The 265466-nt window shown below is 60.6% G+C and overlaps 20 protein-coding genes and 2 non-coding genes across 37 annotated transcripts in view; 16 read left to right on the top strand and 6 right to left on the bottom strand.

The window, feature by feature from the left end:
- Positions 1 to 2586, bottom strand: part of GPR182 (G protein-coupled receptor 182) — a 6540-nt gene extending 3954 nt beyond the window's left edge. Inside the window, exon 1 of the mRNA XM_067529686.1 lies at positions 2498 to 2586. The gene's annotated coding sequence lies outside the window, so the exon portion shown is untranslated. The remainder of the gene's footprint in view (positions 1 to 2497) is intronic.
- A 7637-nt stretch (positions 2587 to 10223) lies between these two features.
- On the top strand, positions 10224 to 20161 carry LOC137140946 (retinol dehydrogenase 16-like). Of its 3 annotated transcripts, XM_067529690.1 has the most exons (8): positions 10224 to 10369; positions 11515 to 11789; positions 11971 to 12123; positions 12623 to 12712; positions 13562 to 13877; positions 14460 to 14718; positions 16680 to 16843; positions 17943 to 20161. In XM_067529690.1, the coding sequence occupies exons 5-8, from the start codon at positions 13565 to 13567 to the stop codon at positions 18158 to 18160; spliced, it is 954 nt and encodes a 317-aa protein (XP_067385791.1). In that variant the 5' UTR covers positions 10224 to 10369; positions 11515 to 11789; positions 11971 to 12123; positions 12623 to 12712; positions 13562 to 13564; the 3' UTR covers positions 18161 to 20161. The 3 variants fall into 3 exon arrangements, with proteins under 3 accessions (XP_067385791.1, XP_067385790.1, XP_067385792.1); XM_067529689.1 differs by lacking the exon at positions 11515 to 11789; XM_067529691.1 differs by lacking the exons at positions 10224 to 10369; positions 11515 to 11789; positions 11971 to 12123 and having other exon boundaries at positions 12607 to 12712.
- Positions 20162 to 24224: 4063 nt separating this feature from the next.
- Positions 24225 to 28259, bottom strand: LOC137140947 (retinol dehydrogenase 7-like). Its single transcript, XM_067529692.1, has 5 exons — positions 28210 to 28259; positions 27003 to 27330; positions 25916 to 26174; positions 25282 to 25445; positions 24225 to 24622 (listed from the first exon to the last, which is right to left on the bottom strand). Exons 2-5 carry the CDS (start codon positions 27313 to 27315, stop codon positions 24405 to 24407), a joined length of 954 nt encoding a protein of 317 aa, XP_067385793.1. The 5' UTR covers positions 27316 to 27330; positions 28210 to 28259; the 3' UTR covers positions 24225 to 24404.
- Positions 28260 to 29862: 1603 nt separating this feature from the next.
- HSD17B6 (hydroxysteroid 17-beta dehydrogenase 6) lies at positions 29863 to 35693 on the bottom strand. The gene is made up of 5 exons (XM_067529688.1): positions 35503 to 35693; positions 33629 to 33950; positions 32187 to 32445; positions 31578 to 31741; positions 29863 to 30524 (listed from the first exon to the last, which is right to left on the bottom strand). Exons 2-5 carry the CDS (start codon positions 33939 to 33941, stop codon positions 30304 to 30306), a joined length of 957 nt encoding a protein of 318 aa, XP_067385789.1. The 5' UTR covers positions 33942 to 33950; positions 35503 to 35693; the 3' UTR covers positions 29863 to 30303.
- Positions 35694 to 38591: 2898 nt separating this feature from the next.
- Positions 38592 to 49870, top strand: PRIM1 (DNA primase subunit 1). The gene is made up of 13 exons (XM_067529685.1): positions 38592 to 38719; positions 39210 to 39367; positions 40717 to 40823; positions 41387 to 41460; positions 42194 to 42330; positions 43042 to 43100; positions 43578 to 43687; positions 44409 to 44500; positions 45092 to 45224; positions 46068 to 46137; positions 46678 to 46769; positions 47195 to 47293; positions 47971 to 49870. The coding sequence occupies exons 1-13, from the start codon at positions 38617 to 38619 to the stop codon at positions 47988 to 47990; spliced, it is 1254 nt and encodes a 417-aa protein (XP_067385786.1). The 5' UTR covers positions 38592 to 38616; the 3' UTR covers positions 47991 to 49870.
- Positions 49871 to 51542: 1672 nt separating this feature from the next.
- On the top strand, positions 51543 to 67160 carry NACA (nascent polypeptide associated complex subunit alpha). 2 transcript variants are annotated; one of them, XM_067529682.1, is made up of 8 exons: positions 51543 to 51591; positions 53270 to 53341; positions 63601 to 63686; positions 64138 to 64215; positions 64801 to 64947; positions 65391 to 65519; positions 66318 to 66440; positions 67033 to 67160. In XM_067529682.1, the coding sequence occupies exons 2-8, from the start codon at positions 53272 to 53274 to the stop codon at positions 67045 to 67047; spliced, it is 648 nt and encodes a 215-aa protein (XP_067385783.1). In that variant the 5' UTR covers positions 51543 to 51591; positions 53270 to 53271; the 3' UTR covers positions 67048 to 67160. The 2 variants fall into 2 exon arrangements, with proteins under 2 accessions (XP_067385783.1, XP_067385782.1); XM_067529681.1 differs by lacking the exons at positions 51543 to 51591; positions 53270 to 53341 and adding an exon at positions 60555 to 61323.
- Positions 55539 to 60437, top strand: LOC137141036 (uncharacterized; the record flags this gene model as incomplete). The annotated part of the gene is made up of 3 exons (XM_067529838.1): positions 55539 to 55857; positions 58017 to 58085; positions 59626 to 60437. A coding segment is annotated over exon 3 (669 nt), but the record flags the coding sequence as incomplete, so codon positions are not given.
- A 3113-nt stretch (positions 67161 to 70273) lies between the features above and the next one.
- On the top strand, positions 70274 to 83012 carry PTGES3 (prostaglandin E synthase 3). The gene is made up of 8 exons (XM_067529695.1): positions 70274 to 70716; positions 78254 to 78367; positions 78541 to 78610; positions 79352 to 79450; positions 79744 to 79833; positions 80697 to 80759; positions 81258 to 81282; positions 81827 to 83012. Coding segments are annotated over exons 1-8 (483 nt in total). The 5' UTR covers positions 70274 to 70714; the 3' UTR covers positions 81847 to 83012.
- Positions 83013 to 90376: 7364 nt separating this feature from the next.
- On the top strand, positions 90377 to 96168 carry ATP5F1B (ATP synthase F1 subunit beta). Its single transcript, XM_067529687.1, has 10 exons — positions 90377 to 90509; positions 91102 to 91284; positions 91784 to 91958; positions 92441 to 92562; positions 92934 to 93118; positions 93434 to 93592; positions 93946 to 94068; positions 94265 to 94477; positions 94991 to 95192; positions 95533 to 96168. The coding sequence occupies exons 1-10, from the start codon at positions 90377 to 90379 to the stop codon at positions 95628 to 95630; spliced, it is 1593 nt and encodes a 530-aa protein (XP_067385788.1). The 3' UTR covers positions 95631 to 96168.
- Positions 91333 to 91406, top strand: LOC137141104 (small nucleolar RNA SNORD59). The gene has a single exon (XR_010916537.1). It is a non-coding gene; the product is annotated as a small nucleolar RNA SNORD59 (small nucleolar RNA).
- On the top strand, positions 92758 to 92831 carry LOC137141103 (small nucleolar RNA SNORD59). Its single transcript, XR_010916536.1, has one exon. It is a non-coding gene; the product is annotated as a small nucleolar RNA SNORD59 (small nucleolar RNA).
- A 4946-nt stretch (positions 96169 to 101114) lies between the features above and the next one.
- BAZ2A (bromodomain adjacent to zinc finger domain 2A) lies at positions 101115 to 132415 on the top strand. 5 transcript variants are annotated; one of them, XM_067529657.1, is made up of 29 exons: positions 101115 to 101236; positions 113718 to 113855; positions 115203 to 115775; positions 116252 to 116437; positions 117376 to 117597; positions 117875 to 118054; positions 118183 to 118243; positions 118344 to 118452; positions 118892 to 118993; positions 119498 to 119708; positions 120128 to 120189; positions 120404 to 120469; positions 120571 to 120750; positions 121189 to 121443; positions 122199 to 122413; positions 123129 to 123203; positions 123572 to 123734; positions 124146 to 124205; positions 124300 to 124438; positions 124539 to 125104; positions 125474 to 125684; positions 126117 to 126272; positions 126373 to 126530; positions 126815 to 127098; positions 127467 to 127599; positions 127958 to 128104; positions 128483 to 128715; positions 128829 to 128972; positions 129337 to 132415. In XM_067529657.1, exons 2-29 carry the CDS (start codon positions 113720 to 113722, stop codon positions 129503 to 129505), a joined length of 5196 nt encoding a protein of 1731 aa, XP_067385758.1. In that variant the 5' UTR covers positions 101115 to 101236; positions 113718 to 113719; the 3' UTR covers positions 129506 to 132415. The 5 variants fall into 5 exon arrangements, with proteins under 5 accessions (XP_067385758.1, XP_067385757.1, XP_067385759.1 ...); XM_067529656.1 differs by having other exon boundaries at positions 115200 to 115775; XM_067529658.1 differs by lacking the exon at positions 124146 to 124205 and having other exon boundaries at positions 115200 to 115775.
- Positions 132416 to 136429: 4014 nt separating this feature from the next.
- Positions 136430 to 157674, bottom strand: RBMS2 (RNA binding motif single stranded interacting protein 2). 2 transcript variants are annotated; one of them, XM_067529663.1, is made up of 14 exons: positions 157591 to 157674; positions 146005 to 146171; positions 144462 to 144520; positions 143562 to 143653; positions 142839 to 142996; positions 142482 to 142561; positions 142117 to 142226; positions 141686 to 141732; positions 141346 to 141439; positions 141129 to 141179; positions 140376 to 140486; positions 140207 to 140287; positions 139732 to 139815; positions 136430 to 139528 (listed from the first exon to the last, which is right to left on the bottom strand). In XM_067529663.1, the coding sequence occupies exons 1-13, from the start codon at positions 157651 to 157653 to the stop codon at positions 139738 to 139740; spliced, it is 1191 nt and encodes a 396-aa protein (XP_067385764.1). In that variant the 5' UTR covers positions 157654 to 157674; the 3' UTR covers positions 136430 to 139528; positions 139732 to 139737. The 2 variants fall into 2 exon arrangements, with proteins under 2 accessions (XP_067385764.1, XP_067385762.1); XM_067529661.1 differs by having other exon boundaries at positions 146005 to 146174; positions 157591 to 157670.
- A 9019-nt stretch (positions 157675 to 166693) lies between these two features.
- On the bottom strand, positions 166694 to 168783 carry SPRYD4 (SPRY domain containing 4). Its single transcript, XM_067529489.1, has 2 exons — positions 168681 to 168783; positions 166694 to 167350 (listed from the first exon to the last, which is right to left on the bottom strand). Exons 1-2 carry the CDS (start codon positions 168769 to 168771, stop codon positions 166803 to 166805), a joined length of 639 nt encoding a protein of 212 aa, XP_067385590.1. The 5' UTR covers positions 168772 to 168783; the 3' UTR covers positions 166694 to 166802.
- A 5148-nt stretch (positions 168784 to 173931) lies between these two features.
- On the top strand, positions 173932 to 176981 carry LOC137140884 (aquaporin AQPAe.a-like). The gene is made up of 5 exons (XM_067529571.1): positions 173932 to 173946; positions 174989 to 175348; positions 175935 to 176099; positions 176432 to 176512; positions 176766 to 176981. Exons 1-5 carry the CDS (start codon positions 173932 to 173934, stop codon positions 176979 to 176981), a joined length of 837 nt encoding a protein of 278 aa, XP_067385672.1.
- Positions 176982 to 180352: 3371 nt separating this feature from the next.
- MIP (major intrinsic protein of lens fiber) lies at positions 180353 to 184809 on the top strand. The gene is made up of 4 exons (XM_067529959.1): positions 180353 to 180712; positions 182577 to 182741; positions 183344 to 183424; positions 184347 to 184809. Exons 1-4 carry the CDS (start codon positions 180353 to 180355, stop codon positions 184530 to 184532), a joined length of 792 nt encoding a protein of 263 aa, XP_067386060.1. The 3' UTR covers positions 184533 to 184809.
- A 6269-nt stretch (positions 184810 to 191078) lies between these two features.
- Positions 191079 to 206043, top strand: TIMELESS (timeless circadian regulator). Of its 2 annotated transcripts, XM_067529515.1 has the most exons (29): positions 191079 to 191195; positions 191747 to 191900; positions 192152 to 192266; positions 192786 to 192848; positions 193058 to 193159; positions 193561 to 193716; positions 193905 to 194038; positions 194309 to 194396; positions 194902 to 195078; positions 195679 to 195896; positions 196174 to 196277; positions 196680 to 196849; positions 197183 to 197311; positions 197662 to 197813; positions 198076 to 198173; positions 198462 to 198588; positions 198968 to 199169; positions 199544 to 199695; positions 200072 to 200157; positions 200939 to 201062; positions 201406 to 201488; positions 201727 to 201869; positions 202542 to 202755; positions 203053 to 203121; positions 203672 to 203790; positions 204042 to 204213; positions 204347 to 204404; positions 204678 to 204760; positions 205037 to 206043. In XM_067529515.1, exons 1-29 carry the CDS (start codon positions 191099 to 191101, stop codon positions 205129 to 205131), a joined length of 3684 nt encoding a protein of 1227 aa, XP_067385616.1. In that variant the 5' UTR covers positions 191079 to 191098; the 3' UTR covers positions 205132 to 206043. The 2 variants fall into 2 exon arrangements, with proteins under 2 accessions (XP_067385616.1, XP_067385614.1); XM_067529513.1 differs by lacking the exon at positions 205037 to 206043 and having other exon boundaries at positions 204678 to 204956.
- A 600-nt stretch (positions 206044 to 206643) lies between these two features.
- Positions 206644 to 209282, top strand: APOF (apolipoprotein F). Its single transcript, XM_067529516.1, has 2 exons — positions 206644 to 206721; positions 207647 to 209282. Exon 2 carries the CDS (start codon positions 207680 to 207682, stop codon positions 208733 to 208735), a length of 1056 nt encoding a protein of 351 aa, XP_067385617.1. The 5' UTR covers positions 206644 to 206721; positions 207647 to 207679; the 3' UTR covers positions 208736 to 209282.
- A 1470-nt stretch (positions 209283 to 210752) lies between these two features.
- Positions 210753 to 223236, top strand: STAT2 (signal transducer and activator of transcription 2). Of its 4 annotated transcripts, none has more exons than XM_067529558.1 (24): positions 210753 to 210888; positions 213469 to 213633; positions 213905 to 214070; positions 214170 to 214268; positions 214526 to 214618; positions 214837 to 214899; positions 215327 to 215443; positions 215764 to 215912; positions 216242 to 216400; positions 216693 to 216791; positions 217056 to 217115; positions 217402 to 217422; positions 217743 to 217836; positions 218137 to 218193; positions 218520 to 218603; positions 218729 to 218827; positions 219028 to 219163; positions 219670 to 219719; positions 219801 to 219889; positions 220197 to 220336; positions 220646 to 220834; positions 221012 to 221069; positions 221383 to 221660; positions 221849 to 223236. In XM_067529558.1, the coding sequence occupies exons 2-24, from the start codon at positions 213503 to 213505 to the stop codon at positions 221986 to 221988; spliced, it is 2571 nt and encodes an 856-aa protein (XP_067385659.1). In that variant the 5' UTR covers positions 210753 to 210888; positions 213469 to 213502; the 3' UTR covers positions 221989 to 223236. The 4 variants fall into 4 exon arrangements, with proteins under 4 accessions (XP_067385659.1, XP_067385658.1, XP_067385661.1 ...); XM_067529557.1 differs by having other exon boundaries at positions 215752 to 215912; XM_067529560.1 differs by having other exon boundaries at positions 214837 to 214915; positions 215361 to 215443; positions 215752 to 215912.
- A 381-nt stretch (positions 223237 to 223617) lies between these two features.
- Positions 223618 to 225806, bottom strand: IL23A (interleukin 23 subunit alpha). Its single transcript, XM_067529570.1, has 4 exons — positions 225633 to 225806; positions 224449 to 224541; positions 224016 to 224159; positions 223618 to 223833 (listed from the first exon to the last, which is right to left on the bottom strand). Exons 1-4 carry the CDS (start codon positions 225804 to 225806, stop codon positions 223684 to 223686), a joined length of 561 nt encoding a protein of 186 aa, XP_067385671.1. The 3' UTR covers positions 223618 to 223683.
- Positions 225807 to 231846: 6040 nt separating this feature from the next.
- On the top strand, positions 231847 to 250531 carry PAN2 (poly(A) specific ribonuclease subunit PAN2). 3 transcript variants are annotated; one of them, XM_067529623.1, is made up of 26 exons: positions 231847 to 231907; positions 233388 to 233619; positions 234926 to 235095; positions 235515 to 235635; positions 236161 to 236238; positions 236998 to 237265; positions 237579 to 237921; positions 238681 to 238777; positions 239007 to 239126; positions 239695 to 239814; positions 239905 to 240033; positions 240316 to 240515; positions 240943 to 241085; positions 241548 to 241651; positions 242119 to 242217; positions 242947 to 243023; positions 243785 to 243926; positions 244395 to 244532; positions 244816 to 244875; positions 245744 to 245834; positions 246950 to 247107; positions 247364 to 247507; positions 247731 to 247910; positions 248213 to 248306; positions 248724 to 248921; positions 249256 to 250531. In XM_067529623.1, the coding sequence occupies exons 2-26, from the start codon at positions 233407 to 233409 to the stop codon at positions 249288 to 249290; spliced, it is 3522 nt and encodes a 1173-aa protein (XP_067385724.1). In that variant the 5' UTR covers positions 231847 to 231907; positions 233388 to 233406; the 3' UTR covers positions 249291 to 250531. The 3 variants fall into 3 exon arrangements, with proteins under 3 accessions (XP_067385724.1, XP_067385723.1, XP_067385725.1); XM_067529622.1 differs by having other exon boundaries at positions 233388 to 233688; XM_067529624.1 differs by lacking the exon at positions 249256 to 250531 and having other exon boundaries at positions 233388 to 233688; positions 248213 to 248295; positions 248724 to 248854.
- Positions 250532 to 253536: 3005 nt separating this feature from the next.
- On the top strand, positions 253537 to 264516 carry CNPY2 (canopy FGF signaling regulator 2). 2 transcript variants are annotated; one of them, XM_067529596.1, is made up of 6 exons: positions 253537 to 253841; positions 254979 to 255106; positions 255489 to 255604; positions 256196 to 256393; positions 256852 to 256948; positions 262492 to 264516. In XM_067529596.1, the coding sequence occupies exons 2-6, from the start codon at positions 255007 to 255009 to the stop codon at positions 262533 to 262535; spliced, it is 555 nt and encodes a 184-aa protein (XP_067385697.1). In that variant the 5' UTR covers positions 253537 to 253841; positions 254979 to 255006; the 3' UTR covers positions 262536 to 264516. The 2 variants fall into 2 exon arrangements, with proteins under 2 accessions (XP_067385697.1, XP_067385696.1); XM_067529595.1 differs by having other exon boundaries at positions 253548 to 253841; positions 263106 to 264516.
- Positions 264517 to 265466: the final 950 nt, after the last annotated feature.

Here is a 265466-nt window from a genome sequence, read left to right as displayed (position 1 = left end):
TCCAGCTGAGCATAAACGTCTACACTGCTCGTTTTAGCGCCGCAGCCCAAGCCCTGGAAGCCCGAGTGAGTTGACCCAGCCTCTGAGACTTGGTCCCGCTTTTTACTGCAGGGTGAAAGGTACCCGATGGGACCTTGAGCAGGTCATTTGTGGGCAGATTTTCAAGTGTGCTCAGCAAATTCTCTTTTGTTTATCAAAAAAAAGATCCAGAAGTGGCTGGGTCAAAGTACCTTCTCGGGGAAAAAATACTGGGTGCCGACAGGCCTTTGAACCTAACAGAGAAAGGCAGAGCGAGCACCACTGGCTGGAAGTAAAGCCAGGCCAATTCCAATTAGAAATAAAACAGAATTTTTTTTAGCATGAGGCTAATTAACCTTTGAAACAAACTACCAAGGGAGATGATAGATTCTCCATCTCTTGATGTCTCTGAATCTGGATTGGATGCCCTTCCGGAGGCACTTTAAATAAACAGGAGTTGTTGGGCTCAGAACAGGGGCAACTGGGTGAAATTCCCCGGCCTGTGTTGCACAGGAGGTCGGAGGAGATGTTCTAATGGGCCCTCCTGGCCTTAAACTCTGTGAATCTAGGAGAGCAATTGTAACTGGGTAGATTCTCAAATGACCGCAACTCCCACTTTGGCACCAAAACCAATGGCCAGAGTTTTCAGACGCCTCCGGCGTGTTGGGTTCAGAGCACTTGACATCAGTCTGATAGCGGCTGCTGCTGGGTTCTGAGTCTCCCTTAAATGGAAGAAAAAATTAGACGATTGTTGATGCTAAACCTGTTCTTGGAAACTGGGTGACAGTTTTCTGACCTTGTGTTTCCCTCTGCCTCACATACTGTTGCTGCTGCTTCTCCACAGGTGGGGAGGAACCAGCATGAAGCTCGGAAATGGTGATTCTTGTTAAAAAGCCTTAATTTCACGCACAGTTCACGGTGCAAGAACAGGTTTAATCTCTGAGCCTCAGAGCTGCTGCGCTGAGCAAAACAGGACAGCTTGAAAACAGAGAGAGGGATGAAACTGACCTCCCCACCCTGCATCCAGACTCATTCATGCGGCTAATGTGCCAGCAATTGTCACTTTGCAAAACTGAGAAGGGGCTTTGCCAGTCTCGGCTTTGAAAGAGATATCAGCGAAGAGATGGAATCAACACAAGCCAACCACAGCCGGAAAACAGCTCCCTGCGCAGAGAAAGTTCCTAGCTTCAGCACCTTAGTTCGGTCTCAAGGAATCTAAAATCTGCAGCCAGTGACCGGGATGGGCAGAGGCACTTAGAATACGTCCGTGGAGGAATGCTGCATGAACACGATCCTCTGCAGCTCCCAGCTGACGAGGCGGATGAATTAGTTTCAGAGTCTAAACTGAAACCATGGGAGCATCCTAGTTCTGAATTCACACTGAGGTGTCGTCCCCAGTGACTGAGAACGATTCAGGAACTGGGGGGGCTGTGTAAATATTTGTCTGCTTTGAGAGCTACTGGTGAAAAGTGCTATATTAGAACTAGGGGTTCTTATTACTTCTTCTTCCAAGGAAAACATGACCTCCCCCCATGGAAACCCTGCAGCATGCTTCCACTAATATTAGCCCAGACCCGTAGCCAGGCTCAGCCCCTTCCCGATAATGTGGTTGCTTAAAGAACTGTGGGTCAGATCCTTAGCTGGTGGAAATGGGTGGAAATCCACTCACTTTAGCTGAGGCTGTGACCCAGTCTGTACGGAGCCTGACCCGATGTCCCTAAATCTGCTCGCTGATGGAGCTTTGAGCCACTGGCTACGGGGGTAGCACAAAACAGTAAGAATGTTAAATATGCTCAAGATCACTCCAGCACCACTGTCTTTCTTGGATCAAAGGAGCCATTTGTGCCATTCATGTCCCCCTTCCTGGTGCCAGCCTCTCTGGGCTCCCCAAATCTCATCCCAGAAAGCTTGCTACGCCGTTCCATTTCCCACTGGGATCACAATCAGGAACACGAACCAAGCGTGGTAATTACAAGTTGCAGAGAAAAACAATTGACCTTCACGTCCCACTCTAGAACGGCAGACTTATCTAAATCCCAGAGGGGCTGCATCCACGCACGTTGTGAACCAAGTCTCCGTGGGATGCCATTGGAAGACCACACAAGAGGAAAGGTTACGGAACATGCTACTCTAGCTAGGTATTTCTATTGCACTCCTCACCACGGTCTCTGGCAAGCTCAGGAATTCAGGCAGCGCGGGGAAGCCTCATGCAACCCAGAGGAATGCTCGGCCACTTGGTAGTCAGCTGCAAAAGCATCCATCGGTGCAGCAGAAGGAGGATGGGGCTTGGTTGCTTTTTTCGGAATGTTTGGAGAAAGGAAAAGAAAGCTATTTTGTAGCCCAGTTAACAGAGGTGGCTTGACATGCAACCACCCTTCGGGCGCCGGGTGCTTGTTAGTGAAATGCCTGGCGCTTTGGAATACGTTGGGGGGAGAAGAGAGACAAAGAGACAGGTGGAGAGAGACAGGTACATGCTCACCTGGAGTGGAAGGCTGAAGGTGATCCCGGCTGGGTGGGAAAGGAGCAGCTATTGCCCTGCTGCCTCCAGCTCTCTGGCTCAGGCGGATCTCTGCTGTAGGGACTGTCGTTCCAGGAGTGAACTCAGGGTGGGCTCACTGGTTTCTTCCATCCACACCCCCCAGAGCTCTCTACCATACAGGAAACGTACATCATTGCCTGACATCCTGAAAACACGGCCCAGCGCAAGGCGACATTCGGCATGATTCCCAGTCCCAGTCCTCAGCTAGACCGAAGATGGGTTTCATTTCACTGCAGAGCAGGGCGGGACGGGAAGATGTTGGGGACTGGTAGGGCATGAAAATGGGGCAGGCCAGCGGGCACCTGTGGCTGGCAGGAACAGCTGGGATCCTTGGGGTTGCAGCCTGGGATGAAGCTTTTCCAAATTAATCTCCTTTTCTGCACAGAGGCTCAGAAATCTGCAGCCTGCCCCACTCAGAACCCCAGCCTCCGCTTTTGCCCGACTGGGTTGCTGGGACGGAGCCCGCCCGATTCTTATTTAGATCACGGCAGTGCTCACGCTGGCATGGCCATGTCCAAGCGGAGAGAAAAGCTGGCCATGCCGGCTCTGGGCTAATCTCTCAGAGTGGATCAAGATGGGTTGAGGCCTAGATGTGATTGTAAGACCCCCACCTCCCAGAGTCATGGGATGACATCAGAACCTCACCTTTCCTGTTTAAAAATAGTTTCTGGCCCTCCTGTTTGCAATTAAAATCTCAGAGCTGTGACCTGAGTGGAACCAGTTGCAGTGATGTCTGCCTGGGACAGTACCGCGGAGGGGTAGCGTTTACCCCTCATATCTCACTGGGGCGTTATTTCTAAGAGCCGCTTCTCTGGGGCAGAGACTGGGCATGCGGAGGCTACAGCTGGGGTGGAAAGAATCCCGATCACTGTCACACCAAATGAGAGTGCGGATGGCGGGCGGGCTATAGCATAAGAGTCTATAGAGCTCCAGACTGCTTTATTCCAACCCTGGGTCAACCTCTGTCTGGGTATGTCTGTTCCTTCACCCCAGTAACAGCTAAGCCCCTCAATGCATTCGTTAATTTATCCCCCACCCCCATGAGGAGGAGAAGCGTTATCCCCACGTCACGTATGTGGGGCAGGCACTGCTATGAATTGGCATGAGGGAGAAGCACAGAGCAAGCTAAGAGCTGCCCATGCTCCTGCGTTAGCCAGTCAGCTGAAGAGCTGGGGCGTCCCAGGGACATTGCTCCTCTGGGGTGCAACACAGCCTATGCCAGGCGACTGGAGCATAAGTTACCCAGGTAAAACTTGGAGGGACTATCCGTGTGTGTGTGTAGAGCAAACTGGAGGCCCCCTTCTCAGGTGCTGCGTAATACGAATAATAATCATTAACATTTTTCTTTTCTTTAGCTCCGTCCATCTCAAGATCCCCAAGCACTTGGCAAGAAGGAATGAGGATAGCTCCATGTACCTGGCAGGGAGGTAGGTACCCATTATCCACATGATCAACTATTCCATCAGCCGCATCTTACTGCGGACAGATTCCTCCAACAAAACCCTCTCCTGACCGGGACACAATTCATGAGCAAGACATGATTACGCCGCAGTTTTGAAGGGGAAGGGAAGGGGGCTCTGGCACCACTCCAGCAGTGAGGGGGAGTTGTGGGGGGCTTTTCAGAGAGAACATTCTGCATCCAGTTGTGAGCCTGAAAACAATTCCTGGAAATCTCCTTCTCAAGAGTAGAGAAGACATTGTGATCCACAATCATTTAGGAAGGAAGGCCCAGATGGAACAAGGAAGCGTAATGGCCCCGATAAGTCAAGCCTCTAACAACAACAAACCTTAGAAAGCAGGTATCCCAGGCCCACCAGGGACTCTGCCCATGACTGCAAACAGGAATTCTTTGCCTTTGTTCTTTTACCCAACGCAATGGGATGTGCGTGTTTCTTTAGCCACCGATGGGTTACTGACTTAAGGGATAACAAGGGGAAGCTGTAGACATGACATATCTTGAGTTTAATAAGACACTTGCTGCAGTCCCACATGACATGAGCAAAACTAGGGAGACGTGGTTTAGATGAAAGTACTATCACACCTGGTTGAAAGGCTGTGCTTAAAGAGTTGTCATCAATGGGTTGCTGTCAAGCTGGGAGGCCAGTGCCGGCAATATTTGAATTAATGGCTTGGATAATGACGTGGAGAGCATGCTGATCCAATTTGCAGATGACACCAAGCTGGGAGGGGGTTGCTAGCACTTCGGTGGACAGGGTTAGAATTCAAAAGGACCTTGATAAATTGGAGAATTTGTCTGAAATCAACACGATGAAGTTCAGTAAAGAGGCGTGCAAAACGCTGCACTTCCGGAATGCATGGCTAGGCGGTTGTACTGCTGAAAAGTATCCGGGGGGTATAGTGGATCACAATTGATTATGAGCCAACAAGGTGATGCAGTTACAAAAAAGACTAATGTCATTCTGGAGTGTATTAACAGGAGGGACATATGTAAGACGTCATCGGTAACTGTCCCGCTCTACGCGGCACTGGTGAGGCCTTCGCTGGAGTATTGTATCCAGAGGAGAGCAAGAAAAACGATCAAACCTGACCTACGAGGAAGGTTAACAAAACAGGGCCTGTTTACTCTCAGGAGGGACCTGAGAACAGTCTTCAAATATGTTCCGGGATGTTTTAACGAGGCCAGGGATCGATTGTTCTCCGTGGCCACTGTAGGTAGAACAAGAAGCAATGGGCTTAATCTGCAGCAAGGGAGATCTAGGTTAGATCTTAGGAAAAACGTTCTAACTCTAAGGATGGTGAAGCTGTGGAATAGTCTTCCGAGGGAAGCTGTGAAATCCCCGGCATTGGAGCTTTTCAAGACCGGGTTGGACAAAGACCTGTCAGAGTCCTACATCAGCACAAGGGGCGGGACGGGATGACTTCTCGCGGTCCCATGCAGCCCTGCGTTTCTGTGATTCTGCACCTGGCTCGAGTCTAGCCTTGATCTGGTATTTTTACATGGAGAAGTGAGTCACTAGCAAAGGCTGATGTTGTAGTGGTTCTAGCCCTTGTCTTTCAATGCAAAGACCTCTGAATTAAACCTTAATTAGGGCTTATGGACCTACCTGTCAGGCAATGGAGTATTTTTCTATCCACTTAAGAGGTCAGGAAACTGAGGCAGAGAGAGATTAAATGAGTTGCACACAGCGAATCCATGGTAGAGCCAGGAAAGCTTTACTCTCAGCACCTCTTGCTCTAACCACTCAACCACATTCACCTCCCAGAGCCAGGAATAGAACATCATCCAAACCTGCCCTCTTTGGGCCCAGTCCTGCTAGGGGCTGAGCCCCACGGGTGCTCTGCACTCTGCAGATCCGGCCCTTTTGGTGATATTTCTTATAGATCTTCCTCTGAGGGGAAGGATTTTTTGGGGTCCAGAAGTGCACACAAGGCACGATGGGTCTGTGGAGCTCCCTGCTATAGGATCTCAGAAGCCAAGAGGGTGGCAGGATTCAGAGGCGGGCGGGATGCTTATGTGGAGAATGAGGTAATTCAGCGATAGATTAGAAACTAAACGTGAGTTGTGGCAGGGGTATAAACCTCTAGATCCGGGGCACAGAGGAGCCTTTGGCTGGCAGCCTTCAGGAGGGGGCTTTCCCTGGCAACCGGTTACCCCTTCACTGCAGGGTTTCTCACACTTTCCTCTGACGCACCTGGTGCTGGCCACTACGGGCGCGTCTGCAAAGAGACGTCTCCGAGCCTGGAGCGAGAGACAGGCTGGCAGGGCTTGGGGCTACTGGGCTAAAAAGAGCTGAGCAGACCTCGCAGCCCGGGCTGATGCCGAGAGCTGGGGGTGAGCGTCAGAGGCCAAGCTCCAGCCCAAGCCGTCACGTCTGCAGGGTTATTTTTAGCCTGGAAGCCCACACCCGCTGTCCCAGGCCAGCCCTGGCCATGCTGCGGGTCTTTTATTGCCGTGTAAACGTGCCCTAGGAGACCGAGGTCAGAGCCAGGCTGGCCGCGCCTGAGTTGCTCCCCCCAGCGGCTCGTACAGAATTCTGCATCTTCAGCCGTAAGAAACAAACAGGCCTTTCCTTCTGCCTGGCCTGACACACCTCTTGGGAGTGTGGATGTTACCGGGACGGGCACTGGACGAATGCAGGTCAAGCTCTGTATTAAGATCTCATTTATAAAGCGTGAATAACCCATTAATAGTTGTTTTAACAAGCAGCCAATTGTGATACAGTCCAGCGGGGGAATAGGTTGCGTACAACCACAGCTTATATCCAGCTCCAGCACCTTCCGCTATTGTGCTTCTGTTGCATGTTGCTACGTGCCCAGAAACTGCTTAGAACATCTGCTGAGCCTTTGCAAACGGGATCTTACTATAAAGTTGGCCTGAAAAACCTAAGCTTTAACCACCTGGTTTTTTTACCCAGTGCCTGTCCTGGGACTAAGGCAACCGGCGGGCCTGATCCCAGTCGTACAGCGAGGGGAGCGCTTCGCATTTAAAACTAGCTGCGTGACGGGGAGAGAAATGGGACGTGGGTGGTGATGGCGTGAGAAATGGCTTTTCTTGGGTGCCGGGCGAGTCCCTTCCCGATCCCATGATGGCAGCCGGGGCAGGCATGCTCCGTCCTGGAGGCACATGAGTGGGTCGCCAAACTGCTCTCAAGCTTCCCCTAATTAGGCGCTAATTAGGGTGGCCTTGTTTTCCCCCTGCCCGTCAGCGCTTTGGTCCTGAGTGAAATATAGCCCGGTGAGGGAGCGTTGTCTCTGGCCACCACCTTGCTCCGCACAGACCCCACCTGCCGTTGGCCTGGGGGGATTGCTGTTCACCAAGCCAAGTGGCTTTTGCAGGGCTGGGGAAGGGGAGGGGGACAGAGCCAGCTTACTGTAGGGTATTTAAAACAGTCTTAAAATGGCAAGCGGGTCATTTTCCATTTGCAGGGGCTCTGGGATCGGGGCCGAAGAGCAGCCAGCCGGCGGGTGATTGCATCTCTCTGCCTTAGCCAGCCGGCGGGTGATTGCGTCTCTCTGCCTTAGCCAGCCGGCGGGTGATTGCGTCTCTCTGTTTTGGTGGCCCTGGGGGGGTCGGCGTTCTCTCGTGTTACGCTGTGAGGTTCCGGCGGTCGAGGGTATTTATGGTTCGAATCGAACTTCTCTGCATGTGTGCGCGCGCCACGAACGGAACGCTTCCTTCCAGAGCCGGCGATCCCCGCCCGGCAGGCTCCCAGGGCTTGATCCGCAGCGGGTGTAGATGTGCCAATGTAGTCAGTGGAGCTACCCAGAGTGACTCAGAGAGGGGGGTGAAATGTCATGGAGACGAAAGCCGTTGGTGTCTTCTAAGCTGGGAAGGGAGTCCCCAGTGGTCAGCACCACATTTCAAGCTGGGTGAACAAACCAGCAGAAGAAGTGGGGAGAATAGTCACGGGCGAAACTAACAACGTGCTTCAGTGCAGGGGACGCGTTAGGAGGCTTCGCTGAATAAAGAGGGCTGGCAGCTCGGACGCCTGGGTTCTGTTGCCAGCCCTGCTGGGGAACTTGGGGCAGCTCATTCGCTTTCTCTTCTGTAAGGTGAAGATAGTGACGCTGTCCTCTTTCTCGGGGGGTTGGGTGTCTGAGCGAGCGAAGTACCGTGAGCTCCTCAGATGAAAGGCCGAGCTCAGAGCGGAAGGACGGTGCATGCTTTGAAGGTTAACCTAGGACGTGGCAGAGCGGGGCTCGGCTTCGCCACAGACTCCCTGCGTGACCTGGGGCAAGTCTCCTGGTTCCTGAGCTGCCTTGCCTCAGAGGGATGCGTGGGGAGAAAGAAATACGCCAGAGACTGCGAGGAGCACAGATACTACGGGACGGGGGGCTAAGCGAGTACCTAAGACAGACGGGAGCTTCCCGTTTTTATGGGGGAATCTGGTCCAAAGCTTTGTGAAAGCCCAAGTCAACGAGCGCCTCCGAGTCCCGTTTGTCATCAGGTTTATTAGTTTCCCCAGCAGGCTAGGGGGTCGGACATCCCCAGACGGGCTGTGTCCCGCCTCGGCCCAGCTGGGTTAGATTTGCCCGAAGGCTAATGCTGTCCTTTGCGATTCTCCGTCCCGCCCCCGAGGCCCGGCTTTATGGGGCACCACGCACTGCACGTTCCTGCCGAATGGGGCCATTCGACATGCCCTCGGGGGAGCCCGGGAGCGGGTCCGTGTCACGTTACTCCCTTCCAAACCATGCGCCTTCCCGCCTGGAGTCGCCCCCCTGAGACGCCCAGCGATCCTGCCCTGTCCATAGCCCCTCTCGCTAACCCTTGGCCTACAGAGCTCACCCACTCTGGCCCCGCATCCTGTCTCTCCATCATTCCCCCCGATGTCCTCCAGAGCTGACGTTTGGCCAGAGGCCCCAGGGGCTGTCATGTCTTGGTTTCCTCCGTGGTGCCTGGCGCTTCCTGGCCCTGTCAGCGACCCCCATGAATCCTGCCAGCCTTGCACTAATGATCTTCCTTCTATTGTCTTCCTCGGCATCTCTAGATTTCCACAGCTCAGCCGGGAAGCTGGACCTCCAGGCCAGGGACGGGCTGGACTGATGAACTCCTCCGCAGCAGCCCTGGAGCCTGGGGACACTGGGTGACTCCTGGAGGGGGGGGAAGCTGAAGGGTAGGCCCAGGTGAGGATCCAGGCTCAGGGCCTGTGCTGAGGGTCCATGCCCCACCCTCCAACCTTCCTCCTAGAGCAGGGAGGGCAGAGAAATGTGTGTTACCCGGGAGCTTCGTTCTAGCTCCTGGCAGGGCTCCCGGCCCACAGGAGACCGCAAGATCCGTCCCACCTGCTCAGCAGAATCTCCTCCTCCTCCCCCCTCCCCCCCATCTGAGTTTAAGCAGTGTCGGGCTAGGCGCTCGCAGCTCATGGGGGGGTCTCTGGGCCGGTTGCTCTCTGTGTGAATTCGCGAGTGAAAGCAAAGTGCAGCCAAAACCACCACGGTCTGGAGTCCAAACCCACTGGCTTTCTCGACCTTTTCCCCCGCCCAGCGAGTAGAAATCATCCCCTGGCTGGCTCAGATTCTGGCTCCGATTCATCGACCGGGCTCAAGTTTGCCTCAATTCTCCCTCTGCAGGATGCGGGCAGTAATTCTCTTGGGCTGGTTTAGACGGTTGGTTCCCCAGGGCAGGACTGTCTCTCAGGATGTATTTGTGCTTCTCCTCGCAGGTAGGGGCCTCAAACTCGGCCAAGGCCTCTAGGGGTTGCTATGACGCAAGGAATCATTGAACCTCTCGTGCCGGGTGTCACGCTAGCTGGACTGGGGGGAGGGAGGGAGCATTTATTATGTTGTTTAACGTCAATGTGTCAAATCATAGTAATTGCTGTGAGATATGCCGTGTCAGCTACTGTTCGAAAGGCTGTAATGTGCTAAGTCAAATGATGATGTTTGTGTTCATGTGTGATGGAAGTTATGGCTGTGTTTGATGTCTCTGTATTTCAAATTGTGCTGTGTCTGGGCGACACCCCAGGCAGGAGGGCTGCAGCACTAGCCTGCTTTAATGGCCCATTAAGGAAATTCACAGGTACAAGGGGCCCAGGGGGAGAAGCCAGGGATATACCTGATGAGTCACCAGGACTTACTCATGTGACCCTGGACTCCATCTTGTTCCTGTAAAATTCCACAAGCAGCATGGCAGAGACCAAAGGACATAAAAGGCAGCTGCACGACATCCATTTTGTCTTTAGTCTCCAGCCTACCTCTGGATCAACTCATCTACAACTGAACTGGACTGAAGCTGTGAGACAAAAGACTGAGACCCATCCCAGTACTGGATGTGCACCAGAGGGACTATACAAGCCTGCAAACTCCACAGTTCTACTAGAAACCTGATCTGTGTGGACTTTCAAATCAATTGTATGTATCTGATTGCTTTAATTCTTTAACGTTTCTCTTATAGTTTGTTTCTTTTTATAATAAACCTTTAGTTTAGTCACTAAAGGATTGGCTGGCAGCGTGGTATTTTGGGTAAGATCTAAACTCATATTGATCTGGTGCTGTGGCTGACCCTTTGGGGTCAGGAGAAACCTTTTTGGTAAAGAGCGTAGAGTTTAAATAACTGATCTCTTTACTGGACCTTGTGGCTGACTGGGAGCCAGAGACTGAAATGCAGTAAAGGGGGCTGGGTATATTTTTATTTTGGCTTCTTGATAACCAGTGTGGGGATTCAGAAGCGCAGTTTGTGGCTGGTTGGGACGTCTGACTTCAGTGTCACCCCCCAGTGCTGGGAGAATCTGCTCTCTTTTTGCAGCCTGCCCTGAGCGTGGCATTTTCAGGTGGCTGCCCTAGGCATAGACAGGTCACACCGGGGTTATACATGTTCGCCTGCTCCCTTAGCAGAATTAGAAGGCTGAGTGGATCCTCCTTTTCCCTGCAGGGGGGCGGGGTGTGCCATGGAGCACCAGGCGCTGCAATATCTGGGGGTGCTCACTCTGCAGCAAGGGGGCAGCGGCCAGCAGGAAGGGGGCACACAGCCGCCGCTGCGCCAGCCCTGCGGGTCGCAGGAGGAGAGGCAAGGCAGCCCGGTGGTCGTTGGGTCTTGTTGGCTTCGGGCTGGATTGCAGGGCACTTGTTTACACACACTCCTGTCCTGGTTTAACGGGACTGTGAAATACATTTGGGGGTCGTGGTGAATAATCAGCTGAGCGTGAGCTCCCAGTGCAGGGCCGAGGCCAAAGGGGGCTAATGTGAGCCTTGGATGCATGAATAGGGGAATCGCGAGAAAGTGAAGAAGTTGCTTCGCCTCTGGAGCTGGCAGTTGTGTGCCTGTCGCTGGAATCGCCTTCGGTTCGGGGATCCACATTTCAAGAAGGATATTGATAAATTGGAGGGGTTCAGAGAAGAGCCAAGAGAATGATCAAAGAAAACCTGTCTTACAGGGATAGACCCAAGAGTTTCACCCTGTTGAGTTGAAGAAAGAGACGGCTCAGGGGCAACTTGATCACAGTCTAAACACCTATTCGGGGAACAAATATTTACTAATGGGCTCTTCGGTCTTGCAGAGGAAGGTCTAGCGCAACCTAATGGCTGAACGGTGAAGCTAGACATGTTCAGACCGGCAATAAGGCGCGGATTTTTAACGGCGAGAGTCGTGAGCCGGTTTACCAAGGGCTGTGGTGGATTCCCCACTGCTGACCGTTTTTAAATCAAGACCGGACGTTTTTCTAAAAGAACTGCCCCAGGCATTCTTTTGGGCAGGTTCTATCGGCTGCGTCAATCAAGAGGCCAGATGAGATGACCGCAATGATCCCTCCCAGACTTGGACTCTGAATTCAGAGTAAGCACCTTTTAAAAAAAGTGTTCAGTGAAGGCTCTTTAGTTTAGTTTCAACGAAATTAATTGTCCTTTTTTTTTTTTTTAAACTTTATCCTGTATGTGTTTTAACAATATCTGTGCCTGCTGTACATGGTATTAAATAAAAATGCACAGCCTCATTATTATTTATTTTTATTTAATAGTATCCAGAACTCTATTGTGCTAGGTGCTGCATAAACACAGAACAAAAGGAGTGTCCCTGCCGAAAGAGCTACGATCTGAGCATAAGACAAGAAACAATAGATGGAGACAGCCAGGAGAGAATACAGTATTTAGAGAGAATATACCCTTTGCCGGTAAGATTGCCTTTATGAATAGTTTTAAAAGGGTTAATCAATTAGGAGCAGATGCTTTCATAAATGGTTAATCGGGTTAATCAACAAGTGGCTCGTACCCCTCTCTAGCCACGTGCCCGGCGCTCCCAGCTGCGACATGCCTGTCACGTGTTAATCCTTGACGGATGGGCCCCTGAGAAAGAGCGTGATCCGAAAGATCAATAACCCATCCCCATGCCAGACCGCGCCCGGCAAAGACCGAGCCACCAGGGAAATCTCCCTTCCGGCTGGATTCAGACACCTGCAGGGAGGAAGGGTCCAGCCCCTGGCTGGGGCTTTTTCCCTGTTCAGCAATGTTGCATCCCCCTGCCTCCAGAATGGCCCATCGAGCCCTCCTGGCCCCGCTCCATCACCTGTGTCGCCAACCTCTGTGGTTGGCTGTTTGGATGGGAGGGATCTGTCACTCGGCGCCAATCGCAGGCTGCTCGCCTTTCGCTAATGCTTTCTCTTTCCCCTGCAGCAACTCGAGATCTGGACTGGTTCAGAAAGACAAAGGCGCCGGCGCCTGTGCCTTTGCTGGGCCCAGCTCCTGCCAGGACACGCTTCCCGGGTAAGGAGACTGCAGGATGTGGCAGCTGTTCCAGCCAAAGGGGCAGGTTTTGCCCAGGGTGGAGGGCGCTGGGGGAGTAGGTGAGGAGGGAGAAAGAGCAGCTGCCAGGACAGATCTTGGTGCCGAAGGTGCGAAGTAGGCAACCTCAGGGCCCTGCCGTTCGCGGGAGCGAAGAATCCAAAGGGGAGGTTGCTCGGAATGAATCTGTATGCAGGACGGGGTTAGCTGGGCTGTCTGGAATTTGCCCCCGGTGCACCCACTACCCAGAGAGCAAATATCTCGCTCTGTCCGAGTATGGCCTTGGGGGCATTGGTAAATGATTTGCTCAGCTTTGTTTCTGGAGGGGGTTGGTCCTATCTCATCTAATAGCCCCCACGTAGGGTATCGGCTACAGAGGGGAAAAACCAAGCGTGCACCGGACTCCCCTCGGTGGGAGCTGAGCCTTCAGAGGGCTAAAAGGTGGGGAGAGAGGGGCTGTCAGGAAGGGATTGGTGCATGGTGCTAAACAGATTGAAAAGTCCACTCCAGTCCAAGGTGCGGGAGGGTTAGAGCCCCACTGCTGATAACCCGGGCTGGACCAGAGGCAAAGGACAGGCAGCAGTGGATCTCTGGCCTCATTAGACATGAAACACCCTCTGCAGTCACCCTGCCCCAGTCTATGCCTACAAAGGGAGGCGGATTTATCCCCCTTGTATAGATGGGGAAACTGAGGCCCGGAGAGAGCAAGTGACTTAACCAAGGTCATGCAGGGAGTCAGTGGCAGAGGCAGGAATCATACCCACATCTCCTGAGTCAGAGCCGGTGCCCCTGTAAAGCTTCCCTTCCCTCTCACCCCGGAAACCACCGAAGAGGATGTGGCTGTACCTGGCCGCCCTGCTCGGGCTGTACTTCCTGCGCCGATGGTACCGGGAGCGGCAGATCGTGGAGAACCTCCCGGAGAAATACGTCCTGATCACAGGCTGTGACTCCGGCTTCGGGAACCTGCTGGCCCGGCAGCTGGACGCGCGGGGCCTGCGGGTGCTGGCGGCGTGTCTCACCCCGCTGGGGGCGGAGCAGCTGAGGAAGGCGACGTCGGAGCGGCTGCAGACGGTGATCCTGGACGTCACCCGCACCGACAGCATCGCCGCGGCCACCGCCTGGGTGAAGGCGCAAGTGGGGGACAGAGGTGCGGGGCCCAGTTCTGGCAGGGCCCATCTCTCGCCTGTCCCGGGTCGCGCAGCTTTCCCGTGGGGCTCACACTGTGCTGGGCCTTCGCCGCCCCCCGGGTGTTACCCTGCATTAAACTGGCATGGGAACGCAGTCAGTTGTCTAGCAGGCGTGTCCGACTGGGACTGCCCGGAGACACAGACTTGCCAAGACATCACCCAAGGGAAGTGAAGGCAGATCTTCCAAGACCTAGGCTGGTGCCTTCCTTCCCCTTGGGCATAGCCTGCTGGGATCTGCACGCCGAGGTTTCCAGGGAGCTGAGTCAATAGACAATCCGACTCTGTTCCGATTTGCTCCCTCACAGCCCGGAGCATGGGCTGGGCGAGAGGGCTTTCCTGGTGTCCTTCGTCCCTCCCCTAACAGCTGGGTGGGTGGGTGGGGCGGGGCGGTGCAGCTCCCGGGAGAAAGGCTATCCCCGTGCTCCCAGCAATCTGGAGATTTGGGACTGGAATGTGAGTTGTGGGAGAGGAGCAGGGATTTCCGGGAGTGTACGAAAGGGACAGGAGAAGGAATCACACGCTGCAATTCCCCCTGTCCCCAGGGCTCTGGGGCCTGGTGAACAATGCGGGCATCGCCATCCCCGCAGCCCCCAACGAGTGGCTGACCAAGGACGACTTCGTCAAGGTGCTGGACGTGAACCTGATCGGCCTGATCGAGGTGACCCTCGGCGTCCTGCCCCTGGTGAAGCGAGCCAGGGGCCGGGTGGTCAGCGTGAGCAGCGTGATGGGCCGGGTGTCATTCTTCGGAGGGGGCTACTGCCTGTCTAAGTACGGCGTGGAGGCGTTCTCCGACAGCCTCCGGTGAGCAATCAGCGACGACAGCGCTCTTTTCCTTGCTGTGTCAGCAGCCACGCGTCCTTGTTCTGCCTGTGGAGAACCCTGGCTTTAGACGGGTGGGGCTGGCCCTGTAAAACGCCCCCCGCCCGTGCTCTCCCCTGCTGACACGTGCCAAATGGTGACTATGCACGGGGGATGTGCGGGTCACAACATGCAAATCACGTGGGCTTTGGGGCGGCACAGATGTATTTCTGCACGTTAACCCAGCGTGGGGCTTTATGTCCCTCTAGTGGCTAGACCTACAGGCCTCCTGCTTGGGGACGGCTGTGGGGAATTGACTCTGTCTATCCCGTGGGTTGATCCAGGTGGGAAACAGGAGGACAGGGGAAGCTGGTGCAGAGTTTGTGCCCGTAGACCCAAGGGCGTTACTCTGCCTTGCCAGCTGGCGGTTGGTGGGAAGGCCCGGAGGTGGCCCTCGCCCGGTCGTGAGACTTCATTCCTTCAGGAGCTTTTGTTTTGCGAGTCCAAAGGGCAGGGGTGTCGGGTGACGCTCAGGGCTTGTCCGCACACGCGTTCCTGCGCTGTAAGCTGGGGAGTGACTCTGCAGCGCACCAGCTGGCCGCCCAGTGATGTCGCCGCGCCGGGGCTTTCCCTGCGCTCCAGTGTGTCTGCACAGGACGTTACTGGCCAGCCAGCTGGGGCACTGCCGGTCCACACCCTGCCACGCCCCACAGCGACGTGCTGTGCACAGGCTCTGAACTGAGACTTGCTTTTTCCTTGCGTCGGCGCAGAGGCTCCTGCGGACACAGCCCCAGGCAGCTGGGCCTGGTCTCTGTGGCAGGGTTGCGTGGGGTTAACGTCAGCCAGGTTTTAAACCCAGCGAGTTAAATTGCTGCAGATCCCAGTGCAGACACTGTGATTCCAGCCGATGTAAACGGAACCCGCTCTCAGCTGCCCTTGGACTGAAACCAGAGCACCCAGGTGGGGGCTGGGGCTTGATCAACTAGGCTGGTTTAAATTCCCACCCTGGGTTGTACTGGTGCGACCCTCCCTTTTGCACCTGGCCCTGCACACGTGTTGTGGGTGCAATTTACAAACCAGCATCTGAAAGCCCCACCACAAATATGAAACGGAAGCTGTTGGCTGCCCTGTGCGGGGGCAGGGACCCACCCACACAGAGCTACCAGCAGGATCGGGGCCACAGCATGGGAGAAGAATTCTCCTTCCTTAACAGAAGCGGCACCTTCCTTCCCCACCCAGGCTCATCTCGGGACGGAGGCCACGTCTGCCCTAGGAAAGGTGCCGGCACAGCTGTACTGGCAAATCCCACCTGTGTAAATTCAGGTGACAGCCGCAAAAGACCTTATACCAGCCGGCGAAATAAGCTACGCTGGCAAAAGCCCATTTATGCTGATATCGCTGCGTCTGCACCAGGCTTTCCGCCAGGCTGGCAATCAGAATCACCCCTCAGCCACCAGAATCACCCCCTCTCTGACCACTGGCAAAAGGCTCTGGTTTCAGGGTAGTCCGGGTCCCAGGCAGGCCTGCTAGCTGTGAGGCAGCACGTGCAATGCTCCTTCGGCCTGTCTGTGCTCATTCAGAAGAGGTCTGTGTCCGTTCACAAGCTCTTCTCTCCCGCCGACAGCAGTTGGCCCAATAAAAGAGCTGACCTCAGCCTCCTGGTTTCCCTCATGTCCTGGGACCCACACGGCTGCACCAGCACCGCGCATTATGAGCTGCCTAAGCCAGTTAAAACGTCCAGGGACAGACCTTCCGAGAGAGGAAATCAGAAAAGCGCTCGGTGGAGCCAGGGCTTTGCCAATTGACGCCGCCCAGGTGGCAAAAACCACCAACCACGGCTACAGCGGCACAAGATCTGCGTGTAGGCCTGGCCTAATTTCAGAGCTCGCCTGTTCGGTGACCATCCAAGACCCCAGGACAGTGCTGTTTCCACCCAGGGTTAATCCGGGTCCCTCCCCTTTCAGGCGCGAGATGCTGCCTTTCGGGGTGAAGGTGTGCATGGTCGAGCCGGGCTACTTCCTCACGGCCGTTACCAACCCCCAGCTCATCACCGAGAACTTCACTCACCTGTGGGAGCGGCTGCCGGAGGAAACCAAAGCGAGTTACGGGGAGAGTTACCTCCAAAGCTGTGAGTACATCGCCCCTGTTCCCTTCTCCGCCAGCTACAGCGCGCCCTCCTTTCGTCCCGGGCGCTGCGCTGCAGCAGAGCCGCCATCCTGTTGGAGTACACGGGACAGCTGCGGGGCAGATTCTCTGCTGCTCTGCATGGTGACTTAGCAGGATTGCAAACCCACTTTGCACGGCAATAGGGGTTCAGACCCATAGTTCCCGTGTCCAGGCAGCCCCTTAGGCCTTGTCTAGATAGGAAATCAGGGGCTTTTCTTTTCAATCCAGTTAGCTTAGCCGAGCTGGATTGAACTGGACTGAAAACCCCATTCTTAAATGTGGACACAATTTAACGCACTGCTCGGAGAGGTTTGGACGTGCTCGCCTGTGCCCCGAGATCAGTGTGTACAGTGCGTCTTTCACACCCTCGGCCTGTATGGGAACAGAGCTCCCACGCTGATCTCCTGGGAGAGTAAGAACACCCGCGCTGCGCCAGGCCAGTTCCCCGCCAGTGAGTCTGGGGCAGCTGCTTTTCCTCGGTTTGAGGATTTTAGTTTTCTCCCTTCAACCTCCATTCTCTTCCGTGCCACAGAGCCCAGCAGCAGGAGCCGCATTCAAACCAAACAGCGGCTGGCTGATCATCACCCTTCACCTTCGCTGTCTACTTCACTTCTGCTGATGTATAGCACAGCCTCCGTCAGTGGGCTCCGGTCAGCACTTGGGGGGTGAACGTCTCTCTCCGGGACGTATTTGGCTGCCATCACCGTAGTATCATCAGAGCACCTTGAACCTCACAGCATCCAGGCGAGGCAGGGCTGTTCACTCCTAATGGGAAACTGAGGCACAGCGAGACAAAGTGGCTGGCCCAGGGTCACACAGGCTGCAGGGGGAGAGGGGGACAGAGTAGGGCTTGCACCCAAATCCCCAGCATCCCAGGCGAGCACCCTGACCATTGGTCCATCCCGCCTCCGCTCTTTGGCAGCCCGCACTGAGCAGGTCAGACTAGGTGATCACCATCTCATCTTCACATTTAATCTCTCGCCCGACTGGTTCAGTCCAGATGCAGTTTGCCCTGAGGCTAAGCCCAGCGTGGCCTGACTTTTTGTCTTTTGCCTGCGCAGTTATCAAAGCCACTTATGAGATGCAGAAATCCTGCAGCCCCAATCTGTCCTTGGTCACCGACTGCATGGAGCACGCGCTGACGGCCCGCCACCCCCGCACCCGCTACTCCGCCGGCTGGGACGCCAAGCTGGTCTTCATCCCGCTGAGTTACCTGCCCACGGCCTTCGCAGACCTCGTGCTGACCTGGTCCTACCCGCTGCCAGCCCAAAAAGTGTAGGAGGAAGATGCATCATGGCAGTCTCAGCGGTGGCCGTAAGCAGAAGCGCGTCATTGCTACGCGGGGTCTGAATTCCAGGCGCAGGTGAGATCCGTGGCGCCCAGCCTCCTGTGGACTGTGCAAAGCAGTTCTCAATTGCAAATGTTTAATCAAAGCAGAGCTCCTTGGAGATACATACTTGTCCTGCAGAATCAGTTTGCTTCTTGCATCAACCCAACCTCTTATCGGTGTCCTGGGATGGAATGTGGTTTCCTAACCATCTCCCAGCACAACGCCTCCCCTGCCCTTTAACCAGCTCACAGGACGTTGACCCAGGTCTTGGCATCCTTCTGACGTATCATTCCATCCTCGTGTCCTTGTTATTCAGGCCCATTTCCTATCTGCCTGTCCCCAGACTGCCATGATCTGTGTCCAGTCTCTCATGCCCCTGCAGGGTAACCCATTGGGTCCCCCAACTGGAGGAGCTGCAGCAGTTGAAACTCCACCAGATGAGACCCTCTGGTGAAACAAACCCCCTGCGTCCTGCGCCTTTTCCCAGGTCCGGGTCTAGATCACGAGTCCCAAAGACAGGACGTTCCGCTGATCTGGCCACCGGACGGATCCCCCGCAAGGCCGCGCCGTCAAAGCCGGGAGCAAACGGCTAGCCGGGCTAAGAGATCTGGCTGGCGTCGTCAAGGATGTTCCAAAACCCTCAGTGCCCCTGTGAGAGACATCATTGCTCACTGGTGCGTCCCTGTGCCCCTGGCAGGAGGCCCAGTTGTCTCTCTCCTAACACCTCACGCCCAGCTAAGCAAGCAGCCGGTCTGACTTCAACAGCTCCAGACCTCGCAGCCAGCTGGTGTCTGTCTCTGGAAGGCAAAGCCGAGGCGTTCGTGGCAGGAGGGCTGCATGACTGCTTTGTCCTAGGCAGTTACTGCTGCTGCTTGTTCTCTGTGTTACAATAGCAACAGGCCAAGATCAGGGCCCCTGTGTGCTGGGCGCTGCCCAGACACCGAGCCACGCCCTGCCCCAGAGAGCTTAAGGCAGACAAAACATGGGAGAAAGGAAGAGCTAGTGTCCCCATTTTACAGATGGGAAACCGAGGCAGCAGCTGTCAGCGGCCTTTCTTGGAAATCCCTGGGCTCTTTGCTTGTTACAGCTTCTTGTACACGCGCTTTGCACGCCACAAACCTGGGCGTTTAATTAAAATCCCAGGAAAGCCCGAGACTCCCTGCTGTTTCGGGAAGCTGCAGGGCGGCGTTGATGGGGAACCGAGCTAAAGGGCTACTGGAGAGAACGCACGGGGAGGATCGGATCGGATCGGATCGGATCGGCGGCTCAGGGCAGATGACTGCACTGCGCTGGCTGACCTGGTTTGTTTCCCAGCCCAGTGTGGTTTGTAATTGCAAGTGTCCCAAAAATACATTTCAGGGCAAACAAGTGACTTTAGCGCTGTGGCAAATTGCTGGCTCCACTATGGGGGGGGTCCCACGCTTTTCTCTTGGGTGGTGGCTCAGGGCACCGCCTGTTGCCCCTATTCCTGGTAGTCAGCCCCTCCGTAGCGCCCGGGGAGGGGGCAGGGACCTTCCACGTGGCTCTTCTCTGGTCAGTTGCCACACTCCTCCCACACTACCGCCAGCTCTCCTCCCTCCCTCTCTCTAGCTGGCTGGAGCAGGGGTTTTTATCAGGACTCTCCCTGGACCTTAATTGGCCACAGGTGCTCCTAATTAACCCATCCTAACCCCAGCTCAGTCTACAGGGAACAAGGCTTTGATCATTCTGGGGCTTGTATCTCTCCTTCCATGACCCTCCTGCTGCCCTCTGGACCTGCTGTCTGGCAGTGCCCATTGCCCAGGGTGACATTCACACAGCGGTGTCCCGTACTCCACGAGAGCTCTGCAGATTAGGACCACCGATGAATCATAGAATCATAGAATATTAGAGTTGGAAGGGACCTCAGGAGGTCATCTAGTCCAACCCCTGCTCAAAGCTTCAAGAGACAGGAGGAAGAAAGTCAATAAACACAAAGGCGCAGCTCCGCCGCTGCTGAACTCTCTCTATTATTGCTGTTTGCTGTGTCTCTTGCAGCCGCGTGGGTCTCAGGATATGGGAGATCTGGGGTGGGTGAAGTAATCTCTGGTATCGGGCCAACTTTGGTTGGCGAACAAGCCTGTGAGTGCCACAGAGCACGTCTCCAGGCCATTGTCCTTGATAAGCCGTTCGGTATCTATGGTACAACTCTGTCTCACGACAGCCCTGTTGGCACCGGTTGGCAGATGGGGAAACTGAGGCACCAAGCCTGGACTAATGATTGTCATTATTCAGTCAACCAGTAGCACCGGAAGACCACACCCGGCTTGAGGGTGGTTGTGCTGGGCACGGTCTGGACACGGAACAAATGACCGCCCCATCATGCTTACAAGGTCAAAGCCAGGCCGTGTGCAGTCACGAGCAGCGGCCACAAGATAGGGGACATGCATACCTAGCACCTAGGAAAGGGTTAATCGGTCACACAGCCGCTCAGCTGCCTGGGACAGGTTAGCTGGGAGGTGTTGTTCTGCTTGTACCTTGACACCCCTCGTGCAGCTAATCAGCCATTGGAGGGCAACCAGCCAAGGAGGGAGTGGTTTTTGCCCATGTCCTTCACTGCTCTTTTCTATTTCCACGTACAAGCCCCGCCCCCAGACTTTGTGTTTCAGCCTGCGTTTCTTCCTTGCAAATATAGAGAACATCAGCTCTGCGCTCCCCTCGCTTTGCTGGGGAGCTAGGAGGGTTCACGACGCCCCGGCAGTTGAAACCTGAACTGTAGTTTTCCAAGTGCAGGGCGGAGGACGTTGCACTTTTGTGGCGATTACTTTTCTCTGGATTGTTTGTTGGGTGTTTGAGTTCCTCTCAGAATCCTAGAAGCATAGGGCTGAACGGGACCTCCAGAGGTCAGCTCCCCCACACACACCCCACACGGAGGCAGGACCAAATAAACATACACCACCCTTGACAGGGATTTGTCTAATTAAAAACCTCAGAGGACGGGGATTCCACAACCCGCCTAGGTAACCTGTTCCCATGCGTCCCTCTCCTTATAGTAGGAAAGCTTTTCCTAATCTCCAACCTAAATTTCCCTTGTTGCAGATGAAGCCCTATAAGTTTTGTCCTACCTTCAGTGCTCGTGGAGAACAATCGATCTCCATCCTGTTTATAATGTGTGTCGCTGCAAACTAAAAACAGCTGTAAAAAGTCTCAATGAACCTTCCCTCCCATCTCAGCTGCCCCGTAGCAAAATCCAGTCCCCAGTGTTCCCATACTTCACCAAATCCCCTCTGCTGCTGAGCAGCTGAGACTCTATGATCCAAAGGTGTAGCGAGGCCATTCCTGGCGTACCGTGTCTGGTTCTGAGGTCCACACTTCGGAACGGATGCTGAAAAATTGGAGAGGGCTCAGAAAACAGCCAGATGATTGATTCGAGGTCTGGAGATCCTGCTGCATCAGTGAGAGACTTACGAAGCTCAATCCCTTTAGTTTTTCTCCAAGACAAAGTGGCGTGATCACAGTCTACAAGTGCCTACATAGGGAAGAGATTCTGACAGCGGCTGGGCTCTTTAATCTAGCAGAAAAAGACATCCAGAGATCCAATGGTTGGGAGCTGACACTAGACAGATTCAGAATAGAAACGAGGCATACATTTTGACCAGAGAGGGGAATTAACCATCAAAACGGCTGACCTGGAGACGCGGTGAAATCTTTAAATCAAGACTGGATGTCTGCCTAAAATTCCTGCCCCAATTTAAACACAGATTGCTGGTGTGAGGCGTGAGGTTGTTTTCAGCTAACAAGTTGTCGGTCGATACTCATTTAAATGGCTAACGAGCATACCTGAGCCTCCAGGACAATGGCGAGTGTAAGCATCTGGTGGCTCAGGAAGCCAGATGTCCTCTTAGTGATTCTCACTCCAGTGAGAACAGCACATCTGCTTTTAGAATTTGTCTCATCTGCCACCTGTCTGTAAGGACCCCCCCCCCCCCCCGCCTTCTTCCTCCACCCTGCCCCCGCCCCGAGTGTAGCCCGAGCATCCCTGATGTAAGCAGAGTGATTAAAGTGTCTCTGCATGTATGGAACGACCATTATCATGTTGTTGTTCTCTCCGGATGGGGCAGTGTCTGTATTTGTAAGTGACTAGATAAAGCATTTAAAACGTCCGATGTAAGCGATAAGAACGTGTATATAATTCACCCCTGGAACGCCAGGAAGTTGAAGCTGGTTTATCAGACTTCCCGGTATCGTGAATAACCCTGCTCTGTGCTGCCTGCTCTGTGCTGCCTGGTTCTTGGAGAAAGGATCCTTCGGGCTTTACGCTGGGTCGGTGCGTGAATCACGAGGCTGGAACTCTCCGCCCCGTGCTACGCAGGCCAGACTCGCTGCTCACAACAGCCCCTTGGGGCTTGTGAATCTATGGAACGAGAGAAGACGTCCAGGCAGGGAGAGACGGCGAAGTCAGACAGCCGTGCCAGTCGAGGTGAAGGAGAACACCCAGCTCTCTTCGTCCGTAGATCTCAAAGCAAAGCGCTTCACCAAGGAGGCCAGTGTCGCTCAGCCAAGGGGGACACTGCGGCCAGAGACGGGACGGCATGTGCCCGACGTCCCTCCGCTGGGCAGTGGCAGGGTGAGCTCCCCCGAATCCCCGTCCGGTGCTCTATGCCTGCGAGCGCCCGCTCTAGGGCGCCACGGCCTGTTGGGTGCAGTGCTGAGCCTTTCCCAGATGGAGGCGCTGCAGTTCCCTTGCCATAGCTAAGCCGGGACTCCAGGAAACACCAGGGCCAGCTTGCCATGGGCGCCCTGCCCTTTACGTGCTAAGAACGTTTGTGCAATATGCATTGCCACTGCGAATAAATAAAAAGGGCCCGAGGGGGCCTCTGCTAACCCCAGATTCTAGCCAAACCAGTGATTTCAGCAGAGTTCAACCCAGTCAGATGGATTGTTTCATTTATTATGGTAACACCTAGAAGTCCTAACCAAGATCAGGGCCCCATTGTGCCGGGGGATGCACGGAGGCAGAGCAAGAGACAGTCTCTGCCCCAAAGAGCTGGCAGTTTAAGCCCAGGGAAATGTACCGTCTGCATTCTACAGGTGGGGAAACTGAGGCACGCAGCTGAGTGACAACGTGAGCCTGTGGCGAAATCGCGAATGGTACCTGTTCTAAATAATTAAACAGGCGGTCCCGGGGGCGGATTGGGGAGACGGAACCCTTTATCGCCTGCTTGTTCCACCTCGACGCCGCGCGTGAGCAAGGAGGGGGTTACTTTACAATTCTTTTATCCATACCAGTCTGTAAGTGCATACATTCCCGCAGCTCCCCATAGACCCTTAGCTGGTTACACTGACAGCCATAAAACGAGTATTAACAAGGACATGATGAAGACAATGCTGCCCGCCCCGGTGTGCTGTGTACAGGATTACCGTACAGCGGGCAGGCCCAGCACCTCGAAACTCACTAACATTCTTTCAAATATACTGAATGCGAGGGAGGGAGGGAGGGAGGATAACGCTGTGTCCCCTCCAAAGACCCTGAGCAGAAGGGAGAATAGTTATTTGTGAGTCTCATTCCTTGCGCAAATGGCCAGGAAGGGACGAGAGAGAATAACAGCCTCCAGCTAAAATTCACACCAAGTAACAGAAACCAGGTTTTGCCTGGGCCGGGACCCCGTTCCCTGTAGCCTAGGCCTGATCACGCGTCCAGCTTTTAACTCTTCACTCTCCTACAGTGCCCGGCTTCCCCGAATCCCTGCGCGGTGACGCAGGCGCCGATTCATGCACCCGGGCCTGCTGCACAGCGCTCCCCGTCGGCGAAGCGCCTGGCGTAGTGACTGGGCTACGTCCCAGCGAAGCAGACAATGAGCAGGACCCGGTGGAGGCTGGTCTGTGACGAAAGCAGCCCCCACAGCTAACATCTCGCCCTACCTGGGCTCTTTCCACTCACCCGCAGCCCCCTCCCCTCGAGCCCAGCTAGATACGTTGGAAGGACGATGCCTGATCAGTCCCAACCCGCTGATGGTAGAACAAGCCACGTGCTGTGTCCCCCTCCCGCCCCCCCCCCGGATGCTTGTGAGTTACGTGGTGGGATACGTCGAAGGCTGGCCCCCGGCACGTGCCATGACCTCGCTGCAGCCTGTGAATTAAGTCCCTGTAACTGTCCCGTGTGCGGAGCTCGGCTGTGGGAGTTTCAGCCCCACCAGCTGCCCCCGGCAGCCGTTTTCGCCGCCACCGCCGCCTTCTAGATGGCGTGGGCTGGTTTGGGCCAGTCGCGGGTCGCCACGAAGTCCTGCCACGCGGTGGGCAGGTAGGAGATGGGGAGGTAATACAGCTTGGCGTCCCAGCCCCCGGAGTAGCGGGTGCGGGGGTGGCGGGCCGTCAGCGCGTGCTCCATGCAGTCGGTGACCAGGGAGAGGTTGGGGCTGGCCGTGGAGCAGAGCTGTAGGACTTGCTCTTGATCTGTGCGTGGGAATATGAACCAGTCAGAAGACGGGGGGGCGGGAAACTGATAAACAGGCAGCCCGGGAGACTGGCGGGGGGAGAAACCCAGCGTGGGAGGGACTGCGGAGGTTGAAATCAGGCCTTCCTGCGCCGAACCCTGACCGGAGCTGAGGGGAAACCGGCCGTGGCTTCTGGAGCAGTGCGGAGTCCAGCCGCTGGACGGGAGCCGGGAGCGTCTACATGCCCCCCCGGCAAAGCCTGAATCGATCCCTGGACTTATAAGCTATGTCGCGGGACCGCAACGCAACCAGATCCACTGCAGAACTTTCCAAACCCGCCTTGCACGTGGGATCCAGCAACGAACGAGGGAAGAGACTGACACTGGCCCTGGGAAATTGGACGCCAGCCCTTCCTCCGCTGTCGGCCGGGCTGGGAAAATTGTGGGGCCCAATGGGGCTGCAGGGCGATGAGCCCCATTTCGCTCTGCCCCTCCTCCCCACTTTGGAAAAGAGCCCCATGGGGGCTGGGATACACAGGTCCAGGCCCCACGCAGCCATTGCCATGGCCGCATGCCCGGGGCTGAATTTATTCCCTGCGCTGCTCATCTGGCTACAATCCTCCCCCCGCTCCAGGACCTTCCAGCCGCCAGCACCGTCCCGCTCACCCCTCGGACTCACAGCGGTCGAAGTAACGCTGGCCGTACGTCTCTTTGATCTCGGCGGGGACCCGGCTCCACATCTCCTGCATCATGTCCTTTATGACCTGCGGCTTTATGATCTGCGTCCCGAAGGCGCCGGGCTCTATGAGGCAGACCTTGATCCCGAAGGGAAGAACTTCACGCCTGGGGAACGGAACAGACGTGACTAAAGACCTCCCCATTCACAGACATCCCCCCCCCCCCCCCCGCAGAGGCAGAGACGCCCCTCCCAACCCCGCAGAGCACCCCGCTTTCCCCAGGCCGGCAGGTTCGTAAGACACTCGCCGGCTTGTGAGATTAGCTCCCACTAAGCCTGGATTATGCCCCCCCCCCCCCCCCGCCCATGGAGCAAAGGGGCAGGTTCGGGCAGACTCGACACCCCGTCGATAAGGCTGGAGGATGAGCCAGGGAAGGTGATTGGGGGGGGCAGACAATGGGGGGGGAGTGTCTGGTGGGGGGGAGGGGTCCGAGACACATAGTGGGTGTGGGTGGTGGAGACCAATAGGGGCTACTCTCGGTAGAGTTTTGCCGGTCTTCCCAGGGCACCACGGTTCTTGGGCCAAACCCATCCCAGGTGGGGCCTGCCCCGAGGACGTGGTTTAAATCCCTCTCACCTGAGGCTGTCGGAGAACGCCTCCACCCCGTACTTGGCCAGGCAGTAGCCCCCTCCGAACAGGGCCACCCGGCCCATCACGCTGGCCACGTTGACCACCCGGCCCCTGGCTCGCTTCACCAGGGGCAGGAGGCCGAGGGTCACCTCGATCAGCCCGATCAGGTTCACGTCCAGCACCTGGACGAAGTCATCCTTGGTCAGCCACTCATTGGGGCCCATGGTGCCGGAGATCCCCGCGTTGTTCACCAAGCCCCAGAGCCCTGGGCAGAGGGACAGGGAGTGTTTTGGGGGCCGCTCGTCACCCGGCCCGGCTGGGAGAGCACGGGGGGCCCCCTCACCCCGTTTGCTTCTCCGCGACTCTCGCGTGGCTGGAAATTTCCCATCGAAACCGTTTTTCGACAGAACATTTTAACTGGACGCCGGCCGGGCTGATTGCTGCGGATGCCTCCGAGGCGGTCGAAAGTGAGGCGCCCAGGAGGAAGGCATCGCACAGCGATCTTTAGCCGTGTCCATCTCCCCGTCTGCCCCGCCCTGCCAGGCGGGCGCCTTCTCCTGGGGTCTCCTCCCGCTATGGAGCCCGAGGGCCAGGCCAGCATTGCCTGCTCTCAGTCCCAGCAAGAGCAACCCAGCCGCCTGCCTTACTAGGATATTGCTGGGGCAGCTTCCCTGAGTCGCGGGACACCCCAGGGCAGGGGGGGCAGATAGAGAAGTGCAGCGAAGCTGGGACAAAGGAGGCAGAACACGAGGTCTGAAAGCCTGCCCGGCCCATCTCCCAGACCCTGGGCAGCCCAGACATGCCCATCTCCCTACAGAATGCGGGGAGGCATGGGAGATTCCCCCACCCAGCTCTGGCGGGGCAAAACCCGCCCCCGGAGGGGTACGATTTGCCAGCACAACCATCATCTTTTGAAACATGGGGATTGTGCCAGGGTCTGACACCCCCCCGCCGCCCTGGACCCCTCCGCAGCGTAGGGCTAAGGCACTGCTGGACATTAACGCAGGTTCAAGGCTCGTGAGACTCAGGCTGACGGGGCAGGACACGGACCCAGCCCCGTGCAATATGCAGAGGCGCCGCGTCCAAGCCGCACCTCTGTCCCCCACTTGCGCCTTCACCCAGGCGGTGGCCGCGGCGATGCTGTCGGTGCGGGTGACGTCCAGGATCACCGTCTGCAGCCGCTCCGACGTCGCCTTCCTCAGCTCCTCCGCCCCCGGCTGGGTGAGACACGCCGCCAGCACCCGCAGGCCCCGCGCATCCAGCTGCCGGGCCAGCTGGTTCCCGAAGCCGGAGTCACAGCCGGTGATCAGGACGTATTTCTCCGGGAGGTTCTCCACGGTCTGCCGCTCCCGGTACCATCGGCGCAGGAAGTACAGCCCCAGCAGGGCGGCCAGGTACAGCCACATCTTCCTCGGTGGGCTCTGGCGGCAGACAAACCCAGCCACGCTTCACTGAGTGACGTAAACAGCCCCGCAGGGTCCCAGCTGTCACCGGGACCCTGGCGCGGTACAACGGTGAACGGCCTGTTGGGCTCCCCCGCGCAGAGACTCTCCCTTTGCTGAATCCCCAAGGCAAAGACACCATTAGACATCGGAGCTATTTATTACAGAGCCGAGGAGGAAAAGAAGGAAAGCCTTTGAAATGCAAAGTGTGCAGCCTGGCTTTCATTTGAACCCTCTCCCTTCAGCTACAGAGACACCCGGGCGGACGGTCTTTTGAGATGGCATTAAACATGCTCGTCTACCTGTCCTTTATGTGTGTGTGTGTGTGTGTGGGGCAGGGGGGGGGAGGAGGAGAAGTTAGTTGAAAGGGGCTGGAGCAGCTGCTGTTAACACTGAGGCCCATTTCCTGGGAGGCCAGAAAAGACAGACGCCCGCAAGTGGGGAGACAGGAACAGCAAAGAGACGGGGCAGCTGCCGACTCTGGTGCCAGCCTCGCCCTTGTAGCCGCGCGGCTGGAGAAATGCAGGCCCGGCCGCGGGTCTGATCGCTTGCTCGGGAACCCGGCAGGCGGGTACTAGCGTCGGGCCGGGGAGAGCCCGGCTTTTCATTACCCCACTAAGTCGGGGCTCACCGCGGCAGTGGGAAATGTGGCAGCTGCAGCCCAGGTGGGTTAGGCAGAAGGGACGGAAAGAGACAGGCAAGAGCTGGCACTAAGGAGGGCAAGGAGAAAAAGCATCCAGGGGAAGGGTGCCGGAGGGAAATCACGCCCGGGTGCTGCTCAGGATTCAGCGGTGGAGGCGGCCACGTCGGCTCTTGTTTAAAGCTCTGGCTGGGTTGACCAGGAGGGGCAAAGTTTACCTGCAAACCAGGGTCCCGCTTGGATCCCAGCTCCCGTCTGCTCTGCCTGATGGCTTGCTGGGGAACTGCTGACTTCAGGAATCAGGCCGAACCTGCTGATTGGTGAAGGACAAACACCTCCCCTTGGAGCACCAGGCGGGCAGAGGGCCTGGGCAGCCGGCCTGCTAGGTGGAAAGTCCAGGGGGACAAGGCGTGCCTGGGATTCAAGTGGCTGGTTCCAGCCTGGGGCGGGAGCAGCATGGCTGTGATTTCTTTGCTGCATCTTGCGAGTCAGAACTCCTCAGCCGGCCCCCAGAGGTGGGGCTGGGTGGGACGAAAGGGAGCAGCTGGAAATCGATGGTATCTCTCGGGCGGGTGCCCTTCTTATTTCTGCGTGACTGAGCCCTGGCAGTCACCCTGTGGGGCAGATCCCAGCAGGAACCGGCCACAAAAGCCCCCAGAGCGAACCTCCGGGTGGAGGTTGCTTCCTCCAGGTCTCTGAAGGGAGGCGAGGTGACCCACCGCTTCCAAACGGGGAGGATGGAAACGAAACGGGCGGTGATGTCGGCACAGGAGCAGATCCGGGCCGGGGCAGACTCCCCACTGCTGCAGCATGGCGTGGCTCTAATGGGCCTATGCCCTTTACACTGGCGGAAGATCTGCCCCTAGGAATCCCCCGGGGTCAGAGGCGAGTGCGCAGCCTGCTGCGGAGCCATTTCTTCCCCCCGCCTCCCCCCGCAGTGAGAGATCGGCTCATGCCCTTTAGCCCAGCCACAGCTCCCCACCCCTTGGCTTGCGGCTGCCACTGCCGGCTCTTGGCCGGCACCGTGGGGCTGAAACGCCATCGCTCTGCGTGAGTTTCGGGATCAGCAGTGGCCCCTGCTCTGGGTCCGCTGTGGTTCTGCTCCCGCTGCAACAAACAAACTCCCCTCTCCGGCCCAGGGCGGGACAGCCGTGACCTCGCTGAATGAAATCATCCCGCACTCCAGCGCAAGTCAGCTTTCCGCCAGCTCCGGTGGCAGTTCACGGACGAAGGCCCAGCTCCCCGCCTTCTCCAAGGCGCGCCAGGGCCGGGGGCAGAGCACAACGGCCCAGCCGTCAGCGGGGCAGAGAGCGCTCGCCCTCCGTCCTGTCATGGAGCGAGGTGGGCATGAAGGGAGAAATCGCTGGCTGCAGAATGAAACCAGCTTTTGCCTTCCTTGCAGCCCCGGGGAGGGCGTGTCCCCCCCAACCCCTGCTCAGCCACCTCCCTTTGGAGAGACGCAGGCTGCATTTCATCCTGGGGAGTCACTCCAGATTTCCCCCAGTATAAACAGCAGGCGGGACAGGCCTCCTCCCCATCCCAGTCCTCTGCAATTTGGACCTGGGCTCATAAAGTTTCACTGTGTAAAATGGGAGGCAATGCGGCCTATTGGCTAGAGGGCTGGCCTGAGGTTTGGGAGAGCTGCAGTCTCTTCCCGGCTCGGCCACTGGCCGGCTGGATGGCCTTGGGCAAGCCTCTTCCCACTGGTCTGTGTCTCATTTTACAGGTGGGGAAACTGGGGATCATGCCACAGCACTCCTTTTCACAGTGCTTTGAGATCCACGGGTGAGACGGGCTCGGTATTATTCAAGTGCAACAAATGCGCCAAGCCAAGCAAAGAACCAAAGAGCAAAGGGAGCGAGTGAAGGGGAAATATTTCTTTATTTGGTGTCTTACGGCGGCGCCCAGGGTTTTCTGGCATGGACCAGCCCCCCCCCAGCGCTAGGCGCTGTACGACCACAAAACAAAGAGACAGCCCCTGCCCCACGGAGCTTCCAATCTAAGCCGTCAGGCGGCGAGAGCCTGCAAATCCCACTCACGACCCTGACAAGCGACCTGGCCCGAAGCATTTAAACTGAAGAAACCCGACCCGTTGAAGGAGCTGCAGGGAGCTCTGCTCATCTGCACTTTGCAGGGGCGGGGACGGGCTGGCGTAGAGTCCGGGGCAGACGCCCCCCCGGGTGCTCCCCCCCCCAGTGCAGACAGGCAAAGCTGCTATTGGTCCCGGGCCCTTCTGGATTTCCCAACGTCTTCCTCCCTCCCCCCCCATGCGAATGCTTCCGTTGTCTTCTTGGTTCTCCCCCCTGCCGCACTTACACGGCCTGGGCTGGTCGGGGCCAACCCCGGGTCAGCACCCAGTCTGCCCAGGCCGTGGGCAGGTAGGAGAGGGGGATGTAGAAGAACTGGGCGTCCCAGCCCCCGGAGTAGCGGGTGTGGGGGTGGCGGGCCGTCAGCGCGTGCTCCAGGCAGTCGGTGACCAGGTAGAGGTTGCGGCTGCATCTTGTGAGGAGCGTCTCTCGGAAGCGCCTGTGCACTGCAAGCAGAGAAAGGGGAGAGATCGGCCCTCCAGGCCTTTCCACCGGGGAGGCGTCCCGGTCCCGGTTCGGAGGGCAGAGCCTGCCCCCTCCCCCGCCCCCAGGGGCACTTCTCCTAGTAGAAAGTAAGAGCCGGAGGCAGGAGGCCAAGCTAAAGGCACGGTCGAGCGTGTTATAAAGCAAAATCAGCAGGCGGCAGGGCGAGGCCAGCGCTGGCGTAACGCACGCAGGTGCCACAGACGCACTGGTCCATGGGAACGGGTGGTATCGTACCACATCAAAGGCTGGTGCCCTGCCTCGTCAGGGGCTGGCACCGACACACGGCAGGGGGGGCAACACGCAACTTGTTGGCATCCGTGCGTAAAGGAGGGGCTCCGAAGAAGCATCTTTCTCTGAGCGCGAGAGGACCGGACTGTCCCGCCGGTGCCTGGGCCAGGACCATTGTCAGGGGCACACGACGTTAAGTGTGCTGGGAACACGGCTACGGCCTTTTCTGCAGGGGTTGTTTGGCAATAAACTTGGCCGGGTGCCTTCCTTGCTAAGCAGGTCTGCGGGCGTGTTGTGGCGTGGTGCCCCAGTTACCTGCGCAGAGCCGGGACAGCTTGCACCACGGGGAACCCACGCACGCAGCCAGCACCTGACAACACTTCTCCGGCCCCCATGGCAGAACCGTACCCCTCCCTCTTAGTCTTAATCGGCCCCAAACTCGGAACCTCCTGCTGGAAACGCCCCCCCGACCTGCAGAAAGCCTCCATCAGCTATTAACAGCACAGGGGCTACCAGACCAACCGCGCCACAGGCAGGTGTCCCGCAGAGGACGGTTCTCTCCTGCGTACACACACCTGTCAGTCCAGGACCGATGCTGAGCCCCCTTTTGGCGCAATTCGGCTGCATTCCAAGGCCAACGCCCCAGCGCAGCAGCTCCAGGGGCCCCAGAAGCGGGAGACGAGGGCCCAGAGTGTTCATGGCCTGGCTGGATCCTCCCTTGTTCCCACCCTCGGGAGCCTGCCCAGAAATTCCCCGTCTCCCCATGAGGACAGGCGAGCGCTCACAGTGGTCGAAGTAGTGCTGCCCGTAGCTCGCCTTGATTTCCGGGGGGGCGCGGCGCCAGAGCTGCTCCACGCACTCCAGGTTGCGCTGAACGTCCGTCATGGGCGTGCGGAAATAGCCGGGCTCCACCATGGCGACCTGCACGCCGAAGGGCCGCAGCTCACGCCTGGAAGGAAACCAGCCTGTCTTGGCTGCCTCGTGTGCCGTGGCTTTCGGGAGCCTGGCTCGAGCCCCCCCTCGGACCTGCCTCTGGTTTCAGGAGCCCCCAACACCCACTGTGGGTGCTTGACCCCTTTTGAGCTGGCCCCCTCTAAATCAAAGCACCTGGAGAGCCGTGGCCACCCGTGAAAACTGGGTCAGGACGTCCCCCAAAGAAGTAGGGATTTGGGGTGCTGAGGGGAGACCCTCAAAGGACCCTTCTTCCCAGAGGGCGGGTGCTGAGGACTGTCTGCGAATCAGGTTCTTTTAAGGGGGGTTCAAGGCAGGCCCTCGGCGGCTTCAGTCCCCAAATTGCTTCGGAACCTCCCGGCCTCAGCCCCCCGCACTTGGGAATTTCTGCTCCGCGCCAGCAGCTGATCTGGGGCGGGGGGGCGTGCGGCTCTCGTGGGTACCTGAGGCTGTCGGAGAACGCCTCCACGCCGTACTTAGACGGGCAGTAGCCGCCTCCGTAGAAGGCCAGCCGCCCCAGGATGCTGCTCACGCTGACCAGCCGGCCCCTGGCTCGCTTCACCAGGGGCAGGAGGCTGAGGGTCACCTCGATCAGCCCGATCAGGTTCACGTCCAGCACCTTGACGAAGTCGTCCTTGGTCAGCCACTCGTTGGGGCCGGTGGGTAACACGGCCCCCGCGTTGTTCACCAAGCCCCAAAGCCCTGGGAAAGGGGGACAGTGAATGAGCATGTGGGGGAAGGCCGGGGGGGGGGGGCTCACCTTCGAGCTGAAATCTCTTAACAGCACCAGTATTCATCCACAGCCAGCAATTAACTCAAGCCTCTCCTGCCACCCCCCTCTCCCCGTGTGCCTGGGGCAACTGCTAAAAAGCCATTTCTCTGGGCGAGGGCCGGGCGCGTCTGCCTGTCCTGGGGTTATTCTGCAGGACGCTCCAGTGCCCATGTCACCGTGCCCTGAATGCAGCTGCCAACGGCGCGTCGGTGATGCTGGCTGGACTAGGGGGACCCTTTATAACGGGATTGCATAGCAACGTTTCCAGATGACAGTCGTTCGCATGAGCCGGGCCGTGCCCGGTACCAGCGAAAGGGTGTGATTTGCTACGGAGGCTGGCACTGGTTTTGTGCCTGTGTCATGTCTGTACTGGAAGTTCGGGCTTCGTTTGGTGTAGCTGCCTTTCAACCTGTGCTGGGTTTCTGGGCGAGGCCCAGACAGACCAGTTGGCAGCGCAGCCGCGGTCAGCTGTTTAATGGCCCATAAAGGACATGCACAGGTACAATGGGCCCAGGGAGCTAAGCCAGGGCTACACCCTGTGAGTCACCAGGACTTACTCAGGTGACCCTGGACTCCAGCTGATTTCTGTAAATGTCCACAGCCAGCATGTCAAAGAGACACCTGGGCTCCTCTCTCTGCTCCGCTGTACTGGCTGGCCTTGGGCAGGTCACTGCCTCACTCCGTGCCTCAGTTTCCTCTTCTGTGGAAGGGGATCGCTAACACTGACCCGCAGCTCTCGTTAGCGAATGTAAAGCGACACGTGATTGTCGTGCCATGGTACCTCTCTGCTCCCCCAACTGAGAATGCAACCCCGGAGCCCTGCCAGCCACTCTCTCCCCCCCCCCCTTCACGCGTGAACCACTAAACATCGCTCCCCTGCCAGAGCTGGGAATGGAACCCAGGCGTCCTGGCTCCCAGCCCCCCTCACTCTAAGCCACTAGCCCCCATCGCCCTCCCAGGCACGGCAATAAAACCCAGGAGTCCTGGCTCCCAGCCCTTCACTCCTTTTCTGCCTGTTGCACTATCAAATCCTCAGCCTGTGTGAGCTCAGAGCCGGCCCTGGGAAAGGCAGGGAGAAAATAAAGGGGCAGGTGGTGGATTCAGGGGCTGCACCTCTGTCCCCCACTTGCGCCTTCACCCAGGCGGTGGCCGCGGCGATGCTGTCGGTGCGGGTGACGTCCAGGATCACCGTCTGCAGCCGCTCCGACGTCGCCTTCCTCAGCTCCTCCGCCCCCGGCTGGGTGAGACACGCCGCCAGCACCCGCAGGCCCCGTGCGTCCAGCTGCCGGGCCAGCTGGTTCCCGAAGCCGGAGTCGCAGCCGGTGATCAGGACGTATTTATCTCGGAGGTTCTCCACGGTCTGCCGCTCCCGGTACCATCGGCGCAGGAAGTACAGCCCCAGCAGGACGGCCAGGTACAGCCACATCTTCACAAGCTGCAAACAAACCAACTAACCGATCCAGATGGGGCAAGACTTGCACTGAAATGCAGCTGGCTCTGGGGTGGGTCAGAGCAGCTGCTTAACAGCGCAGCGCAACAAGTGAGTATCTAGAAGCCTGTAGCAGGCAAAGGGCTCACGGGCACCATAGCCCAATGCATCTAATACGAGCGTGACTGTTGAAGAGATGGTGCCTTGTTTTTGGAATTAAACCCTGATGAACATAAATATTTCTGGAACCAGAACAAGACCCGGTTGGGGGGTGATTTTTAAGGGCCCAGCTGGCATAGATCACTCTAGCTCTGTTCAAATGAATGACGCTACCGTCCTGGCAGGTGTCTTTTTGGGTTCCGGGATGCCCACCTGCCCATGGCTAAAAGCCCCTTCCCCAGCCTAAGGAGAGGAACTACTCCCTCCCCGCCGGGAGAGGCACCGCAGCTGTCCGGTCCACCTCCGCAGCCGTTCAGACACCCTGCCCTTTAAATCCTGCCTGTTCTCCGGCGGAGCAGGATGGGTGGCGGAAAGGTGCACACCCAGACAGAGCAGCGGACCCGCACTCCACCGGATGGCCTGCAGCACGGGCAGGAGGGCGCTCGCCCGCCACCAGGCCCCAACCATCAGGCCAGAGCTCTTGACCCAGTTGACCCGGGCAGAGGAAGTCGCCGAGTAGACAGCATGGCAGGCCTCCACCCGCACCAGGTTGCCTGGGTCCTGGACCACGACCTGGCAGGTGTCACTAGGTAGCGCCGCTGTCGTGGTCTGCCTTTGGATGGCCTGGGGCACTGGTGTTAGGTTTTGTGCTGGGTTTTTTGGGAGGTGCTGTCGCAGACATGGGCAGGCTTTGCTCGCTGCGTTAACTGTTCTCACTAGGGTCAAGGCCTCAGGGCAGATCGGCTCTCAGGGAAGCAGGTCCTGGTGTGTGTACCGAGCAGCACACCCGCATGCCGTTGGTGACCACCTCTGCTCCAGGGCTGATGGTGTCTAGAGCGTAAACTATACAAGTTGCACTGAGAAGATATTGAGGTTCGGCGTCGCTGGTTTCCCCTCTGACGGGAGGTTGACCTGAAGCGCCCCAAGATTTGCTGTCACACAGCCCAGAGCTGATACGATTCTGGTTTCTACAAGTGGAGACGCTGGCCCTGACTCTCAGGAATTTTAAAACCTGAAGCCCAAAGTTTAGCTGCAGGTAAAATAAATCCATTTTGGTCCAATTATTGGTCCATTTTGGTCCAATTATCCAGCCTAAAAACTGCCTGGCAAATGGACCAGCGTCAAACGGTACCAGATATGAACTGGGGCTGGTTTACAGCCATCGTGCATGGAGGTAAACGCCGACACGAGATGCCAGCCAGGGGAGAACCCACCCGTTTGATTCACCCCATGTACTGGCTGTGCCAGCCTGCAGAAAACGGGTCATGTTACGTTTGAAATCTGTCTGAGCCAGCAGCCATGATACAGCCCCTGCTTCGGCCCTTCCCTGGATCAATGCACCAGTGAGGACACCAGCTGCATTGCTCTTGCTCAGCCTAGCAGCAGGGGAAACGGTTACCTGCAAAGATCTCCGCTCGCCTTGGATTCCGGCTCTCGCTGGTCCGCCTGCTCTCTGGGGAACTGTTGTCTTCAGACTGGATGGGCACAGCGAATCTGCCCATGGGGAAGCTCATACCATGCCCCAAGGAGCAGGGCAGAGGTCCCGGTCAGGAGACAGAGAGCAGGACGGGACGTGAATGCATAAACAGAAGAAAGTCCGAGGGGGGCAAAGTTCTGCCTGGGATTAAACAAAAGGGTTGTGTCTGTTTGTTCTGGCCCCAAAATGTATCCAGAAATCTCAGCTGGTGAAATCCCAGCTGTGCTGGGTTCCTTGGTGCTCAGACAGCACAAGGACAAGGGCGCTATCAACACCTCATCCGCAGACAGGGAGTACGGATGGTCACAGGCAGGTAGACTAGCCAGAGAGGGTGTGGATAGAGAGAGAAGCATCCAAGAGCAGCTTGAGGCGCGGCTCAGCCCCCCATGGTGGGATGCACCCCTGTATTCACACCCGACACACTCTTGTAACCATCTTTGTCCGAGGGATGCCTTGGGAGGTATCATTTGACAGCTCAGAATCTGCTGGCCAGTACTGCATCGTCCCGACCAGATACATGCAGCACCCTTGCATGGAAAGTTGCACAATTCCCCTGTTCAATGTTATTTACACACGTTCCGTACCCCACAGCCGGGCCCAGGCAGAAGTTGGCGAAGAGGTCTGCCCTGAACGAAGGAATGTGTGTTTGCCTTAATTTGCAAGAAAACAGAGCAGAAAGGGGGAAGGAAACCGAAGGAAACCTGCATGTAAGCATGAGTGGGTGGGAAAAAAACTAGCAGGGAATATTCTTCCACACAGACTCTTTGTCCTCTGGTTCTCAGCTGGAAATGTTTTTCAAGGGGGGGCTGAAACGATAAAAAGGAGGGGCGAATGCCCCATGGGACCCCCCCTCCCTCTCCTTGCCCATCTTGTTCTGTGCAGCTCACAAGACAAAAGGAAACAGTCGTTGGGCTCCTGGGGAGTGGTCCTGACCGGAAGGGTTTGGTCCGGCTGACCGCTGGAAGCATGTGGCGAGAAACTTTGCTTGGATCTAACCTACTTTCTTAAATTAGACACGAGAAAAGCATTTTATCTTTATTTTTCCTGTGGCCATTTCTGACTCTGATGCCTTGTTGCTTGGACTCACTGCAAATCTCACTCTGTGGCGTCAAGCAACTTGTTTTACCGCTGTAGCTAATCCAGGGCGTTTCCCTTGCGGGGCCTGGATAATCCCATTGAAGCTGACAAGCTGTTATGTAGTATTTCCCTTGAAGGAATAGCAGATTTAACACATTGAAACTGGCCAGGAGGGGGCTGGGCAGCACAAGATGTACATTTCTGGGGGAAATCCAGGCGTGGGAGTGTGTAACCCAGGCTGGTGAGAGTCAGGGTGCGCCCGGCAGGCTGTGGTTACACAAACACACCTGGGAGTGACCTGCTTGCTGCAGGCTGGGCGTGAGCAGTCCAGGCTGGAGGCAACAGCAGCAAAGCATTGCAGGGCACCCCAGGTTGCAGGGCAGGGGTGACTCAGCCCCCCACGGGTCTGGATTTCACCCTGGCATGTCACACCCCCGGACCAAGATCAGGGCCTCTTTGTGCTGGGTGTTGCACAGACCCCCTCCCCCCATCCCCGCCTCCCTGAACTGAGATCACAGCCCCATCCTACTGGGCACTGCCCAGACCCACAGCGAGCAGCAACCCCGACTCCACCGAGTCTCCAGTCTAAGCAGACGAGAGGAAGGGTGAAGCAGCCGTTCCAAAGTGGGGGAGGGGAAGCAGAGAGAAGAAAGGGAAGCCACCCCAATCTTTTGTCCCATGTACAGCACATAACAGGCAGGGGAGCCCTTAACTCCCCGATTCTGAACGTGGCCAGTCTCAGCTGCGTCAGAGGCAGGCACAAGAGGCCCTGCAGGAGGCGGCCGGGATAAAGGTCTCCCAGAGCCAGTTTCCTCCTGACCCCCGATAATTAGAAGCCAGCTCATGCCCTGAAGCAGGAGGGTTCGTGGCCTGGCCACAGCTCGTTGTCTTTGTCAGGCAGACCTGAAATCTGCCCCTTGTTCCAACTGATTGTTTTGGTGTCGGGGGGGTTGGGAGGGAGGGGGAAACGTGCAGGCGCCATGTCAATTTTGGGACTGTGGTGCCATTCTCCCCTGTGCGGCGTCTCGGCGCCTTTCCTATCCGCGGGGAAATTAATCGTTAACCGCCCCGAGGTCCAGCAAATATCAACTTTCCCCCAGCTCCGCTGGCCGTTCACCCGCGAGGGCCCTGCTCCCTGCCGTGGCCGTGCCGGGGGGAGGTCACTGCGGGAGGATGTTCCTTTCCAGCCGCATGTGGAAGACAGGGCTGGAGGGTTTCTGCGAAAGCAGCTTCCCCCTTTGCAGCCCCCGGGAACGGCTGGGCTGGGCCCCGTTTCCCCCGGCCCTTCGCTCAATGATTGATTTGTGGCACCCCCCCCCCCCACCACGCAATGGCTGTATCGCCCCCGATTGCAAGGACCAGCCTCGCTCTGCTGTACGAACGACGAGCCACGGGACAGAGATGGGGTGGGGGGGAAAGAAACATGGTAACAGGGCCCTCCTGGCTCCAGGATCGAAGGCTCTGCTCCTGTGAAGCGACGGTGGATCTCCACTAAACATGATCAGTATAGGGCCTCTGACACACAGCGGTTCCATCCACTGCCACTTCCTCCCCCTGAATGACGCAGGGGCTGCCTAGCAGTGGCGGGGGGGGTGCAGTGGGGTGCCCCTGCCAGGGACTGAGCGACCTGGGGGTGCACCCGTCCCAGCACCTGGGGCCCGCGTTAAGACTTGGGGGGAGGGGGGGCGCTGGCGTCGCTCGGCTTTCTTTGGGGCGGGGGGGGGGGAACCGTGCGTCACGCCGGTGTCAGGGCTCAGGCGGCGATGGCGGGGTCCCCGGGGTGTCCCCGAGGCCGGGGCAGGGCGCGCAGCCTGGAGCTGCAAATTGCACGTGGCCCGGACTACAGCTCCCAGCGCCCCCCGCGCCGCGCCGCGCGGCCCCCGCCCCGCCCCGCCCCACGTGCGCCCGGAGCCGGTTCCCGCGCGCGCCAGCCCCAGCCCTGGGTGCGTCCCGCGGGCCATGGCCGGGTTCGAGCCGGGCTCTCTGCCCGACCTGCTGCCGCTCTACTACCGCCGCCTCTTCCCCCACGGGCCCTACGGGCGCTGGCTCAGCTACGGCGGGGGTGAGCGGGACGGGCTGGGGGGCGCCTGCACCGGGGGGATGGGGCGGCCGTGCACGGGGGGGTGCACGCCTGGGGTGCATGCATGCCTGGGGAGATGCATGGGGGCCACGGGCAGCTGGGGGTGCATGCACGGGGTGCGGGTGCGTGCCCTGGGGGAGAAGCATGGGGGAGAATGGGGTCCATGGGCGGGTGGGGGTGCATGCACAGGGTGGGGGTGCGTGCTCTGGGGGAGAAGCATGGGGGGCCATGGGCGGGTGGGGGTGCATACATGGGGTTGGGGAAGATGAGGGGCATAGAGAAGAGTAGGAAGAGAGCATCCCACCGGCCCAGGTCCAGAAGTGGGGACCCTTCTGGGGAGCAGTGGGGGAAGGAGGGGACATGAGGGGGTGAGGAGCTGGGCTAGCAGGGGGCTGTGGGGCAGGACTGCGGGCGGTTAGATGGGTGCGTGGTCAGCTCCCTTGGAACGCCAGTCCCCCTGTGTCTCTCGCAGTGGTGAAGAATTACTTCCAGCGGCGGGAGTTCTCCTTCACCCTGCGGGATGACATCTACGTGCGCTACCAGTCCTTCGGCAGCCCCCAGGAGCTGGAGAAAGAGATGCAGAAAATGAACCCCTACAAGATGGACGTGGGGGCCGTGTATTCGCATCGAGTGAGTCCGGGCTGAAGGAGTCGTCACGAAGCTCTGGGCTAGACGTAAAACTCAGACGGACGTAGCCCTGGGGTGTAAGAACCCAGCCCCTTAGCTACGCCAGCCGAACCCGTAATGTAGGTGCAGCTAGGTCGACAGGTGCATTCGGACATCGCTCCCGCCTCACAGGGAAGTGGACTCCCTTGCGTCTACACTGTGAGGTTGCAGCGGGGTAGCTATGCTACTGTAGCACCAGAGGTGTAGACAGGGCCGGTCTTACAAGGTGGGTTATTGTTTCTCTTTATTGATGGAGAAACGGAGGCGCAGAAGGGGACATGACTAAAATGGGAAGGGGGGTGACCCTGTCAGCCTGACGTGGAACCTGGGTGACATAATGGAGCTGTTGATAGGGGACCCGATGAATAAAGAATTGCTGGAGGATAATATAATTAAAGACAATTAACGTGGGTTTCTGGAAAACGGATCTTGGGATCTTTTTTCCGATGGGACTGCAAGTTTGGTTGGTAAAGGCAATAATGTTGATGAAATCAGCTTCTGTGAGGTGTTGGGCTTGGTACCATATGACATCCTGACTGAGAAACCAGGACACTGCCAAATCACCAGGGCACGTGTTAAATGGATTCCAATTTGGCAGAGGGAATCCTCACCGAAGGGGTGTGTTTCTAGTGGGGTCCCGCGGGGATTGGTTCTTGGCCCTGTGCAACTGAACGGTTTTATCAGTCACCTGGGAGGAAACGTACAATCTATCAGGGGAGAAGTTTGCAGACGAGAGACACATTGGAGGAGTGGGAAATAATGAAAAGGGCAGGTCAAGCGAACTCGTGGTGGATAATCCGATGAACAGAGGCTCTCCCCTGGCCGTAGTTCTGTCCCAGCTATTGGACTTGGAGCAGCGGTTAGCTCTGGCCTGTGCTGTGCAGAGAATGAGCCTAGATGGTCACAAAGGTCCCTCCTGATTTTAAAATCTGGGAAAGTCACAGTGTGGCAATGATAGGACTGCAGAATCCTGACTCCCAGGCGCTCTGCTCTCACCATTGGACCGTACTGCTCTCCCAGAGCTGGGACTAGAACCCAGGGATGCTGATTCCCGCTCTGGTGCGGTAAGTGCTATTTGCTGGGCGTGGAGCTAGCCCGGAGCTGGGAGGACGTGTCACAACCTTCCCCAGCAGCAGCCGTGAGGGCCCGTGGCAAACCCGATCCACGTCCCCTCCTGCTGGAGCGGCTCCGGTGGGGTGTTGAATGCAATGCCGCTGGCTCAGCCCGTAACGTGGAGGATCCCCAGCCAAACCAGCAGTGGTCAGTGCGTGCCCCCGACCGTCGACACTGACCCGTTCCTCCCCCTTCTGCAGCCCAGCCAGCGCAACACCGTGCACATGGGCGCCTTCCAGGCTCAGGAGAAGGAGTTGGTGTTCGACATAGACATGACGGATTATGACGACGTCCGGAGGTGTTGCAGGTATTTTGCTCTTCCTGGTAGCTCCTAGAGGGCCCCGGTGCGCACAGCCACGTGGTGAGACAGTCCCTGCCCCAACCGGCTTGCAGTTTAAAGAGGTGAAACAGACAGAGGAACCCTGTGCTACAGATAGGGAAACTGAGGCATGGGGTTGGGGGCCCAAGGTCAAGACCGGGAGTCTGTGGCAGAGCCAGTAATTGAAGCTGGGTCTCCTGCCCTGCCCCGTAACCAGAAGACCAGCCTTCCTATTACAATATTCCCCAGGAAGGTAAATGCAGAATGTATTGGAATTCTTTCGGTGGCAATCTAAGCGGCCGTTGACTCCAGTGGGCGTTGGATCGGGTCCGAGGGCGTTGGGCGTTCTGCCGCTAGAATCCACTGCGCTGCCCCGGAGAATTCCCACCCTGAGCAGGACCAGGGCAAAGCCAAGGGGTGGGCAACAGGACATGGTTCTGACAGCAGGACCGTGTGGCTGCTTGTTAGCCGTGCCCAACGGGGATGGGGAGGGGGATATTTTGGAAGGCTGTTGCTCACCCTGCCTTGCTTCAGTGCCTCTCTCCTTTCAGCTCCGCCGAGATCTGCTCCAAATGCTGGACCCTTATGACCATGGCGATCCGTGTCATCGACCGCGCGCTCGTGGGCAAGTACCCGCTGCCCCCCTTGGGTCCAATCGCTGCTGTCTTGTCCAGTCCGCGTGGCACCAGCGGGGCTCTGACGTGTCCCAAACGCCTGATGTGCTGCCTCCCCCAGGCCCTCCAGGGAAATCCAAACGCCACCTGCCCGGGAGCCGCCTTGGCGTCTCGTCCTTGTGTAAAACAGGGGCCGTTTCAGCTGCCCGACGGCAGGGGGACCCACAGAGACTACAAGTCCCAGTGTGCGTTGCAGACTGGCTCGAGCTGGAACACTGCATGCTGGGATGTGTAGTCTCTGTAGGCCACATTTACTGGACAGAACAGCACAGGCTCCTTTCGTGCAGCTGCCGGTTGTGCCATTCACGCTGGTCCTCCGACCAGCTCACCGTGTCGTTTATGGTGCCATGCCGCTCCTTTCGACCCCCGTTTGCCAATGGGACCCAGGCTAAGCCAAGGGGGTAAGAGGGCCCAGTGTTCCGTGTGGGGTGCAAAATAAAACAGAGTCTCCCTCGGGTCCATTTGCAGACTCCTCAGTGTAAACGGGGAGCAGAGACACCAGGCTCTGTGCGCTGCCTGGCAATCCCTCGCTTTATTAAGCACGTCCCCCAGTGTATCCTGGCCCTCTGTGGGAACCGGGGGGACCCAGAGCTCTGCTCCTCAAGGGTTTCCCTGTTTCGTGTATGTTCGTCCTTGTTCCCAACCCAAGCCCTGCTCTGACTTTGCTCTGATCCCCCCCTGCAGAGGATTTTGGGGTGCAACACCGCCTGTGGGTGTATTCGGGCCGGCGAGGCGTCCACTGCTGGGTGTGCGATGACTCCGTCAGGAAGTGGTCGTCCGGCCTCCGCTCGGCGACGGTGGAGTATCTCACCCTGGTCAAGGTGCGGCGGGGTTGGCTGGGCAGAGGGTGCCCGGGTAGGCCGAGAAGCTGCCTGGCTTTGCCCCATCTCTCTGCACGAGCCCGGCCGTGCCGAGCAAAACGATGCACACGTCGGGCCGGTCTGTCGTAGCTGCCCAACTGGCTCCGGAGACTGCAGTATATGAGCAATGGCTTTATCCTCCCCCCGACCCCGAGAGGCAGGGCAGGGCTGTGCTCCCCTCTGTAGGACTGAGGCACAGTGAGTATGTCTACACTGCAAGAAAAGACCCTCGGCGCGAGTCTAAGGCCGGGTCCACAGACCCAGGCGTGCAGGGCCCACGCTACGGGAGCTCAGACTCGCTGCCCCTTTGTTTTTTGCAGTGTAGAGGTGCCCTGATCCTCCAACGTTATTTACGCACTCCACGGCCATTGGCATCAACTCGATCTAGGTCTGAGCAGCTTGGCCGTCTCAGGCAGGGGGTGGCAGAGCTGGGAACTGACCCTGTGATTCCTGAGTCCCAGCCCAGTGCTCTGACCTCCAGGCCGTCTATGGTTTATCTGGAGGTGCTGAACACCTGCAGTTCCCATGGGCCACACCTGGGGTTGTGACCGTTCAGCTCCTCTGAAAATTGTGCTCTGGGCTATGACCTTCCACCATGGTGCCTCCCGCTGGTCTCCTTGCTAAGCAACCTGGTTTCCAGCTGTACGAACCGTCTCCTCTTTCACTTCCCAGGGCGGGTCCGAGACCATAAAGAAGGTGAACCTCACCGACCCCATTCACCCGTTTATCAGGTCAGTCGCCGTGACGCTGGATGGCACCTCATGCACATCAGCCTGGCTTAGTTGCATGGCGCGTCCTGCTCCTGGACACGCTGGGCCTGGGTCTTGGTCATGTTCAGGCCCCTGGGTGCCGCTCTGGCAGCTTAAAGTGGGTGAGAGAGACTCCCTGAGAGCCCCCCCCCCCCCCCCGGCGCTGGACCCCTCCCCAGCTGGTGTGGAGCAAGACATAAGGGCTCTGCGTCTGCCCTGCGCCCAGCCCTTGTCATGGGGGCAGATCAGGGCTGGGGCTAAATCACACCGAGTTATAGCCCGAGTTATAGTTATAGCAGCCCTGGGGCTGCTCTGACTTCATCAGGAACCAGGCAGGACCCTGCCCAGTCCCAGAATACAGGGAGAACAAAGGCAGCCTAGATCCCCCCTCGCCCTACGTGCGCTGCCCGAGCTCTCTTCACGCTTCCCCTTTCACCCCGTCCCCTGCTGTTCCCCCAGCAAGTCGCTGAGGCTGGTGGAGCCGTACTTCGAAGAATACGCGCTGGTGGGCCAGGATATCCTGGGCAGCAGAGAGAGCTGGGAGAAGGTCATTGCCCTCGTTCCAGAGCATATCCTTCAGCTGTTCGCGGGGGTGTTTCCGAAAGCGCTGCCTCTGCACCCCGGGGGTTAGCACTTGGGGGGGGTCCCAGCTCTCGGGGTCACCGGAGTGCACCTGGCTCTGGCAGTCTCCTTGGGCATTGGGAAAGGAAGTCAGGAAATGGTTATCGCGCAGTGAAATCAATGGGCCAAGCCTGTGATTCACAGGCGCTCCAGCCGCTGTACATCGCCTGGCCCATTGATTCCACTGGAGGTTTAGCCCACAGAGTTCCGTCCTGCCTTCGCGGAGAGCAGCTGGTGCAATGGGGCCCCCAATCGTGGTCAGGGGTTCTCGGAACCGATGCGTTACACGCGTTGTAATAGACACACATTAATGTTTGTCAGGTGTGTCTGATTGTCCTGGGCTTTAGCGGCGGTTCTCCACGTCTCTGAGCTGGAAAATGCTCCCTGCGCGCCTTGGTGTTTGAGAAAGACAAAGGCGTGTGCGTGAGATGTTCACATGGATGCTCCTGGGGCAGAGTCCGTGTCCCTAGGTCTGTCTCCATGGTGCCTAACAGAGCCCCAGTCCCGAATGAAGCCCCGAAATGCTACCCCAGTTGGGATAGTGATGCAGCTCCTGCCTCGTGACTGTCACGTCTTTGTGGTGATAAGGAATCCAGCGCCCAGCTGGGCTGGTGCGGGAGGAGTTGGTCCCCGGGAGAGCCTTGTTGTCATCCCTTAACAGCTGATCACCGGTTCGAGAGATCCTGCTGCAGGAATTTCCCAGAAAGCGTGATTCGGTCCAGCGCTGGGAGCTCCTGAAAACCAGAATGGATAAATACAGGGTAAGGAACAGCCCAGGATGGTGGCTGGGGACGGGAGAGGACTGAGGCGGTCTGTGGCTAGTGAGGGTTGTTTTTTGGGCCCGATCCATTGATAGATCCCTCCCCCCCCAATCAGGGTGATTGGTCTTTGGATCAGACTGTGGGATCTGATCTAACATACGCTCTGCTGCCGCTCCAGCCCTGCAGGGGCCTCTGTGGTATCCAGAACGGCCTGCCAAGCTCTTACCCGACGCTTTCCATCCGCTGATCTCCAAGCACGTCACAAGGAGGGGCATTATCATCTCCTGTTTCACTGATGGGGAAACTGAGGCACGGCCTAGGGATTTGCCAGCGGCAGGGCTGGGAATAGAATCCAGGACTCCTGAGTCCCAATCCAGCGCCGTCTCCATTAGGACGGGGAAGGTCTTGGGCTGCCCTGCTATAGGGGGAGCCTGCACTCCCGCCAACGCCCTACGGCAAGGGGTGTTCCCTGGTGGCTGTTCAGGGCCCAGAATCGGGGCCTCTGGCTGAACCTAGGATGGCAACGTCCTTGAATTGCCTAAAGTTAGCACAATCGCTGGCCCCGGCCTGTGAATGTCCGTCTGCTCCTAGGCGTCCTCTAAGAAGACCTCCCACGCAGAGTCCGAGATCATGCTGCAGTACTGCTTCCCCCGGCTGGATATTAACGTCAGCAAAGGAGTCAACCACTTGCTGAAGAGCCCGTTCAGCGTCCACCCCAAAACAGGTCATACGTGACTACTTAGATGACAACCACAGGTCCCTTTCCAGTGGTCTAGGCGCCCTGACGTGCCATCACTGTGGTATCTGGGCGCTTCTCAGTCTCTAGCGTGTCCTTGAGACACCCTTGGGCGGCAGGGCAGTGGCATTATCCCCATTTCGCAGAGGGGGAACTGAGGCACAGAGGAGCTAAGTGACTCGCACAAGAAGCCTGTAGTGAGGACTTGAAACGAGGTCTCCCACATCCTAGGCTGGTGGCCCATCTGCTTCTCATTAACCGTGCGGCTTAATCCCTGCAGCGCGAGCGGGATAAATGTAGTAGGAACTCAGCCGGCCGCTTTCTGCCCCATGAGTGTCCAGGAAACCCTCCCGCAGCCCCTCACCCTGTCAGACCAGGCAGGGGAGCACGTTCCCTGCCAGACACACCCCTGCCCAATGCAATGGGGCATCTGCGCGCAGTCCAGAAATCCACACCGCCTTCACCTTCCCTTCCTCATCTCCCACTGCTGACCGTGTTATTTGTAGGGCCTAACGGGCCCCGTCGCGCTAGGCCCTGTCCAAACACAACCCAAAGTCAGCTCCGTCCCCTGCCTCGGCGCATGGAGAGCCGTGACTCCGCCCACTTCTTTCAGTGTCCCTTTCTCTCTCCAGCCCTGTCTGCGCCCCTCCGCCTGAGGCTTGCTGCAGTGCGAGTGCTAGTTCGTTAGGCCAGAGGCGGTCTTGCTTCTTGGCTCGTGCAGCTCCCAGCCCCCGGGGCTCTGATGCCTCGTTGTGGCCTCTGGGTGATGGACATAATTAAGAGCAGGAAACGCCCGGCTGGCAAAGTGATGCTGGTTTTTGTCTCTCCTAGGTCGTATTTCGGTCCCTATCGATTTGCAGAAGCTGGATCGGTTCGACCCGTTCGCCGTGCCAACCATAAGGTATTTCTTGGTTCATGGCCGGGATTGCGAGGCCCCTCACTCGGCCAGATGGGGTTTGTCTGGCTGCATCACACGGTCACTTCAATCGAGTCCAGGATTTCTGGGAACGGTTTGGGCGTCGGCGGGCAGGATCCTATTGATTTTGGGGGAAATCAGAAAATGGAAAGAGAGAAAACGGGGGACACCCAGAGCCTTTGGCATGGGGGGGATGGGAGGGTGGCACACGGCGAGTTCGTGGGGAGAACGGAGCCCCCAAGTGAGTGCAGAAGCAACAAAGGGTGCGACCCTCTGGTTATTTATCGGCGCAGGGTGGCTGGGGCTAGCTCATCGCTTTTTATAAAGCGGGGCAGCGTGATCGGTCCGGCCCGGGTCTGCGCTCACCGAGCGAGCGGCTGTGCAGTAAGGCTGGTCTCTGCTGATCTCCTGTTCTGCGGGGCTCTTCTAGAGCGGGAGCTCAGCCTAGATCCGCTGGCCGTGGCGAGAGGCCAGGCAGCAGCGTTGGGCAGCCAGCTTTAAAGGACTCGGACTGCTTGTTTTCAGCTGCCTGTGCAGTGAGCTGGACACAGCGAAGGAAGAGGAGGAGGGAGAGAAGGAAAACGAGATGGAGCCGGAGCCCAAGCGCCGCACCAGGGGTGAGTGGCTGGAGGTGGCAGCCATGAAAGACGCTGCTTTTATTAAAGCGCATGAATATGGACCTTGGGAGGCTGCGTGGTCCAGGAGAGGGGACAACAGATGGGCAGCTCTGTTTGGGCAAGCAGGACCCTTCGCTTCTGTGTCCATCCAGCAGTCGATAGCGAAAGTCAATAGCTGTTTCCTAGCCCGTGTTTCGGGTCCCCAGTGGTTCCCCTCGCTCCCAGAGACGCTCGTACGTCGCGAAACATTTCTGCTGAACGGCTGGCTCCATTTCAGCCAGCAGCCGTGGCTCCTCCAGGGTGGACAGCACAGAGGTCTTCGGCCCACGACAGGGACGAAAGGGGACCTGTGGAAAGAGCTGTATCCAGAAAATAAAGTTCGGTCCTGCCAGCAGATCCTTTGCACGTCTCTCTCTGTCCTTTAGATTACAAGAAAACCAGTTTGGCTCCGTATGTCAGAGTCTTTGAACAGTTTGTGGAGGAAATGGACAAGTCTCGCAAAGGAGAACTTCTCAAGAAGAGCGGTAAGGGCTGAGGCCGTGGGGACGTGGCTGGGCCTTTCCTTTTCCAGGCTGCTCGAAACGTTTCAGGGATCTCCCTTCCCCGTAGAAATGTGGTCCTGGACTTCTAAGCTTGGGGAGGGAGATACTGCCCAATGGTTAGCGCACAGCTGCCTGCGTTCTTTTCCAACTGTGCCTCTCACTAGCTGTGTCACCTTGGAAAGTGACTTCAGCCTCCCTTAGGTTGTGTCCTCCCTGCAGATAAACCAGCTGAAGACACGGCAGCTCTGCTCTTAACGCGGGTTAGCAGCCCGGGGTCAACCCCAGGCTCCCCTTCTGGCTTTAACGTGAGCCGCTAACCCGAGTTAAAAGCAGAGCTATCATGTCCTCTGCTATTTTATCCTGAGTGAAGAACACTCTTTTTTTCCCCCCTTGCAATGAAGCCTTGAAACAGCTGTGACCCAGCACTGACACTGAGCTGGGTGGATGGGTGGGGTACGAGGGTGAATTGTGAGCAGGGCAGGGCGGTGCGGAGGGGGTGTAGGGGCTGTGATTCTTCTGGGGAGAGTTGATCACTAATTGGCTTTTGAACACTGAGGTCTGAGTATCACTGGCTTAGAGGAAAAGAAACGCAGACGTGTGTTGTAACCCAGAAGCGCAGCTTTCTCTTTTGTGTAAGATTCTGTGTTTCTTTCCTTTAGACTTACAAGGAGACTTCTGAGGATTCTCGCATCCACGTCCGGTATGTCCAGCCAGCCGTCGCCAGAGCTCCGATCGGGATAGGGGACTGCTCTAGCTACTTTATTATTCGTGGTATTCGAGGCTTTACCCAGCAGACTTTCAACAAAAGGACACCCAATTGGTCTTGCCTAATGGAGAGAGAGGATTTGGAGGTTCATTTCATGGGGGCCGGCGTGTGCCTGGACTTTCAGGGTGTGCTGGGAGAAGACCACGCCGTGGGTCCTTGGCCAGAAACTAGAACTGCTCCCTTTTGGGTGAGGTGCGGAGATGGGGTCTGGCCTGATGTCATTTCCTCCCCTCATCTGCAAACAGCAGGTTGCCTAAACCACCCACCCCTGTTTGCTAGAGCAAACGCAAGGTGGAATGTTACCTACTTACCGAGACCCATTTGTAAAATCGGAATTCGGAGAGGAGGGATCCTGGGTGGCTGATACGAGGGGAAGGGCAGAATTCTTATCGGCGGATAGATGCCGAGGGGGCAGGGGCCCGAAATCGGCACCTGGCTCTTGCCTTCAAAAATGTCCCGCGTCTTTTCTTTCAATCGGGGTAACCCTGCTCCCTGCAGCACCTTTGCTTCTACTGAGACTAAAGATGATCCTGCAAAGGGGGGAGGGGATGGCGATTGTGTCTATGTCTCTGACCCAAAGGTTGCTGCCCTTTGCCAGCACAGAGGGAAAGACAACTGAGTTTTGGGGCAAACTGTCATTAATGGAAAAAGCCGCCTGGCCATCCCCGATGCATGAAGCCGGACTGTTGTCTGTCTTCTGTCATTTCTAAGTAATGGTTCCCTGGGCACAGCTCTTCCGGATTTGGACCTCGGCTGATTTATTTCAGACTACTCCAGTTGCCCCTCTTCCTGCTCAACATTCCCTTCTAGCTGCAGCCTGTGTAGCCTTCTCCCTGCTGCAGGGTTTAATTCGGAAGCTCTTTATCTGGGAGTGTTGAATGAATCCAGGCAGCCTGGATCTGAGGGTCCCAGCAGGAGGCGCTCTGCGTATCCTTCTTTTGTACTTTCATGCGCAAAAAGGAAACAATTAAAGGGTTCCGTTAAAGACCATGTGTCTTTTTGGTGGTGGTTGTGCTGTGGGCGGCTGGTTGAGTTCACGGGGCCTGGTTGGGAAATTATCCAGTGATCTGAAAAGGTCCCTAAGCCCCCATGTGCCAGGGGAAAGAGGAGACATGGGAGTGCAGGACTGGAAGGGTGTGAGGCGTACAGTGAGTGATGGGCACTTTGGTCCCTGCCTCTTCCATGTAGTTTTGTTGATCTCTTTGTGTGTTTTTAATGTGCAAGTTTGGAGCTCATCAAAGTAAAGAAACAGACGTGCTTCAGGAGTGGGATAAAGAGCAGCCCAGACAGCCAAGTCCTCTGAAAGCCTCCCCTCACTACTCCAGTTCTGCCAGAGCCCTTTGGCCTTAAAGGCGCATGGTCAGATAGTTTAGGTGCAAGGGTTTAGCGGGGTTATTTTTCCCCCTAAAAGGTTTTCTGAACAGCCAATCATTTAAAGTCATTGCTAGACAAACCAAGTTGTGAAAGTGCCCCCTGTTGGCCTAGAAGGGACAGCATCCACTTGAGTCAATTTCTGAAATGGACCCAAAAAGTCATTTCAGACCTGGCACCATCTCCCTGGCCAGCAGCTGTGTTTACTTCTGTATTGACTCCCATAACAGGTGCTCGATTAAAGCAGATCTTCCAGAAAGTTGCCCTCTTTTGATTTGAAGACCCCAAAAGATGGAAAATCCACCATTCCCCTCGAGCGTTTGTTCCAGTATTTTAAATCACCTTCACTGTTAAAAACCTATGCCTTATTTCTCCCTTGAATTTATCTGGCTTTAGCTTCCAGCCATCAGTTCTTGTTCTGCCTTCCTCTGCTAGATTAAAGAGCTCTGAGTAGCTGGGATTTTGTCTCTGTGAAGGTATTTATACACTGTGCTCAAATGGCCTCTCAGTCCTCTTCTTGTTAAGATAAACAGATTGGCTTTCATGGCTTTCCTCTCTCCTGCACTGTGTGAAAGCCCCACACCAATGCAAAGAGGAAACTAGCTGGCTGCAAGTAGGAGTGGTGATGCTGACCGTAAGATGCTTGTAAATGAGGCCTGGGTCCTGCAGGTGATTGCATGCATGGTTAGCTTTACACATGGGCTTGTCCTGTTGAAACGTGGCAGAGTTTAGTCACGTTACTTAACGCACCAGTGATTAACATGATGTAGGAACCTCTGTAGACTAGAAATCAGTATGTCGCTGTAGGGACGGGGATCTAGGTTTGCAACTCCAGTTGCAAGATTGGAGCTTTCCATGGGGAACTCTGCGGGGTAGAGACCTCGCCTGCCCGTAGCTATGTATAGCACCTAGCACGAGCCGGGCACAAATTGGAAGAGAAAATGATTTTACTCTCCTGCATCCCTCTTACAGGACTTTCAGGTAGGCTGTATTGCCTAGTGGCTAGCGCACCACACTGGAATTCAGGAGACCTGGGTTCTGTTCCTAGTTCAGTTGGGCAAGTCAACTTCACTTCCCTGTGCCTGTTTCCCTGTCTTTAAAATGGGAATAAAGATGGTGACCCTCCTTTGAGATCTACTGGTGAGAGCTTAGGGGTTAGTGTTTGTACCGGTAGAAAATAGAGTTGTTCAGGCATACTTCTTAAGTTGAAGGCTTCCCCTTTTTGGCCTGCCCTATATCTAGGCTCGGAGGGACGAGTGAGCCAGGAAGTTCAATTGCCTCGATATAGCTAAAGGTGTGAATTGAAATGGGTTTAGAGCCCTCTGTGGACGCTAGTTTAAATGGACTAGGAATTGACATCAGCTAAACTACAAGAAACTCAAATCAAAGTTGGAGCATCTCAGTGAGGTTTGCAGGGGTTTAACTGACCTGGGGGGGGGGAGGGAAGGGAGAGGGTTTGTGTCTGTCCATGGGGCCAGGTTGTCTGGCAAATCAGACCTGCTGTGTCAGCTGCGGAAGAGTCACTCAACCCTCTCTCGCCCCCCAGCTGAGCCCGTTACCCCGCCGGGGCGGTGGGAGATAACAGGTGAGAACCTGACAGTCCCCAGGTTTGAACCTGGGGGGAGCAGACTAACCCCCCCCAACCTGCTTCCAGGGGGGGCAACTGGACCCCGCCTGGCTGCAGCCAGAATAGGGGTGGGGGCAGCCACCGGCTCCTGAAGGTGAGTGGGGCAGAGCAGGTGGCAGCCCCTAGGGATGTGGGGGGCTCCCCTAGGAGTGGGGGGCAGGCCCTGGCTGAGGTGGGGGAGTAACATGGAATAGCCTCTGGATGGGGAGTGCATGGGGGGGTCTTTTAAAGCAGGGAGCGGCCCCCTGGGGGGAGAGGCAAGGGCAGGGAACAGCCCCCCTGGCTGGGGGGGGGGGCCCTTTGGGAAAGAGGAGGGAGGAGCAAGGAACAGCCCCTGCCGGCGCTCCTTGTGCGGAGGGCGGGAAGGGAAGATCAGGGAACAGCGCCTGGGAGGAGAGCAGTGACGTCATGGGAGGGGTGCCCCCTGCCCCGGAAGCCCTCCCTCGCTCTCCCGGAAGCCGCCCCCCCGCCTGAGTCTCTCTTTTCGCCGCCATCTTGGAACCGGTTCCCCGCACAGTGAGTCCCGCGCCGCGTCTATCCGCCGCCATCCGCCTGGCGGCGGGCCGGGCTGGGGGCTCTAGGGGCGTGGGCCGCTCGGGGAGGGACAGGCCCTTGGCAGGGTGCTGGGGGGCCGGGCCCCGGCCCGCTTCGGAGGGTCCTGGGTCCTAGCCCGGCTGCGAGGCCTCCCTGCCCCGGGGAGGGGGCTCCTGGGTGGAGGACGGGGGGGGAGGTGAACTGGTCCCTGCGGCTCCTGGGGGCGAGCAGTGGACGCCTCTCCCCTCGGTGCCTGGGGGGCAGGAGGTGTCCCCCCCCAATGGATCTGGGGGGTAGGGGTGTCTCCCAGCTGGGTGTGGGGGGTAGAAAGTCGCCGTGGTTGGGAGGAATTGAGCAAGGGGGGGTATTTTCTAAGTGGGGGGCAGAGGTGGAGGACTGTCCATGGCTCTGTCCCCGATGCCCACCCTGTTCTGGGGCGGCTCAGGGCAGAGTTTCCTCGTGTTAGAATAACTGTGACGAATAGAATCAGCTCTGAAGAACATCCTGGGCTGGAGGGGGGGGTGTGTGTCTGAGCCTCAAGTTTGAAACCCCCAGACTGTCCAGGCCCCCCACAACTTCATATCCCCGACTTGACTCAGCCCTTCATACTGCCCAGGTAGATAAACCAAATCCCAAGTGCTGTACTGAGCGTGTGGGGTCTTCTGATGAGTCCTCAAAAAGTCCCTAAAGATGGCAGGGGGTGCTTCTCACAACACAGGATTGTCCCAGTGGCCTTGGCCAAAGCTGCTGGGTCCTTCCATCTTCCTGTAGTTTGCTCATTAGACAGGAAGAGTTTGATCCTTGATTGCCACCCGCTCACTATGTGGCCTCTGACCAGTCTCCTCAACTTTCTGCACCTTAATTTTTCTTCTTAATTTTCCCTTTTGAACTCCGGGTGAATTGTGGGAGTTGACTGAAGTCCTGTAAAGAGCTGTTGGCCAGGTCAAAAGTTCTGTGTATGTGGACCAAGAATTATTATCCAGGCCATTGAGTTTCATAGGAATATAGGGATTGCCAATGTGTCTCAGACCAAGTTCCAACCAACCCAGCATCCTGTCTGTGACTGTGGCTGGTAAAAGGGTGTAAGAACCCCACAGCAGGCAGATGAGGGATTATTTGACACACCCCCCCACCCCCCCCCCCATAGGAGTCATTCTGATTTCTAATAGTTAAATTGGCTTAAGTCCTGAAGCACAAGAGTTCATATCATTTCCATTAACTATGTTGGTATTAACTGTAACTCTGGATAGTCTTGATATCCATGTAAATATCCAATTCCATTTTGAATCTTGTTAAGTTCTTGGCCTCAACACATGAGACCAGCCACTATGATCACCAGTGCAGTCCCCTTGTCTCTGCGGACGTGCATAAAGAGTTTGCTTACTTGCTGAAAATGGGAAATGCTGTGATACAAGGGTTTGGTAATGGGAAAGAGCACTTAGTTGCAATTTCATGATGAAATAAAATTACAGCTTCTCTCTTGCTTGTTTTATGAAACTTCCTTATTTGTAGCCACCCAAAAGAGCATCTGTTTGGCTTTCCTGATTGTGAGAGACACATTAACTGTGAATGTCATGGAACTTTTTCTCTTAGCTCCCCAAATCCCAAAGAACTGAATCCGTCACTAATGGTGGCTTCTATTTTTCTTTCTTGCTGTCAGAAATGCCTGGTGAAGCTACAGAAACCGTCCCAGCCACAGAGCAGGAACTGCCCCAGCCTCAGGCTGAGACAGGTTGGTGTTGCATTGCTTTATTATACACCTCCTGAAAGGATCCTGAAACTCATCCAGCCTAAACTTCAAGAACAGGTGAAGCTAGTTTGTGGGGAGGGAGAACCAGAATATTTTGACCATTGGTGGCTTTTGGAAGTCTAGTTAAAAGCCTTGAAGAAGGAAGTTTGAGTGCTGGTAACTTGACTGGGTTCTGCTTGCTCAAATGGATGAGTTAAGGGGTCTCTTTGAATGGAAAGGGTCGTAGCATGCTTGAAGGCAGTAAGGGAGTCGGTCAGTACTACTGGCCAGCTGCACAACCAAGGCTTTGGCAGCGTAGGATGTGCAGAAGTACTAATTGTAAAACACCAGCCTGCTTCCATTTAGCTGGTGTTCTGACTTGCTGTGGTTACCGAGTGAAACACGCGTGTTGGTCTCATCTGCTCTAACCCAGGTGAAATGCTGGATGTTGGTTTTGTTGCTCTTGGTGCCTTTTCTCTTTCTCTTAACCACACATCTGTTTGGCTGCCTGCTGTTGTAAAAGGCAGAACTGTTTGTCCCACAGCAACTCCCCCTGATTGTGTGGGTGTTTCTTACTCAACCAGCTCCAAAGGTGCTTTATGCCAACAGTGATGTTAGTTATTAAATGTATGGTAACATTTCAGAGTCGGACAAAACGTTCCCAGTGTAGCCAGCTCTATGTTACACAGCCTACAGCCAAAGTATGCTTGGTACATTCAATAAAATGCTGATTCCCTCCACAGGGGGACGGTATCAGCTTATGTCACACATTTGTAACCTGCTGTTGTTACAAGTAACACCTGAAGTCCTTATAAGTGAAGCAGATTAGAGAAATCTAATTTTTCCAGCTTGTTTCCTTTGTGTCTTTGAGGGCACTTTGTGTATAGTCAATTCCACTTTCCCCTGTGTACTCATTTTCCCACACTGCAGGTATGGGTCTCTCACAAAACAGCAGGGGGGAGAAGAACCTTTTAAAGCAATAGGAAAGTGTAGCTATAAATCTGCAAAGATTCACCAAGCACTAGAGCAGGTGTAAGACCTGAGATTCCTTTTAACTGACAGATTCTCTCCAGTGGGGTGGCTAAAAGTGGACACGGGGAGCCATGTGATGCTTCCTGACTCCAGCCAGAAAGTTACAGCGGGGTCTGGCATTCACCACACACCATGCTGAGGAATGTGCTGTAAGAACGCCTGACTGCCCTCTGTGTGGGGGAGGAGTTGAACTGAGCATCGGGGTCAGCTTAAAAAAACCCAGCAGAACTCAACTTGTGTTTTGCAGTGTGCGTGAAGTTGGTAACAATTTTCAAACCCACTGTATGCTGTGCTTCTCAGCTGTCTCTCTTGAAGGTTTCCTGGGTGCTGTGATCCACTTACCAAGTAGTCTGACCTTGTTTGCTGCATTTCTGCCTAGAGGCTCGGGGCACAGTGCATGACAGTGGGACTGGGCCTTTCCGCACAGGCCTGAGGCGTGGGGGAGCATGACTGGTAAATGGGATGAATTCTGTCCACAGGGTGTGTGAGTTTGACTTGGGGACGACAAGAAAAATTGGGATTGTTGGAATGATCCAGGGGAAAGGTTTTATGAAGGGAAATAGCCCTGGGACTTTCCTATGGGGCAGCAAAAGTCCAGTTTTTTGGCATGATAGTTAAATTGTACCTGTTGGTCATGAGTCAAGTACGTAGCTCAGGGTGACTGGCAGTATTGTTCAGGCTGTCGTTTATTTTTTTTAAATGCCTCATTTGGGGGTAGATGTGATCCCTGTGGCAGAGTAACATCCCAGGCACCATTTGTGCCCTTTGGTAAATACTGTGCTGCAGTATCCCAGGCCTAGATTTTTCTCTAGGTCTCTGAGGATAACTCACACATTTTCCCCACTGTTGATTCTTCTCATCTCTTGGGTCTCTTCTTACCACACCATGGAGTATGGAAAGGTTGGTGGGTCTTGGTAGTAGGTGGTGCGTACTCAACAGCTGATGCTATTGCAGTAACTCCGCCCCCAGCCCCTGGGGAAGCAAGCCGGGATCTCACAGGAGTGACACTGGCAGCTGAGCAGACCAGAGCAGTTGCCACCAAGAGTCCTGAGGTGGCAGGCGAGCGTTCCCAGGCTGAGACTGTACAGTCTGAGGCTGCTCTGGAGTCTTCAGGTAGGTCTCAAGTAACTACAGGAGAGAACACGGGCTGATGAAGCGTTACCCTGTTTATAAAATAAAATCTGGCTCAGTCTCATCTAGGGCATTAAAAACACCAGCTCCGCATTGAGCAGACTTTTCCGAAGCCTAGTGGCGCACGAAAGGAGCTGCAGTTTAGAGGACTCTGATAACATGTACGATTACGTGTGTGTGTGATTTAATCTCTTAGATGGTTTCCTGGCCCTCTTGCCAACCAAGTCTCTCTCTGCTGGAGTTAGATTGGCCTGTGGAAAGAGCGTAAGGTACTGCTGAACTCCTAACTGAGGTCCAGCAATATGGGGCTTCATTTGCCACCTCCGCAGTCCAGTTACTAGGAGCTGTCACCCCATGTAAGTCTTAAGTGACCTTTTTAAAACAATTGTTAGCAACCTCCATGAAATCCACTGCTCTCCTGGATGTGCAGGAGATGCCCTTGGAGCACTCCGGGGAGGGAGGGAAGGGGGCAGGGCAGGGCAGGGCATTAGAGCTGGCAGTTGCACGGCAGCCGTGTTTCGTTGATGTCCCAGAGTGTTAATGTCTGAGGCATCTTGAGTGAATGTGGAAGAAGCAATGAGTCCTTGTGGAGACTGGAAAGAATTTTTCAAAGGGGGAATTATGGCGAATGCCCCCTGCTGCCCGATTCATGCTTGGCTCAGCACCTTTCTGAGATTAGCTCACCTTTGTTAGACGTGGTCGTTTCCCTGCCCTGAAGCCGGTAATTTCCAGGGGATGTGTGCTGGGCCTTTCTTCCCTGTTGCTCCAGGACTGCAATTTTAGACTCCAGTTTACCTCCCGTCCTCTCCATTCTGATGTGTTCTATCGGCTTACGTTTCATTAACACTTGAAACCAGCTCCTGCTCGTTTCCCTTGGGGGGACTGGAGGCTTTCTTTTGGGGCCTCACCCCACATGTGGGCATTGATCTGAGGTATCGGCGTGTGCGCTAGTGTCTCCTCCTGCACTGAGTGCAGAACTGGGCCTGGCTGTCTGACTCTCAGCAGCTGAGATGACAGGTTCCGGTCTTTGACTGACACTAATCCCAATTTGGGAAAGGCTGAGCCAGGACAATACATATGCAGTCCGCGTCTGCCCTGAATGAGTAGACAAGTGATCTGTGCAAAGTGGCTTTTGTGCTGGCTCCCTAAATCAGTGGCTGATTCATAAATGAGTCAGTCATTCATATCTGGATCATGGTTGCAGCTCTCAAAATGTCAGCACACGGGCTTTTAATGTCAGCGCATGGGCTTTCTCTCTCACCTGGCTCAGCCAAGAGCTTTGAGTTTGGCCTGTGGAGGTAGGCTTGGGAGTGGTTCCCCCAGCATGAGCAGGGAGATGGCATGGTTTGTTTGGGTGAGGTGGGTTTGCAGCTTCTCTCATGTGGGCTCAGTGGCAAATGTCTGTCCCAGACAGCCTCTTTCTCTTCCCCTCCCAGGGCAGGAAGGTTAGTGACAGCTGTAGCCGCTTGCTCAACAAAGCACTGGGGTTACCTTCATGCTGCATCCAAGTCTTGCATTCTGCATTAGTCAGCACTGCCCTGCTGTGAGAGGACCTGGCCCTCTTCTGGAGTGAGAGCCAGGGGTCAGACTCACAAAATGCCTTTCCCTTCTACTGTATTGCTGTTCGGGAGAGCCATACAGAGCCAAGACCCTGCAGACCGCACCTGAGGGCTGTTGGGAACAGACCTTTTTTTCCCCGTCCTCATGCTCATCATGAAGCCGCCCTTATTCCTAGCCTCTAGCCCCTCCCCATGGAAGCTGATGCTGGGTTAACTGGTTTAACAGCCGGAACAGCTCCCTATTCCTGTTTAAATAGTGGAGTTCTGGGGTTTCAAGCTGCTTCCTGTCACTGCCCCAGGCTGCTTGAGTCACACCCAGTGTCTCCAGTGCGTCTGTACGTTGTGGTGGAGTATACTGTGGAACAGAGACAGCCCTTCTCCTTGCCTGACCCCTCTGCCTGCTGGGCTGAGCAACATGCCTGCCGCTTTGTGCCAAGCAGGTTGCTGCTCATCCGAGCCAGCTCATTCATGTGTGCTGCCAAATGCAGCCTCTTCCCCTGTCCTTTGATAAAAACTAAGAAGGTTTCTCCCAGGTTCTCACCACACTTGTTCCACCACCTTCTTCCAGAGACCCTGATGGGCTCTCCCCCTCTGAGGTTTGGGGTACATCTAGCACTCAAGAAAGGGAAAGGTTGATGCCCCTAGCTAGAGTTATACATCATACAGGCAGGTGCTGTATGGTGTGGCATACAGCTGTTCCAGTGCATCTGCCTCCTGACGGGCAGAGCCATCTGCTGTTCAGGTCAGCATAACGCTGCGATAGCTGTCTGTCACTGGGATTGTGGCTCGGCCTAGGTTTGATCTCTGGTATCCAGAGGTGAAAAGGTGAGCGAAACCATTCTTGCGAGACCTGGTTTTTGTTGGAAATTGAGCAAATGGAGCAGAACCTTCTTGCTTGCAGCAGTTCCTGGTTGGAAGGATTTGTTGGTAATAACCTTTTGCTCTTGCTTGTTTAGCTCCTGCTGTCCCTGCCCCTCCTGCAGTGTCCGCAGCTGCTCTTTTTGAGCCGCCTGTTCAAGCGTCAGGTATTCTGAACTCGTGACCCACATGTGCGTCTCATTAACAATGTTTGCTGTGCTGCATAGTCCCATTAACAAAAATGTTTAGCAAAGAGTGTCATGTGCAGTGCAGGAGCCAGGACTCCTGCGTTCTTCTCCCAGCTCTGCCACTGACTCACTCTGTGACTGTGTGTGAGTCACGTCACTTCTGTGTGCCTCAGTTTCTTTATGTGTAAAAGAAAGCCTGCATCGCAGAAGCACACGAGGCCTTTAATTGCATGTTTGTAAAGCACCCTAGATGGATGAGGCTAGAAGAGATGGAGGTGTTTGCTCCTAGGATCTGAGGGCAGCCTTCCCGGGATAGAGGATGCGTGTGAGCGCCTGGCGTGTTGATCAAGCTGCAGCGTTCAGTGGCTGTACAGAAAGCTGTTTTCTTCCTGTTCTCAAGCATCCCAAATCCTAGGAGACAAACAGTCTGGACTAGCCCTGAGCGTGGGATGGCCATGCTCTGCCCAGCTGAGGCTGCATCAGGCACTTGCCAGGATCCTGAAGGCTACACCGTAGCTGCCTAAAAAGAAGCGGTTTGCAGCCAGCCTACTCTTTTTAATTTGGAGACTGTGCAGCTGGGATCCTGCCCTCTTTGGATCCCGGTGGAGCCCTGCACGCTGGGGCCTGCTGCCTCTGCAGACCACACCTTCATATTAGCTGAGGGAGCCAAGCTTTGGCCTAGACAGAGCAGGCTTTGAATTGAGCTGTGTGACACCCAGGGGTGTGTTACTTACCCCACGCTCCCAGAATCCGTTTGGGAGAACAATTTAATGTTTGTACCAGTCTGCTGGGACAGCATCCTCCACCGAAGGAAGAGGGGGGGATTTCTAGAATCAGGCAAACTCCGAACCAACCACTCCACCTGGCTTGTCAGGCACTAGTACACAGCATCTAGAAGCTCAGACAGGGTCCTGGGTTGTAGGCCAATGGGCTAGAATGATGTCCAGGGTCTCTGTGTTGCTAGAGCTGCCATATTTCTGTATCTGTCCCGGAGCCTAGGATCATTTCATTGAAGTTATGGGCTGGAAAACGAGCTGACGCAGCGTTCTTCCCCAGTGTGCTACTGACAATTGTAGGCTCTGGGTGGCCGCCAGCATCCTGGATTAGGGGGTTGTGTGTGCGCCCCCAAGAGGTGGGGGTCAGGGGTGGGGCTGAGCATTGTAGGTGTGCAGGTAGGGCTAGGGAGGAGGCGTTGCCATTGCTGTTGGGGTGTTTTGTGTGTGAAAATACATTGATCTGTCTCCCTCTGGAGGGTGGGAAGGGTGAGGCCCCTGTCGTGTGTGTGTAGCTTTTTGAGGGCCGCAAGGGAGATGGTGTCTGAAGTGCCATCACCTGGCAGCGTCCCAGCGAGGGCGTGGATCAGGAGCGGGGGCCGCCTGCCCGCCCAGGTAACTGAGCCGCAGCCCACGCAGGGTTGCTCCGGATAACTCACCTTTCTCCCTCTTCCCCCTTGTTTTTCTTTTCTCATTGGTTCGCTTTGTTTCTCTCTCTCCATCTCTTCCCGCTGCTCCTTCCCCAGCATTAGCTCCATCTCCTGCTGCGCACCCTGCCCAGCCCTGCCCTCTGAGTGCCCCCGTGGTGGTACCAGAGCAGCCCCCTTCCTCAACCTCTCTCCCTGCTCCCCCTGCCACGCCTGCCTCCCCACCTGTGGTCCCAGCTACGATGCCCCCTACCTTTTCCAGTCCCTTAAAGCTCCCAGCTGCAGCTCTTGGTGTCCCAGGGGCCAGTCCCCTTCTCCCTGTCTCTCTCGCAGCCCCGACTCTTGGGTCCTCAGCTGATTCTGCCACTGCTTCCCCAGTTACTCCAGCGTCCCCTGTGGGCCCAGCACTGGCATCTCCTCCTTCCTGTATTACCCCAAGCTCTCCCCTGGCCCCTCTCACCCCTGGGGCCCCAGCCCCTCTCACCCCCCTGGTGGCACCAGCCTCTCCCAAATCCCCAGTTTTGACAGCTCCTGTTTCTCCCCTGACTTCCCTCGTTCCTCCTGTGGCCCCAATTCTGGCGGCTTCTGCTTCTCCTGTGGCCCCAGGCCCTCTGGCTCCTTCTGCAATCTCAGCTGCGCCCCCTGTGGCTTCTGCCTCTGCCCCCGTCACCCGTCTGGCTCCTGTTTCTCCCCCTATGACATCAGCTGTGGCTGCTGCTACCCCTGTGGCCCAACCTGTGTCCCCAGCCCCTCTTGTTCCTCCTGCAGTCCCTGCTGTGCCCCCAGCCCCTCTCACATCCCCTGGGGCTTCAGCTTCTCCAGTGGTCCTGGCTGCTGCCCATCTGGACCCAACCTCTGCCCCAGCTTCCTCCATTCCCCCCATGACCCCTGCCCCAGCCTCCTACAGCTCCCCCCAACCTCCTCCACTCCCCAACCCCTCTCTCCCCCCCAAAAAGGCCCCAGCCTCTCCTACAGCTCCTGCCCCAACCCCTTCCACTCCCCCTATGACCTCTGCATTTGCCCCAACCCCTCTCCTTTCCCCTATGGCCTTAGCCTCTCCTGCAGTTCTTGCTTCTGCCCCAGCCCCTCTCCTTCCCTTGGTGGCTCCTGCATCTCCAGCAGCTCATGTTGCCCCCGCTGTGGCTGCGGCTTCCCCTGTGCCCCCTGCCTCTCCCCCAGCTCCTCCTGCTTCAGCCCCACTGACCCCAGCCACCCCTTTGGGCCCAGCTCCCGGCCTTTGCCCTGTGACCCCTGTTTCTCCTCCAGTGCCCCTCACACCCCCTGTGGCCCCCGCCTCTCCCACTTCCCCAGTCCTGGTGACCCCTGTCTCTCCCCCTGTCCCAGAGGCAGTAGCTGAGGCTGCTGCCCCTGGCTCTGCTCCTGCCTCCTCCCCCAAGATCATCCTTGCTCCCCAGAAACCAGCTTCCTCGCCTCTTGCTTCCACCGACCTCCATGCCCCTCCCCTGACTCCAGCAAGTAACCACGCCCAGCCTGACACCCCAGCACCTCTTCCCACTTCCCCTGCTAAAGAGCTCACCCCCTCTCCTGGGCTTCCTGCACCATCCCCCCCTTCCTCCTCATCTGGTCCAGCGCCAGCTAAACCCCCAGCCCCTGTCTGTGCTGCTGCCATCGATGACGACGAACTGCCGCCTCTCATCCCCCCCGAGGGGCCTGCTGGGGAACTGCCTTTGCAGCCGATCCTGGTGGATCTCTCCTCTCCCAGACCGGCTGTGGCCCCTGCTGAGGCCCCAGCTCCTCTTCCTCCAGCCAAGCAACCTCTGCTGAAGAATGACAAGGGTATTTGCCATCTCGGTTTGCTGTGTGCATGGAGTGTCAGCGGCTGCCCACCGAGTACTAACCCCGTAGAGACCGTCGGGCGTTGATGCCCCTGCTTGGTTTGTTAGCCTAGAAAAGTAGCATTTAGCTGCAGTGCTGTGTAGTGAGGCTAAAATAACCCCGTGCTGAGCCACGAGCACTGAGCGGGATCCTGGCTGCGGGGAAGCCTCTTGTCCGTGGGGTCCCGGAATTGGGCAGCTCACAGCCCGCTGCGTGGTCTTGGGTGGGACGCCAGCTTCGGTGCGGTTCACGTCACTAGCGCAGGGTTCTCGGGCACACGCTGAGCACGGGGTGACTTGCAGAGGGGATGGTTTGAATTCTCTTCTGTCAGAACCAGCATCACCCGCAAGCCCAGTCGGAGCCTCCCACTGGTTTGTTTCTCTAACATCTGCCGGGTATTTAATCCGTTCCTCTCCTAATTCTCTGTGTCTCGGCCACCTGGTGGGGACCTGGGTTAGCGCAAAGATTGCCAGAGAAGCCAGGGTTAATTGTGCTCCCTTTCAATCTGCCTTTGGGCTGATGCTTGCAATTCTGCTTGGATTTTGTGTCCCTGCTGGTTCACCTCAGGCATGACTGGTTGGATACCCTTTTACTTCCCTGGCGGGGGAAGAAACAGCAAGTTTGATGTTAAAATGTGTCCCTGTGGTAGTTCTTAGCGTGTGTGCTTGTCAGATGATCTATCTGCACCCACTTCTGGGCCGTGGAACGTGGTTGTATGTCACTGGTGGGCACGGCACACCCTGAATGAGATGCATGCAGCATTTAGTGCAGGGCCCTGAGGGCCGGTGTGAGAGTGGCTGGTGGTTCTGTCTAGTTACCGAGCCCGGTATCCTCTCCCAGCGAGATTGTGGCACGTGAAAATCACTGATGGGGCTGGGTTTGTGTCCTAGCTGGGCTTCGTTTCTGAACTGAACGTTAGCGCACGGGAGGAGGGTTGTAACTTGTGCCTCCCAGTCTGCTCTGTGGGGTCAAGTGCGGCACAGACGGATTCTGCTTCTTCACTTCCGTGTGCTCAGGCACATTCAATTCTCCAGCACGTCATGGCTTGCAAACTAGCTACACCCACTGCAGCGGAGACTTGCACGAACTGCCGGCGGTCCTCTGCGTCTTACCAGAATCCTGGCTACTTCTGGGCAGTGGCACATCCAAAGACACTGCTTTCCTGCTCAGGGTTCTTGGTCTAATTGTTGTTGTACCATCCCCTTTAATAGAGAGCCATGGATGGGCCTGGCTTTGTGCGAAGACACAAAGCAACTGTGGGAACTCAAGGTGAATGGGATCCAATTTCCCTGCTCTAGGTCTGAGCTCCTACAATCCTTGGTTTTGCTATAGTCTAAACAGACTGGAGAGGCATTAACAGACATCAGTTTTTGGCCTCCCAAGGTTCCCTGTTGGTGCGAGTTATGCTCCGCTAATTCGATCTCCCTGTGCAGTCAAGCCTGCCTTTATACTTGTTTATAATCTGGTCATGCCCCTAACTAACACTTTACTGCTGATGAATGTAGAGGTTCGGGCTTGGAGCCAGATCCTGCAAAGAGCAGATACTTGTGACTGCCACTGGCTTTAAAGGAGGTTGGGGGTGCCCAGTGTCCTCTATATTAGGTGTGGATACTTCCACACTTAGTCTATTGGAGTACCTTGAATTTCCTTCCTGTTTCTCAGCTTCTAGTCTGGATAGAATACCAATCCTCCCCCCCAGGTCCTGTAATTCACCCTCCCTTCCCTAGCCAAAATCCAGTGGCAGATGTGTAGGCAGTGCCTGTAAACCCAATGGCCTCATAGATAAAAGTTCTGATCCGCTTCAGTCTAGCTCTTAGAGCAGGAGTGGAAGGAGCAGGCAGACCTGCAGCCTGGCCCAAGCCAGTCTGCTTACTAGGGTCTGTCTGTCGCTCCACCCCCATTTCAAAGCACTGGATTTCCAAAGCATTTGGTGCTACTAATCTGTGTGATCCCCCTTCATGTGTGCCTGCTCCCTCATTACCCAGGGAGATCGGTGTGGGGAGAACTCCTCCTATTCCAGGTCTTGCCTAAGTTTATTGGCTTGAAGTTCATTTCAGTGAGAACTGGGACAGTGGAGCAGTGTCAACCCTTTGCTATAATGAGACCCTAAACAACCCAGTGGCAGTAGCTCTGTCAGAACAGGGTAGCTTCTTTAGCCCCTTCTGTTTCCTTTGGACTTGCCTGCCACTCCCCACAGGGAGCCACACTGGAAAATATGACGCAGATTTGTTCCCATAGGGTCCGGCACAGAATCCGACAGTGACGAATCGGTGCCAGAACTCGAAGAACAAGACTCTACACAGGCCACGACACAACAGGCACAGGTGAGGGGGCCGTATCCGTGCAGTATACGTGGCTGATCCCTGGCTTTCGGGAGCGAACAGGGACCTTTTCCGCTGCATAGTGCCACAGAGCACTGTGATCTGTGAATTAACTAACTGAGCCCAAGCAGACGCTCAGGGGGAAGTGAACATGCAGCTGTCACTAGCAAAGCAATCCCCCCGGGCGCAATCCCTCCCAGTCCCTGTAGAGCCTGTCTCAGCTAGCTCACGCTGCTGTTGGTGCTGGCCGTAGGAGAGTCATGCAGTGCATGCTAAGTAGGCCTGTTCCTCCTTCCCCCAGTCCGTGAGTTTTACAGTGCGTGTGGCACAGGCTGTCAGGATGGCAGAGCAGGCCTTGCTGTGAGGTGCCATCTCAGCTGCTCCCCCTGCTGTTGGGTCCTTGGGCCTCTTCCCCAGGATTTCCTAAGGTCCGGCTTGTTTTCTGTCCCTGCAGCTTGCAGCAGCAGCTGAAATAGATGAAGAACCAGTGAGCAAAGCAAAACAGAGCCGAAGTGAAAAGAAAGCACGAAAGGTAAGAGAAGGTGGCAGATGGGCCCAATTCATCACCCTTCTTTAGGGAGTCAGCCAGCTCAGCTGGGAAGAGAAATGGTTCTCTCAGGAGCCTGGCATGATCTCCGTGTGCATGGGACTTGTATCCACTGGGCCCTTTCGATTTAGCCCTTGCCCATTCATTTCCTGTCATGCCCAGCATGGTGTTGCTTGTGTGGTGCCATATCGCCTGATGCCCTGTGCTGTACTGGCACAGCTGACGGGGAGCTGAGGGGACGCTTGTGACCCTCTGCCTTTCTCATCCGCTGATCTCAGAGCCCAGCCCTCACAACTCCCAGCTGAGGAGGTACGCCCATTTCACAGGAGACATCGAAACAGAGAGAGGTGACCCGAGGTGTCACAGCATGTCGGTGGAAGAACTGGGGATGAATTCTGCCTCCAGGTTCTCTCCACTCAGCCTCTGTCTAAAAGGCTTCAAAGGCTTCTCTGCAGCAGTAACGTGCAGAGGTTGCTTTATGGGATACAGAGCCGGTGAGCTAGCTACACCCTTGTCTAGGCTGTCTCGATGACTTATTTCTCCTTCCTTCCCTTCTCCTTTGCTTTCAAGGCAATGTCCAAGCTGGGCCTTCGCCAGGTCACAGGGGTAACCCGAGTCACCATCCGGAAATCCAAGAACATCCTCTTCGTCATCACAAAGCCAGACGTGTACAAAAGCCCCGCATCAGACACCTACATAGTCTTCGGCGAGGCAAAGGTGAGCTGAGCCCACTAGTGATGGATGGATTGCGGGGGGGAACGTCTGACGGCTCTTTCAGTCTAGATTCACAGCAGCGCAGTGGCCCAGCCAGACTTGGGGGATTGCAGTTCTTGGTTGTCTCACTTCAAACAGAACAGTGCCTCCATAACAGGTGCAGCTGGCAGTTTCCTTGCTGCTGAGCATGTGCCTGCTGGGGTGTGGCTGGACTTTGAATGCTCTCTGGGCTCTGGTTTCTCATCTCCACTACACAGCAGATCGCAGCAGAGCCACGGTTGGGCTTGCACTGCCAGAAGAGCAGGAAACGTGCTGTGGTTGACTCTGAAGGCCCTTGGATCTCCTGAACCCCCATTTTGCAGTCCTGGCCTCTCTTTGGGTTCAGTTTTAAATGGTAGCTCCTCCGCCAGCATCTCACTGTGCTCTGTGCTTCTCCCATCCCCCAGATCGAAGATCTGTCCCAGCAGGCGCAGCTGGCAGCCGCCGAGAAATTCAAAGTGCAAGGAGAAGCCGTCTCAAATATTCAGGAAAACACACAGACTCCCACCGTACAGGAGGAGAGTGAAGAGGAAGAGGTGAGTTGCCTCTGGGGGCTGAAATGGAAGCCTACAGCCAGTGCAGTTCAGATGAAGGGACCCGCTGTATTCATCTGCACGGGTGGTTAATGGAACATGCTAGCTATTGGGACTCTTGCCCACCCTAGTGTCCCCATCTAGCAGGTGTTCAGGAAACAAGTTGGGGCTGGGTTCCCAGCCCGTTTCCACATCACACAAACCATCAAACCAACTGATCCTTTCTTTGGGAAGCCTGGCAGAGACCTTGGACTCCACAGGCCCCAGACATTTGTTATCCTTCCCCGCTCTGGAGTAGGCACTTCTCGCCAGCACTAATTATTACAGTTATTGGGGTCCTGCTCCTCAGCCTCCCCGTTGCACTCACCTGCACAGCATTCTCCCACCACGAGGCTCCCCCTGAAGCTATTTCCCTCTTACTCAAGTTTCTGAGCCCATTTGCTCCTGTAAACTTGTGCTAGGGATTCCCTGTTTCTTCCTCCACCACTCTGCCCTAATGGTAGAAAGAAGAAACTGGCCATGGGGCTGGCTGTCCCAGAACCCCCTGCAGCGTAGGGCTGCTTGCACCTTCCTTCTGAAGCAGCTGGTGCTGGCCACGGTCAGGAGACAGGTCTGATCTAGCATGGTAATTCCTCTGCTCCTGTGAAGCAGCCATTTCCCCAATCTGCAAGCAATGAAATCAGATCATGACTGCTGCTACCACTTGGGCTGTCCGCAGTGGAACAGGGCCGTTTCTACATCCCCGGCACAAAGAGATCTGTGCCGTCGCCTGGGAGACAATCCTGGTCTCTTCTCGCTTAGGTTGATGAGACCGGCGTGGAGGTGAAGGACATCGAGCTGGTCATGTCCCAGGCGAACGTGTCCCGAGCGAAGGCTGTCCGTGCCCTGAAGAACAACAGTAACGATATTGTAAATGCTATTATGGTGAGTGGCCCCTGGAGTGGAGTTCCCAGCCAGTCGAGTGAACCCCAACTTTGGGGAGTAGAAGTTAGTTTGGAGTGAATCTTCCCTGACTGGGAAGAACAGGGCACACTCATTTCACTGCTGATGGGTGGAGGGAAGCTTACTGCTCAGTTACCATGACGGCATGTCCCTCTCTCCATGTCTCAACTCGCCCACTCTGCGTCATTCTGGCCGTTTTCGTCGTCTGCGCCGACGTCACCCATTGGGAGTCGGGGGAGATGACAGATCCAGTGATACAAAATCAGCTTGGGTCTGTGTGATGATTTGGGGAGGGGGGGTGTCACCCTGCCTTTGCCTCCTCCCCCACGTGTCTGGTCAGGATATCACACAGCTCTGTGCCCTCAGAGCAGCCATAACAGCTTTCCCCGAGGCCGTCTGGTAGATAAACAGTCTGAAGCTCACGCTGTTCTGTTGCTTCTGCGTCAACGTGCCAGAGGGGGCCTGGGGCTGGAGCACTGACCTTAGCCAAATCTACTGGGAGTTCCAGATCCTCCACCACCACCAGGGATAGTTTGTAACCTCTCTTTCTCTCTCTCTCTCTCTCTCTCTCCAGGAATTGACGATGTAGCCATCGGAAAGGAGGAACCTTTTGGTTTTTCAGAGAAGAGTAAAATGCAGCTAAATTTAAAATTTGTACTATTTCTATCGAATAATAAAAGTTATGGCTTATTGTTGGTGAAATCTTTTATTTTTTGTTTTGCTTTTTGTTCCCCCCTCTGCCCCCCGAGGTCACAAAGAAGTGTAAATGCTGATCACAGACAAGATCTCAGGCCTGATATTGTCTGTCCTTTGCTGTTCCAGGGATGCACACTTGCTAGTTCTGATATTTCCGTGTGAAGGTTCGCCCACCTGTAGGGGCAGCGAAGGGATCGGACTCTGGCATGCGAGTGTTCTGTCACGTGTATGGAACGCTGATCTTATTTCAACTTTAAACACCCAATGTCTCAAGTTGTCACAAATTCTAGTGTGCAGAAGTTAGAAAATCTTTTATGGGTGCCATCCCCCAGCGGTGGTGCCAGGGTTTCTCCCTATAGAGTTCTCAAGTGTCTAGTCTGCTCCAGGTTTTAAGAACATGAACATAATCGTGGAATTGACCTAAAAAAATCACAAGATCTTATAAAAATAAACATCATGCTCTTTTGATCTGCTGCCTTGTTTGAGGCTTTAGGTTACACTCGCTTGATGTGTCTAAACTTTTCTTTGCTACCATAAAGGCTAGACACGTACTTTTAAAAAAAAAAATTAATTAATCATCGCTGGCTCTTTAGTGATTTTCCTCAGTAGATCTCAAAGTGCTTTACAGAGCATGTATTGCTCCCCCCATTCTATAGATAGCGAAACTGAGGCACAGTGGGAAATGCCCTGCCCAAGTCACCCAGCAGGTCAGTGGTCCTTAGGCGATACTATTTTTGACTGTATGAAAACAAGACAAAAAGACAGTCCTTGTGATTGTTTGATTTCACCGCTTGGAACTTTTGGAAATACACACACAAAATCACAAGAGATGGCTACACTTGCAGTTCTTTAGCTCGGAGGTGTTGGGAAGTTTCTCTTGGCATTCATTACTTATTTACATCCTGTTGAGGGTGGAGATACTGCTTCTACTTGCTGTCAGGGTGTTAACATTTGTATTGCAGTAGCACCTACCAGCCTCAGGCAGGCAGGACCTTATTGTGCTAGGCACTGTACAAAATAAATGACAATCCCTAACAAAAAATGGCTTTACTAGATCTTTAATGGTATTGTCTTGTACTGCCATGTTAGAGATTTGTCTTTGATTGCTTCTCTCTCGTTCCCCAGGCCTACAAGGAAACCTGTCCTTGGCCAGAAAGTTGAATGTGGTGTAGAGGGAGGTTTTCAAAACCCCAGCAGGGTGTGGGAGGGATCTGACGCCCAATGAAATCCTGAGTATCGTGAAAGGAAAAGGCAGAAGCGGTGAAAATGGGCATCTTGCTGCTACTTAGTAACGCTTTTTTCCCTGTGCAATAAAAACTGGGTCATGGAACAACTCATTAAAACTGATTAGCTATACTGCAGGGTATACGGTCCGCAAGAAACCCCAAATGACATCAGCAGGTGATGCTAGCTGGACCTCTACTGTGCGCAACCACTACAAATACTGTCGTCAGTCTGTCCATGTAATCCAAGCAGGTGGAGTGCTGAATCTCCCACAGGAAGGCTTTGGAGGATGCATTAAGACAGCGAGCAAAGAGGGATGGATGCTGTTGCCAAATTTAGAAAGAATGAGTGTGAGGTTCAGGGAGCAGGGCTTGATTATTTTAATTAAGAGACTTCAAAGTTCAGAGAAGTGAGAGGAACTGAAAGTCTAGGACTCCCCCAGGCTGCATTCAGAGGCTGGTAGATGAGAATAGAAAGAGAAAAGCTGAAAGGATCTCTTCGAGAGCCCCATTTGTCATGCCATAGAGCTGATTTTCGTGAAGTGTTGTAATCTGCCAGATGTTGCTTTATTCCCCCTGGCCCTTTGCACCTGCAGGTGTGTCGATGGGTCCTAATTATTGATTTGACTGGTTGTCTGATCGAATGGCAGCATATTCTCTAGACAATTGGTCTGCTGCCTGGATGTTGCACTGTTTTGAAAACGTAGCCTTATCTAAGGGAAAGGCCAATACGCTCAGGAAGGGGAGAATCTGTCTTGTTGCTGATGGGGTTATTAAGATGAGCTTATCAAGTCTGGGCAGCGTCTGATTTTTATTATTTCATCATTTTGAGGGAGATCAATGTTTATGCATAAGCGTTTTGAAATTTATTATTTATTTAAATTTTCACAGTTATGGGAATCTGGCGACCAGGTCATAATTAAAACAAACGTTCTCCCTTCAAGCAGCATTTTTCTTTGCCTACCTTAATTTCAAGTTAGTAGCCATGGATGTATTTTTTCGTAGGGTACGGTGAAATGGACCTTCACTGATATTTACCGATGAACATCTCATCCTGCCAAGCCTCCTTTAGCAGGCTCCAGAAAGACAGGCTGTGGAGGGAGGCGCTCTCCTTAGAAATACATAGCAAAACACGTGCGTGGCTATTTCCTTCAGGAGCGGTGCCTTTGCTCTTTATTGTAGCATGAGGCTTTTGCTGTTAGAGTGAATCACACTCTCCCCCTCCGGCACTGCTGGGTCTTCCTCTTTTTTTGGCAAGACAGTGCATTCTGCCAGTAGGCTGCACCACAACCATCCCTCCCTGCACAGCTGGCAAGGCCTTCCCGGGGTGCCCGGACAAGGGTCTGCGCCGGTTGCTCCTCACAGGCACCGTGCGGCCCTGGGAATAGGCGTGAAGGAGCAAGCAGGGATCTCAAAGCACTTGGAAAGGAAGAGGGTAGCGTCCCTCCACCCTGGCCCTAGAGGAGCAGTGCCAGCAGCTGGTGGAAAATGGGGGGTCCAGCTCCCAGGGCCCCAGTCCCTCATTGCCCTCCTGGCACCCCCCATCCTCGGCCCTGGATGGCCCCCATTGGGGTTTGGCCATGGGAGACTCAAATCCTAATCTTTCCCCCCACCCCCTTCCTAGATGCTCCACATTTCCCCTCCCCCTGCGTCCTGGGGTCCCCCCACCTCCCCCTGCTAGGGACACGCTCCTTCCATTGGGCTCCCCTGTGCCCTCCAAAGGGCAACAGCAGGGCCCAAGAAAACTACAAGTCCCAGCATCCCCCCTCTCGTTTCCATGGCAACCCTGGGCCAAGTACTTGTGGCCACACCCTGTAGCAACAGCGGGAAACGCGGGGCGGCATCGGCGCATGCGCCGCGCGTGGGACTGGGGCAAATGGGGAGAACCGGCAGGGCGGCTGCGCGCCTGCGCGCTTAGACGAGGGGCGCAGCACGTGCGCACTAGCCAGGGAGGCTGCCCTGGGCACGCGCGTTGAAGACCCAGAGCGGCGAGGCGGTTGGGGCGCATGCGCTCTCCGTCCGGTAGGGCCCGCCGGGGCTCAAAGCGCGCTGAGGGAGCGGGCGCCGGCGCATGCGCGGCGGGGAGTGCGGCGGCGAGAGGCGGGAGCGCGGGGTATTTTGCTGCGTCACCAGCGCCTGGAGCAGCCGCCGTTGCCGAAGCGCGCGGTGCATTGTGGGTGCGAGGCCGAGCCCGAGCCCGAGCCCGAGCCCGTGGAGCCGCCGCTGCCTCACGCTGATCGGACCCGGCCCCGGCCCCTCTCGCCGCTGCCCGCCCGCGCCGGAGAGCCCCGCGCCGGGGACCTGCCTGACCCGGAGCCGCCCCTGCCGCCGTTCGCCATGTGAGGGAGGCCGGGGAAGGACAGGGCCGGGGCGGCCTGTGGAGCGGGGCGGGGGGAGGGGAAACGAGCGGGCCCCCCCTTCTCCCCGCCGCGCGGGGGGGCGTCTCGTGACCTCGGCGGGGCCACGTGGGGGCGCCGGCGCCGGCTTGTCGGGAGGGCACGTGGGGGAAGGAGGGCGCCGGGTGTGCGGGATGGGGGGCATGTGAGGGAGGAGGGTGCTGGGTTTTCAGGGGGGCATGTGAGGAGGGTGTGCGGGGGGGGGTATGTGCGGGAGGAGGGCCCCGGCTTGACGGGGGGCACGTGAGGTTGGGGGGAAGGAAGGGGGCCGGGTTTGCTGGGGGGAAGGAGGGCGCTGGGGCTTTCCGAGGAGGGGGACACACGTGGGGGAGGAGGGCACTGGCTTGTCGGGAGGGCATGTGAGGTCGGGGGCGGGCCCTGTGGGGGAGGAGGGCCCTAGGATTGCTGTGGGGGTGTGGGGCTTTCCGGGGTGGGGGGGGAGGGCGCTGGGTTTTTTTGGAGGGGGCATGTGCTATCTGGATGAGTCATGGCCCGGGGGAGGGAACCACTGGACTGAGCAATGCAAGCCTTCGGCCTGGTCACCTGTCTGAGTGTGGGCGAAGGTAATTTGGGGAGCGGGAGGAGACATGTAGGCACAAAGGGTCCCTGCAGCCCAGGGGATGAGTAGCAGAACCGCAGGGGGCTGGATGTAACAGCAGCTTTTGTTTTTATTAAGGTGTGGCGTTGTCAGGGTTCCCCGTTTTCCCCTCTCTCCTAGGAACACCTGAGGTTGTCACTCAGACCTGTAACTGTGCGCGGGGCCCCTTCTCCCCCCTCCAAAAGAATTCAGGGAACGATCAGCCTCTGAACTAGCCAGCAAGCTTAGCTGTGTGGGGGGCTTGGCCACTTAAGTTGTATTTCTGGAGCAGTGGGCCTCAGTACAGTCCAAAACTAAGCATGAATGGGACACAAAACAAATGAAACTGCTTTCTCTTTCTTGCAAATTAAGAGAAACAAATGCAAGCCACTACATTAACTGGTGCTGGCTGTTACACACCATGTTTCTCAAGCAGCAAAATGTGACAGAAACTGAAACGAAACTTACTCTGGCAGAGTGTGAACGAGTAATGGCGGGGAGGGACTGGGAGCCAGGACTCTGAATTCTCTTCACAGCTCTGCTTCTGACATGCTTTGTGACCATTAGCAAGTCACTTCACCTGTGTGGCTTCTGTTTCTCTTTCTGTCTCTGTAAAATGAAGGCTCGTGAGGGTGCTGACTCCTGAGCCCTAACATTTGTAAAATGGTACAGGCATTTACATTCCAAAGTAATGTAAAATATTAGGTATGTGCACATTATAAAATAACTGAGATCACAACTACTATGTTACTTCCTGAGTTGACTTCTGGTTTTGGCAATTGTACATATATTGCTTACAGGATAGAATCACTTAGTTTTGCAGTCCTACAGCATGGAACCAGACCAGGCCAGATGATGAACCTCTAGAATATAAATACAGGCATCCTTGTAACTATTTTAATACTTTTAAATATGCTTGTTGCCTTGTTTCTAGATGTACATATGTAAAATAACTTGTAGTAAAAGCTTTTGACAATGAAACTAGCTAGTTTAATTGCCTAAAACTGAATCCCATACTCACCAATGAACCAAAATACGCTTCACCACTATCAGACCCTCAGTTAAATGCTTTGCTCACCAAACAAACTTTGTAGCATGTCAAAAAAGTGTACAAACTCCGGCTTTGTTAGCTCTATTGCAGGAGAATTACATGGTAGAGATCCCCTCACTGAAACCTAGACACGCATCACATTCAAAACTAGGGAATGAACAAGACAGCATGTGGGTTGAATTGTGGTGATATAGGGGGAAAGATTGTGTGGCTAGGACCTCAGTCTGTTTTTGCACTTCCAAATCACTAGTAACCCCCTGAACTGCAGATACCAGTGCCATCTTTGGAGCATAGATATAATATAGTCCATACAATTAACTTTGCTAAGATGAGGAGCCACTATATTCTGCACCAGCTGTAGCTTCCAGGTGGTCTCCTGTGTAGTCTGATGCAGAACACATTGCATTAATGCAGTGTGGACGTGACAGACAAGTATGGCTAATTTGGCAGGATTCCCATCAGATAGAAACTAGTGAAGAGGTCACTGCAAAGCAGAAATTAAGATGCAAGATGAAACACAGCACAGTGTGATGTGCTAGCCACTTAGTTTGAACACATTAATTTACCCATCATGTTGAGGTGGTTTTTGATTATTTGAGAACAATGAAAACCAGAAGTGACTGGCTCTGATCTAATGCACTGTGGTCATAATTCTTAAATAAATGAAACTTGTTGCCTTGTTTATTTCATCCGGTAGCAAAGGACATGAGAATGTGGAATATAGGTAACTCGTATAGAGAAGACTGCTTATTGTAAGGGGCCAGAGAACACTACTTTAACTCTGGTGAAAGATATTGTTTACTTTCAGGGTACATGACAATTGTGTGCCATGGTATAAATTGTGTGAAATACCAGGCAAACCTAATGGTGCATTTAGGACTTAACAAGAAGCTGATGTGATAGAACTCTCTCATTCCTTGTAGCTCACGGATCACTTGGTCAATTAGAAGCAATATTAAATGAACTTTTTCAGCCCTCATGGGTTAAGGGTTGTTCTGGTGAGATGAGCTTGGTTGCACTGAGGAAAGAGGAAAATGTCAGGCCCTCCATGATGATGAATGCATACAACTGGAGCCCTTGAAAATCCTGACCACATTTCTCCAGTACTAGTCAGGCAGTATAGCCTGGTTTAGTTAGTGCTTCATATGGTTATGTAATTGTGGAGTGACCTTACTGCACAAGTGCTCAATAAAGAATTTCATGTCAACATACACACGTTATTGACTCTGTAGGTCCTCTTTTCTTCTAGGAATCTTAAAATATAGATATAGTGCTGCCTCATCTAAAATTTCTGCTAGTAGTGCTAATGCATCTTGCATTATTGTTTGTGTTATGAAAATCCTGATTCTTGGCACATCATGAGGGAGCCTAAATTAAGGTCACCATCAAATTTAGCTTAATTTTTGAAAACTTGATCTGGATGGCTTTCTGCTTATCATACTTCCAGCACAGTTTAACCTGACTGCAGCAAACATTTTTTTTTTTGGGGGGGGTATTTAAATCTAAAATGAGGTAATGATTCAAAATTTAAACATATGTCTAATGTATTTCCTCTTGCTACTATCATCTCCTTTTCACATGGCTAAAATAATTTGAAAGGCAACCCCCACTTAATTCTAGGGCTAATCTTTTAAACAGATGCTTAGGAAATACTGTAAAGCGGTGCAGTACCTTGTTCCTGTAAGACCAAGTTAATCTTGGCAAAGATGCTGAGGGCATGGTTTGCATTTCCTCGGATGTGTAGTTGTTACTTATGCATATAACTCTCAGAAGGCTGTTGATGCCTCCTAACACTGAAAATGGTTGCTAAATGTTGTGTTCAGCAAAACTCTTGCATTTAGGGGAGAGATTGGTGTCCCCGCTTTTGATGTAACCAACTGAGTGATGACTGATGTCTCAAATTCAATGGAGATGGATTTTCATATTCTCACAGAACAGTATGGGAGATGGATCAGGTACATAGCATTCAAAGGCAGCAGGTCTGGTGTCTGGGCTAGACTGTGGAGGAAATAAAAGCAGAGCACACTTACTCTGGTCCTCTCTTCACTACATGCCTTTAAGTCTTAGCAGGGCCAGGCTTTTGTTAAATAAGGAATTAGAAAGACTGAACTGGGGGCATCACACATTTGTTACTGCACTTACCCAGCATGGGTCAGCACAAATATGAAAGAAGACTTCTTGCTGTAATACTATTTTTCAAATGTGCCTCTAGAAGGAAGTTAGTCTTTCACCCAGTGGATTGGAGTGGCTTGCTTGAATTCAAACAATCTGGCCAGGAATGGATTTAATTTTATTTATTTGATATTTGAAGATCACTGTTTTTTGTGGAAGGAACCTTTTAATTCCTACCTGTGCATTATTGGTTTATGCTCAGTCCCAGAAAGATAAAACTAGGCCTTAATGGAAACACCTTTTTCCTGTGGAGCATAGGAAAGTCATAATTGTGGATCCAGTATTCTTTGCTATCAGATCAGTCTTTGTCTGTAGAGCTAGTGCAAGAATTGCCAATTAAGTGGGTCTCTCTCTTCTGTGGTGGCAGCTATATGTGTATGGATAGAAGTTGCCTTTGGAATAGTAGGTTAAGAATTTCAGTTTGCAATTGCCCTGTTGAGTTCCCCACCACCACCGCTGTTGCATCTAAATCAGCGTGGCTGTGGATCAGGTTTTGTGCATTTTAATAAGTGAGACAGATGATGAAGGTTTTGATTAAAACCATATCCACAAAAATAACTCAGCTCACTTAGCAACATAAAATCCTTGTGCTACTGGAATACTCTGGAAGGAAACTTTATACTGTATATTCAGACTTAACCTCTCAAGGAAGACATCACAAGCTGAAAGTGCTACAAAAATGGAATAAATGGTTTCCTTTTGACAAACATGTTGTCTTTCCTTCAAGCTTCTTATTCTTGGCTTCTAGTATAATCAGAGTAGTGCTTGAATAGTTTTACGTAGACTCCTCTGCAGTAAACTGGGTAAGCATACTAGAGCAGTATGTGCAGAACAGCTCTTCATTCTTTCTGGAAAAGGTGGAATTAAGCTCTAAAACACCACCTTTCGTATGCTGGGAAAACTGATGCTGACCCTGAAAATTCTGTTACAATGCAAGGTTCAGCAGGTTCCATAAGAGGGATGGAGAAAATCCTTTGCTAAATGTGTAATGGTGCATGTAAACGTGCTTGGCTACTGGTTTTGTGTCAAACATTGCAGAATACTTCATGGTTGATTCAGTCAATTAAGAGTCTGAGTCAGGCTTCTCAGAAGCTTTTCCTTTCAAAAGTTTAGCAGTGGCCTCTGTCAGAATGGTCTGAGAACTTATCCTTGTATTAAGATTCCCTTTTTGTCAGGTTATTGCAATGCTTTAACATGGAGGGTTGGACTGTAGAGCATCCTCTCAATCCCTCCATGTAATGGGAGGAAAAAGCTAGTGTCTCTCACACTTCGCTCTTTACATGTGTTGTACATACAAAATACAAATACCATTCTTTCAGATGCGACCGAACTCTCTAGACTTGTGTGGTATTAATTATTAACTTTTAGCCAGGATATTGAGGAGGTCAACATTTCAGCTTACAAAATTAAACCTTGAGACCATTGCTTTAAATGTTTGACATGAGTGTATTGTTCCTAACTCAATAGCTGGGCTGTATTTGTGTTCCAGTGTTATGGTTCTGCTCTGTGTCTGGGATCTGCCCTCTAACACTGTAAATGGGTTACTACTCTCCTGCCTTCCACGTTTCTGGAGGAAGGTATCACACAGTCCATTGTACCTTATAAGAAATACTGTCTTTTGTGTTTGTGGCAACAGCAGCTTATGCAAAGTGGGATACCAGTATTTCCTCCAGTATGCAGAAATTCAGTTATCCACCAGCATGGCTTGTGTGTCAGCTGTACTGACCTGTCAACATGGTTTTGCTGGGAAAAATGCAACTAGGCATACATGTTAGCTGTAACTGTTGGATGAGTATGGCTACACTTCCCACTTCTAGTAGAAATGGGACTTTAACTTGTGCACACTTGTAGTATTAGCAAGTTGTGTTGAAGACACAGGATTTCCACTTTAGTTCTGTGCCTCTCTGAGACGTGTGGAAGGTGCTTGCTTGTGCAGTTGTCTTTGGTGAGTCTGGTGAGACACAAGTTTCATCTACATTTCAAGGAAACCTAGTCACAAGTGGCTGTCTCTCCCACCCCATACAGTTAAGGCGTGGTTCCATTTGGCAGTGTAGCCAGGATTTAGGCATGGTGAACGCTTGGCTAAGGCCTTGGACTCAGGTGGGAACAACCACAGCATACTGCAGGTCAACCTTCCTCTTTTGAAACTAGGGCCTTCACATTGTTGATCTTGTAGTGCAGGTGGAACCAAGTGGCGCCATTAAATCATACTCACTCAATTCTGTTAAAGTTGATGAGGTCAGATGTACCCACTTCCTGTTTCATATAAAGCCAACTAATGATAACTTCAGTATAAGGCAGTTTTCAAGTCGTCTGTTCCTCCAACAGTAGACATAAACAAGGAATCAGTTTGGAGGTGCTGTTGCGAGTAACCTATAGAATGTAAGATAGGCAACTGAATTTTAGGAACCTCAAAACCTTCACAGCAAAGCTTAATATAAATTGATTTGTATAAAGTCTGTCATCCTGAAAGAATGCTTTTACTTCACTTCTTGGGCACCAACATACAGCTGCCTCTGAGATGTGGTGTGTCTTCTATTCTGTACCAGAAACATGATTGCTCTACGAGGGAAAATAAAACTACTGGAAGAAATGAGGTTAAATCTAATTACCCAGGTCAGAATTTGGCTAGGATGCTGATACTACTGTTTGTACCACAAGTAATATAAGATCTTGACTGACTTTGAATGGTCAAGGCTTCAGCTTTACATCTTATCCAAAAAGCAGTAGATATGTTTAGTACTATCCTGGGGCATTGGTTTACTGCCTACTGAATTGTCAAAAGCAGATCCTGTGTTCCTTGAAGGTTTACATAGAAGACTGAGCAAATCTTACCCTACTTAGACTGAGATCTGACATGATCAGCTCAAAAAGTGAAGTGTTTCTAACTAATAATAAATTTCAGCACCTTTAAATAGCAATCAGATTTTTTTCTGCTTCGTCATTGCTATGTCTGAAAGACTACTCTCCTTAAAACTGTCTGTTTAGTTCTTGTTCGTAAACCTGTTTACTTGCTGGCAGTTTTTAATAGCGTTCATATGCAAATTAAACTGAGCTTACCCTTACCTGTTCATCTTCAGAAACTTGAGTTTTCAGATTACTTTTCTGTTTCATACACTGTTACTAGAGAACTTGCTTCAAAACAGATGTATTCAGTCTGGCTAAATAAGTGACACTGGTGTTAGCAGGAACTCAAAGGTACTGCAGTGGCATATCAACCAAGACGTGATGATTTTTCATGGTCTCTGATTGCCTTAAATGTATAATCTCTTCATTCCATTTCATTATCTGTGATAACTTTAAACATTCAAGGAGTGTTACCACTTTGCAATGCTTTGGGGATTATACACTGAATAATTTTCTATTATCTCTTTAGCTTCTATCTCTGCTCTTCAACCTAAGCCTCATTTAGGTTGCTACTCGTATTGTACTATAAGCTGCTTATTGCAGTATAGCTTATAACTGCATCTTGCTGATGAAAGTTGCCTTAATTGCAGTGAAAGCTATTAAAGTTGTTTGGGAGGGGGAAGCGTGCAAACAGTGGCAACGACCCCCCTTGAATCTGCTAGCAGACTTTGGTACTCCATCTTAAAATTAAGAAATTTCTCTCTGACATTGGGACTTTCTTAAATGGCGCAAGTTTCAGTTTTGATCTAATTCTCTTAATGGTCTGTTTCTAGGCAGCCAGCTTCTGCGAAGTGGTATGACCGAAGGGACTACGTCTTCATTGAATTTTGTGTTGAAGACAGTAAAGATGTTCATGTAAATTTTGAAAAATCCAAACTTACATTCAGGTAAATAACTGAGATCATTATCAAGTGGAACAGAAATGTCTGTCTAAACACTGAGCTAACCCTTTTTCTAAATAAATAGCAAGTACCTTTATTTTATTGCAGCTATCTTTGCTTTGAGACTTTTCCACCTTAGAGGCCAGCTACATAACTAGCTTAATTCTTTTCTCTTCCAGTTGTCTTGGAGGAAGTGATAACTTTAAGCATTTAAATGAAATCGATCTTTTTAATTATATTGATCCAAATGTAAGTATTTTCTGAACTTTTGTCCTCTGTACCCTTAATAATTACACAAACAATTTATACAAAATGGACTCTAAATGTGTGAAGTACTTGGATACTATTGGTAATGAGCACCATTAGTAATCTGATGTGCTTACATTTTTGTCTTAGAAGGGAATCTCTTGTCCTTCCCTGTGCTACTTGAAGAGTGGCATGTCAAAGTCTGCTCCCGAGTACTTACTGATAACCACTTCTGTGCACTTCTTACTGCTGTTCTTGCACTTCCTTTTTTAATGCTGCTCGCTTTAGCCTTGTCCATCTTTCTCAAGGGACCAAAACCAAAATCAGCATCACTGCACCTGTTAGAGCAAGATTTTGACTAATTTGTAAAATGTTGCTGAACAGGAGTGTGGGGTTTCAATTTTGGAGGGTAATGACTTCTTGCAATCCTTTCTCCGGTTTGGATGCTGTGACTAGTCCAGAATTGGGGGGGGGAGGGAAGAATTATTTTGGCAAGTGCTAGATGACTGTGTGGTGTTCCCTAGTCACTCCAGTAGGCTTTGGTGGTCTGTTCAAGCATTCATTGTAAAGAGTATTCATGCCGCATGACTGGAGGCAGCTACTGTATATGCTTTCTTCATCCGCTCAAACTTAACTGAATGATGACCTCTTAAATGGGTGGGTGAATGCAGATGTCTAAATCTTGCTGAAGTCGCTCCTATCTTCTGACTCTGCCATGTTCAAAGGACAATTCTTTCATTCCAGGAATCCAAGCATAAAAGAACAGACAGATCTATCTTGTGTTGTTTAAGAAAAGGAGAATCTGGCCAGTCATGGCCAAGGTTAACAAAAGAGAAGGCAAAGGTAGGTTTCAGTTCTACTTTTTTATACTCCTGGAAGCAGTGGTCACTGCCACTCAAATTATGGAGAGTCCAAATGTCCTGCAAGATGATGAACAGGTTGAGCATTTATTGTGTGTTATGGAGTAGCTGCCAGGCCATTCATCCCTCCCCTCTCCCCTCCAAACAAAATGGCAGCTCATGGAGAGCCTGCCTATGTTTTCCTAATGTGGGGGGAAACTTCCCATTTATTTCCTCTACCCCAGCACAACCCTAAAACAAATACTTGTCCCTCAAGATGTTTGTATTGCTGTGTAGCTCAACTGGCTCAGTGTGGATTTCAACAACTGGAAAGACTGGGAAGATGATTCAGATGAAGACCTGTCCAATTTTGATCGCTTCTCTGAGGTGAGGAAAGATGAATACTCCGAGGTCTGGGTTCCATTTTGTGGTTATTTTGTTTGCAAACAATATCTGATAGAGAGGTGATGAGGCCTCTTCAGTTGTCTTAACAGACCAAGTGGCTCCTTGGCCATTAGTACCAATGCAAACTCACTATGCATTAAACCCCAGTTGTTGCCAGCACCAAATGGGTGACTTGGCAGATTCCAACTGGAGCAAAACAATTTTAGAATTGTAGCAACTTCATACATAATTCTTATAGTTAAGAGTCCGAACCCCCTTTCCCCTTCATTGGCAGCTTTTTCTGTATGTTCAGTCTTTCCTTATGATGATCTTTAATTGCACTCTGCTGGTTCTTCACTCAAAAGCAGTAGAGCAAGTGCACATAGGTGATGCTATAAAGCACGTCTTCTCCAGAGCAGAGGATGTCGGCTCTGAGCTGTGCAGTAGTTGTGTGTGGCTGTGGACTCTGAGATTACTGGCTTTATTTTTGCTAAACTTAACGTGACTCTCCAGAGGTAGAAGGCTAATGCATTAATTTGACTTTCCAGTGGACTGAGATGCAGTTAATTTTAAAACAATATTTTGTGTGTTCAGTTTTAAACTAATGTAGCGACCCACTGTTTGCATTCTTACTTGCAAAAGAAGTAAGAAATGAAATATTCTTAATTAAAATGCAGTAACTACTGCATGTGTGTAGAAGGGCTTACAGAAAACCCACTTGATCAGCCTTCATTATAGGAGGGCCCTGTGATAATTGGGACTGTTTTTAGACTTAGAATGCAGTATTCCTTGGGTTTTACAAAGCAAATGAGAAAATGCCAAAGGGGCAAAGTTTTCCAGTTTCACACTAGTTCTCTTTATAACAGATGATGAACAACATGGGTGGCGATGAAGATGTAGATTTGCCAGAAGTAGATGGAGCAGATGATGTAAGTAGCTTCTCTATTTATGGGGATCTCTTAAAGGGTTAAGTTTTCAACAGATAAGTTAAGACTTGTTCAGGTCACCTTGTATCACCTCTTCAGAATTCTTAGAAGCTTAACTAACTGGAGGCAGGGCTGTATCTGGACTCCTGCTTTTCATTTCCTGTGTGCATAAACAGCACATCAGATTTGGAAAACCTACTTTCATGTCCTCTGCAATGACATCAAATGGTGTGGTTTTACCCCTGCAGCTGTTGTGCTTGAACCAACCTTGCCAAACCTTCAACTGTAGTTCTTGGTAATTCTGCCTTGAAGTCTGTAAGGTTTACCGGAGGTATGGAGTCCTTCCTGAAGGACATCCCAGTAAATTTGTCTCATCAAAAGCATGTTTTAAACATCCGCACTTTGAAGTTTACTTGTGGCATTGAGTGGGTTAGTGTCATTGCAGAAGGAGCTTCTTTAGGACCTAATTGACCTATTTGCCAACTTTTTTCTTTTCTCCAGGATTCACCGGACAGTGATGATGAAAGTAAGTTCATTTTAGCATGCAAATTCAGTGTTCAGAAACAGTCGTGCATAAGTTTTCACCCAAAGTAGGACAGATTTGTAGAGATCTTGCCAACACTACGCACTGTGCTGCATGTCGTCACATGTAATTACATTCTATTTAGCCTGCAGTGTACTCAGTACAGGTGTAACTCTTAAGTCTGTCACCTAAGCAATACGGTCTAGTGGACTGTCAAATACGGGATCATAAACTTTCCCAAGAGTTGCAAGTTTCACTTTTGAGCTTCCCAGATTGGTGCAGTCCCAACAATTGTTGAGGCGAGAGACTGATTTTTGCATGTCATCCATGATGCTGTGTACATGCTAATTGACTGACCTTAGTATTTTCTGAGGTGCCCCTGAACATGTCTGAGAACCTAATTTATCTTTGCACTTCAGTGGACAAACAGTAGCAAAAGCTTTCTTAGAAAGCTACGCTGCATGCTGCTTAGACTGGAGCAGGGGCAGGGGTCCTAGATTACTTTGGTTAAAAAACCGAAACACTAATGCATTAACTTTATCCTCAGAAATGCCAGATCTGGAGTAAGGAGAACTGTCGTCTTCAGGGTTTGGGGAAAGAACTTCATCACAACATTTCATAACAGAAGAATTCCTGAGTTGATAGCTCAAAAGGCAGATCTTGCATCCTTTAACCCATTTTCAATCTGTTTTAAATGGCTTCACTGATGGTTGGTGTGTACCATTGTTCAGGGCAGTCTTAAGCCACATGAGGCAATAATGTTATGCATGAAAGTTTTTTTCCAGACTTCCAAAAAACAGTTGAGGTATAGGCAATCGCTACAAAATAAGTTGCAATAAAAAGGGCTTAGAGCCTCCTTGCCTCATCATAAGACACAATTACAATGGGAAAATTCTCAATTTACATGAAGTGGTAAATTAGCATTTTTCCCCTCAGTGTGGACTGCAGATCATTTAAAATCTCAGATTTTTATACCTGGAACTCAACTGACTGAAACAAATGTTTTAATTGGCTTACAAAATTAAACTGGTAACATGCTATACCTCTGCGGTGTCTTCAGGTGTGTTCCACTAACGTTTCAATAAAAAGGAAGAAAAATTGCTTCACTTTGTTGTATTTAAGTACTCACTAGTTAGTGTTCCAGATGTATCCTAGCTAAAACTAGTGAAACCCCTGACTTAAATAGGTGAAGCCTGTACATTTGGTATTGTTTGACCCTCAAGCTTTTACATCTCTTAGTACAGAGGGGTGAGAATGGCTGTACGTTGTTGCTTGTCAATCTGTACATTTAGACCAAATTGTATTTGCACTGTTGGTATGGAAATGAGTGACAAAATGTTAATACACTATTGGGTTTTTTGTTTAGTTTATTTTGACCAGCTTATTACAAGACTGAAAAACCTCAATCTGTGGTCAAAGCAGTGGGGATTTTTTTTAATGTCTACATTCTTTCTAATAAACTGTTGAAGACTCCATGGCTGTCCTTTTAACTGTCTGGTTGACTGTAACTTCATGTATTCTTACTCTTTGCTGGAATGGATTTTATTTTTAGTTGGAATACTAGTGTGGGATTATTTCAGCTGTTTGAAGGAGGCAAGTTGTAATGTTTCCCAGCAAACCTTCAAAAAAGTGGATCTGTAATTGAAAATTGTAGGTACACTTTGACAACAGTTTTAAAAAGAAAAATGTTGTGATTTGACTAAAATAAAACAATGTTTTGTCCTCCTCCTAAATCTTTGAGCTTTTGCATTTTGGCACTTTTAGTTCCCTTAAATGGCTCTTGGGCTTTGTTGGACTGCTGGGTGTATTTGTTCATGATTTCATTATGTTCTGCCTCTGGACTCCCAAGTGGAAAGCGTCGCACAATTACAGCCAAAGTGTGCTGCTACTGATGTGAGCAGGCCCTAAAGTGTCCTTTCAGAGTTGCAGTGCAGACTGGACCTGCCCTAGCCTTGGTGGCATGCACATTTGCATGTTCTAGAGTTCTGGCTTGGTCTCCTTTCAATGTCTCTGGTGTGTTTATGAACATTAATCAATTAACTCACCATGATTAGGCTTGTCCCTCCAAGAAGATTGCTCATTGTCTGCTGATTACAGCCTGGCCATGATTTGGTCCCTGCTTGCAGAGATTAAAACCCACAAAAATTTAGCCCTTCTCAGGCTCCAGCTATGGGAATTAGAGAGTACTTTTGGTGTCGCTGATTCCACATCCCTTAATTAGAATCAGAAAAGCACTGGTTTGTCTTCTGAGCATTTCCTTCTATCCCCAGCAGGGGAAACTAGAAATTAGTCAGGTTCCTGCTTCAGACTTTTCCTCAAACCAAGACTCCTCCCAGCAGGATCATCATCGTTAAGGGCGGGGTCTACACTTAAAGCTGCAGCTGTAGCTCTTCAGTGAAGATGCTGCTATGCCAGCGGGAGAGCTTCTCCTGGTGGCATGGCTAATCCACCTCCATGAGAGGCAGTAGCCATGTTGCTAGGAGAAGCCCCCCTGCTGACATAGCGCTGTCTACAGCAGGGTTAAGTTGGTCTAACAGCCTCACTTGTGTGTGGATTTTTCATACACCTGGGTGATGTAGTTATACTGATATAAACTTGTAGTGTAAACCTGGCCTAAGAATACAGAGCTAAAGGTGCGGAATCCTAGAAGCAACTTCAGTATGTGCTGCTCAGACTGCAGGGTGGTGACCTTTGACACTGCAGGGGATGCAGTCTGTAACTGCTATTGTGACTGCTCTGGAAAGTCAAATCTGTGTTCCCTTAGCAGAGTGGACTCCACAGAAGAGAGAAGATGGATACGAATTGATCAGCTCTTGCTTTTTTGACGTAATTTAACATCAGTTGGTGCTGGCGTTAGCCTTGGTGCTGCTGGTGGATGTGAGAGGAGCAATGAGATGCCAAAAGACATTGAAGAGGAGTCTGCAAGATTCACCCTTAGAGGAAAGGAGATTTCCTGGGGCAGGAGCTTATGGCCAGTGGGAAAGGAGTCACTTATACCCTTCAGATGCAGCCAGAACCACCCTCGGCCCATCATTCTGTTCTGTGCTTTCTGTTAAGATTGTGCTGGGTATAAGAGATCACCTCTCGAACTGTGCATGTCTGGCTGATAGCTGCAGCTCCCTCACCGTCTCGTCACCTACGGCTTCACCTGGTACCTTCTGACCTTCCGCAAAACAGGAGCCCTCTGGCCTAGTCAAACACAACATACATCAGGATCCTGCTTGTTAAGGGTTTATCATAGTTACGTTACTGCCCCTCACACACAGTGTGTGTTAGGACATTTTGACCACTCTTTATCTGTCAGTACCAGAACAATGCCTCGCTTGCAGGACTTGTGCTAAGCCTGCGCTGGTCAGCAACCGCTGCCTTGGGAACCTGCACCTGCTCCATCTAGACCATCCCCTGCAAAGCCATCAGACCGTGTCCCCAGCCAGCCCAGAGGCATACGCAGCTACAAGAGGCCTGGTTTAGCCTATCGGCTGTGTTGCCAGTGGCACAAGAAGTGGTACATCTGGCACCGATGCCTACAGCTCCCATCTCGGCACATCAAGAGTCTGCAGTGCCATTACCTCCCAAGCTACGGTAGAAGCCAGTGTAGGCGAGAGGCGAGCCTGTGGTGATATCCCTGGGGTCCTCTCCTGTCACGCTCCAGTCCCAATTGGTTCTGCCTCTCCATTGTCAGAAGTATTCACCGCTGGTTTAATTCTCTCATTCTAAGGCACAATGGTCCAGGCAAGGATGGGTCTCAGGCCCATATCGGTGGCTGTTCAGGACACCATGGCGCATCCTTTCTCCAGCTAAGACCTCTACTCAATACTCTGCGCTCGCTAATCTTCAAGAGCGCTCCAGGGTCACCAGCAGCGAGGGCATCCTGCTCTGGTCCATTTGGGGGGAGACACTTCCCCCCCCTCCTCGCCTCCTGGAACTGGAAGATGTCTTTGGCCACATCTGGGAATAACCATCACTAGTGGTGATGGGAGAAGGACCTGCTCAGCAGAACCACTAATACGTTTTTGTTTCCTTGGAAGGTAAGCAGCCCTGAGATGAATCGAGTTGTTTATGCAAAAGTCCCAGAGGCGAATTGCCTCCTGGCAAAGTTGGGTTGACTTTGTGCTCCTCACTGTGTTTATGTAAAACGCAGCAGCAGAATTGTCAGAATTAATAAATTCTCAGCTATGCGGGGGAGGAAGGCTGAGCCGGCTAGACGTACTGCTCTTAACTTCCTGACATTTATACCAGTCTTGAGACGAGACCCGCAGTCGGCAGAGACCCCACGTGAGCTCCCCCACCCAGCGAGGAAGCGGCTGAGGAGAGCGAGGGCAACGAGGGAACACAGGCGATTCCCCAGGCACACTTTCAGAGGATCCATCCACCCATCCAGAGACGCCAAAACTAACTCTGGCGCTCCAACCACTTTGTCCAAAGGATGATGCCTCGGGAAAGACGCCGACACTAGCAATGCCAGAGTTTTGAGATGCAGCCTGGCCTGAACTGCATTGGTACGTGCTGCCACTTGAGCCGGAGACAGGCCCCTGCCCGCTGGGATGAGAGGGGATATGCTTTCAGCTACAGCACTCGGTCCCCTAACATTTCAAACCTGGACTGCAGTAGGAAGGCTTTTGTAGAGTCTGACTGCCCCCATAAACTCTTCTCTAGGAGTCCCTGCGTGTCAAAGGTGGCCAGGACTGTGGATACGCTTGAGAAGTCCAGCCTTGGACCCCTCTCCTGCCTCTTTTGTGGTCTGTAAGTACTGGGCTACTCTATTCCTAGCCTGGAGTGTAAAGCAAACCACGACGAAGGGTGGTCACTTATACGCGGAACTCAGGGTTGAGGGAGGGAAGGAAGTTACCAAAGCACCCCCAGGCAGAGATGTTTTGGACTAGTTTCCAAAAGGGTGTCCCAAAAATCCTACCAAGGAACTGCTTCCTTTTTGCCTAGTAAAACTCTGAGCAAGGTGGGCCTGTGATGATGTAGCCAGTAAAGGGGATGACAGCTGGGTGTAGATCAGCTCATGGACCGGCTATACCTCTCCTGGCTTCCCCCCCATGTACTGGAACAGACAGGGCTAGTTTTAGAGCCCGTTAACTACTGCTTTCAGAGTGTGTGCGTGCGCGCTGTAATTCTTTCTGTGAAAGGGTAGATAGAAAACAGCTGTGCTCAGGTTCCTGGCATATGCAACGTCCTTTTAAAATCCCTTCTGTTTTGTCCCCCTGCAGCTTGCAATGGAAGCTTGAGAACCCCCTGCACTACTATCAGTTTGAGGAAATAGACCAAAAGGATACAGCTGTTTGCCTGCCTAGGGATACAGAACCACCGTGCCAGCGCTTACCTCAATCTGTCTAGAATTAGAATAAAAAGCGCAGAATAATTTCTAGCAGGGGGCTGAGAGTGCGATTATCTGTGCTCATTTGACTAGTTAAGCTGTCCGTTGCTACAGGCGACCAGAGGGCCCATTGGAGTCTAGGGCAATTTCTTTTCATTTACTTCACTGTTGTGCATCAAGCCCTTCCTGCGCTGTGCTTATCCCTGGTACCTTCCAGCCCATGGTCAGCTCTGTGAGTGTGTGGGGGGGGCGGGGGATGCGTGGTGGTGACATGAGTGTACTGCTGCTGACTGGAGTGGGGTAAACGTCCCCCTCTTCCAGAAAAGTTGGGCGGCTCTAAATGCTGCCCAGCAGTTCTAATTTTAGGTCTGCACTTTAGCAGGGTCTGTTGATAAATGGAGGCCTGACCCCTTTCTATATAGCTTACGCAATTTATGTGACAGGGGAGCTTCTATCTTAGGAGCCAGTTAGCTTAATGTACTGTTATGACAAAAGGTGTAGGGATCTCGGTTGGGGGGATTAACTTATAAAATAACACTTCAACAGCGATCATACAACACCATCAGACAGAAGCTCCTGTGCAATGAGTTACCTTTCAGTCCATTTATCAAAGTGGCTGCATTTCCCATTTCAGGCTGGGCAAAATAATAGCGCAAAGATCAATCTGTATCCAAAGGAGTTTAATAAATAAGTAATTATCAGGCTTGTAAAACTCCCATGAAAGTTACCAGTACAGGTACACGATCTATGGGTGGTACCTCACCACGATGAAAGATCATGAAAAAACTAATACTCTGTTCCTTCCTCCAGAATAATCATTTTAGGCAAATCGATTTTTTTTTCCAGAGCTGCTCTGGTGTCTATATTTAATGCAAAAGGGGCAGAGTTAAGGGTCTTATGAATGTTTTATTTCTTGTCAAGCCCTTGACATTCATTTAAAGTTAGGCTTGGAAGAATTAAATTTGTATTGGTAAATGTTACTTTCACCACATACCCCCAAACTATTTCCATGGAGGAGTGACATGTACAGATAAGCAACATAAGAAAAATGCTGCTTGAGAACTTCAGCGTTCGATGTAAGGAGATTTACTTGGTATATTTTGACGTGATATTGACAATTTGTGTTTTAACGGTTATAAAGCGTCAACTATTTGATTCTCAAGGTCTACTGTCAATAAACTGAAATCAATAAAAATGATAAATTGCTTAAACAATTTTGCACAATTGTAAAAATGATAAAATCTGAACAAATGCTTAAACTGATAGCTTGAAATTATATTTCAAAAAATCAAATTCTGTCCTCCCCGTTTAAAAGCAGTGTGGATTAGTGCTGGTAAGAATTACGGTCCCCAATCTGCTCATGAGCTGCTTGTGGGAGCATCTCATGGTTAAAAGACAGGAGAGGGACACCTGATTTCTACTGAAATGGAGGTACTCTGCCACCTTTAGCAAAGCATCTCTCAGCACATCAGTTTCCCGGCTGTAAAAGGGGGATGATAAACTACCTCCCTGATGGGGATGTGAAATGAAATGAAATTGGTTGTAAAGCACTTTCCAATCCTGCGAGGGGTTTTTTTTTTTTTTAACTTAGCCTGCATAACATCGAAGTGTTTTGATGTGCAACCAGCCCAGGTTTATCTTGATCAAAAGGTCTCAACGTGACTGATTCCCTTCTTGGATTTGCTCTAGCACACGGCTGCTAATTATTGACTTCAGAAACAGCCACCGCACCCCTTATTCTGGGGTGTAATTTGTCAGTGGTCTTCAAAGGTTTGAGAGCACTTTTTGCTCCAAAAAGCCGAAGCACTGTACTGTTTTCTTTTCTTGGTGTCTTTCTAGTCAGGTAACGCAGCTGTGGGTCTTGCTCATGTGGTGGTGGGAGATCCCTGGCTATGATTGATTCTGTAATGCCGGAGCTAAGTGGTATCCGTGTTTTCCTGACTGCCTTGTTCCAGACTTTCCTTACTCAAAATTTTGGATGTCTGATTATTTTTATCTTTCAGATCATTTCTTTTTCTATGGCGCTTTTCATCACAAAGGGAGCCAACGTGTTTTAGGAAGTGAGAGGAGAACGGGTCACAGGGCTACCTGAACTCCTCCCTGATACACTAAAATGCAGCCCTCTCTGCATGGAGCACAGCAGCTGTTTGTAACAGTGCACTTCACTTTAAGAGAGGAGTTTCTGGATTATCAGTGTGTCCAGATGAAACTGCTGCAGTAGGGAGAGTGTGTTTACTTACACTGTGAAGGGGTTCTCAGTCCGGGGATCACAGGAGCTCAGGACCTCACTTTCATGTTTCATTTGAAAAGCAGCTTGTGTTAATTTTGTGGGCTGGCACTTCATAGCATGACATGGGCTCACTGGGGTCAGAATGGACCCGACGGGGGAGAGCACCACGCTCTGAGCCGCACACAGCACTGCTAATAAAACCACCCTGGTTTCTAGTCAGCTTTACACTTACAGAAAGATTCCTCTAAAGAAAAAAAAAAAGGTCAGGCATAAAAGGGTGACAGCTGGAGACAGGGCTGTCCCATCTGGAGCACTAATACAGCCCTGTTTCTAGCAGTGCTACTGCCTCAGGTGACCTGGGAGAAATCACTTCCCATCCCTGCGCTGCGCTTTGTGTGATGGGGCAAACCGCTGCAGGGGCCCCCGACCCCGGTTTCATTCATAGCTAGAATCCTGAGGGCCTCAAGTTTTTATAGACAGCCGGGCCTGCCTGCAGCATGCGAAGCCTGGGCTCAGATCCCCCTCCCGTCCACACACAAATCAGCCTGACGTGGGTCAACCGGTGTTCGGGTCCTAGGGCCCTGCGAGGGGGACAGGTCAGAGCCCGAGACCCGCTGTCGTTTAGATCCCAGCCCTGTCGCCGTGTGGACGTAGCTCAAGCCCCAGAGCCGAGCCAGAAAGGCGGTGGGGGGACAGGGGGCGTCAGTGTGGCTGTGGCAATTTTGTAAGCCCAGGTTGACAGTGCAGCGTGGATGGCAAAGCTGGGCTTGGCAATGGCAGGATGCCCCCGAGCTGGGTTTACGGGGCAGCCCCCAGAGGGTGGCCTCTGGTGTGTCCCAGCCAGGACTGCCTGGGGCGAGCTCCCACCAGCAGGGCCGGGGCAGTGGGGTCTGTGAGACTGCCCCACCCCACCCCCGGGGGCGGTTTTGGCTCCATGTGGGGCCAGGCTCGAACCCAGGGGAAACGGGAGAGTCCAGAACCAGGCATGGCCTGTCTAAGTGTGGACGCTCCCGGGGCCAGGCCGGTTCCAGGGGCTGGGAAAGGCACGTGGGAATCAGGAAAAAACCCTTCCCCCCCCTCCCCCAGGGGCACCTGCGCCCTCAGCCCCGCCCCCACCCCTTGGCCCGGGCTGCCTGGCCCAGGCCAGGCCAGAGCAAGGACAAGGGCAGGGCAGCAGCACACGTGCTGAGCCCCGTCCTCTGCCGTGCGCTGTGCCCTTAAGCAGTGGGCCCGCCTTCTCCATCCCCACCGGCCAATCAGCCCCCGAGCGCGGCCGCGGAGGGAGGGGGCTCCCTCCCTCGCGCCGACCAACGGGAGGGGAGCGTTATCTGACTGGCAGCTCTGCCGCCCAATGGGAGAGACGTCCGGAAGGAGAGGGCACGGGCCGGGCCCAATCAGCGCGCGGGGCCGCCTGACTGGCAAGCCCGCCGCCCAACCCAGGGCGCTGGCGGGGGGGGGTGGGGGGTCACGTGCGGCCCGCCGTCCCCGCCCCCCGCAACGCATTACCGGGCGGGCGGCGCCAGTCGGGCTCACTCTGCTCCGCCATGTTGGGGCTCGTGGGTCGCTGCTCGGCCGCTGCCGCCTCCCCCCTGCTGCGGCGCGGGGCGCTGGGCCTGGCCGGGGCCTCGGGGCCGCTCCGCGACCTGCTGCTGCGCGGCGCGGCCGCCGGCGGGGCCCGTGAGTGCGGGGCCGGGCCGGGCCGGGCCGGGCGGGGCGGGGTCACCTTGGGGCCGGGCCGCCGGAGCCGGGCTAGAGGGAGTCCGGGGAGGGGGGGCTGGATCCGGATCGGGAGCGGAGTCGGGCGGAACCGGGCCGGGTTCGGGAGCGGGGACGGAACCGGGGTGGGGGAGGGGCGGCTCTGGGTTCAAGTGGGGGGGGTATGAAGGGAGGGAGTGGACCTGGGGGGTGGGCCACAACCGGGTCACGGTGGGGGAGGGGAGACCAGCCCGGGCAGTCTGGGTTGGGGGGGGTGGGAGCTGGGCTGGCACCGGGCCGAGGGGGGAGGGGGGGAAGGCAGCGGTGGGGGTGGGGACGGCCTGGGGGGAGTTTGGCCTCCCTCCCACTCCCTGCTGCCGGGGGCTGAATCGGGGTCTAGCCTCCCCTGGTGGCCGGGCGCTGGGGCCCGGGTGCACCCTGCCTGGGGCTGCGGGGGTCTCTTCTCCGGGCCCTTCCTGCCAAGCCGAGCACCTGGTGCTGCCTGCCCTGGGGGGGGGGGTCACAGGCTGCCCCACTGTCTGACCTTGACTTGGTTTCCTTTGCCCCCTCCCAGGACGGGACTATGCGGCGCAGACAGCCCCTGCCGCCAAGGCCAAGGCTGCCCCTGGCCGCATCGTGGCCGTCATCGGCGCCGTGGTGGACGTCCAGTTTGACGAGGGGCTGCCCCCCATCCTGAACGCCCTTGAGGTGCAGGGCAGGGACACCAGGCTGGTGCTGGAAGTGGCTCAGCATCTGGGTAAGCAGCGGCCCCTCGGGGCCTGGGACCGGCCCAGGGCTGGGGCCTCCTTCGCTGATGATCCAGCGTGATGACTTTCGTTCTTCTGAGCGTGCTGAAGCCATTGTTGTTATCTGAGGAGGAGGCTTAAAATGGCTCTAGGAGGGAGTCACGGGGGGGATGCTGTTAAAGCAGTTCATTGGGGGGGGGGGTCCAGTGCACGTCACCTCCTCGAACGTCCCTTCCCCTTTGGCTACTTCTGCAGAACCAGAGACTGAGCGACTTGCCCAAGGTCACACGTGGCTCAGAGCAGGGGGTTGCGTGTAGGCCTCTGTAACCACTAGGCACCCCCAGAACGCTCCTCCTCCCCGCTGTTGAGACCTGCCCCTCCATGCAACGTCTGTCTGTTTGCGCCGGTCAGTCGGGATAGGTTCAGCAGAGGCTCTCTCGTTACGTGTGATTGCCTGTGTGCAGCAGGGGACCTGCATGCATGTAATGCTCCTTTCCTGGGCCCTGGCAGGGGAGAGCACGGTTCGTACCATCGCCATGGACGGTACCGAAGGCCTGGTGAGAGGACAGAAAGTGCTGGACTCCGGGGCACCAATCCGAATCCCTGTCGGCCCCGAGACCCTGGGCAGAATCATGAATGTGATTGGGGAGCCCATCGATGAGAGAGGCCCCATCACGACCAAACAGTAAGTGCAAACTCTCTTGCAGGGCAGGGGCTCAGATCACTTGGGCCTGCGTGAGAAAATGGGGGAGGAAGGATTGTGGCAGACCCTCTGTGCCGATTTCAATGGCTGAGTTTGCAGTAGTGTCTCTGGCACGGAACAAGAACTCCATTCAGTTTGACTCCTGCCTACATCCGAGATCTTTTCCCAACTGAGTCATTTTTGGCCTTAGATTTCAGTAGCGCCTCAAAACCAGCCAGGCTGGGTCCCTGTTGCTCTAGGTGCTGTGTGGACATACAGAAGTGGAGTGAGGTGGCATTGAAACTCTGCTGCCTCTCTGCTAAGAGCTCTCCTCCTCCGAGAGATCTCCATGACTTCTTGTGTTCCCCCCAGCAGAGGTCATGTGCTACTCCCTAGCAGACCTCGGAGGAGCTGCATAGCGCGCTGCTCGCACAGGCCAGCTAACTGTGCAAACGGACCTGATTCCCTGGGCCCCTCTATTGCAGGTTTGCTGCTATCCACGCCGAAGCCCCTGAATTTGTTGAGATGAGCGTAGAGCAAGAGATCCTGGTCACTGGCATCAAGGTTGTGGACCTGCTGGCACCGTATGCCAAGGGTGGCAAAATTGGTATGTTGCCGATCCAAGGGGCCACGGGGGGGGGAGAGGAGGGGAGATTCCTAAGTCTGGGAGTTGATGTCGGGGGGGGGGGGGGTCACGGTTCGTGGAACTGGACTCCCTTTTGGAGCTCAGGGAGGCACCCGAAGCCTCGTTACAGAGGCGCTGGGTTCAGAAGTAGTGTGCGTCTGTGAAAGCAGGCGGTTTCCTTCGCTGATGAGTAACGTCATGACTTTCGTTCTTCTGAGTTTGCTGAAGCAACTTCCGATCTCCTGAGAAGGAAAAGGGGGGAAGGGAGAGCCTCGTGGTAAAGCAGCCCCTTGCGAAGGGGTGAGGGGAGGCACTATCGAGCTAACCATCTGCAACCACTCCCCCTTGCCCAGGTCTGTTTGGAGGTGCTGGGGTGGGCAAGACGGTTTTGATCATGGAGCTGATCAACAACGTAGCGAAAGCCCACGGTGGCTACTCGGTGTTTGCGGGCGTTGGGGAGCGAACCCGTGAAGGCAACGATTTGTACCATGAAATGATCGAGTCTGGGGTCATCAACCTGAAGGACACGACCTCCAAGGTGAGGGGGCGCCTCTGGTGAAGGCACCTGGGGGGTCGCGCTGCTCCGCCGTATTCACCCAGAAGCTAAAGCAAACCCGCAGATCTGTGCGGAGTGGGCAGCAGCTCAGGGCAAACAGCCTGGCGCTCAGAAATGCGTGGTCCTCGGGTTGCTGCGCCGTGAGAGGCGAGCTAGGGCTGCCCTAGATGCCGTCAGGCACGATGGTGCCGGTGCTCCTTGCCCGGCCCGGCAGAGGGCGTTGGGTGGGGCCTGGCGAGCGGCCTGTCTGCCGGGACGCAATGTCTTGCTGACGCCTTCGCTCCGCGTGTGCTGCAGGTGGCCCTGGTTTACGGGCAGATGAACGAGCCCCCAGGCGCCCGTGCCAGAGTGGCTCTGACGGGGCTGACGGTGGCAGAGTACTTCAGGGACCAGGAGGGTCAGGACGTGCTGCTCTTCATAGACAACATCTTCCGCTTCACACAGGCTGGCTCCGAGGTAGGGTGGCGCAGGGGAGCCGTGGCAGTCCCCTGGCCAATGGCGTGAGCATCTGGGCTCGTGCGGCCTCCTGCCTTCACCCCCTAGTTTGGTTCCCTGCAGGGCCAGGCTGGGGGCAGCTGCTTGGCTAGAACTTGGGGTGCTGGGGTCACCGGGGGGGGGGGGGGCAGGTGGGCTGAGCCCAGCCTGGCCACGAGGGTGCCAGGGGAGGGAGGGACTCTCCCCTAGTGGCCCTTGTCTGTGGCTCGCTGTGGAACTGCTCCGCCTCGTCCATTCCCTTTGAAACGCTCCCCCCCGGGCAAGGCTGTCGGGTCTCTGCAGCCTTCGCCCAAGCCGTCTCTGCTCCCTTTCAGGTCTCTGCCTTGCTTGGCAGAATCCCCTCGGCCGTGGGCTACCAGCCCACCCTGGCGACTGACATGGGCACCATGCAGGAGAGGATCACCACCACCCGCAAGGGCTCCATCACCTCCGTGCAGGTAACTGGCGCGTGAGCAGCCCCCGTCCCGAGGGGCCGTTGCGCATAGGCAGGGAGGGAGGAGAGACAGGCCCCCCTCCAGGCTCAATGAGTAGCTTCTCGTAGTCCTGCTGGCACGCCTGGCATCGGCAGGCATGACCCCATCTGTGGCGTCCTTGGCAGTGCTGACTTTGTACCACGTCTCCTTTGTTTCCTAGGCGATCTACGTGCCAGCTGATGATTTGACTGACCCTGCCCCTGCCACCACCTTTGCCCATTTGGATGCCACCACCGTGCTGTCTCGTGCCATTGCTGAGCTGGGCATCTACCCCGCCGTGGATCCTCTGGACTCCACCTCCCGTATCATGGACCCCAACATCGTGGGGCAGGAGCACTATGACGTGGCTCGGGGGGTGCAGAAGATCCTGCAGGTGAGAGCTGTTACCGGCGGTTGTCTGGGGCTCGGAGGTGACAGGGACAGTGGCCCGGTGGTCAGGGCACTTGGCTAGGACGTGGGAGCCGGAGTTGACGTCCCTGCTCTGTTAGCTGGGGCATGTCCCTTGGCCTCAGATTCCCCATCTGCGCAGTGGGGTTGGAGCACAGACCGTGAGGCACTCAGGAGTGCTGGTGAGCGTAGAAACGCCGGCATGCCAGGGACCTCGACATCTTGGGCCGTGGACGTGCACAGCGGTGGCTGTGGGGAGCCTGAGCTCAGGTGGGCGGGGCAGCGTCCAGACACCCCCTGTTCACCCCGCAGGTTGGGCTGTGAGCACCGACTCTGCTGCTGGAAGCAGCCGGCCTGGAGACTGACTGACTGGGAAGGGGAAGCCCTAGGGTACAGCCCATGGGATTTGCCGCTGGCAAAGCCTCCAGCGTGGTGGTCGTGGCTAGCTCTGGCTGCCTGGAACTCTGCAAGCTCCTGTCTGGGCTTCTCTCCCCGCTAGGACTACAAATCCCTCCAGGACATCATTGCCATCCTGGGGATGGACGAGTTGTCGGAGGAGGACAAGCTGACGGTGGCCCGTGCCCGCAAGATCCAGCGATTCCTGTCCCAGCCCTTCCAGGTGGCCGAGGTCTTCACTGGCCACTTGGGCAAACTAGTCCCACTGAAGGAAACCATCAGGGGCTTCCAGCAAATCCTGGGAGGTGAGGTGGTGCGTCTCGGGGGAGGGAGGGGGAGCCCCTATAAGGGGCTGATGGGTACAGCCCGTGGAGACTCTCCCCTGCTTCCAGCTGGGGGGGCTGGCCCCAGATCTCTTGGGAGGTTCTTGGCTGGGGTGTTGCAGCTCCATGGGGGGAGCTTCTCTTCAGGCATGTGGGGGGATAAATCAAGGGGGCTGCTCTAGAGAGGATTCCTGGGACCCGGCAGGGACCTCTCTCGGCTGGGGAAGAGACGGCAGGTTTGCTGCCCCCTTGTGAGGATTCCCTGGCGTACAGGGAAGCTGGGTCCCTGTCTCACGGCTGCCCCTTGCCCCCTCTTGCGCAGGTGCCTATGACCACCTGCCAGAACAGGCCTTCTACATGGTGGGCCCCATCGAGGAAGCGGTGGCGAAGGCGGACAAGCTGGCGGAAGAGCACTCGTAAGCGCGACTGGCTCGGTCGTGCTTCCCCCCCCGCCGGCTCGTGTCTCCCCGGGGGCCGAGCTGGACATGGTGTCGACTGTAGAGTATATTTAAAGTTTCCAATAAAACGTTGGAGCCGGGGCTGTTGTTGCTGCAGGTAGTGGGGGCTCTGCCTGGGGCGGGACGGCTGGGTCATGGGAGATAGGGGCTGGGGCTCGGTTACCACCTTCCCTCCCCCTTGGCTCTGTGCCCTGGGAAGGGGCTACAGGTGCCCTCTGGGCCTGCTCATCCCCATGGGGTGCCAGGCAGCCAGAAGGCGTCATTCATCTCCGAGAACCTGAATGGCTGTGACTCCCGGCGGGTCCCTGGCAGGGGCTGGGGCCACCACCAGCAGAGATGCACTATGGCAGTCTCCTGCCCAGGGTTAATAAGGGGGGACTGGCCTTGGTTCCCCAAACTCTGCTGGTGGCTGAGGGAGATGGGCAGCGAGGCCCAGATCTCAGAGCCTCGCAGGCTCTCGGCCCTTCGCAGCAAAGCCGCTCGCTGAGCAGCAGGTCAGATGCTTCCACGGCAGCAGAGAACAAACAAACAGCGCCGTGGCTCTAACATAGTCGTGGCTGGGCTGACCCCACCGCACCTCGCACCCAGTCCTCAGCCCCGTGTCCTCCCGTGGGCAGCGCTGCTCTGTTCCCGTGGGCAGCCGGTCACTGGGCTTCGGAACCGCTGGCCTGGGACAATCCTGGCGCGAGGAGGTGGGTGCTGCTGGACTAACTGCCCCTATCCAGCCCTGGCTGCTTCCTCCTGTGGTAGGCCCCACGGCGGCACAGCCAGATTCCTGAATTCCCCGGGCGGCTGAGCCATGGCGCACGCCTGGAGCGGCTGCACCCAGGTCCCACGCACTCCCTGGGCATGGCTGGCAGCAGGTGGGTGGTGGTGCCGGGCTCACAGCGGAACCCTCTGCCTGCCGTGGGTTGGAGAACGCCCCCCCTGCACCTTCTGACCCTGCCACGTCCTCGTCACGCCCAGTCCTTGACCCGCCCCTGCCCTGAGAGCACGGGGCTGGCGCCGGTGCCAGCTCCTGCTTCACCTGGCTGTGCTGGCAGCTGGGCACCAAGGCGGCACAGCCTGGCCTTGTGGGAAGTGTGGCTGGGGCAGAGTCCAGCAGGGAGAAGCCGTGAGGAGCCGTTGCTGGCTGTTAACTCCTGCGTGCCTGGGCCCCCGGCGCACACCTGCTGCAGGGCGAAGCCTGTGTCTGCTGCAAGCGGAGAGGGAGCCTGAGGGGCGCGGCGTGCCAGCAGCTTGCTTGGTCTGGGGGCTCAATGCTCTGCCAGGGCAGCGGGGGGTCCGGGGAGAGGCTGCTCCCCCTGCTGCAGCAGCAGGGCTCAGGCCTGGGCACCGGCAATAACTTGGGTGTTTTCCTTTAGCTCCTCGCAGGGCCGTTTCCTCCAATCTCATCCAGCCTCGGCCCTGAGCGTAGCTCCTGCTTGCAGCACCTCTAGATCCCACTCGAGAGCGGGACCCCTGTGTGCCAGGTGCTGCACGTGGCCTGGGAGACTCTCCCTACCCTGAGGTGCTTCCAGGGGCTAGGGCAAAAGCTGGGGCAGGGAAGCAACTCGCTGGTGTAGTAACTGAGCTGGGCCTGAACCCAGGTCTCCTGCCCCCCTCCCCCGGGCTCTAGGCCCTTCGTAGTTCAGCCAGTCCATGCAGCGGTTCTGTGTGCAGCACCTAGTGCCAGGCTCCCCAGGTCCATGGCTGGGACTCTGAGCTACGCCTGCAATGCAAAGCTCACGGCAATGCAGCTACCTCTGGTGTGGAACGAGGCAGCTGGTCAAGCAGCAAGAGGGCAACAGTCTAACAGGAGCCAATGACCCCCTCCAGCTGCCTCAGGGAGACCAAAGGCAATGGGGGGGGTCAGCAGATCCCCCAGGCTGATGGCGGAGAGCTGTGGGAGCTGGCATAGCCCTGTGGGTTCACAACACCCAGACCCCCAAGCACAGGCCAAGGGAACAGCTCTGAAGTACCCCCCCCTGCCCAATCCAGCCCTGGGCCCTCCCTGTGGGGGTCGCAGCCAGCTGCTGGCTAGCCCAGCTCCTCTCCCTTCATCCCTGCCGGCTGTGCTTCCCTGGGCTGGGCATGAACACGCTCACCCCAAGCTGGGGGGGGCTGCAGCTCAGCCCTGGACCTGCCTCCTGTGGGCCTGGCGTGTGGGGCTGCGTGTGCCAGGCCCTGGCAGGGGAGAAGCACTGAGTGGCTCAGCGCAGGCGGGCTGGGAATCCCTCGGCTCAGAAACAGGGTGGGTGGATGCTGGAATTAGCCAAGGGCCCCGGGGAGCGGCTCTTTCAGGGCAGACCCAGGGGGAGTTAAGGGGGGGGGGGGTGTCACACAGCCTGAGAGCTGCAGGGAAGCCAGCTGTGGGGGGAGGGGCACCCCAGCCCCCTTTGCTCCCCCCAGGGCCTCTCTGTCCTCAGGGTCCCCAGCAGGCCGCCGCCTCCTCCTCCTCCCCCCCCCCCCCCCCCCCCCGATCTCTTGCACCATTTTGAAAACACAAAAGAGCCATTTGCTCGGCTGCCTCTTGGCTTTAATGACCGGCCCGGAGCAGATGGGGCTTTTGTCTGGCTCGGCCGGTCGCGGGGCTCCCCCTAGTGAGAGCAGAGGGGCCGGGAAGCCTCTGCCATCAGGCCTCTGACCGTGGGGGGCTGGGGTGGGGGGTGAAGAGGGGGAGCAAATCAGCCTGTCCTGCCCCCCCCCCCCCGGCACTGATCGGGGCCAGGGGCTGGGCTGGGAGAGAGGCCTGGTGTGGGGTCAAAGAGGGGTGTGCACCATGGGAGAAGGGGGGAGCTGCTGGCCCCCCCCCCAGCCATCCATGCGGGGGGGAACTGAGCTACGACTAAGACCCTGGCCCGGCTTGCCCTGGGAAAACCCAGCTCCGTGGGGCACTGGGCAGTCTCCGGAGTGGGGCGGTGCCAGGCTCGCCCTGGCACGCAGCAGGAAGTGAGGCGGCCTTTCCCCCCGCCCTCCCTCCCCCCCAGCTCACCCCCGGCTCATAGTCCGAGAGGGTTGGCTCGCGTGCCAGGGAGCCCCAGGCGGGTGCTCGGTGCCAGCTCCCTGCCCCGGCAGCTCGCCGCCCCCCCCCCCCTTCCTTCTCGCGATCTGTCAGCCAAAGGCCGGGGGGTGGGGGCTGCGTGGCAAACCTCCGCCAAGCCCCAGGGCTGCCTGAAGCTTTACGATGCCTGCAATGGGGGGCGGGAGGGCAGCCGGCCGGTCCCAGGGTGCGGCGTGGCCTGGCCGGGCATGCTGGTGGCTGCGGGGGGGGGGGGCACAGGGCCTTGGCATCTGTGCGTTGTGCAGCCTGAGCCCAGCAGCCCCCACAAACAGATCCATGGGGCAGACTGGGAGCAATGGGGGGGAAGAGCCGGATTCCCCAGCGGGAGCATCTCCGCAACCACGCACGGATCAATCCAAGGGCAGCGGGGTTCCCTCGCCCAGCCCCACGGAGGGGCTCCGGCCTGGGCAGCAAATGCGCCTCAGTGGGGTAGCCCCAGGGAAAGGTCCTGGTCAAGGTGCCAGGGAGGGAAGCAGCAGGCCGGGGCCGTGTCTCTGCACATCTCCCATCCCTCCAGCCGGCAGCGCCCGGTCCCGCAGCTCCCTGCCCTCCTCGGTTCTCCCGTGGGCCTGGGAGCGGCCTTTGGCTGGCAGCTTTGGGTACCGACAAGCAGCCGGTGTCCCAGGACCACCCGTGGAGCCGACCCCCCCACCACCAAACAATTCTACCTTCCCATCTGCCACGGGCAGAGACGTGCTACTTAACGGCCCTTCCTGGGGGGGGCAGCTGCACCCATGCCCCCCCCCAGCAGGGCAAGAGGGCTCCCGTCTAGCTGCTCAGCTGATCCGTCACCCCCCCACCCCTCCCACCTCTCTGTGGCTTTGAAAATAAACCAGGTGACTTCACCCCCCCCCAACACTTGCTAGGTTTGTAGCCACCTCCTGCACCCTCGAATCGCCGCAACCTCGTTATATTTTTGCAGAAAGGGGCGGGTTGGATCGTTAGCGGCAGAACATATGCCGAGCGCCTAATGGCTACGCCCTGGAGAGCAGCGGCTCACCCCGTGGCAGGCGCTGCCGCTGACCTGATTCCAAGGCGCCAGGAGGGCCGGTGGGGGGGTGGTTGGGGTTTTTTCCCCTTCCCCAGGCGCCAGATTTAAGGCCTCGGCCATGGTGAAGGGAGAGGCGAACTTGCGCCCGCGTTTGCGGGGCCCAAGCAGACCCAGGCTTCGGAAGGGGATTCCCAGGATGCTTCGCAACTGAGCCATCCCAGAGATCACCCGTCACTGAAATGCAGCCCCCTCTGGGGCAGGCCGAGGCAGCTGTTTATCCAGGGGTCACAGGGCTGAGATGAAGCCCAGCGGCAGCTCCTATCAAGACTGCTCCCCCGCTCCTGAAATGCAGCTGTCTCTGGGGTGGGGTGTGACAGCAACACTCTCGCTTTAGGACAGGAAGGGACGAACCTCTTCTCGGGCTGGGCCCTAAGGAAGGCAGAATGGCGGGATTTGGCTGAGCGACTGGGAAAATACCGGCGGGATCCTTCCTGGGCGTCAGGATCTCCAGCACGCCCGGGGATTGATCCCAGGCCAGTTCTGTAGGAAGGGCGCCCCCGACTGAGTCACCCCGGCCACTTCCTGGGGCATTTCGTTGGCTGCCGGCTGGGCTGTCTTCAGGCAAAGAAGGATATGAAATGGGACAAGAGCCTGGCCCGATGATCCCAGCCCAGGGTGCCAGGGTCCCACCAGCTGGGAAAAGCCCCGTCTGTTGTGGCCTCTCCTCTCCCACCCGTGCCCATCACCCTGGTCCCCTGCTGGAGTTAGATAAACATTCCCCTGCCCAGCACACAGGCTCTGCCAGGGGAGGAGGAGACACGTGGCTGCTTCCAGCCCTGGGCTAAAGAACAACGGGGGCTGGGGAAAGGATTTTTTTCTTTTTGACCCCTATATCTCGGGGGGGGGGGGCTAGCCCCAGGGGCTGGAGTGGTGGTGGGGCCTGAGAACCAGGACTCCTGGGTTCTCTTCCTCGCCTCTTGCCCCACTGAATGAGTCATAGCCCCTCCCTGCCTCAGTTTCCCCACCTGTCAAATGGGGGTGACGTTTGCCTGCCGAGGTCAATACAAAGTGACTGAGGCGACCCTTCCCACCGGGAGCTGTTGGAGAAGGACCCAGACCCCTCCACAAACAGGCCGGGACCCCCCCCCCTCCCCCGCCCCGGGGTTGACCACGTTAATGAGCCAGCGACGGGCCGCGTCCCTGTTAAACAGTGCTAGTCCTTGGGGGGCGGGGGGGGGCCTTATGACGCACGTGTGCCACGGTGCATGGGGAGGAGGGGGTCCCCCAGTAGAGCGCGCACGCGCGGGGAGGGGGGGTCCCCGTTACGACGCACGTCCGCCCTCTCCCCCGCCCGGCTGCAAATGGCTCCTGCACCTTTAAATAATTCATGCGGCTGCCGCCCGCACGGGGCTGGGAGGAGGCGGCGGCCGGTGACATCAGCGCCCGCCCGGGCTCGCGCTGCACCCACCTGCTCCCAGCCCCGGCCTGGAGGCGGCGGCCGCCCCGCAGCTGCTGCGCCCCGGCCCCCGGCCAGGTAAGGCGCGTGGGGGGCGCCCCCGGGGGTGCTTCTCCCCCTCCCCCTCTCCTCCAGCTGATCCCGCCCCCCCCCCCCCCCCCCAGCCGCAGCTGCAGCCTCCCGGGTGCAAAGGCGGCCAGACAAGAGCCGGACGGGCCCTTTTCTCCCCCCCCCCCCCCCACGGCCCGGCCGCCTGCAGCTGGGGGGCCCCCGCCCCCCCCCCGGCCGGCCCCCAGGAGAAGGGGGCGCTGGAGGCTGGGACAAACTTTGTGCAACTCGGTGCGGGGCCGGTGATGCGGGGGGGTGGGGGTTGCCTGGGGCTGCTGACCCAGCCGGGGGGGGGGTGCACAGAGGGGGCTGGGACTTCCACGCAGCTGCGGAGTGGGGGGGGGGGGTGCAGAGTGGGACCTGGGCGGCTCTGGGGCTTGTGATGCGGTTGGGGGGGGGGTGTTTGGGGCTTGTGACGTAGCTGGGGGGGGTGCGAAGAGGAGCCTGGGGAGGGCTGGGACTTGGATGCAGCTGGGGAGTTGGGGGGGTGCAGAGTGGGACCTGTGGGGGGGATGTGGGGCTTGTGCTACAGCTGGGGGAAGTAGGGGGTGTGACCTGGGGCCCAGGGTGTCTGGGGCTTGTGACACAGCTGGTAAAAGCCCCTCTAGCCTGCTCCCCCTCCCTGCCCCACAAGTTGTGGGGCAGGGTTCTTCCCTAGGACTTTGTCCAGTTCCCAGGAAGGGGGACCCTCCCCTCTTCCATCGTGGTCCTGGCTGTGGCTGGGGGTCTCTTGGGGGCTGTTGTCATCTGGGACTCTTCTTAAGGGGCTCTGTCTGTGGGTGGGGCAGGCATCCTCCCCAGCCCCCCACAGCCAGGCTGGCCATGGATGTGACCGGAGGGTCATTGGGTAATAGAATTGGGGGGAGGGGCAGGACTCCTGGGTTCTGTTCCTGGCTCTGGGAGGGGAGGGGAGTGGGTGTCTGGGGGGGCTAGGAGGCAGGACTCCTGGGTTCTATCCCCAGCTCTGCCACCTTCAGTCACTTCACCTCCTTGCCTCAGTTTCCCCACCTGTACAACCGAGAGAAAATGTGCCCGGTTCCCAGGGCGGGGGGGTTCCCGTGTGAACCGGGGGTCAGCGTGCGGCCCCTGTGGCTGTTGGGGAGGCTGGCGGGCTCTCGCTGGGCCTGGCGCTCTCGCTGGGGTGGCGTCTGTCGCCTGAGCTGGGATTTGCAAAGCAGGCCGGCCCCGCTGGGTGGCAGGGGGAGGCCAGAGCAGAGGGTCAGTGGCAGCTGGAGCGGAGCCTGGGCCTGGCTGCGTCTCCTCTTTCCACGGGCACGCTGTGTATTTCCTCTTTTGTTTGTGTGCCGGCGGCTCCCCGCGGGGTCTGGCTGGCCTGGGTTGGTGGGGCTGAGGTGCCCAGCCGGGCTGGGCGCAGTGGGCTGGCCAGTCTCTTCTCTCCAGCTGTTTTGTATTGACAGTTGTGAGATGCTGAACGCTTCCTCCATGGCCCTCTGCTGCCTGGCATCTTGTGGCCTTGTGAGAGAGGCTCTGGGTGGCACGGCCGGGGGGGGGCTGGGCAGTGTTTCCAGGAGTAGCCAGGGGACGTGGGCTGATGCCGCCCTGCCGGGAGCTTGTACCGGGGGGAACCTGGGATGGGTGGAAAACCCTTGGCGCTTCCAAGGAGCAGGTGGGGTTCGATTCCCCCGCCGGGGCGGTCGGGGTCCATGGGCAGGGAGCCCAGGGGGATGGGGCTAAGGGGGAGCTTGGCCCAGGGGCAGAAGAGGGGAGGAGGCAGCGGAAACTTGCAGCAGCAGCCCGATGGGGCGTGAGAAACGGGACTGGTGAAAGGCCGGCCTGGAAACATTCTGACCCAAAGCGGCGCTTGGGGGCCGGGCTGGGGGTGAATCTGCCCGTGGGAAAATATTTTCACGGGAAAGAAAGTTCCCAGGGTGTCAGCAAAAACAACAACAACACCCCCCCCCCCGGGGTGAAAACGCTCCTGCAGAGTGTCCCCGCCAAGCGGTAGCTGCCTGGGGGCGGCTGTGACAGGCGGGGGGTGCTCCTGGGCGAGCGCGGTGGGCTGGGGTGAGCCCAGTGCGGCGACGCCTCCCGTGCCGTCGGGCTGGGCCGCCCTGCTCCGGGGCCTGCCTCCCTGGTGGCTCCGTCCTCTGCGCCCCGGCTGCGTGTCCTTGGGAAGCGAGGACGGGGCCGGCAGGGTCGGGGAAATAAAGGCTCGCCCGGCCTGGTTCCGTCTCCCGTGTCCCTGATCGGCCCTGGGGAGGCTGGGCCAAGAGTCGCCTGGGCAGGCCTGTTCCTTCCCCCCCTCCACCCCCCCCCCGCAGACAGACAAACACCCCGGGCCTCTCTCCCCTGGGCCTGTCGGGACGAAGCCGGGGCTACCCCCCTCGTGTCTGGGGACGGGCCGGTGCTTGTCCTGAGGGTGATTCAGGGGCAGAGCCAAGGAGCTGCATTTGCTGGCTGATTGCTGCGTTCACGGTGAGGGGGCGGGAGGGGAAGTGCAGGCTGAGGGAGGGGGGAGGTCCTGTGTGGGGGGGGCCCCCCCACTGCCTGGCACAAGCGCTCGCCAAGCTGAGCCATCTGTTCCCCCTGCACCTTGCAGCCGCCTGGAGAGGCGCCCAGACCACAATGGCTCCTGGTTTTGTCTCTGATTGTGGGGGGGGGAGAGGGGAGGAGTTGGCAGCCACAGACCAATCTGCAGCCAGCCCCCACTGACTCTCCCCGCCCCCCCCTTCCCCTTGGACTTGTTAGCATCTCCCCCCCTCGTTTTGTTTGTCTTTGGGCAGGGGAATTGCACGAGCCGCCCCCCGCCCCCCCCCCACCAGCCTGGGCCTTGTCCTGTTTCCATGCAAGGTGGCTCCTGGGAGCTGGGCATGGCGGGGGGCAGCCGGTAACTTGGTGGTGCAGGAGAGGGGCCCGTGTTCCTAGGTCATCAGCTGGCCTTTCCCTGCCTCCTCCACCACCCTGGTGTCCCCCTGGCCCCCCCTTGTCTGCTCCCCAGGGGCGCTCTCCGGGCAGAGCGTTGGTGACCCCCTGGGCTAGGGGGCGGCAGGGCAGGCCCTGGGTGCATTTGAAGGACCAGATGAGAGCAGCTGGGGGAGTTTTTCCCTTCCCCTCCCCCCCTCATCCCAGTCCTTTCTCCCCGCTCTGGGTGGGGGGGGGGCCATGTGGCATCTTCCCCACGGCAGAGGAGTGACGGGTCCCCCACCCCGGCATTCAGCTGCTGGCCCCCCCATGCGCTCAGCAGGCTGGTCGGCTGTGGGAAAGTTGGGGGGGCTATGGGAGTTGGGGGGCTGGGGAGACGTGGGGGTGGGGCAGGAGGTTCAGGACGGGCAGGAATTGAGCAGGAGAAAAGCAAATGGATTTAGAAATAAACCAACATGGCAGCAGTGGGGGGGTGTCCCTGGGGGGGCAGAGCCGGGTCAGCTGTTTGCAGGGTCCCTGCTGGTTCTTGGGGCTGGCGGCACTAGCCCCTGCGTCTGCTGGGAGAGGTAGCCAGAGCTGGGGGGGGCGGCTGCGCCCTTGGGTGGCTTGGAGGGGTGCAGGGTGCTCAGCTGAGCCCCCACCCCAAGTAGCTCAGGGTTCAGAGGCTGGGGGGCTGGAGGCTTCCTAGAAGAGTGGGGCTGGGGGGAAGGGGGGCTGCAGGAATGGACAGACTGACCCAGGGTGGAGTGGGGGTGTTCCCTGGGGACCTGGAGGGGATTCAGCAAGAGCAATAACCGCGGGGGGTGCGGGGGGTGGGAGTCGTCTCTCCCTGGTGCCAGGCTCCCTCGCCAGGGCCAGCCGTGGTGCCAGGCTGTGCCGGTGCCGGGCGGGCGCCCTGTCCTGGGTGGCTGCAGCCCTAGAGTCAGAGGGAGCTGATTTTCCCCCCCCCCTCCGCCCCACTGCTGGCTGTAACCCCATCCCTGCTCCTTTCCCTTCCCAGCCTGTGGCCCCAGGAGCAGACGGGACCCAGCGCTGGGGGGGGACCCCTTGCTCTGACTCTCCCCGGCTCTGGTGGGGTGGTTGGGGGAGCTCACCGGGTGGGACCGCTTGGCAGGGGCTCTGCCCCCGCTGGTACCTCGGCTCCTGTGCCTCTGAGGGGGTGAATGGGCAGATAAGGGGGGGGGGGAATCCCCTGCACCCCTCCCCCTTGCATCCCCTGCCTTCCCGGGCGATGGAGCAGGCCTCCATCATCCACTCCCCCCCCCCCCCCGCTCAGGATTACTGCAGCTCGCTCCGTAACCTACTTACGCCTCCAGCATCTGAGGCAAGCGAAGCCCTGTCCCCCCCCCCCGCCCCCAAGGGAGCTGAGCTCTGCCCTAGCTAGGGGGCTGCCTGGTGCGTCCCTCACCCCTGCGGGGAGTCGGGCTGGGGGTGGGGCGGGGGAGCCGGCTGAGCTGGGATCTGCGCAGCAATGATGAGACACCCCCCCTCCCCCCCAGCACAGGGCAGCGGGGTCCCACGTTCCTAGCGAGAGCCGGGGTTGCTGGCTGTGCCAGCAGATGCCCGTGGGGCTCGGGGTCCAGGCCTGGCCTGCTTGTCGTTCTCCCGCCCCCCCCCCCCGCCCGGATTGTATGCTGGCTCTGTCCCTGGGGAAGGCAGGTGAGAGGAACCTGGTTATCTGTGTGGGGGTGGGGGGGCTGTACCTAATTGGCCCTCGCCACGGGTGGGTTCAATGAATGTGATGAGTCTGACGTTCTCAGCTCTGGTCCATGGGCCTCAGGATTCAGGGGCTCTCTCCTCCCCACTATGGCTGAGTGACCTGTTCCATCTTCCCTGGTGTGTACCATCCCCTCTGGGGCCAGGCTGCCTCTGGTCTAGCCCCCCTGCTCCCCGACCCCTTGGCATGCCCTAGGGTTCATGGGCCTTGGAGTCTGCCACAGGAAGCAGAACTAGGACCGGCTCTGGCTGGGTGCGGGGGTGCCAGGACTCCTGGATTATTTTCTTCGCTCTGACTTGGTGTGTCACCTTGACGGTTGGGGGGGGGGGGTGGCAGTGAACGAGTCGTTTTCCTGGTGCGTGCCTCAGTTTCCCCACTTGTAAGATGGGCGTGATGCCTGCCTCCGGAGGGGCTGTGCTTGTGGGTTCGCTAGTGGCTGTGGGAAGTGCTTTGAGATCCTTGGGCGAGCGGCCTGAGGGGAGGGCAGGTGACAACGCCGAGCTGTTGTGCGACATCTGGCTGAGTCAGCTGGCTGCGTTCCGCACCGGGAGGAGGCGGCGGGGGCGGAGGGGCCCGTGCACACTTGCTCGTCGGGTTTTTCCGTCTCCCTCCGACCAGCTGCTGGTTCCTCCCGTCTCCCCTTGGACTCGGGATCCCCCCCTGGTCTGGTGCGGCTGGCGGCTGCTGTTCGGAGCCATGCGTGCGCCCCTCCACCTCCACCTCCCCCCCCCCGGCGCTCTGTGGGGCCTGGCCGAATCAGCCTCTCCATCACGGCCATCTCAGGGGCAGCTGATGGATTCCAGCGGTGCCAATCTGCCGATGCGACGGCTGCTGCAGAGCGCCGGCCGCTGGCGTCTGGCGCACGGAGATGCAGCCACTTGGGCTCTCACCAGGCATCCAGCGTCTGTCTGTCTTCTAGGAGCTAGTCAGCCCCCCTGCGTGGGTCACGTTAGACCCAGGGATGGGGCTTTGGCTCCAGGAACCCCTGGAGGCTCTGATCCACCATGGGGCGAACTCAACCCACCAGCCACCACGGCTCTGCCCCTGGGGCTCCTCTGAGGATGTGGGGGGGGAGGGGGCTGGCTTGGGGTTAGCTCTGGAAATGGGCGGGCAGGTCGGGGTTCGCTTGCTGTCCTAGGAGCCAGGCAGTGAGAAGGAAGGGGGCACCAGGGAGAGACTCTGCGTCTTCTGTACGAACTTGGGGGGGCCCCCCCACGCTGTGGGAGGTGGAAGGAGAACTGAGGGGCTTGCCGGGTGGGAGATGGGGAGCCCATGAGGCCCAGAGGGAGGCAGGGAGCCGGCTGCAGGCAGCAGGAGCTGCAGAGGAGAAGGCTCTTGTGCCCTGACTGCCTAGGAGGACAGAGAGCTGGATTTAGCTGGGAGGGGGGCAGCCTGGCTGCAGCAGGTCCATGGCCGGGAGCCTGGAATGAACTGGGGGGAAGGAGCTGAAGAGCTGGAGCAGGATGGGTGGTCTTGCCAAAGGGTTAGAGCACAGTAAAGCGGGCCAGGGCTCCTGGATTCAGCTCTAGTGAGTAGAGCAAAGGTCAGGGGAGGGGGGGGTGGTGATCCAGGACTCCTGGGTTCTCTGTTCCCTGCCGTGACTCCCTTGGGTGCCTCAGTCTCCCCATTGGCAGAGGGGCGGGGTTTGCTGGCTGTGACCCAAGGTCTGTAAAGCGCCATGAGGTCCCTTAGGGGGCAGGAGGGAAGCCTTGAGTTGGAGCTGGTTGGGGGGGGGCAGGGTGTATCTGGGGATGGCTCTGAGTGGGGGAGGGAGCTGGAACTGAGGAGATGGCCCCCCCCCCGGGTGTTGGACCTTTAGCTAAGGAAGGGGAAACAGAGCCCCCCCAGCAACGTGGGGGGAGGGGCTGCCCCCGATTCTCCCGGGCTGGCATTGCACTGGGGAATCCTACCACCCTGCCCTGGGGGCCCCCCCTTCCTGCCCCCCACTGCCCTCTCCCCCCTCAGGGTCCATGGTGTCCTCCCTGGCAGCCCCCCATTGTATCCTGGGTGGACCCCCCCATTCTCTGCCATTGAGCTTGAGGGGCTCAGCCCCCTTCCCCCCCCGGGCGGGTACTGCCCGCCCCCTAAATCCCAGGCTGGGGTGGGGCGGCGCTAGGACCCTGCCGGGCTCCCCCCAATCCCGGGGGTGGAGACAGAGGCGGCGCTCGGACCCGCCCCCCAAAATCCTGGAGGGCGGGCGGACGGGCGGCGCTAGGACCCGCCCCCTCCCTTCCCGGCGGGGGGGGGGTGGAGTGGCTGGAGAAGCCGGCGGCGCTAGGACCCGGCTCCCCGGCCGGCCCCGCTTCCTGCCCAGCGCGGCTCCCCGGACCCGGCCATGCTGAGTCGGCCCCGAGCCCGCAGCCCGGCCCGGGCCATGTGAGCGGGACCCGCCGCCGGGGCGCCCAGCCGAGCCGGGCCCGGCACCGCCCGCCGCTCCAGGGCCGGGGGGGCCCCCCACGGTGTGTTCGGGCCCCCGGGGGCGGGGAGGGGGGGAGGATGGGAGAGAGCCCCCCCATGGGCCGGGCTGGGGGGGGACCCCCCCGGGGCTGGGGTGGGGGTCTCCCCCCGTGGTTGTGTTGGGGGTAGATTTCCCCCCCGGGGCTGGGTGGGGGGGGGATTCCCTTGGGGGGGGGGGAATGCCCTGTGCGACGTGGGGCCCGGGGTGGAACCCAGGCGTCCGGGCTCCCATTGAGGGACCCCTCCCCCCCGTGTCTGAGCGCAGCCCCCTCTGCCTGGCTGGGATGTGGCCATTGCGGGGCTTCCCCCGTCCCGCGTGGTTTTGGGGGGGGTGTATAGTCGGGGGGGGGGGAATCGCCTGTGTGTGGGGGGGGGGAATCCCTGTGTAGGTCTGTGGGGGGGGGGGGAGTGAGATCACACGGTAACCGGGGGAGTCCCCGCTGTGTGGCGGGGGGAGGGGGTGACGAGGGCGGCGAGATCCCCCCCCCCAGTTTTTAGGGGCGTCTGGCTGGGAGCCCAGGGCCGTGCCCCCCCCCCACTCGCCAGCCCACCCAGCCAGGTGCCAGCAGCCCTTTTCCTCGGCTCCCTCCCCCTCCCTGCAGGAAGTGGCCTGGAAATGGCAGCTGGGTTTTGTTGCCTCTTGTTGTTTTTGAAATGTCCTTTTCTGCTGGCTGGTTTTTTTTTTGTTTTTTTGTTGTTGTTGGTTTTTTTTTAACACACTCGGTTTGGTTTCGGTTTCTGGACCTCCTCGAGCTCCAGCAACCTGGGCCAGCACCAGGGCCCGCAGCCGGCCGGGCCCCGTCTCACCGCCTTTAAAGGGTCGCCACGTCCATGTAAAAAAAAAAAAAAACCATCATCATCCTCCTCATGGCCCTCTCTTTAGAGCCCGGGTGCCTCCAGCGAGGGGAAGCCCTGCAGGATGAGCCGGAACTGAACGGGGGAAGCTTCAAATCCAGCTAGCTTTGCCCTTGATGCTGGAAGCGGGTTTGTTCACTGTGTGGCAGTCCCCCGGCCCCGGCCTTTCTCACGCTTGCGTTTTAGGGTCCGTGTCCGGCCGGGCACCTCTTGCGTTCGGCTCCCGGGTGAATGGGCCGGGTCCCTGGCTAAATCGCCTCTTCCTCCAGCCATCCGGATAGAAGGCCTTGGGCATCTTGTGTGTTTGGACTGCTGTAACTAGGCCGGTGGAGTTGAAGGGAAGATGTAGAGGAAGATCTACTGGTGGAACTGTGTTCGTACTGTGTTGTGCTGGTGGAACTAGATAGAGGCAAAAATCACGCCCGCCCAAGCGGACGTGGTTGTGGCAGTGCGAAAACCAGGGGTTGGCTGGACCCGAAACTCTCTCTTGTTTCCCCTGAGCAGGGACCAGCTTTTACAGGCTCGTCTCTGCACAAGTTGCCCCAGTTTAATTTTAAATCCGTTTTAAACTGGTTCAGCTGCCCTGCGTGCGCGTGCGTGTGTGTGTGTGGACTCTGTGATGTTGGTTTAACACCGGGTTTATGTTGGTTCAACTTGCGCCAGGCGGAGAGAAACCCGGAGAAGAAGGGGTGCGCCCCCAGGTTGTGCCGGATGAATGAGACCGGTGTAAAATCACGCCCACGGTTATCCCTTTGTGGATAGGCCGGGCTGACGTGGTGGGGAAACACGGAGCGTGGTGTTGGCACTGCTGCAGACGTGTCAATTTTCTGAGAATGAGGTGCCCAGCTGTTGCCATGTTGGCTTGGCCCAAAAAAACCCCACAAAAACGCATGGGAGAGGCTGAAATCTCCTTCAGAGAACACCCCCCCTTGCCCCCGTCTCGATGGAAATTAAATCAACAAAACAAACCACCCACCCGTGTTTCAATTAGCGGTGGGCTTAGCAAACCGGCGCTTCCTAAAATAATACAGAACCTACAAACTCTCTGCCGCAGTCTCCTGACGGCTTCTGTCTGGTTCTGAGGTTCTGCGAGCTGTCCCGGGGGCTTGTAAGCATCTCATTCCCCCCCCCCCACTCCCGCTGCCTCTTCTCTAAGAGCCCCCGCAGACTGGCTGGGGCAGTGCATGTGCCCCTCCATGTTAGTCACAACTGCCTCTGTCACCTCCCCCCCCCCCCCGTGTCCTTTCCTGGCTGTGATGTTTCTTAACCTGCTCAGGATTCCCGGCCGTGTCTGGGATCCTCCTCCTCCTCTCCTGGGAAACGGGAGGCTGCAATTACACGCCGTGGCCTACCTGTGTGGGGGGTGGGGGGGAGGTTGCTGGATGGTTGGGGCGAGCGGCTGTTTCTGGGTGGGAGCTGGGGCCTGGGATTTGCGTGTGTTTTTTGGGGGGTGGGGGCCGAGGCTGCCCAGACCCGTGGGTGCCGGACACTCGGGCCCGCCTGGGCAAAGAGAGAGGTGTGTGCCCGGCCCACCCACGGGAGCCCGTTGCCAATGGGAGCAGTCAGAGCTGCACAACATGTAAACAGAGCCGGCATCCTCTTGTGCCCTGCCCAGCTTTGAGACAGTGCCACTGGAGGCATCTGGAAGCTGCCAGAGCCGGTACCGGCCTTCGATCAATACCCATCCCAGAGCCAAAGTCAGGAGAATGACGCCCGCCCGCCTCCAGTGCGTCTCCTCTGGGGAGGAGCTAATGACGCAGCCAATGTTCTCCCGCAGCCGCGGTGCCTGCTGTCAAACCCTGACCCTATTAGTCCAGCCGCTCCCACCCCATTAATCTCCCTCCTCTTGAAACTCCTCCGTCGTTTGCACTCACTGTAATTAATTCCCCATCTTCCCTGCTTTTATTTTGTTCCCTCCCAGCCGGCCGCACTTAGTATCCTCGTCCTCCTGGCTGCTTTCCCAACGCCACGGTTCCTCCCCACCCCCTGCTGCTCATTGCCTCGCCCTCCTGTCCCCAGCGCCTCTCTTCACCTTGGCACCCCCTGCGCACCACTCTGACGCTCCTGTCCGGTTCCGGCAGGGCCTCTCAGCTCCTCCTCTGACCCTTAAACGGCCGGAACAGGTTTTCCCAGCCAAAAAACTGCGTACCAGATGTACCAGAAAGGTGTTGGCTTTCATTTTTTTTTTTTTAAATAACCACGCTGCATCTGGCCTGGCTTTCCCAGTGCAGGTGCAGGCCGCAGAGTTTTTCTTGTGGCTTGTAGGAGCAATCAGATCCAGGGCCGTGATGGGCCGTGCAGTGGGGGGCTCTGGGTGCAGCTGTGAAAGGGAGATGCGTCTCTGAAGGCAGGGGCTAAGCAGACTGGGGGGGTCGCTTTCTCGGCGGATCGCTAGTGAACGTAACATGGGGAGTCGAAGCGGGACCTCCGGCAGCGTGGTGAGGGGGGGCCTGCGTGCGAGACGAGTTACCTGCCGCTGACGTTTCTTGAGGTGGTGAATCAGGTGCTGCCTTCGTGCGGCGCTGAGAGGGAGCCGGGGAGCAGCCCCTGGCGCTCCTCCGCCCGGGAAGCCTTGCTGCGAACAACGCAACGTGACGAAATCGCCAGTCTTTATTTCGACACTCGCCAGCTGCTTCTCGCAATAGCGTGTGCTCGGTGTGGCCCTTCTGGGAAGGCTGCTGTGTTCGGGCCGCCCCTTCCGGCGGGCCCGCGGCCTGCGTGCATTCAGCCTGGGGGGGTTAGATGCCTTCTAACTAAGTGAGGTGGCGAGGAATCCTTGTGCGTAGGGACCTGGCCCGGGAGCTGGTTCTCAACCACTTCTACTGCAGGGCAGCCTTAGACAAGTCATTTTCCCCTCTCTCTCTTCTGCCTGACCCCAGAGGGGCCCGCTCCTGAAGGGTGTCTCACACCTCTTCCCAGGCATACGGGCAGACCAGCGAGTGGTGATCTCAGCTGGTCTCCTGGGCGGGGGCACCACAATACGCGCGTGAGAAAGCTACAGGGGCAGTGTTTGCTTTCCTTGGTCCCGAAGGTTGGTGCTTTGGTCAGGTCGGTTTCTCCTGGCCTGCGGTCGGGAGCGGGCAGAGATCTGCCTGGGGGCCGAAGGGCAGGTAACCTGGCGGGACCTTTCCAAAAGCCAGCCAAGAGGAAACTGGACCGACCGACCCAGGGCAATCGGGCGGGCTGAATTTCAGGTTTTCTCCCTGGCTTTCGTTTGACCCGCAGTCTGTGGGGTGGGCAAATCCACTGGGAACGCCTGCGGTGAGCTGGTGCTGGAGGTCCGTAGGATTGAGAGGTTAGAAGAGGCGCGCTAGGACTCCTGGGGTCTTTGCTCGACTCCGGCTCACTGTGTGGCCTTGGAGAAACAGGTTCATCCCTCGGCCCGCACTGTAAAATGGGGCTAATCCACCCACGCAGAGAGAGAGAGAGAGAGAGAGAGATTGGGCCTGGTGAATAAATGGCTAATCAAAAGCAAGTTTTATTACTCTGCCCCAGACTTGGGGGGACGGGGAGGGCCTGACTGCTTCTGGCAGGCCGGAGGCGGTCCGAGTCTTGCGTTAAGGCCTCCTCCCCGTTCGTTGCCGTTGGCCCTTTGTCCACAGGACGCAGCAACAAAAAGATGCGACTGACACGCAGCTGGCGTGGGGGGTGGGTGTGTCTGGGAGCGGCAGGAATGACCCGTGGGATGGAAAGGAAAGCCGAGCGCCGAGCTAGCTGGGCTCTGTGCCCTGGGATGACGTTCCCTGGCTTATTCTGTCCGGCCTTCCACGAGCCCGTCGATTTCAGTGACAGGAAATGCTGCTTTCTTCCCAGAGAGCTGCTGGTGCCCTGGTGAAATGGGGAAACAGCTCCCTGCAGGGGAGGGGGGTGAGGGCGCGTCACTGAACCATGCATGCCCGCCGGTGGGAAGAGGCTAGGAACAACCCTGCGGGATTCCTCGAGCTAGGGCCGAAAACTCTCTGCGAGAGCCCTGGAAATCCCCCCCCCCCCAACCCCCCCCAGTTTCATGCAAAAACGAAGCGAGGTCTCTCAACAGCAGCCTTTCCCGGGCGAACCTCCCAGACGTGGCCGCGAAGCGTCTCCCGCCGGCGTCGGGTTGTTCGCTGGAGGGTGCCTGTCTTGTCGGGGCTGCCGCCTGGAGTTTTCTGGCCCTGAACGTTCCCAGCGGGTGGATCCTGGCGACTCCAGGGTGCGCGGGTGGGACGCGGGCCGAGGATTCTGCCTCTGTCTTTTCCGCGTCCACTTTCCTACGCGCGACGGAAATGCTGCTGCCTTTCGGGGTTATTCCCTCCCGTCTCCTGGGACGGGGCGAGCTCTCCCGTGCGACTTGTTTTCAAGAGCCGTGATCCAGCCCCCCGAGTCAAGGAGCTGGGGTACAGGATTCCCCCCCCCCCCACGCTGGCTTTGATCCACTGCCTGTCTGGGGGGGGGGTTGCATTATCTATCCCCAGTGCGATGATGCTGGGGGTGGATGTTCCCGTCCCCCCGCTGAGCCGGGTCGGAGCACGTTTAACCCTTTGGCGTCTCTTCTCTCCTCAGAAATGGAAACAAACAATCATTTTAACTTCACTGGCCTCCCCCCTGTACCCACCGCCTCAGGACTGAAGCCCGCACCTTCGTCAGGGGACAGCCACTACACTAACGGGGCTCCTATCAACTTCCCCCCGCAAGGGAAAAGTAAGTCGGAGGGGTGGGGCTGAGACCCGCAGCTGGTCTCTAGCACCCTGGGCTGCTTAACAAAGCGCGGTTAGCCCTGCTGGCAAGCCGGGGACCCCCACTTGCTCTGCAGTGAGTCAGTTCTGAGAGGAAAAGAACCCAGGCGTCCTGGCCCCCCAGGTCGGCTGCTCTGACCCACTAGCCCCCACTTCAAGCACAAACCCCGCGTCATTTTGCCGGGTGTCGGCTGGCCCGGCCACGTTGGCTCAGCGGGAACGCTCACGGCTGGGATCCCGGACCCGGGGAGGTGAGCCTGTTCCCAGGGAGGAGGGGGGCGCAGGTTAGGGTAGGACGGATCTGGCCCGGCCATCCTCCAGGCCTCTGTATTTAAGCGTCCCCAGTGGTGGTGCTTCCCTGGAGAGAGCCGGGGGTGGAGGGGTGTCAGAGGAGTTGGGCCCCCTCCCCTCCCCCCTCCCGCTGGAGTGGAAGGAAAGGAGCCACTCTGCAGCAGACAGAAGGAAGCCATGTCTAGACTCTCCTGCCCCCAGCCCGTTGCCGGATAGCATGGGGGCTGGTTCTGGGTTCTCTGCTCCCTTGGGAGCGGGACGGGAGGGCAGGCAGGTGGGGCTCGGAGGAGGGCAGTCGCCCGGGCTGTGGGACGCAGCCCACCAGGGAGGACCCATCAGCCACTTTGAAGGCAGCCTGGGGCCGGGCCCTGCGCTGGGCATGGGGTGGGGGTGGATTCTGGCTGGGTTGCAGGGGATTACCGGGGGGTGGGGGGGCAGGGGCGGGGCTGGGGCTTTGCCTGGCATGGCTTCATCCGAGGAAAGGAACGCCTCGCCAGAACGGGGCTTTGTGTGGATCTGGTCAGCTGATCTCGCCAGCCGCCCGGCCCGGACCTGCTAATCCCCGCAGGCTTCCCGGCCTGCCGGCTCGGACGCTGGCCCCGCTGGCGGGTTTCGCCCCGGCCCGCCCGTTCTCCCTTTCCTGGAGACGTTGGCCGGGGCAGCCCTGCCTGCGGCTTCTCAGCCCCCTGCACCCGGAGCTGCCCCTCCCCCCCCAACTTCCCACCACAGCTGCAGGGGCTGGGAACAGGCGGCTGGCCCCCGGTTCCAGGCTGCTCCTGGTGCCCAGGCCGTGGGGCCCTGCCGCAGCCTGCGGAGGGATGCCTCGTCTGGGGCACGGGGTGACGCCCGGGCAGCTGGGGCGAAATCAGACCAACTTCCCAGAAGAAGGTCGAGGAGAGGGGTCCCCTCCCCGCTCAGTCCCCTCCCCGCTTGCAGAGCCCCGGGCGGACAGACGGACGGACGGACATGGTGCCGTGCAATTAACCGACTGGTCTCTCTCTCTCTCCCTTTCCCTCAGCAGGTTTGAATGGTGATATGAATGTTAATGGCTTATCTACTGTATCTCACACTAGTACTTCAGGGACCTTCTCCTCTGCCCCGCACTCCTCCGCCCTCCACCACCCCTACGACTATCTCTGGAACTACGCGCAGTACCCGCCCGCCCCCGCCGGCAGCCTCAAGGAGAGCCCCGCCGCCCCCCAGTTCTCCGGCCTCGCCCAGTACCCGCTCAACGGCATCACCGGGGGCGCCCGGCAGGCGGCCCCGGGGCACAACACTAACCTGAGGGGGGGCCAGGAGTTCTGGGGCAACGGCACCCCCGGCTCCATGGGGCTGAACTTCGATTCGCAGGAGCTGTACGACTCCTTCCCCGAGCAGAGCTTCGAGGGGATGCAGAACGGCGCCGCCGCCGGCTTCTACGCGGCCTCCCCCATGCTGGGCTCCGGCATGCAGCCCTTCTCGCCGGCGCGGGGCCCGCGGGACGAAGCGGGGGCCGGCGAGGTGGGGTCGTTGGCGGCGAAGGAGATGCCGCCCGCCGGCTCGGAGAACGGGGCCGCGCTCATGGGCAGCAGGGAGCTAGAGGACACGCAGCCGGGTGAGTGACTCCGAGCCGCTGGCCCGGGATAGCCGGCGTGACTGGCACGTACGGCGCAAAAGGGACCAGAACCGCATCCCTCCTCCCTCCCCCCCCCGCTTTCCGGTGCTGATCCAAACCCGCGGGCCTGGATTATCAGCTCCTCTAGTGCAGCAGCGGGGGGCGCGCGTCTAAATCAACCCCCCGCCCCCAGTCCCAGGCCAGTCCCAGAACTGCCCTGAGGGTGCCGCAAACCCTGCCGCGCCAACGCCCTGCCCCGGGTCAGGAGCTGGCCTGACAGTGCCCTCCTGGCTCGGTGGGCAGTCACCGGGGTGCCGCTGGCACATTGGCCGTCTCTGTAGCTCCGCTCCTGGGGTGCTTCTCCCCTCTGAAGTGGAGCGGTCGCGGGGGGGCACCGATACCTCTGTCGGGGGATGGAGGGGAGAGGAAGGATGGTGTTAACGTGCTCTCTTTGGGGCCGGGGGCATTGTTTCTAGACCTGAAAATGTGCGGCTACAACGGCTCCGCGCCGGCCATGGAGCCGCTCAGCCAGGAAGCTTCCGTCCTGGCCCCAGACGCTGCTGGGAGCTGCCTGGGGGACGGCTCTGGCGTCCCGGTTCCCCTGGCAGGCACTCACATCCTGAGCGAAGACCCCCTGGAGCCCTTCGAGTCGCTAGCCAGAGGTAGGGGGGCAGCGTCCAGTTGAGAGGGGCGGATCCTTTCCCCGGGAGGTCGGCCGAGGGCGTGACGTCAGTCAGGGCAGCCTGTGCAGTGGGGGTGAGCGGAGGGGATGGGGTGGGCGTCTCCAGGGGATAGAGACTCACCGGTGGGTGAGTTTGCAGGTACGGGCGCTCCCCTTTCGATGCCGCGCCCGGTGCATTAGCAGCAAATGGCACACAGGCCCCCAGGAGGGAACCTGTCTCTTTAACCTGGGGGGGGAAGAAGTTAGGGGGCTGGTTCGTGAAAGGGGGTGCAAGGCTCAGTCTGCCTGTGCCCTGGCGTCTCGCGGGTCTGGGGTCAAGCCGTTGGGAAGCCTGGCCCCGAGGTCGTCTTCAAAGCCACTGACGCATCCCTGGCCCCTCATCCTGGTCCTTTATAAGGGCCCCTTTTCGGTCCCTGCAAACACTTCCCACTTCCCCTTGGCCCCAGCCTCACAGCTGAGCTGCGCCCAGACCCCCTCAGATCAGCACTGTGGGACTTTCACCTCCCTCTTATACCCCCTTGGCTGGGGAATCCCGCCCACAGGTAGGCGGAGTCACGAAACCCCTCCCAAAAGGGGTGGGGTTACAGGATCCAGCTTCCGTATTAAAGGGCCAGTAGCCCCGTGACGCCGTGGGTTACTCGCTGCTTCCGGGATGCTGCTTCCCCAGCCATCCGGGTTTCAGTTCCCAAAGGGTGGGGGCGTGGCTGGAGCCAGCGAAATCCATTAACCCCTGGTGTGCTGGAAGTGCGCTCAGTGCTGGTTTGGCTGTTCCCAAACGGCAGCGCGCCCCAGCGGGAGATGCCAGCTTCTCCCTGCAGGCGTAGAAGGGGTGTCTCGGGCGCAGTCCCACCCGCCGTGGGGTGAGACTCGCCCCGGTTAGGATGCAGCTCAGGCGTCTGGCTCTGGTCCCTCCTGCAGACCCAGGGACTGGGGACCTCTACGAGATGGACAGCTCCCAGCTGGTCAATGACAAGTCTTCTCTGGAGGCTGCCCCGGACATCTCGACCCTCGACTGCTCCGACGGCCCCTCCCTGAACGACTCCAGCTCCTTCGGCCTGCTGCCGGACGCCAGTCACGCCCCCGCCTCGCTCTTCGGCGGCCCCGCCTCGCCGCCCGGCCTGGGGGAGGCCATCTTGCAAGGTGCGGGGCGTCTCTGGGGCGGAGCCAGCCCAGGTGGCATTGCAAGGGTCATGTTGGGAGTGCTGGGGGGGCCGAGAACCCCATTACTCTCAATCCTGCGGGGGGGGGAGGGGGCACTCCGGTTCTGCGGCAAAGCCAGGCAGGGAGCGTGGTTCAGCGCTTAGAGCGGAGGCCACGTGGAGTCAGGACACGGGGGCTGCCGTCCCTGCTCTGCCGCGTGACTCGAAGGGGTTTGTTTTGTTCTGCCCCCCCCTTCTCCCCCCCCCCCCCAATGCAGACAGCAGCTTAGACCTGCACAACGGGGGCGACCCAGGCCCGGAGGAATCTGAGTCGGTGGCTGTCAGCCCCCCCCTGGAGCCGGAGTCCCCAGCCGCCTCGCTGGAGGAGGAGGAGGAGGAAGTGGCTGACGACAGCTGCCTGGAGGCCCCGGCCGTCCCGCTCTGTACATCAGCAACGGGTAAGTGAGAAGCAGCTTCCCCCTGGCCCGGGCTGTTCCAGCCCCGCCCAGCCCTGTCCGGCTGCCTTCTCCCCTGTCTCAGCCCAGCCGGCGGCGCCCAGCGAGTGACTGTTCCCCTGTCTCGGCAGGCGAGGTCCCGCGCAGACGGATCGCCACGGCGGAGGAGGTTCGCTTCCCCCTCCAGCACGGGTAAGGTGGCTCCCTGCGCGTGGGGCTCGGGGGGGGCGGGCAGGGGGCTGGTGCTCTGCCGAGGAGGGTCCCGGCCGCTGATGGGGCCTTTCCCGCGCAGGTGGAGGCGAGAGGTGCGGATCAAGAAGGGCAGCCACCGCTGGCAGGGGGAGACCTGGTACTACGGGCCCTGCGGCAAACGGATGAAGCAGTTCCCCGAGGTGATCAAGGTAAACGTCCGTCCGTCCCCCCCCGCCCCCCTGCAGGCTGCTGGGGCAGCTTCCCACCCGCCCCGGGCGCCCGGCCCCGCTGGCAAGTGCCCCCCCAGCTCAGCCTGCGTTCCGCAGCCCCCTCCCCTCCCCGCCTTGCTCCTTCTGTAGTGACAGCTGCCCTTGTCCCAGACCAGGCAGTACCACGGGGCCGCAGGCGGGTTCCACCCAGTGGAGCAGGATCCTCCTGCGCCCCCCTCTGCTGCCCCCCACGTTTGCCCGCTGCCGGGCCGAAGCTGCCCCCTATGCCAACGCCCAGTCTGCACGGCCCGGCCGGAGAGCCATGGGGGTGTTATGGGGGAGGGGTTGCCTGGGGGTGGGGTGGGGGGAAACGCCCGCGTTGGGGCGCCTGCCCGCTGCGGGGCCCCGATCGGACCCTTTCCCCTTGTTCCTTCCCCAGTACCTGAGCAGGCACGTGGCGCGGGACGTCCGGCGCGAACACTTCAGCTTCAGCCCCCGCATGCCGGTGGGAGACTTCTACGAGGAGCGGGACACGCCCGAGGTGGGCACCAGCCGGGTCGGGGGCTGCCCTTGAGTGCAGCCGCAGGGGGAGGGGCCCTTGCTTGTCTCTCGGGGCCGAAGATGCAGCGAGTGCTGGGGGGGGGCTGCACACACGTACTGGGGTTGCACCCGAGGTGCAGGGTCCGGCCGGTCTGGCGGTGCCCAGGCCGTGGGGCCCCATGGCTTTGCCAGATGGCCGGTCTGAGCCCCTGCCGTGTTCCCCGGAGCCTGCCTGCCCGACGGGCGCGCCCCCCCCCCTCCAACCTGCCTTCGTGGGCATGCGGCAGAGGGAACGGCCTGGGCTGGGGGTCTCCCGGCGGGGGCCAGGCGAGCCGGCTGCGGGGGGGGGGGGAGGCGTGCCGGGAGCCGCTGCAGCCGAGAGGCAAGGGAGGGCGTCCGCCTCGGCCGTGGCCCCGGGGCTTGGTGCGGAGTCGTCGTCGTCGTCCCCCGTCCCCCCCCCCCCCCCCAGGGTTGATTCCGGTTCTTGCCCCCCCTCGCCGCGCAGGGCCTGCAGTGGGTGAAGCTGACCCTGGAGGAAATCCCGGCGCGCATCCAGGCCATCACGGGCAAGCGCGGGCGGCCCCGCAACGCCGAGAAGGAGAAGGCCAAGGAGGCGCCCAAAGCCAAGCGGGGCCGGGGCCGGCCCCCCAAGCTCAAGATGGTCGACTTCCTGAGCAAGACGGACGCCAGGCTGCTGAAGAGACTGGAAGCCCAAGGTGTCCTGGAGGGATGTGCAGGGGCCAGCGGAGACGAGATTCTCCCTCCCCTCGCCCCCACCCCCCCTCGGGTGGGGGAGGGCCCTAAATCCAGGCTTCCCACAGGACACCCCCTCGGCTGCACCCTGTGTCTGATCTCCCACCTTGGGGAGTGGTGGGTCCGCTATGGCGGGATCTAAAACTGCAGGCGCCCCGCCCCCCCCGCCGAGGGGTGAAGGGCTCTGTGCTGGCTCCGACTGACCCCGCTCCCTTCAGTGCCAGTCCCTGGTATGTCCCACCCCCCACTTTGCGGGGCAGACGGCTCAGACCTGCCAGAGGGGCAAAAGCAATGCAGGGCCCGGCCGTGGGGCAAGGTTGGGGTGCGTGCCCTGCCCATGCCCCCCTTGACTCCTCTTTCCCCCCCCCCCCCGCACTTGCAGAGGTGCTCAGCGACGAAGACAAACTGAAGATGAGCAAGATCAAGAAGAAGATGAGGCGAAAGGTACGAGTGGCGCTGGGGAAGGGTCCCCCCGGCTGGCCTGTCCGTCACCCCTCCTTCCGGGCAAGGCCTGGCTTGGGACTCGCCTCCCTGCAGCGGGGGGACAGAGGGGCTCTCTGGAGCTCAGAATGGGGGGGGTGGAGAATAGGGGGGGAGGGGGAATCCCCCTCCCCCTCCCCGCCGGGTCGGCAGCTGAGCTGGATTTCGTCCCTTCCAGGCAAGGAACAAACAGAAGCAGGAGGCCAAGGTGCCCAAGCCGAAAGAGACCAAGAAGAAAGCCAAGGTGGGTGCAGAGGGCCTTGTTTGCAGGGGATGGGGGGGGGGGTGTGTGGAAATGTGGGGGGGCTGCATCCCCAACTCGCCCCCTGCCGGTCTGTCCCCTAGGCGAAGAAGGAGAAGGCGCGGCCCAAGGAGAAGGCGCGGCCCAAGGAGAAGGGCAAGGCGGTGCGGAAGGTGGACAAGAACTTGCTGGCCCAGCGGCAGCTGGAGGAGCGGCGCCGGCAGCAGGTCATCCTGGAGGAGATGAAGAAGCCCACTGAGGACATGTGCCTGGGCGACCATCAGGTTGGCTGTGCCCCCGCCCCAGCGGGAGGGAGAGATTGGGGGGCCTCTTCTCCCCTCCCCCCCCCCCCCGGGCTGGAGTCAGGGTCCACGTGCCCCTCCCCTGAGGCAAGCAGCTGTCTGGCTCTGCAGCTTCCCGGAGGGCGTCCCCTGCTTCACTGCGACCCCCCCCCCCCATTGGGGGGGGTGGACAGGGATTGGCTGCAGGGCTTGGCTCCCCGCGGGGCATGCCCCCCCCCACGCAGGGCGCTGGCCCCTTGGGTGGGGCGGGGAGGGGAGGTCACAACCGTGGTGCCCGTATGTTGGAGGTTGGGGTGGGAGACGACCGTGGACCCTCTCCCGGAGCCACGGTGAAACCTGGCGGGCTCCTGGCTCCCAGGTCGGCGCTCCGCCCGCTAGACCCCTCTGATCCCCCCCACGCTCCTCGTCTTGCTCCCGCAGCCCCTGCCAGCCTTTTCCCGCATCCCCGGCCTCGTCTTGCCCAGCGGGGCCTTCTCCGACTGCCTGACCGTCGTGGAGTTCCTGCACACCTACGGCAAGGTGCTGGGCTTCAACGTGGCCCGAGACGTGCCCAGCCTCGGCACCCTGCAGGAGGGGCTGTTCGGCGTGGGCGACAGCCTGGGCGAGGTGCAGGACCTGCTGGTGCGGCTCCTGCGTGCCGTCCTCTACGACCCTGGCCTCCCTTCCTACTGCCAGGTAGGTGGGTGAGAGCCGAGCTGCCAGCCGGGCCCCTCGAGCCGCGGGGGGGACAGGGTCCGGTTTGTTCAATTTCACCGTCCTAGGATTTTAAAAATCATAAATTTCACCGTTTCAGGTATTTAAAATGTGACATTTCAGGGTGGTGTCACCGTGGGGGTCCCAACCCGAAAGGGGGCCGTGCGGGGGGAGGGGGGGTCATGAGGCTGTTGTAGTGGGGTCACAGTGTTGCCACCCTTATTTCTGTACTGCTGCTCTCCAGCTCTAGCTGTCAAATCGGGTCCTTATGCCGGTCAGATTTCACACTCCCTGGCATGTTTTTCACAGCTGTGGATTTGGTAGGGCCCTGCCAGGGTGACCAGATGTCCTGATTTTTATAGGGACAGTCCCGATATTCGGGGCTTTTGCTTATCTAGGCGCCTGTTACCCCTCACCCCGTCCCGATGTTTCACACTTGCTATCTGGTCATACGTATAAACCACACGGCACGGAGGGGCAGCATGGGGAAGGAGGGGGAGTGTGTGGTGGGGCGCAGGGATGGGGCGGGGAAGTGGGGCTGTGAGAGGTAGGATGGCCCAGTGGTTAGGGCATCAGGGAAATCCCAGGTTCCATTTCCTGCTCTGCCACAGACTTCCTGTGTGAGGTGGAGCATTGTGGGGTCAGGATCTGGCTGTGCTTCCCCCCCCGCCCCCAAAATCCTCATGGACCCTCCCCCCTACTCTGCTGCTTTAACTCCTCTCCGCCTCTCCCCCCAGTCCCTGAAGATCCTCGGGGAGAAGGTGTCCGAGATCAGCCTGAACCGAGACACTGTCTCCGAGATCCTGCGCTGCTTCCTCGTGGCCTGCGGGGCTGACGCCGACCTGTGCCACGGCCTGCGGACCAAGCCCTTCCAGGCGCTGCCTCCGGACCGCAAGGCGGCCGTCCTCGCCTTCCTGGTCAACGAGCTGGACGGCAGCGCCCTCATCATCAAGTGAGGAGTGGGGCCGGAGTGGTGGGGCCGCCTGTGCCCTATTTGGGGGGGGGGGGGGGGCTGCATATAACATGGAGCCAAACACAGCTGTTACCTTTAACAGGGTGGTGTGGGCCAGGGAGACTACATGTCCCAGCATGCATTGGGCTGCCCTGGGGCTCGGGAAGGACAGGGAGACTAAATATCCCAGCATGCATTGGGCCACCTTGAGCTGGGGGTTGGTGCAGGCCAGGGAGACTACATGTCCCAGCATGCATTGGGCCACCCTGGGGCAGGACAGACTACATGTCCCAGCATGCATTGGGCCACCCTTGGCTGGCTGCAGGCCAGGGTGACTACATTTCCCAGCATGCATTGGGCCACCCTGGGGCAGGACGGAGACTACATATCCCAGTATGCATTGGGCTGCTATGAGCCGAGTGGTCAGGCAGCTTGCAGACAAGAGTCCCAGCATGCAATGCTGCTATCCGGTGGGTGTGGGAAGCTTTGCTCTAATCCAGGCTGGAGTGTTGCATGCTGGGACTCGTAGTCTCTGCGCTGCGCTCTGCCCTCCCCAGCTGGGCCAGGACCCAACAGGCTGGGCCGGGAGGCGAGATCCGGCCCGGGCGCCCTGGCAGCGTCGCTCCGTTGCTGTCCGACGGGGGCCCGGTGGGGGCGAGTGGGGGGGTGAGGTCCGGCTCTGCCGGGTCTCCTGAACTCGGGGCTGTCTTTGCAGCGAGATCGACAAGACCCTGGAGAGCATGTCCAACTACAGGAGGAACAAGTGGATCATCGAGGGCAAGCTGCGCAGGTCCGTGCGGCTCGGGGCTTCCTGCGGTGGGCTGGGGCCGGGAGGAGGCAGGGAGCTTGGCTGCCTTCCTGGGGTGCGGTGGGGGGGGGAGCCTCTGACAAGCGGGTCAGTTGATCAGCCCAATTCATGCCGACGGACCGCGGTTAAATATCCCAGCGGGGATGCCCTGCAGTGGGTGATGGCATCTGCTGGCCCGGCGTTGGTTCTCTTCGTGCGTTTTTCTGACCTCGAGTCACTTGTGCTTGGTGACAAACGACGGGGGTTCGAGCCGGAGCCTGTTGGCGCCACAAAACTCTGTCTGGGGATGCGGTTTAGGGAGTCAGCCTCATAGCCGGGCATTCAGGATGTTCCTTGTGCGGGCTCTGCAGGTTGAAAATTGCCCTGGCCAAGAAGACGGGCCGCCCGGAGTCGGAGATCACGGGCCTGGATGAGGGGCCGCGGCGGCGCAGCTCCCGCATCACGGAGGAGAACAGCGGCCTGGAGGCAGAGGAGGAAGAGATCCGGGGCCGGAAATCCCGGAAGGATGAGGAGGTAGCCGCATGGTGGGAGTGGGGTCTGGGGCTCCTAGTGGGGGCGTTCCCCTCTGGCTCTGAGGCAGTGTTTCGTGGTTCGAGCAGAGGAGATGGGGAGACAGGACTCCTGGGTTCTTTTCCCAGCTCTGCTGCTGACTCACGCAAACTTCCCCCCTCCCCATGCCTCAGTTTCACCATCTGTACCATAGGGGCAACAGCACAAGGGTGAGCCAGTGCTGGTGACGAGACTCCACCCCCACCCCCCCCCAGTGATGGGAGCTGCTGACGTATAAGGGGTAAAGGGGGTGGGCCCACTACTCTCCCCTCTGCCTAGGGGTCCCATATGCCGATCCCGGGGAATCAGACCCCAGAGGGTGGTGGGCCGGGGGGTTTCGCCCCTCCTGACCGTCTCCTCTCCCCCCCCTTGCAGGGCAGCATTCCCGCGGCCAGCGTCTCGGAGCTGGAGAGACAGATCGAGAAGCTGGCCAAGGTAAGGTTGGCCCGGCCCTGTCCGTGACAACCCCCGGCAGGCGGTACCCCCGCGTGTCCCCCGTTCACCCGCGCCGCTCTCTCCCCCCCCGCAGAGGCAGATGTTCTTCCGGAAGAAGCTGCTCCACGCCTCCCAGACGCTGCGGGCTGCGTCCCTGGGCCAGGACCGCTACCGGAGGCGGTACTGGGTCCTGCCCCACTTGGGCGGGATCTTTGTGGAGGGCTCCGAGGCAGGTGAGCCGGGTCGGGGCCCTGTGTGTGTGGGGGGGGGGCTCTAACGGCCCCCTAGAGGAGAGGCCGCCACAGCTCTGATCTCTTCCCACCCCCCCTGCAGCTGCGGAGGAGGCGCCGACGGACACGGAGCGGGTGCAGGAGAAAGAGGAAAGCCCCGAGATCTCCCCGGTGAAGAAGGAACCAGTCGTGGTGCCGATCCGCGGGGGCCGGAAGAACTGCACGGTCGCCCGCTCCCGGGGCCGGCCGCGGAAGAGCAAAGAGGAGCCGGCCCGGCCCGGCGGGCCCAAACCCCCGCCCCTCAACGGGCTCCTGGATGACTCGGTGCCTCTCTGCCCCAGCCAGCACGACCTCAGCCAGTCGGCCTTCCTGTCCTGGCTGAGCCAGACGCAGTCCACGCTGCTCAACGGCTCGGTCCTCACCCCGGACAGCAGCCCCGGGAAGGGGGACCCCAGCCCCCCAGCCCCCGAGCAGCTGCCGGACCCCGCCTCGGAGGAGAGCTTCCCAGAGCCGGCGGAGAAACGGGGGCCCTGGTTCAACCTGCTGCCCCGGACGCCCTGCCATGAGGACCCCCCCCTCGCTACCTCCTTGGACGAGCCCCCCGCTAAAGCCATCCCCCAGTCTCGCAGCCTTCACCCCGGGGACCAGCCCAAGGCCGCGGGCAAGCGGGTGAGAGCTAGCCGGGTCCTCCCCCAGTGCAAAAGGGAACCGGGGAATGGGGCACGGGGGGCGGCTGGCTGGGATGTGGGGGACTGGCTGGCGTGGGAGAGCAGGCGAAGGGATCCAGAGTTTCCCCCTCTGGGGCAGTAGTAGCCGGACGGGCATAGGGTTCAGTTCCCTGTTGGCAGGGGCACAGTGGGCATCCCCAGAGTGAGGCTGCCCCCCCCTTCTGGCCCCTGTAGGGGTCACTCTAAGCAGGGCTGGGGAGCCGCCCTTCGCCCCGTGGGGTGGGGGGCACTTGGGGTCCTGGGGAGGGGGAGGCTGTGTCCATCTCCCCTGTGGGGTCTGGGTTCACCCGCGCTCTCTCTGCCCCCCCAGCTGAACGGCTCCGCCTCTCCCCCCCTCGCTTCCACGCCCCTCCACGCCAGCCCCAGGGTGCCCGGCACATGCCCGAGGGGCCGGGGGGGACCGGAGAAGGCCAAGGAGCCGCCGGGGCAGCCCAAGCGCCGGGGCCGGCCCCCCACCAAGTGCTTCAAGCAGATCGAGCAGAAGTACCTCACCCAGCTGATGGCGCAACCCGTGCCCCCAGGTGAGACCCCCCCCCCCCGCCCGCCGGGCACTGCCAGCAGCTCCGCTCTTCTCCTTTGGGGCAGCCCATTTCCCCCCCCCCCAAGCTGAGACCCATCACCTCTGGCACGGCTCATATCCCCCCCGCCCATCCCAACTTCCCTTCTGTGCGCCACAAGGGGAGGGGCGCTCCTTCTTGTCCATCCCCCCCCCACTGTCCCTCGGGCGACGCATGGGGCGGCAGGAGCCCCCGTTGCTGATTTAAGGCGCAGCGCCAGCACGTGGGGAGCGCTGGGCGTGGGGCTGGCGGTCAGGACTCCTGGGTCCCTTTCCCTGCCGTGTCCCTGGCTGCGGATGGGGGGTTGTTGGGTGTCCCCTTCCCCGCCGCGGTGGCCACTTGGGAGGGGACCCCCCCGCCCCCAGGCGCTCAGCCGGCTCCGCTGCCGCCTTGCAGAGATGCGGAGCGGCTGGTGGTGGCTCAAGGAGCCGGAGGAGCTGGAGGCCGTGGTCCGGGCGCTGCACCCGCGGGGGATCCGCGAGAAGGCTCTGCACAAGCACCTCACCAAACACCGCGAGTATCTGCGCGAGGTCTGCACGCGGGCCACCGCCGGTGAGCACGCCACCCGCGGGCGGGATCGGGGGGGGGGGGGGGGGCCGGGGCGGAGGAAGGGGGAGCAGCCGCGCTGAGACCCTGCCTCTCTCCTGCCCAGATCCCATCTTCCAGCCCGCGGCCGCCGGCCACCCCGTCTCTCAGGAAGCCCTGGCCCAGTGGTCCGCGACGCAGTGGGCCTACGAGACAGACCTCGCCCTCCTGCAGTGGGTGGAAGAGCTGGAGCAGCGGATCCTGCTGGCGGATCTGCAGATCCGGGTAGGGAACCTGCTTCTCCCCCCCGCTCGGCCGGCGAGCATCGGGCACAGCCCAGCCCCCGGGGCGCTGACTCCTCCTAGCTGCTGCAGGGGACGCGGGCCTGGCCCGGGGGCTGCCCAGCCCTGCTGCGGTCGTGCCCGGGACCCCTGCCCGGACTAGAGGCTACTCAGCTTGGGCTGGTGCTTGGATAAAGGGCCCCTGAGTGCTGCTGGGATCTGCAAACCGACCCCCCGCCTCCCAGGGTCCTGGCCCCCCCGTTCTAAGGCTCTGTCCCCCCCGCCCAGGGCTGGACGTGTCCGGGCCCCGACTCGGCGCGGGACGACCTGCGGTACTGCGAGCACAAGGCGGAGGCCCTGGAGGACATCACCATCCGGAACCGGCGGGAGGGGCTGCCCCCCTGCCGGGAGGCCACCAACCCCCTGGACCTGGCCGTCCTGCGGCTGGCGGCGCTGGAGCAGAACGTGGAGCGCCGGTACCTGAGGGAGCCGCTCTGGGCCCCACACGAGGTGCTGGTGGAGAAGGCCGTGCTGAGCGACCCCGAGGCGCTGGACGTGGGCCCCACGGAGATGTGAGTGTGTGTCTCCCCTCTTCCCCCGGTTCCCCAGTGCAGGCTGGGTGGGGTCTAGCGCCTATGGCACAGGCTGGGAGCTTGGACTCCTGGATCCTTCTCCTGGCTGTGGGATGGGGGTGATGCCCTTAAAGCAGGGGGGTGCTGGGTGCCAGGACTCCTGGGTTCTCTTCCTAGCCCTGCCATTGCCTTGCTTTGTGGTTTAGTCATGTCCCTGCCTTTCTGTGCCTCAGTTTCCCCCTCTGGAAAGTAACCCCCTCCCCAGGGCTGGGCAGGTTGCGAGAGATACTTCGCTTGTAACCAGCTCCCTGTCAGGGCATCCTACATGCAGCAAGTTGAGTGTCCGTTTCCCCCCCCTGCCGCCCCAGGGCTTACGAGATCACTCCCCGCATGCGGACGTGGCGCCAGACCCTGGACCGGTGCCGGAGCGCGGCCCAGGTCTCCCTGTGTATCTACCAGCTGGAGAAGTCCATCGCCTGGGAGAAGTCGGTCAACAAAGTGGTAAGGGGGCGGCATGGGGCATTCAGTGGTTCCCGGCCGCGAGGGACAAAAGGGAAGGGCAGAGAAGAAGCAGCAAAGCTGAGGGTGGCGGCACCTGTGGAACTCCCTGCTGCAGGAGGGAGAGTCAAGGCTGGGAGTCTCTGTGGGAGCCACCTCCCACTGCAGGGGCCGGATCTGGACTGAATGTACCTAGCGGGGTGAGAAAGAAATGCCTGGCCCTGCCTGGGGAGGGGGCGTGGCCTGTTGTGGCCCTGCCCAGGGAGGGGGCGTGGCCTGCCCTGTTGCTCATGACCAGCCTGGCTGGGCCAGGCTGAGCTCATGTCGGGGGCTGGGGGCTGCCCCTCTCTGTCCCCCCCAGACGTGCCTGGTGTGCCGGAAAGGGGATGACGACGAGCGCCTGCTGCTGTGTGACGGCTGTGACCGCGGCTGCCACCTCTACTGCCACCGGCCCAGGATGACGGAGGTGCCGGACGGCGACTGGTTCTGCTCCGTCTGCATCTCCCAGGTACGTCCCCGGATCCCTTGGGAGACGGTGCATGGGCTGAGCCGGGCTCCCCTCCCCTCCGCTCCCCCACTTTATCAAGGGGAGCAGGGAAGTGCCACCACCCCCAGAGGACCCCCCCCCAATTGCTTCCCCAGGGCCACCCAGATCTTCCCTCCCCCACCTCCAACGCTTGCGTTGCAGCTCCCCTCCCCCGGCTCATTCTGAGCTCCGATAACGACCCCCCCCCCGTTTCCCCGTCTGCTGGGGGGTGGCTGCGACACCTCAGGCCAGCGGCCTCCCTCGTGCCTCAGTTTCCCCATTGCGCTGCTGGAGTTGGAGAGCCACCGGTCCTGGCTGGTGACTCCACCCCCCCCACGCCCCCGCTCTCTCTCCTTGCAGGCAGGGGGCGAATACCCCGACGGCTCCGGTTCCCCCCGGCGGGGCAAGAAGCGGAAAGGCGGGCGTCTCTTTGGGGCGGGCTTCCCAGAGGAGGAGGAGAGCCCCGGGCGCCGGGCCGTGCCGCGGCGGCGTGACACCCTGGCGGTGCCCCGCTACTCAGGGGAGGGCCTGTCCCCCTCCAAGCGGAGGAGACTGTCCCCCCGCGGCCAGAGCAGCGACCTGACCTTCTGCGAGTACGTACCCCGGGGGGGGGCACTGGGGGTCGCACACCCTGGGTCCCTTTGCTGCACCCCGCCCTTAGGGGCCCGGCCCCCTCCCTCGCTGACCTCCCCCCTCCTTCCTGCAGGATCATCCTGATGGAGATGGAGTCGCACGAGGCCGCCTGGCCCTTCCTGGAGCCCGTCAACCCCCGGCTGGTGCCCGGCTACCGGAAGATCATCAAGAACCCCATGGACTTCGCCACCATGCGGGCGCGGCTGCTGCGGGGCGGGTCAGTGCCCGGGCCGGGGAGGCTTTCGGGCTCACCCACCCCCGCTTCCCAGCACGGAGCTAGTGCCCGGGCCTGCGCCCGCCCGCTTGTCTGGGCCAGATGTCCCCAAGTCGCGGGGGGAGTGCAGGGAGCCAGCAGCTGGTTAAATACAGCCTGAGCGCTGGGGGGGGTGCACAGGATAGCGGGAAAGGGCCAGGATGGGGCAGATGGGGGGGACGGGGACGGTCTGTCCACACCGTGGCCCTGGGCAGTGTTTGAGCCCCCCTGCTCACGGTATTTCCTGGGGCTCCAGAGGCTGCTGTGATTCGGGGGGCGGGGGGGTGACTCAGTCCAGCTGACCGTGCTTCCCCCCCCCGCCCCCCAGGTACATGAGCTGCGAGGAGTTCGCCGCCGACGCCCTGCTGGTCTTCGACAACTGCCAGGCCTTCAACGAAGACGACTCGGAGGTGGGCTCGGCCGGGCGCGCCATGCGCCACTTCTTCGCCAGCCGCTGGGAGGAGTTTTATCAGGGAAAACACGCGCCTAACCCGTGAAACGGGCGCGGGGGGGGGGGACGGGACGACTCCCCCCTCCCTCCACGCCCCTGACCCGACGCCCGTCCGGTGCAGGGGGGCTGGGGGGGAGGGCGAAAACGCGGGCTCTACGGGAGCCCGTCTGGCTGCCTGCTGAATTGCCCCCGGAGGCTGGTCCCGGTACGGCGTGGGAGGGGCCCCCCTCGGATAACGGGGCGTCGCCGCGGCCCAGCTGCCCCCCGCCCCCCCCCGGACTGTGTAAGCCAAAAAAAGAAAAACGCCAGGGTGTCGCTCTGTGGTTTCCTTTTTCTTTTCGACGCGGGAACAAGCCGGCCAGGCGAGGACAGAAACCGACCCCCCCCCCTCCTCGCTGGGCGTGTTGAACATAGCAATAGTTGTAGGGAGTGTGCGAGGAGGACCGGGCGTGCGCCGGCCGTCAGGCGTTAATGGCCAGTAACGTGCACTCGACCCCTCCAGGTTCGCGTCACGCTTCACGCCCGGCCCCGCTCGCGCCCACGCCGAGACGCGCTGCTCCCCTGCCGGGACCTTCCCCGGCCCCCTTTTTAACCCCCCCCCTTTACCTTCCGGGACCTTTATAATACCCTCAGCAGGTTCCCCCTCCTCCCTGCCCCCCCCAGGCTCCTCCCCTGGGCCGTACCCCCCTCTCCCCCTCAGGCCCTACCAGTGCAGACACTTTAGTGGAGGGGGTGTCCCTGTGGTGCCCCCCCCTCTCCCCGCGGGGCCAGATCAGCTGCCCTCCCCCCCCGCTGTAGGGCTGTTCCTCCCTCTAAGCCCTCTATTCTTTTTTGGTCGGGGTGGGGGGGATCTGATGCACCCACACGGCTCTGGCTGCAGGGCTGGGCTTGGGGGTCAGTAGCCCCTTCTCTGCCCCTCAGGAAGGACCCCCCCCCCCCCCCCCCCCCGCGTGACCTAGGCTCGTGCAGGGGATCCTGGCGTTAGCTAGGCTGTGTGGGATCCCGAATGTGTGGGCCGCCCCCCAGCCCCCAGGCAGGTGGGTTCCCCTTCCGTCAGGCCCGTCCCCCCCCCCCCCCCACACACACACAGCTGGTGGGGCAGACACTTCCCCTGCCCTCTCCCCCACCCCCCCTGCTCTTTGCAGGAAGCACAGAGCTCCTCCCCCTCCCCCCTCCCGCCTTTCCCGGGCAAAGAGCACCGGGGGCAGTGGACTGGGCCCAGCAGCTGCCCCCCAGCGGGGAGGTGAAGGGGGGGCAGAGCGCAGACTGCTAACCCTAACCCTAACCCCCCCCCCCCCCATTCCTGTTGCCGGCTCATGGAGCCGGAGCTGCTGTTTTGATTCTTCCTGTCCCATGAAGGGCGCCCCCCCACTAGCGCGCCCCCCCCCCAGCCCATGCATGAGGCCCCCCCTGCGTGGCTGTGCCGGGGTGGGGGGCGGCTGCAACGAGGGGCAGGCCAGCCTGGTGCCCGGGCTGTGGGGAACCCAGCCCAGGGGATTCACCCAGAGACTCCCTCGGCTCCGTGACCCTGGCTGCTCCACCAGCTGCCTAGTGGGTTTAGGCGCCCTCCTCCAGCCTGGCAGCGGTGACTGACTGTCGCCACCTAGTGGCTGCTGAGGGCCCCCCACCCCCCAATATCGAGTTATGATCCCAGGCTGTTGGTGAATACTGGGGGGTGGGGGGGAAATAGCTCCCCCCTTAGCCCTTCACTCAGTCCCTGCAGCGCCGCTCACTCAGCCTTGGTGGCGCCCCCCCCCCCCCCCCCGCTCACCCCTAGGCCTTTTGGGGGGGCCCCCAACGGAAGGTGGAGTGAGGGTGCGGAAATCAACCCCCTGGGGCCCCATGCCCTGGCTGCCCCCCCCCGCTCCTCAAACCATGCTATTACGGGTACTCGCTTTGGGGGGGCGGGGCGGCGGCTGGTGCCCCCAGCGGAAAATCCAGCTGTGCTGCATCTGGGCCCCCCATCACCACACGAGCACTGAAATCAACTAACCTACCTGGGGTAGTGGGAGGGTGACCAGCGGGGAGGGGGGAAGCCCTGGGAGCGAAGCAGGCCCCTGTCATGCATTGTCCTGCCCTGTCCCCCCCCCCCCCATCTTTAAAAAGTAGCCTTTTTTCTATCAAATAACCTCAAAAACTTTTTATTTTATTTTATTTTTTTGCTTTGAAATAAGAGGTGGATTTGAACTGACTTTATATTATGCATAAATATTTATATTTTATCTAAAGAACTGCGCTGTAACAAACGGGGGGGTGGGGGGGGTTGGTTTGTTTTTAAATCATTTGGATCCGTCAGGTTTTTCCCGTCGGGAACGTTTGAGTCTCTGTAATGTCGTGTTGTTAATTTTTTTTTCCTGGTGATGACACCTTGAATTTTAAATCCCCCCTCCCCCCCCCAGCTACTGGGCTCCCCCCCAATTAATCCAGATGTCCTAAAGCCCCCCCCCCTCTTCCTTAGCGGGGGGGGGGGGGGGGCACCATGGTGTAGAAATCAGTTCTGGACTGAGTAAGAGACGACGTTTGGGATGTGGAACATATTTTATTTTTGAACCCTTAACAAGTTGGTTTTGTAAATTATTGGGGGGGGGGGGCTTCTAGAACTGGCCTTCTCCCTCTTCCCCCCCCCCCCCCCCCCATCTCTGTCTGATAAACCAGGAAGAACCAACCTAAAAGAAAAGAGTTCGGAAGTTCCTTTTCCTAGGAACAGGACTGGCTTTTTTTATATATATATATAACCAAATGTGGTGTTCTAGTGACTTTTGATAATGTACAGGTTTTGTGAATTTAAATTTCTTTCTTTCTATATTTTTAGGACCAATCTCATTTTTAATAAGGTTTAAAGGAAAAAAAAAAAATCTAGACCTGCTGTTTGTTCCCTGTGGTGTTCCCACACGGACGGCTCTAGTAAGTGCTTGTCACGTGACCAGAATAAAAAGAAACCCACATTTGATAGAGATGGTGGTGTCGGGGGGTCTTTCTGGTGGGGGGGGCGCTGAATCGGGAGGAGGGGGAAGGAAAGAGTGTAAACGGCCCCCCAGCTTTTGGCTTCCAAAGTTCAGGCGTCGTGTCTGGAAGGAAGAGCGGGGACTAGTCAGATGCAGGGCCTAGGAGAATTAGGAGCATGGAGGCCATAGCATTTTAGTGCCTAAGGGGCTGTTGGAAAAAATCCTCCTCTCCCTGAAAGGGCAGCACCTGTGGAACTCCCTGCTGCAGGAGGGGCGCTCCCCTGCTTAGCTCTGCTTGGAGCTGTTGATAAACGCTAAGTAACGCACCATGGAAAACACAAGCCCAACTAGAGAGAGAAAAAAGGAGGGGTGGGAATGAGCTGTTCCCACTCCAGAGCGAGCGCTGGGTGGCAGCCGGGAGGGTTCGCCGAAAACAGTCGAACGAAGCGAGCAGGCTGTTGGGAACGCGGAGGAAAGGGACGGATACTAAGCCAGAAAACAGCGCAGCGCCTCTTTACAAAGGCAGGGGCCGCCTGCAGCTGGGGGAAGGGGCACGGAGCCGGACGGCTACTTCCCTGCAGGCTGGGTGGACGCACGTGCCTGCACTTGCAGCTGGGCCCGGTAGCACGTTACCTGGGGTGTAAATGAGGCCTTTACCTTCAGACAACTCAGCTGAGTGGCCGAAGGGAGTTGGGCACCCATTACCATGACTAGAATTTGGCGTCCGTTCACCCTAGATCACGGGGCCCAGGCTCGCCCCTGGCAAGGGGGCCTGAGTGGCTGCTCGCTGAATCGTGACTCTGCAGGGGGTTGTCATGCAGCTCAGCCCCCTGGCTCCGCTGATCTGGGGGCCTGCCCCCTGTGGCAGGATGGCATCACAGCCGTGGGGCCAGCCCCCCACTGGCTGCGCAATCGCCCCACGCAGCGCTGGAAGGGCCTGGTTCATGCTTGCCTGAAGGCTCCATCCTCTTCCTTGCCCCATAGCTCATCCACAGCCAGCAGCTGAGCTGAGCCTGGGCCCCCCCCCGGTGCCAGCCAGCCCCAGCTGCTGCCCACTATGAATCGAGCGTGCTGGGTCTCTGACACGAATGGCCTCAGCCTCAAGCAGGGCCACGGCCCACTGATCTCGGGCTGGAGAGGAGCCTTGAATACACTGTCCTTGACTGCCCCCTCTCCACCCCCCAGCATCAGCCTGGTCCCATTACCAGCTGCTTCCCCTCCCACCGGCATAGCCCAAGCTGCGTTGCTGCTGCCCGTTGAGTGGGGGACTCATCCCCTGGGGTGGGACCGGGGCACGGGTTCCTCCCCACCCCTCCTGGACCAGGCCCTTTGCCATCACACCGTCCCCAGGCGGTGAGTTCCGCAGGTTGTGCGCGGTGTGACAGATGGGCCCTGGGCTCCCCTACGCCACGGCTGCACTAACCCACCCGGCCTTTCCCAGGCCACCACCAAACCACAGAGGAGACGGAGCCGGTTGGTTTTTTTTTTTGTTGTTGGATTTTTATCCCCACCTTTTTATTTAAAAACAACCTTCCACACGCGGCGCGGGGCTGCTCCGGCGGGGCTGGGGGGGGGGCAGGGAGCTGGGCCGCAAGCCCGGCTGGCGCACGGAAAGCAGGAAGATACAAAACTAGAAACCTCCAGAGTGATTTAAAAAATGAAACGAAACTTAAAAACCTGTACAAAATGCTCCTGGGTATAAATTAAAGGGGGGGGAGGGGGGCTGACTCCTGCAAAAGGGGGGGGGGGGAGAAGCAGCACAAGGGGGGTGGGGGGATGGCAAAGGAGCCCCTTGCTTTAGCATTTCTTCAGGGGGACCCTTGAGCAGATGGGTGGCGCTGGAGCCGGCGCCCCTTTCGCGGGGCATTTGGGGGGGCAGCTGGTGCAGGCTCAGGCCCAAAGCCTTGCGCTGCCTGTGCCGCCGCCCCCCCCCGCCCGGCCTGGCCTTCGTGGGGGGGGGTGAACTGGTTTGTTTTTGGCAGGCCAGGCCCCCGCCAGCTGGTGCCCGCTTGCCGGGCTGAACCCCGAAGCAGCAGACAGGGCCCCCAGGCTGCGGCTTACCCGCCCCAGCCACCCCCACGGTGCCGCGAGCAGCCGGGGGCCGGGCCGGCTCCTGGGGGCACCTGCAGTGGCCCATGGCCTGCGCTGCAATGCCCGCGGTGCCAACGCTGAGCAAAGCAGCTAGTGCCATCGGGCCCTCTTTGGTTTACACCCGGGGCGGCAGCCCCTGTGGGACACCCCCCGCCCCAGGCCCCTGCTCTAGGCCGAACAACGCCGCCCCCCCCCAGGCTACACCACCATGTAATAACACAGGCAGCTGGGCCTGGCCTGGGCCGACTCCCCCGTAATTAGCAGCAACATGAGGTCTGTGAACGCGGGGGCGGGGGGCGGCGAGGTAGGTGTAGGGGGGAACAACTGTAACAATGAATAGTGGGTGGCATGCAGGGCCACCCAGAGCTTCGTGGGGGGGGGGGGGGGGCGTGCTGGCCAATCAGGGGCTGTGGGCAGGACAAGGGGGGGTTGGAGCTAGGCGCCGGCAGGCAAAAGGGGGCAATGGGGTCGGGGGGGGGGGGGGGGGCAGGCTCCATGGAGCTAGCCCGTCACGTGTGGGGCCTGGATCTGGGGCATGGGGGCGATCAAGGCACAAGACTCGAACTCCAGCCGCCTGACGACACGCTCCCCACAGCAGTGGGGCAGGCAGGCATGGGCCGCACGTGACCAGCGGGGCAGGAGCTGGGCAGAGCTGTGGGGGCCGAGCCCCCCCCAACACACCAGGAGACCGGGGTGTGAGCCGGCGCCACCCCAGAGCCCAGAAAATGCTGCATTTGAGACCCCCCCCAAAACACCCCAGAGCCCCCTGCTCCCCACTTCCTAGAAACAACACAGGCAGTAGCTGCCCCCCCCCCCGGTCACACTCGCACAGGGCCCAGGCAGCTGTGGGGCAGGCAACCGCAAAACAGGGGGGCAGCCCCTATCCCCGGGGGGGGGCAGGGAAACACAGCTGGAGGTAGCAGGGTTGCATTTAGGTTTCACTGCACTTTTTGTAGGTCCTACATCTTGCCGCCCCCCCAACTGCCTGCCCGAGGGAGGCGCTGGTGCAGCGCTGACCCAGGCCTGCCCCCCCCCCCCGGCCTTCTGACACCTGGGGTGGGGGTGCTGAGGTCTCCCTGGGACGGCACCCGGGGGGGGGGGGGGGGGGGGGGCGTGTCTTTGGTTAACAGGGACAAACACAAAACAACCCTGGCATGCGAGACCCGGCCCCCCACCACGAGTAGATGCCAGGCAATGCCCCCCCCAAAACACCAGGCCAGGGGCACCACAGGTCCAGGGATTGCCCCTTGGCCAGGGGGAATGGGGGGAACAAGAGGCTTGTTGGATGGGCTAGACTGAGGTGTTTTTGGGGGGGGGGGGGGGGGGGGGTTAACCATGGCACCATATTAGCTTATGTCTACAGAGCCCCCCCCCCCCCATGTTTATTACAAATAGACAAAGTGCTGAGGTGTTGGGGGGGGGGGGGGTCTTGGGGACAGAGACCCTGCCCCCCCCCCCCCAAAAAAAATGCAGCTGCCATGGATGGGAGAGTTGCCCCAATGCCCAGCTGGGCCTGCTGGAGACGCCAGCGCTCTGGGCACATGGCATCTGCTGTGCGAGTCTGGCGCCCCCCCCCCCCCCAAAAGCAACCAGCAGGCCTGAGGGCGGGGGGGGGGGGGGGGGCAGACAATTACAAGGCAACCTGCCTCGAATTGTCCCCCCCCCCCCGATGCCCACCCCCCTCCCCCAGCCCTGCAGTCAAGAAAAGCTCCATGCAACCTGCAACAAACCCATTCAACCGACGACGCCAACCCCCCCCCCCAATGCTAGAGCCAGCAGGGCCCCCCCCCCCCCCGCATGGCCCCAAAAGCTGGCAATTAACAGCCAGACTGTCTGAGCAGAAAACCCCACAGTTCCCCCCGCCCCCACCCCGGCAGGGGGCAGGGAGCAGCCCCTGAGCCACAGCCCGGGAACTGGGGTTTTATATTAAAGACAAAAAGGAAACTTCACCAAAAAAGCACAAAAAAAGCTTCAGCTGCCGGGGGGGCAGCCACAGTCTGCCGCTCTCTTGGGTTGCCCCCGCGCTCTCTGCCCCCCCCCAGGGGCCGGCGGCAGCCCAGTGCTTCAGAAACTGTCCGAAGCCAACGCGGGTCACGCGCCCAGGCAGCTATGCCACCCCCCCCGCCCTCGGGGCGATGAAGCCGCCATCAGGGTGGCTTTTTCCACTGCCACCGGGGAGTGTCCCATCCCCGCCCCCCCCCCCCTCTGGTCCCGGGTTCAAGCCCAGCCCACACTGGCACCGCAGTTTGCAAAGGGGGGCGACGGCCCGATGCCCACGGCTTGGCCACAAGGATTCAGGCATTTCATTGGCCAATCCCCCCCCCCTCCAGCAGATGGGTCCAGCAGGGACCCGCTGCTTTGACTGAGAACGGCCTGCAGGACGAGGCCCAGCCTGAATTAGTTCGGGGGGGGACAGGGGGTGTCTTTCATCAGCCCCCTGCCGCCATTTTGGCTTCCGTGTCTAGGGAGGAAAGGTACAGCTTGGCTGCGGGGCTGGGGCCGCCCCCCCCGGGCCCATGCAGTTCTCCTGCCCCGGTTCTCTCCCCCATTGCCTCTTCTACAAACCCCCCAGCCGGGGCTACCTCCCGGCTCCCATCCCCGGCTTCTCTCACTGCTACACAACTCACTCGCGCATGCTATATTAACATCACTGATTGTCAACTGCATAAGGGGTATTTTCTCCAACGGGGTGGGTCAGGCCACCCCCACAGCCTGGGGGGGGTTAGGACTGGGCAGGAAAGGGTTTGGGGGGTGCGCAGGGATGCAGGGGGCCAGAATTTCCCTCGGAGAAGGGACCAGTCTGTCTGTTTCACAGTCTATCAAATGTAACAGATATTGGGGGGAAAGGGGGGGCTGTGCCAGCTGGGGGGGGGGGTGTCTATCCAGCAGGGCAGGGGGAAGGTTTAGCACCATCTGGCTCCTGGAAATGGGGCAGGGGGGCGGAATCACAGCAGAGCAATTCACAAAGGGGGGGGGTGTTGTTTTGAGAACATGCAGGTGAGTCTAAAGTGCCTGGTACCTTTAAGAGCTTGGTCTCCAGGTAGAAGAGATTTTAGGGGGGGAACGGGGGGGGGCAGCGTTGCAGTTTATTGCACTTGTCCTACCTCCTACTCGGGCGTGCGTGGGGAGGGGGGAGCCGGGAGGGGCTGGGATGTGCATAGAAACGAGAACCCCCCTGCAGCGAGGGCAGCAGCAGCTCAAGGTGCTAAATGCCCCTCCCCGAGAAAAAGCCGCCACCCCCCACCCCCAGCACCCCCTCTCGGGCGGAAGGGGGCAAATCCAGCCACGCTCAGAATGCCACAGCCCCCTCCGCCCCCAGCCTGTCCATCTAGGTGGGTGCAGGGGGGGGGGGGCCCGTTGGCTGTTCCTACCACAGTGAAGGGCAGCGGGTGGGGGGGAGGGGGGGGAGGCGTTGTGTGATGCCCCGCCCGGATCACAGCAGCCCGGGGGGGCGGGATGAGGGGGGGGGGGGGGAACGGGGAAGTCACCACAATAGCAGAGTGGCACGGTCCGAAACGCAGGCAGCGAAGGCACTGTGTATCCCACAGGGCGGACGGGACCAAGCCGGCGCCGGCTCCGGCTCCCCCCGGGCTGTAGGTGCGTGGGCAGGGACAGAGAGTCCGGAAGCACAAGACGTCACTGGTGACGCAGAAAGCGACACCAGGCTTTTGGAAGGAGTGCGAGGGGGGGGGCGCGCGTCCGGATTCCTGACCCAGGCGCTGGCGGAGGCACCTGGTTCTCCCCTCCTCTGGAGCGGGGGCAGATCCAAGCACTGTACGTCGGGAGACGGAGCAGAGAGAGACCACAAATCCCCCCCCCCAGTCCAAGCCGGAGTCCAACGCAAGAGGCTGTCCCGGCCAGCGAAGCTCACGCGGGGAGAAGAGCCGAGAGGTTTCCAACCAGCCGCGTCCTGGAAGGGAGAACGTGGCAAAGCTTTGCCCTGCCCGGGATCCCGCCAGCCAGTCCCCGATGCAGCGCATCTCCCGTCTCGTCCTCCTGCCGCAAAGTCACTGCGTCCTGCTAGGTTTTTGTTTCATTAGATACATTATTTTTTAGTGTTTCTTTCTTTCTTTCTTTTTTTTTTTTTGGAGATTTTCCTTTTTTATAAAACACGGGAGAAAAAAGCAAAACCATCAAATAAACGTCGGGGCTTTTTTGTAGGTTTTTGTGGCGTTTCCTTTTTTTTTTTTTCTTCTTCTTTTTATTTTATTTTCAAGCAACCCCTTCCCCCCCCCCCGGGGAAAAAAAATTCTTTATCCTACAGTGGCATTCAGGCGTGGAGAAGCGTCCGGATGGGGCGGGGGGGAGGAGGAGGAATGGGCAGGATCGGCCAGGGAGCGGTGTATCCAAAAACAGCCTCGCCACAAAACAAAAGTGTTCAAACGTTGCATATTTTCCTTTTAAAAAAAAAAAAGAGAAATTAAAAAGGAAGGGACGAAAAATAATCCTTTTAAAGGACAAAAAAAAAAAAAAAGAAAAAAAAGCCAACGACAAACGCGGATGGTCCCAGAGATTGGGATCTGCAGCCGCTCTGCTCCAGACCCGCCCTGCTGGGGCTGCCCCGTTCCCGAAAGAACCAAGAAAAAAAAAAAACAACCACCCCAAAAAAGGGTTTTCTTAAAAAGAACAACAAAAAATAAACCAAACGCATGGTTTTCCTCATATTAAAACAGGCCTCCGTCCATCTGTCCGTCCACGCCAAGCGGATCGGTTCCGGCCCCCCCGTTCCACCGCTTTGGTTCCTTGGTGAGCTGAGTCTATTGCAGTTTGTCCGTTTTTTTGTTGGGTTTTTTTTTTTTTGTTTGTTTGTTTGTTTTGTTTGTTTTTTACAAAACTGTTTCCTTTGCAAAAGAAAGAAACGAACGAAGAAAAAGAAAACTGGATTCGATCTTCTTTAGGTGCAGCAGAAAACGAAAACCGTGGCGGCTGTCTTCTCCCCCGGGGCAAGCGCTCGGAGCAGACGCACCGGGTCCAGCTTAAGAGGGAGAGGACAGGGTCACTGAGGCTGGAGGGGGGCGGGGGGCGGTTTTTGCCTAGAGCAGAAGGGACAAAACCCTGATCAGATACCCACAGAGGGGACCGGCCCCGTGTCCCATTCCCCACCCTCCCAGCCAGCCAGCCCCCTGCCCTGATGCTCCCTAGAGAGGACAGGCCCAATGTCCCATTCCCTGCCCGCCCCCAGCCAGCCAGCCCCCCGCCCTGGTGTCAGATGGGAGCCGGCGCCCCCCGCCCTTACCTGCCGTTACTTGCTGTATTGATAGTAGGCAGCGTGATCTGACGGAGACTCGACAGCCACTTGGCTCTGCTGGCCGCTGTTCTCCTGAAAGGCAGCCAAGCCCGAGGAGGTTGGGGGGGGCGGGTGACACTGGCCCGGCTCCCGCACCCCGCTCCTGACCAGCCTCGGCAGCGGACGGGAGATGGGGAGGGGGGTGGCAGGGGCGCGGCGGCAAGCAGTGCTGGGGGATGCTCTTCCCTCCCAGCCGACGCCCCGTGCCGAGCCGGTGCCAGCCGGCCGGTCCGAAACCGGAGACAGGTGTCCCTGCCAGCTGCCACGCCCCACCCCAGAGGTGGCTGCATTTCAGAGGCGTGTGGGGAGGCTGGGCTGGTTAACATGGAAAGCCCTACGGAGGGGAGATCAGAACCCACGGCTGGTGGCTGCGGCCCAGCCTAGCCCCTCCGGCTACGCCCCGAGCCTGGAACGGGGCCCTTACCTCAACTGAGATGCTGGAGGAAGGCACGGGCGTGTACTGAGGAATGTAAGCTCCTTGCATAGCTGCTGCCGCTGGCATGTACTGGAGAGGGAGAAAGGAGACGTGAGGGGGCGGCTGGCGGCCAAAGGAGCCGCCCTGGCACCCTGGGGCCGGTGGACGGGGGCCTTACCGTGCCAGTGCTGCTGAGGGAAAGGTGGCCCAGCTGCTGGGCCAGGGGTCCCATCATGGAGGCGGGCTGGATGGAAATGGCGTGGTCCATGGCAGGCGTCAGCACCGTCCCCTGGAGCGAGAAGAGGGGTCAGAGGGGGGCGGGAGGAGAGGGACGTGGCAAGGGGGTGCTAAGGGCCACGGGAGCCGGTACGGCCAATCAGCACCGGGCCAGGGGCGGAGCCTAGGGCCACGGGAGCCGGTACGGCCAATCAGCACCGGGCCAGGGGCGGAGCCTAGGGCCACGGGAGCCGGTACGGCCAATCAGCACTGGGCCAGGGGCGGAGCCTAGGGCCAGGGGAGCTGGTATGGCCAATCAGCACCGGGCCAGGGGCGGAGCCTAGGGCCACGGGAGCCGGTACGGCCAATCAGCGTAAGACTGTGGCTGGGACGGGGCCGGCTGAGAACCTAGCACCAGAAAGGCCCTTTCCCTGGTGGGAAGGCTGTTCAGGAAATGATGTCAGAGGCCAAGTGAGACACAGGAAGTGATGTGTAATGTCTGTATGCATTACTTCCTGTTGGCAATGACATCCCTATGAGTAACAGGAAGTGATGTATTTGGGTCCCATGGCCACCAGGAAATGATGTCAGAGCTGCTTCCTCTGGGCCCCCGCTTCCCCCCCCCAGTGGCCTCATGGGCCCAGAGACACGGGGCCGCAGAGCCCCGGGGGCTGCCCCAGGGCCGGGAGGAGGGGGGGGGCTCGGCCGGCCTCACCGTGGGCTGCATGAGGTACGACTGGTGGTGCATCCAGGACGGGCTGTGAACCTGCGGGCGAAGAGGGGTGTCAGTGGGGTCCTCAGCCTGGCCCCATCGGGGGGTCACACCCCGACACGGCCCCCCCAGCCCCGACACAGCCCCCAGCCAAGCATCACGCCCCGACACGGCCCCCCCCAGCCCCGTGGCAGGAGGCTCCGTGGGCAGGCGCTGGTACCTGGTACGAGGACACGGGCGACGGGAGGTAGGGGGCAAGCGTGGTCTGAGCGATCATCCTGCTGGGCGCCAGGTTGTAGGGGGTCGGGTAGAACCTGCGGGGGGAGGAGGGCGCCGGGCGTCACGGGGTTAAGCGCCAGGGTGGGTGGCAAGGGCAAACCCCCCCCTCCCCCCGGCCAACACACAACACGCTGCGCACTGGAGCCTGGGCATTACAGGTTAAGCTCCAGGGTGGGAGGCGCAGAGCTAGGGGCCGGGCCCCCCCCACACTGACTTACGGGGCTCGTGGGAAATGTTCTGCCGGGGGAACGGGGGGGGGGAAACGGGGGACACGGACTCACCCGTTCTGCAGCGCCGTGGTGGGGTCGTAGGTCAGGGTCATGCCACCCTGTGGGGACACAACACCAGGATCAGGCCCGCCCAGGGGCACAGCCTCCACCCCCGCCCAACCTCAGGAACCCCCCACCACCACCACCACCACCACGACCTCCCCATCCCAGCACGTCGCTCCCCCAAGGCAGCTGTAGCCCTGCCCCAGCCTCTCAGGGACTGGCTCACTTGCACCCCAGGGTTAATCACCCCCCCCCCCCACACACACACAGCCAGCCTGCGGGTTGGGGGCACACAGCCATACTGCTAGAGAGGGGACCCCGCAGCCCCCCCTCCACCCAGGAGCAGAGAGTGGCTGGGGGTCTCTGGAAAGGGGGGTCTGGGGGCCCTGGACAAGGCGAGGGGCTGCCTCCCCCCCCCCCCCTCCAGAAGCCAGGCTCACCGTGTCGCCGTCCCGCGGCCAGGCCCGGCCGTTCTGCACGTATTTCCCCTGGGGCTGGCGTTTCTTCTGCCCCCCGTCGGCGAACTTGCAAAGCAGCGGGTCTGAGGGGGCTGCCCAGAGACACAGAGAGGGAGGCTTCACTCCTGCCCCATGCCCCCACCCCCCTCCCCGTCCTGGGCCCCCCCAGGTGCCCCTCACTCCCGACCCGCAGCCCCCACTACCCCAGTTGTTCCTGAGTTCAGCCTGGCGGGAGTCCGACCCCGAAGGGAACGGCCCCTCGTCGGGATAGTCACTCTAGAGAAGCCCCCTGCCCAGCTCCTGCTGCCCCCCCCCCCCCCCCCCCCCCGCGAGGCCGTGCCGCCCACCTGGGATCCCTGGGGGGGTCTTGATGTATTTGCCGTTGAAGTGGGTGATGACGGCTTCACACTTTTCTGTGGACTCCATCCTAGGGAGGGAGAAAAGGTCTGAGCCCCCGGCCCCCCCAGCCCATGTCCCCCCGCAGTCCACGTCCCCCCAAGGGCCCATCCCCAGCCCCCCCCCCAGCCCATGTCCCCCCCAGGGCCCACATCCCCCTCCCCTCCGCACCCATGTCCCCCTGCGCCCACCTCCCTCCACAGGGTCCACATCTGCCCTGCACCCACGCCCCCCCCCCCCCACGGCCCACGGCCCCCTCCCCCCACGTCCCTCCCAGCGTCCACGCCCCCCCGGGGCCCGGCCCTGACCTGGCGAAGCCGACGCCGCGGCTGGCCCCGTTGGGGTCGCGCAGGACGCGGGTGGAGACCACCTGCCCGAAGGGTTTCAGCATCGCCTCCAGCTCCTGCTCGTCCACGCTGAGCGGCAGGTTGGAGATGTACAGGTTGGTGGGGTCCTGCTCCTGTTGCTATGGAAACACGGCTGTGAAGGGCCGCCCCAGTGCCCCCCCCCACGGACCCCCTCCCCCGAAGGCTGGCTTCCCCCTCCCTCCCCCCCGCAGGGGGCTGCAGGTCGGGACTGAGGCACCAGCGAGTCCAAATCTGGACTGGGAAGGCTCCACCCGCGCGGCTGTCGCCTGGCCTGGGATCAGCCCCCCCCCTCGTAAACCCCCCGTAGCCCTGTCTCTGGCCACAGCGGGGTCACCCGGGCGCCCCCCCAAAGCCACCCAGGCAAAGCCGGTGCCCAACCACCTCCAAGGCGAGTCACAAACCTGCAGAGCAGGTGTCACGTCCTGGGGTGGGGTGGGGGGGACACCTCGGGGGGGCTGCTGGGGATTGGGGCTGAGACAGGGGGGGGGCGGGGGGGAAGCTCCTATGGCTGGATCCATTAACTCTTTCAGGGCTTTAGGAGGAGGCCAACAGTGGATCACCCCCGCCTTCCCCCCCCGCAGCTTCTTTCTCTCTCCCCAGGCCCCCCCCCAAGGCTGATGCCCCCCCATCACCATGCTGCCAGAGGGCATCTGGGGCTCTTACCTTTGCCATCTGGGCCTGCACCCCACTGGCCTTTAGCGCCGTCACGGCCTTCTGCGCCGCCGTGGGGCTGTCGAAATCCACAAAGCCGTAGCCTGGGAGAGAAGAAGGGAGGGGTTGGGAAAGGGGCAGGGAGCTGGGGGGCCAGGAGGCTCTGGCAGCTCTGGACCAGAGCGCCTGGGTTGGATATCAAGGAGGTTGCGGTTTTTTGTCTCACCGCCTCCCTCGCCCAGCGCTGAGATGCAGCCAGCTCTGGGGTGGGGCGCAGGGGCTGGATATAACAGGGACCCCTCGCTGGAATTTATCCAGAGCCCCGACTCCTGGGGAAAGCAACAGGGGCCTCCCTGAGCAGGGTCCCAGAAGTCAGTGACCCTCCCCCCCACACGGCAGGGGGGCCAGCACTGACCGCAGGGCGGGGGGGGGGGAGCGCCCCCAGCTGGGGCCTGCTCTCCCCATTCCAGGAATTGTCCCTGGAGGGCCCCCGCACAGGTGAGTCAGATGGGGGAGGGGGTGTCCCAGGCTGCAGGTCACATGGAGGGTGGGGATTCCCCCCGCAGGTGGCAGCTCCCCCTCCCCATTCTCCCTTTCCCTCCCCCTCAGAAATGCCTGGCATGCCAGGAATGCTGCTCCCGGCACAGGGTGACCGGCCCTCTGCCAGGTGGGTGTCACCCATGGCCCCCCAGCACTGGCCCCACTCCCCAGCAGTGCCCCCTCAGACACCCCCCAATTCACTCCCAGAACCCCTCACGCTTGCCTCTCTGCAAAGTGCCATCCAGACCCCCCCTCCCCCCGCAGCCCCCCCCCACCAGCCTCTCCTCCCCACCTCCAATCTGCTTCCACCTGTGCCCCAAACTGCCCCCCTACCTGCCCCCCGGCTCCCTGCCCGTCCCAGCCCAGCCTCACCTTTGCACTTGTTGGTCGTCTTGTCCAGGATGGCTTTCGTGGAGACGATTTTGCCGTACCTGGGGGGGGGGAGGGGGACACACCAGAGAGGGGAGTTACGGTGGGCATGGGGCAGAGCAGCCAGCGGGACCCATAACCCGGGGCATCCCACGGTGCCTGCCCCCCCCCCCCCAAACATCACCCGGTGCGGAGATGTGGTCGCCTCGGGGGTGGGCTGGGCTGGGCTGATTATACGGGGACCCCTCGCCCAGCACTGAGATGCAGCCACCTCTGGGGTGGGGTGCGGGGGGGCTGTTTAATAGAGAAGCGAAGGCAAATCCCGCATCCAGGGCGGAGGCTGCAGCTTTTGCTGCCCCAGCGGCTGGGGGGGGGCGGATGAGCTCCTGGAGCATCAATGAACCTGGGGCAAATTCCCACTGGTGCCAGCTAAGAAAGATTCCCAGCCAGGAAAGGGTTAAAGGATGGATTTTGGGGGGGGGGGGGGTGCGCAGCAATACCCTCAGCTAATTCCTGACCCTGGAGTGTGTGTGGGGGGAATTTTCCCTCCCCCAGGATGCAGCAGCCATGGGGCGGAATGCCTTCTGAACCAGCCCCCCTCCACCCCCCCACCCCAGGGGGAGAGGCAGGGAAGGGAAACAGCCCATCCCCCCTCGGGGTCAGCCCTGGCAGGATTTCCTGGCGGGGAGGGACCAGACCGGCAGGGTGGGGGAGGAAATCCGACCAGCTGCCGGACAGGCCAAATGCCTGGCGCCACTCAGCTCCATGGGTCAGGAGGGGTGGGGGGACCCCCTGAGCCCAAAGGCAGGGCAGGGGATATGGCAGGGACACCCCCCATGGAAATGGGTGGTGGGGAAACTGAGGCAGAAGGGGGCAGGGGAGTGAATTCCCCACAGTCACAGAGGAAGCCAATGGCACAGGTGGGAAGAGAACCCAGGAGTCCTGGCTTCCATCCCCCGCCCCACTCTAACCACTAGCCTCCGCTCCCCTCCCACTTTATCTGTTCCTTGTGCCTCAGTTTCCCCATCTGCAAATGGGGGGTGGCGCTGACCCTGTCGGGAGGGCTGTTAGTGAGGCTGGATTAACTCTACACAGGAGCCGGTTCCCCCGGGTGCCCCACAGGGGCGAAGCCCCGTCCCAGCAGGAGGCTCCAGGCCACAGAAATATCGGGGTGTGATGGAGACGCCCCCACCCCACCCTGAAGGAGGGACCCCCTCCCCCAGCTGAGAGCAGCTCCCGGAGCCGCTCCCCCCACGCCTGGCGCATTCCTGAACCGACCCACACGGGCCAGGCCTGGGACGGTTGCAGCATTCCCGGCCGGGGTGAGCCGAGGTCGCAGCGGGGACCGTCCCCCCACTACCCCACACAGCTCCTCGCCCACCGTGGGGCCAGATCCGCCCTCTGGGGGCTGCTGCCCAGCGGGACCCCACATCCCTGCCCCCCCCGCACACACACCCTGCCCCCATCTGCCCCAATCCTCTCACACCCCCCAGACCCCCCCAGGCCCAGCCCCCCCCACGCAGGCCCCTCCCCTGTCCTGGCGTACGGCTGGCACAGCTTGACGAGGTCCTGATCCGTGGTGCCCGGGTGCAGGCCCCGGATGTACAGGTTGGTTTTGCTCAGCTGGCCCCCGCCTCCACCACTGCTGCTGCTGTTGTTGTTGCTGCCGCTGGGGCTGGGGGGCGCCATCTGCTGGGCCACTGACACATAAGGCTGCTGGGAGACAAGAGGGGGAGGAGCCAGTGAGATGGGGGGGCGGGGCTCCCTCCGGTGGCGGTCTTGGTGGGGGCAGTGGGATCCGCGGCCCACGTTCCCCCTCCAGCGCTTCTGCTCTGTCCTCCGCCGCCCCCACCCGCTCCCCTCCTGCCCGGGGGTCTCGGGGAAGAGCAGAGATGCTGCCCAGCGGGGTGGCAAGAGGGCATGGGGTGGGGGGAGCAGAGAAACAGCAAAGGGAGCTGCCCCGGAACTGGCGGTAACAACCCCTGGTCCCAGGCCACTTCCAGAGCCCTCCCCCGCCCGCAGCACCTGGGACATGCAGCCACCTCTGGGGAGGAGCAGAGGGACATTGGGGCTGAGATGGCCCGGGGTCCCCTCACCCCGACCTGTACTGCCCGCAGGGGGCCGGCAGGGCCGTGGGATTTAGGAGCCGGCGCAAACCCTCCTGGGCACAGCTGATGGCACAAGGCCGGGGGGGGGGGGGTAGGGGGTGCCCCCTGCCCCCTCCCACCCAGCCTGATGGGTCCAGGCCCAAATGCCTGGGGAGGGGGCAGTTCCCACTGGGGGGGAGGGTCAGAAACGCTGCCCCGCCCCCCATCTGAGCACACCCTGCCCCTCCCCCCATGCTGCCACCATCAGAGCAGCCAACTCCAACCAATGGGAACGCAGCATGTAAACAAGTTGAACCCAGCCATGAGGCCATTGGCTGAGTTATCACGATGAGCTGGCCAATGAGGAAAGCTGCTCCGAACAATTCAATTAAAGTTATTTGCGGTGGGGGGGGGGGGAGGCAGGGTCACAACTCGAGTCTCGAACCTGGGACCTGGAGCCTCACAACCCCCCTCCCCCACCAGCTCTGCCGGTGCCCCTCAATCCTGACCCACAGCCCCCTGATAGCCCTGCCCTGGGCTCCCCGACCCCACTCCCCTGGGGACAAGTCCCCACTCTGCCATGAGTCCCTTCCAACCCCCATCTATGCCTCAGTTTCCCCATCTGCCCCACTGCACAGGGTGAGGTCGTGCTGCTCGGCCTATCTTATTCGCGCAGCAGCCGGACTCGCCCCAGCTCCCGGGGTTTATCTCCCAGCGCAGGACGGCGCTGGCTGAGTCAGCCGTGGCCAAGAGCCGGCCAGATTCCCTCAGGGTCACAGCACGAGCTTTCAAAGCACCCGCGTGCCCCAGCCGGGGCCGGGGCCGGTGGGGCCGGGGCCAGTGGAGCTGGGCCGGGCTCCGTGCCGCGCCCCACTGCACGGCGCAGGGGGTCAGAGACTCCGAACGTGGGCACCAGCGCAGAGCCGGGTAAACTCAGCCCAGACTCGGGCCCCAGGCTCTCAGCCTGCAGGTCAAAGGGAGCCGGGGGGGGGGCCTCCTTCCGGCCGCGCCGAGCGCCCACCGCAGAGAACCAGCTGCCTGAGTGTGCAGAGAGGCTGCGTCGACTGCCCCCTGCCCGGACACAGAGCGACAGCCACTCTCGGCCTCAAAGAGCTCCCGAGACCCAGGGTGGGAAACCGAGGTACAGAGTGGGAAGGACTTGCCCCCCTCCCCCCACGGACACACACCAGGGTCACTTGGAGAGTTCCCAGGAGTCCTGGCGCCCTCCCCTTGCGGCCACCTCGGGACTTCGCTGTTTGCCTCTGAACTTCCTGCCGGCCACAGGGCCCGGAGCCTCCCGCTTTGAAACCCCCGGCCCCAGGAGCCCAGGGGGAACCTGCACATGCCTCTGCCCAGGGCTGGCGCGATGGAGCAGAGGAACCCGGGCCGGCTGGCAGCCTCCGCCCGCTATGCCAGCGCCAGGGCTGGGAGCGTCTCTGCAGGGAAGGCCCTGCCCCGCTCGGGTGCTCTGTGGAACAAGCAGCAGCGTAAGACACCGGCCAGCCCGGCACAGCAGAGCCGGCTGAGGCGCTAAGGGACGTGGCCAAGGTCACGCGGGGATTCAGTGGCAGAGCCATGAAGGGAAGCCAGGAGCCCGGCCCCCTCCCAGCCACCGGCCCACACGCTCCTGGGGGGTCCCGTGACTCCGCTCAGCCGCTGCCCTGGGGCCCGACACAGGTTTGGCTGTGACCCGCCTCGCCACGCCTGGGGCAGGAGCTCAAGGGGCACAGCTGGGGGGAGAGACGCCCCCACAACGACCCAAAGCCAGCTCCCACCTGCCTGGAACCACCCTCCCTCCCCGGCCTGGCCTAGCCCCGATGGGGGGATTCTGGGTCACTGTCAAAGCCCTTCACAGCTGTACCCCCATGACAACCCCCCCCCCCGACCAGGAACACCCCCAGCCTGGCAGGGCCGGGTGTGCCCTGGGGGATGGGAGGGAGGGGCCACGTACCGAGGCCTGGATGCCTGTGCCCCAGCATGCGAGGGGCGTGCAATGCACGTGGGGGCTGGACACAGACACGCTTCCCCCCCCCCCAGGCTGGGCTGGGATTTGCTGCGTGACGTCACCAGGGCGAGGGGGGGGGGAATCGGCACCGTGTGGGCGTCGCTCCACATTGCAAAACCGCTGCAGTATCCAGGAAGGGCTCCTGGCTCGGCGCTCAGGAGAGGCCCAGGGCCGGGAGAGCAGGGGGCTGCGGGTCGGGAGCAAGGGGCACCGGCAGAGCTGGGGGTGGGGACCCCAGGGCTGGGCTAGCAGGGGGCTGCGGGTCTGGAGTGAGGGCCATGGGCCCCCCCCTCACCCCGCCACCTCCTCACCTCTGCGCCTGCACGCTCAGCCCTTCGCCCGCACACAGAGACTCCGGCTGCCAGGCAGGTGCTGCTCCTGGGGCCATCTGGAGTGTGGTCCAAGCGGCTCACGGCCAGCAGGAGGCCTGCGCTGGGCCAGATCCTCCTGGTGCCCGACCCTGATCCCACGGGAATGTCACCCCCGGCTCCCCTGGGCTGAGGGGGACCAGGACGCCGCAGGGCAGCTAGCCATGAGGATCAACCTCTGCAAAAGTCGGCTCCCTGCTACCTGATGGCAGCAGCGGGGTGGGGGAAGTTGGAGGGGGTTGGTCCAACGCTCCTCCCTGGGGCAGCCGGCAGAACTCACCCCAGAATTTGCAGGGCCTGTGTGTGGGAGACACAGAGCGTGGGAGGCATCACAACAGCTACAAGTCTAGAACTCAGACACCCCCCCTCCATGCTCCAAAAGCCCCAGCCCCGCTGAGTTAATGGGGGAATCTCCATTAGCGCTAAACAGTACGGGGCCTATGGCCCACATGTGAGCAGTTCCTGTGCCACGCAGCAGAGGGCCGTGCTGGAGGCCCACACGCATTGGCTCATCAGCCAAGTTCTGCTCACAGCCCTTGGCAAATACGAATCTATCAACCCCTCCCTGTGCGTCGCCTAAAGGTCGCTGCTGGGGAAACTGAGGCACGGGGTGGGAAGGGGATGGGCGGCGCCTGTGGTGAGTCCAGTTTGCCTGCAGGAACTTGAGCACATCACCTCTGTGCCTGGTTTTCCCCACACCCGGCTCAGAGAGGGGATCGCGGCCACGGGTCAAGCAATAGCTCCACCAAAGCTTGGAGAAAGGCTCATCTCCCGGCGAGGGCTTCCCGGTGTCGGAGAAACCCCGCGTGCCCTGCCCCCGGGATGCGTCTCGCTTCACCTCCCCGCCACCGGCTCTTGCTCTGCCTTTGCCTCCCAGACTGGAGGGCAGAACAAACCCTGTCCCAGCACCGCCCGCTTGGAGGGGCAGGAAGCAGCTCCCCGGACGTGCCCACACAGGCAAGCAAACAAACACGCTGAAACCCCTCTGCCGCAAAATTCACGCCCAGCCTGTGCGAGGCGAGCACACGCTTTCTACCAAAGACGCCCGGCGGCTTCCGAGGAACCCAGGTGGTGTGTAGGGGGCGCAGCAGGCAGCGCTGCCCCGGGGAGGGGTGGGAGATATGGCTGAGCTGGTAGAGAAAGGGAATGGGGGGGGGGGGCCTGTATCAGAATGGGCCTTGCAGGATGTGGAACGGGAACCGGTACAGCAGGCTAGTTTCACCCACGGGGGGGAAGGGGCATTTCCAAAAAGCCTGGGGGAGTTAGGTGCCAGAGTCCCATTGGTGCCTAACTCCCTTAACCCCGATCAAAATCCCACCTGCAGGCTGCCGTATCACAGCGCCGTCCCCACAAAGTCGCTCGGACTCTGCATCCGGGCGGAGAGCGCGGCACGTATGAGACGCCTGCCAGCCGCAGCACGCCGGGCCGGTGACCGAAGCACACGGGGGGGCCTGGCATAGTCTCTGTGCCAGAGACGCTGCATGCCCAGGGCGACAGGAGGAGTTCAGAGGCGGGCGGGTTTTAAAGAGGCAGCGCATCCCATCCTGGGGCTGAGACCAGGAAGGTAGGTGATGTTAAGAGCAATGAGGGGGGTGAGGAGGGTTTGGTGAATCTAACATAGGCAGAAATGCAGTCGGAGGGACGGATGCGTCAGGACTCCTGGGTTCTTTTCCCAGCTACGCCTCAGCCCTGACTTGCAGCCTCAGGCATGTCCCCACTCTGTCTCTCTCTTTCCCCTCCCAGGCTTTGGCTTTTTAGACTGGAAGCTCTGTGCTCACAGTGCCCAGCTCCGCCAGCGGTCAGGAGGGTGGGGGGGGACCACAATACACCCGGGAAAGGCGCACGAGCTGGACAGAGAGGGTGAAGAGGCGCAACTTCTGCACTGCAGCGGCTCCGGAGTTTTTCCAACCAAATGGGGGGAAATGCCGGTTTGTGGAAACCAAAACTGCTCCTGGAAACGTCTGTTTCGGTGTCACTTTCCTCGGGTCCCCAGGCCAGGGCGGGATTTCAGGTCAGAGCCAAAGAGATGCGCCTCCCCCCCAGAACAGCCGATAGCCCAGTGATCAGAGCCCAGGGAAAGCCAGACTCCATGCTCTGCTCCACCTGACGCAGACCTCTCCTAGCCCAGGTGAGGGCCCTGACCCCAACTGGCCCAGTGAGCACATTATTCAAAGTGGAACAGCGTCAACTGGACGGCTTGAGAGACGGAGACAGACTCTGGAGCCTGCTGGTTGCAGCCCTAAGCTGGGACGTGCTGGCAAGATTTTCAGTTTTCCTAAATTGCCTCTGAATATCCCAAGCCTCTGATGATCCGAGCACATTTATCAAATGCAGTTGTTCAAGAAATAGTCGTCCCCTTGCCTGGGGTTCTTGACACTGCCCCAGAGGGGACTGGAACGAACTGAAATATGTTTGTACAGCTCCAAGCACAAGTGGGGCTGGGTCCAAGCCTGGGACTTGTAGGTACTAATTGCTTTTCCACCTGGAGGGTTTGGATTTTTTTTACAGGTCGGGTCTCCAGGGATTGCCAACGCTTGTGACTGTATCGTGAGTTTTGCAATACCTGGTGTTTCTCTGAAAGACTCGGCTCCAGGAGTCAGAGGATTAGGTGAGAATCTCTGCTTTACTTGGGGGGGAGGGAGGAAAGAGTAAATTTCTAGCCCTCCTGGTTGCAGGGAAAAGCTTGAAAACATGTCTTGTGTGTGACCCTAAAGGCTCAGACACAGGAAGGAGCCGAAGAAGAATTTGTATAAAATCTCATGATTTTCAAGCTAAACTCATGATTTTTAACACTCAGGGTTGGCCCCTCAGATAGTGAAAACAGACTGGTCAGTTTCCCATTTCCCTGTAGTCAGTTTCGAGTCAATTTCACTCTCAGGTTCCCAGGCACTAGCCCAAGGCCCTGAGAGGAAGGCAGGGTATCTAGAGTGCTCGGTTCAATCCTTGGTGCCGCCACCAAGTCACAGCGGCCCTGTGCCTCAGTTTCCCCATCTGCGCAACAAGGGTGACGCGGAGCTCTGTAAAGTGCCTGGAGATTAGTGCTGCCGGGGAGCAAGGGGGGGGTCGTTGCTGTTATTAAAACACCGTGTCGGCAGGAACTATTTGTATTGGTCTGAAGTTTTACCAACGTCTAAGAAGAGAATTTAAAACCAAAACCCGAGGAAGAAACACCATCAAAACTAACCAACGTGGGAGCCAAAATGTACTTCAGGGGTCCGAACTCTGCGACCTTCGTGGAAAAAATGAATCCCTGCTGCTCACAGCCGCCGCCACGCTTTGCATTCACCAACCGCAGTGACACGGGGGTGACTCATTCACAGATGGACAGAAACCTCCGGTGACGCTGCACTGCCCGGCAGGAGAACTGTCCTCTCTCTCGCTCTCTCGGTTTTGTTTTCCCCCCTCCAGAGGAAATGGCTGGTGACATCATGAACTATCACAACAACACATGCCTGGGCAGTGATGCCAGCTGGGTGTGGCTGATACCGTGACTTTCCTGAATGCACATTTCTTTTTCTAGTGCTACCTAGATTCCAAAAGATTTATTTCATTCCAGGACAGGCCGAAGATGCTCCTAGGTGGCGGGACTGCAGGGCAGTCAGGGGTCACCGCTTCCAGGGCCCCGCGCCCAGCATCTGAGCCAGGTCTGCAAAAGAGCTCCTGGCACGTCTCGGGAACGTGACGTGAAGCCCGTGTGGAAGTGAGTGCAGGACCAAGGTCTGTTGGCCTCTTATTTATTTTTAACTAAAAGAAATGCAGAAAACGTGTCAAATATCAAATTAATGGCACCGAGTTCTTAGCAGCCGCTCTCCCGCACTTTACCAAGGACAGGCAGGGTCACTGGCTCCATTTTACAGCTGGGGAAGTTGAGGCACAGAGCGGGAAGCGATATGCCCAAGAGGCAGGCCAGCTGCAGACCTGGGAATAGAACCAGCCCTTCTGAACACCAGGCTATGCTTTATCCACTAGGCCGCACGGCCTCATCGCTGCCCACATTTCCATACCATCACCTATACGGTCATGTTGTAATTGTTCTGCTCAGGACTGGGGTTCCCGTTCCACAGTTCCTTTTTCAGGCTTGGTTCTTGCCAACTCAGCCTCATCGACTTTAAGAACTAAAGGACTAAACTCTAGTCTAATCTCCCGCCCAGAACCCCGCCCCCCTGCTCCTGCGCCAGACCCCTAACCTCTGGCTGAGTCCCTGAGGCCCTCAAATCACGCTTTAAAGACCAGAGAATCCACCCCTGACAATCGTCTAAACCTGCAAGCGGCCCATGCCCCAGAAGAAGGCGAAATCTCCTTCCCCCACCCAGCGCCTCTGCCAATCTGAACTGTGGGAAAATTCCTTCCCGACCCCAAATAGGCCAGCTGGACCCTTGGAGCAGCCAGACCCCGGGGAAACGGATTCTCTGTAGCAACTCCGAGCCCTCCCCATCTAGCGTCCCATCACCGGCCGCTGGAGAGATCTGCCAGCAGTCGCAGCTCGGCGACCTGACCTTGCATGTGGTCTCATCATACATCCCCTCCAGACACGCACCAAGCTCAGGGGGGAAGCCAGTTAAGATTTTGGCCCCCCTCTCCCCACCACTCCCCTTGGAAGGCCGTTCACTCGTGTTACCCCGGGGCAAAGGGGGCTGCTGCACTACATAACGCGCATTAGTTCCCAGTCGGCTCGCAGGAGCGTCTAAAGGTTCGGGGTCCCGCTGAGCCGGGCACAGCACTGACGTGACGGCCCCTACCCCCAGGCAGCTCACGAGGGGAAGGAGAAACCTCTGCAGGGCCGAGGGTTTCATTTCAACGCTAACAAAAGCCAGCAAAACCAAAACACCATCATGTCAGATATCTCTGCAGCCAGGCCTCCTCCACCCAGAGACCTGCCGGCCCACACCTAGCACCAGCGGGCCCTAGCCCACACCTGGGGCTCTTCGGTACGTCTACATTGCATACCAAGGCCGGGCTCTGACTCAGGTTTGAGCCAAACCCCGCTTCCATCCACACACAAATCAGTCTGACTCGGCTCAGCAAGCCCTCAGGACCCAGCTCCTAGGACCCTGACAGGGGATGAGCCAGAGCCCACGGCCCGCGGTGATTTAGGCCCAAGCTCTGTCGTTTTACAGTGTGGACACAGCTCCAGGCTCAGCCCTGAGACAGAAGGGCCGCGCAGCGCAGTGTGGACAAGTTCACGTGGCTGGGGGGACTCGGAGCCAGCAGCTGTTAACCCAGGTTGACAATGCAGTGTGGACGGACGATCAAGCATGGAAACACGGACTCCACAGGCCCGGGTCCCACAGAGTCAGGTTCACAAAGCCAGGCAGACATCCTATGGGGCGCTGCCCTCTTACTAATAATGATAAGAGGAGATGCAGTGGAAAGCTGCTGCTGTTCATTCTGGGAGCAGCGTGGCTGGGAGAACTCCTTCCAGCGACAAAACGCTGTCTGCACGAGGGGTTAGGTCGGTCTAACTGCGTCACTCGGGGATTTTCCGTAGTGACGCAGCTGTACCAACAGAAATCTGTAGCGTGGACCCCCCTCCCCTGTGCCAGGCACATGGCCTGAGCCCTGGGTTATTGTGTGGTCTCTTACCCCCCCAACGCACCCCGAACGTGGAACAAAAACAAATGACAAAATGCGACAATTCTCACGAAATGGGAGTTCTTCTCCAGCCAGCCCGGAGACCGATCCTCATCCTTTATGGCTGAAACCGACGTCTATCTATTAGCAAGCAGGATAAGTCCCAGAGCAGGGGCTGAGTATCCCACGTGGGCTAATGGTGGGGTTCCTATGTCTTCCTCTAAGGCATCTGGTGCCGGCCCCTGGCGCAGGCAGGACACCAGGTGGCCCTGGACTCAGAGCTAAGTTCCTTTCAAATCACGATATATTACTCCTAGCTCAACCACAAGCTATGGGCTGGGTGCAAGACTGGAGGGAGGGCAGAGGAGCTGGTCGCAATGGCTCCTGTCGGGCCTTGAAAATCGATGACGCTCTTGGTCAAAGTGGTTTTCTGCAGCAGCTAGAAACTCCCCTCCCGGATCAGGGCCTCACAAGTCGTCCCAGGCGCCCCATTAACACGGGCGGCGCAGAGCAAAATACTAGGAAAATAACGCCAGTAATAACCACGCAACTGACACTTTTGCATCGTAACAAGCCAAGTACCTGCAATAAACAACGCTCGGAGGTCCAAGGATAGCAGAGCTCCCCGCCGAGCGTTTCCCGCAGTAGAGACGAGTAACTCAGACAAGTCAGCAAATTAGGAGGCAAAAATTCCCCTAACTTCGGGGAAGATGTGATCCGACCCCCCCCCCGCCTAATGCTGCGTTAGGGACTTCGGGGGCGGGGGTTAGGTGGCGGAGAACTGCCCGTGTGCAGACTAGAAACCCACATCTACAAAAACCCCTGGAAAACACACACCCAAGGACTCCTCCACAAACGCACACCCCAATGCAATGGCTGTGCGGTAGTGTGTGTGTGTGTGTGCGCGTGCAAAAAACTCACCAACAGAAACACCCACATTGTCGCTTTCCGCCCTCTCCCACTGACTGCCACACACAGACTCACCAGTCCGACATACACACACGACTATCACCCACGCTCCAACACAGACACACTAAAGCAAATTCATCAGCACGTCATCAGACAGACAACCTCACCACCTCGCACACCAACACAGCGACTGTGTCACAGGTGCACGTACGCCCGCTGCTGCCCCAAATCCACACCGGCTGTCGCACGACACACACCGGCAGCTACCGCGAGACAAACGGGGTGTTCGAAGAAATGCAAGTGCACAACCCAAAAAAGCACCCAAAACATATGCCAACACACCCCGTAGATGCTCTGCCACAGAAAAGCCAGTGCTCTGCAGACAACACCCTCGCTTATACCCCGGACACACACAGATCACACACACACACACACACACGCTCCCCTGTATAAAGTTAGGCAGACTGGAAACTGACAGATCACACATGCACAACCTGCCACACACAAAGGGATGATTTTAAATCTCTCCAGCTGGCTCATTTTGCTCACCCTCTCCTCCCTTGCGGGCATGCTACTCCTAAGGCCTGACGCGGTAGAGGACACTTCGTGGGGCCGGGATGCCTGCCTGTGTGCAGACCCGCGGGGTGGGTGGGTAGGCCCGGCCCGTCAGTCCTGGCTTCTGGGTCTGTAGCTGCAAACTCATGTCCAGGGCTAAGGATGGTCATGGCACATGAGGGGACATGAGGGAGCTGTGGGGGGGTGGGGGGAAGCCGAGGTGTCGTCTGCACAAGGGTAGCCCCGAAAGGGGAGAGAGACGCCTGGACTCTAGACCCAGCTATCTGGGTGTAATCCGGGCCTCGAGGGGGAAATCAAAGAACACAGGGGAGAATTAGGGGGTGGGGGGGAGCCCCCCGAGTGCTGAGTGGATCCCTGCTCCGTGGGACAGGCCCAGCTATCACCCCCGCAATGGCAGCGCGTCCGGGCCCACGGCTCCTGTCGAAAGCCCCGGCGGCCGGGCTGGCACTGTGTGCGGTAAGGGAGGCCTGTGAAGGGCAGAGGGTCTCGGTGGGATTTATAGACCCTGCGCGCCGCTCTGCAGCCAGGGAAACTGAGGCACGCAGAGCAGGATGGAGGCGGCTTGTCCCCCACAAGGTCACACAGCCAGTCAGTGGCAGAGCTGGGACTGGAACCCAGGCTTCCTGCTCCCTCTACCCTGCGAACCCCCAGGCTACACTCCCCTCCCAGTGCTGGGGATAGAACCCAGGAGTCCTGGCCCCCCCTCCCCCGGCTCACCATCACTAACCATTAGACCATACTCTCTTCCCAGAGCTGGGGAGAGAACCCAAGTATCCTGGCTCCCAGCCCCCCCTCCCGGCTCTAACCCACCAGCCCCCCAAAGCCTGATCCCAACAAGACCCTAAATCCTTAACACTGACCCCCCACATACACACCAAGACACCCCACCCCCGCTTCGGCCCGGCCCGAGGGGGACACAGTGCCCCCCCCACACACACACACCTTCCAGCTCCCTCCCAGGTATCCCCAGAGCCAGGCAGAGCCGGGGGAGGTGGGGAGCAGACGGGGGTCCCCTCCTCGGGGGTCCCCCCCCCCACACACATGTGCCTTCGCCAGGCCACGGGACCTGCCCACGCGGGGGGGGGACAGGGCTGGGATCTGCGGCTGCAGGAGAGGGTTAAAAGCCAGGCCTGGCTCGCGTGTGAGACTCACCCACAATCCAGCCCGTCTCCCCCCCCCCCCCCCCCCCGAGAGAGGGGGGGCTCGCTCTGCCCCTGCACCCCGGGGCGGAGATCAGCCCCCCACACACACACACACCTCCCGCACCCCGGGGCCGCCCGGTGCGACCGGAAAGGCGAGTCCCCCTGGCCCCCAGTCCGCGGGGCGCAGCGCTTCGCCCTTGGCGGGGCGTGGGAACGCGGGGGGGGGGGGAAAGGGGACGGCGATGGGGGAGGGGGTCGCGGAGTGTGTGTGTATGGGGGGAGGGGGACCCCCCCGTTTCCCCAACCCCAAAGGCTGGCGGGGCTCGGCCCCTTCCTGGCGGAGCCGGGCCGCGGCTGAGCGGGGAACACGGGCGGCGTGTGTGTGGGGGGGGGGGGAGCGTGGGAACCCCCCCGCTCCCCCCCCCCACTTCTCTCGCGGGCCGCAGGGGCAGCGGGGCGCGGCCCCCCTCCTACCTTTTTGCCGCCCTTGTAGCCCAGGGGGGCGATCCCGGCCCGGGGCTGCACGGAAAGTAGCATTTTCCTCCCTCTCGGTGCTGGGGGGGGGGCCGGGGGGGGCAAGAGAGAGACGGGGCGGCTGGCTGACGTCACACCGAGGGAAGCGAGCCTGGAATCTAGGGCTGGGATGACAACCTTCCACTGGGTCCTAGCGCCCCGGGAGCAGCGGCGGGGGAGGGGGGCTGGTTCTCTTCCCCCCCTCCGCCCCCCCCAACTCCAGACCCCTCGGTGGGGAGCGTCTAGTCTGACCTCCTGCACCACTGGGGAGGGGGCGTCCCCGAAGTCTCTCCGGCTGGCACTGCGTGAGGGGGGGGAGCGCCCCGTCTGCAAAGGCCCGGCGTGGGAAAGCGGGGTCCCCCCCCCCACCACCCGTGGCAACCAGCCGAAAGGATCAGTCGCCTCGCGAGAGGGGTCGCAGAACATCGCCCCGGCCTCGGCTTTGTGAGAGTCACCAGCGGGGGTCCGGCCCCGCCGCGCCAGGCGCTGTACGGACGCAGCGGCGGGAAGTCGGGTCTTGCCCCAGCCCGGCCCGCAGGTTGCGCTGGGCCCGGCGCCCTTTCTCCCTCTGTCCGTCTGTCCACGCTGCGCTCATGGGTTGGGACGAGCCCCCTCCCAGCAGGCCCCGAGTCCCAGGGGAGGTTCTGGACGCGGGCGGGTGGAGAATGGGCACATGGGAAAAGCCTGAGCCGTTGCCACTCATCCTGGTGTTGGAGGCCGGGGAAGGCAGGAAGCTGGGGTTCAGGGTGACCCCCCCCCAAGAGCCTCTTGCAGCACCACAGGGTGGGAATCAGGCTGCTGGAGGCGTCTCGCCCCCCCTCGACTTTAGCCAGACCCTCTGGAAGGCCTTTCACCCCACACCAGCCCAGCCCCGCGCCCCCATTCCCGGCCGATCTCAGGCCATTAGGGTCAGCACTGACTGACCCCTGCCCCCTGGAGCACAGCGCCCCTTAGTGGCACACAGGGGCATTGACTGCCAGTGGAGAGGCCCCCCCCCCACAGAGCCAACATGAGGGGGTTAGACACAGGGCACCCCCAGTTGGCCTGAGTTCCCACCAGGGCCCAACCCTCAGAGGAGCAATCACTGCCTGGGGTAGGAGCTGGAAAATTGGGTCCACGAGGAACCTCTGCCCCAGAGAGCAGGGCCCCCCCGGCTGGGAGGGGTTGTACGAGCTGGTCTCAGCGTCGCCCCCCCCTGGGCTGGGCCGGGCCATGCAGCCCTGTCTGGGTGTTACCTTGTGTGTCTTTCTCATGAGTCACCAAGGGATGGGGAGGGTTCCGGGGCCACGGGGCCCCCTGCTCTCACAGGCTGGGGGGTTGTAGTGGTGGATCATCAGGCCCCACCCAGGCCCAGACCCCCACAAGGGGAAGGCACCCAGCCCAGCATGGGGAGGGAGCAGATTCAACCCCTCCCGTGCTGCGCTGCCTGTGGGAAGCTGGATTCCTGGCCATGAACCTGCCAGCTGCTCCGTCTCCTGCTTCCCAAGGCCTCACGGTCCCACCCGTCTTTGCCAAGGATCCGGCCGCAGCGTTCAGCATCTCCTGGAGTTCAGGGGGCGGGGGGGGGGTGTTGATCTATGGACTGGCTCCCCCACCCCACCTTCCAGCTTCTCAGGAATAATCCGGTACCATCCTCTCGTCAGCCCCGCGGGGATCAGCCTGGCCCCGCCATCGCCCCGAGTCTCCTTCAGGCCCACTCCTGATTTGCCACCAGTCCCGGCTTCCCCCAGTCCAGAACAAACATGCCTGCCACCTGGGGCTGTCTGGGGCAGGGCCTGCCCCTATTGCATCTGCCCAGTGCCAAGCATGGTAGGGCCAGGGTCCCTGATTGGGGCCAGAACACATCCCAGATAGCACTTGGGGTGCCTAGATGGGGGCTTGGCTCCTGGAAGATCTGGCCCTGGCATCTCTGCAGCTGTGAAGTGAGGATGGGCTGGCTCAGCGGGGCAGGGAATGGGGCACGGGGCCTGCCCCCTCCAGGGGATGCTGGCTCCGATCCTGCCCCAGGGTCCGCTGGCTCAGGAGACGAGGTATCGGGTGCAGATTATGGTGAGATTCTGAGAGAACTGAGAAGAAGCAAGAGCCCCCTGCCCAGATTCACCCTGGAGCAAGTTGGTCGCCAGTCCACGCGCATCTCTGCTGGGTGGGAGATGCTGGGGGGGGGGGGGAGACACAAGCTGGGAATCCCCCATCGCTCAGGGGGTGGGAAACAGAACAGGCAACAGAACACCCGTGGGCCACCCACTGCTCCTTGCACCTGGAGGAGCTTTTAGAGCTCAGGGTGAGGTTTAATGGGGCCGCTGATACCAGCTTTTTGGGGCTGGACGCTCTCCCCCCCACTCGCTCCTGCAGGTGGGGGGTCTCCGAGGTCACTGACCTGTGGGCTCGCCAAGGGAGTGGGACGGGAACCGGCCCAGGCCCGGCTCCAGGGCTCAGCTGCAAAGGATGCTCTGGGGAGGGGAGCGGAGGGCAGGGAGGACAGGCCATTAGAGCAAGACCTGCCCGGCGAGCTGGGAAGCTGAGGAGCGAGGGAGGCATGTAGGGATGGACAGAGGGGTGTGAGGGATGGACAGAGGGGTGTGAATGGGGGAATGGACAGAGGGGTGTGAACGGGGGGGTGCATGGGGGAGTGGATGAAGGGCTAGACAGATGGGCGGCTTGGATGGAAAGCTCTTCCCCAAGGGCAGAGAATCAGTAACCCTTATCTGACAGATGGGGAAACTGAGGCATGGAGGGGGTAGAGGGATCACCCCCTCCCCCCAAGCTCACCCAGTGAGTCAGTGACAGAAGGGGGCGTAGCCAGGAGTCCCAGCTCCTTCTGCTCAAAGCACTAGAGCACAGCCCGCCCTCCACCCCGCTTTCCTCCCCGCGACGGGGGCGACAGCTTCTCCTCTGCAGTGCCCTAGGCCCAGCTGGAGCAGCCTCCTTCTCCCGCTCGTTGCAACCCCCCAGTTTGAGCCCCGCCTCGGGGAGTCTGGGGGCATCAGGTGCCCTGGGACCAGCCCCAGTTACAGTCACAGATGCCTCCTGCAAGGTAACCAGACTCCAGCCCAGGCCAGCACCCCGGGCCGGGATTTCCCTGCAGCTGGCACAGGTGAAAGGCCAGGGACCCACCCAGTCTGCAGCACAGGCAGGTAGAGGCTCCGCCCCACCCTCCTGAGGAGCAAGGAGGAAAACCTGGCCTGGAGTCGGAGAGTGGGTTCACCCCCCTGGAGCGGATCTGGGATGCCCTGGCGACTGGAGGACAGGCAGCTGGGGTGGGGGAGGTAGGAGAAAGCCCCTAGGGTAGAAGGGCTGGGAGGTGGCGCTTCTAAATCAGGTCTTGAAAACAAAGCAACTCAGCGAAATGCATGCAAATGTATGCGCCCGTTAGTCCATGACCCTCCGCGTGGCCCTCTCTCAGGCCCCCAGCTTTGGAACATTCCCACCCCCCAACTCCGTCCGCCCCTCCCATGGCTAGGCCCCAGGGCCATGGCGCAAGGGTGGGGGAGGCCGGCTGGGGTCAGTGTTGCATTCCTGGGCTCCCCACACAGCTGGCCGGAGCCGGGAAACCAGATCTCCCCACGCACAGCAGGCCGGACCCTGAGCCAAGGGCTGGATTGTTTGTGAATTCCTCGCATAGCTCCCGGGTGAGGGGGGCAGCTGCTCGCTTGTCAGCGGGGAAGAGGAAGGAGCTGACGTAGGATCCGGGAGGCCCCCTAAGGGGAGGCAGGATGGGGAGCCCTCACCAGCCCCCCCAGGATCTTGGGATGCACAGCCCTCTGTCCCATGTGGCCCCCCCCAAAATGAGGCATGGACTGCTATCTGGGATGCAAAAGGGGGGGACGTGAACCCGGTCTGAGCTCGCCCCGTCCTAACTCGAAAGCACACTAGTGCAGGAGGCCACATGGCCCCTGGGTGGCCCAGAAGCAGGAGGGCAGCTCCAGGCATCAGGCAAAGGTGGGGGGGTCCCCAAACGGCCTCACAAAGTGTGTGTGTGGGGGGGAGGGTCTGGATCTATTTGCCACAGGAGCCGCAGAGCCCAAACCCGGTGTGCCTCAGGGCTGATGGCAGATCTGGGGGGATGGGGACTCCAGGGGATCGTCTCTCCCCTCCCCCCCACAGAGGGGCGATGTGTGGGGAGGGGGGGCGGAGGATTGAATCCGGGCAGTAGCAGGTGCCTCGTTGCAGGGTAGCGCTCGGGCTTTTGGGATGTGGCCGCCGGGGGGGAGGGGAGGGGGGGTAGGAAAGAGGCTGGAGGGGCCCCTGGTGCCGTTGCGGCCGCCAGGTTTTGTAGCCGGCAGGCCCAGGCGGGCCAAGCTCCCTGCAGATGTGCTGGAGTCCGGCCAAGCATTCAGCAGGGCCTGGCGGGGCAGGGAACGTGGCCGGAGTGCGGGCAGAGCTCCAGCAAGGCCAGGCCGCTACAAAGGGTGGTGGGGGTGCACCGTGCTCTGCAGCGCCCCCCTCTGGCAGAGGCAGGAAACTGCACCGACAGGCTCCCATGGGCTGACCCAGATTCGGGGGTGGTGAGGGGGCTGTGTCACGGGGTGGGGGGGTCCCAGTGCAGGTCCCTCTCCAGCCAGCCCCTGAGCCCACCTGCACGGCCTCCTCTGGCGGGCTGGGGTGGAGACCCCTTGACAGGCCCTGCCAGGGGCCCAGAGCCAGGGCTGCAGCCTGAGTCCATTCCAGACGAGCGCGTTGTAGAAAGGACTCCGGTCCAGGATTTCCCTCCCACCATCCCAGGCGGAGCCTTGACTGCAAACTCCGCCCCCCCTCCTGAGCCTGTAAAGTCTTTTAGGACGGAGACGAGAAAACCCAAACTGGATCACAGCACCCGGCCGGAATGGACTCTGCAGGATCCTTCCAAGAGAGGAGCCCACAGAAAAGCTGGACCCAGGTCATCAGCTCTGGATTTGCTCCCCAGCCACCTAGAGATGCAGCACGGGCAGTGGGTAGGGCACTAGAGTAGGACTCAGGATCCTGGGTTCTATTTCCAGCTCTATCACTGAGGCACTGAGGGTGTCAGGGCAATTCAGCCCTCCTGTGCCTCAGTTTCCTTCTCTGTATCCAATCCTTTGCCCCCCGCCGATACCTTCCCCGTTGTCATCCAATGTCAGACATGGCGACAGCAGCGTTCAAACTGCACCCTTCTGCTCTCGGAACCCAGGCCCCAGCACCTGAGCTAACGGAGAATCTCTATGAGTTGATAGCAGTATAGGGCTTATGACACACACTTGTGCAGCTCTGATAATATCCAGCAGAGGGCAGTGATTCTCAGTCATAACAGCACATCCCCGGGCGGTGCTGCACAAATGCTGAGTGTTCACCTGAAAATGGAGGAGGAATACCACCGCCTAGTGGGGTGTCAGGTTACACCTCACCTGGGCAGCAGGTGACATAGGAACAGCCACACTGGGTCAGACCAATGGTCCCTCCAGCCCAGCATCCTGTCTTCCCACAGTGGCCGGGACTGGATGCTTCAGAGGGAATGAACAGGGCAGGACAATTCGCCACCGAACCATCCCATTGTCCACTCCCAGCTTCTGGCAGTCAGAGGTTTAGGGACACCCTGACCATTTGGCTAATAGCTATTGTCGGACCTATCCTCCATGAACTCATCTCATTCTTTTTTGAGCCCAGTTACACGTTTGGCCTTCACACCATCCCCTGGCAATGAGTTCCCCAGGTTAACGGTGCGCGGTGTGACGCAGCCCTTTCTTTGCTTTAAGCCTGCTACCTCTGGTGCGTGGGTTATGTGACGGGTGCCTCCTCTGAGGCGACCCACCTCCCTGGATGCAAAAGGCTCTCTCAACACCGACAGGGGGGCAGTTCCTATAAGGAAACCCACAAGCAACTAATGAGCCCCCAAACGCTGGAATATCGGGGCGGAGGCACGCAATGTTAGCCCTCAGCAGCTAAACTGCAACGGGCCAGCACGTCGGCTGAGAAATGAAATCCCTACGGGAAGGCAGGCTGAACTTGCAGCTAAGGCACTGAACTCAGCCCCAGGACGCCTGGGTTCTATTCCCAGGCTCTGCCCTTTCTTGGGTGGGGACAGTGAGGTTTAATTCATTAATTAATTGCCCCCTCTACATGGCCCCATCCTGCCCTGTAGTCAGAGCACCTCTCCGCTCCCCTCCCGCACTACAGAAGAGCTGGCTTATTAACAGGGCCAACTACAGCAGTGAGGAAGGGTGGCTTCATGGCTAAAGGGCTGGCCTGGAAACCCCCCCCAGGCTTGAGTTCAGTTCCTGCCATGCTCTCCCACAGATGAACTGTTGCAGCGGTTCTCCACCTGAAACAGAGCTCACAACCCTCCCGTTGTCTGCGCCGGCTCGTTCAGGCAGGGCCACGTCTGTGCAGCACCTGGCACGGTGGAATCTCAGTCGGCACCCCTAAGCGACAATCAGGAAGCAAGCCTTGGACTCGTCTCTTCCACCTCCCCTCAAAGCATAAAAGTCGCCCGCAGAACAGAGGGCTGGGATTAGCAACAGCTGAGCGGCCACCTGGGTGATCTTGTATTGGCGCAATAAATATTTACACGCGCATGAAACAGGAGGGGGGTGGGGGGGTTTCCGAGTGGCCTGGAACCATCAGGTGCTGAGGTCAGAAAATCGACGTCCGGTTCCCATGAAAGACACACAGCCCAAGCCAGAAGGCCACACGTTTTTTACCCAGCGGTTGTCACTTTGTGTTGACCCCCATCACACCCAGGGGGGAGGGCATTGCTCCTCGGGTGAAGACACACGACTAAAACGGAGGAGAATCTTGGCAAAGCCTCAGCAGTTTGTCATTGTAGGGTTGCAAGAATCGTTGCCCTAGAACCAGGGTGATTTCCCCCCCTCCCCCCGGATTTGTTGCCCCGGTCCATCTGCACCCGTATCCTACCTCAGACAGTGCCCAGTGCCCCCCTGCGCAAGAAGCTGCCGGGAGGGGCAGGGCCACGTGAGGCCAGGCAAGCCCTCTCGCCCCACAGTCTCATGCTCCCGTTCTTTCCCCCCCAGGCCTGCTTTGCCATGATCACAGAGCAGGGGGGCAGCCTCGGGGGTTCCACTGGGGCAGAGGGACTGCCCTGGCCTCCTGAACCCCCACGTCCATTCCAAGGTTGGGGAGCACCCAGTACCCAGAAATCAGCTGCTCTCACGCCAGCCTCTGCTTCTTTTCGAGGGCACCCAGATGTTGTTAGGGTCCGGGGCGACGCCCCCCCATCGGCACCTGGGCATGTCTCTTAGGGCCCCCCCAGCCTGGCCTCCTCTGCTGTCTGGCCGCTGGTCCCCTCTTGCCTGCAGAAGGGGGATGGAGCCAGCCTCCGTGGGGTGGGGAGCTAAAGATGCTTTCCTTTACCCATCACCCCCGCCAGGCAAAGCCAGGCATTTGCTCTCTCCCATCCACCCCCACTTTTAGCCCCAGTGATCAAGGGGGTGGAGGGACTGGGGCCGGATCCTCCCTCCTCTCCCCCTGGTTTGTTGCTTCTCTTGGAGCAACAAACCCTTGGAGGATGCAACTTATTCACCAAGGTGGTGACGTCCAGGAGGGTCCATGACGCCTACCCCCGGGGCGACACGGGTGGAGGATCTGTCCGAGAGACCCTGGAGGGAACAGAGCGAGGGGGGACTCCTAACAGTGTCTGGGAGACCCTCTGCTGAGAGACATTTCCAACCGGCCCAGAGTCCCTTCTGCAGGGAGCCCGGCCCCAGAACCCGAGCCTCGGAGAGCTCTGCTCCGGGCACCCGCTGCCACGTGGGGCGCTCAGGTGAGGAACAGGGACCGGCTGCGTATCCCGAGCCTGACGTTTCATACCAAGATTGGCTCTAGTGCCAAGGGAGTTTCTGGGGGGCTGCTCTCTGGCCTGTGCTATCCAGGTCAGAGGAGAGGAGACCCCTGGCCCCCTTGGCTACGGAATCTAGGAATCCCCCCCTCCGCCCACTGCACGAGTTTCCCTTCCCGGCTCCCTCGCAGCAGGTCGCATCATCAGAGCGGCACCGGCGCAGACAGAGGGCACGCACCGAGGATTCTCTGGTTTATTACAGGGCAGGAGGGGAGACCTGCCCGGCCGCCAATACACACAGTCAGCAGAGCACTGCGACCAGGGCTGGGTTGGTGTGAGCACAGCTGGACACACTGGAGCACCTTGCATCTCTTGACTGGGCGACAGCGTGGCCGCTGGGGGACTGGACCTACCCCTGAGAGATTGGGAAGGGGCAGAGGCAAAGTCCTTAATGGGGCTGGGGGAGGGGGAGGAAGGGTAGCACTCTTTCCCCTCCCCCTGGCTAAGCCAGACAAACCATGGCTGGGAGAAAAGCTACCAACACAACACAATAAGCTGTCCAAACTTATCGCTCCTTCCCGGGGTTTCTTCCTTGCACCTAGGAACAGCCAACGCAGCACGTGGCAGCGCTACCGGTCTGCTGTGCCAGGAGGCATCTGCCCGCCCATCCCTCGAGGCTGCAGCGTGAAATGCGGATTGGGTCTAGGCAGCGGGGGGGGGGGGGGGGGGGGGGGGGGGGGAGAGGGAAAGCGACCGTAAGTTTGTGGCGGGGGGGACGCTGTGATACTGTGGAAGGAAGAGGAGTCGGTTCTCGTGCTGCCTATTAATAAAGCACTGGTGGAAATGGAAGCATAACGGCCTCGTCTATCGACACAGGAGGCGACTGGGATCTAGATTTCAGGCTGGTTTCCGGTGCAGCCGCTGCGCACTCAAAGGATGCTGGCAGAGCTGCTGTGCTCGACTGTCTGCCCCTCCTCTCCCAGCAGTGACGCTTCTCTCCCTCCATCGTTCAAATCCAAATCTGCCACCTGCGGCGCTGGGTGAGGAGGGGCGCAGGGACCGGCAGGGCATTTGGCACAGGCGCGGCAGGTGGCCACAAAGCTCCAGAGCACCAGCTGAGATGGAGAAGGGAAAAGGAGCCTAGGACAGGCTGATCCCCAGGGCCAGAGGGGGCTCCTCGGCTCCAGGGCCAAGCCACCAACTTAGCAAGCAGAAGCTTGGCCCGAGGACCCTGCTTTAGCCGAGCCGAAGAGCTGGAGAGGGTCCCAGCTGGGGCAGAGAAGGAAGAGGTGGAGGAGAGGGGGCTGCTCCTTCCCAAGGGGGAGAGCACGGACCAAATCCCTTTCTCTGCCTCATGCTGAAGCATCGTTGAAGGGTCTCTCTATGGGAGAACCTGTCCAGACACAGCAGGCCCTCGTGTTGACTGTTAGCTGTCCGTGAGGTTCTTGGGCACATCAAGCCCAGAATGAGTTAGCAGCTCCCCGTCCCAGAGGGCAAACGCGGGCACCACGGGCCCTTGGAACTCCGTGGCCAGGGTATGGATTAACACCTGTTTGCCCACGTCCACCAGGCTGAGTTTCCTGCCCTCGCAGTCCAGCAGCAGCCCCACACGCTCGGGGTTGCCGATGTTGCTGATGGGGGTGGTTTCATTGGCCACCATGGCGTGCCACCGGCGGTGGGTGTACGCAAACACCCAGGACTGGTCGTCCACCCCAACGCACCCTTCCCTGGAGATGTGCACGTCAGCCACGCCGATACGGAAGTGCTGCGAGCGTCTGACCGTCACTTCCCAGTAGTGCTGACCGCTGGACATGGCAGCGTCGCCCAGCACCACCGCCCATTCCCGGAATCGCTCGGGGTTCTGGGGGATTTTGGTGGGGTCGATCCCCAGCATGCGGTAAATGACGCCGGTGTCTTTTTTGAAGAGATCCAGGCTGCTGTGAGCCGTCCGCTCATCTAGCTTGAAGCTGATGTCTGGGGGGGAGGGAAAAAAACCAAGGAGGCGCTTCAAGAGAGAGCTTTACTAATGGCTCCCAGAAATAATCCACTAAGCCAGCAAATTCTTGCAATCAGAGGTGACCGGGATCAAGACAATTCACTGTAAAGGGTTGGGCTGGGACAGCTAGATTGTTGGTTTAAAGGGACACATAATTATTCCTAAGGGTCCTTTTCTGTTTTGCTAAGACCTGACGTTTTTAGGGTCACAGCAGCACCTGAGATCAGGGCCCCTGTGTGTTAGTCACTGGATCTGTGCGGTGCCGAGAGACCCTGTTCTGAGCTCCCAGTCTTTTGAAAATCTCTCTTCTGCCCCACTGGTGGAACGAGGTTAATAGCAGTTCCCTCTCTCCCAGGGGCGTTGCAAGGGCAGCATCGCCAACTCTTGCAATTTCATCACGAGTCAACCAACCCCCCCGAATGTTGCTAAATGCCTCCACTCCCAGAGTCAGCAGATTTGCAGCAGCGCCTCAGCTGCCCATCAAGAACCGCAAGAGCGAGTCTGTAGCTGTCACGAGGGGGGGGCCAGGGGAAAACATGAGCGCGTGAATCCTAAAGCAGGAGGCAAATCAAAGGAGCCAGATGCCCGGTTTCTAAAGTCTCCTGATCTGGGACCCCTGCGGACAGAATCCCTGCACCCTGCCAGGCGTCGGTGCAGTGCAAACCACAGCAATTCACAGGCGGCCTCCGACGGGAAACACGGGGCTGGGCTCGGCGTCCCTTTAAAAGCAGCCAGCCCTGCGCTGATCTTCTCCAGGGTGGGAGCCAAGTCTCGGGGAGGACAGCGAGCTGGCCGGGAAGTGGGGGATAGGTCAGGCTGCGAGTCTCATGGGCTGGGGGGGGGAAGGAGCCGCGCACCAGGGGCTGGGAAATCGCTTGACAAGGTGGCACAAAGATTGTCAAAGGCAGCCCAGTTTAAAGGGGGGGGGTCGGGTCCCAATCCCAGGCCCGGGGGATGAGGCGGGCCAAAGCAGGCCCAGGGCCAGCGGGGGGGGGAGGGGAGTGACGGGACGTGCAAGGACAGTGCAGGTCAGTGTTCAGGAAGTGATGTCATGCCCGCCCCAACCCAGGGGGCAGTGCCCGCCAAGTGCCCGCCCCCAGCCCAGGCTAGCACAAGGGGGCAGGGCCAGGCCAAGCAGAGGCCCCCCCTCCCCCCCCGCCAGTTCAGGGGGCAGGGCCAGGAGAGTCTCAGCCCCTCCCCCATCACAGGGCCAGCTGTGGGGGGGAGGTCGCAGGAATCCCAGCCCCCGCGGGCCCTTCACGGGGCGGGGAGGGACAGCGCCCAACAGCTGCGGGGGCGGGGCCCTACCTCTGCGGGGGGGGCCGCTCGCACAGACCCGCCCGGCCCCGCGCAGCCCCCAGCCCGGCCGCCGGAGAGCGCGCAGCATGGGCGCCGCCATCTTGGAATCGCCGGTCACGTGGCACGGGTCCCCCCTTTGCCGGCGGATGCAGCCGGGCTGGGCGCCGCCATCTTGGAATCGCCGGTCACGTGGCACAGGTCACCCCTTTGCCGGCGGATGCAGCCGGGCTGGGCGCCGCCATCTTGGACGGGCCTAGCTTCCGCTGAGGCCGGGGAGGCGGGGCCGAGGCGTGACCTTTGACCCCCACTGATAAAAGGGCGGGGCAAGGGAAGGAGGTTGGGTAGGGCCTTGTGACTGGTCTGGGGGCAGGACGCCTGGGTTCTCTCCTAGCTGGGGGAAGGCAGGACTCCTGGGTTCCCTCCCCACTCGGGAGGGGGGGCCTCGGGTAAGGGGGTACTGGAGGTCTGGGCTCCTGGGTTCTAGTCCAATGGCTTCCCCACCGCCCCTTCTCTGTGACCCTTCTCTCTTTGGTGCCCAGCTGCAGGATGGGCTGAGGCCCAGCTCCCTGCCCCCGGGGCAGGCAGGGGCCGGGCACAGAGATTTGCCCATTGATCCCCAGGCAGGAGAAGGGCCGTGTGCTGTCATTGCTCTTCCGGGGGGGTTCGCAGCAGCGGGAACGTCCCCGTCGAGCAGCAGCCGCCAGCGTCACCAGCCTGTGCTGCCGAGAGCCGCTTCATCCTGATGTCTGGCAGCAGCACCCTCTGCCTTGGCTGCGCCAGGTGCTGCTCGGACACAGGGAGGGACAGTCCCTGTCCCAACAGGAATCTCTCTGGCCAAAGTACTTACCTGGCCCCATCACCCTGGGATCTGAGCACTTTACAGTCTTGTACATATTTATCCTCCTGGCACTCCTGGGATGCAAGGGGGGATTGTTACCACCATCAGACCGAGGGGGAAACTGAGGCACAGAAAGACTGAGCCTGGTCTCCCATGTCCCAGGCCAATGCCCTAACCACTGGCCCATGCTTCCTCTCAACCCAGCAACTACTCGGTCTAATCCTAAGTATATTCAGGAATTTATACAACCCTCCTCACCAGCATATCAGAGGAGGGCTGGCTGAGATCCTGAGCAGAATAGAATCCCATTGTGCTGGGCCCTGAATGCATCTGTGCTGAAAAGCAGTCCGTCATGCCTGGCCTCAAACTGTATGTCAAAAGCTGGGAGGGGAAACTGAGATACAGGGCAGGGAAGTGACTTCCCCTGGTCACACAGCAGGACCAGTGGTTGTGTTTAAGCTGCAGCCAGCCATCCCTTCTCAGTCAGATCGTGCCCGGGTGGGCCACTCTGGGCATGGCCTTCCAGGGGTGCTCGATAGTTCAGTAATTCTGCCACTGGATGGCAGCCATGCTGGGTAGAATGGCTGCTGCTGCCTGGGGGCAGCGTTAGTTAGCACCAAGCACCCCTGGGCTGCTGCTTTTCATCCATGTGGACAGTGACACAGCAAAAACCGGGGAGGGGAGCCAGAGTCCTGCTGCTCTCCCCCCACCACCCGGCTGTGGAATCTCAGTACCAAGTAGCGTTTCACCTTCATGCCCTGTGCTGGGAGCGGCAGATGCTCTGCATTTCAGGCCTGAGGCTCCACTGTCCCGGACCTTGTACAGCCATTTATACCAGTGCAAAGTGGTCATGAAATGCTGCCCAGTCTGAATGCCAGCACTGTACGCTCCATGCACAGAGTTTAAGGTCAGACGGGAGCGTTAGATCCTCCAGTCTGACCCCGCTGCAAGACACAGGCCAGAGATTTCACCTTGTTCCCCTTGTTGGGGTTGGCTAATGCAGTGGTCTGCAGACCCCTGGCGGAATATATAGAACATTTCTAAAGGGGTCTGCACCTCCCTTTGAAATTGTTTAGGGGTCCATAAATGAAAAAAGGTTGAAAACCTCTGGGCGACAGCGTCTTCCGGAAAGGCAGCCAGCCTTGATCTGAAGACCAGGAAATGGAGAATGAATCGCCTTCCTTGCTAAAAAACAAAATGTGCCTTCATCCCAATTTGAACTGCTCCAGTTTCAGCTTGCAGCTGTTTTCCTTTTCCCCACTACATGTCTGGTGCAGGAGCCTGTAGGCTGTAACCTGTCTCTCTGACCAGTGAAACAAGAGTTTGCTCCTTAAATCTCTCTCTGGCAGGCTTTGTTTCCAGTCCTGTAGTCTTTCCTCGCCACTGAACAGTTCTGAGTGGTGACAGGCAGGGAGCACCTTAGATCTTTTTTGTGGCTCTTTTCTGCACCCTCTCTAGATTTGCAACATCTGTAACTTTTAGAAATGCTAATTCAGGGCAGGAAATCTCCAGCAAATCAGAGTCCCCCAGAACAATGCTATTGTTCCTTCCACACATTACGGGTGTTGCCAACTCTCATGACAATTATCGTTTTCCTTAAAGCCCCAGCTCCTGCCGTCAAGTGGCTACGTGACGATTTCAGCCTTCGTACTTCTCCTGATTTTGCTGAGCCCGACTCACGATTTTTGAACATTTGTGGCTGACAATACTTCCTTACAGACAGGGGCTTGGTCTCTGGTTTGACGCCATGATCTGGCTCTTGTCTCTGGTTGGATGTGGTGATCTGTTCCCAACCCTGCCAGCACCTCTGCCTGGCATTGTTAGTTAGCACATTGATCCACCTGCATTCGGGAAGCGGGGTCTTTCACCTAGATTCTCCTCCCACCCACAACACCTCTGACTCCCTCTGTCCTTCCTACACAGACTGTAGCCGGTGATTTTAACATTCCAGTCGTGGGGAATCGTCCCACCAGCTTTCACAAATGCTCCCTTTCTTTGCGTGAGCGAGAATGAACGCAGGTCTACACGGCTGCCCAAGAAGGTGCAGGGCCCTGGAGAATCAGGCGTGGAGCACAGGGCTATGGAAGAACGATCAGTGTTTTCACAGGCCCCACGTCTTTCAGTTACGAGAGGATGGAAAAACCGTGGGGTGCCTGGATCCAGGTTGGCCAAGGAGGGGCATCTGTCACCCCCAGTGGGTGCTGGACAGAGGCGTGATGGGGGCAGATTTTCAAAAAACCGCGTTACCCAGCAGCACCCACTCGTGCAAAGCGGGGAGGGGGCTTCTCCCTGGTCCTCACTGGGGGGTGTCTCCATGGCTCGCTGAGTGGAAGAGCTGTTCGGGGGCTGTTGGGCTGAGCTCTTTGAACATCCGGCCAATGGTGCATAGATCTGGTGGGCACAGGGGAGGTGCACACAGAGTATGGCTGGGGGGTATCCTGGGCGTGTGGGTGGGGTTGAGGATATGGGCTGTGTCTCTTTCATCCCCGCTCTGGGGCAGAGGCAGGGGGCACCGCGCCCCTCCCAGAGGTGAGCGGGGAAGAGATGGATGGTGATGGGGACGGATGGAGGGTGGAAAGGCCAACGACAGGTGCCCACGTGGGGCCGGGTCGGGCAGGGAGCTGGCACAGCGAGCGCAGCAGCAGCGGTGGGCAGAGCTGGGCTCTCTGGGCTGGCGTTTGACGGGGCCGCCCGGCGCGGGTGCGTTGAGGGGGGCTGGAGTCCCAGCTGCACGGGGGAGATGGGGGGCGGGGGGTCTTTGTTTCAGCTATTCAGGCCACTGATTGTTCTGGCTCTGCAGCAGGTCAGCACGCGCTGGGCAGAGAATGGCCGGCAGAATAAAGGCAGCGCGCGGCCCCGGCCGGGGTCAGCCCGGGGCCGCCGCACCCCCAGCTTTTGCTGAGCCAGGCGCTTCGGCACTAAAGCCGCGCTGACTCCAGCTGGAGACTTGGGGGGCGGGAGAGACTCTGCTGGGGGAGGGGAATTCTCCAGGGACGGGTCTGGTGGCTTTGAGGGCCAGGCCTCCGGGGGAAGGGGCTCCTTGCACGCCTGATTCCACCCACACGGCCCCTGGCCTGCACACGCTCGCTGGCCCAGAGGTTCACACGCACCTGTGCACACGCCTATCCCCCTGCCTCCCCCTCCCGCTTGGCAGACTCGCTTCAGCGGCCGTCCCACAGACACACGCTGCCTCCCTCCTGCCCTCGCACGCTCACGTGCCTGCTCACCCCTTGCGTGCACATGTGCACGCTCACCCCTCGCACACCCATTAGTGTGCTCGCCCCTCATGCCCTTGCACGGCCACTGGCACGCTCACCTCCCTCGAGCCCTTGCATGCTTGTTTGCACCCTCGCCCTCCCTTGTGCCCCGGCTCTGCCCCCCCCTCCTCGCGCCTTTCATCTCTGGTAGGACAGAGAATCCCAGCCCCGAACAACGGCCCTCGGTCGTCCTGACAACCTCCATCAGAAGAGCCTTTGGCTCCTGTTTGAAGTTAAACGGGGGCCCGTTGCCATGGCACCACTGCCTCTCCAGGTGCCTGAGTCACCAATTCCCCCCCCCCCTTCAGGTTGAGAGTTAGGTTAATTCTGGGTCCTCCAAGCCCTGCCCATCCCAGACCCCAAACCTGCCGGGACCCTCCCTGTCTTGCCTATTCCAGACCCAAGGGGGGGGGCTGCTCCTCCTCTGACCCCCCCTTCACTGCTCCTAATTCTGCAGCCCCAGCTCCCGCTGACTCTGGCGAGTCGGACGCTAGCTGATCCCAGCGACGTCCTCGGGGCTCCTGGGGTTTTCCGTGGGCAGCCCCCCTGTCTGCGAAGTGTCAGCCCCGGCCCCGGAGCCCTTCGCCCAGAGCACAGGCTGCCCGCGGTACCTAGGAACTGCTCTGCGGGCACTGGGAGCAGGCCTGGCTTTACCCGCAGCTACAGGAGACTCTTGGTCCCCCCCCCACACACACACACAGCCCCCCCATAAAGAAACTCTGGCCGTTTCTGCTCAGGAGAAGCCAAATTCTGGGATAGCTGGGAGGAGGGTGCTGCGGGTCAGGAGTGAGGAGCATCCGCAGAGCTGGAGGTGCCGGGGCCCACGCCTGGCGTTGCAGGGGGCTGTGGGGCAGAGGCAGTGCCGGGGGGCACAGTGGGGCAAGGGAGTGGCGTGGGGGGGGGGGGAGCAGGGGGCTGGCTGCTGTGGGTTCAGTTAAAGAGACTGGGGAGTTCCCAGGAGCCGGGAAACACGTTGCCGGCGGGCACCCTCTGAGCTCTGCCCCGATGCCCCTCTGGCCCCTTGCCCAGCGCCCGCAGCTGCTGTACCTTTAAGAGGAGCCTCGCCGGGCGGGGAGGGGGGGCTCTGAGGATCCCTGGAGGGAGAGGACGCAGCACCCGGCGGCTCCCAGAGCAGAGCAGAGCCCCCGGGAGGCAGCCGGACAGCATGGCCATCGGCGAGGTAAGGGTTGCCCACCTCGCCCGCAGCCCCCGCAGCCAGCTGGGCAGGCCCCTGGCTACGGGGCAGCTGGGAAGTTGGGCGGGCCCGTCCCGGAGCTGCCTGCCCATCTGTCTGTCCATATCCACCCGCCCGCGTCTGTCCATCCAGCCATATCTGCCCACCCATTGCATCCGTCCTTATCTGTCCGGCCATCCATCCATCCTCATCCATACGTCCGTCCACCCACCCACGTCTGTCCAGCCATATCCGCCCACCCATTGGTATCCGTCCGTCCATCCGTATCCATCCATCTGTCCATCCATCCATCCATGTGTGTCCATCCACATCCACCCATCCTCATCCACCCACCCACTGGCATCTGTCCGTGTGTCCATCTCTCCGCTGGCATCCATCCATCCGGCTCCACCCACCCATGTCCGTCTGACCATCCGTCCATATCTACATCCAGCCAGGGACAGGCTCTGGATCTTCTGTCTTTCTCTCTGTCCGTCCATCCGTCCGTCCATCCACTTCCCCCTGACCCAGCTCTCTCTAGTCTCAGCTCCTGCTCCATTCACACCACGATAGGGAGTTTCGAGGGTGGGGGGGTGTCCAGCATCCAACCCCCCCCCCCACCGGGGCATTCAGTGCGTGAGACCAGCCCCTCCCCAACTCCACTAAGAGCAGGGGCTCCCCCCGCCGGCGACCCCCATCTGCCCTGGGCCCCGCGGAGGGACCAAGGTTTGGTGAAGCGTGTCCATGCCGGGGGTGCCTGGTGTATGTGGGGGGGGGCAGATGTATGATCTGCTGATTGTGCTGCCCCCCTTAGCTGCCCCCCGCCCGTTAGGGTGACCAGATGTCCTGATTTTATAGGGACAGTCCCTGTATTGGGGGGTTTGTCTTATAGAGGCGCCTGTTACCCCCCCACCTCCGTCCTGATTTTTCACACTTACTGTCTGGTCACCCTCCCGCCCGTTGCCACGGTTCCAGTCCCCCCCATGTCTGTTGCCATGGTTCCCCCCCCCCACCTGGTTGCTGACTGTGTCCCCCCCCCCTTCCCCAGGAGCTGCGGAGCTGGCGGTTCTGGCGCCCCTGGCTGGCGGAGGCGGCCGGCACCCTCATCTTCGTCTGGCTGGTGCTGGGTGCCTCCTGCCCCGGGGGCCCCGGGCGCCTGACTGCCCCCCCGGCGCTGCAGCCGGCCCTGGTGGCCGGGATGGCGGCCGTGGGGCTGGCTCACTGCTTCGGCGAGGTCAGCGGGGCCCACGCCAACCCAGCCCTCACCCTGGCCTTCCTCTGCACCCGCAAGCTGGATGCCCTGCGCGGAGCCGCCTACCTGCTGGCCCAGTGCCTGGGAGCCATCCTGGCCTCCGCCGCCGTCTCCCTGGCACTGCCCGCCCCGGCCGCCAGCCACCTCGTCACCAGGGTGAGTGTCCGAGCCCCCGAGCCTGCTCCGGCCGCCCCCCCCCCCCCCCCAGGCTCCCTGGCGGCTGTCGGGGGCCCGTGGGCGTTGGGGGCTGGGGAACCAGTCCCAGGCCAGCCCGCCAGCCCTGCGTGCTGAACGGGACGCAGCCCCAGCTCCTGGTGCAAGGGCAGAAGTGCCCCACGGGCAGCGCTGCCCCTCCACGGGCTCCCCCCCCATGGAAGTGCCGCCCCCGGCCCTGTGGGGCGTGCCACCCTGCCAGGCTCCCACCTTCCCGAGCCCTAGGAAGGAGGAATCCCGCCTTGACTGGATCCCACCCCTGACCCCTTTTTACTGTCCCCCCAGCCCAGTGGGGAGCGCCTCCGACTCCTGCTGCTGGGTCACGGGGAAACCAACGCAGCCCCTGACGCCCCCTCCCCCCCACCGGTGTGAACGCCCCACACTGCCCCCAGCTCCTGCCAGCCGGCGGGGTCTAGCCCCAGCCTCCACCACGGGGCTGGTCCAGGGGGCACAGACCCCCCCCGGTTCTCCCTGCAGCCCACGTGGCCTGAGCACCGGGCCGGCGCCATGTCTTGTCCCCCGGGCACAGGTGAGCCGCGAGGGGAACGCCGGGCAGGCCATGGCCATGGAGGCCTTCTCCACCTTCCAGCTGACCTTCACCATCTTCGCCGTGGAGGACCAGCGGCGCCGGGGGGCGGGCGAGCCGGGCAACCTGGCCATCGGCTTCTCCGTGACAGCCGGAGCGCTGGCTGCGGTAAGAGGAGCCCCCGCCCCGCGCCGGGCCCCTGCCGTGGACGGGACGCCCCCCTCCCACCCAGAGGGGAGGCAAGGCTGGGCTGGCGGGGTCCCGGGGGACTGGACCCTCCCCAAACGAAGACAACCTGGGGCCGACACCCCAGGCTCCGTGGGGCTCCCCCTCTCCCCGGCATGGCTCTGCAGGGCTGAGCTCCCACCCCACCCAGGATCTGTGGGGCCGACCCCCCGGTGAGCAGCCCTCGGCCCTTTGTGCCTGGGGGCCCATCCCCTCCCAGCGTGGCCCATGCAATATTCCTTCACGCCCCCCCCCCACAATTGCTCTCTCTGCAGGGGACCTTCTCCGGGGGCAGCATGAACCCAGCCAGGTCGCTGGGCCCGGCCGTCCTGACGGGCATCTGGGACCAGCACTGGGTGAGGCAGGCTGGGGTGCGCGGAGCCGGGCGGGGGGCTGGGTGCGGTGGGGGGGTCCGGCCCAGCTGGCAAAACCCACGTACGTTGGGGTCGTGGCCTGGGGCACAGCATCCTGGTGTGGGATGGGGGGGGGCCAGCCTGAGACCATGTGCTGCCCCCCAGGGGTACTGGATCGGCCCCTCGCTGAGCCCCGTCTGCCCCCCCAGGTGTATTGATCTCGCTGGGCCCTGTCTGACCCCCTGCTCCCCCCCAGGTGTACTGGATCGGCCCCGCGCTGGGGGCGGTGCTGGCTGGCCTCTCCTACGAGTTCCTCTTCGCCTCCAGCGCCTCCCGGGAGAAGCTGGTGGCCTGCCTGACCTGCCGGGACATCGACATGGTGGAGACGGCCAGCATGTCCCGCTCCTCCCTCTCCACCGCCCCCCAGGGCGCCGCCCGCGCCAAGCCGCCCCCAAAGGGGGAGCAGCGCTGAGCCGAGGCGGCCTGCCCCCCAGGGACCTGCCAGCCTGCTTTAGTGACCCCCCCACTGGCACGATCCAACCCACCCCACCCCCACCTGCTAGTGCCCCTGAGTGACCCCCCCCCTCCCTCCCAGGCCGGGCGCTGCCCCTGCTCCGGTGCCAGCTGCACCCAGCATCCCGCAGGGCCAGGTCGGATCAGAACCCCCCCAAAGCTCAGTCCCGGGGTTCGGAGAAACCCGTTTGGACGGGCAGCCCAGAACTCCTGGGTTCTATCCCCAGCCATGCCACTCAGGGTGCGACTGCCTGCTTGCCGTGCCTCAGTTTCCCCCTCTCAAAAAGGGCGGTGCTGCTCCCAGACTCCTGGGGGGTGCCAGGCACAGTCCGTCCGAGCTGGTACGGTAACAGGGTGAGGATAGCTACGGCCCGGTCCATGCTCACGGCCCAGGCGCTGGGAGTCGGGGGCAGCCCTGGTGCCGGCCGGGAGCTGGTTCACTGCAGGGCGCTGGGCCCGGCGCTGGCTGAGGACCCTGCGATTGGGCCATTGCCCCCCCCCCCGTGGGGCACTGGATTGCCCCACGACAGCTGGGTCCAGGGCCGGGTGCTGCGTTTCTGCGTCTGCACCTAGTTAGTTCAGCCCCACGGCCAAGGAGATCAAGGGCAAACTGGCCTCCACCTTCTTGGACCCCCCCTTCCCAGGCTGGGCTCGCTCGTAGGTCTGGACGCCCTCCTCTCCCCCACCCCACAGCCACCGGCTGCCCCGTGTCCGGCCCCCAAGAGGTTACCCCCAACTGGCCCCAGAACAAGCCAGCAGCATCTCTCAGGAGCTGCTGCCGCGAGCCTGGCCCAACCTGCTGTGCCCAGATCCAGGCGCGTCCCGTGGGCAGCGGGTCCCTGCGGGCAGGGGGCTCCCCAGGCTGGCAGGCGAAGGCAGAGTGGGAACTGGAGCCGCTGGCCTGGGCTCCAGGACGGTGCTGGAGAGAGCGGCCGGGTCTGCGTAACAGGGGCTGTCAGGGAAAGCAGGCAGGAGGGGGCGGGTGGCCCGAGATACATCGGGTCTCAGCCACCCTTTGGGGGTCAAGAGCCGATGCCAGGACAGGGAGAGGCCCAGGAATGCAGGAGGGCAAAGGGGCCAAGGCAGGGTCAGGACGGGGCACACTCACACGGGGCGGCGGGTCCGGGGGAGCCAGGCTGGCACACGCAGGCGCCCGCCGGCAGAGCCCGAGGGCCGAGCGATGTGGGCGTGGCCCGTCGGTGGGTTTAAACCCCTTTTTCCTCCACGTGCTGTTCCCGATGCTCCGATTAAAGCCGGCTTTGGGGGAAACCGCTGCCTGGTCGCTGTATGGTGCCGGCCCAGCCCCCCGAGGGGCGACCCGTCAGGGCCAGAGCCTGCACGATCGGTTGGCCAGGTGCCGTAGCCCCAGGGCCCGGTTTGAGCGCGGGAGAACCGAGGGGTTCCGTCCTGGGGGGGGGGGAACCTGAGGTCAATCACTGTGGGGGGGGGGGCACGGCCAGAGGCCAAAGAGGAGCCAGACCTGCAAACATGACAACAGCCATCACCGCTGGGCATCTTCACACTGAGCTTAGATGTCAGCTGGTACCGGAGCAGGGGCCAATGGGGGCTGGGAGCCAGGACGCCTGGGTTCTGGTCCTGACTCTGCCACAGACTCGCTGTGTGTGACCTTGGGCAAGTCCCTTGCCCAGTCTTTACGCCTCAGTTTCCCCATCTGTAAATCGGGGAGAACGACCCGGTGGGGGGAAGGGGAGCGTAAAGCTGTTGAGAGGATGTTTAGCCCCCTCCCCTCCCTAGGCTTCACTCCCCCCCCAATTCGAAAGTCAGACCCCAAACTAGAGCAAAGCCGGGCCTGCGCGTGTCGGGGGTTGCTTCCCATCCCCCTCCCCCCCGGCTCCAACGGCCCAGGCCCAGCAGGGCGCTCGGTGCTGAGCAAAGCAAACCCATTATCCCAGCCACTTGCAGGCCTGGCAGATTCTCGCCTGCCCGCCCAATGGCAGGGCCGCAGCTAATCCCCCTTCGCTCCCGTTAAGCCAGCGCTGAGTAAACCTTCCTGGCAAACAACTGGGCCCATTGAATGGGCTGCAAAGTGCTAGAGAGACAAAATCCCGTGGGGCGCAGCCGGGGGAGAGCAGGGGGTGGGAGGGGCACGCCAAGGGCCTGATCCTGCAGCCCCTCGGGGGGGGGGGGCAGGTGGGCATGGGGTGGGGTGGGCAGGGCAGGGGCGGCCCTCGGGGTTTCCTCACCCAGACCAGGAAATGTTTTCAAAACGGCCGAGAAAACAAAAAAATTCTTCTCAGTTTGGTCCCCCCAGCTGCTGATTCGGTGTCCCCGGACTGGCACCGCTGGGCAAGGGCCACCCAGCCCTGGCATTGGGCCGCAGGGTGCGCGGAGGGCAGGAAATACGAGGGGCAGGCAGCTGGCCCAGCGCAGGAGGGGAAGGAATGGGGGGTGCGGAGGGGGAGGACAGGCGTAACCAGGGGGCTGTGGGGCGTCAGCAGAGCCGGGGGGGCGCCCCGGTCTGGCATAGCAGGGGCTGTGGTGGGGAACTGAGGGCACTTGAGGGGCAGCTTGCCTGCCCCACACCATGATGCCAGCAGCCGCTCTCCGGAGGGCGCCCCCCCCCCCCCCCCCCAAGAGGCGCAGTTTTAAAGCAGGGTTTCTCCCAGGCGGCCGCGAGGAGCCAGCGCGGCCCAGGACGGGACCTGGCCCCAGGGCTGGCTCATGCCGGTGCCCCGAAGGGCCCAGGTTCCCCAGGGGTGGAGATCAGAGAAACCAATAGCCAACAGCCGCCCCCCATGGTCTGGTGGCGCCCTAGAAATATCAGGCGGGCTCTGGGCCGGCCCCGGCTGCTTCAGAGAGCCCAGGGGGCGTTTCGGGCCTATAACACCCCATTCGCTGAGTCCCCTAGGCCTGCCCGCCAGGGCTGAGCAGCCCCTGATCCCCCCACAGGATAGGAAAGGGGGTAGCCCCATCACCCCCCCCAGCCCAACCATGTCCTCAGCGATGCCCTTGCTTTGGGTGGCTGAATGCCGGGTCGGAGGGACAGGAGGCCTCTTTCTGGGGTGGGGAGCAGAGGGGGGGGGTCCCCAAAAGAGCAGGGACGTCACCACAAGGGCTGGATCCCGCCCCTCCCTCTGGGCACCAGGGCGGGCAGCCAGGGGAGCCTCTCTACAGCCGAGCGCGGCCCATCCCCGCTGCAGGCAATGAAGCGGTTAAAAGTCCCGGTCCCGAATCCCACCTCCTGGGCTGGACCGAGGGCCCCATATAAACCCCCCAGCGGCCGGGCGTCCCCCGTCGAAAGGAGCCGGAGCCGGCGGGGGCAGCGGTCCTGAGTTTGCAGGCGCCCGGCCCAGCCCGCGGCCCCCCGCCATGTGGGAGGTGCGCTCCCCCTCCTTCTGGAGGGCCGTCTTCGCCGAGTTCTTCGCCACCATGATCTACGTCTTCTTCGGGCTGGGGTCCTCGCTGCGCTGGGGGGCCGGGCCCCTCAACGTGCTGCAGGTGGCGCTGGCCTTCGGCCTGGCCGCGGCCACCCTGGTGCAGGTGCTGGGCCACGTCAGCGGAGCCCACCTCAACCCGGCCGTCACCTTCGCCTTCCTGGTGGGCGCCCAGCTCTCCCTGCTCCGCGCCGTCTTCTACATGCTGGCCCAGGTGCTGGGCGGGGTGGCCGGGGCGGCCGTGCTCTACGGGGTCACGCCGGCCGCCATCCGCGGCAACCTGGCACTCAACATGGTAACCTGGGGGGGGAAACAGGGCTGGGGGGGGTCCTTGTCGGCTGAGACGCCGGGACGCATCTCTTGGTAGGGGCCCAGGAGCCGAGTGGGGTGCAGTGACCCCAAGGGGGCAGGGAGGGCTGCTCTCTGGGGGGGCTGGGTGCTTCAGGTGGCTGGGTTGGGGTAGGACCAGGAGACGGGCTGGGAAAGGACCCCACAGAGGGGTCCTTGGGATGCCCCTATTAATAAATGGTTGGTTTCCCCCGCCCGGGGCTGGCTGCGCCCCGAGTCGTGGGCCCCACGCTGGAGGAACGCCTCCACATCGCCCTCCTCAGAGCCCCATGGGGAAAGGGCCTGGCTGGGTGGGAGTGAACAGCGTCAGGACTCCTGGGTTCCATCCCGGGCTCCGGGAGGGGAGCCAAGTGCTGAGGGTGGATCCCAAGGCAGGGAGTGATTTGGGGGTGCCAGGGCAGGGTGAGGTGGGGGGGACGCACTACGTGGCGGGGGGGATCTCCAGGGACAGGGGAGCGGTCTCCCAAGGCTGGTTTTGCACCCCGGGTTTATCACCCCAGCCAGGTGAGTTCTGGGCCTGTGCCGGGGCGTCCGGACGGCCTGAGGGCTGCGCAGGGAGCAGAGCTCACGGCAGCGAGCGAGGGCTTGGGAGACCCGTCCCAGCCGTGGGGCCTCTTTCCCCACGGGCTCCTGCTGGCCCCCGGCCGAGGGGCTGGCTCTGCGGGCAAACGCACGGCCCTGCCTGCAGGTTCCAGCAGCTCCCCCAAGAGAGCCGGTGAAACAGCCGATCCCTGCTGCTCTGATGCAGCTCCCGGCCCGTGCGGTCGGAGATCGGCTCACGGGTCCCCGGTGTCTGACGCCAGCCACAGCTGCTTGCTCAGTGAGAGCGAGCGCGGGCTGGGCGGGCTGTTGCGGCTGCCTGGGGGAGGCCGGTGCCCAGCCGACTTCATGGACCAGTGTGCGCCTGTGTGTGTGTTCGCTGCCCTCTGCTGGATGCAATCAGAACTGCGCCGCAGTGTGTCCTAGCCCCCGTGCAGCGGATGGGTAGTGGAGATTCCCCTCAGCTCAGCTGGATCTGAGCGGCAGCTCTGGGGAGCCCCGCGGGCTGTGCAGCATGGTGACACTGGTGAAGGGGATTTGTCACTGGAACCTTCCTCCCCTCCAATGCCCATTTAAAGGCTGAGCCAGCCTGGGCCCCGGGGACCTGTGTTCTCCTGCAGGACCCGTGTCCCCAGCGGGTGGGTTTCCCACGCGTGACATCTCCCCTCCCAGCCTGCACCCTCTGCAAGACACTGGGTTCTGCTCACCCGCGGGCTGGGCAAACGGTGGCCCCCAGGGTCACTGCAGGGAACTGGGGGTGAGCACAGCAAGTTGCCCCTCCCGGCGCCGTGAGCTCAGCTGGGAGGGGGGGACCCAGGGCGTGGGTCTGATATTCCCAACCCAAGCCCCGTGGCAGGCACCCTCGGCAGCCAGAGTCTCACACCCAGGGAGGGTGAGTCCGTTCAACAGCCCCCGCTGCGGTCTGGGGAGTGCAGGGGCGCAGAGCCACGGCGGGAGGGGGGCTGCTAAGACCCCTGCGTCAGCCTGGTCCGCTGTCTGGGCCCCCACCTGCCACACTGGGACGGTGGGTGCAGGGCGCTGCAGGAGAGCTGCCAGGGGTGGGCAAGGGAACAGGGACGCTGTACTGCCAGTGGAGGGGGGTGGAGTTCAGATGCTACGGGGGGGTGACGTTCGATGGGGACGGAGAGCTGCAAGCAGGGGTTACACTGGGGAGGCTGCCCCCCAAGTGCTGGGATGTGGGGTGCCGGGTGCTGCTGACTCCATCGGAATCTCCCTCTCTCTGTGTGTCCCCCCCCCCCCCTGCGCTGCAGATACACCCCGGCGTGACCCTGGCCCAGGCCACCACCGTCGAGATCTTCCTGACGCTGCAGTTCATCCTCTGCATCTTCGCCACCTACGACGAGCGCCACAACGGGCGCGTGGGCTCCATGTCGCTGGCCATCGGCTTCTCCCTCGCCCTGGGACACCTCTTCGGGGTAACGCCTCGGGCGCCAGCTTCCGGCACGTGGCACCTGGCCTTCCCGGCCCCAGACCTGGGGTTCTGCTCCCCGGCCAGCCCGTGGGGCCCCACCGCCCAGCCGGACCCGCCCAGCAGGCTGAGCTTCAGCAGGCCGTGGGGCAGGTTGTGTGGGGCCCCCGGCTCATCCCACTCAGTAGCTGCAGACCAAACCCCCCCCCCCCCAACCCCACACTGGAGGGGTCCAGGCTTTATGGAAATAAGGCAGCGCCTTAATCTGCATACACGACCACGCCTTGTTTCATTTGCATTAAACCTCCCTCCACCCCCCCCAGCAGCTGGGCAGGGGTATGCTGGGTCTCTATGGTTACAGACCCGCCCCTTGCAGTGGGGGTCTTTGGGGTGCAAGACTCTCACCCCAGAGGCTGGTAGGGAGGGGCTAGAAATGGCTGTAGCTACAGAGAGCTAGGCTAGCGCCTCTCCTGTGGGTGGGTGGGGAGCCCGGAGACACCACCCAAAGACCCCCTAACCCCTGCACCCCCCAGCCCTCAGCCTGGGGCCAGCCAGCGTCGTGGGATGGGATCGCCTGGGAACCTCACCCTCCTGCTGCCTCTCTTGCAGATCTACTACACGGGAGCTGGCATGAACCCCGCACGCTCCTTCGCCCCCGCAGTCATCACCCGCAACTTCACCAACCACTGGGTAAGGGGGGGGGGGGGGGCAGGGCTGACGTCCCCAGGGGCAGCAGGGAGGGGTGCGCTTCTCCCCGGAGCCATATTGGAAGGGGGCTATTTTGGGTCCACACCTGGCCATCAAAGGTCCCTGGTGTCCTGGCCTGATTCAGCTGCTGTTAATTCCATTCTGCTTCCCTCAGTGCCCCACCCTGAGGGTTCAACCCTCCTTCGTGCCCTGGCCTAGACTGGGATGCAGCTATCAAACAGTTGCCATGTCCCACCCCAGAGGTGGCTGCATTTCAGTGCTGGGTGGAACGATTCCCGTACAAACAGTTGCCATGTCCCACCCCAGAGGTGGCTGCATTTCAGTGCTGGGTGGAACGAAGTGGGTTGCAGCCCACGAAAGCTTATGCATGCAGACATTTGTTAGTCTTTAAGGTGCTACAGGTCTCTCGTTTTTGCTATATATAAACAGCTGCCATATCCTACCCCAGAGGTGGCTGCATTACAGTTCTGGGTGGAATGATCCCTATATAAACAGCTGCTATGTCCCACCCCAGAGGTGGCTGCATGAGGGTGTGCTGCACTGCCCCCTGCTGGGTGGACGCAGAACTGCTCACCACTGTGTCTAGGTCTCACGATGCCAGCTTGATTTGCGTTTTAAAGCGGCGAGACACCCCCCCCCCACCAAGCTACCATGAATTTCAGAGACAAAGCGAGATGGGGAGATCTGGGGGGTCTGCTCCAGAGGGCAGAGGCTGCAGATCAAGGGGGCAGAGAGAAATCCAGGGTGACTGGGGCAGGGGAAAAGGCTCTCGTACCAGCATGGGGTGGGTGGATTGTATGAAGGGACAGCAACGAAGCAGGGGGGACAGGCAGGGATGGACATCCCCCCCCCCCCCCCGAATATCTCTGTCTAACCCCCCCACTCCTTGTGCCTCCTCCCGTAGGTGTACTGGGTTGGCCCCATCATAGGGGCCACGCTGGGCAGCCTCCTCTACGACTTCGTCCTCGCCCCCCGCATGCGGGGCCTGGCCGAGCGGCTCGCCATCCTCACAGGGCAGCCGGCCGCGGCAGGCCAGGCCCCGATGGAGCCCCCCGGGGACCCCCTGGAGCTGAAAACGCAGGCGCTATAAAAGGAGCCCGGGCAGCGCCCCCAGACGCGCCGCGCCCTCGGGGCGGGGACGGAACCGGCGGCCAAGCCTGGCCCGGTCTCCGGACTGTTGTTCTGACCGGCCGGCAGGAACCGCAGCGGAGGGGAGACGGAGCGGAAGGGACAGACCGTGCAGTGCTCGCTCATGGATGGCGAAGGGGGCCAGGGGGGGACCAGGGGGGAGCCGGTATCTCTTTGGTTTGTTTTTTTAATTTAATGATCTCTTTTTTTTTTTTTTGCTGTGATAAAACCTTGGAAATAATTGTCACTGGGGGTGGGGAAGCCCCCCGTGGAACTGCCCCCAGGCTCCAGAAATGCCCCTGTGTGCGCGTGCTTTTGTGTGCCTGTGTGGACGCCGCCAGCGAGACCGGGGGGAGAGGGGGGGTGGAAGGAAAGGCTTAAACCCGATCTGTGCCATCCCCAGCTTCCCCTTACCTGCCCCTCCGGGGCGTCAGTCCTGACAGTGAGCTGAATTTGCTCTGCCAAAAAAACCTCTTTGGAGGCAACATGGTCTAGTGGTTAGAGCTCTGCCCTGGTTCCCCACTGCAGCCTTGGGCCTGTCGCTTTGCCCCCCTACTTCACTAAGCAGGGATGATGTTGGGGAAGGAAGGGGACTCAGTCGCTGGCCTGCCAGAAGTGACCTGAAAAGCACGCACTGTCCCTTTAAGTTTTCAGCTGTGTGAGCAGATTTTGGGGGGGGGGGGGGGGGGGACTGTTTTCAGATCCTGAGCTCAGTGAAACTGATGTGAATCCGGAGGCCCCCCCCCAAGATCAGCAATTCCCCTGGTGCAAACCTGGAGTGACTCCACAGCCCTTTGGCTTGACTGCCGCCCTGGAGCCCCTCCTGATGGACCCCCCAGCAGTCAGGATCTGGCCCCCAGGATCTTTATGCCCAGGACTTGCTCGACACCCTCCCCCTCCTTTAATTTGTAAAGCCTGGTGATGGCTAGCAGGGCAAGGGGCTGGGTGGAAAGAGTCTGTGTGTTCCCTGGCTGCACAGAAACTCCTCCCCTCTCAGACCGAATTCCTTCCTGTCCTCTTGGGCCGAGCGCGGCGCCCCAGGGGGTCAGCCGAGCAGGGAAGGGGCTGATTAGACTTGGAGAAGGCAGGCCCAACTGAAGTAGCGCTTGGGAGAGCGGGGCTGGGGGGGGGAATGTTGTGTTTATTTGGGTGTGCTACCTCCTCGTCTAGACCCAGGGGGCCGAGCAGTATTTCGTTGTGGTTAGACCTGCTGTCACACTGGAGGGTGGAGTTCGGGGGTCCCGCAAGGGCCTGTCCTGGGCCTGGTCCTACTCAATATTTTAATTAAGGGCTTGGATGATGCGGTGGAGAGCCTGCTTCTGAAATCTGCCCCCGACACCCAGCGGGGAGGGGCAGCAAGCGCTTTGAAGCACAGAATTAGAATTCAGCCCGACCTTGGTCCACTTGGAGGACAGGTCTAGAAACAAGATGAAATTCATCAGAAACCAATGCCCAGGACTGCGAGTAGGGAGGAAAAAAATCAGATTCACAGCGACCCAAGGGGAATCGCCGGCGGGGAAGAGGCAGGGGGTGACGGAGGGTCACAGGTTGAAGATGAGCCAACAGAGCGATGCTGTCGTGGTAGGGTGTGTTCACAGGAGCATCGTCTGTAAGACGCGGGCGGTGATTGTCCCGCTTTGCTCGGCCCTGGGGAGGCCTCTGCTGGAGAACTGTATCCAGTTCTGGGCGCTGCCCGTTAGGAAAGATGGGACAAATTGGAGAGAGTCCAGAGGACAGCAACGAAACCGCGGAAAGGTTTAGAAACCCGACCTCGGGGATGAGGGTAAAAATAGTGGTTTCATCTTGAGAAAAGTCGACCAAGAGGGGAGCTGAGAACCGTCGTCAGCGACCTTCAGGGCTGTTAGAAGGAGGCCGGGGACTCATTGTTCTCCGAAGGTCGGACAAGAAGCGATGGGCTTTATCTGCAGCAAGGGAGATTTAGGTCAGATGCTGGGAAAAGCTTCCTATCTCTCAGGGGCGCAGCTGGGACGCACACCTGTCAGGGCTGGCCTAGGCTTACTGGGTCCCGCCTCAGCGCAGGGGCTGCTGCCGGCCTGGCTTTGCTGTGACTCCGGGATTGTGTAACCCTCTCTTCCCCCGACATCATGCCTTTGATGCCCACCTGCACAGGTGGGTGGAGAGGGGCGGGGCAGTGGGCGGAGCCCTGGCACCACGCCCCCCATGTGCCAGCCCCTAGCAGGATACTCGCACCCCCACAATTTTGCATGGGTGCAGCCACCGACACAAGAGGCAATGCGGGGTGAGAATCGGGCCCAGGCATAAACAGGAGTGGCCGAGGAAGTTACAGACGGGGAGGTGGAGGGTGTCCCCGCTGGTGTGAGTGACGTGTCCCCGGCTCTTTTGCCCTCTAGCCCTGCCCGGCTTTGGGAAAGGGGCAAGTCGCCTGAGCTTTGGGGAAATAAAAACTGCCATGTGAAAAGGACAACTCCTCCCCCGCACACAGCCTGGGTTATTGGGGAGGTCAGCTGCCCCCTCTCCTCCCATCACCTTCCCTTTGGGTTTTGCAGCAGCAAAATGAGAGTTAGGTGCCTAAATACCTTGGGCAAACTGGGCTTTAGCGTCTCTGTGCCTCCGTTCCACATCTGGGATAACAGCCCTGCCCAACTTTATGGGGGCACTTGCAGTGACCAGTGCTTTACTGTGGGCACAGATGGGGGCCCGATAAATACCGTAGATAGCTCCTGGGTTACTTTGGGGGGTTCTGTGCCACTGTGTGCGCAGAATTCACGTCCCCCGCAGATTTATTTCCTTCCCTACAGAAAAATACCTTTCACCTGGACCCCCCCACCGAGCCCTGGGCATCCAGATCCCCCCTGCACCGAGACCCCCCACCAAGCCACCCCCACCCAGATTGCCCCACACAGAACCCTCTCAGCCCACACCAAGCCCCTCCATACTTGGATCCTGCCGAGTTGAGCCAGCCTGCCCGCCCCACACTCTGCCTCTCTCGCTTGCTATCTTGGTGCACGCGGCACGGAGGGGCAGGGCCCCGGGGTGTTTCTGGGGAAGGCCTGGGCCCTTGCGCTGTGTCAGGGTCCGTGTCCCGTCGGGGTGGGAGTGGGGCTGCAGGGGATTCTCCCACCTCAGTGCAGCCCCTGGCCCGTGCTCCCCACTGCCGTGCTGGAGCCGCCCCATTTATTTACTTACAAATAAAAGATGCAGAATTTGTAAATATTGTGCCCAGAATTCTTTTTTTGGGTGCACAATTCCCTCAGGAGTGACCCTCCCCGCTCCTGGCAAATCCTCCTTGCACACTTATCCCTTCTAGCTTGCCCCCATTCGTACTCCCCCTCCTCCTTCTCCCCCCTTGCTGGAGTACGTCTTTGCACACTACCCTGCCCCCTTGCACATTCCCCTTTCCCAGTAAACCCACCTGCAGATATTCTCCTCACTGCACACACATCTCCCCTTGCACATTCACATCCCCCAGCACACACCCTTTGCACACTTTCACTTGCACGCTCATCTTTCCCAGTAAAAGTCCTTGCAGACTCACCCCTTTTCCTTGCACACTCATTTGCCCTTGCACACTCACCTATCACAGCACGCACCCCCATTTTCCCAGTAAAAGCTCTAGCACACACCCCCTTCTGCTTGCACACTCATCTCCTTTTGTACACTCACTTCACCCAACACAAGCCCTTGCACACGCACGCTTCTCCTCCTTGCACTCCCCCGCCCCTTGCGCGTTACCCTGCTTGGGGCTCTGGAGCACCCCATTCCCAGGGCAGGTAGGGGTGTGCATCCAGCCCCTCCCTTCCCTAGGGTGGTTCGCTCCATCGCTTTGGGAGGGGTCCTGGGCCGGGGGCAGCAGGAAGGAGGGGCCCGGCCAGGTCTGTGGGGATCTTAAAGGGGCAATGGCATTATCCCGATTGTGGTCCCCACCGCACGGGAGACGTTTTTTGGGGCACCAAGAGCCCCCACTGCCGGGGGGGGGGGGAGGGCAGGACTCCTGGGCTCTATCCCCATCTCTGCGGGGCGTGTCTAGGGGTTAGAACGGGGTTGGAGTCAGGACTCCTGGGTTCTATCCCCAACTTTGACATGCAGCCCCACCTCCCCTTGTCCGTGCCTCAGTTTCCCCAATGGGGGAGACTCGCTTGTCCTTCCCCCCGCGCCCAGCAGCAGGGCGGAGCTAGTAGCTTCGATTTGCATAGGCCCCCCCCCAGGGGGGGCGGCGGTTGTTGCCCTTTTAAGGCCTGGGAAGGAATTTTCGGCGCCATCGAGCGGAGCCTCCGGGTGCAGCGAGGCCGGGCGGGAGCCGAGCCGGGCCGGGCCGGGTAGGGGAGCAGCGCGGGGGGGCGGGGCCGGGCCGGGCCGGGCCGGGGTCCCCGGGGAGGCTGCGCTGAGTTTTATGGCGGGGGGGGGGCTCCGCAGAGATTGGGGGGGAGGGGCAGGTTTCGGGGGCGGGGTTTGAACCCGGGTCCGGGGCATTGGGATCACCAAGCGCTGGTGGTAAGAACGGGGCAGAATCACGTGTCCGTCCGTGCCCCTCCCCCCCGGGCATCAGCTGCCGTCCTCCCCCCCCAGAGGTGGCTGCCTTGTGGTGGCCTCCCCCCGGCGAGCTGCAGTGTTGGGGGGCTGGCTTGGGGGGGGGTCCCCCCAGAAAATCCGGGTGTGTGGGGGAGGAAGGGACCCGCCCCATCTGAGTTCCCTGGCCCGGAGCAGAGCTGCAATCCCTGGGGCCCAGGGTTCGGGGGTGGGGGCGGGTTTGCCCCCGTGGCCCTGGCAGGTGAAGATGCTCCTTTCCCTCGGCTGTTGGGGACTGACGCGAGCTCCCTTTGCAACATCGGGGCGCAAGCCACGCTGCTCGCGGGGTGCTGGGGTGTGCTCCCGCCAGAGCACCCCCTCCGTGGGTCCCCAGCAGACGGGTGCTGGGCCTCGGGCGGCCGGGGCGGGAGGGGAGCGTGGCCAGGGCTGGGGTGCTGGGGTGCTGGCCTCCTGCTCTCCAGGCCATTGGGGCCTGTTTGCAGATGCTACCTCCCTCCTCCGTTGAGAGCAGCTTCACCTTGCAGGGGGGGAGGGAGGCAAGTGAATAAATGGAGCGAATTTACTCCCCACACACACACACACACACACACACACACGTGCACATCTCACCCCCCAAGGCTGGTCTGGCCTCCCTAGTCGGAGGAGGGGTGGGAATTGCCCCTCATCAGATCAAGGACCGTCCTGAACCACTGCAAGGGAGCCCCTCACGGACAGTTATGGGGCTGCCGAGGGCAATTTCTTCCTGACCTCAAGTTTGCTGCCTGCCCTGGAGCATCCATGTTGCTGGGCCGCTGGGGGGGAGGGAGGGAGGGGTTCTCCTCTCCAGCCAGCGTGCTCCGTCCCCTGAGGAATGGCTCACCCTGGCAAGCCGCGGCCCGCGGGGGGCGGGATCCTGGCTGCGTGGGGGAAGCGGTGCCAGTGTCCGCTGGTCTTTAAAACCAGGCGAGTGAAACGGCTTGAGGATGCTCTGATCTTGGGTCCCAGCAGAGCCGACTGAAACCGGTTCTGGAACCGGTGCTAGGACCGAATCCAGAGCATTCTGGATTCTGGGTGGGGGGGGGAGGCTTGAGGGAGGCTCCCTGGGGACTAGGTGGCAGCCCTGCAGCGTGGGCCCTGGCTCTGGCCTGCCCCATCTGCATGGGGGATGGAGGCGCTTGGGGCGAGGGGGGCATGGAGCCAGGACACCACGGCTTTGGGGGTGTCTCTGAAAGGTGCCAGGCCTGGCGGGTGTCTCGGCCGTGCTCTGGGGCTCAGACTGTTGCATTCTCTGAATAGCCCCCCCCACCCCCGTGCTGGCGCCGGTGCCTTTTCCCCAACTCCCCGGGCCACGGCCCGGCACTGGCACGGGGTGTTGAGCTGTGGTGCGTGCAGCCGTGACGCCTGTGGGTGAAATATGGATCGCCCGGCCATGGGGGGGGGCCGGGATCTCTGCTCCCCGACCCAGTGACCCGCTTTGTGCCCCTCCCCGAGAGACGGCTGGAAAGTGGGTTAGCGCCCAGCCCTGCCGTGGGGAAGTGGAGCGGTTGCATAAGCAAGTTATGTGATGTGCCGGTTCCTGGGGGTGGGGCCCGCGTGCGCTGGGGGGTGGGGTGGGTGGGGAGGGAAGCAAAGGCCTTTTTTTAGAGCAGGTGCTGGAGGCAAAGCCTGAAAGTCTGGGCTGAGCCGGGTGGGTGAGGGCCTGGGCCCGCTGGGACTGGCGGAGCGCGGGCAAGCTCCGGGAACGACCGGCTGTGTGAGTGCGGCCCGGCTGGGCTGGAAGTAGAAAGGCGGGGGGGGTCACAAGGAAAAGGGGGGGCTGATCCTGGAGCTGGGTCTTCTCTTGCGGCTCAGTACACAGGGAGTGTTTCCTAGTGGTTAGAGCAGGGGGGGCTGGGAGCCAGGACTCCTGGGTTCTGTCCCCGGCTCTGCCCAACAAGGCTCCGAGCCAGCCGCTGGTGGGCCCAGCGGTCCCTGTCTGGGGGGCGCGGGGGCCTCATTTCGCCCTGTCCTTGCAGGTTTCTTCTGGCCGGGCCGGGATTTATGGACTTGTACATGATGAACTGCGAGCTCCTGGCAACCTGCAGCGCCCTGGGCTACCTGGAGGGGGACGTCTACCACAAGGAGCCCGACTGCCTGGGTACGCCGGGGAGGGGCTGATCCTCACTGGGACAGCGGGCGGGAGGGGTCCCAGCCATGGCACGGCCGCTCCCCGGGTAGGAAGACCCTTGGCTCAGAAGAGGCCAGGCTGACCTGGGAGCAGGGGATGGGTGCGCCTGCTCCCCAGGACTCCTGGGTTCCAGTCCCTTCCCCTCTCCGTGCCTTGCTTTCCCTAGTAGGGGTGGGTGGGTGCTGACACCTGCTCCAGGCACCAAGGGGTGCTTGAGATCCTCCTAAAATTTGTAGCGAGCCCCAGCTTGTGTCGTGTCTCTCCCCCCACCCCCCCACCCCCCCCCGGTCCCTGAGGGGCTTTTCAAAGAGGTTCCACCCCAGCTGCTGTGTGGTCCCTTTGCATGCGCCCAGCTCTGGGGTGGGGGAGACGCACGTCTGCTGGTGACACCTGGCTCTCCGGGAGCGAGGCTTTGCTGAGAACCGTGTCGGGGGGGGAAGGGGGGGGCAGGACCCTGCGTATGCATGAGAAGCTGGGCTGGGTGCCGGTGGGGGCTCATCCCCTCTGCTCCCCCCCCCCAGAGAGCGTGAAGGATCTGATCCGCTACCTACGTCATGAGGACGAGATGCGGGACGTCCGCCAGCAGCTGGGCGCAGCCCAGATCCTGCAGAACGACCTGCTGCCCCTCGTGACTCAGCACCCGCAGGACAAGCCGCTCTTCGACGCCGTCGTCAGGTACGGCCCCACGGCGCAGCCTGCTGGGTTCTCCCCCGGCCCCATGGCCAGCGGCCTCTGCCGGGCGGGGGAGCAGGATTTTATGGCCGTGCTGCTCTGCGTTTGTCCGACGCAGGAAGCTTTACGGTCCTGTGGCAGGTAGTTCCACAGTCTGGGGCAATCCGTCCCCCCACACCCCACTCATGAGGGAAATGGGGGGCAAGCGGAAGGGGTGCCCCACATGGTGCCATGTCTGCGTCCCACCCCCGCAGGTTGATGGTGAATCTGACCCAGCCGGCCCTGCTGTGCTTCGGCAAAGTCCCGCAGGACCCCGGTGCCCGGCACTGCTTCCTGCAGGTGGTCTCCTATCTGCAGGCCTACAAAGAGGTGAGGCTGCCCCCTCCCCAGGGAATGGGGCTGAGTTGGGGGGCCCTGTCCCAGGGTAACAGGGCTGGAAGGGGGGGCACCATCCCAGCTGGGGGTTTGGCTGGCAAAGCCTGTGCTGTCCTGGGGGTCAGCCTGTGATGGATTTGGGGCTGGGGGGGAGGGGGGAGTCTGCGAGTTAAAAGTAGCCACCTTTCCCAATGACACAGGGCTGAATGGGGGGGGGTGTCACTGAGACCCATGCGTCTTTCCAGCCCTAGACGACCCCCTTTGTGCCACTGCGGGGAGTGGAGGGGGGCTCTGGGGTTTGGAGTGACTGGGATTTCTGCCTCCGGATCCCTGGCGGGTGCCTGGAGCCCAAATTCCCCCTCTCCGCCCCCTGGCTGGCCGCTCCCCCCCAGAGCTGGCCGCATTTCACCCGCGCTGGAGCTGGAGAGGGACTGGTGCTTGTTACCCCGGGTGGTGGGGAGGGGGGTTGCTCTCCTGCTGGCCCCTGGCCCTGACGCTGGGATCTCCCTGCAGGCTTTCGCCAGCGAGAAGGTGTTTGGGGTGCTCAGCGAGAAGCTCTACGACCTGCTGCAGCTGGTGAGTGCCTGGGGGGGGGAGCACTGCGGGGGGGGGTGTGTGGCAAAGAGAGTTGGGTGCCTAATGAATTGCCATGGGGGTCGAGCGCCTCATTCCCTTAGGCCCCCTGTGGGACTCCCCGGCTGTGTGGGATGGGCCCCAAACTTGCCATCCCTGGGGCAGGGCAGTCGCCCTCTCATCAGCCCCCCCCATCCTCCCCCCACCCCCAGGACTGGGAGCAGAGGCAGGAGGAGGACAACCTGCTGATTGAGAGAATGCTGCTGCTGGTGCGGAATGTGCTGCATGTCCCCGCGGACCCCGAGGAGGAGAAGGTAATTGGGGGGCCCTCCTCCCCTCCCGCATCCCACTCTGGAGGGGAAGTGGTCCCCGTCTCCTTGCCACGTGTGGCTTCTAAACGTCCAGGAGTCCTGGTGTGGGGGGACCTGGCCCCAATGGGGGGGGGGGGATTGTTACCCCTTGCACCTGGTTCTCGTCCCTCGCTCCCCAGAGCTGCGTGGGGGAGGGCGGGGGGGGCAGGTAGAGCGTTCCGGGATCTCTGGAGGAGCAGAGGGTGGAGGCACCGTGCCCTGGGGGGTGGGGGGAGAGACCCAGGGAGAAGTTGGGCGCTGCCCTTGCCTGGCATGAGCTCCCCCGGGTGGGGGTGGGCGGGGAGGCTGGGCACGGGGCCCATGCCCCCCACGCCCTCCGCCCCACACCCCTCCCTGCCTCCCAGAGCGTGGACGACGACGCCAGCACCCACGACCGGGTGCTCTGGGCCATGCACGTCAGCGGCATGGACGACCTGCTCAAGTTCCTGGCCAGCTCGCCGGCCGAGCAGCAGTGGGGCCTGCACGTGCTGGAGATCGTGGCGCTGATGTTCCGGGACCAGGTGAGGCCGGGCGGGGGGGGCGGGACCTTTGTGCGCTGGGGGTGGGGGGGGACACCCCAGGTGCCCAAGAGGCCTGGCACGGGGCCCCTGGCAGCTGGCTGTCCTCTCCGGCCGGGGGTCTCGGCAGGTCCTGGTGCCTTTGCTCTGCCCCCCGGACCGGGAGGTCACCGGCCCCACTGTCCCAGCAGGACCCGGAGCAGCTGGTGGCCACGGGGCAGGCCCGCCCGGCCAAGGAGCGGGGCGCGGACGTGAGGGAGCTGGAGCTGCTGCGGCAGAAGGAGCTGGCGGAGAAGAAGAGCCGGGCCTTCCAGCGGGGGAGCAGGTGAGCTGGGGGGCGGGGGTGAGGGGCCCCGGCAGAGGTCTGGGGCAGGGGGCGCCCAGGCCTGGCTAGCAGGGGGGCTGCGGGTCGGGGTCGTGGGGCACTGAGTTGTGCAGGAGCATCTCTGGGGCCTGCCCGTCTCAGGCCAGGAGCACGGAGGGGCTGAGACCTGTGTGCCAGAGGCTGCTGCCCTCGGGGGGGCACTGCAGCTCATCCCCCCCCCACTGTGACAGCTCTGCCTGGCTCACCCCAGCCCTTCTCCGCACCCCACAGGCACTCCCGGTTCGGCGGCTCCTACGTCGTCCAGGGGCTGAAATCCATCGGCGACCGGGACGTCGTGTTCCACAAGGGGTTGCACAACGTAGGTCCCCCCTGTCGTCGTCCCCCCCACCCGGGTGCCTGGCCTGCCTTGATTGGGGGGGAGGGGAGCTCCCTGCTTGTTGGGGGGCGGGCAGGAGAGTTGGGCGGGGGTGTGATGAACGGGGGGGGCTCCCCCGGGGGGCTGGGGAAGGAGCAGGGCCGGAGGACGGCCGGACTCTGCCTTGTGCCCAGCGACCGGCACGCTGCCCCTTGGGGCGAGGAGGTGGCCCCCCCCGCCCCTCCCCACTGCTGGTGCCCGTCGGAGGGAGCCGGGCTGGGCTGGAGGCTCCGCAGAGAGCACCGGGCAGCGCAGAAGGGCCGGGGTAGGAGTCGTGGCAACCCCCTGGCACCGTTGGGGGGTCCCGAAGGGGTCGCCCCCAGGGGGCTGGTTTGAGGCTGGGCATAGACCGGGCCCGGTGGATCCGTGACGGAGCAATGGGGGGAGGCAGGAAGAGGAGACTGGGGGGGGGGGGGTTCCTCTCCTCACTCTCTTCTCCCCCCCCCAGCTGAAGGACTACAGCCACGACCTGGGCAAGGAGGCACGGCGGGTGCCCAAGCGCAAGCAGCCGGCCCAGGAGGCCGCTCCGCGCCGTCGCTCGGCCCTCAACGTCCGCCTCTTCCTGCGGGAATTCTGCGGGGACTTCCTGGAGAGCTGCTACAACCGCCTCATGTACCTGGTCAAGGTGAGCCGGGCTCGGAGCCGCCGGCACCGGGCATCCCCGGCTCAGCCTCCCACCGGCCCCGCCTGCTGGGCTGCCCCGAGCCTCTGATCCCAGGCCGGGCAGCTTCTGGCCCTGGTGTCTGCTGCATCCCCCTCACCGGGGAACAGTGTGCTCCTGGGAAGGGGGCAGTGAGGGAGGGAAGGGGGTGGTGGTAGTATGTGGGGGGGAGTGTGCCTGGAGCTGGGGGGGGGGCGGTGATTACATGGGGGGAGCTGGGGGCGGTGATAAAGAGCTGGTGCCCGATGCTGCGGGGAGCGGTGATTACATGGGGGAATGCCTAGGGTTGGGGGGGTGATTACATGGGGGTGATGCAGGGCGGGGTGGTGCCTGGGGCTGTGGGGGGCATTGATTACATGGGATGCTGGGGGGCGGGGGCAGCGGTCGGCTCCCCGGCAAGGGCAGCTGGCTGTCCAGCATCACCAGATCCAGTCCCGTCAGCGCCCCTGGAGTTGCTGTGGGGGCAGTGTGGGATCCTGGGGGCCATGGAGGTCCCTTGTATCGGGGGGGGGGGGAAGTCCCCACTGGGCCCCCCCCCCACCCCAACCCTTGTGCGCTTCCCAGGACCAGCTGCTCCGGGAGAAGGCCCAGCAGCACGACGAGACCTACTACCTGTGGGCCGTGGCCTTCTTCATGGCCTTCAACCGCAGCCGGCGCTTCCGGCCCGAGCTGGTGTCGGAGACGCTGGGCGTCCGCACCTTCCACTTCATCGAGCAGAACCTCACGGCCTACTACGAGGCCATGCTGCTGGACAAGATGGGGGCCACCTCGTGGGCCAGGAGGTGAGCAGGGGCCTGGGCCCACCCCCCCCTTCCGCCGGGCCTGGGGGGCGCTGAACGGGTCCTGTGCAGCCGGGGGGGGGGGGGAGGTCTAGCGCGGTTAGAGCTGGGGGGTCCGGGAGTCCTTGGTGTACTCTTCACTTCCTGTCACTGGCCAGGTTACCCTCCCTGGGGGGGGGGGGAGCCAGGGATGCCACGTACCCCCCCCCCCCGAGTTCGGTGCCGGGTGCTGCTGGCCGGGGGGGGGCACAACCCTGACCAGCCTCTGCTCTGTGCCCAGGATGCACCTGGCGCTGAAGGCGTACCGCGAGCTGCTGCTGACGCTGCAGGAGATGGACGGCTCCCCGGACGAGGCCGTGCAGCACAGCAGCAAGATCATTAAGAGTGAGCGCCAGGGCCCCCCTTTTCCAGGGACCCCCCTTCCCCTCCACTGCCCCCCGCCCTGCGGGAGCTCAGCACTGCAGGCCTGGGCCTTGGAGCCAGATGGCGGGGGCGGGGGGGCTCTTAACTGGGGTTCCCAGCTGTGAGATGGGGCGACATGGTCACAGCTGCCCTGGGGCCAGCGCCCCCCAAGAGAGGAAAGCCCCCGTGCCCCATCCCTCCCCCTGGAACCAGCCAGTCCCTTGCTCTGGGGCCGGATCGGGGCCAGCGCCTCCTCCCAGGGCAGAGTCCCCGTGCCCCATTCCCTTGGGCTGCCCAGCCCCGCCAGTTCCCGTGTCAGCCCCCTGGCCAGGCCGGGCTGCTCGCTCTCCCTCCCTGTGACGTGTCCCCCCCCGCCCCCCCCAGATAACATCTTCTACGTGATGGAGTACCGCGAGCTCTTCCTCGCCCTCTTCCGCAAGTTCGATGCCACCCGCCAGCCCCGCTCCTTCCTGCGCGACCTGGTGGAGACCACCCACCTCTTCCTCAAGATGCTGGAGGCCTTCTGCCGGGGCAGGGGCAACCTGGTGGTGCAGGTAGCCGGGGGAGGGGGATTGTTCAGGGGGGCACCTGCTTTGTCCCCCCCTTGAAGAGGGGAAGAAGCCCCTGACCTGAGCTTAGACCGTGTTAACCCCACTCTCCTCCCTGGGTGGTTAGGGTGGGTGAAGGGGGCTTGGGGCTGCCCCCTGGTTCCCCCCGCCCCACTTTGGCCAGCTCTGTCAGCAGGGGGCGCCAGAAGCTGGGTTTCCCACGTCCCTCCGCCCCCCATGTGTCTCGGGAAAGGGGGCTCAGTCTGTACGTGGGGTGGGGGGGGCCCTTCCTGCCTGCGCAGCCCAGCCCCCTCTCACCGCGCCGTCCCCTCCCTGCAGAGCAAACGGGTGAGGAGGAAGCAGCGGCCCCGGGCCGGCCGGGCGGCCCCCCCAGCACAGCTCCCTGCCCCCCAGGAACTGGAGGAGCTGTGGCCCGGCCTCACGGAACAACTCGCCGCCTGCGCCCAGGTAGGAGGGGGCAGCGCCCGGGGTCCCCGCGGTGTCCGGGTCAGGCCAGCCCACTGGGGCTTGTGCATGGCCGGGGGCGTGGCCTTGTGGGCAGGGCTATGGCTGAGGGGGGGGGGGGCGGCGTATGGCTGCTCCCCTCCCCCCAGTGTGAGCATCTGGGGCAACCATGAAAGAGCGACTTTATGCCCATAGTGCTCTGGGGGCAGGATGGGCGCCCATCCCCAGGGCTGGGGGGAGGAGGGGCTGCTGCAGTGCTGGGGGGGGGGGGGGGGGCTGGGTCTAATAGCCCCCCAGCAGAACATGTGCTGTCACCCCCACTGTCTCCCCCCCCCCCCCAACTTCCCTGCCAGGGCGCTGAACCCCTCCCGGAAGCCGTGGTCCCCTTCGACGCCACCTTGGAGACGCCGGTGGAGGAGCAGCGAGCCGAGGCCATGGTGCGCATCCAGGACAGCCTGCTGGGCCGCCGGGCGCCCGCTGCCCTGGCCCTCCTCCGCTGCGCCAGGTACGGACGCCGGCTCCCGCCCGGACTGACCCCAACGGCGCTGGGGCGGGGCCCCCCTAAGCGGGGTGACGGAGCAGGGCCGGAGCCCCCGGGGGCGATGCGCCCGCCCTAGGTCGGTGCCGGGGTGGCGGCAGGGGGTCCACTCCTACCCCCCATGCCCTGGTGTGGGGGTGCCCCACTTCCCATCCCTGAGCCGGGGAGCGCGGGGGGGTCTCCCCCTTCCCCAGCGCCCTGGCCCGACCTGCCTGCGTCCCCTTCCCAGGGAGGTGTGGCCCGAAGGAGACGTGTTCGGCTCCCCGGGGGCGGCCGTGGAGGAGGAGCTGGAGATGCTGAAGCAGATTTTCTTTGCTCCTGTCCCTCGTGAGTATCCTCGCCCAGGAGGGGGCAGCTCTTGTCCCATCCCCTTGTGCAGCTGCCCGCTCCCAGCCTGCCGGCTCCGGCCCAGCCTTGCTTTCCTTCCACCCCCGGCTGGACCGTCCGCCCCCACCCACCCCTTTTCTGGCCTGACTCCCCCTCTCCCCGGCCCAAGGGGGAGAATTGCCCCCGTCCCCTCCCCGCCGGCCGGCCCTTGCTCAGCTGGGAGCCCGGGTAAGGTGCCGGCTGGTGGCACCGCGTCCCCGTCACCCTGGGGTGCCTGGAAATCTGCAGGGCAAGCGGCGCCGGAGGCTGAGGAGCCGGGGGAGGAGGAGGAAGAGGAGGAGGAGGTGGAGGAAGAAGAACTGGCGTCCGTCCAGGTGTCGGAAAAGGAGTTCAGCTTCCTGGATTACTTGAAACGGTGAGCGGGCCGGGGGGGTCCGAGCGGGGGGGCCGGGCTGGGACAGGCTCTCGCCAGGAGTTCAGCTGGGTTCACGAGCCCCCCCCGGCCCCCTTTGTAGCTTGAGATGCCCCCGATCCCAATGCCGTGAGCGCAGCGACCCCCCTCCCCGGCTGGCAGACGGTCTCCTGGCCACACCGGCTCCGGCGGGCAGACTCTGTCCCTGTGGATGGTGGCTCTGGGGGGGGCAGGACTCCTGGGTTCTGTTCCTGGGTCTGTGCAAGTCCCTGCCCTGCTCTGGTCCATCAAGTGCAGGGAGGCTGAGTTGGGGGCAGAGGGGTGTTGCTGGGACCCCGTCCCATGATCCTTTGCTCACTCTGTGCGCCGGGGGGGGGGGCAGGTTCGCCAGCGCCAGCGTGGTCAAAGCCTACGTCCTGCTCCTGAGGAACTACGGGCAGAACAGCGCCCACACCAACCACTGTGTGGCCAAGATGCTGCACCGCATTGCCTGCGACCTCAAGATGGAGGCGCTGCTCTTCCAGCTCTCTGTCTTCTGCCTCTTCAACCGGCTGCTCAGCGACCCCTCGGCCGCCGCCTACCAGGTGAGGGGGGCCCCCGGAGGGCCGGCCCGGAGCCAGGCTGTGCCACCAGCGGGGAATGGCCAGTGCCAGGGAGCCAGACAGAGACAACGGGGCTGGCAGGGCCTGATTCCAGCCCCTTGGTGCCTGCGGTGGGGGGGGGGCTCGAACCGCCGCACTCCCATGTCGGTTAGAGCAGCCTTGGGGCTGCTCTGAGTTGGGCGCTGCTGCCTGGAGCCCCAGGGAAGCGGCGAATACCCGTCATCTTCCTCCCCTCTGTCCCAGCCCGTTCCCTTCCCTCTGTGTAGAGAACGACCCACTCTCGCAGCCCAGAAGGTCCCCAGGTCGGTGTGAGGCCTCTAACCTCCCTGCCCCTCTCCTCCTCCCCCCGCCCCCAGGAGCTGGTGACCTTTGCCAAGTACATCCTGGGCAAGTTCTTTGCCCTGGCGGCCAGCAACAAGAAGGCCTACGTGGAGCTGCTGTTCTGGAAGAGCACAGCCGGCGTGCGGGAGATGACAGAGGGCTACGGCTCGCTGCAGGAAGAAGCCGGGTGAGTCTGGGCCGGGGGCCGCCAGCTGGAAAGAGGCCTGAGGCTCGGTCGCTCTGCCCCTGCCTGGGGGTGGGGGGAGGCTCTAAGCCCCCCCCACCCCCCATCTCAGGCCCTGCCGGCCGCTCCTTGCGCTTTGCTTCCCCTGGTGCAGTGGGCCCCGTGCCAGGCACCCCTGAGGGGGACAATCCCTGGGAGTTCTCGGCGATGGGGGGGGCAGAAGAGGAGGCGTTTCTCCCCCCTCTCTCCTCCGAAGGCCTGTTTGCACTGCAGAGCCCAGTGCCTGACTCTGGCCCAGGTGCCTAGGGTCGGGCGGGGGGGGGTCCCCGCCGGGGAGGGGGAGCCTCCGACTCAGCAGCATCTCTCCGGCTTCGCCCAGCTCCGGTGCCCGGCGGGCCCCCAAGTGGACGCCGCAGGAGGAGGAAGAGCTGCGGGAGCTGTACCTGAAATACAAAGAAAGGGAAGGTACCGGCCGCCTTGTTCATGACCTCCCAGGCCCTCGGGGTTCGGGGCAGGGGCGGGGGGGATTGCCCCGGGACTCCCTGGGGGCTCAGAGCAGCAGACTGGCACTTGGGCCTCCTAGGTTCTATCCTTGCCTTTACCCATGTGACTTTGAGTTACTTTATCCTTCCCCTGGCCTCAGTTTCCCCATCTATACAGCAAGGACTGCGGCGTCCCGGGGCGCAATCCAGACCAGTGCGGGGCTGTGTCACCCCCGCCCTGCAACCGGGGGTGCCCCCCAATGCCTGGAATGTCCGTGTGTAACCGCAGCCTGCCAGCTGCATCCCGGCTCTCGCCGGCCTGGGTTACACGCCAGGGTGACCCCAACACGCCCCCGGTCCTGGACCTTCCCCCAGAAACGTACGTCCTGGTCTGCCCAGGTCTCCCGGACAGTCCAAGGATGGCGTGTTACCCCTTTAAGGGAATAATATGCCAGTTTATTATCTTCCTTTGTTTCCCTTCCTGCGGCTGGCGCCGAGCACCCACTTGGCCTGGGGCGGGCCCCGTGGGGGGTGGCAGAGGTGGCGTTAACCCGTCCAGGGGATCCTCAATGCTGCCACGTGTATTTTACCAGGACGATAGCGCCCCGGGCAGCCCGCGTGCGAGGATTATGATGCGAGCGGGGAGGGGGCGAATGGAGGGGTGCGATCCATCACAGGGGGGCCCCCCTCCCCCTGCCCTGTGCCTGGGTTGGGGGCAGGGAGCGGGGCACCCGTCTCGTAACCGCGCCCCGGCCTCTCCCCAGGGGAGGACGTCGTCGGCAGCATCCTGGCGCACCTGCACGCCCCCCGCCGGACCCCGAAGCAGGTCATCAAACAGCTGGTGCGGCTGGGGCTAGCCAAGAGCGTGAGGGATTTCCCGCGGGAGAGGTGAGTACCGCCAGGCCCGCCACTCGCCCCATGCTGGCAGGCTGAGTGGGTCACACAGTGAAAGGACCCCCAGGACGCCTGGGTTCTGTTCCTGGCTCTGGGAAGGGAGGGGGGTCTCGTGGGTCAGAGTTGGGGGGAGGGGCTGGGAGCCAGGACTCCTGGGTTCCGTTCTCGGCTCGGTCGCTGATGCTCTGTGACCAGGGGGGAGTCCCTCCAGCCCCCTGTTGCGCCATGGAAGCAGGGTGCGATGCGTGGCTGGGGGTGCAGGGGCCAGGAAGCCGGGCTGCCCCCCCCCGCCCCGAGTCCCTGCCGCCCCTGAGCACCCGCCCGCGTTCTCCCCCAGGAAGGGTCCCCGCCTCGTGCTGTGGACGGAGGAGCAGGAACTGGAGCTGCAGCGGCTCTTCGAGGAGTTCCAGGGCACGGACGGTGAGCTGGGCTCGGCCGGGAGAGGGGCTCTGGGCCGGGGGCCGCGCTGGCTGCTCAGCCCTGCCCCTGCCGGGGGGCGGGATGGCGCGGGGGAGTGGGTGGTTCGAGGGGTCGCAGATCAGCAGGGACTGATTAACCTCATCACCCACCCCCCTCGTATCTCTCTGCCCGGTGTAATAAAGGGGATCCCTGCCTCCCAGCCTGATGCCAAATCTCCCCCCCTCCTCCCCCCCGGCAGATATCTTGGGCAATATCATGAAGCACATCACAGCCAAGCGCTCCAGGGCCCGCATCGTGGAGAAGCTGCTCAGCCTGGGGCTGGTGGCGGAGCGCAAGGAGCTGTACAAAAAACGCAAGAGGAAGCCCGGTCTGCCTGGCAGGGTACGTGTGCCTGCGGGTGTCCCTCCACCCCCTGCTGGCGTCAGCACACCCCCATTGCCCCTGTTGGTAGGTGTGGGACGGAGTGATCAGAGGGGAGGGGGAATTCCACCCCCCCTGCCTCCCTCCAGCCTCTGATTCTGGTTCCCCCTGGCCCAGGTCTCCGTGCTCTCCTGGCTGTATTTTAAAACGTTCCCCTCCCAGCTGTGTGCGATGTGTTTCTGGGAAGGGTGGAGACCTATGGGGGGGGGGCTCTAGGGACACCCCCCTGCCTTGGGGTCCCTTCCCAAATGGGCAGGGTTGCTTTTTCCTCAACTGAGCCAATTTTGTTATGGGCCAAGGAGCCTTCGCTGGCTTCCTTGTGGGGTCCCCAAGCACTTCACAAACCCCCCCCCCTCCCTTCCCCCATCCAGCCCTGCTCTGTCCTGAGGGTGGGCTCCGTCTTGTACGCATGGGGAAACTGAGGCACGGGGAGGCGGCGTGACTTGCCTCCACGCTCCCATGCTGAGGCAGTGGTAGAACTGGGGATTGAACCCAGGAGTCCTGGCTCCCAGCCCCCCTCTCCTATGCTCTATCCTACTTGATCCTCCTCCTTTGACCATGTGCAGCGATGAATCTGGGCCGGGCCCCCCAGCCCTTGGCCTGTGACCCTAACGTGTCGTCAGTCCCTTGCAGAGCGAGGACAGATCCCCACAGGGCCCGGCGGGCCCGGAGAACTCGGCGGAGGAGGAAGAAGAAGAGGAGAGCGATAGCGAGGAGGAGGAGGCAGCCTGGGAGGAAGAGGGTGCTGGCAGCAGGGCCACGCAGGGGTGCCAGGAGCAGGGCGGCGCAGCCTGGGCGGTGCCAGAGCGGGACGTGCAGGGCCTGGCGCGCCGCCTGAGGCAGGGAGGTGAGGAGAGCGCCGGCTCCCCCCGGTGGTGGTGGTGGGGGGGTGCCCCCCGTGAGCACCTCCTGCTGGCTTGGGAAGGCTGGGGGCGCTGTGGGATGGGGGCTGCTGCTTGGCTTGATCCGCTGGGGGTGGGTTACCCAGGCCACGTCCGCATCCAGCCGGGCCCCGTCTCCTGGGAACTCTGGGCCGAGGCCGACCTGGCCCCGCCACCCGCTGGGAACCCTGGGGCGCCAGGCTTTTGTGGATCCCCCCGTCCCGGGGGCCGTCTCTCAGCCCTGCCCACCCTTGTGCCCACAGGCCTGGCTGGCCCCTTGCTGTGGCTTCAGAACTGCCTGAACCGAGCGGCCGAGGACCGGGAGGAAGACGGTTGGTACCTGGGGGGCCCCGCTGCCCTTGGAAGGCGCTGGAGGGGGGCTCCCGGCTACGCCTCGGGCCTCACCGGTCACCGCGGCCATGGCAGAGAAGCTGCTCCGGGGGGGAGGGCGCGGGCATGGAGGTGGCCTGGGGCCAGATCCCAGCCCAAGGGTGGGAGTCCCCCGCTCACAGGCCCAGCCCTACATCTCCCGCTGCCCCCTAGCCAGAGCCCTGCCTTCTCTCGTGGGGCGCCTTGCCTGCCTGATTTGCCCCCCGTGGGCCAGCGCCCAGGCTGGCTAGTGCTGCCCTCTCGGGGGGGTGTCGCCCGGCAGCACTGGGCCCATTCCCACGTTTCGCCCAGCGAGGGGGGCACCCCAAGGCTGGGGGGGGGAGAGAGACGCTCCGTGGGGCCACGGCTTCTACCTAGGACACGGGAGGGGGAGATCTGTGTGCACCTCTCCCCTGTGCTGCACCCGTGTGGGCACCCCGACCCCCCCGGCAATAGCCCCAAACGCCCCCCCCCTATGGGGCGGGCTCATCCCCACGGCCCCTCTGTCCCCAGGCACCGCCCAGCCCGTGCCCCTGGTGCCGCTGTCGGAGGAGAGCGAGGACGCCATGGAGGTCGCGGGGTTCCAGCGGCTGCTGCGGAAGGTGGGGGTCCGGGCCCCAGCTAACGAGCAGGTAACGAGCCCCCCCATTCAGCTGGGGGGGGGGCAGCTTGCAATGGGGGGGCAGCAGCTCTGGGCATGTACCGTGCAGAGAGGGGAATGCCAGGTTGTGGGGGGGTCGTGCTTGGCTCATCCGTGGGAGGGGGGCAGGGATGGGGGCATGTGCACTGGGCCCCCTTCCCCAGCGCCCCCAGCCCCAGCGCCCCCAGCCCCAGCGCCCCCTACAGGCTGGGCCCGGCACTAACACCCCCCCTTTCCCCGCAGGAATCGTTCTGGCGCATCCCGGCCACGCTGAGCGCTGGGCAGCTCCGACGCCTGGCTGCCTCCCTCGCCCGGGAGGAGGCCGAGGGGGAGGAAGGCTCCCCGGGGGAGCTGGGCGCTGGCGCGGAGCAGGGAGTCCAGGCCAGGAGGAAGAGAAGGGCCCCGGCCTTGCCAGGTGGGCGACAGGCAGGCCAGGGACAGGCTGGGGGGTGGGGGCAGAGGGCTGGCCGGGGGGGGTGTTTGAGTCACTTGGGGGCCCCCCCCAGCTCCTCCTGTGCTGACGCTTTCGCTCTCTCGTCCTGTGTCAGAGGAGGAAACGCCTGGCCCGGAGCAGCTACCAGAATCCCCTGGGTCTGAGCTGGAGAGGTGAGAAGGGGAGTGGGGAGAGGCGGGGGGACTGGGGGGTCAGAGCAGGGGGCGGGGCTGGGAGCCAGGACTCCTGGGTTCTGTTTATGTCCCTACCTCTGACTTCCAGGGGCCGGGGGAAGTCCCTGCCACTCCGTGCCTCGGTTTCCCCATCTCTAAAAGGGTAACGCTCTATGGGGGGGGGTGAGGCCTACTGTTTATAAGGCTGGGGGGAGGGCTGGGGCTGGGAGGGGGGTGTCGGGGTCGCCCCTAATCCCTTCCCCATCCTTGCAGGGCCCGTCCCGCCCCGTCGCAGCCTGGTCCCAAGAGGAGCCGCGTGAGCCGCAGTCAGGACGACGAGGCCCCCGACAGCCCAGGTCTCCGGCCCCTCCTCGGCCCCTCCCTGGGCGCGGGTGCAAGAGCCAAGCCCGGCTCCCACCTCCCTCCCCTCTGGCCAAGCCTGTGGTTGGGGGGTCCCTGGGGGCCTGGCTGAGTGTGGCTCCAGGGGCCGCCTCCTGGAGGGGGGGAATAGCCCTGCTCCGGGGCCGCCCTGGGGTGCTGTCGGGGGGGGGGCTGGGCCTGTGGAGAGGTGGGGGTGCAGTTGGGGGGTGCCAGGGGCCCAGCCTGATGTCCCCCCCTCTTCCCCCTTTCAGCTGAGGCGCCGGCCCTCCTGGAGCCTGACTCGGACGAGGAGGGGCCGCGGCCCCCCAGCCGCAGGAAGCGCCTGCGGATCGAGGAAGAGGATTGAGGGAGCCCGCCCCCCCCCACCTTCTCACCCCGTCACCTCGGAGGGCCCCCCCCCCACCTGTGCAGCCACACTCAGCCGCTGCCCCCTCCCCTCACCGCTTGCCTGCCGCACATGGGCTGCGGGGGGGAGGGGGCGGCTGGGGCCAGGTCACGGGGGGCACAGATGGGGGGGCACTGAGGAGCCAGCCCCCCATCCCGGTTCCTTCTGCTTGTGAGTCACTCAAGGGGGGGGTCACTGCCACGGGGGGGGGACGCTGTGTGAATTGGTTTTGAGTTTCTAAGGTTTAACTGTTTGTTGCCCACACTGTGGGTTAAAGCTGGGGGGGTCCCTGCCTTTGACCCCCCCCATTGCATCAGAGGGGCGCCCTGGGACCACGTGTGAAAGGGGGGTGGCTGGCAAAACAAGGGGGGTGCTCAAGTAGCATCCGCCCCCCCGCACAGCTGCCCTGCCCCCACCAGGGCCCAACTCCCCTCCAGTGCCCGGCTGTGCCTTGTCCTCTTTGTCCCATGGCAGCGACCCCCCCCCAGGCAGGGAGCAGGGGCAGTGGCTGGAGACCTTCTCTGGGCTGGGGGGTGCCTGCAGGCGTGTGTGTGTGAGGTGGTGGGGCAGCCCTGGGGCAGCCTGGCCGGGAGGCGATGGCCCAGGGGCTGCTGACAGGGTGTGGGGGGGATTTTACCCCCCAGCTCATTAGCCAGCTGCCCCCAGCTTTCATGGGCTTGGCGGCCGTCTTGGGGGGGCTCCTGGGCCATTTACCCCAAAGGCCTGCAGGACCGTGGGGGAGGGGGGCGTTCCTAGCCCCACCCCGCCCCATTGTTGTCTACCTGCCAGTGGGCGTTTCAAACCCAGCCGTGTTTGCTGAGCTGCTGCGACCAACCCGGCAAAGCACGAAATAAAATGGGCCGAACCGTCCCCCTTGTCTCCTGGCCGCGGCGCTGGGGGTGGGGGGGCAGGGCTGCTGGGGGCCAGGCATGGGTGGGGTCTAGCGGGGTGGAACAGGGGCGTGCTAGGACCCCGGACTCCTGGGTTCTCTCTCCAGCTGTGGGGGGGGAGCCAGGACTCCTGGGTTCTGTTCCAGCTATGGGAGGGGAGCGGTGCCTAGTGGTTTGATCCCTCCTGCCACCGCTGTCCAATTTCTTTCAGTCCATGAGAGCAAAGCAGCCTCCCACCCCCCACCCATGCTGCCCCGTCGGTCCGACCCTCCCTCGGTCAAGGGGGGTGAGAGCCGGCTCCCCACGGCTCTGGGCCCCTGTTCGCTGCGGGCCCAGCTCTCTGAGGCCCCTGCTCTGCAGGGCTGTTTCTGGAGATCCTGGCCAATCGTCCCAGCCCCAGGCTGGTCACTGCTGCAGAGATGGGGGAGCAAACAGCTCGGGGTGGGGTGGGGGGGGCTGCAGTGGGGAAGGTTCTTGTGCCAGCCCCAGAGGGGCGGAGCAGGGAGCTGGCGGCCCACCAGTGTTGCAATCGTCTGATCAGGGTTCAGCTGGCCCGCGGCCTCTCCAGGCAGGCTATAAAAGGGGCCGGGGGGGCTCGGGGCTGGGCATCCTGCCGCCCTCCTCGCCTGGCCCAGGAGCTCCTGATCTCGGCTGCACTCAGGTGAGCTGTGCTAGAAACCTGCCCGGTGCCCCAGGGCTGCCACACCTTCGCACGAGGCCTTTGCACCAGGGTCGGTCACCACAGCCCAGCAGGGACGAGCGGGGTGTGGGCAGCTCTTAAGGGCGGGCTGCTATCGCACGGCCCCCTTGCTCCCCCTCACAGCATGTGCATTTCTGTGCCCGTGCAGGGGGGCAGATGCCCCATTTGCATGGGGGGGGGGGGAAGTTGCACGTGCCCATGTGGCTTGGGGGGGGGGAATGGTGTCATTTGCCCCCTGCCCTGGGCTGCTGCTGTCAATGGGGCCCAGAGGGGCTTCATGCAGCCCAGCCACCCGGGGGACTGGCCCACCTGATGCTCACCAGTGTCACTGCTGGGGAGTCCCTCCATGGTGCCTTCTCCCCCCTCCCCCGGGCCAAGCCAGTTCCCCCCCCCACACACACACTTCTGCCTGTTTAGCTGCTTGAACACCCCCCACCCCTGGCCCAGTTTAAAATAAACTGCCCGGTCCCGTGAGCCCCTGGGGAATTCAGAGGGACTCTGCAATTCAAAGCTCTGCCAGTGTCCCTTGGTCCTGCCCCACAGTCCCCTGCTCCCCCCCCCCGCCACCAATGCCAGCCTCCTGCCCTTCCCAGCGCCAGCTCGCCATGTGCTTTACGAAGGAGGGTGGTCTTCTCATCCCCATTTTACAGAGGGGGGAGGGAAACTGAGGCACAGAGCTGGGAATAGAGGCCGAGCCCCAGGAGTTCCAGTCCAGTGCTCTGTCCACTAGGTCCCCTCCATCCCCACCAGCAGCTCAGCCAATGACCCTGACCCGCATGCTCCTATCCCAGCTGTACACCTCCCTGGCGCTGACGGGCATGGTGCACTGTCCGGCTGCGGGGACCTGTCCCGGATTCACGTGTCTCTGGCATGTCCCCTTTGGCAGGGTCTGTGCTGCACCCCACAGGACCTGCCCACCATGCGCCTGCCGCTGCTCTGCTGCTGCCTGCTCCTGCTGGGCCATGAGCTCCACGGGCACCTGCTGCCCCCCAGCGGGGGGGACGCCGCCACTGGGACCATTGAACCCCCGGAGATGGAAGTCGGCCCCGTCCCCGCTTCTCCCAACGCATCCAGCGCCCATCAGGCCGCTGCCAGGGTGTTGCTCGACTCCCTCTCGGGGTGGCTGCCCCGCCCAGGGCTCCCACGGGAGGGGGTCTCCTGCCAGGACTTGCTGCCCGAGGCCCTGGAGGGTTTCGCCGAGCTCCCCCCGCTGCCCCAGACGCTCGCCAGCCTGGCCTTGGCCCTCTCCCTCCACGGCGCCGGCTGCCCGGGCCAGGCCGAGGCGCTGGTGGTGCAGCTCTACGGGGAGGTGGGGATGGAGGATGTCAACGCGCTGCTTTTGGGGCTAGCCGGAGCCCCCCGGCGGGGGGGCAGAGGCCAGGCCGCCCTGCTCTTCAACCTGGATCAGCTGGCAGGCGCGAGCCCCCGGCGCTGCTCCGGGCTGGCACGGCTCGACGGCTTCCTCTTGCTGGGCCCAGTGGCCAGCGCCCACGCCGCCTTCCCCGCAGCCACCGCAGCCTGCCGCAGGTTGGGGTCCGCCTGCGCCGGCCTGGCAGCCAACAGCACCACCTCCTTCTTGGTGATCGGGCAGCCCGGCGCCTACTCCCTGCCGGGCCGCGGGGCCCAGGCCTGGCTTCACCGGTGCAGCCAGGCGGGGAGGAGCCGGCGTGGGAGCCCGGAGGCCTGCAGCAGCGAGCAGGAGCGGGAGGTCCACGGCGTGCTGCAGTGGGTGCCCATGGTCAGCACGTTCTACAACATGGGCACCGGCATCTACTACACCGTCCAGAACTGCACGGAGCTGGCCAAGGAGCGGGCCCTCGAGGCTGCCCTGGACCTAGGCTACGACACCCTCGTGGCGCTCACGGGCGGGGCCGGGGGCGGCGTGGGCTTCGCCGTAGGCGTAGGGCTGAAGCCGGCCGTCAAAGCGGGCGTGCAGTCTCTGGTCAGGTACTTCAAGAAGGCAGAGACGTCCTAAGTTCTGCCCGCGTGCTGCTCCGGCCCCGGCGCCATCATCGAGCTGGCTGCCAGTGCTGCGGCCGTGAATAAACCGGGCAGTGCCCGTTCTTTGAGCCCAGCGCTGCTGTCCATAATGAGGGATCGTGGGGGGGGGGGGGTCTGGGGAGGAGGGAAGGAGCCGGTTTTGTAGGGGAAGGGGCTGATTCTCCTCCTCCCCACAGCCCTAAATTGGGGTAAATGGTGCAGACAAGGGGGTCACAGCGGGTTGTTGAGGTGACTCAGGAGCTCCCCCCCCAATTCCTCCGGCTGGGCCCCCCCACCCCAGCTCTGCGTGAGCGCCTGTGTTTGAAGTTGATTGGGGGCTGGGGCCTCACGCCAGGGTTAGCCTGACCCAGGACAGCCAGCTGCCACCAGACCAGGAGTCCAAAGATCAGCAGGTCTCAAAGGCGCCGGCAGGCCGGGTGGGTTTCTCCCAGTCCCTGGAGTGGAAACGCCTCCCGCAGCCGGCCCAGCCCGGCCTCCACCCGGCTAACGCAGCTGGGCTTTCCCAGGGTTTTGTTACCCACCATGGAAGTGTGAGCTAGTGGTTACAGCGCGGAGGGATTCGGAGCCAGGACTCCTACGCCCAGTTTGTCACGTGCTTTGAGATCCCCAGATGACCGGCACTAGATACACAGGGCTTAAGAGCCGCCGGCTGCCTGTGGGCAGGTGAACGGGGAAAGGGCCCATCCCTGGCATTCAGGGGCAGGGGCCTGGTGCAGTCTGTGAGCTCTGGGGCCGGCTGCATGCCATTCCCAGCCTGCAGAACCCAGCGGCTCCCCTGGGGCACATCACCCTCCCACCTGCAGCATAGGTGGAGCGTGGCAGTGCCCGGCCCGAAGGCCCAGGAGGAGGCGGAAGCGCAGAGGAGAACGTGGAGCCTGGGCCGCGAACCAGGCCCCTGCAGCTGCACAGACGTCCGGAAAGGGCCGGGCCTGCCGCGCCCGCCTTTGGCCTCTTCTGGGCTCCGTGCCCTGGATCTCGTTACGGGCAGAGGCTTCAGGCTCGCTGCAGGGGGGCATGGCTGGCATGGAAGGATCTCGCTCTGCCACCGGCCCCATGTTCATCGCACGGTGCCGGGTGGGGGAAATTCACCCAGGGGGTCTGTCACCCAAAGCTGGGCACCTGAACCCCAGCGAATCAGCAGGGGCCAGGGGGTGTCCCGTAAACGGGCTGTGAGCGCGCTGGGGGTGCTCGGTGTGTGCCAGCACAGCTGTGTGGCTGGAGCTGGGCCTGGCGTGCAGGGGTCGCTGATCTCCACCGCTGCTGGGGCAAGCTGGGCTCTGGTGCTGCCCCCCAGCCTGCCATGGAGCTGGACCTGCTGCCAGCGGGGCTGGGGTTAGGCCCTGGGGCCCAGCCTCCCTCCCGGGCAGAGAGGCGGGCGAAGCAGCTTGTGGGGAGCCCCTTTGCCCAGCTCAGCGGGCACTGGGGGGGGAGGGGCTCAGGCCGCTGTGCAAAGGCAGCTCTATGGGGCAGTGCAGCCCCCCCCCTGTATGTGTGGGGGGGTGAGAGAATCTCCCCCCCAGCCTGCTTCTGCCTGTGCCAACGGGGCCCTCGGCTCCAGCTGTGCCCTCAGGAGCCCAAGCGGGGCGGACAGCGAGCCGGGCTCTCAGGGTGGGAACTCCCCTGGTTCTTGGGGGATCCACCAGGCCCTCCTTCCTTCCCCCCACCCCCAGCCTCCTCTCAGCTCCCCCACAACCTCCCTGCTCCCCTCCCCCACCCCATCACCCCATCCCTCCCCCTCCTTGCTTCCCTTCCCCACCCAGCCCCTCCCCTTTTTCTCCAGGCCCCTCCCCTCCCATGTAGGCCCCGCCCCCTTTCCCGGGTCCCCGCCTTCCGGTGACGTCATTTCTGGGAAGTCGGCGGCTCGGCTCCTGCGCTGGGCTCGGCTCTTCCCTCCAGGCGCCTGCCCTCCCGCCGCTGCTGCCAGCAGGGGGCGCGCCCCCGCCCCGCCTCTCTCCAGCCACCAGCGCCGGACACGCCCCCCACGGCAGGAGGCGGCCGCTGGGCGCCGTCCCGGAAGAGCGGCTCGCCGAGGGGCGGGAGGGCAGCGCGGTGCCCGGCACGGCAGCCTTAAAGGAGCCGCCGCGGCCGATTCAAGTTAGCTCCTCGACCTACGCAGCAGCTCGGCTGGTGAGGGGGGGCACCAGCGGGGGAGTCACTGAGGGGGGGGGCGGCTTGTGCTTGCAATAAAGGTCTGGAGGCTGGCAGTGGGGGGGCATCTGCGTGGGGGGGGGGTTGGGGGTGGGGGGGCGTGCCCGCTCGGGGGGGGGCAGGCTGTCCTGCTGCCCTCCCCCATGGGGCAGGAGCCTCCTGGCCGGTGTCACCCCCCCCAATCGTCCCCCCCCATTCCCGGACCCGTGGGCCCCAGGTCTCTGTGAGGAAGGGGGCGGCAGGGGGGCCGCCAGCCCGGGATGGGGCAGGGGGGGCCCGGCGTCTGGCACCTGCTACCCACGGGTGAGAGGGGCCGCTCCAGAGCAGCTGTCCTCCTGGGGGGCAGAGATCGGTGCCCCGCCCCCTGCCCCACTGGGAGGGGGGGTAGGAAACAGACCTGAGTTCAGTTTCCTCCTGGCCCCGCTTTCCCAGCCATGCACCTGGCCGTGGGGGGTGATTTCCTGCCTACGGGCAGCTGGGCACCGTAGTGCCCCACCGGCCCCTGGCTTCCCTTGGGGAGCTCGCTGGGGGGCACCAAGACTTTGAGGCCGGGGAGCGGGGCCGGCCTGTCAAAGCCGGCTCTGAGCGCCTGGGCCGAGCCCCTGGGCGGGGGCGTAAATCCACCTGGCACGGCCCTTTGCCCCCGCCTTGACCCGCTTTGATGCTGCACCCTCAGGGAATCCTCTGCCCGCCTGGGAGGGTTTCACCCCTACAGGAGACGGGCCAGCTGTGGGGGGAGCTGGTCTGGGGGGGTCAGAGGCAGAGAGGAAGGGGCCCTGCGCTGGCCAGGGGTGGGCCTGACGTTGGACAGGCGGTTTTGCAGCCCAGAGGCCGAGGGCGCGTTGGGGAGGGAGCAGAGCAAAGAGGAGAAATAAAATCTCGGGGGGAAATGGGCTCTGGGGGGAGGTGGGGGAGCCTTGAGTTAACCGCTGGGGTCCTGGGGCAATAGAGGTTTGAAGGCCAGGAGGCCCCATGGGGTCATCGAAGGAGCCCCCGTCTAGCCATGCCCAGGCCCCGCGCGCCTCTCCAGCAGGTCGACCGTTATTTTCGCCCTCGGAGAGCAAAGGGCCTTCCGGGCTAGGTCTGAGCACCACTCGGTCCCTGCGCAAATGCTGACGGGCGCGAAACTGCCGGGAGCCAGGCCAGCGGAGGGAGGCTGGCGCGGAAGTGCAGGGCGGGAACTGGTGGGCGTTTGGATGGGTGGCTCTCCACCCTGGCTGTGCCAGGCCTGCCGGGAACCAAGTGGGGCGTTCTCCTGTGTCTCCTGGAGCCCGGCTCTGCTGGTGCCCCCCAGCCCTGATCCACAGCCCCCTGCTAATCCAGCCCTGGGCTTCCCCCCCCCGGTCCAGTGAGCCCCTTCGGACCCTGGGACTCCCAAGGATTTCTAGCGTTCTCATGCCCTGAAAGAGACAGGCAGACGTTTTCCAGCTCTGGGCCTGGAGGGCAAAGGCTGATCTGTAACTGAGCGGCTGGATTTGCAGGGGGTGTCGACCGCCTGGAGGCAGGCCCGGTTGTGGGTGGCGTGCGTAGCTGGAGCGCTGATCTCCCCAGCCGGCGTTGGGCCCTGGCGCTAGGTGCGCCCTGGCCTGCCGGGTTGCAGCTGGGGGTGTGTGATTTGTGTCGGTACCACACGCAGAGTCACCTCTCCTAGTTTCACATCCACATGCTGTTGGGTGGCGTTACCTAACGTTCATGTGAACGCAGCCTGAACGGGGCAGGGCTGGCACGCCCGGCGGGCACCGGTGAGGTGTTCCTCACCTCCTCCTAACCCTGGGCGGTGGCTGGAAACGGCCCTTGCTAGGATCAGGGAGAGCCTGTAACTACCTAGGGGCGGCTCAGGTGTCCCATGAAACTGCACCAACTCACTCCGCCTTCTTCCTGCAGGTTCCTTTGATGCTGGGCTGGGATAGCGAGGGGCTGTGGGTCGGGATTGAGTGGAGCTGTGCGGGTGCAAGGGGGGAAAGCCCAGGACTGGATTCTTGCTCCAAAGGAAACCAGTTGCTGCCGGGAACTGGGAGTGCTGGGGGAGGGGGGGGGCACAGGGAGATCATGGGGGGTGTCTCCAGCATTCTTCAGCAGCCCCTTTTCACGCAGGCAGGCCTGGCTCCGCTGCGCCGTGGGACAAGCCACCCTGGGCGTGGGAGGAGCAACCCTTCTCGGTTCTGCTCAGGGCCTGGAGCGGAGGTGGGGGGAGCTGGATTCAAGCCACCGGGCCAGCGGCTGAGCCTGCCAAGGCAACAGCGGCTGTTTCCCTTCACGCTGGGGCTGCGGCGCCAGCTCCCCCGCCCCCCCGACGCAGGCCCTGGGCCTGGCTGCTTAGAACCAGGGAGAGGCCCAGATGCGGCAGAACCGCCCGTCCCTGCTCACTGCAGCTAGGGACGCAGCGCCTGGTGTTATTTTGGTGGTTGGCGTTGCTACTTCCCGGCCCTGGGACTGGATCGGAGCCGGTGCCTCCCGTGGGAAAGGCCCCGTCTCCCAGCGCCCGGGTTCCTTGTCCTGCTGGGTGTGAAGGGGGGACCCTGGACCCCGCTCACCGGCTGCCCTGGTTTGCGTTCCCAGAGGCGGGGGTTGAGGCGCCAGGGACGGCCCCGGCATGGCCCAGTGGCAGGAGGTGCAGCAGCTGGAGAAGGCCTACCTGGATCAGGTGCACCAGCTGTACTCGGAGGATCACCTGCCCATGGAGGTGCGGCAGTACCTGGCCCCCTGGCTCGAGGACCAGAACTGGTAACGCCCCTCCCGGGGCCAGGCAGGGAAGGGTTAACTGAGAGTGGTGGGGGGGGTCTGATTTGGAGGTTCAGGGGGGAAGGGAGAGTGGGGGAAGACGGGCGGGTTCCCAGGAATAAGGCCAGCTTGGGGCTCCCCCAGAGCACGCAGCAAGCGACCCCCTGGTGTGGCCCCATGCCGCCCTCCCCCCGTTGGCGATGTGGGGCACAGGCAGGAAAGGGAGCTGGCCATGGCTGGGGCTCTGCAGTGCACCCCGTTGTCTCTGCCCCAGGAGCCAGGCAGCCGAGCCCCCCATGGGCGAGCCCCACTCCTCCCAGACCCACATGCTCTTCCAAACCCTGCTGGCCCTGCTGGATGACCAGTACAGCCGCTGTGGGTCCAGCCAGGAGGACTTCGTGCTCAAACACAACCTGCGCAAGTCCAAGCAAAACCTGCAGGTAGGAAGCGGGGTGCTGGGCGGGGGAGGGGGAGGGAGGAGGTATGGGGTGTCTGTGCCTGGCCCCGCTCACCCCCACCTCCCCCATGCTCCCTTCCAGGCCAAGTATCAGGAGTGCCCAGAACAGCTGGCCAACGTCATCGCCAACCTGCTGCAGGAGGAGAAGGCCATTCTGAGCAGGGGGCTCGCGGCCCAGCAGGCAAGGCGGCCGGGGGGGGGGGCTGATCTCTGGGGATCATCGTCTCCCCCCCTGCCCTGTTCCCCACAGCACAGTGCCCCCCGGTGCTGCATTAGGGGAGAGCCCATTTCCTGGGTACCTGCCCCTGCCCCCTGCCAGGGGGCCCTTCCCCTGGCCTGTGGCCGGCTCTGTCTGAGGGGTGGGGCAGGGATCACAGCGCAGGGCGCCACAGCTGTGGGTCTGAAAGAGGCCCTGTCTCTCGTGTGCCCCCCCTGCAGGCTGCGGCTCAGCCACCCTCCAGCGCCCCCATGGAGACGGACCGGCAGCAGAAGATCGAGCGGCGCCTGGCGGAGACCAGGGGAGTGATGCAGGTGGGTATGGCTCAGAGCATGTCCTGCAGCAGCAATCTCCGCCGCCTTTGGGCGTATGGAGCCTGGGACGCTGCCTCCCCCCAAGAGACCCCAGCCCTCCCTGTCCGGAGCCAGATTTGAACCTGTGACCAGGTGGCTCCATACCCAGCGCCCGGCCGTGCCGGTGACTGTGTCCCAGGCTCTGAGCTGGTTCCTTCCCCCTGCCCACCCCGCCACAGGAGCTGGATCGCAGAGTGCGGCACCAGGAGGAGCTGCAGGACGCCTTCGACTTCCGCTATAAGGTGCACCGGCTAGTTGGTGAGGAACGCGGGCGGGCGGGCGGGCGGGGGCCTGACAGCCGGAGGGTAGGAGTGCCCGGCTGACCGGGGTGGGGGACGAAGGGTGGGATGGGGGGTTGTGGGGTAGGGGTGGGGCCCCGCCTGCTCTACCCTTATTTAATAACCTTGCCCCAAGTGCCCACGGGGGGCAGTGCCGGCCCAGCCCGCTGGAGCAGTGACTCCCCCTTCCCCCCCACACTGCGGGCAGCCAGGCTGGGGGTGCTGGAGAGGATGGGAGGGTGCAGGCCAGGAGGGTGCAGGGAGGGGGTGGGGGGTGACTCTCCCCTCACTCTCTGCTGACCCTTAGGCGCTGTGGGGGGGGGGCCTCTCTCCACACATGGCACTGGCGGGACGAGTTCTGACCTGTGGCTGCTAATTCCCGTCCCCCCAGCAGTCACTGCAAGCTGTCACCTCCTTTCCAGCAGATGGTGCCCCCGCCAGCCCCGAGCTGGCCCGGCAGACTCAGCAGCTGCAGACCATGCTGAACAACCTGGACCAGAGCCGCAAGGTGAGAAGCCGCACGGCCGTGGGCGCCAGGCACGGGGCCAGCCCCTGCCCAGGGTGAGCTCTTGGGGCGGGGAGGGGTGTCACTGGAGCAAGGTGGCAATTGCCTCCCCCCTCTCCCCCCACACACACACCCCTTATCTGGGAGCTGGGTCCCTCCCCCACTGGGTCTTGTCCTACCGTGCCTCAGTTTCCCAAGAGCTGCCTGCCAGATGGGAGCTGTGTCTGGCCGGTCTCCCCAGGGGGTTCTCAGTGCCGCCCTCCCCCGCCAGTCCCTCCCCCCCAGGCCAGCTGGGGTCACACCAGACGCAGTCTCTCGGGCAGGACGTGCTGGCCCGGGCGCAGGAGCTGCTGGGGCGCTGCGAGCCGCTGCGGGATTTTCTGCTGGAGGAGCTGGCCGAGTGGAAGGAGCGGCAGCGGAGGGCCTGCATCGGGGCGGCCTGCGACACCAGCCTGAGCCACCTGGAGAGCTGGTAGGGGGCTGCGGCGGGAGGCAGGGGGAGCGAGGGGGCCAGGCTGCCTGGCGTGGGGACAGGCTGGCGAGAAGCCGGGCGCAGGCTCCTGCCGACAGGCTGCCTGGTTCGTACTCTGCTGCCAGCCAGCCGGTAACGAACGTGAGCGCCACGGGGCACGGCGCCCCCCACGGTGTCCCAGCCCCCCCACCAGGGCTCTCCCCTCTGTCTCGCCACCCAGGCAAGCCTCTGGCCCCTGATCGCCCCAGGGGCCTGGCACCGGCGCCTGCCAGAGTCAGAGGGGCTCTGGATCCCCCCCCCGGGCTGACCCGGCTCCTCTCCACCCGCAGGTTCACCGGGGCGGCCGAGCCGCTGTTCCAGCTCTGGCTCCTCCTGCGGGCGCTGGGCGACCAGCACGGCAAACTGAGCTACCAGCACGACCCCCTAGGCACGCAGCTGCCCCTGCTGGAGAGCCGGCTGAAGGAGCAGCTCTCCTGCCTCTTGCGGAGGTGCTGGGGGGGCAGCGGCTGGGCGGGGGAGGTGGGTGGGGCGGTCTGCGGGGGCTGCCCCATAGGAGCGTGCGGTGGGGATGGGGAATGGGGGAACAGGGGAGTGCCCCATGGGAGCAGGTGGGGTGGGTGGGGGGGATGGGGGCTGCCCCATAGGAGCATGGGGGAGGGGCTCCTGGCTGGCTCAGGACAGGGGTGGGAGGTCGCTGGGCTCTGTGGGATTTGGGGGGGAATTGAAGCGCGTTGGGGGGTGCCCAGGGCGCTAATGCTTTTTCCCCCCACCCCCTCCCAGCGCCTTCGTGGTGGAGGTCCAGCCCATCATGTCCATGCCCATCCCCAACTGCAGGCCCCTGGTGTTGAAAACCAACAGCAAGTTCTCCGTCCGTGCCAGGTGAGCCCCCCAGCCCCCATCACTGCCCTCTCCCCAGCTGGGCCCCCCATCACTGCCTCTCTTCTCCCCCGCAGCCCGGGGCGCCCAGGGCCTGGCGGTTTCTCCATGGGGGCAGATCCCTGCTCCTGGCCAAGCGGTCAGGAGGGGGCGCTAGAGGGTGAGGGCCTGTGGAGGGGGGGCCCTGAGCCAGCCTCGGTGCCCCCATGCAGGCCAAGCGTCCTGCCAGGCCAGGGGCCAGGGTGATGGGCTCTTTCTTTCCCCCAGGCTCCTGGTCAAGCTTCAAGATCGAAACCACCGACTGGAGGTAGAAATTGCCATGGACAAGTGAGTCCTCCCCCCCCCCCCCCCCCCCCCCCCCCGCGTGAGAGCCTGACACCCCCCCTCCCGAACCCACCAGCCCAGCCCCGAGGCAGGCAGTCCGGCGGGTGAGGGGCGGGGTGCAGGGGCTCCGGTGGGGGAATGGGAACCTGGTGCAGCGGGGGCAAGAAAACCCTGGCTGGATTTTGGGGGGAGGGGCAGGGGAGGGAGGCTGGGGGTGTCCTGGGGGGGGGGCAGGGCCCCCGGTGCAACCGTTTGACTCACGGATGGTGTCATCTCTTCCTTCCTGCAGGGACCCCCCCAACGTGAAAGGGTGAGTCCAGCGCCGGGCCGGCGCCAAGAACCGGGAGGGGCTGGCTCGGGATGGGGCACCGTGCCCCGGCGCGGGGGCTGGGATCCGGACGGCCGCGGTGCCCGGGGCGGTGCCCCCCATGTGCTGGGCCTAGGCTTCCCGCTCGCTCTCCTCGCTCTGTCACGGGTACTGGGCGCCCGTCACCCGGGCATCTGGCCTTCCTTACTGCCCCTGTCCTGTCACCCCCTGTACAACGGCCGGGGATCGAACCCGGGGCTCTCTGCCCGAGTGCGGGCACAGCCGGCCTCACCCCCCCAACCCCCTCCCGCTTCTCCCCACAGGTTCCGGAAGTTCAACATCCTGACGTCGACCAGCAAGACGCTTGTACGGGACGATGCCCAGATGAAGGGACTGGTCTGCGACTTCCGCCATGTGGTACGCCCGGACTCCTGGGTTCTCTGCGCGGGTGGGGGGGAGCCCGGACTCCTGGGTTCTCTGCGTAGGGAGGGGGAGCGGGTGTGGGGGAGCCTGGACTCCTGGGTTCTCTGCACGGGGCGGGAGCGGGTGTGGGGGAGCCCGGACTCCTGGGTTCTCTCCCCATCCATGCAGCTCGCTCGCTAAGTGTCTTGGAGACCTGACCCTGAACCCCTGGTACCCTCGCGGGGGGGGGGGAGGCTGCCTCCTGGGGTAGGGGAAGCCCTGCCCCACGCTGACTCCCGCCCCTCTCCCTTGCAGACGCTGAAGGAGCAGAAGGCCGTGGGCTTGGGCAAAGGCGGCAAAGGCGCCACGGAGGTGGGTGTGCTCTGTGTGCCGGGCCGGCGGGGGGAGGAGGAGAGCTGTCGCTGTGCTTCATGGAGACGCCGCCACCCCGCTGCTCCCTGGGGGGCTCCTACCCCCGGGGGGTCCCTCTGCTGCCCCTTCAGACCCCTCCCCCCTCTTAAAAGCCCATCCTGGGGCGCCCCTGCCCTCTGATCTCCCCCAGACTCAGTGTGGTCGCCCCTCTGCTGTGCCCCCCCCCCCCCCGCGCTGAAGCTCACGGGGGGGTCCTGCCCCCCTGCTGCTATGGGGGCAGGCCCCTGGCTGACAGCCCCCCGCCCCCCCCCCCGGCTCTGTTCTAGGGCCTGCTGGCCGTCACGGAGGAGCTGCACCTCATCACCTTCACGCTGGACTACAAGTACCAGGAGCTGGCGCTGACGCTGCAGGTGGGCGAGGGGGCGCCCCCGGGAAAGGGGCGGGGGCCCGTTTCCATTCACACCCGGGCGGGGGGGGGGTCGCATTTGCTCCTGGGGTCCCCCCCCCCCGTGACTGCTCTCATTTCTGCCCCCAGACGTCCACCCTGCCTGTGGTGATCATCTCTAACAACAACCAGTTCTCCAGCGCCTGGGCCTCCGTGCTCTGGTTCAACATGCTCAGCCCAGACACCAAGGTGAGAGGCTGCCCCCCCCCGGGGGGGCTGGCATTCACTCAGCTGCTCTGCGCCATTGGGAGCTGGGGGGCGCGTCTCTCTCCCTCCCCGCCACATCCCGTGGCCCATACGCCCCCCTCCCACGCCGCTCCAGCAGCTGGGCCCCGATCGGGTTGTGGGGCGGCCCAACCCCCGCCCTCACCCCTGCTCTCTCCCCACAGAACCAGCTGTTCTTCTCCGCGCCCCCGGCCGCCTCCTGGGCCCAGCTGGCCCAGGTGCTGAGCTGGCAGTTCTCAGCCGCCACCGAGCGAGGCCTGGACCAGGAGCAGCTGCAGATGCTGGCGGAAAAGCTCTTTGGTAACATCGATTGCGGGGGGGGTCCACGCCTGGCTAGCGCCCCCAAGGGCTGCAGGGCAGAGATGCCCCTGGGGGGCGGAAGGCCCAGGCCTGTCCCAGCCATCACCCATCATCGGGGTCTCAGGGCAGCACTGAGGGTAGGGTGAGCCTCGGGGAAGACCCACAAAGCCCTGGGGCTTGGAGCAGCTGGGCCGGCCCCCCCAGGCAGCGGGGGTGGGAGGAAGAGCCCCGGGCGCGCCAGGACACCTGGGTTCTCTCCCGGCTCCGGGAGGCCACGGGGCCAGATTCTCCTTCCTGGATCTCACCTAGGGGGTGGCATCGCTTCTTCCTGTCCCCCGCTTTCCCCTCTGCAGTGTGGGGGGGGGGTGGTACCTGCTGGGGGGGGGGGTCAGTGCTGAGCCTGGGGGAGGGGAGAGGACGTGACCCCTAAGGACCCCTCCCCGACTCCCGCAGAGAAGCAGTGTTAATTGGCCCTGCAACAGGCTGACCCCCCTCCCGTCTTACAGGGGGGGACGCCACCGCTGCCAGCACCCTGACCTGGACCCGCTTCTCCAAGGTAAGCGGCTGCTGAGTGTGACTGGCCCCAGACCCCTCCGGTCCCCGCCCCCCTCAGCCTCTCTCCTCCTCCCCCCTGCAGGACAACCCGCCCCAGTTCTCCTTCTGGACCTGGCTGGACGGGATCCTGAGCCTGATCCGGGACCACCTGGCCCAGCTCTGGAAGGACGGGTAGGGGCTGGCCTGGGGGGTGGGGGGTGGGGGATGCTGCCTGCTCCCCCTTGTGGTCAGACCCAGGAACTGCAACTGCTGCCCCCCCCCCCCATTGGCTTAACCTTGGGGCCGGCTCAGCCCTATGGGTGGGGCTGGGGGAGGATTTGGGGGGTGCTTGTCCCTCCCCGTGTAAAGGGGCCGGGGGCTGTTCAGCCCAGCAGAGCGAAAGCCCCAGGCGCTGAGCGGGGTGGGCAGGGGGCAGGCGGGGGGACCCTGCACGGGGCTGACCCCGCCCGGGGCTGATCCCGGCGTCCATCCCGGCCAGGCACATCATGGGCTTCGTGAGCCGCCGGCGCGAGCGGCAGCTGCTGAAGAGGAAGCAGATGGGGACCTTCCTGCTGCGCTTCAGCGAGAGCTGCCGGGACGGCGGCATCACCTGCAGCTGGGTGGAGCCCGGGGAGAACGGTGGGTCTGACCCACGGCGCCGCCCCTCCCTCCCCCCCCCTCCCGGGCCCAGAGCCAGGCTCCCCTGCCTCCGGGGGCTGGCGCTGGGGAAGAGAACCCAGGAGTCCCGGCTCCCACCACCAGACTCCATTGATCGGGGGGCGGGAGAGGGGGAGGGCAGTGTCACCTAATGGCTAGACTAGATCTGGACTCCTGGGTTCTCCTCCCGGCTCCGGTGCTGGCAGATCTTGGTACGGCCTGTCCCGTCTCAGGGGGTCTCCCAGGCCGTGACCCCCCCCCCCCCCACTTTGCTGTGTTCCCCTCCCCCAGGTCAACCCAAGGTCCGCTCGGTGGAGCCCTACACCAAGCAGGAGCTGAATTCGCTGGCGCTGCCCGACATCATTCACGATTACCAGCTCCTGGCCGCCGAGAACATCCCCGAGAACCCCCTCAAGTTCCTGTACCCCAGCACGCCCCGGGACGAGGCCTTCGGGGCCTACTACAGCGAGAGGCGGGAAGGTACCGGCCGCTCAGTCCCCACCCGCAGCCCCTGCTGGCCCAGCCCGGGCCCAGACTCCCAGGCCTGCAGGTGCTCGCTGGGGGGCCTCTGCTGGCTGGGGGGGCGTCTCCCCAGGGCGGGTTTTGGCTGCAGCTCCCTGACTTCTGTCTCTTTTCTCCCCCTCCCTCCCCCCGCAGTGGACTTGCTGGAGCAGAAGAAATACCTGAACCGGCGCCTGATCCGAGTGTCCGCCAGGTGAGGGAGCCGGACGCCGGGGTCCCTGCGCGCGTGCCTGGCCGGCCCGACCTCTTCAGCAGAGGCAGCTGATTTCCCTCCTGCCCAGCCCCTCTCCCTCGCCTGGCTGCCCTACGGCCCACGGGAACTCCCCAGGGCTGCTTCCCTGACGGGGCCTCCCACCCACGCCCCACGCCCACCCCTGGGGGGGCTGAGCAGCCCTTTGGATCCCCCCCAGCCCTTCAGAGTGGCTCTGACTGGGTGGGGTCACCCCATTCCCCTGCGAGCCCCCCCTCCCCTGCTGCCCCATAAACAAGGCCTCCTTTCTCCCTAGGCAGCCAAATGAGCCATGGATGGTGGAGGGCGCGGTGGTGGCACACCCTGCCGCTGAGGGCCTGGCAGCCAATGGGCTGGAGGCGCTGGAGCCGGGGCCCGGTGCTCAGGAGGCGCTGGAGGCACTGGAGCCAGGGCCCGGTACTCTGGAGGTGCTGGAGGCGCTGGAGGCGCTGGAGCCAGGGCCCGGTACTCTGGAGGCGCTGGAGGCGCTGGAGCTGGGGGCCAGTGGCCTGGAGGCGCTGGAGCAGGAATTGGACATGAGGTTTGATGTGGCTGGTGAGTCTCCACTTCCCGGCCTGGGGTGGGGGCCGGGGCTGGGCCTGAGGCCCAAAGATGCCTGGGGGGCTTGGCACCAAGAGGGGGGGTGTAAAGAGGTCAGCCCCCTGCTCTCCCGGCTCCGTCTGTCTTCCCCAGGCCCTGCAGCCCCCAGCTCCCCCCTGAGCCCATCTCCCCTTCTCTTGCAGACTCTGGCGTGCTGCGAGGTGGGGACCCCTTCCTGCCCCCGCCGGCTGACGTGCCCCTCCTGGGGCTGCCTGGCAACCCCTTGTTCCTGGAGGCCAGCGACTTCCCCCCTCTGCAGGTCGACTTCAAGGATTTCCAGTGATGGAGTCTCCCCAGGCTGCCCCTGCGTGGGAGAGGTTGTGGGGGGCGGGGGGGACCTGGAGCCCAAGGCCTTTTTCCAAGGCTGGCCCCTGCTCTGTCCTCTCCCTGCCTTCAGCTAGGCCCATGGCATTAGTGGGGCGAAAGGGGGGACCTGATCTGGCGGGCCAGGTGAAGCCCCCTAGAAGCTGGGGGGAGGCGGTCTCCGCCTGCACCCGCAGTCTGGTTCTCACCTCACTGTAGGTGCTTTGCCCACTGCTCCCGGGGGTGGTGGGGGCTGTTTCTAATAAAGAACCCAGGCATCCGGGATGGCGGGGCAGAGAAGAGGATGCTGCCACCCGCTTCACTCCAGGCCCCCCCAGCGGCCGTGCAGCAGCCTCTGTCTCCCATCCTGCATGATCCCTCTAAGCCGGGGCCTTCTCCCTGGGGGGGCGGCCCCTTGCTGGCTGGAGTGGGGGTGGGCAGCCGGGGTTCTCTGTCTTTCGTGGTGCAGGTGGCTGGTTCCTTCCCCCTGTGGGGGAGGGTGTGAGACTGGAATCTCTCTTGTAAATAAACCTTCCCCACCCCAGGTGGCTGTGGTGGTGGTGGGGGTCTGGGGGGTCTCTGGCTGCCATCCTCCCCCCAGACCCCCTTGTGACAAAGTGGAAATTTTTCATAATATTCTGGACCAAGCTTATGTGTGCCTCAGTTTCCCCTGTGTGGTGCAGTTAAGGAGGCGGGGGAGAAGGCTGTTTACTCTCTGCCCTGGAGAATCCCAGAGGACAATGGCCTGGCCCCTTGGATCCTAGCAACTAAGGGCCTGGATGGCAGGGCAGCCCAGGGGGACCAGCTGGAGAACAAATCATGAAGGAGGCGGCAATGGGGTGAGGTTTGCCTAGGACCAGACCAAAGGCCTCAGGAGGGGCAGGCGGGGGGGGTTGTTAAGTGGGGGCTCCTGGACTCTGCGGCTGTGGGGCTGAGAGCGCTGGGCGCTGGCCTGCATCCGAGGGACGGGACGTCCCCCTTCTCCGTGCTTCCCCAAGGACTCGCGGGGCCGTGTGCCAGGTATCTAATAAACCCTCCTGCCGTTACCCCACTGGCTGAGAGTCGCTCCATGCTGAGGTGGGGGGAGTGGGCACTCCCCAGGGAGACCCCGGCCTCACCCTGGCAAGAGTGGGTGCCCCTGGGGTCCTGCCTGGGCCAGAGCACGGAGCTGTGGGGCTGTGACCCTCCCGTCCTATCCCCCTCAGCCCCCCCCCTCCCCCCTGGGGCTGCTGTCCTGTCCCCCGCAGAGGGTTCACCCAGGGGCTGCAGGCTCAGGGGGGTCGTGGGGTCTCTCTCCCCCAGCAGCTAGGGCTGGGCAGGGGCTGGAGCAACCATGGCTCAGGGACGCCTCCAGGGGCTGGCGGGGGGCTGCACCACCTCACTCTTGTGGGCCTGGGATTTTGGCGTGGGGGGGAGCCGTGGGGCCAGGAGCCCTGGTGGGTGAAGGATGGTTGCTTTCCCCCCCCCAACACACACCGAGGCCCATCTGTACAAACCAAACCGTTTAATCGATAAATACCATAAATAGCCGCCCGGCTGGGGCATAAATAGACAGCAGCTTATAAATAACCCCCGGCTGGGCAATAAATACAATAACACAACACCCCCCCACACACACACACCCCCCCGCTGCCACGGGGGCGCCTGTATAAATACCCCTTCCCCCGCCCCCGGGCTAGCGGGTGGCCGCGCTGTGGGCAAAGACCCGGGCCATGATGGCGGAGAAGGAGCGGAGCTGGTGCAGCACCTGGCGCTGGAGCAGGGGCCGTTCCCAGGGCTGGCTCTGGTGCAGGGAGGGTCCTGGCCCCTCGGCGAAGCCCCCGTCCTATGGGGAGGAAAGACAGCGGGGTTAGACCTGGGGGGGTGGCGCCAACCAGCCTGGCAGAGGCCCTGGAAGGTGGCACGGGGCGCACGGGGGCACCCAGAGGGGGATCGCCCAGGGGGGTGCTGGCTGGAGCTGCTGTGGGGGGTTATTCCCCCCCCTTGCTGGGTCCCGGCCCCGCTCACCTGGACGAGGTTGGTCAGCTGGGCCAGGGCGCCCCGCAGCTCGGCCATGGGGCTGGCGTCCCCGTTCCTCAGCTCAGCGAAGACCTCGGAGCCCAGCAGGGCCCGGTAATGGTGCAGGGCCTGGTGGATCCGGCGCAGGCAGCTCTGGGGGGCAGGAGGAGGGCATGAGAGGGGGGGGGAGGGAGCAGGGGAACCCCCCCCTTGAGACCCTTCTCCCTGCCACCCACCCCCCAGGCCAGGGTGATGGGGCCTGAGGGAGACCCCAGCCCAGCTGCAGGGGGGGAGATCCGCAGCCCTCCTTCCCCCGGGACGCCTCATTTACCGGGCACGGTATGGGACGGGGGCTGAAGGATTATTCTCTGTCTCCCTTCCCCCTCCCATCCCCCCAGCTGTCCTCCCCCCACCCCGGCGGTGCCCCCCACCCCGGTGGTACCTGGTCCGAGTCCATCTTGGCCGGGTCACAGTTGTCGCTGCAGCGGATCTGGGGGGTCAGGTCCTCGCTGTGTTTTCCCTCCTGCAGGGACACCTGGGCCGGGGAGCAGCAGAGCTGGGGATCAGCAGGGTGGGGGGCAGCCGCCACCCCTCTCGGCCCCCCCACTTCCATTCACCACCCTAGCCGCCCCTTCCACCTCCGCCTATTGCCCCCTACCCCGTCCCCCCTTCACCCCTCCCCGTTTCATTCCCATGCAGCTGTGGCACGTGCCTCTGTGCGCCCCCCCCCCCCCCCCCATGGGCCTAATGCTCCATGGGTCGCCCCCCCAGATCCCAGCCCAGGAAAGGCCCAGCCATGACCCGGGATAGTCCCACACGCTGGGTTTTTTCAGACACCTTGTGAGTTTCTGAAGCTGGGGGGGAATCGTGTGAGGGGCTGGGGCTGGGGGGGGGGCCCAACCAGCCTCGGGGGAGGGCTCGCCCCAAAAGTCTCAGCGGGGCAGCAATCCGAACCATCCTGGCCATATCCCCAGCCCCTCCACACACACCCTGTCTGTTTGTCTGTCTGACACTGGACACATACGTCCAGGCCCCCCCCCATCTGTCTGTCCAGCACTGGACACACTCCTCTAGCCAGCCATCCAGCCCCCTCTCCGTCTGTAGGAGCTAGAGCCCTTTGTGCTGCGGGCGTGTTGAAAGCCCCTTTCTAGCCGACTGTGCTGCCGCTGGTGGGGCCAGACCCACGGCCTGGGGAGGGGCTGCCCAGCCAGCCGCCCGGTGAGCGCCCCCAGCTGGCTTGTCTCTGCCTGCCCTGCAGAGTCCTCGCCCACCCCCGTGGCCTCTGAGCACGTCCCACTCATTGACGGCTTTATCCTCCCACCCCCTGGGAGGCAGAGCAGGGCCATTGTCCCCGTGGTACAGCTGGGGAAACTGAGGCACAGCAGGGGGAGGGGGGCTGAAGTGCCTGCGCTCACCCAGGGAGCCTGGGGCAGAGCTGGGAATTGAACCCAGCACCCCAAGACCTGGGCTGGCGCCCTCCCCACGGCGCCAGCCTTCCTTGCCCCGTTCCAGCCCCACGGCCTCTCTGCCAAAAAGGCGCAGAGCCCCCCTGCCCCCCCTTCAGGCTCTCCAGCTCCCCTCGGTCCCAGCGGCTGGTGCCCAGCCCAAGCCGCCCGACCCGCTCACCGAGATCACGGGGCCCTCGAGGTCCCAGGCCAGCTTGTTGACCTGCCTGGAGAAATTTTTGCAGCGCTGCCAGTCGGGGCCCGGGGCCCCCGGCACCACCCTCGCCCTGGAGGCCGCCAGCAGCCCCAGGAAGCAAAGGAGGCCGCTGGCCCTGTGGATCCCGAGGCTCCGCATGTTGCTGTGACTCTGCAGTCTGTGTGGGGTGCTGGGCTGGGCCCTGGTGGTATTTATGGGGCAGCAGGTGACTCAGCGGGCAGGTGGGGTTTCCCCTGGGACGGCAGGTAGCACCCCCGAGGGATGGTGTCAGCGCCGGGGCTGAACGCGATGTCATCGCTGCCTGGGCCGGTTACTACGAAATCGCTGCCTCCCCACGAAAGCAGAAGCGATACCGGGGCAGGGCGCCTGGGGGGGGCAAGAGGATCCAGGGATGGCGCCGGCTTCTTGCAGATTGTGGCCACCCGCAGGGACCAGCTCCTTCACGCTTCGCCGCCCCAGAGCGGGCGTGGGGGCAACACTGGAGCTCGCAAATCCCCCTCTGCGCCCCCGCCGAAAACCCAAAAAATCCAGGGTAGTTTCTTGCGGTCGTGTGTGTCGTGCCGGAGTCAGGCACAGGAGCGGGACCCAGGAGTCCTGGCTCGCAGCGCCCTGCCCTCCCACCGCTGGAGACAGAACCCAGGAGTCCTGGCTCCCAGCCCCCCGCTCTTACCCACCAGCCCCTCCCCCCCCCAGTGAATTTCTCCCCACAGTGTCAAACATCTACCCACAGTAACCCTATCGCTCTCCTCAGCCCAGGGACCAGGGGGGCAGTGACCCCCCATGGGTGAGCACCACTCCTAGCTGGGGGGGGGGAATCCGGGAGCCACTCAGGCCATGGAAGGGTGCCCACTCGGTGTCGGGGGGGCAGGGCATGTGGAGACAGCCCCTCCCCCCCCCCACCAGCTGGGCATTCCAGGTCTGTCACAATCCAGGAATCCCGGGCACCCGGCGCGGGCGGGCGCAGGCAGAACGGGAAGGAGCCACTTCCTCCGCTGCGGCCGCCAGGGCGGCGTGGGAGCTTCCCCTGGGCCCGGGACAGGTGTGGAGCGGCCGTCGGGCACCTGGGCGCAGCTGGGCGCCGGGGGGGGGGGATCCCTTGGAGCTGGAGGGGGGTGAAGAATGTCTGGGGAGCCCTGGGGAAGCACAAAAGCAGCATGGGGTGAGGGAGGGGAGAAGGGGGGGCCCGGGGAGGGGAGGGGAGAGCAGGGGGAGGCTGAGGGTGGAGCAAGGGGGGGTGGGCAGCCGCCCCACAGCAGCGCCAGGCGGGAGCTGGTTGGGCTGGGTGCAGCTGTCCTGGCTGCCCCCCCCTGCTCACTCACTGCCGTCCCCCCTGGTGCCCCCCAGTACGTCTCCCCCTTCCACCGTCACACACCCACGCCTGGCAGCACACCCCCTGCCGTGCACCCACTTGCACTGGCCCCATGGTGCCTGCTGAGCCCCCCCCCCCCCCCGAAATGCTCCCATCCAAGCCAGCAGGGCCATTGGGGGGGGGGGGGCACTGACACTCGCACACTCGTGTGTGCACAACCCCAGCCCCGTGGCTGCTCATGGGACAATCCACACGGTCCGGGGGGGGGGAGGGGGAGGCCAGGATCCAGGGGTGCTTGTGCTCAGCCCTGCATAGCCCTTCCCCCTCCCTGGCTGGCTCCCGGCCAGAAAGGAATTCTCCTGGGGAGGCCCCGGCCTTGCTTCATCTCTTTGACAGCCCCTGTCGCTGCAGCCAGGCACTGCCAGGGAGGGGGGGGCTTCCCCCCTTGGCGCTGGAACCCCTGCGGCGGCCAGAAAAACAACAGCGACTGGAGGGACACGTGAGAAGAAAAGCACCTGCCTTCCTAGAAATCTGGCCCGGTCAGGAGTGCCCGGTCCCGGGCGGTGCCAGCCCCTGCGTGGGGGAGAGGATGTGTGCCGCCCCCCCCCCTCCGGCTCCACCCTCGCTGGCCCAGTTAACGTGCGCCCTGCCAGCCCGAGTTAGCAGACCCAGCCAGCTAACGTGTCTGTCCTCCTCTTCCAAACCACGGCACCCCCCACTGCTAAACGCCCCCCCGGCCCTGCACGTGGCTAGGTGCCGTCCGTGCCAGGATCTGGGGCCTGGGAGCAGGAACCACGGGCCCTGGCGCGTGGGAGCTGCCGTGCTGAGTGGCACCAGGCGTGGCACGTTTCCAGCCTGTCCCCGGCACGGCCGGCTCAGGTGCTGTCGGTTGGAGGGGGGGAGAATGGGGGGGGGCTCTGGCTGACGGCTCTCATGGGAATTCCAAGAGGCACGCAACGAAACCCAGCCGGCTCCGGTCGCAGCAATCCCACATTGCACAGGAGCGTACTGCACGCAGCTGTGAAATCCACAGGTTGCATCACAGCGCTTGGCTCCGGCCCTTCCCGAGGCCGGCGGGGACGCGGTGCCAGCTGGGGCCAGGCCCAGGGGCTGGGCCTGGAGAGGCAGCGTTCGCGCCCTGGGACTCTCCCCGGCTTTCCCCTCCCCGTGCCCCCTTGGAGGAGGGATCCCATGCCGGGGTCTGGGGCAGTTGTGAAACGTGGCGGGGCTAAAAGGCTTTGGGGTAAGGCCAGAGCGGGAGGAGGGGCTCTGAACCCCTCGGGGATCCCTGTGTCCTGGGGCCTGCCCGGCCCCCCCGGGCTGCGGTGCTAAAGGGAAATGGGTTGTTCTAGTTTAGCCACTTCCCTCTCTGGGTTTTTATCCCCAGGCTCTGTTATCCCGGCAGGCGTGGAAGGGGGAACGCGGGGGGAACGCTGGGAAGCGAGTCACTTCGACCTCACTCCGTTGACCCGGGGCAGGGGAAGCCAGGGTGGGAGCGGCCCGGCCTGTTGGCTGTGGGGCGGGGCGCAGCGGGGGGGGGGGCACGTAGGGAGCTAGAGATTCGGTGTGTAGGGGACCAGAGGGAGACACTGGATATTGGCGCCTGTGACCCAAGCAGCCTGTGTGTGTTGTGGGGCGGGGCTGTCGGGATCGGAGGCTCTGACCCTATTTCCCAGCTGGAGCACTGATCCCCCCCGCCCCCGTCTGTGGGGCGATAAGAGAACAAGCGCATCTGGCTTTGCCTGCGACTGTCCTGACGGGCGCAGGCGGGCTCAATGGCGTGACTCCTGGCACGCCCCTGCCGACCCCCCCGGCCTGAGCCCCCCGGGACCAGGCCGTTCCCCCATCCCATAGCACCTGCTCTCATTTCCTGAGTGGCAGGAAAAGGCAGCGCTTGGGGGTCCGCGGTGAGTTTTCTGGCAGCGGCTCCTGATTTGGGTTTGGCCGGGGCGGGTGGGGGTGAAGAGGGTGACGTGAGTGGAGTGAAGTGGCAGAAGGGAGCCCTATGGAGACGGACGGGAGAGACAAGAGAATCCAGAATGACCACAGTAGGGGTTACAGCAATAAAGGAGTGCTCTGGCTGGCCTGTAAACCCACCGTCTCCAGGGCAGGAGCTGGCCTCTAACTCAGGGGGGAAGGTAGGGGCGAAGGGGTCAGGAGGAACCTTCCCCTGGAGGCCAGTTATCCCAGCCCCCCCTCCTGCTGGGTGTCTTCCCGCTTCCACCAAATCAGCAAGACCTGGCCACTGTTGGACACAGGCTACCAGGCTAGACCGGCCCGTGGGTCTGATCCGGCACAGCGTGGGGCAGGGATATGGGGCCAGCTCTGATCCGGCATGGCACAGACACCAACTGGATGAACCCGTTGCTCTGATCCGTGCGTTGGGTGACACGGCTCTGGGGGCAGCGCCTGTCCCATAGAGTCACCATGGAGTTTCCTGCCTCCCTGGTCTGTCAGGTGGGGGGATTCCCTGGTTTCTCTGTGGGCCTGGAGATCCTGCAGCTTAGAGACATGGGAAACCCAGCTGGCAGGAAAGCCCTTGGCCCAGAGCCTCAGAGATATTTAGGTGCCTAACTCCCATATACCTTTGAGGATCTGGGCCTCAGCGCTAAGGATGTCTTTGGCCCTGTCCCCCGTAGCAGCCGGGAGCGCTTCTCTTCACCCCAGCAGGTCCCTGGCAGCTTAGATGAGAGACAGGGGCAGCAAGCAGGCAAGGCGTGGTTTGAAATCAGACCGGACGGACACAGCCAGGGTAACTAGACCAGCAAAAGCTGGTGCGCAGCACCAGATTGGCATCAGGCAAAGAAGGCTCCTGGATTTACAACCTACACTTATTCTGGACAAGGCAGGAATGCTCTAGTTCAAGCAGAGATTGGTTCAGGGCAGTCCTAGGGCTGGTGTGATCCAGGAGGTCAGAGGAGATGTCCCTAGTGGTCCTTTCTGGCTGGAAACGATGAATCATAGTAATTAACACTCGTCCCTACCTTTCCAGACCCAGTCTAGTGGCACTTGACTCAGCAGCAGAAGACAAGCTACAAAGTCACACGCCAGGGTCTGTGTAAACACACTTGGAGGTAATCGATGGTGTCCGAGGGCCAAGGGCTCCTTGACACTGGGGTGCCTAACTCCCATGGCAGTTCAACCCCTTTGAGGATCTGGCCTTTGGTACCTGCCACTAGTTGAGGGAAAGCAGACACAGCCTAGGAACTTCCTTCATTCACTTGAACATTTCGTTTTCATAAAGAAATAGTCAAAAGTGTGTGAGCCCTCGTGTTCTCCAGGCATTGTGTGCGGGGAAGAAAGTGTAACGCTCCTTCTAAAAGATGTGCCTCCCAAAAGTGCAGGTAACTTTGTGAGAACCTCTCACTGGAATAAGAAATGGTGACGTGTTTATTAATAACTATGCAAACATCAACAGCGAGGTGTCTTCTCTGAGCCTTTCAACCACCACGGGGTGGTGAACAGGTGTCAGAAGTTACCATCCAGCTGCTGTTATTGCTCAAAGGGAAGAGTTTGTGGCTAGATGGGCTGGGGGTACCAGCCTGGAAAAGGTGGCAAATCACTGCCTTAGAGCAACACAGCTGAGTTCTTGCTGAAGCCCCAGACAACGTCCTTGGAAACTGAGCTTGATGCTGTTTTTTTTCAGGGGCTTGAGCGACAAAAGGGGCCAGCTCCTGATCTCAGCTCCTCTGGTGACTTTGAAGGAGTCACCCTGGGTGTACAGCAGTGTGAGTGAAGATGAGACTCTGGTCCAAGAAGGGTAGCAACCTAGAGCAGCTGGGAGAGGCTAGCAAGAGGCTGCTTATTTTAATAGCCCGTCTCTCTGCCTGGTAAAGCAATAGATAAAAGGCGGTGTCTTTGGGTAGATATGATGAGCGAATTTGTTGGTAGGGGACATGATTAGATAGATAGATAGATAGATAGATAGATAGGTAGGGTGGGTGTATGGGGATAGATAGATCCTTCAGGGGACAAAGATATGGGCATCATATGTCCCAAGAAGCGGGTGAGAAATCTGTACCAGTTTGTGCCTCAATGCTGACCTGGAGAGCCACCTCCAGAAGGCGAATTCAGCCTTCATGGGTCATTCATCCATTGACCACTGTGCTGCTGGGAGGAGAGGTAGGGGGCTGATCCGTGTTAAACGCCTGGGGGGTAATTGTTAGGGGGACACTTGGGAACAGGACTGAGACCCACCAAACTTGTGTCACACAGGGGCCACCGAAGGCCCTTCAGCCTGGATTTTGGCAGTAACAATGGCCCCATGAGATGCTGCCTTCTGGGCTTACTTGCTGTGGGTTTCATACCCCCTGGGGCTCCCCCATCTCCCCGTCCAGGGACATGTTTGTTGTGGGGGGTGGAGGGGGATCATTGATAGTTAAATGTCACCATCCTGGAAAATATGTTGAAATGGGAAATACTGGGTGGGGGGTGGGGGTGGGAGAGCTAGCTATGGGGAGGGTTGTGGGGATGGGGGTGATGCTTCTGGCCCTTTAAGAGGTCCTGAGTACTTCTGCCCCTTTAAGAAATTCTGGGTGCCGCTGGCCCTTTAAGTCGTATCGGAGACGCAGCCGTAAATCAAGGGGCTCGGCTCATTCTGTCCCTTCCGCCCTCCCGTCCTGTTCTCTCTCCACAGCTTGCCAGTGGGACGCAGGCCGTCCTGCCTATTCTTCCCGCCTCCGCCCGCCTCTGATTGGCCCGAGCCCCTGAGCGTGCCCTCTCATTGGTCGCGGCGCCTACCGAGTGGAGAAACTCCTGTCCTGAGGGGTGGGAGAGCGGGCGGAGCTAGAGGGGGCTGGTAGTTGCCATGGCGGCGGCGGCGGCGGGGGGATGGGACGCAGCTCCGTCCCGGGCGGGGGGCGCAGCGCCAGCGACCGGCGGCGGCGGCTACTGAGGGAGGGCCCGGTCCCGAGAGAGCTGGGGAGCCCAGGTAAATATTGACCCGCCACCGCAGCGCAGAGGATTCTGGGTAATGCACCCCCCAGGGCAGAGGGTTGTGGGTAACTTGGCCGCAGCGCAGAGGATTCTGGGTAATTCACCCTCCTCCAGGGCAGAGGCTTGTGGGTAACTTGGCCGCAGAGCAGAGGATTCTGGGTAATGCACCCTCCCAGGGCAGAGGCTTGTGGGTAACTTGGCCGCAGCGCAGAGGATTCTGGGTAATGCACCCTCCCAGGGCAGAGGCTTGTGGGTAACTTGGCCGCAGCGCAGAGGATTCTGGGTAATGCACCCCCAGGGCAGAGGGTTGTGGGTAACTTGGCCGCAGCGCAGAGGATTCTGGGTAATGCACCCCCAGGGCAGAGGGTTGTGGGTAACTTGGCCGCAGCGCAGAGGATTCTGGGTAATGCACCCCCTTGAGCATAGGCGTGTGGGTATGAATCACTGTTCTCCCCCCTCCACATTTGTAACAGGTTTCTGCACGTGGGTGCTAAGCCCCTTTCAGCATCCAAAGGGAGGGTCGAGCCCAGCGGGTCCCTGGCCCGTTGAGGAAGGGCAGGGAGCTGAGGTGTAATGAGCAGGGTGGGGCTGGTTCTCAGCAGGCAGGTGGCCAGGTGATCGTTACCCTGCGTCCTCAGTGCCAGCCTCCGCAGAGGGACCAAGTACTGCCGAGGCCTGGGAACCAAGTGGACCTTGGCAGCAGGGGGATTGTGTGTGGCTGGCCAGCGTTGCCAGCCGCTTATGTTACAGCAAGGGGAATCAATTCACATGCTTCAGGATCTGATCCACTCCCTCTCCGGGGTCAGGAAGGAACACCCACCTCCGATGTCCAGCCTTGCCTAGTTGAATCCCGCTCCCTTGCTGTAATCGTTAGGCTGTTCTCGCTTCAGTGTAATGACTCTCTATTGTTACAGGGTCTGCCAACATCTAACCGAGGCCTCTGGTGTCTGTCAGAGAGCCAGATTCAGTATTGTGCTTATGGCCCACTGGTACAAAGGGGTCTTGGCGATACCCCCGGCACGAACAGCCCCTGTGCCAGGCACAAAGCAACCTCGGCCATGTCGCTGCAGCGGCTCTGGGTCCGGAGGTCATTGGGGAGTGGATTTAGGCTATAGGAAGGTGGGGAGGAGGAGGCCTGGCTGGGGTGGAATGGGAGTGCCCAACAGGAGTGCAGGTTACCCTTGATTGTGCCAAGGGCCACGTTGCCTCTTCCCCATCTCAGCGCAGGGCTAACTCCAGCCAGAATACACCTTCCCCAGAGCACGCTGTGCATCTAATGACGGAAGGGCAAACAGTCCCTTGACAAGGGGACTTTCCATCGTTCGTAGCTCATAGATTTAATGTTAGAGGTGAGCTACATACCTAACCTTTGTTAGGGATCTCATAGGCCTTTTCCATTCTAACGCCCCTAATGCTCTATTTATTGCTAAGAACATAGGGGCCTTTGTGTTTCTGATTTGCCCATTGTTTTAAAGGCAGACATCCAATTTCACCATGAATTTTGAAGGCCTCGACCCTGCCCTTGCTGAATATGCACCCGCTCTCCACCCAGCCCTGGATCCGGTCTTGGACCCTCACCTCAACCCCACCCTACTGCAGAATGTGGAGCTGGATCCAGAAGGGGTGCCGTTGGAGGGTATCCCGGTGCCAGAGTCGGTGCACATCATGGAGGGCATGTACTCGGAGCTGCACACCGTGGTCTCCGAGGTGGGGGTACCCGTCTCCGTCTCGCATTTCGATCTGCACGAAGAGATGCTCTGGGTTGGGAACCATGGGGTAGGTGGCATTTGGTGTTCCCTGTAGCAGAGTCACCTTGGTGAAGGGGGTTGCTGTGTTTTGGATTAGTCACTTATCTGCTCTGATTTTTTGGGCTGTAAGGTTTTTGTTTCTTCCGTCACTTCCATGTGTCTTGGGGCATTGACCAACCAGGGAAGTGACTGAAGGATCGTCTGGGGTTTGGCGATAAAGGTGAGAATGTGAGATTCAAAACAGTGTGGCTGACCTCTTCTCTGTTACATCTGTCAGGCAGTGAGTGGATGAACCAGTAAGGCAGATGAGAATCCCTCTCTGGATGCTGGAGTAGAGCATGGGACTGGAAGGGACCTCATTGAATCCAGTCCTCTGCTATCGCAGGCCATCCCATCATAAAAGAGTCCATGTCTAGTGTGGTATCCCTTCCTTCCTGCTGTACCAGAACACAGGATTGGTCCCTCCCGTCCCATCTCCCTGCTGTACTACAGTGCAGCATTGGTCCATCCAGTTTCCTATCCCACCTCCCTGCTGTACTGCAACAGACCAGTTTATCCTCTCTCCATCCCTCGCCTTCGTTCCATCGTCTAGTCTGACCTGCCCTGCTGTGGTGTCCCTGGTCATTTAAATATCTTGAGTTTGGGCCAAGCCTATATCTCCACGCCTTGCCCTCTGCACTGCCGACTCCCGCCGCCCTCCTGTCCAGAAGGATGATTTTTGCCCAGTGTGGCGGCAGCAGTCTGGGCTGGTCCGCCTGCCTCACTGATTCTTCACCCCCCTTATTAGAATGTGGTTGAGTGCCCACCTTTGTATGCCACCCTGCTACCAGTGAGTCCCACTCCTTCCCCCTCTCCCTCGCACCCCTCCAGTACCCACAGTTTGCACTTCCTCTGCCCGCTCCCTCACTGTAATGTCCCCGCTGCTGCAGCAGCTAAGGGTTTGGCGGGCCATCTGTGGCCCACATGTTGTATAAAGGCTGACTTGATCACCGTCTGTAAGTACCTGGGGGGGGGAATATTCAATGCTGGGCTCTTCAGGCTGGCAGACAACGGTTTAACGTGTCTAAAAAACACGCTCTTGTTCAGAGAGGAGTTAGTTCAGGTGGCCCTGTGGCCTGTGCCAGGCGGGAGGCTGACCTCAGTGATCACAGTGGGCTTTGAAATCTATGACTGCGTGGCACTGAGCTGCATTGTGTCAGCACCAGGAGGATGAGGTGTTGAAGAGCCCACCCCTGGACCGGCTTCTCCTCTCTGCTTCATTTCAGGGGCACGCCACCTCGTTCTTCGGCCCGGCCCTGGAGCGCTATTCCTCTTTCCAGGTGAGCAGCAGCTACGACATCCGCCAGATCCAGAGCCTGGAGAACGGCGTCCTCTTCCTGACCAAGACGAACCTCAAGTACATGTCCAGAGGGGGCCTGATCATCTTCGACTACCTGTGAGTTTCCTCCTGGCTGTGCTGATAGAGATAGAAAGGCAGCCGCTGCCCGCTTCCTGCCTGCTCTGCAGGGTCTCCTCTCGGGTGAGGTTGGAATTGAGGCCTCGGCCTATGTGATGCAGCTGCTAACAGTGGTGTGACGTGGGTACCTAGGAATTGCAGAGCAACCCTGCAGCTCCCTTCCCACAGGGAAAGTTCCTGTGTCAACACTGACCTGATCCAGATCTGAACCACACTCAGACCGTGTCTGTCCTGCGAGGGGTGGGAGTGCCCCCTTTTGCATGTGGCCCTCTTGGGGGAAGCGTGTGAAGCAGAGTATATCCGGGGGCGGGGAAGAGGCAAGCCTGGGGTGTCCTGTGCTGCTGAGCCCCTAAGCTGACCAGGAAAATGGGTTTCTGGCATCTCCCCCTTTCCCTCAGCATGGATGAGAGCGAGGACGTGCACAGCCTCCTGCTGACAAACAGCAGCACCCTGCTGATTGGGGGGCTGCAGAACCATGTGATCGAGATTGACCTCAACACCGTCCAGGAGACCCAGAAGGTACTGACAGCCTTGGATCAGCCTCTCTTTGGGGGCCCGACTCGAAGGGGGCCTGAGCACCTTCGCCTCCTGTTGGCTTCAGTGGGAGAGACTGGTGCCAGGCACCCCTTGGAGCCGGGGAGTCAGGCCTCACTGGGTTTGTGGGCCGGGGGTAGCAGGGAGATATTTCTCTGACCCCTGTCCTGACGTCCTCAGCTTGCCCCAGACAGGCAATGGGGAGGGGTTCCAGAGGCTGCTGCTGGGCACAGCCCCTCAAAAAAAACCCATCATCTATGGATCCCTGAAGGCGCGCTACCCCTAATAACCAGCTAGGGAAACTGAGGTACAGAGTGGGCTCTGTTACAGAGGGAGGACTAGAGCCCTGTCCCCTGCTGCTTTAACCACTAGTTCTCACTGCCTTCCACCTGGGCTATGAGCAGGCTCTGTGCTGCCCGACACACGTTTGCTGGTTCACGGCCCCCGAGTCCAGCTGCCGTCCCCACTGAGGGCGAGTAACTTGTCTTGTCTTCACCCCTTCCTTTCCAGCACACCGTGGAGGTGCCCGGCGTCACCATCCTGAGGCAGTCCAACCGCTTCTTCTTCTGCGGACACACCACAGGGAAGGTACCTCAACCCTGGCCCTGCCCATCAAGTCCTCCCCAGGGACCCTGAGGTGTGAGCTCGACCCGTCCACAAACAGAAGGATAGGATGGGGCTGCCTGGCGTGGGAGACCCAGGGGATCACTTCCAGGTCTGCGTGTCCAGCTCTGGCTCTTGGTCCAGCAAAGCACCGGCTCCTCTCGAATGCTGTGGTGCTAGGGGCCAGACGCCTGCTGTGGCAGACGGTGCGCTCTGCGTCCCCAGGAGATTAAACGTGGGTTTCTGTGGCGCTTCTCCCTCTGAAGGACCCCAAAGCACTTCGCATGGCGGCACAGCCTTCCAGCCACCTCTGGGTGGATGCTCTCAGTGGAGAGAGGGCTAAGGCGTTGAGTCCGAGCCCTGGTCCTCTGCCAGGAGATTATGGATGTTCCCGTGTGTTCAGTCTGTTTTAGGTACTGCTCTGCCTCCATCGCCAGTGTCAGCACCTCCCAACCGTTCGTGTGTCCTCACAGAGGCGTGCTGCCGCAGGACAGGGCCTTATCCCCGTTGTACACACGGACACAGAGAGGCTGAGGAAGGTCACACAGGAAGTCCATGGAGGAGCAGGACTTGCACCCTGGTCTCCCAAGTCCTGTGTAATGCCCTAGCCACTGGCCATTCCTTCCTCTCCTGTTTAAGTGTGATGAGACGCCCAGGTCATCCCCCCTGGGGCTCTACAGCCCCCACGGGGCCCCTTGCCTCGCCCTCGGTTCCTGTTACCGGTGCTGCCTCTCTCACCCCCAGGTGACCCTGCGAGATCTGCGCACCTTCGCGGTGGAGCATGAGTTTGACGCCTACTCGGGCAGCCTGTCAGATTTCGACGTCCATGGCAACCTGCTGGTGACGTGCGGCTTCTCGAGCCGCATGAACGGCCTGGCCTGCGACCGCTTCCTGAAGGTGTACGACCTGCGCATGATGCGGGCCATCACCCCGCTGCAGGTCCACGTGGACCCCCTCTTCCTCAAGTTCATCCCCACCTACACCTCCCGGCTGGCCATCATCTCCCAGACAGGTAGGCGGCTTTGCCTGTGGGTCTCTGGCCCTTGGGTCTTGTCTGTTCCTGCTGAGCACGACAGGGCATCGCTCCCGGATCCCGTGGAACCACAGGTTCCAGTCCCGCAAGGGCTAACCCAGGCCTCACCTGTGCGTTGCAGAGCTCGGGCAAGGGATCCTTGTGTGTCTGGCTGATAAAGTGCTGTGGGCTCCCAGGCTGGAAGATGGTATGGGGCCTGACTGGCACGAGGTTTGCTGGGAGTTCTGTGCCCGAAACGCCCTCCCCAGAGCCTCTCCGCTCTCCCCTACCCTGCGTCCCTCCTTCCCGTCAGGTCAGTGCCAGTTCTGCGAGCCCACGGGCCTTGCCAACCCCGCTGACATCTTCCACGTCAACACGGTGGGGCAGCTGATTATGTCCTTCGACGTGTCGGCCAGCAAGCAGGCCATGGTGTTCGGCGACTCGGAGGGCTGCGTCCACCTCTGGGCCGACTCGCCAGAGGTCACCTTCAACGCCTACTCCCGAGAGACGGATTTTGCCCTCCCCTGCATCGTAGACACCCTGCCCCACCTGGACTGGAACCAGGACCTCATGCCCCTCTCTCTGATTCCCGTGCCGCTGACCAGCGAAACGCTGCTGTCGGACTGGCCTGCTGCCAGCGCCGCCCCTGCGCCCAGGTAACTCCCCCGAGCTCCCTGCCACCTCCGGCTTGGGTCCCTTTAGCTCTCCTGAACCAGGCAGGATTGGGCCGGGGCAGGTATTGAAAGGGAAAGGGTAGGGCGCATCAGGATCCAGTAGGAGATACTCTGCCTCCTGAGTCGGTACTGGCCCAGTGCTCCAGCGCGGTGCTAGGGGAGGCTGTGCTGATAAGCTGTAACTCTGAGGTCCTGGTTACTTGTGGTCATGGGAAATCCCATGGCACTTCCTCAAGAATCGGTGTTGCCCTTGGCTTCCTGGTCAGATTCCAATTTGGGTAATTACATTCTGTGTCTCTAAATATCCCCTTCCCCTTTCAATCGGCTTTAGTATTAGCCTTTGACCTTGCCCTAAATTGCCGTGCCGTGCAGCTGCTGAGTTCCACCCCAGAGGCAGCTGCAGTGAGTGAAATGCCATGCTCCGCTTCCTGACTTTGGGGTCTGGTGGCAATTTGCCAGGGCACCGAACCCATCCCCTGTTAGCCTCCTCGCTGGCCTTTGCAGTAGAGAGGCCAAGGATTGAATGCATTCCAGGAACAGTCCTCTCCTCCCTGCAGGGCAGGAGTGAGGCCCTTTGGCTGGGCGGGTGGAGGCTAGCATCTGTGCTGGAAGCTTGCCCAGCTGCCTTCTCTGTTCTGTGACCAAATACAGGACTCGAGTGACCGGGGCTGTCAGTCCAGCACCTCTGGCTGGCTCTGCACAGCGCTCTGGCCGGTCTTTGAGTTGCGCTGTGTTTTGTAGGCGGGCCCCCCCGGTAGACCCCGAGATCCTGCGCACCATGAAGAAAGTGGGTTTCATCGGGTACGCGCCAAATCCAAGAACCAAGCTCCGGAACCAGGTGTGTGCGTGTGCGTGAGAAGGGGAGTGAGGAGCTGTGGCAGAGGTGACGGGAAGTGTCCTTTACCTTTTTTTGCGTTAATCCTTTGCTCAGTCAGTGATCTGGGCCCCAGACTCGGCTGGGGGGCCTGGCAAGTCCAGGCATTGTTTGTTTCAGGGGTTGCTTGCTCCAGGCGGACTCTGCCTCAGCATTAAGCCGCTCTGTCCCTTTTCCTTCCTGCTGTCCTTAGATCCCGTATCGGCTGAAAGAGCTGGACAATGAGTTTGACAGTTTCAGCCAAGTCCCCGAATCCCCAATTGGCCGGGAAGAGGAACCTCACCTCTACATGGTGGCAAAGAAATACAGGAAGGTTTGAATTGCAACATCCGCCAGGAAGTCTCGGGGCCCCGGGGGTGGGGGGGTGGAAAGGCTTGGTGAAGACGTGGGGAGCTGTCAAAGGCAGGACCGGTTTTGGGCAGAGCACAGCTAGCACTCCAAGAGCCATGCGTGAGCAGCCCGGAAAGGCAGCATCCAGCTCCATGAACTGGGTGGCTGTGCCGCGGCTCAGTGTGGCTGCCCAGCTTCCCACCCGAGATCCCTTCTTCCCAAGGTGCCTAGACCGAAAGGGGGCCCGCTCCAGCCAGGGCGGTAAAAGAGTAGGAGCCAGCATTTCTCACTGGTGCTTTGATCCTGAGCAGCGCTGAGCTCCCGGGGGAGGTGGCACTGACCATCCTGGGGTTTAATAATCCAGGCTCCACGGAGCTATGACTAGTGCTGCGCTTCTGATTGTGAGTGCTTGTGTATGGGGGTGTGTTCGTGCGAATGCTTGTGAGTTCACTGAGTGCTCCCTGATACATAAGCGCCTGTGCAGGCGATAGTGTATTTATGCAATCGACCCGCTCAGGCCAAGGTTTCTGAGGATTTCCTTCTCTGTCCAGGTCACAATCAAATATTCCAAGCTGGGCCTGGAGGACTTTGACTTTAAGCATTACAACAAGACCCTGTTTGCTGGCCTGGAGCCCCACATTCCCAACGCCTACTGCAACTGCATGATCCAGGTGAGACCGGCACCCAGCCCCTCCCTTCCCAGGACTTGCCGCGGCCTTCCAGCGCACCCCCTCTCACTCGCCCTTCTGCCGCCTCCCCAGGTGCTGTATTTCCTGGAGCCTGTCCGCTGCCTGGTCCAGAACCACCTGTGTCAGAAGGAGTTCTGCCTGGGCTGCGAACTGGGCTTTCTCTTCCACATGCTGGACTTGTCCCGGGGGGACCCGTGCCAGGTACCTGGGGAGCAGATGCCAAGTATGGGCATTGCTGGGGAAGGGGAGGCTGCTCTTGAACAGGGCTTGGGAAGTCTGTTACTTGGGGCTGCACCCTTGAGGGCTGGGACTTGGGCGAAGCAGATGGAGGGTCTCACTTTGCTGGCTGCTGAGATCCCCAGGGATTATGGGGAGGAGAGGGAGGGCACCTGGCACCCAGCGGAAGGGACCACGCCAGGAATTCGGGCAATGCCATCTCTTCGGTCTCCCCCCACCAATGCTCCAATCCTTCCTCTCCCCCAGGGAAGCAACTTCCTGCGAGCCTTCCGCACCATCCCGGAGGCGTCCGCCCTGGGGCTGATTCTGGCCGATTCAGATGAGGCCACGGGCAAAGTGAACCTGGGCCGGCTGATCCAGAGCTGGAACCGCTTCATCCTGACTCAGCTTCACCAGGAGACCCAGGAGCAGGAGGGACCGCAGGCCTATCGGGGCGTTGGCAGCAGGTAACCCCGGGGCGAGGCTGTGTGTTTAGGGCCCATGTCCCAGAGGCTGCTGTGAAAGACGCCACGGGAGCTGGGCACAGTGCCGGCTCGCCACCACCCATGCTGGCCTGGTCCTGGGCACAGCCTCCTTGCAGTGTCTGACCCGCCAGTGACTAACCCCTGGCCTGGCCTCTCTCACCGCTCCTTGGCTGCCCAGGAGGGTGACTGACAACGTCACTGCTCAGCGCTACCGCTGGGTCGGCTCCAAACTCACTCCCAACCCTTTGGGTTTCCCGTAACCCTGTTGGCAGCTGCCACCTTCAAGTGCCCGGCCCGGGAGGAGGGTGTAAGGACTCGGTGCCGGGCCATCGCCCTGCTGGGCCTGGAAAGGCTCCCGAGTGGTCAGCCCCCAGCTCCCGCTGACCCGGACGTGGTTTGTTTACTCCAGCAGCTTTGGGTCTTCGGGGGACTCGGTCATCGGGCAGCTCTTCAGCTGCGAGGTGGAGAACTGCAGCATGTGCCGCTGCGGCAAGGAGACCGTGCGCGTCTCCTCCACGCTGCTCTTCACCCTCTCCTACCCCGAGAGCAACGGTAACTGCCCGGGACGAAGGAGGAAGGCGTGGAGGGGGCAGCGGGATGAGGGGGGGATGGTGGCTGCCTTGTGCCCTGTGAACCAGGGCGCAGCCGCTGCTGGCTCGATCTTCCTTGGGTGTAAGGAGACCGAGGGGGCGTTTAGCCCTCACATTGGTGGGCCCTGCCTTCAGCAGACACCTGGCCAATAAAAACAACCAGCGCCCGCTGCACCAGCCTTCAGCAGTGCAGGCAGCTGGGCCCTGTGTGCCCCACCCTGCAGTGACGCCACTCCAGCTGGCCGATGACCCGTGAACCGCTGCCTGCTCAGGGAGCGGAGTGTGCCTTGGGTTAATTGTCTCAGGAGCAGGTCAGAGCCTCGGCGGGAGTTCAGCGGGTCGAATTTACACGTGGACGACGTCTCTGGGGATTCCTGTTTTGATTAAATGAAATTGTTCTGGCCTCCCCCACATCTTCCCTCAGATAAAACCAAGGATTACGAGTTTGCCCAGATCCTAAAGAGGAGTATCTGTCTGGAGCAGAACACCCAGGCCTGGTGCGAGAACTGTGAGAAATACCAGCCCACAGTGAGTTTGGGGAGCGAGGGCCACTCGCTGCCTGCATGTCCCCTTCGTCACGGCCTCAGCTGGGCGGGTGGAGCTGGCGAAAGGTCACTGCTCCGTTAGCCTGGGGAATTATCTCCCAAGGGTAGCCGGGAAAGCCCTGTCTCTCAGACTAGACAGTTCAGTGTCGGCCACAGAGGAACTAGATGGGACCAGTCCAGACGGGCTAGACGGGGAGCTAAACCTCCTGAGTTCGGGCACTGCAGCTTTGGGCAAGTCACATCCCTTTTCCGTGCCTCAGTTTCCTTCTCCATGAACATGGCTAATACTGACCCACCTGCAAGAGGAGTAGGAAGCTTAGTGAGCAGAGCCTGTGGCAGAGGAACCTGACAGCCGGGTGCCAAGTACCATTCTGTGCTACCTATCTTCCCTTTAGGGCCTCTGGCAGTGCCCCTCACCCACCCGCCCTCTTTCTGCCTGTCCTAATAAAGGTCCAGACCCGGAACATCCGCTGCCTGCCCGATGTCTTAGTCATTAACTGCGAAGTGAATAGCTCCAAGGAGGCAGATTTCTGGAAGACACAGGCGGAGGTAGGGGAAGCGTCACTTGGCTGAGTGCAGGAGGGCTCTGACTCCTTCCCTGCAGGACGGTCTGTCCCCTTGACATCTCAGGTCACTGTGTGCTGGATCTGCTCGCAGATTGTCACTCAGGGTGCGTCCGCGGTGCAGTCCCGGGTGCGACTGGAGCTTAGATCTAGCTAGCTCAGGTGCCGGAGCAGCGAAGCCACAGCCGGAGGGACCAGCTGCCTGAGTAATTGTCCAGGGTCCCGGGCAAACTCGTCTAGCCTTCGCTGCAGCGTCCCCTGCAGCGCCTTCCCTGTGAGGGCAGCTCCGTTGCCACGAGCTGCCCTTGCTTCCCATGATTATAGGACGGACATTGCTCAGAGGGATTTTTATTGTGTCATTATTCAGCGCCACGAGCTTTCCAAGTATCAACAAATCTCATTCCTAACCTGTGCTTGTTACCTCTGAAAGACCCACGTGTGGGTGATCAGCCGCTTCGCTTTATCTGTGTGCTTAATTTGGTTCAAATTCCAAAAATGATTACCTGACCTTCTGAACTTATCTCTACTCTGCCGGGAGGCTCTCGGGCCATTTTTTCCATTGAAATGATTTCCCATGTTTGTTTCTCCATGCTGCTAATGTCAGGGGCTCTGTCCTTTTCCAAAAAACCACCAGCAATCACTGGCTACACGTTTATTTCACAAGCGTCTCTCCTGGCTTCTGTGCTGATGCTTTTGCTCTGCATTTTGTTGCCAGTACGCCTTTAAAAAGACAGTGATGAAGAAAGGAGGCCTTGAATTCCAGAAGAGCAAAGAGATCTCTCTTGGAGAATGGTAGGTGCTTGCTGTCGGAGCATGGACAGGCTTTTGACCATCCTAGACGTTTCACCCTCTGGATCATTCCCCTGGTCTTGGAGAATTCGGTGCTCTCTCTCATTTGACAGTGATTTGATCTTGCCTGTCTACAGCACCTTACATCCCAAATTGCTTTATAAACTGAACCCCAAACTGTGCTTCCCCCCCCACACACACACACTGAAATGCAGCCACATCTGGGGTGTGGCGCAGCGGTTGCTTACCAGCACTGATAGCACCACTCCATAGTACAGGAAATGAAGAATCTGCACAAGGAAATTGGGGGGCTGAATGTAATGAATGTTTGCAGCCATAAAACCCTGTGTAACTCCGTATTGTTAACATTCACGTCCCCTGGACTTTGGCCAGACACCAAAGGGAAAGTGTCCCGCAATCCTTACTGACCATTGGCCTCGGGACCTTGGCTTTACATCTCCCCTGGGAGGCCCCGTGCCCTTCCTCAGCTTGAAGTCACCAGGCCAGAGTCACCCTCTGGCATCGGTGGAGTTACACCAGGGATGAATTTGGCCCAGCGGCAGAGCTCCTGCTGCCTGCTCCACTCCCTCGGTCTCTTGGAGGCTCAGCAGGGCAGACTGGCTTTCCTGGTGAGCACCCTCCTCTGTTGCATTGACCATCTGCCGTAGGCACCGTCCAGCCTCTCTCAGTGTCCAAAACTCCCAGGTCCTCTCCCTTCCCTCCTGTGTTCAAGGTCTGGAATTCCCTGTGTCCTTTCTTGGCAGGAAGGAGCTGGGGAACCCCGACGCGAGGCACTTGTACGCCTCCATCGAAGAGCTGAAGAATGTCTGGATTCCCCATTCCATCCGGATGAAGCTGAGCAAGACCAAGGAGCTGGACGTCTGCAGCTGGAACGAAAGCGACGAGGTAATGCCCTTCCTGGCTCCCTTCGGGGGCTAAAGTCCAGCAGGCAGGGTCAAGGGCTGATTGGAACAGATGGCAGAGAAAGGGAACTGCTGATCACGGCCCTGGTTGTACCATGAGCAAGCGGGCTTCCCCCAGCATGAGAGGGTTGGAGCACCTGGGATGGGCCGTGGAGGGGGAACTCACGCACCGACGTGGGGCCCAGGTGCTGGGGAGCGGAGCTGTGGAGGCTCGAGTCACTTTTCGCTGGTACCACGGGACTGTTCTGCCCCCAATGGCAGAAGTTGGGCCCGTTCGGACGCGGCTCTGGCTTGGCCAGGCCCTGCGGGGCTGTCGCGGCCCTGGGAACAGCCTGTGCCCAAATGACCCATTGCACTGGCTTCCCGTGTCCTGAGCTGCTTCCATCCATGTCCCGGTCGGCCAGTTCTCCGCAGATCGACGTAACCGCCGGGGGTGGGTTCTTCATTGCAGCTGAGCTCGTCTGACGACCAGGATGTGACATACGTGTACGACCTGATGGCCACTGTCGTCCACATTCTGGACCCCCGCACCGGGGGCAGCCTGGTGGGGCACATCAAAGTAGGAGAGACGTACCATCAAAGGAAGGAGGTGAGCAGACAGAACGGACACACACACACACACACACACCCCGAGCCCACCTCTCTCCCAGCAGCCATGGGCACCAGCCCCACCCAGGGGAAACCCCCTCCTGGCTGGCTTCTAGCCGTGGTTGGTGGCTTTCCCAGGAGTGCCTCAGGAAGGCGGCAGTGTTCCAGAGGGGATGGTGCCAGGGCCTCTGGGTAACCGAAGTCGAGGTGGCAGCTGTGTTTGCTTAATAAACATAGTGCGTGACCCAAGGTTACTGACCGGCCCTGCCTCTCTCCCTCCACAGGGAGTCACGCACCAGCAGTGGTATCTCTTCAATGACTTCCTCATCGAGCCCGTGGACAAGGTAAGGAGATTCATCCCGTGGGCAGCCCCAGCATCCGAATCAAGGGCTGCCCCACATCCTGTGTCACAGTGCAGATGGCCATGCAGGGAGGCAGTGTTGCCTAGTGGGCAGAGCACTGGACTGGGGCTCAGGAGACGGAGGTTCTCTTCCCAGCTCTGCCGCTGACCTGCGGCGTGACCTTGGGCAAGTCACATCCCTGCTCTGCGCCCCAGTTTCCCCATCTGTAAAGCAGGAATAATGATCCTGCCCTCCGCTTTCAGACTCGCTGTGGAAAAGCGCTAGAGAAGAGCTAGGAGGTGTTACTGGGCCAAGCCAGGTCTAACGCCCAGTGCCGCAAAGGGAGATCCTGGTTCAGGCTCAGTCCTGGGTCTTTTGCCTCTGGTGGCGAAGAGACAGCAGGGGAAAGGCGCAGCCTGGGGCCCCCATGGCTGTAAGTTGCTGTGTCTTCAGCTGGCCAGCTTGAGATCTGCCTGTTCCCAGCTGGCCACCGCTGTTGAGGTGACACCCATGCTCCATATTGGAGCCAAAGGGAAACCTAGGCCCCTGTGTAGCCCACATGGGTGGCGGGGGTGATGTATGTCAGCCACCTGTGACGGGACCAGGTGTCTCTACCTGTCAGGAGGTTGGGGTCTCACTCGGGGCAGGGGGAAGATGGATCAGAGGGACCGTCAAGACCCCCTGTTGGGATTCAGTGGGGAGAGGGCTGGATCTAGCCCCCTCTGGGGGCAAGGCAGGCTCACTAAAGCTGGTTATGTTCTGCTCTGTCCTGCTTTGCTGGGTGTGAGGAAGGAACCCCTTCCCGGAGCTCAGCCCCTGAGGGGCCCAGGCCCCCAAAGTGTCCGTACACGTGTCCCTTCCTCTGTTGCAGAGCGAGGCCGTGCAGTTTGACATGAGTTGGAAAGTGCCTGCGATCCTATACTACGCGCGAAGGAACCTCCACGCCAAGTACAACCTGATCAGTGAGTGTCCGTGCGTGATGGGGGCCGGGCTATGTGTCTGGGCTCGTTTACGCTGCACCCGTTAGCTCGGGTCACTCCACTAGTGCTAGCCCCACACAGGGAAGAGCGACCACACGGCTGGATTAGCAGCAGATGGGTTGTGTTAAGATGATTGCCTGTAAGTGCGTCCCTGCTGTGTAACTAGCCCCAGCGTCGCCCAGCCAGCCCGCTCCAGGTAAAGCCCCATTAACTCAAGCTAGAGACGTGTGTGGAGGGGAGTCGGGTTAGGGGCAACACCCAGGTTCTGGCTCCAGCTCCCCGCGGCAGTGAAGACGAGCCCTTAGAGAGACGGCCTTAGAGGTCGCCCAGAACCAGGAAATGAAACTGACCAGCCCAGCCTCACCCTCCAGGTGAGATGGTGAGGCCCAGGAAGCAAACAAAGCAGCAGGAATGGCGGGAAGGAAATGCCAGCCATGGGGCCAGCCCCTCAGCTGGTGCAAATCAGCGTCATGGACTGCAGGGGAGCCACGGGGGGAGCTGGCCCTTCACGTCTTCCAGGTGCTCTCAGAGACCCGATTCCCTGGAAAGCCGCTGCCAAGAGACAATGAATGGTCCCTAAAGGGAACTGCTGGTCAATTGGCTGCAGGGGTGCGGCCATCCCGCCAGGCGCCTCTCGTCCTGTCCGCGTGTGCTCTGCCCCCTCCGCAGGGTACAAAACCCGGCATACTGGGCTCGCTGCAGTGGACTCCGGGGCCTTTTCCATCTGTGCAGCTGATTCTCCCAGCCCTGGTAGGCAGCTAGTCGGGGACCAGTGGGCAGGAGACGCGGCGGCTGGAATTGCCGTGTCCATCTCCTCGGCGCCCTGGCTGGAGGCCCCAGCTCCATACCCCAGTAGGTCTGTTTCCTGAGCACCTTCAGATGCTTGTGCGTGAGCTCTTAGAAACAGGTGCTGAGTTCTGGATGGAGGAGGACGGTGCCTGACCCTTTCCCGTGGGAGGGCATCGTCTCCTTCCCATGTTCCAGCTGCCCTGAATTCCAGGCCGCATGTGGGATCGCAGCTCCTCGGCCCCGCCCGGCCTCCGCTGCCGTCTGACGTAGCGTTCTCTCTCCTCCGCCCTCCCCCTGCTGCCTCCCAGTCAAGAACCCGATCGAGGCCAGTGTGCTGCTGGCCGAGGCGTCCCTGGCTCGCAAGCAGCGCAAGTGCCACGCCACCTTCATCCCGCTCATGCTGAACGAGATGCCCCAGGCGGGCGACCTGGTGGGGCTGGACGCCGAGTTCGTCACGCTCAACGAGGTAGAGCCCGCAGCCGGGACGGCCGCGGGTGGAGGGGGGCGGGAAGGAGCCGGCTGGGAGACGGAGCAGCAGGGTTCCCCGAATGGCTGGCCATCACAGCGCTCCCCGCTGTCCGTCGTCCCCAGCCGTCCCGCTGGGATCTAGCAACGGCCAGAACAAAGGGCCATGGGAAGCGCTGGTAGCTGAGGCCTGGCTCCCTGGGGGGCGGCCGGGGCTGCGGGGCTTCCCCTGCTAACAGCTCCTTTGCCCTGCGCAGGAAGAGGCAGAGCTGCGCAGCGACGGCACCAAGTCCACCATCAAGCCCAGCCAGATGTCGGTGGCCAGGATCACGTGCGTGCGAGGCCAGGGCCCCAATGAGGGCGTCCCCTTCATCGACGATTACATCTCCACCCAGGAGCAGGTACTCGCCCCCGCCCTGCGCCAGGGGAGTGAACAGCGAGATCCATCCCACAGCTAGAAGGGCTTCCTGGCTGAGCGGGGGCTCCCCTGACACTGCCTGCCCCATGCTCCCCTGCCCCCTCCCCACCGCTGCAGTCACCAGGTGGCTACCAGCCCTTTCCCCGCCAGCCATGTCACCAGCGCCTTCCCTCACTGCCCTGTGATCACCAGCTCCCCCCTTGCAGGTGGTGGATTATCTGACCCAGTACTCGGGGATCAAGCCAGGAGACCTGGACGCCAAGATCTCCTCCAAGCACCTCACCACCCTCAAATCCACCTACCTGAAGCTGCGGTTTCTCATCGATGTCGGGGTGAAGTTCGTGGGCCACGGGCTGCAGAAGGATTTCCGGGTCATCAACCTCATGGTGACTTTCCCTTTTTAAAAGCCCGGTACATTTCTCAGCCCCCCCCAGCTCCCTTCCTGGGCAGAGCTTTCCTCTCTCCCAGTGGGGCTGTGCTTGCAGAATCGGGGCGCAGGGGATACGGGTGAAGGACCAAGGCAGCGCGATGGGTGATTGCCAGGGGAGACAGTTATTGTGTCGTGGGGGATGATTGTGTGTGTGACTTTGGGGGGGGGTGAGGTTGTGGGAGGCGAGGGCGGGTAGCTGTGGGGGAGCCAGCCCCGAATACCCCTGAGCCCTGGTGGCCGGACTTTCTGCTCTCCCAGGTGCCCAAGGACCAGGTGATCGACACCGTGTACTTGTTCCACATGCCGAGGAAGAGGATGATTTCCCTGCGCTTCCTTGCCTGGTACTTCCTGGGTTAGTGGAAACGCCCTTGGACTGTGATCGGCCCCACGCGGATGCCAGCCCATCACCAGGGTAGCCCTGGCTGCTTGTGGGGTCGCTCTGAGACGAAGGGCACCTTGCCTCCCCCCAATATTAAATGTTTCCGGCACCCTTAGCTGGGCAGGAGCCCAGGACTGGACTATCGGGGGGGCTGCTGTGCGTTGGGATCGAAGGGGGAGGCCAGGACTGGAGTTGCTGGGGAGGGAGACAGGTTGGGATTCAGTCTGTCAGCAGAGCTGGACTGGGGATAGGACAAGGGGGCTCCTGGTCAGGACGGGCCTGCAACATTGGCAAGTGAGGGAGGGAATCCCTTTGTGTGGAGGCTGCGTGTGGGTTGGGGCCGGGGGCCGTAGTGCCCTCTGTGAACAGAGCCCTCCCTGCATCTCCCAGACCTGAAGATCCAGGGCGAGACCCACGATAGCATCGAGGACGCCCGGACGGCCCTGCAGCTCTACCGGGAGTACCTGGAGCTGAGCAAGAACGCCACGGAGCCGGACGACTTCCGCAAGGTGCTCAAGGGCCTCTACGAGAAGGGCCGCAAGATGGACTGGAAGGTGCCCGAGCCAGACAGCCAGAGCAGCCCCAAAAGTAAGGCCCCGCCCCTGCTCTGCGGGCACTGAGCGAACACGCCAGGTTGTGTCCCCCCGAATCTGCAGGGCTTGGCAGCGTGAGATCCCACGGCGGGGGGGAGCAGTGGGCACCTGCTCTGCTCCCAGCTCAATCCTGGGATGCGCCGGAGTCCTGCATTCTGCTGCCGCGGGATCCCTCTCCTCTCCTCAGGGCATGGTGCTGGGGCTCAGCTCCTGGGAACTCCCCGCTCCGGTTCTTGTCTCCTGCTGCCCTGGAGCGTAGCGCTGGCACGTGGCTCCCCGGCGTGGAGGTACGAGCCCCTTGGTGACCTGCGCCTTTGTGTCTCTGGCAGATGCTGCGGTGTTCCCGGCCGTGCTGCCCCTGTGACCCGGCGAGACCCCGCTTTATCCCCCTGCGTGTTCTCCCAGGAAGGACCTGTCCGCCACCCGGCCCCGGGCCCTGGCCAGTGTGGGACCGCAGACCAAACAAAAAACAAACGTATGTTTAAAAACAAGGGACGAGGCTGATTTTCAGCTGGAAGCCAGGTGTGCACCAGGGACCCTGACACCTGCTCCTGTCCCAGCCCTCGCTGCGGGGGCGCCACCTGTTACCTGCTGGCCAGGATCCCCCTTCACGGACAGTTACTGCTGGGACGCGTCCATCCGCTCTGCACACCAGCGGGTCACGTCTGCCTCCTGTGGAGCCATAAAGTACCTGCTCCAAACCTCCTGCCTGCCACCCCATCGCCCTTCCAAGCAGGGACGACCTGTTGGTGCGTCTCCTTCACCAGCCCGGGGCGCCATCACATGGGCATCTGCCACTTCCACCAGCGCGCTCAGCCCTGGCCGTGCGGGGCGACTGGCCCTGTCTGCGTGGGGCTTTGGCTGAGTACCGGGCGCCTGGGCTTTTAGGCTATTTTATATAAAAGCTGCGTGAAAGCAGGGAGCTGTTGGGGGGTGGGGGAGACTAGCCTCTAGAATTTGCTTTGCAAAAGCATCCCCCCCCAACTGTGCTTGTGGCTGTGTCGTCTCGTTACCAGCCTGTCCCTTTGCCGAGAGGCAGGATTGTTGAGGCAGATCCGGGGGCCACCTCCTTGGAGGCTGGCTGGATAAACGCTCCTGGAGTGTCACTTTAACGCCCGCAGGACCAGAGCTGCCGGGCGAGTTCATGCCCCAGAGCACCTGAGCTGCAGCCTGGACTGTCGCCGGCCCAGCACTGCTCCGGGGTTACTGTGACGTGGAGGCGAAGCAGGGCGAAGATCGTGTGCGGCGTCCACAGCCAGAGGCCCTGGCTTGGAGGGATTCCAGGCCGCACCAGGCCCCGAGTCAGAGCAGCAACGTGAGGGTCTGCTCCATATACACTGGGCTGGCAAAGAGCCCAGCTGGGACCTGGCCTGGCATCTGCTTCACCCTAGCGCTGGCTCTGTCCCCTTGCCTCTTCTGGTCTTTTAACTCCCCTGCCTCCCCCCCGGATCCTGCGAGATCTGAGGTGCACTCGGCGATCTCTGGCATGTATCGAATTCATAAAGTGGCCAGCCAGTGCCTTCAGCATCAGCGCTCTGGTCCCGTCTCCTCCTTTCTGGGGGGTTGGTGGTTCTGTCCCAGCCTTTGCCCGCTGCAGATGCCGAAGTGCTTTAGGGAAGGACCTGCCAGCCGTGTTACTCCCCTCCCCCAGCCTCCTCTTTCAGCAGCCAGAGCGATGTAGCTGGGTGTGGAAGGAGGTGCTAGATCCTGCCTTGCCAGCTGTCTGCACCCCCAGGAGGCCATGTTTGTCTGTGCCAGGGGGTTCTGCCAACCCCTGCACCGCTGTGAAAAGTGCCGGGCCCTGTGCTCCACGGGGCTGCATTGGTGCAATGAGCTCCCCTGCAGGGGAGCCCCGGGCATTCCAGCTCTGAAGACATCCCTGGCGGATGCTCTGGCTGGGAGAGGGATGCCTCAGGCCTGGCCCCCTCCACGGGTGTAAACGCAGGGTCAGCAAAGAGAACGAGGGGACGGGAAGTCCTGCTCGAAACAGCCCTGCCTTCGCAGCCGTTCAGCAGGGAGCCAGCCCCCAGCTGAGAAAGTCTCCGTGCCCCTGCTGCTGTCCCGCAACCAGCCCACGGCGCTGCCCTGATGTGATGGAGGGGCCTGATCCTGCCCCCACCCACCCCCTGCTACACGAACGTGCCTGTAAGGTCAACGGGATGAGATGCTCCCCAGCCTGAGGAGGGCAACTGCCCTTAGGGGGAGAGAAACTGAGGCACAGCTGCGTGGGGAGATGCTTACAGGTCAGCTACGGAGCCAGTGGGGCTGAGATGAGGGGAGCCTCCTCCAGCCCTCACGAGCCCACACGCAGCCCGGGCTGGGGAGCTGAGTGGCACTAGATATGAGTACAAGGAGGCAGAGCTGGGAGGCGATGCAGCCACCTCTGGGTGGGGACGGGACAGCTGTTGGACAGCGTGCAGTGACAGAGGGCAAGAACAAAGCTCCCGCATGCGATTACACTTGGAGAGGGGACAGCGAGTTCAACACATCATCCCCAGCGCTGGACTTTGGCCAGGCCGGCGGGATTAACGCCTGGGTTTGTGGAAAGCCCGGGAGCCCGCCTGGGTTTTTGCATTTCCCTGGAAACGCCACCTCGCAGCAGCCTGGCGCTGTCTAATGCCCCCCTGGGGTATGACTCAGGGAGGAAAGGCACCAGCTGCTGACTCAACCAGTTTCCCCACCCTCCCTGGGCTTTCCCCTTCAGGAGCTGAGCCGTCCCTCTCCGCTTAGCTCCAGACCTGGGACAGTCTCTGCTTGGGGTGGCAGGGCCCCCAGCTCCCTGGGTGGGGCTGGGAGAGCGGACGGCTCACCAGGCCCCCTCCCCGGCTGGAGCTCCCAGGTCATGGCTTGGTCCCTACAGAGCTAACCCAGCAGCAGGGATTTTCCCATGGTCGCTGGCCACGGCACTTTCCAGTCAGTGGAGTCTGCAGCGAGGGAGCGAGGTTGTGTGTCCGTCGTGGGGTAATCCGCTCCTTCTCACATGGGCACGCGCAAGCCCGGGGGAGGCCGTGCGTGGCGGTACCGGCTGGTGGGACAGCTCTGTGTCTCTCCCAGGACAGACCTGCGGCCCAGCTGACAGCCGGAGAGTCGACCTGCCTCCATCCTCCCTACTCGCAGCACAGCGGAACATGGCAGCCCGCCTGGTGAGTCCCGGCCTGTCTCCCCCCCACACGTGGACTGGAAGCCTCCTGAAGATGGGGACTTGAGAACCTCCCAGGTTTAGTGCCTACGGGGCATGGAAGCCCGTCTTCAGTGCAGTGGGGCTGGGAGATCGACCCCCGCAAGGGGAGCCCAGTGCCCGGCTGGGGCATTAGCCGGCAAGGTGTAACCAAGCGCCTGGCTGCCCCGCACAACGGTTCAGGAGCGGATTTAGCCCAAGGGGCCCAGGATGGAGCTCACCCCCCACAAAGCAGGTGGCTCTTCATGCTGGGAAGGCAAAGTGCCTGTCTGGGGGTGATCAGCACCAGTGCAGCTGGGGCCCCCTCGTTCCCAGGGCTTCCTGGCCCCTCCCCTTCCCTCACTCACGTGTAGCCATGGAGGAGCCTGGACTGAGCACAGGCAACAGGGCAGGGACCAAGGAAAGGGAGGGAGTGGGATCTAGTGGTTAGAGCGGGGAGCCAGGGCTCCTGTTGGCTCAGGGAGGGGAGTGGGGTCTAGTGGTTAGGGCAGGTTGGGTCGTGCTGGAGCCTGGACTCTGGTTTATTCCCAACTCTGGGGGAATGGGGTCTAGTGGTTAGGGCAGGTGGGAGCCAGGATTCCTGGGCTCTATCTCTGGGACAGGGAGCACAGGGGTTAGAGCAGGGGGTGCTGAGAGCCAGAGGGTTTTGGTTTTGTGGCCCAGCTCTGCCACTGATGGGCCACTTAGCCTTGGGCAAGTCCCTTCTTTCCGTACAATGGGGATAATCCGCCCTTCACGCTGGGGCCCTGACTCTGCTGCCGGTGACAGGCTGAGCGATCCGTGAAAAGGGGGCGAGGGACGGCCCGGCTCAGTGCGCTCCGCTCCCCGCGGGCTGTCGTGTAGATGCGTCTCCGGCGGCCCAGTGCTGTGCAGAGTCCCAGCTCCCCCCCGCAGCAGCCCCCCGGCCGCGGAAAGGCACGGAAGGGGCCGATGGGCCGCAGCTAGGGGCGAGTCGGGCTTGCACCGAGGCCGCTGCACTAGTGCAAAGCCCGGGCTGCCGGGGCTCGGCCTGGCGCACACATCAGCCGTGCAGCGTCCCCGGGCCCCTCCCGCACCGGCACCGGCACCCTCAGAGCTGCCGCCCCCTGCGCCATCCGCCCGGGCAGGGCTACAGGCCAAGGGGGGCCCCGCAGCGATCCGGCCTGGGCTGCTGCCGGGAGCTCCCCGCTGCCCACCCGTGATCGCAGGGCAGGGCAGGGCTGCACCCCCCGCATCCCCCCTGCTCCCCCGCCCGGCTGCAACCCCCACGTGCCCGCCGCAGCCCCCGCCCCCCGGTTGCAGCCCCCCCAGGTCCCCTCCCACCAGCTGTAACTCCCGCCCTGCTCTGCGCCTGCGCGATGTTGACCGTGGCCCCGCCCCTTCGCGCAGGCCCCGCCCCTTCCCCCCGGACGGCCCCGCCCCTTGCCGGGTTTGCTGCTCACGTGGAACCTACCGCCACGCGAGCTGGGGCCTCGCTGCGCGCCGGGGGTCCTGCCGCCGCCTTAGCTGCCCTCGCCGGTGCCTGTGGCCGGGCCGCCCCCTGCCCGGCCGGAGAGGGGCATTGGCCGCCGCTGCCGGGGGGGAGCCGGGGAGCCCCCCCCCCGCCACTCAGCGGATCCCCGGGTTGCGGCGGCGGGGAGCTCGGCGGGTCAGGCGGCCGGAGGGGCAGCCCCGGGGGCGCGCTGCGCTGGGGCTGGGGCTGGGGGGCCGGACTCAGTCAGCGCCCGGGCCGAGCGGCGGGGCCGGGACAGGTCTCAGGTGCGGGGGGCCTGTAGGGGTCTGTGTGTGGGAGCGGGGTCTGAGGGGTCCCCATGGGGGTCGCTGTGGAGCGCAGGGGGCGCTGCCGGGGGCTCTGTGCTCTGGGGTGCACGGCGGGGGTCCCTATAGGGATCTCCGCAGGGTGATGGCGGCAGCCGGGCTGGGGGGCTCTGGGGGCTCGCAGGCATAATGGGGAGCTGGGGGGGTCTCGGTGGGGGCTGGCTGTGCTGTGTAGGGGAGCCCCTTTGGGGGATACTGGGGGCAGAGTGGGGGGGTCTGTGTCGGGAAGTGGGGGACACTGGCGAGCAGCTTGCAGACCCATGGAAGGAGGGGGTCAGCCTGCCCTTCCACTGCCCCCAAAGGCGCCACGTGGGGCTGGCCGGGGGGGATGCTGGGGCTCCCCCATGCCCATCGGTCCCGGTCCTGGGGCTGGTGGCGCGGACCTGCGGGGACTTTCTGTGTCCGGGCTGTGCCGGGGGAAGGAGCAACTGCGGGACCCCAATAACCAGCAAAGCGCCGCTCCAGACTGCCAAACGCGGCGGCCTCCGGCCCTCCGCACAGTCGGGGCTTTGTGCTCACCCGAGCCCAGCAGCCGGCCAGCGGCTCCTGGGCGGGCAGCCTTGGACAGGGGGTGATTGTCCCATCGCGCCCTGGTAAATGCTGGCCCAGCCCAAGTGCGCTGGGCGGTTGGAGCTATTCCTGGGGCAGGTCTGTCCACACGGGGGATTATAGCAGGGTATGGCAGGGTGGGAGTTTTAAATGCTCTGGTTCCACCAGGGTCAGTTCCCATGGAGGGGGCTGTTATTCCGCTCTAGCTGGGTTCACTTTTGTCCCTTTGCAAGCGGTGTCAGCGAAGTCGAAGAGGTTTGCTCTCATGCTGGAATAAGCATGTCCACGTTGCCGGGGGCTGGGTTTATAATGGGACAGCTGCCCCAGTAAACTCATCTCAGTGCCAGACGCAGATAGACAAGCCCCTCGAGGGGCTGGGGTTGGAAGAGATCATCAGGAGGGATTCTCTGTAGCAGAGGCAGAGTTTGCTTTGCGTTTCCACAGTGCCTGCTGGAGCGTGGAGGCCTGTGGTGGCTGAGATGAGGAGCTGTGATCTAGAAGCACTGAAGCCTTTCTGCCTCTCTGCAGGTCGCTGTGCCAGCCTGCGGCCGTGAAGATGAATGGCTGGGTTTCACACACTCTCTGCATCTCTGTCATCCTGGTGTCTCTGCTGACCAATGTCCTTGCTGGGAGCAGTCAGGATCTCCATTGCGGAGGTAAAGGGGGCATTCCCAGCTCGGTCACTGGGTGATAGTTGCACCCTGTGCCTCAGTTTCCCTATCCGCAGAATGGGGATTGGGTTGGTTAATGCCGAGCAAGGGCTGATTACAGCCATTGACCATCTCTCGTGCTCTGACTCCCGTTGTGCTAGGTGCAGTGCAGACCCTGCTACTTACTGTAGGGGGGTTAGTTGCTGCTCCCAGGTGGATGTGACACACCATGCATCATTGAACTGTTGTTGCTGTTATGTGTTTCTAACCTGCCCATGGCTGCAGGGGGCAGGCTGGATAACTGCCGTTTGCTTCTCTCCCTCGGGTTGATTCACCATCGGTCACTAATGATGCCCCGTGCAGCTGAGTTCTCTCCCTTTCTCTCTAGCTTGTCGGGCCCTGGTGGATGAGCTGGAGTGGGAGATCTCCCGGGTGGACCCCAAGAAAACCATCCAGATGGGGTCGTTCCGTATCAACCCAGACGGCAGCCAATCGGTCGTAGAGGTAGGGTGTCTCGCATTTGCCCAGCCCGGTACCTCTCTCCAGCGCTGGGGCGGCAGATATCCCTGGAGGATCAGGTTTAAGGGAGGGGAAGGGTGCTGGGTAAATTGACAGTAGAGCCCTACTGGAAATAGCAGCCAGGTGTTGCGGGGAGAGGGACAGAGGAGAGAGTGAGTCCTGAAGATCCCACTTACTTAAATTTCCTCCCCCTGTTAACCAAGGAGGGTGAGTTCCAGCTCCAAATGGAGACACTGGAACATGAAGCCAGTTTGTGATGGCCGTGAATGGTTCCTCCGTAGTAGCAGTGCTTGCTCGAGAGAAGCAGCGTTGGCTGCTATGGCAGGGGACTGGGTTCTTCTGTTCCCGGCTCTGCAAGGGGAGTGTGTGTGGGCGTGGGGTGGGACTTGGCGTGGGGACTCCTGGGTTCTGTGCTGAGCTGCACCTCTGGCTTGCGGTGTGATTTCGCCTCTGCGGATAGCGCTGTCGCCGCTCTCAGGGCGAGCCGAGCGGCTCGGCTAACGCTTGCAAAGCACGGTTGTGACCTGAGGCGAATGCGCTCGGCCCAGTGTGTCGGATCGTTGTGGTTCTGCCCAGGTGCCCTACGCCAGATCCGAGGCTCACCTGACGGAGCTGCTGGAGCGGGTCTGTGAGAAGATGAAAGAATACGGGGAGAAGGTGGATCCTTCCACCCACCGGAAAAGCTACGTCCGTGTGATCTCCCATGACGGGACCAAGATGGACCTTTCTGGAACCAAAATTGACGGGGACGTGACATCCAGCTTGAAGTTTGCGGTGAGCGCGGAGGTGTTGGGCGTACGCGAGGCTCTGGGTGCTCCCGTGCTGCTCCTGTCACGGAACTCAGCTGCCACTTGCAGAGGGCTCCTGGATGACTTTTGACTCTCAGCCGCAGTAGCCCCCTCCCGGCTGGGTGCTGGGCACCAGGGGATGAGTCGGGGGCACCAGAGGATGAGTCGGGGGCACCAGGGGATGAGTCGGAGACACCAGGCTGCTCTCCCTAGCAGCGCCCCGGTGCTTAGCCCTGACCCTTCTTCCTGGGCTGCAGAGCACTGAGCCCCCTCGTAGCCTTGGGAGCCGTTAGGAGGGGGCTGGTGGGGCTGCTGTCGGTAGCTGGGGTTACGTAGAGCGGGGCCGCGCCCTTTTCTCCTCTCTCTCATTGCTGCCCCGTGTGACCCCGAGGTGCTGAGGGAGGCCGGGGGCAGGTTTCTGACCCACTGTGGCTCCTGTTGCAGTGCGAGAGGATCGCCGAGGAGTATGAGGATGAGCTCATTGAATTCTTCTCCCGTGAGACCGACAACGTCAAGGATCTGCTCTGCAGCAAACGGACTGGTAAGTGAGGCTCCCCTGCTGCTTGGGGCTGGGGGCGGGGGGCTAGTCAGGCAGGGAACGGGGCCTGGAGGCTTTCATTCGCCTTTAGATGGCTGGCTGGAGGCCAAGCCCAGTCAGCAGCCACCATCTCTGTCTGATGGCTGGTCAGCGGCTCCCGTGTGAAACCGGGGCAGGTCTCACCATTGTGGTTGGTACTAATTGGCCCCTCATTGGCAGCCTCAGCAGAGAACATAAGAACGGCCACGCTGGGTCAGACCAATGGTCCATCTCGCTCAGTGTCCTGTCCTCCGACAGGGGCCAGTGCCAGGTGCTTCAGAGGGAATGAACAGAACAGGGAATCATCGAGTGATCCATCCCCTTGGCCATTCCCAGCCTCTGGCAAACAGCCACCCTTGCCCATCCTGGCTAATAGCCATTGATGGACCTATCCTCTATGAACTGATCTCGTTCTTTATTGAACCCATTATAGTCTTGGCCTTCACATCATCCTCTGGCAAGGAGTTCCACAGGTTGACTGTGCGTTGTATGAAGAAATACTTCCTCTGGTTCATTTTAAACCTGCTGCCTATTAACTTCATTTGGTGACCCCTAGTTCTTCTGTTATGAGAAGGAGTAAATAAAACTTCCTTATTCACTTGACACCAGTCATGATTTTATAGCCCTCGATCATATTCCCCCTTTGTCGTCTGTTTTCCAAGATGAAAAGTCCCAGTCTTATTAATCCCTCCTCATATGGAAGCTTTTCCATACCTCTAATCATTTTTGTTGTCCTTTTCTGTACCTTTTCCAATTCCAATATATCTTTTTGAGATGTGGCAACAAGATCTGCACGCAGTGTTCAAAATGTGGGCTGACCATGGATTTATAAAGAGGCAGTAGGTTGTTTTCTGTCTTTTATTATCTATCCCTTTCCTAATGATTCCTGACATTCAGAGAACTATCCACAATGACTCCAAGATCTCTTTCTTGAGTGGAAACAGCTAATTTAGACCCCATCATTTTATATGTATAGTTGGGATTATGTTTTCCGATGTGCTTTACTTTGCGTGGATCAACAGTGAATTTCATCTGCCATTTTGTTGGCCTGTCACCCAGTGATCTCTTTGTAACTCTTCGCAGTCTGTTTGGGACTTAGCTATTTTGAGTGGTTTTGTATCATCAGCAAATTTTACCACCTCACTGTTTACCCCTTTTTCCAGATCACTTATGAATATATTGAACAGTGCTGGTCCCTGGGGGACACCACTATTTACCTCCTCTATTTATTCCTACCCATTGTTTCCTATCTTTTAACCAGTTACTGATCCAGTAGAGAACCATCCCTTTTCTCCCATGACAGCTTATTTTGCTTAAAAGCCTTTGGTGAGGAACCTTGTGAAAGGCTTTCTGAAAATCTAAGTACACTATACCCACTGGATTACCCTTGTCTACATGCTTATTGACCCCCCACCTCGAAGAATTCTAGTAGATCGGTGAGGTATGATTTTCCTTTACAAAAAACACATTGACTCTTCCCCAACAAATTGTGTTTGTCTGTGTGTCTGATAATTCTGTTCTTTACTATAGTTTCAACCAATTTGCCTGGTGCTGGAGTTAGGCTGACTGGCCTATAATTGCCATGATCGTCTCTGGAGCCTTTTTAAAAAATTGGCATCACATTAGCTATCCTCCAGTCCTCTGGTTCAGAAGCTGATTCAAATGATAGCTTGCAATACCACAGTTAGTAATTCTGCAGTTTCACATTTGAGGTCCTTGAGAACACCTGGGTGGATACCAGCTGGTCCTGGTGACTTATTACTCTTTAATTTATCAATTTGTTCCAAAACCTCCTCTAATGACACCTCAGTCTGAGACAGTTCCTCAGATTTGTCACCTAAAAAGAAAGGCTCAGGTTTGGGAATCTCCCTCATGTTCTCAGCTGTGAAGACCGATGCAAAGAATTCATTTAGTTTCTCTGCAATAGCCTTGTCTTCCTTGAGTGTTCCTTTAGCATCTCGATTGTCCAGTGGCCCCACTGGTTGTTTAGCAGCTTCATGCTTCTGATGCACTTCAAATTCTTTTTTGCTGTTACTTTCCGAGTCTGTGGCTAGCTGTTCTTCAAATTCTTTTCTGGCCTTCCTAATTCTCTTTTTACACTTCACTTGCTGGAGTTTATGCTCCTTTCTGTTCTCCTCAATAGGATTTAACGTCCACTTTTTAAAGGATGCGGAGGACTGAACTCATCACTCTTAAAAGCGAGATGGTCCCTTGAACAGGGCAGAAGCCGTTGGCAGTGCATGGGGAAGAGGGGTGCTAGCACATAAAGAATTTAGCCAAGATACCATGGCTGGTCCCCCTGCACTCAAGCCATATTATTCACCACTTCCCATCATATACACCAGTGCTGCAGAATCGCTGGTACAGAGTGACTGCTGTGCTCCAGCTCAGAGGAGACTGCCTTCTGGTGATGGGGTTTCTCTGAGACGGGAGGGAGGGATTGAGACATGGAGTAATCCATCCATGAGGCCTGGGGAGACAGTCACCTTTCCCACAACCACACCTTCCTTGGCCAGTTTTTCCCCCAGAGATGTCGATTTAAGGCCTCTCCCTTATGCATTTTTTAAATTTTGACAGCAGCCCATTTTATCCTGGTTCTCAGAAAGTGCCTGAAATGTCAGGGAGTCATTAAACAACAAGCATGCTGCTGAACTGCAGCCACTGCTGAAAGCAGTGAGGTGGAGTGGGGTTTGCAGGTCTGTTTTGATTAGATGATCACCTGAACGAGGGGCTGGGCTGAGGCTCAGGAGACCTGGGTTCAGTTCCTGGCTCTGCCATAGACCCCGTACAACCTTGGTGAGTCACTTCCCCGCTCTCTGCCTGGGTTTCCCCATCTATAAATCAGGGATGCCCCCTCCCTGTTGTAGAGTGCTGGCATGAGGCTAACTCTCCAGATGCTCTACTGAGTACTATAGAGAAGCCATTAAATAAACTATTCAGAAGGAAGATAAGAAAGGAACTAATGGTACTTAGCTGTTACCCACGACTTGGTGCGTAGATCTCAAAGCCCCTTACAAAGGACCGCGAGGGCCATTAGCCCCATTTTACAGATGAGGAAACTGAGGCACAGCGTTGCGGTGACTTGCCCAGGGTCATCCAGCAGGTCAGCGGCAGGGCTGGGAATCAAACCGCAGTCTCCTGACTCCCAGTGCAGTGCAGTGCCCTATCCACTGGCCCTGTCGCTCCAGGCTCTCTCTTACTCCGCAGCCTCTGGGTCACTCTCTGTCAGGCAGCCGTTTCAGATAAGCAGTGACTGGTCCACGGATGGAATTTCCACTGTCTTCCACATTTGCCCTCCCATCCCCTGTTCTCTCCTCACCCTTGGGGTGTCAAACCCTGTGCAGCGACTCGCAGACTGATCTCTGGTCGAAGGTCTGTGCGACCAGAAGTAGTTGTCCTGGCCTCGAGTTTCCTCTCTGATCCGCTGTCCCCATGAGCCATATTTATCTGTAAAGCCGTGCCCTTCTGCAGCACTTCGGTAGTGCTGTGACAGCTGTGATACAGAAACACGTGGCAGAGAAACACATGTACAAAATCAATGCCAAAGCGAGGTAATAAACCAATAACGCCCCTCTCGCAGCCCCCGCTCCTCCCCAGCCACCCCTCCAGCAGAGGCTGGTGCTAATAGACAAGTCTTACACCCTCCCGAAGATCAAAAGGGCCAAGCGTTGCTGGCCCAAAACAACTCCCATCTTAAAAAGCAGCCCCCTCTTGAATGCTGGCGAGCCGGCCGCTGGGGATCTGGTGCGAATGCTCTGCGGGAGTGACCCGGCTCCGCAGACTTGCTGCTCCCAGACCGAGGGCTGCAAATCAGAAGTTGTATTTCACACTGCCTTTTCTAACCACCTGCAGCTTTTTTGGGAAACTCCAGCTTGTGCCAAGCATTCCTGGGGCAGGGCCAAGGGACAGTCACTCCTCCCACAACCAGCCAAACTTCATTTGCGCCAGGGATTCTCACTGGTTGCCAAGAGCAGATTGGGAGTGGAGCAGCCAATTGCTAGGTGCTATTCAAGGACCCATTTCCCCATCCTGGACGGCAGCCCCAAGTGCCGCCTGACCTTTGTTCATTCTTGTTCGAGCTGTTGCAAAGGGACCCTGGCTTTACACCTGCATCCTCGTATATCCCTGGACTGCCCACCTGATAGCACTGCGTGCCACAGTAATGCGTCAGTCTTCAGCAGATTGCTTCTGCTCTCTGCTCTGTCTGGGTCAAAGGCCGACTTCAACAGCTCTGTTCAAACAGCCACGTTTCTCATTCGCCTCTGACTAAAGTGTGAATGTCGGCGGGGGAGGGGGACCATTGTGAGCCAGGACTGTGCCAGCCGGTCCCTACTCGCTGGCAGCCAGAGCTTTCAGTCCTAGTGAGCAGCGGCCCTGTCCTTGGGCTGCACCGGCCGTTCGCCGGCCAGCCCCTTGACTGCTGTGTGCTCACGTGAGTGGCTTTGAGTCGCAGACTGGTCTCCTGTGCTCTCTGTCTCAAGCAGGGAGGATCTGCCACTGGAAAAATGAGTTAAACTTAAATTGTCAACCCTGTGGCCCTTTTCACAAGAGTCAGGGTGTTAGCCCTCTGTCCTGGCCATGTCCCAACCAGGCAATTATTTTCCACTGACCTGACCCCTCCGGCCCCTGTAGTTTCATTTGCATACAGGCTGCTGCTTTTCTTTTGAGACCGAGGACACTGTATGGTGCTGTACCATGTTAAACAGCTGCTATGTCCCACCCCAGAGGTGGCTGCATTTCTGTGAGGAGTGAAACTGTCCTCAGGTAGATTAAGTGCTTTGGTGTGAAAGATGCTAGAAATGTTGTGGTCAACAAAGCAGCTGTGAGCCAGTCTCTGGTGTTTGGATTAATACAGGCTGGGAATGATCTCACATATTAAAAGGAACAGGGCAGCTGCAGACTTCCCAGGCCATGGGCTGCTGAGCGAGTTCAAAAGGGGCACGCTGGTGGTAGCTGCTGCCTGTTTCCTACAATGGGATAGAAACGTTACTGAAGATTTGATCTGGAAACCAGACCAGCCTGAGAACTACCGCAACAGGGGCCTGATCCCTGCTCTGTGCCCTCCAGGTGCTGCTGGAATACATATACACATACAGGGACACTCAGTGAGGTTGAAAGGTGGTAAATTCCCGGCTGAGAAGAGGAAGGACTTTTTCACACACTGGAATTCACTGCCACAAGATTTGATCGCAAAAGCAAGTTTCAGAAAGGGATGAGACATGATAGTGAGACCAGCCAGAGAGAAGTAAGAGCAAATGTTGTAAGGAGTGTGAGCTCTGCCGCTTCAGGGCATGAACCACCCTCGATCTCCGGTGGGGAGAGGGGGGAGAGAGAGAGCTAGGAGGAAATTGTCGCAGAACTGCCTCCTGCATGGTTCTTATCCTTTCTCTGGAGCAGCTGGTGCTGGCCACTGCTGAGATAGGAGACTGGACTGGTTGGACCACGGCTCTGATCCAGGCTGGTAATTCCCACGTTCTGGCGGCTTGTGCCCTTCTCTCTTCTTGCAGATCTGTGTGACCATGCCCTGCACATCCCCCACGATGAGCTGTGAAGCAGGAAGGCCTGGGTCGAACTGGACAGTCTCCGTAGCAGGCTCCTCCTCTGCCCGCCAGCATTGCCATGGGAACCTCGCTGGGTGTCATCTGGAAAACCCGAACTTTCTTTTGGGGAGGAAATTTCCTTCAGCGGGAAAGATGTTGCCCCCCTCCTGCTCCCTCGGGATCGCTTGATTTTCAGTCTGCCTTGAGGCTGTTGATGATTCCGTCCTTGTTCCTTCCCCAAGGAAATGGACAATTGTGCCTGGAGGATCCTAAATCTGGACTTGGCCCCTATCCCCCCCACCCCTCCAGTCTGGTGCTTGTCTGTCTGTCTGATTTTTGTTGTGCACTGGGATGGGAGTGTCCCTCTGTTGGGTAGAGGAAAGGGGACCAGTCACCAGGACTCATGGGTTCTGTTCCAGCGCTGAGAGCGAATGCTCTCTAGGGGGCAGAGCCAGGCATGGGCAGCAGGAGGGCTGGTGGAGTGAGACCCCCGAGGTGAGCTGGAGTCAGGGCTGCTGGGCTCTGTTCTGGTTCTGCCACTCTCACCGTGAGCTCGGGCAAGTCACGTCTCTTCTCTGCAGCTCAGTTCCCCCTTTTCCGAGGGACAAGGGGAAGGGGATTGCACCAAGACCTCCCCCCCTCATCTGTCCAGAGGGGATTCTTCCAGCTGCCAGCAGCAGCAGAAGCCACGGTTACTTGAGGTCAGATGACAGCCAGCGAAGATATGGCCGAGTTGGCGCTCCGGTAGCTACGTCCACACGCAGCGTGGAGGGACCCAGGTTTCCGAGGGGAGTTGTGCTACTTTGAAGGGCTTGTTTTTAAATGTCTCAGGTCTGTTTCTTGAAGACCTCTTTCTAGGCTGCAGATCGCTGTGATCTTCGGCTGATGGCAGAATAAACCTCTGGCCACCCTGCGGTTGGAACTGCTAGCAGTGATCCTGTTCAAAGGTGGTTTCCCTGGGCGATGAGGGGGTTGGTACTTTGAGAAGTGGGTTCTGAAGGGCCCTATGGGGATTAGTCCAGAAGGCATTTTCCAGCACTGTATCCCTGTCTACATGAGCCAAGCCTAGCAGCAGGAAGCTGTGAGCAACTTGGTGGCTTCAACTATCCTGTGGCAATGTAGCAAATTCCTAGTCAGGGGTGGTGTTACCAGCATTACGCAATGCGATGGACCAGCATTTTCCACCATATCCTCCTCCGGCCATGGGCGACAGTGGGGCTTGAACTAGGGCCCTCCAGCTTGAGCTAAAGCGGCAGGTGCAGCAGCTGAACCCTGCATCCTGGGTGCAGCGGGCAATGTTACGCCTGCAGCAGTTGCTGAGTCCCCGGACAAAGGGGCTGGCTGCGTAGAACACGTTTGAAGGGGTGGGGCCTTCTGCAGCTTTACTGGGATGAGCGTTTAATGGTAATCGGCTGGTTTAATGGCTAAGTGACTCGACCCCCCCCACCCCTCCCCACACACACACTCAGGCTGAGGAGGTACCACTGCCGTCCCATGCTCAGTGGGGGGACAGAGGGAAAGCTGCTGTTAATGGGCCCCCACGGCCCAGCTCTTTGAACACGGAGGAGCTCAGGCACGGCTGAGCGTTCCCTGGCCATGGGGGCAGGTGCCCAGGGTTACGTCCACCAGGGCAGGTAGTAAGTGCCCTTTGGTCCACATTCCACGGGCAATGAAAACGCCTGAAGCATATGGAACCTTCCCCCTTGGCACCTACCAGCTGGACCTTCCCTTTATATGTTGCTCCTGGAGTGGGGCCCTGACTCCCCGTCCCTCTTCCTCCTGGCATGTCCCTGTCTCATCCCCTTTGCTCACTGCTCCAACTCAGCAGCTTGTGTTAACTTGATCCTCTCTTTGCTGGGCTGATGAGAGGTGTGTGGGCTCCACAAGGAGTTTAACAACCTCTGTGTTGCTTGCTGGGCCCTAGACACCCCTCTTGTCAACAACGCACACAAAGGCACCAGGCCTTTCACGGTGGCCAGGGGCAGTCATAAATCACTTGACGCTACAGGCTTCTCCGTGCTGGACTGGGTGTAATTGCCTGCCAGAGACGGGACATCCGTCTGCATTGTCATCCAGCACCACAATCCCTGTAGAGGCCCCTGGGACTGAGGACTGCCTGTGGCACTCTGCACAGCCCTAGGGGTTAGCCACAGCCCTGCCTCTCTGAATGGCCTCTGGGCTGGTGCCTTCAGTTCCTGGATGTTCAGTGAAGGGTGCAGCAAAGCAAATGGCCTTCCAGAGGCCTCTGATGGGAGGAGCCCCAGCGCTATTAACCTTGAACAATGGATGTCCCGGTGGAGGCAGCTACTGTGCAAATTTTTCTGCTTGACTGAAGATTAGCACTGGATCTGAGCAGCCCCAACTCGGGTCGCTTTGACCTGCTCGCGGAAGGGGAGATGGCGTTCAGCAGCTCCGCACTCTCCTGACTGGCCTGACTCAGGCATCCTCCTGGCCAGGTGGCTGCAGTCGCATCTGGGTATGGATTGAGGCTCACCCCTCTCCAGAGAAGGGGGAGGGGTGCAGGCCCGGTGTCCCCTCCAAGGCTGCTTACACCTTCATTTCCAAGAGGCACATTGAAGGGGGACTGGCTTAGCCAGTGCCCGATGGATGGTAGTCTAGCGCTTTGCAGCCATAAAGCAGTAGCTTAGTATTATCATTAACACCCCCTGCAGCTCCCCTTGGAGCCTTTCTCCTCTTCAGACTGACAGCAGGTCTCCATGGTCCCTTAGCAGCTCTTTGTCACTAGTTCGCTACTGGGTCATCAGCTGATGTGGGATCTGCCCTGGTTCTCTACCGGGTGATGGAGCCAGGGGCAGATGCCTTCTACCAGCAGCACTGACAATGGTTCCTGGCCCAGAATAACAACCTGACCTTGCCACGGGGACCTGCCCCCGGCCCTCATCAGCGGCTGAGGAAATGGCTCCTGTCCTGCTGCCACAACG

This window comes from Emydura macquarii, unplaced genomic scaffold (assembly GCF_026122565.2).
Source record: "Emydura macquarii macquarii isolate MOO-44397 ecotype Brisbane River unplaced genomic scaffold, CSIRO-AGI_Emac_v2 contig_2994, whole genome shotgun sequence".
In the NCBI taxonomy this organism is placed as follows: Eukaryota; Metazoa; Chordata; order Testudines; family Chelidae; genus Emydura; species Emydura macquarii.
This window is presented reverse-complemented; position numbering and strand designations above follow the sequence as displayed.

Excerpts from the sequence above, each read along its gene's own strand:
- LOC137140946 (XM_067529689.1), top strand. The coding sequence starts at position 13,565 with ATGTGGCTGTACCTGGCCGCCCTGCTCGGGCTGTACTTCCTGCGCCGA. Across the intron at positions 13,878-14,459 it reads GGCGCAAGTGGGGGACAGAG|GGCTCTGGGGCCTGGTGAAC; the intron begins GTGCGGGGCCCA and ends CCCTGTCCCCAG. Across the intron at positions 16,844-17,942 it reads GGAGAGTTACCTCCAAAGCT|TTATCAAAGCCACTTATGAG; the intron begins GTGAGTACATCG and ends TTGCCTGCGCAG.
- LOC137140947 (XM_067529692.1), bottom strand. The coding sequence starts at position 27,315 with ATGTGGCTGTACCTGGCCGCCCTGCTGGGGCTGTACTTCCTGCGCCGA. Across the intron at positions 26,175-27,002 it reads GGCGCAAGTGGGGGACAGAG|GGCTCTGGGGCTTGGTGAAC; the intron begins GTGCGGCTTGGA and ends CCCTCTGCCCAG. Across the intron at positions 24,623-25,281 it reads CCAGCGTTACTTCGACCGCT|ATCAAGAGCAAGTCCTACAG; the intron begins GTGAGTCCGAGG and ends TCCCACGCACAG.
- HSD17B6 (XM_067529688.1), bottom strand. The coding sequence starts at position 33,941 with ATGTGGCTGTACCTGGCCGTCCTGCTGGGGCTGTACTTCCTGCGCCGA. Across the intron at positions 31,742-32,186 it reads GCGTTCTCCGACAGCCTCAG|GCGTGAGCTGCGGCCCTTCG; the intron begins GTACCCACGAGA and ends GTTTCCTTCCAG. Across the intron at positions 30,525-31,577 it reads GCAGCACTACTTCGACCACT|TGCACAGGCGCTTCCGAGAG; the intron begins GTGAGCGCTCGC and ends CTCTGCTTGCAG.
- PRIM1 (XM_067529685.1), top strand. The coding sequence starts at position 38,617 with ATGGCCGGGTTCGAGCCGGGCTCTCTGCCCGACCTGCTGCCGCTCTAC. Across the intron at positions 39,368-40,716 it reads GGGCCGTGTATTCGCATCGA|CCCAGCCAGCGCAACACCGT; the intron begins GTGAGTCCGGGC and ends CCCCTTCTGCAG. Across the intron at positions 41,461-42,193 it reads CATCGACCGCGCGCTCGTGG|AGGATTTTGGGGTGCAACAC; the intron begins GCAAGTACCCGC and ends CCCCCCCTGCAG.
- NACA (XM_067529681.1), top strand. The coding sequence starts at position 60,570 with ATGGCCTTAGCCTCTCCTGCAGTTCTTGCTTCTGCCCCAGCCCCTCTC. Across the intron at positions 63,687-64,137 it reads CCACGACACAACAGGCACAG|CTTGCAGCAGCAGCTGAAAT; the intron begins GTGAGGGGGCCG and ends CTGTCCCTGCAG. Across the intron at positions 64,948-65,390 it reads TAGTCTTCGGCGAGGCAAAG|ATCGAAGATCTGTCCCAGCA; the intron begins GTGAGCTGAGCC and ends CCCATCCCCCAG.
- PTGES3 (XM_067529695.1), top strand. Across the intron at positions 78,368-78,540 it reads AAATCCAAACTTACATTCAG|TTGTCTTGGAGGAAGTGATA; the intron begins GTAAATAACTGA and ends TTTCTCTTCCAG. Across the intron at positions 78,611-79,351 it reads TTAATTATATTGATCCAAAT|GAATCCAAGCATAAAAGAAC; the intron begins GTAAGTATTTTC and ends CTTTCATTCCAG.
- ATP5F1B (XM_067529687.1), top strand. The coding sequence starts at position 90,377 with ATGTTGGGGCTCGTGGGTCGCTGCTCGGCCGCTGCCGCCTCCCCCCTG. Across the intron at positions 94,069-94,264 it reads GCTCCATCACCTCCGTGCAG|GCGATCTACGTGCCAGCTGA; the intron begins GTAACTGGCGCG and ends TTTGTTTCCTAG. Across the intron at positions 95,193-95,532 it reads CTTCCAGCAAATCCTGGGAG|GTGCCTATGACCACCTGCCA; the intron begins GTGAGGTGGTGC and ends CCTCTTGCGCAG.
- BAZ2A (XM_067529656.1), top strand. The coding sequence starts at position 113,720 with ATGGAAACAAACAATCATTTTAACTTCACTGGCCTCCCCCCTGTACCC. Across the intron at positions 122,414-123,128 it reads GGCAGCGCCCTCATCATCAA|CGAGATCGACAAGACCCTGG; the intron begins GTGAGGAGTGGG and ends CTGTCTTTGCAG. Across the intron at positions 125,685-126,116 it reads GGCGCAACCCGTGCCCCCAG|AGATGCGGAGCGGCTGGTGG; the intron begins GTGAGACCCCCC and ends GCCGCCTTGCAG.
- RBMS2 (XM_067529661.1), bottom strand. The coding sequence starts at position 157,653 with ATGCTACTTTCCGTGCAGCCCCGGGCCGGGATCGCCCCCCTGGGCTAC. Across the intron at positions 146,175-157,590 it reads GCTACAAGGGCGGCAAAAAG|CAGCCTTATGTGTCAGTGGC; the intron begins GTAGGAGGGGGG and ends CTTGTCTCCCAG. Across the intron at positions 141,180-141,345 it reads CGCCCGTGTCCTCGTACCAG|GTTCACAGCCCGTCCTGGAT; the intron begins GTACCAGCGCCT and ends CTTCGCCCGCAG.
- SPRYD4 (XM_067529489.1), bottom strand. The coding sequence starts at position 168,771 with ATGGCGGCGCCCATGCTGCGCGCTCTCCGGCGGCCGGGCTGGGGGCTG. Across the intron at positions 167,351-168,680 it reads GAGCGGCCCCCCCCGCAGAG|ACATCAGCTTCAAGCTAGAT; the intron begins GTAGGGCCCCGC and ends CCTCCCCCCCAG.
- LOC137140884 (XM_067529571.1), top strand. Across the intron at positions 175,349-175,934 it reads CCAGCCACCTCGTCACCAGG|GTGAGCCGCGAGGGGAACGC; the intron begins GTGAGTGTCCGA and ends CCCCGGGCACAG. Across the intron at positions 176,100-176,431 it reads CAGCCGGAGCGCTGGCTGCG|GGGACCTTCTCCGGGGGCAG; the intron begins GTAAGAGGAGCC and ends CTCTCTCTGCAG.
- MIP (XM_067529959.1), top strand. The coding sequence starts at position 180,353 with ATGTGGGAGGTGCGCTCCCCCTCCTTCTGGAGGGCCGTCTTCGCCGAG. Across the intron at positions 180,713-182,576 it reads GCAACCTGGCACTCAACATG|ATACACCCCGGCGTGACCCT; the intron begins GTAACCTGGGGG and ends CCTGCGCTGCAG. Across the intron at positions 182,742-183,343 it reads CCCTGGGACACCTCTTCGGG|ATCTACTACACGGGAGCTGG; the intron begins GTAACGCCTCGG and ends CCTCTCTTGCAG.
- TIMELESS (XM_067529513.1), top strand. The coding sequence starts at position 191,099 with ATGGACTTGTACATGATGAACTGCGAGCTCCTGGCAACCTGCAGCGCC. Across the intron at positions 191,196-191,746 it reads CAAGGAGCCCGACTGCCTGG|AGAGCGTGAAGGATCTGATC; the intron begins GTACGCCGGGGA and ends CCCCCCCCCCAG. Across the intron at positions 199,696-200,071 it reads TCGCTGCAGGAAGAAGCCGG|CTCCGGTGCCCGGCGGGCCC; the intron begins GTGAGTCTGGGC and ends GGCTTCGCCCAG.
- APOF (XM_067529516.1), top strand. The coding sequence starts at position 207,680 with ATGCGCCTGCCGCTGCTCTGCTGCTGCCTGCTCCTGCTGGGCCATGAG.
- STAT2 (XM_067529557.1), top strand. The coding sequence starts at position 213,503 with ATGGCCCAGTGGCAGGAGGTGCAGCAGCTGGAGAAGGCCTACCTGGAT. Across the intron at positions 217,423-217,742 it reads GACCCCCCCAACGTGAAAGG|GTTCCGGAAGTTCAACATCC; the intron begins GTGAGTCCAGCG and ends TTCTCCCCACAG. Across the intron at positions 217,837-218,136 it reads TCTGCGACTTCCGCCATGTG|ACGCTGAAGGAGCAGAAGGC; the intron begins GTACGCCCGGAC and ends TCTCCCTTGCAG.
- IL23A (XM_067529570.1), bottom strand. The coding sequence starts at position 225,806 with ATGCGGAGCCTCGGGATCCACAGGGCCAGCGGCCTCCTTTGCTTCCTG. Across the intron at positions 224,160-224,448 it reads CCAAGATGGACTCGGACCAG|AGCTGCCTGCGCCGGATCCA; the intron begins GTACCACCGGGG and ends CCTGCCCCCCAG. Across the intron at positions 223,834-224,015 it reads AGCTGACCAACCTCGTCCAG|GACGGGGGCTTCGCCGAGGG; the intron begins GTGAGCGGGGCC and ends TCCTCCCCATAG.
- PAN2 (XM_067529622.1), top strand. The coding sequence starts at position 233,407 with ATGAATTTTGAAGGCCTCGACCCTGCCCTTGCTGAATATGCACCCGCT. Across the intron at positions 235,096-235,514 it reads CTGATCATCTTCGACTACCT|CATGGATGAGAGCGAGGACG; the intron begins GTGAGTTTCCTC and ends CCTTTCCCTCAG. Across the intron at positions 245,835-246,949 it reads CGCCAAGTACAACCTGATCA|TCAAGAACCCGATCGAGGCC; the intron begins GTGAGTGTCCGT and ends GCTGCCTCCCAG.
- CNPY2 (XM_067529595.1), top strand. The coding sequence starts at position 255,007 with ATGAATGGCTGGGTTTCACACACTCTCTGCATCTCTGTCATCCTGGTG. Across the intron at positions 255,107-255,488 it reads TCAGGATCTCCATTGCGGAG|CTTGTCGGGCCCTGGTGGAT; the intron begins GTAAAGGGGGCA and ends CTTTCTCTCTAG. Across the intron at positions 256,394-256,851 it reads CATCCAGCTTGAAGTTTGCG|TGCGAGAGGATCGCCGAGGA; the intron begins GTGAGCGCGGAG and ends CTCCTGTTGCAG.